The sequence below is a fragment of the Coffea arabica genome, chromosome 2c (assembly GCF_036785885.1).
Source record: "Coffea arabica cultivar ET-39 chromosome 2c, Coffea Arabica ET-39 HiFi, whole genome shotgun sequence".
Classification (NCBI taxonomy): domain Eukaryota; kingdom Viridiplantae; phylum Streptophyta; class Magnoliopsida; order Gentianales; family Rubiaceae; genus Coffea; species Coffea arabica.
This window is the reverse complement of record NC_092312.1, coordinates 17,380,231-17,616,084: the sequence shown is the minus strand read 5'-3', so window position 1 is coordinate 17,616,084 and position 235,854 is coordinate 17,380,231. Positions and strand designations below refer to the sequence as shown.

General features: G+C 37.0%; 30 protein-coding genes, 1 long non-coding RNA gene, 1 other non-coding gene and 1 pseudogene across 55 annotated transcripts in view; 12 read left to right on the top strand and 21 right to left on the bottom strand.

The window, feature by feature from the left end:
- Window positions 1-8,668: 8,668 nt before the first annotated feature.
- On the bottom strand, window positions 8,669-10,894 carry LOC113726460 (cyclin-D3-3-like). The gene is made up of 4 exons (XM_027250191.2): window positions 10,111-10,894; window positions 9,812-10,013; window positions 9,497-9,627; window positions 8,669-9,321 (listed from the first exon to the last, which is right to left on the bottom strand). The coding sequence occupies exons 1-4, from the start codon at window positions 10,696-10,698 to the stop codon at window positions 9,034-9,036; spliced, it is 1,209 nt and encodes a 402-aa protein (XP_027105992.1). The 5' UTR covers window positions 10,699-10,894; the 3' UTR covers window positions 8,669-9,033.
- A 6,906-nt stretch (window positions 10,895-17,800) lies between these two features.
- LOC113726458 (elicitor-responsive protein 1) lies at window positions 17,801-20,555 on the bottom strand. Of its 2 annotated transcripts, none has more exons than XM_027250188.2 (7): window positions 20,282-20,555; window positions 20,074-20,178; window positions 19,808-19,934; window positions 19,596-19,667; window positions 18,661-18,706; window positions 18,255-18,546; window positions 17,801-18,169 (listed from the first exon to the last, which is right to left on the bottom strand). In XM_027250188.2, the coding sequence occupies exons 1-7, from the start codon at window positions 20,322-20,324 to the stop codon at window positions 18,132-18,134; spliced, it is 723 nt and encodes a 240-aa protein (XP_027105989.1). In that variant the 5' UTR covers window positions 20,325-20,555; the 3' UTR covers window positions 17,801-18,131. The 2 variants fall into 2 exon arrangements, with proteins under 2 accessions (XP_027105989.1, XP_027105990.1); XM_027250189.2 differs by having other exon boundaries at window positions 17,854-18,169; window positions 18,255-18,543; window positions 20,282-20,470.
- Window positions 20,556-21,512: 957 nt separating this feature from the next.
- LOC113726457 (phosphatidylinositol 3,4,5-trisphosphate 3-phosphatase and protein-tyrosine-phosphatase PTEN2A) lies at window positions 21,513-29,278 on the bottom strand. 2 transcript variants are annotated; one of them, XM_027250187.2, is made up of 13 exons: window positions 29,140-29,278; window positions 27,261-27,707; window positions 26,264-26,365; window positions 26,129-26,185; window positions 25,857-25,922; window positions 24,980-25,156; window positions 24,739-24,825; window positions 24,580-24,644; window positions 24,334-24,410; window positions 23,716-23,762; window positions 22,627-22,757; window positions 22,372-22,441; window positions 21,513-22,205 (listed from the first exon to the last, which is right to left on the bottom strand). In XM_027250187.2, the coding sequence occupies exons 2-13, from the start codon at window positions 27,687-27,689 to the stop codon at window positions 21,657-21,659; spliced, it is 1,857 nt and encodes a 618-aa protein (XP_027105988.2). In that variant the 5' UTR covers window positions 27,690-27,707; window positions 29,140-29,278; the 3' UTR covers window positions 21,513-21,656. The 2 variants fall into 2 exon arrangements, with proteins under 2 accessions (XP_027105988.2, XP_027105987.2); XM_027250186.2 differs by having other exon boundaries at window positions 27,261-27,745; window positions 29,140-29,276.
- A 1,833-nt stretch (window positions 29,279-31,111) lies between these two features.
- Window positions 31,112-34,374, bottom strand: LOC113726456 (cysteine proteinase mucunain-like). The gene is made up of 5 exons (XM_027250185.2): window positions 33,775-34,374; window positions 32,560-32,795; window positions 32,311-32,451; window positions 31,546-31,998; window positions 31,112-31,458 (listed from the first exon to the last, which is right to left on the bottom strand). Exons 1-5 carry the CDS (start codon window positions 34,232-34,234, stop codon window positions 31,360-31,362), a joined length of 1,389 nt encoding a protein of 462 aa, XP_027105986.1. The 5' UTR covers window positions 34,235-34,374; the 3' UTR covers window positions 31,112-31,359.
- Window positions 34,375-40,357: 5,983 nt separating this feature from the next.
- Window positions 40,358-42,155, top strand: LOC113724011 (uncharacterized protein At4g06744-like). The gene has a single exon (XM_027246965.2). It carries the CDS (start codon window positions 40,546-40,548, stop codon window positions 41,884-41,886), a length of 1,341 nt encoding a protein of 446 aa, XP_027102766.1. The 5' UTR covers window positions 40,358-40,545; the 3' UTR covers window positions 41,887-42,155.
- Window positions 42,156-46,094: 3,939 nt separating this feature from the next.
- On the bottom strand, window positions 46,095-47,664 carry LOC113726455 (protein IRX15-LIKE-like). The gene has a single exon (XM_027250184.2). The coding sequence runs from the start codon at window positions 47,377-47,379 to the stop codon at window positions 46,402-46,404; it is 978 nt and encodes a 325-aa protein (XP_027105985.1). The 5' UTR covers window positions 47,380-47,664; the 3' UTR covers window positions 46,095-46,401.
- Window positions 47,665-52,260: 4,596 nt separating this feature from the next.
- On the bottom strand, window positions 52,261-54,195 carry LOC113726454 (scopoletin glucosyltransferase-like). The gene has a single exon (XM_027250183.2). The coding sequence runs from the start codon at window positions 53,834-53,836 to the stop codon at window positions 52,358-52,360; it is 1,479 nt and encodes a 492-aa protein (XP_027105984.1). The 5' UTR covers window positions 53,837-54,195; the 3' UTR covers window positions 52,261-52,357.
- Window positions 54,196-59,868: 5,673 nt separating this feature from the next.
- Window positions 59,869-61,106, bottom strand: LOC113724010 (abscisate beta-glucosyltransferase-like). The gene is made up of 3 exons (XM_027246964.1): window positions 60,886-61,106; window positions 60,512-60,821; window positions 59,869-60,030 (listed from the first exon to the last, which is right to left on the bottom strand). The coding sequence occupies exons 1-3, from the start codon at window positions 61,104-61,106 to the stop codon at window positions 59,869-59,871; spliced, it is 693 nt and encodes a 230-aa protein (XP_027102765.1).
- Window positions 61,107-61,817: 711 nt separating this feature from the next.
- Window positions 61,818-64,841, bottom strand: LOC113726453 (CBS domain-containing protein CBSX2, chloroplastic). 2 transcript variants are annotated; one of them, XM_027250180.2, is made up of 8 exons: window positions 64,310-64,841; window positions 63,917-64,025; window positions 63,762-63,826; window positions 63,631-63,679; window positions 63,308-63,360; window positions 62,761-62,876; window positions 62,309-62,366; window positions 61,818-62,205 (listed from the first exon to the last, which is right to left on the bottom strand). In XM_027250180.2, exons 1-8 carry the CDS (start codon window positions 64,529-64,531, stop codon window positions 62,131-62,133), a joined length of 747 nt encoding a protein of 248 aa, XP_027105981.1. In that variant the 5' UTR covers window positions 64,532-64,841; the 3' UTR covers window positions 61,818-62,130. The 2 variants fall into 2 exon arrangements, with proteins under 2 accessions (XP_027105981.1, XP_027105983.1); XM_027250182.2 differs by having other exon boundaries at window positions 63,917-64,004; window positions 64,310-64,714.
- Window positions 64,842-69,944: 5,103 nt separating this feature from the next.
- On the top strand, window positions 69,945-75,510 carry LOC113726451 (polyadenylate-binding protein 2). The gene is made up of 9 exons (XM_027250178.2): window positions 69,945-70,653; window positions 71,277-71,395; window positions 71,531-72,187; window positions 72,284-72,361; window positions 72,457-72,546; window positions 72,829-72,966; window positions 73,924-74,103; window positions 74,197-74,397; window positions 75,121-75,510. Exons 1-9 carry the CDS (start codon window positions 70,395-70,397, stop codon window positions 75,364-75,366), a joined length of 1,968 nt encoding a protein of 655 aa, XP_027105979.2. The 5' UTR covers window positions 69,945-70,394; the 3' UTR covers window positions 75,367-75,510.
- A 4,213-nt stretch (window positions 75,511-79,723) lies between these two features.
- On the bottom strand, window positions 79,724-80,724 carry LOC140035853 (uncharacterized). Its single transcript, XR_011839764.1, has 2 exons — window positions 80,413-80,724; window positions 79,724-79,878 (listed from the first exon to the last, which is right to left on the bottom strand). It is a non-coding gene; the product is annotated as an uncharacterized lncRNA (long non-coding RNA).
- A 2,249-nt stretch (window positions 80,725-82,973) lies between these two features.
- LOC113726452 (polyadenylate-binding protein 2-like) lies at window positions 82,974-88,239 on the top strand. The gene is made up of 9 exons (XM_027250179.2): window positions 82,974-83,845; window positions 84,431-84,549; window positions 84,731-85,387; window positions 85,481-85,558; window positions 85,650-85,739; window positions 85,984-86,121; window positions 86,844-87,023; window positions 87,119-87,319; window positions 87,763-88,239. The coding sequence occupies exons 1-9, from the start codon at window positions 83,593-83,595 to the stop codon at window positions 88,006-88,008; spliced, it is 1,962 nt and encodes a 653-aa protein (XP_027105980.2). The 5' UTR covers window positions 82,974-83,592; the 3' UTR covers window positions 88,009-88,239.
- Window positions 88,240-88,982: 743 nt separating this feature from the next.
- Window positions 88,983-95,219, bottom strand: LOC113726449 (probable E3 ubiquitin ligase SUD1). Of its 2 annotated transcripts, none has more exons than XM_072074810.1 (9): window positions 94,703-95,219; window positions 93,597-94,289; window positions 92,608-93,138; window positions 92,306-92,517; window positions 91,839-92,198; window positions 90,761-90,921; window positions 90,500-90,663; window positions 90,231-90,377; window positions 88,983-89,837 (listed from the first exon to the last, which is right to left on the bottom strand). In XM_072074810.1, exons 1-9 carry the CDS (start codon window positions 95,021-95,023, stop codon window positions 89,337-89,339), a joined length of 3,090 nt encoding a protein of 1,029 aa, XP_071930911.1. In that variant the 5' UTR covers window positions 95,024-95,219; the 3' UTR covers window positions 88,983-89,336. The 2 variants fall into 2 exon arrangements, with proteins under 2 accessions (XP_071930911.1, XP_071930910.1); XM_072074809.1 differs by having other exon boundaries at window positions 92,608-93,375; window positions 94,703-95,218.
- A 2,573-nt stretch (window positions 95,220-97,792) lies between these two features.
- On the top strand, window positions 97,793-103,338 carry LOC113724009 (filament-like plant protein 7). Of its 4 annotated transcripts, none has more exons than XM_072074806.1 (6): window positions 97,793-98,033; window positions 99,059-99,160; window positions 99,406-99,547; window positions 99,711-102,123; window positions 102,229-102,289; window positions 102,668-103,338. In XM_072074806.1, exons 2-6 carry the CDS (start codon window positions 99,065-99,067, stop codon window positions 103,160-103,162), a joined length of 3,207 nt encoding a protein of 1,068 aa, XP_071930907.1. In that variant the 5' UTR covers window positions 97,793-98,033; window positions 99,059-99,064; the 3' UTR covers window positions 103,163-103,338. The 4 variants fall into 4 exon arrangements, with proteins under 4 accessions (XP_071930907.1, XP_071930909.1, XP_071930906.1 ...); XM_072074808.1 differs by having other exon boundaries at window positions 97,793-98,036; window positions 99,061-99,160; XM_072074805.1 differs by having other exon boundaries at window positions 97,793-98,047.
- A 2,045-nt stretch (window positions 103,339-105,383) lies between these two features.
- Window positions 105,384-111,525, bottom strand: LOC113726448 (wax ester synthase/diacylglycerol acyltransferase 11). Its single transcript, XM_027250174.2, has 6 exons — window positions 110,617-111,525; window positions 107,381-107,453; window positions 106,574-106,641; window positions 106,284-106,496; window positions 105,977-106,114; window positions 105,384-105,880 (listed from the first exon to the last, which is right to left on the bottom strand). Exons 1-6 carry the CDS (start codon window positions 111,367-111,369, stop codon window positions 105,713-105,715), a joined length of 1,413 nt encoding a protein of 470 aa, XP_027105975.1. The 5' UTR covers window positions 111,370-111,525; the 3' UTR covers window positions 105,384-105,712.
- A 3,730-nt stretch (window positions 111,526-115,255) lies between these two features.
- Window positions 115,256-116,050, bottom strand: LOC113726447 (small ribosomal subunit protein uS9). The gene has a single exon (XM_027250173.2). It carries the CDS (start codon window positions 115,942-115,944, stop codon window positions 115,510-115,512), a length of 435 nt encoding a protein of 144 aa, XP_027105974.1. The 5' UTR covers window positions 115,945-116,050; the 3' UTR covers window positions 115,256-115,509.
- Window positions 116,051-120,517: 4,467 nt separating this feature from the next.
- LOC113726446 (caffeoyl-CoA O-methyltransferase 5-like) lies at window positions 120,518-122,349 on the bottom strand. Its single transcript, XM_027250172.2, has 5 exons — window positions 122,146-122,349; window positions 121,937-122,016; window positions 121,689-121,833; window positions 121,248-121,379; window positions 120,518-121,062 (listed from the first exon to the last, which is right to left on the bottom strand). The coding sequence occupies exons 1-5, from the start codon at window positions 122,236-122,238 to the stop codon at window positions 120,769-120,771; spliced, it is 744 nt and encodes a 247-aa protein (XP_027105973.1). The 5' UTR covers window positions 122,239-122,349; the 3' UTR covers window positions 120,518-120,768.
- A 3,310-nt stretch (window positions 122,350-125,659) lies between these two features.
- LOC113726445 (protein ALP1-like) lies at window positions 125,660-129,307 on the bottom strand. The gene is made up of 2 exons (XM_027250171.2): window positions 126,436-129,307; window positions 125,660-126,178 (listed from the first exon to the last, which is right to left on the bottom strand). The coding sequence occupies exon 1, from the start codon at window positions 129,195-129,197 to the stop codon at window positions 127,890-127,892; it is 1,308 nt and encodes a 435-aa protein (XP_027105972.1). The 5' UTR covers window positions 129,198-129,307; the 3' UTR covers window positions 125,660-126,178; window positions 126,436-127,889.
- A 6,507-nt stretch (window positions 129,308-135,814) lies between these two features.
- On the top strand, window positions 135,815-142,950 carry LOC113726441 (E3 ubiquitin-protein ligase MBR2). 7 transcript variants are annotated; one of them, XM_072074803.1, is made up of 8 exons: window positions 135,886-136,216; window positions 136,447-136,540; window positions 137,463-138,678; window positions 138,793-139,304; window positions 141,401-141,451; window positions 142,220-142,315; window positions 142,398-142,538; window positions 142,634-142,950. In XM_072074803.1, exons 3-8 carry the CDS (start codon window positions 137,550-137,552, stop codon window positions 142,763-142,765), a joined length of 2,061 nt encoding a protein of 686 aa, XP_071930904.1. In that variant the 5' UTR covers window positions 135,886-136,216; window positions 136,447-136,540; window positions 137,463-137,549; the 3' UTR covers window positions 142,766-142,950. The 7 variants fall into 7 exon arrangements, with proteins under 7 accessions (XP_027105967.1, XP_071930901.1, XP_071930904.1 ...); XM_072074800.1 differs by having other exon boundaries at window positions 135,837-135,971; window positions 137,463-139,304; XM_072074801.1 differs by having other exon boundaries at window positions 136,519-136,540; window positions 137,463-139,304.
- Window positions 142,951-148,339: 5,389 nt separating this feature from the next.
- Window positions 148,340-151,037, top strand: LOC113726444 (transcription factor bHLH95). Its single transcript, XM_027250169.2, has 3 exons — window positions 148,340-148,993; window positions 149,630-150,070; window positions 150,739-151,037. Exons 1-3 carry the CDS (start codon window positions 148,634-148,636, stop codon window positions 150,838-150,840), a joined length of 903 nt encoding a protein of 300 aa, XP_027105970.1. The 5' UTR covers window positions 148,340-148,633; the 3' UTR covers window positions 150,841-151,037.
- A 1,782-nt stretch (window positions 151,038-152,819) lies between these two features.
- Window positions 152,820-155,002, bottom strand: LOC113726443 (U-box domain-containing protein 26). The gene has a single exon (XM_027250168.2). It carries the CDS (start codon window positions 154,470-154,472, stop codon window positions 153,171-153,173), a length of 1,302 nt encoding a protein of 433 aa, XP_027105969.2. The 5' UTR covers window positions 154,473-155,002; the 3' UTR covers window positions 152,820-153,170.
- An 8,525-nt stretch (window positions 155,003-163,527) lies between these two features.
- On the bottom strand, window positions 163,528-167,785 carry LOC113726440 (PI-PLC X domain-containing protein At5g67130). 2 transcript variants are annotated; one of them, XM_027250162.2, is made up of 9 exons: window positions 167,625-167,785; window positions 167,152-167,247; window positions 166,883-167,008; window positions 166,631-166,768; window positions 165,338-165,436; window positions 164,710-165,013; window positions 164,369-164,592; window positions 164,176-164,262; window positions 163,528-164,066 (listed from the first exon to the last, which is right to left on the bottom strand). In XM_027250162.2, the coding sequence occupies exons 2-9, from the start codon at window positions 167,230-167,232 to the stop codon at window positions 163,905-163,907; spliced, it is 1,221 nt and encodes a 406-aa protein (XP_027105963.1). In that variant the 5' UTR covers window positions 167,233-167,247; window positions 167,625-167,785; the 3' UTR covers window positions 163,528-163,904. The 2 variants fall into 2 exon arrangements, with proteins under 2 accessions (XP_027105963.1, XP_027105961.1); XM_027250160.2 differs by lacking the exon at window positions 167,625-167,785 and adding an exon at window positions 167,453-167,598.
- Window positions 167,786-174,589: 6,804 nt separating this feature from the next.
- Window positions 174,590-180,604, top strand: LOC113726439 (probable receptor-like protein kinase At1g49730). Its single transcript, XM_027250157.2, has 9 exons — window positions 174,590-174,945; window positions 176,154-176,708; window positions 177,698-177,979; window positions 178,092-178,353; window positions 178,510-178,562; window positions 178,719-178,786; window positions 178,905-178,994; window positions 179,470-179,554; window positions 179,681-180,604. The coding sequence occupies exons 1-9, from the start codon at window positions 174,864-174,866 to the stop codon at window positions 180,208-180,210; spliced, it is 2,007 nt and encodes a 668-aa protein (XP_027105958.1). The 5' UTR covers window positions 174,590-174,863; the 3' UTR covers window positions 180,211-180,604.
- On the top strand, window positions 180,369-184,951 carry LOC113724008 (subtilisin-like protease SBT3; annotated as a pseudogene).
- Window positions 183,986-189,293, bottom strand: LOC113726438 (uncharacterized). Of its 3 annotated transcripts, XM_072074798.1 has the most exons (4): window positions 188,868-189,292; window positions 187,830-187,909; window positions 185,735-187,417; window positions 183,986-185,079 (listed from the first exon to the last, which is right to left on the bottom strand). In XM_072074798.1, the coding sequence occupies exon 3, from the start codon at window positions 187,381-187,383 to the stop codon at window positions 185,800-185,802; it is 1,584 nt and encodes a 527-aa protein (XP_071930899.1). In that variant the 5' UTR covers window positions 187,384-187,417; window positions 187,830-187,909; window positions 188,868-189,292; the 3' UTR covers window positions 183,986-185,079; window positions 185,735-185,799. The 3 variants fall into 3 exon arrangements, with proteins under 3 accessions (XP_071930899.1, XP_027105956.1, XP_027105955.1); XM_027250155.2 differs by lacking the exon at window positions 187,830-187,909 and having other exon boundaries at window positions 185,732-187,417; window positions 188,868-189,293; XM_027250154.2 differs by lacking the exon at window positions 187,830-187,909.
- Window positions 189,294-190,879: 1,586 nt separating this feature from the next.
- Window positions 190,880-195,358, bottom strand: LOC113726437 (thioredoxin M3, chloroplastic-like). Of its 2 annotated transcripts, none has more exons than XM_027250153.2 (2): window positions 194,331-195,358; window positions 190,880-191,496 (listed from the first exon to the last, which is right to left on the bottom strand). In XM_027250153.2, the coding sequence occupies exons 1-2, from the start codon at window positions 194,539-194,541 to the stop codon at window positions 191,177-191,179; spliced, it is 531 nt and encodes a 176-aa protein (XP_027105954.1). In that variant the 5' UTR covers window positions 194,542-195,358; the 3' UTR covers window positions 190,880-191,176. The 2 variants fall into 2 exon arrangements, with proteins under 2 accessions (XP_027105954.1, XP_071930897.1); XM_072074796.1 differs by lacking the exon at window positions 194,331-195,358 and adding an exon at window positions 191,749-192,510.
- Window positions 194,983-195,055, bottom strand: TRNAR-UCU (transfer RNA arginine (anticodon UCU)). The gene has a single exon. It is a non-coding gene; the product is annotated as a tRNA-Arg (tRNA).
- A 151-nt stretch (window positions 195,359-195,509) lies between the features above and the next one.
- LOC113726432 (methylcrotonoyl-CoA carboxylase beta chain, mitochondrial) lies at window positions 195,510-200,578 on the bottom strand. 2 transcript variants are annotated; one of them, XM_072074793.1, is made up of 10 exons: window positions 200,100-200,578; window positions 199,836-199,955; window positions 198,939-199,373; window positions 198,634-198,724; window positions 198,238-198,470; window positions 197,969-198,133; window positions 197,114-197,188; window positions 196,687-196,818; window positions 195,964-196,020; window positions 195,510-195,891 (listed from the first exon to the last, which is right to left on the bottom strand). In XM_072074793.1, the coding sequence occupies exons 1-10, from the start codon at window positions 200,286-200,288 to the stop codon at window positions 195,688-195,690; spliced, it is 1,701 nt and encodes a 566-aa protein (XP_071930894.1). In that variant the 5' UTR covers window positions 200,289-200,578; the 3' UTR covers window positions 195,510-195,687. The 2 variants fall into 2 exon arrangements, with proteins under 2 accessions (XP_071930894.1, XP_027105947.1); XM_027250146.2 differs by having other exon boundaries at window positions 200,055-200,575.
- A 3,482-nt stretch (window positions 200,579-204,060) lies between these two features.
- Window positions 204,061-208,346, top strand: LOC113726433 (protein DJ-1 homolog C-like). 2 transcript variants are annotated; one of them, XM_027250147.2, is made up of 9 exons: window positions 204,061-204,544; window positions 204,707-204,907; window positions 205,098-205,247; window positions 205,345-205,524; window positions 206,044-206,118; window positions 206,559-206,759; window positions 207,140-207,277; window positions 207,362-207,793; window positions 207,919-208,346. In XM_027250147.2, exons 1-8 carry the CDS (start codon window positions 204,296-204,298, stop codon window positions 207,572-207,574), a joined length of 1,407 nt encoding a protein of 468 aa, XP_027105948.1. In that variant the 5' UTR covers window positions 204,061-204,295; the 3' UTR covers window positions 207,575-207,793; window positions 207,919-208,346. The 2 variants fall into 2 exon arrangements, with proteins under 2 accessions (XP_027105948.1, XP_027105949.1); XM_027250148.2 differs by lacking the exon at window positions 204,061-204,544 and having other exon boundaries at window positions 204,769-204,907; window positions 205,036-205,247.
- Window positions 208,347-208,903: 557 nt separating this feature from the next.
- LOC113726435 (ABSCISIC ACID-INSENSITIVE 5-like protein 5) lies at window positions 208,904-212,629 on the bottom strand. Of its 4 annotated transcripts, XM_072074795.1 has the most exons (6): window positions 212,384-212,468; window positions 211,396-211,482; window positions 210,329-211,315; window positions 209,673-209,744; window positions 209,546-209,575; window positions 208,904-209,243 (listed from the first exon to the last, which is right to left on the bottom strand). In XM_072074795.1, the coding sequence occupies exons 3-6, from the start codon at window positions 211,280-211,282 to the stop codon at window positions 209,169-209,171; spliced, it is 1,131 nt and encodes a 376-aa protein (XP_071930896.1). In that variant the 5' UTR covers window positions 211,283-211,315; window positions 211,396-211,482; window positions 212,384-212,468; the 3' UTR covers window positions 208,904-209,168. The 4 variants fall into 4 exon arrangements, with proteins under 4 accessions (XP_071930896.1, XP_027105950.1, XP_027105951.1 ...); XM_027250149.2 differs by lacking the exon at window positions 212,384-212,468 and adding an exon at window positions 212,471-212,629 and having other exon boundaries at window positions 210,329-211,482; XM_027250150.2 differs by having other exon boundaries at window positions 210,329-211,482; window positions 212,465-212,618.
- A 4,365-nt stretch (window positions 212,630-216,994) lies between these two features.
- Window positions 216,995-218,258, top strand: LOC113723392 (uncharacterized). The gene is made up of 2 exons (XM_027246488.2): window positions 216,995-217,835; window positions 217,989-218,258. Exons 1-2 carry the CDS (start codon window positions 217,268-217,270, stop codon window positions 218,072-218,074), a joined length of 654 nt encoding a protein of 217 aa, XP_027102289.2. The 5' UTR covers window positions 216,995-217,267; the 3' UTR covers window positions 218,075-218,258.
- A 2,675-nt stretch (window positions 218,259-220,933) lies between these two features.
- On the top strand, window positions 220,934-225,909 carry LOC113726431 (cold-regulated protein 27). 2 transcript variants are annotated; one of them, XM_027250144.2, is made up of 5 exons: window positions 220,934-221,280; window positions 223,030-223,209; window positions 223,358-223,628; window positions 225,283-225,401; window positions 225,493-225,909. In XM_027250144.2, the coding sequence occupies exons 1-5, from the start codon at window positions 221,119-221,121 to the stop codon at window positions 225,619-225,621; spliced, it is 861 nt and encodes a 286-aa protein (XP_027105945.2). In that variant the 5' UTR covers window positions 220,934-221,118; the 3' UTR covers window positions 225,622-225,909. The 2 variants fall into 2 exon arrangements, with proteins under 2 accessions (XP_027105945.2, XP_027105946.2); XM_027250145.2 differs by having other exon boundaries at window positions 220,959-221,280; window positions 225,292-225,401.
- Window positions 225,910-233,924: 8,015 nt separating this feature from the next.
- The window catches only part of LOC113726430 (glycoprotein 3-alpha-L-fucosyltransferase A), a 5,068-nt gene continuing 3,138 nt past the window's right edge, over window positions 233,925-235,854 (top strand). Inside the window, exons 1-2 of the mRNA XM_027250143.2 lie at window positions 233,925-234,580; window positions 235,253-235,413. Of these exons, the coding sequence (XP_027105944.1) occupies window positions 234,119-234,580; window positions 235,253-235,413 (623 nt within the window). The 5' untranslated portion in view covers window positions 233,925-234,118. The remainder of the gene's footprint in view (window positions 234,581-235,252; window positions 235,414-235,854) is intronic.

Sequence of the window (235,854 nt, the reverse complement as noted above, 5' to 3'; positions counted from 1 at the left end):
GATCTAAAATTTCTTTCCTCCTACTAATTTTTGTAGTTCAGATGACACTGGACGATTGAGATGCAAGGGTGAGATATTAATTAATGCTTCTTCATCTTTCACATAAACAAGAAGGTGTCCTCTTTCTACATCTGAAATTCGTTTTGGTGGATGGTTAAAACGCATGCTTGACTACTAAAATAAATGGTGAACAGTATATGATATTTGTGTGTTTCCCCACTGGTTTAAATTCTTTCACATGTACTACTTGAAGAAGATGCCACTGCTGATAATTTATTGGTTGAAGCTGGATTGTTGACAGGACTCGTTTTAGATTACAACCATCAGATTGGAACACTTTTGATCGCTTGAAGCCATCATGACTTCGGGCATCTAATGTCACGTTCATGCATGGCTCCAGGTTTTGTTGAAATTCAAGCTGGATTTATGCAAAGTTTACTTGCTCGAACTCAAAGCCTAAAAGAAATTCATGGGTCGTATAAATAATCCCAAACCCAAAAAAAAAAAAAAAAGGAATGGTAGCATTTAAAACTACATAGGATTCTCCGTATTTTACATCAGAACCATAATAATAATAATAGCAGAGGAGTATTTGGACGCATTGGAATTTAGGTAAGATCTTGTTTGTACCTTTAAACCTATTAGAGTCTCGAGTTTGAAATACGTCTAGGCATGTGAAAGCGATGTCAAATACTGGTCTGTATCAATCACTACTACTACGGAAGTGCAAATTTGACTACTATTTGAGTGCAGGAGAAGAAGAGATGGAGATGGAGATGGCTATTTTGTTTTGGGTTTTGGGGGGGGGGGGGGGGGGAGAGAGAGAGGAGGAGAGCTTTGGGACAATAATTTTGATCACGAGCAGAGCGCGGAATTGTCTGGTGAGCTTAGAAATAATTTATTTATGGGGTCAGTTACGGTTTCTGAGAATAGGAGGGGGGCCCACGGTCTCAGATGACAGGAGCCCATGAGGATCCACACTGGGCCCATGCCAATTTTGGGATCCTTCTGTAATCAACAACAATACTGTAATATTTATTTGGATCAGACATTCTCAATTTTATTTACTGCTGCAACTGGGCATTTGGCAATAGTCAATGCCATTGCCACCACAAAAGCACAAATCACAATGAATGCCCTTTTTTTTTTTTTTGCCCCTTTAAGCCAAAAAGTAGTACCACTGCAACTACTAGCAAAAGAAAACAGAAGAAGAGCACTGGAGGGTAGGGAGGGACCTCTTTGAATGGGTTCTCCGCTCTGCATTCGTCATTTTGGTTGAATGAAGGGCAAAAGGAAGGGAAAAAAAATTAATGAGAAGATGAAAATTAATTGAAAAAGAAATACTGCTACTTCGATTGTAGCGGTACGGTAATTGCCTCCCAACCAAGTCAAAAGGATGATCAGTAGTAGAAGTGGCTCTCAAGTCAAGTGCAAGGGTGGCGCCAGACAGAATGTAAAAAGTTCAAAAAAGAACAAAGGTTTTTATGTTTTCAGCCAAAAATTGTGGGGACCCCGTCTTTGGCTGTCATTTCAGCTTTACAGCTGTGAGCAAGAGAAGAGAATATTATGTTAGCAGAGAAAAAAAAAACCCCTGGAGTGGTGGGTGATAAAAATTAAAATGACTGAAACCAAGCATGCAATTTCTGAGACTTGAGAGATGAGAGCAGACCGAGTCAACGAAAAAAGAGATGGTGGTAGCAGCAGAATAGTACCACTAGCAATATGAAGTACTCCTATAATTAGAGATGCATGAGGATCTATTATGTCTAAAAGTTCCCCCAAGCCGGAGCCATCATCACATCATTCTACAATTATTATTGACGTGGGGTGTCTCGACTCCCAATTGTTGCATTCACCGTTTTCATTTTTGAGAGTAGAGTTATTGTTGGTCGCCAGTCTCTTTTTCTTTTCGAAGCGAAAGTTGCATCGACTTGATAATGGACTTGTTAATTAGTAGTAGTATCAGTCAAGAGTTTCAAGTTTTTGTTATCAGCACATAACTAAACCCTATATAGTGCACATCGCTCCTCTTCTCCAACTTTGATCCACTCCTCTTCCTCTTTTCAAATGTCTTCTCTCATAAACATGAATTTTGTTTTGTTTCGTTTTGCTAATAAAGTCTCTCTAAATTTTCTTAGTAAGAGTTTTCCGTTTCTCTTCGAATTTCATAGTTTGAATTTTCGATTCTTCTAGGGGTTATTATGGAGATCTTTTTTTTTTTTTTTTGTTAGATCTAAATTTATTTTACATTTAGTTGTTAGACATGAATTTTTTTTTAAATGTTAGATTTATTTTGACAAATCTCATCATCATTATTGGAGTTTAAAAACCGTTGATTTGTGGATCCGGAAACTATAACATGCATATAAGGAAGTTGCAACGATTTATCTGTTAGAAGACAACTTCAAATTTTCTTGTATTTTTCAAATCTATTCATTATTTTTTGGATCTATTGTATCAATTAAATTGTTAAATTACAAATAACATATCTTGTGCTAAACTATTTCCAACAATTTATTAATGAAATTTGATTTTTATTTTAAAAAAAAAAACCCAACATATAATCCTCGATCAGTGAATTAAAAACCACTATCCTTGCAAGCACTCTTAACACAACTATTGTAATAATAATAATATTATTATTATTATAAGAATGATCGCTACTAGTAGCTAATTATATGAAATGCTGGCCTTGTTTGGAATGAGATTTTCTACATTTTCGTGAACACATTTTCTAATTACTTTTTTAAATCCCATATATATCAATACATTCTCTACAAACACTTCACAAAAAAATTGCAATGCGTCCACATGTTCACGCTCACCAACTCCACAAAACGTCTCAAAGCCGAGCAACAGAAGTCGAAGCGGATGAGAGACATCATCCATACAATCCAAAGATTTTGTCCCCCGGACTCCAAATCCTAGCACCTTCCTTTTCAACTTTTTTAAGGGAATGTTGAGTGCCCCATTAACAGATATCCACCTTGCCAAATCCTCTTTTAGTTGCTCTCTCTCCATTTCCATTCCAAATTTGAGCGGCAGCAGCAACCCAACATTTTCTGTCAAGACTTTCTCTTCTTTCTCCTTCCCCCCAACGATAATGACAATTAAATCCTTTTCAATCTCTTTTTGGTACCTACATTTCCGCTTTCTTGTGCAAACACATGGGTGATCATAAGATTTGGATGACGATAGATCCCGTTAAATAATTAATGCCTTCATTTATGTCAAATCAAATATTCCCTTCAATCCCATTTTATGCGCTATGATCAACGCAACCCATGTTAAGAAAGTGAAACTTTAACCATCACAACTCATTGCTAACAACCATTTGTTTTCTTGATCACCACCAAGATTTTAAATCTTGGTTGTAGGTGGGAGGCAAGGTTTCAGCAAGGTTTGAAACGTTGCCTTCTGCATCACTATTTGTGGCTTGTCATTTCAATGAATTTCTCTGATGATGTGCCCTTCAATTTGAAGTTCAATGGCTATTTAGTTTTGCTAACCTCCTCCTATAATAGGGTAGACATAGAGTAAGGTATATAAATATTATTGAAAAGAAAAAAAAACCCATCACAACTCATCTATAGGAGAAGAATTCTTAGAACATGACCTTTGATTCAAAGCTCAATGGCTATCTAGTTTTGCTTTGCCACCTTCTTCTTATCAATTTGGTCTCTTGGTCACTGGGGCTGTCAACGGGTCGGGTCCGGGCTGGAATTCATTATTCTGGACCCGGACTCGGATTCAGCCCGTTTACCCGGCGAGTCTTTTATTCTATGTTCCGGATCCGGACCCGGCGGGTCTCGGATCCGGGTCGGATCTACCCGAACAAATTTAGCAAAGTTTATATTCTAATAAAAATGAGAAAAAAATATATTTGTAAACTAATTTCTAACTAATGCAAAGAAAAAACCAAATAAGAAAAGAAATCAAATTGACTTTATTCAAATACATCACCCTAATAAAATTATATTGATAAATATATATTTTTAAAATTATTAATTCATTTATATCCGGATCCGAGTCTAATACGGGTCAGAATACTATATTCCGTATCCGACCCGTTTTTTTGTTTGACAAAACGGATTCGGATTCGAATCCGGGTAACGAAATTAAATCTCTACCCATACCCGCAATAATTTCACGGATCCTGTCCGAATCCGGGTTTAGACCCGACCCGTTGACAGGCCTATTGGTCACCACCAAAACTTAAAGCTCTACCCTTCAATTTAAAGTTCAATGGTGGGTGTTTGGACAACCATTTTCCTCCAAAAAATTGCTACGTTTCCGTAAACACATTTTCCTATCATCTTTTTTACTTCACATACATTAAATCGCTATAGTAATTTTTCTACAAAAAATCCAAAAAAAATTCAATCCAAACACAGATCACAACTCATCTGTAGGAGAAGAATTCTTCGAACATGCCCTTCAATTCAAAGTGCAGTGGCTATTTCGTTTTGCTTTGCCACCTTCTTCTTATCAATTTGTAAGTGAGTACAGGAGAAATAGGATGAAGAAAAATGAATTTAAAATTTTGACTTTTCCGATCATGACATAGAAAATGAGGACGATAGAATGTGTACGAAGCGGGTCTCGTAAGTTTAGTTCTGTCCAATTTAAATTAATCAATGTAATTTTTACACTTTTTAATACAAATTCGTATGATATGAATGTGAATTTGAATTTGTCAACTCACAAAACTAAGTTTAGTTGATGATTATTCAAAAATTATACTCCGAGTTAGCTTACACCAAATGTTATAGGAATTTCACGGATCAATTTGAAATAGACAAAACTCAATAATCAATTTGTGAGGGGGTCAGAGACAAGTGTACCAAGGAAGGAGCATTAATGTGATGCAACACAACATAGTTTTGTCCGTCTGTTGGCATTAATAATACAAGGTTAGGACAGAGCGGGGAACGTAAGAGAGTGAAAAATGGGGAATGACACGTGGCTCGAGGTTCATTCGGTAAAGTGAAATCCCACTTATGAGGTGTAGCCGTAGGGAAATTCTACTACCCGACCTGAGACAGTTGGCACGCATGCAGTTGCTAAATAAAATTTTGCTTTAGCCATCCCAGAGAAGAAAACTGTAGTATCATATATATAACACGTAAAATTTAAAGCTCCCTTCTAACCAAAAAAACCAAGAAACGGGTTTAACGATTATCTGACGTTTAAGGTTTTGGACACCAATTAAAAAAAATTTTTTATTGCTTAAATCTGTACACTATTTTCCTTTTGTACCCTCATTAATTGTCCAATTCACCCATGTTTTCTCTCACTAAAATACGGAGGGACAGATAATTACTAGGGTTGTTACAAAGAGAGAAGCAATAATTACTAGGAGTGAAAATTAAGAACCCTGTATTGGAAAAGAGAGATAAAAGGGTAAAATTGTAAAAAAATAATTAATACTATATGGTAATAATAAAACGACAGATAAAAGTACATTAAAACAAATTTCTTAAACGTCAGTTATAAAAAAAGGGAGGGAGTATATATATAACACGTAAAATTTAAAGCTCCCTTCTAACCAAAAAAGCCAAGAAACGGGTGGTTCCATATTTATTGGTAGTATATATATCGCATCCTCTAATTAGTTGTTTTCTTTAAATTTTTCTCGAATTGCATAACCCATAACGGTGGCGTTCGACGAGGCCCCCAGTGTTCCATTGGGCATACAGAAAGTGCAAATTTTTGCGTCCTTTGATAATTCCCTTTTTTTTTTTTTTTCTCATGTAATATGATGATGGCCTTTGACAATGCGAAGAAAGTAGAAAGACACAACAGCTAGCAGGGAGTAAAAGTCCACTCATGAATGTTTCATGTCTCCTGGCAAATGTTTTTGTCATCTGACAAAATAATACAACAATAATCTGCTTATTCGGGCCCCTCTCCGTCGTTTATGTTTGTTTCTTCTTCTTCTTGTGATCTTGTTGCTATTTTTTTTTTCCCTTGTTTCTCTTTATGTTTTTTTATGTGGCCAAGTTAAAAAGAGTACTATCTAAGAAAACATGGCGTGAAGCGAAGTGATAATTCTATTAAAGAAAAGAGCACGGCATTTGCCTTCCAGAATGAGATCTTTGTAGAGTGTCTTGACCATATTCATCAAAGTTTTCGGGCAATGTTCAATTGTCTGATAAAAATGTACTACTACTAACATTTGAACAATAATTAATATTTGTTAGCATGAACTATATGTCTATTTTTGCTGTCCCAATCTGACTGAGGCGACTTTTCCTCGAACTTTGAAAAATTAAAGTTATCTGGCTCTCTCTTTTTTTTTTTTTTTTTAAATCACTGAGATCTAATTAAGTACTATGGATTAAGCTGCAATTTCAACTGGAGATTGTTACAAATATTTCCTGCAGGATGTGCACTAGTTTTCCAGCTGTAAGCGGAAGTCTGAACGATCCGTATTGAAAATTTGACCAACAAGATAACCCTAACAACTGTTTATGACGGATCTGATCATTTTCCATGTTCCCTGAAAAGTGAAAACCATTTCCTATGCCCTACGCTGTTTCTTAAAAGAAAGAACCAAGGACAACTAGCGTTGAAATCCCAGGCTCCTTGCTGAACGACAATTCTTAAATCAACCAAACAACAGGATATCCAAAAATATTTGTTTGGAAAGGGCACTAATCACCACCACGGTCGATATTTCCTATTAAGTTCAATGTAAGCAGATAGTAAATTGTGTGGATTTACAAACTTTACGTATGAGAAGCATTTGAAGGGCACTAATCTTTTACTAAAATCTGAAATTATTGTCAATGGACAAATAGTTTGCAGCAAAAGAGGGCATCCCCCGGGGGGGGGGGGTGGGGGGCAGTGGGTTTTGGGGTTAGAAGTTTTAAACTTTTAACGAAAGAACGATTGGCATTGCCATAGCTGAAGCTGTACATGCATGCATGCACAAGGCAGGGAAGAATACGTGTATATATATATATATATATATATATCGGTAAACGCCAAGCGCGTAGAGAGTAAATCGGGGGGTGGGGCTATGGGTGGACGTTGCAGCTAGTTCACTGTTCAATGCTGCTCTCGCGGAGTCAAAAAGTTTAGACAATCTAAGAGCAATTGATGGGGCTGTTTACTTGTTAATCCTCCCTACTGATTATTCTGGGTTAACTAAACATCATCAACAGTGAATATAAGGATGTATGAGACACTTGTTCCAAAAACACTTGTTCTAAGGTAAGCGTTTCAAATCTTTTAACTCCTTTTCAAATCATACAGCAGTCCAACTCCTAATCACTATGAAAGTTAATCACTTGTATCATTGTGGTCTCATTGTTTTGACTATAAAGTATGTACTTACACTTTTTTTTTTCTTTCTTTCTTTCTTCTTCTCCTTCTTTTTTTTTTAAAAAAAAATCAAAAAAGAAAAAAGGGGTCAACGGTGATTCTTAACTTATTGATTATCCCCTAATAATTCGAACTCGTGGCCTAGTAGTTAAGGAAGAAAACTCATATGAATTTCATTATTAATTTGTAAGGAAGAAAACCAATGGATGCATCAACTGTTTTTTGACACAATTTCAATCTTATAGTACTCGGATGAAGAAATCAATACAACTGGCAAGCCTATCAAGTCATTTGGGGTATGTATACGCTTCTACACTGTAGTGATATTGCGTGCTGTCTTTTTTTTTTTTTTTTTTTTTGGCTGATATGATAGACCTATATTTATCCTATGTTACGGGAAGGAGAAGATCTGAAGAGATCAAGAGAAAAGTGGAGGAGACTGAACCACCTTCTATCCCAGACGAGTGCACTATGCACTCGAACTGAAAGCCACTTAAAATGACTTGCCACATTTTTGTGATCAATTGTGGGAGGCAAGGTTTGATCCTGAACTCTCACGCCATATTTTTGTGGCGTGCTGTCGTATGATAGTATAGTTATTTTCTTTCCCTTTTACTTGTTCCAGTTTGCAAAGTGTCTGTCACACAGTAATTACTAAGTCCAAATGACTTGTAAAATAAAGAATTCCTATGCTTTTTACATTTTAAAAACTAAGTTACATATTTTGGAAGTCTAAGTTGTGATGGTACGATTTGGGATTAAGTTATTATATATCCCAGTGTGCTGTAGAAGATAAACTTGAAAATGAATTCAATTGGACATAAAACTTAAAATGTCATATAATTTGAAGGATATAACCAATAAAAGTCAAAAGACAAAAACATCTTATTTGGAAAGCAATTTTTCAAAGAAAAATTATTACGTTTTTTATGAACAAATTTTCCAATCACTTTTTGCCTTACAAATATCAAATAGCTACAGTATTTTTTTAAAAAAAATTCAGAAAAATGCAATCCAAACATGTAAGAGATCCCTAGCCAAATGCTACAGCCCTTAAGTTTCCCCGCCGGCCAACAACTTGCCCTGCAACATCCTATTCCCGAATTACTGAAACAAATTTATGGTAAGCTGTCCGCGTTACACCAACCTACCTCGCAATTAGCATGTTACTTGATTACATCCGTTATCTACATAGAAATAGATTTCCTAATTCATAGAAATTACTCTTAATTCATAGACCAATAGATTTCCTAAGTAAAGCTAGGCCAGCAACGTACTTGCAATAAATTAGTCAAGGAGTTCAAACAGCTGAAATTGAAAGGGATCATCTTCAAAAAGATTAAACAAATAAGTTGGGAATTTATATTGGTTTTATGAACATGTCCATATAAAGTAGTATAATTGAGAATGACTTGAGAGAAAGAGGAAGAGAGAGACAATGATGTCATGAGAGAGAAACTGAAACGGAGAGAGGAAGAATGTATCCATCTCTCTCTCTCTCTCTCTCTCTTTCACTCTGGTTTTTTTTTTTAGCAATTCGCCGGCCATCTGCTCCCAACAGTGATAACATGTAATTCCAAGCTGAGAGAGGAAGAACTTGAACCAAAGATTTACTTGGATATATTAAGGACGTAGGCAAGCAGGGACTTAGTTGTGTATTGGAAGTTGCATCCTGCATGCACACAGATTATAGTAATACTGCTATTAACGAGGGCTGCCAACAATGTCCACAAATACCCTGGTCAATGAGGGCAGTCTCATCTGCTGTTCTTGAGCTCTGCTTTTCTTGATCAGGGGCTGAGGCTCCTCAGGAGAAGAAGAACCAGACAAACCCCCGGTTGTACCCACCCAGGAATCATTTGAGCTATCAGAGTTGAAAAATGCATCCATTACACCAAGAGGGCTGCTTGGAACTGGATCATATTTCCGCTTAAGAGAATTGCTAGTGCTTGATAGCACTGCAATGGCTTCATAGCAATCGGTCACTTTTGTCTGTAAAACAGATTTGGTTTTTAATCAGCAAGAATTCAACAATGTGATTATCTCTAATAACCTTAATACTACCAAGATATTATATACTCGTAATAAATGATTAATTGTGAAGAGAAGAATAGGGAGGCTGGTAGTAGCAGGAAATGACGGACAAAAAACCAGACATACAACGAACCTTGCTGATTCCGAGAACTTCAAGAAGTTGGTTCTCGTAGTCAATGGCATTATATGGATCCACTTGATGAATAACGTGAAGCATAATTGCGGTAGCCAGCACAGATGGAAGATAACTTGAGAATCCTGAATCTATACAGTCCAAAGCAACAAAGGTACAAAATTATGAAAATACTCAAAAGGGTCGTTACTGGTTAGTACAGAATATATTGTTTTATTTTTCTTTTTGTACTGATACTTATCAAAATGTCTTAACTTTTCTCAAAAAATGAGATCCAAGAACCTTTAATTAAGCAGCTCTCTGTCCCAGTCTTACCAGGCATGACCGTGAGGAGGAGACTCTCGCATCTCCTGAGAAACTCCCAGTGGACATGGCTCTTCAATCCCAGCCTCCTTATTATGTGATCAAGAAATGAAATTGGGGTCACTGGATTCATCCTCCATTTGAGTGTGGATAGAATCAATAGCTCCATTTTCTGAATGGTTTTAGCCTCAAACACATATTTTGAGTCCAACACCTAATTGCATAGCCAAGAATAAGAGAACCATAATTATGTGGTATATCAAAACCACAATCTCATAAGGAAAAGAATGAAAACTTGGCATTGTACATACTTGAAAGTCTAAAAGAAGGGGAACTTGGATCTCTTCAACTTTTGCAGCGAGCGAGAGGCAAGTGAGGGATGCAAGTTGGATCATCCATGGCTTATCCTTCTGATAATGTAGGCTAGAAAGGAATCTGTCGAGATAATTGATGGCAAGAATAGCAGTCAAAGTAGAGAATCCATAATAGGCATTGACTTTTAGAATCCATTCCACAGCCTCTCGACGAGCAGCTGAGAATACGGGATCTTTTGCATTAGCGTTGCCAGAAGAAGCAAGATGTTGAGTTTCTTTCTCTTTAGAGAAAAGGGACAGAAGCTCTTCATCTTCCCAGAACAAGTCTTGCTCCAACAAGGGAAGGTGCAGAGGAGGAGGAAAAAGAGAAGAAGGGCAGTTTGTTGCTGTTCCATTGTTGTTGTTATTCTTTAAGATAGCATTGGTATTACTTTCACAGACATCTAGAACTCCTTCGTCTTCTTCTCCTTCTTGTTCCACATCCCCCCATTTTTCTTCTTCACAATAAAGAGCATCTAAGGAGAATGATTGGAGGCTTTGGTGTTGTGTTTGCGGATGGTAATGCACATTTTTCTCTATAGCCATCTTCTTCTCCTCCTCCTTTTTTCAAAGAAGAAGAGGTCCCTGCTGTACTCTGCTGTTGCTCATCATACAAAAGAGAAAAGAAGAAAAGAAAAGCTCATAGTAGTTCCCAAAGTCCAACGTCCCCTCTATCTTTGGCTCTCCCTCTCTCTGCGCCTCAGGAGTGCTTCTCAAAAACAGAGAGAAAGAAAAGGAAGGAGGGATTTTATCAGAGTGGCTGTCACGCTTGTCTTTTCGTTATTATATACTCAAAGGTGAGATTTCAGATATGGGGTAATATTTTGGTTTGGTTGGTTTTTTCTTTTCTTCTTTTTATTTTCTCAAAATACGGCACCAGCTGCTATGTACTACTACTAATATTGTGCTTTCCTTTTTTTCTTTTTTTTTTTACACAATATAATATATTCTAGATCCACTGCTACTTTGGGCTAAAGGGAAGGGGGTCTAAAAAGGTCTAAAATTTTTTTTTAATATGATAGAATCTATTTTAAACCTACTCCTACTCTATACTAAGGGAGAAGGAGTTAAAGATGTCCAAGGAAAATCTAGAGGGCACTAAACTACCACTGACCTAGTAGGGGGAGGGAACTTAAAGAGACCCAATGGTTTTTTTTTTTTTTGTGGACATGATAAAATCTATTCTAAACCTACTTCTACTCTATATTAAGGGAGGAGGATCTAGAGAGATCTAAGAAAAATCTAGAGAGTACTAAATTATCATTGACTCAGACGAATGCTTACATATCCACTAGCAAATTTTTTTAGAAAAATCTGAATTGTTTAAAATGCAAACTAAGGAATTTAATCCTTTAACTTACATCCAAGTAAAATTTTAAAACTCAATGGCTAACTGTTCTAGAATTAGTTGATTAGTATTGTGCCTTTGGTAAGTGAGGAATCACAGGCACGCACACCAAGCCGCAGACCAGTCACCAGCCCCACCCCCACCCCCTCCCTATCAAAATGAAAAACCATCCTACTGTAATTTTCTTTTAAACTGCTAGTACTTTTTTATTACTGACATTTTAATTTAACTGAAGAGCTTTTTGCACTTTTGTAGCCTAATAATAACTGCGTACTTTGTGGATGTATAGTTTTTCCCGTCGTCAATCACCTGGTGTCCGGTTAATGCTGCATCGGTCTCGATTGATTGATTAATCGAAGTTGAACATTATTGGACCATTTCAAGATGACTTTTTAAACGTTATTTTCTATCTACAAGACTCAAGTATAAGACCCTTTTTGAAATAATATTTGAAATATAATACTCAAGTATAAGACCCTTTTCTATCTGAAACAGATATCTATATTTCTGTCTATATATATTGCGGGAGAGGTTTTAGTGGAGAGCTCCTCGATGGCTTCCAAATCTCCCATACTTTTTTCTATATTTCTTATTATTTTAATGCATAAATTCAATTAAAAAGTTTGAAATACTGTGATTTACAACTAATCCCATGACAATTCTAATTTAAAATTTAAAACTTTCTTTCCCACTTAAAATGAGTGTTTAATAAATTGTTTATAGTTTGTTTTCAGACTTTAACCCCTTTTTCCCTCCATAAGTAAAGAAAATAAATTTGGATAATTTGATTAGTCCCATGTTAAAATCATTCACCCTATTACAACTTTATCGCTTTAGCCCATTTTATTTCTTGATTAATAAGATTGATTTGTCAATCTGAGGAATAATGTGACTAGTCCCTTTTTTAATTATCTATATAGTAATATTTTTAGCACTGTCCTTCCATATATATATGTAGATTTGTCAAATATTCAGATAACATATCTAATTATAGCCATTCTTTAACCATTTTACCTTTTGCAACTAAATAAATTTTTTTTAACATTAAACTTATCTTATTTGACGAAGATTCCAACCAATGAAATAAATATTTTGACATACAACGTCATGTAGATAATTTTTTACATGCACAAAACTGTATCTGGATAATTTTATACATAACACGTACATCAAAAAGTGCACATAAAACAAAATTTTGATATGAATTTTAGATTAATAAAAAGGGCATTTAGATAGTTGTTTTCGGAATGTTTATCAAAAAATTTAAAACAAATATTTGTTAAAATGATTATCTTGAGTGATTGTCATAAAAATAGTAGTATTTCATCAAAATTATACCCAATTATTTTACCTTCATGACTATAATTTTAATCTTTATTTGAAAGAAGAAAAAATTGAAAAGCGAGGTAATAAATCCTAAATGATAAAGGGAATAGAAAGATTGGAGTACAGGGCCAAGAAGGATAAAAATAAGGTCATGAATCCTAAATAGTTAAAGGAATATAGGGTTAGAGAAAATAAAGTCAAATGAGCTGTAGTTGTGGGTTGTGATGAAACTATCAAAATTGATGATTTATGTGGGTTAAATGGATATAGTTTTACATGATTTTGGTTATCTTACTCATTTATAATCCACTACAAAATTTTATTTATTTTTTCTCCCATATTCTTTGAGCAACAAAATAAGATACCATTGTAATCAACAAAAATAAGAACACATTGCATTAATAAATATTTTTTTACCAAAAAAAATTACACAAAATAATCAATAGTGGTGATCATAAGAAGTTTTAATTTTGTCACTCTACAAGAATCTCAAAATGATTTAGATGTGAATGCAAGAGATCAATTTACACTTAATGAATTAATTAAAACTTTGATGGAAGGGAGGGGCGGAAGTACGATAAAATTTAACAAAAATTAGAAAAGTAAAAATTAAAGAGTAGGAAAAGAACGTTAAATATGCTTTTGCAAAAAGTAGAATATAATTATTGAATTTGTAGTGATTTAAATTTGTTTACTAATGAATTTGAATCTACGTCTAATTTAATTAGATCTAAATAGATAATTCCAATCTATCCATTTAATAGCCATTAATTAATGATTTTTATTGGGTTACCCATTTAAAGTTAATAAAATTGCATACCCATACTCATTTGTTGAAGAGCAAGTTGAAAAAATGGCTATTATTTACAACTATATATGAAGAGTAACATAATATGAGGTAAATAGGTTGCGAAATTGGATAAAAAATCGCATGATTTAATAAAAACAGGGTAGAGTGAAAGAAATGTAGAGTTTGTAGGAAAGAAACGGATTGGAGGAAGAATGTAGAAAGTTTGGGCTAGAAAGGTGAGAACAAGGTTAATGAAAAGTAAGGAAATGTTAACGGGAAGTGATGCAAAAAAAGAGAACATGGAAGAAAGGGGTAACAATTTTATATTTGATGTGTTTTTAGTATTTTTTAATATATTTTTGTGACCTTTGCCCATATTTTTTAATATACGTTGAGGTTTTAGATAAGGTACATAAATACAATATAAATTATATACTAAAATAAAACTCTTTTGATTTTTTTCACCTTTTTTCATGTAACTAATATAAATAATTCACTTATTATTAATATTATATTAAACATAAATTCATGCATAACACGGGTTGCAATACTAGTTTAAGAGTATTAAAAGTTTCTTGTCATTTAACCAGCAATTATCGATGTATGGTAGTAGTATCATGGGGTAGAATGTACGGGGGGGAAATTAAAAGGAAAAAGGTAGTAGGCCATAGGCTGGACCGTGAACTGGCTTGGCCTGGACTTGGGTGGGTTCGAGGAATCAGGGATCAAGTACAAAACATATAGGGGTGGCCAAAAATACACTCAAAAACTCATTATATACTATCCAATCCAATCAGATTCAAGAAATAGAATACTCTATTCGTATTATTTAATCTGATCAAAAGATGATAGGGCACTCGCTTGCACGTGGGACGAGTTAAAATCACATAATTAAAATTTGCTGTTATTCAACGCATCCTGCATATATATATTTATTTTTATATACATACTATAAAATAATATTTTTAGAACTAAATAACTAATTTTATTGGATAAAATTATATTACAAATACGAGAGACTATACTTTGTTTAAAAGATTCATTTATAGAGATCACGATCTTATGTTTTTTAGAAAAGAATTTAATTAATATGGAATATATATTTTAAAAAAAGTTGCTACTTATTTTAAACTTTTATTAATTTCGAATTCTTTTAATTTTGGTTCCTTTTTATTGAATTCTCTTTGCATGATTTTTTTTTTGGTGGAAGACTTTTTTGTGAAAAATTCTTTATTAAATCTTAGATGAATATGTAAAATATAAAATTAAATTATTATAAATTATTTTTTTAAAAATAAATGATAAACAGAACGGATATTCGTTGATTCGACCCTATCTTAACAAATATTCTATAATCGAATACCTATTGATACGTAGGATGAATAATGATTAAAAAAAAAACTGACCGTGAGATGCGAGTGACACACACAACACGTTAGCCGAATTGTGCACAGGGTGAGTACCCGACCGTACCCACCCCAACGGCAGCGTAGAAAGACGGGGGAGGAATAGGAGTATAGGACGCAAGGGTTAGACTTAGCCGGGATATTAAAGTAGCTTTCTCCATTGCATGCCGCTGTATCTTTTGTCATTTCGCAAAGATTTTGCAGAACTGTTTGTGAAAGCTGGGTCCTTCTTTATTGGTATTGCCACCAGTAGATTCATTTTGGTAAATAGTTCTGATAATCGGATTTCCAACATAAATCCTGTAAAATAGGACGATGTCTCACCTACAAACCTAAAATTAATCCGTGTTCTGGAGCACCAATCATACACTCCGCTCATTGTTCTAAGCTTAGGCTTTGGCTCTTTGCTAGAGTCCAGCGTCGCCATTTCATTTCATGATCAAGTTTGTTTTGCTCCTGTGCAATACAAGCTTACTACTCGTTTCATAACATCATTTTTTTTACTCGTAAATCAACCAGCATGATGAAGTAGAATTGGGAGAAAGAAAAAAAAAATGCCGCCTAGCGAACATCTCTCTGATTCAATTGTTTCCTCGTAGCTTTTTTTTGTTTTTTCTGGGCAGGACTTCTTTGGTTGCAGAAGTAGGTACAAGTCTAATGTATCGGGTGGTGGAGTTGGTTTTATTTCAAGAACCAATCTTCGGCCGTCATCCTGCAACAGAACATGCTACTAGTATCCAAATCAAATTTCTGGAGACATAGTATTATTGATTGGGTTTTCCTCTCCGCGTATTAGATTGCTCGTTTCTGCTTTTATTTTTATTTTTTTTTTGGTGAGAAACATCAAATAATGCATCAGATTGCTCATTGTTCTAATTTGTTCACAAAGACGACAAATGAGAAGTGGGGTAAAAAATGGGGGGTGGAGGTGACGGCCAGCCACAAACCAACTAATTATCAAACAAGATTAGATAGTTAGTACAGTTATTAAGGCGCTAATTCATCAGCTTCAATGCATCATAATACTCCTATCGGCATTCAGCACTACCAAACAGCACCACCAAGTTCACCCACAAAACACCAGCCCAGCTTTTGCATCATGCCTCTCTGCCGACTGCCAAAGTCAAATTGGCCCACCACCCTTTTTCGTTTTTTGAATTTAACTCACTCAAAAATGCCAGACAATAAATCGACTTTTCGAAATGAATCATCAATCATTTCTCCTCCACTTCCAAAGATTTGTCAAACCGAACAGAAGCATACGCCACCCTTTATAGGATTGTCCCCCATCATTGACCCAATAAAATCATGCCTCCGCCCACAGGCCACAGGGGAAGAAGAAAAAAAAAAAAAGGGGGACAGAAGAAACACAAAAAATAAAAATAACGCAAGAAATGTTTTGTTCAACGGCCACGTACGTGCACCTTAAGAGCGCAAATGATTCTATAATGGGTTGTCCGCACCACATTACTGATTGATTCTACAGTAGCAGATGGTATTCTTCGCTGTGTAGGATTCAGAGAGTATTCAGTTTGAGCAAGAGGAAAAAGGTACATGTGCAGCACGAACACCAATTCTTGGGTAGCTGTCAAGCGACGATCATTGACAGATGGTAGCATTTGTGTCCTCACTGTATAGTTCACGGGGAGTTTGAATTTTTTTCTGTTTTTTTTTTTCTTTTCTCATGATTTTTGTGTTCTGTGACTGCCATGGAGCCATATTACATGTATGTAATGTAGCACACGACCCTCCTCTACCTGCCTGAATTCGACGAGGACCATGGCCTTGACACATAAGAGGGGAAGGGGGCGCACTTGCTCCAAAAAGAAACCAAAGCACGGGGAGCGAAAGTGGAACACCGAAAGCAATCTCAAATGCTAGCTAGCTTCATGTGTCAAAATCTCTCGCAGACGGTCAAAAGGCATAAGTGGTATACTGTTGAAAGGTCTATTCATCGGATGATTTCGCATTAGTCAATTTGAAATGACTTGTACATGCTTCATTTCTTGATTCCTGATTCATCTTCACATGCACTAATTGCAGCCACTTTTCTCTAGTGTATCCTTCAGCGCATTGATCCACTAATAATAATGACTGCATTAGGATGTCCAACTTTCATTTTCGTTACTATTGATACATTGATAAGTCTTCTGCAGCAACAGAATCTCGGACACGACACACGCAAGGAAAAAAAAACACACACACACACACACACACAAAGAGGAGGAGGTCATCTCGGACAAAAATTAGCATAAAACGAGAAGTTACAGGTACAACATATATTATTATTACAATTTTGATCCCCTACGGTTTGACTTTTTCCGCAAATGTGGTGCAAGTGGCAATTGGCTCTTTTGGCCAAAAATGGATCGCTAACATCCAGCTGTATTCTAAGATCATGACATCGTGTTACAAAGACCAGGAATGATTGAAGTTGCCCCTCCGGCGAGGTTCCCGTGAACAACTAATGGACATTTTCCATGGGATTTTATAACTCAACTGTGCATCAAGGAAACGTCTTGTTTGGAAGCCATTTCATCAATTGAAAAATAAAATCTCAACAGGGGATCATGTTTAAAGCTTCCCCACCCCCGCAACACCCCCACCCCCAAAAAAATTTGAAATTTGAGGAATAACAGCAATAGTTAGTTCAGCTCGAGAGTCTATAATGGCTAAGCTTTCAAAAGAATGACAAGCAATTTTGATGAGAAGGCAATGATTGTCAAATTCGGTGATTACGAATTAAGAAGAAAAGAAAAAACAGAGAGAAACGAGAAATTAAGCAACTGGCTGCTTCAAATTTCATTTGTCCTGGGTGCAGATGATCCATATGATGCTTCAATCACCTCCCCCAAAGCAAAGGGAAACAAAAGATTACATACAATTTCACATCTTTATGTAGGCAGACAAACAATAGGAAAAAAAAAAGCATGCCTTCTTCTGTTCTAAGCACCATATAAACAGTTTCCAACCACATAAGAATTGCTGTTAGTAAAAGGGTTAATTGTTCCTGATGTCAGATAATAAAACTACCAAGCCCAGTTACAAAGATAACTGTCACTAAAATGTAGACGTGCTCTCTCCACTAATACCGATAGCGAGCTTTATCTCAGTATGGTGGTGGAGGATAGATTCCAGGGAATGGACCTGACAGAAATTAAACATTCAAATTAGTTCAAGTGAAAACATATTATATTTTAGGAAAATAAACACTTGCAGTAATAAAAATTACCTGTATGGTAATGAGATGGATCATAAGGTGGAGGTGGATATGGCGGTGGAGGATAAGCTGAAGGTGCTCCATAAGCTGCAGGATAAGCAGCTTGAGCAGGAGGATAATATGGTGCTGGCACGTATGCTGCAGGATTAGGAGGATACGGTGAATAGGGAGGAGGTGGAGCAGGATAGGTTGTTGGAGGTAGATAAGACCCAACAGATGGGGGGGGAGCAGCATACAAAGAACTTTGGGGTATTGGTGGTGCCACATAAGGTGGAGCGGATGGAGCATAACTTGTTGCAGGCTTCTTTTGAAAAGACAACAGTAGAAAAAAAGAACCATTAGCCTCTTTAATGCAGAGTTTGATATGTATTATTCTACCATTAACAATATGTGGAAATTTACGAGATAAGACACTTACATTAGCATTTGCATAGTGCATAATCAGCCGAACTTCTCCAGCATGCCTGCGACAGTAACAGCATTTAGAAGTCTAAAGATCCCCTTCTTTGATATAAGCAGCATTATACAACATCTAGCAATCCGTGGCACATGTATGACTGACTTAAAATGACGATAGACATAAAAATGCTAGCTTGTTTTATTGTTTTCACCAGTATCCTAAAACCATCAATCTCTTTACTGATTTTTTGATCCAACGGTGTACTTAAAGATTTTAATTAAAAGAAAATGTGGAAGTTCTCCAAATGTCCAAATAACATGCTTCAACACCCACCCATACCCCTCCCCTCAAAGATCTAAAATCTATTGGCAAGACACACAATGCAATGTCAAACTGCAAAGTCCAATCCCCATTTCAAACAGATAAGTAAAACTTGAAAGAGGGGCCTATCAAATAGTAAATTTAACTTTTAACTTCTCTTGTTTCTTTCAACATACACCTTAAAATTATGGAGATCTGTAACTTGGATATGATTGCCCATAAGCCTTCAGATTCTATTGCAGCTCTGTTTCTGTGTGTATAGCTACTAAAATCCCATATATCTTTCATAAGCGTAGTGACAATTGTTTTCCAATTAGCTTTATCAAGTTAAAACTACAATGTAACCTTCTAGTCTTCTAAAGTGTTGACTCCAAAAGCAGTTTCAGTTTCCAAAATATCTTTCTTCTACATATTAATACCCAAATGGCAAGATGGAGCAGAAAATATACTATTAGGTGTTTTCCCTACACACACACATATACATGGTGTGTGCGTGTGTGTGAAGATACATAAGGCATACATAAAAGTACATAAACAAGTATTCCATATGTTTAAATGTTCAAGTATGTATTAACCTACAAAAGAATGAATACATCAGGTAATTTTCCCTTTTTATCTTTTGCAGAGTATACCTGCCGGTTTTAGTTTGGAGTGGCCAAGAACTATCATCAAATCCCTGAGAAAGCACTTTCTGCAGCTGAACCCTAATAGATTAACAACAATAGGAAAAAAAAAATAATAAATCATCTAAAAGTATAGAATAAAAAGAAAATACTCAAACTAATACAACGAATAGAATACAGGGAAAACAAAGGGCAGAAAGTTAAAGAAATGACATTATTACTTTCCATTGCCGATAAAATCATCATAGGTAATGGTATTGCTGTTCCAAACAGCAACAGTGATCTCCCTTAGCCCTTCAATCAAGGAGAAGACGAATTTCTCTTGAAAAGTAGGGTTTTTTCCACCGTCTACATGAGTAATTAAGCAGCAGTAGAATAGAATAGTTAGGCAACAAAATGGACAGTTTTCTTACAAGCTCGAATACTAGTAGTAATTGAAAAAACAATCAACCAGAGATGAAAAGAGGAAATAATAAGAATTACATACCTGTGTGGGTACGGGTACGGAATTTAGTGCTGGCGTATTCCAGGCAAACGTAAGGATCTTGTCTTGAAATCCACTCCGTATCCTTCAATTTGCTGCAGCCTACAACTGCAAACGTGCATTACCGATTCCCGAAAGAATTCGTCAGAAAAACCAACAATGTCCAAAAGAGAAAAGGAACTGGTAAACGAAGAAGGAGAAGAATGATTACCGGTGATCTCCAGGGGTTGACCTTGAATTCCAGAAATCGACATGGACGCTATTATAGAAGAGTACCAACTTCAAAAGAAGATAATTATGGAGAAGGGGAAGAAAATTTTATGTGAATTTCAACATCGTTCCCTTACATATATAATGCATATCTAGAATTATTTGAGCAGGAGCGCAGGAGGCAATAATAATAATATCCGAGAAGGTGGAAGCAAATTAAGATAAAAGAAGACCAGTGGAAGACTTTCTTTGTTATTTCGTAAATTCTAATTTCCGAGAAGGGGCAGTAGCACGTTGGCAGCAGTATTTTGGATTCATTGTGTACTTTAGGGGGCAGAGGCAAAGGCTGCATGACGCGTTTTAACAAAAGCAGAAAAACACGCGTTCGCGCCTGCTTTTAATCGGATTATATCCACTTCGACTTCTGTTGAATGAATTCTTTTCATTTTCCTTAGTGTGCATCTGAAAAATTAAAAATCAAAATAATACTTGATGGAAAAGGAGGAGGGGATTTTCTATAGAAGACATGACGGATAAAAATTAGTTACTGTTTCAGAATTGAGTTGGCTTGTAGAAGATCAATTGAACTTGGACACTAGAGATATCCGATTATATATAAGAGGTTGACTTTTTCTTTTTGGAAGACGAAATCAAAACTATCATATCTAAGGTTGACTTGACTGCAAACTCCTCCTTCAAAATTATATAGATGACATGTACTGTTCTAGCGCAGGTGGAAATGAAATCTTCCCTTACAAAAAGACTTCATGTAAAAAAAAAAAAGGCACTCCAAATCTTTCCCTAGTAGGTCCGGTTTGAGCTCGAGTCAATAATGGTAGAAAAGGCCTCTAGCCAACGTGGAGCCAACGCAGAAAATGGCTGGATGCCAAGCTACAGAGGAAATGCGTGGCTTTCATGTAACTAACAGTACTGTATTTTAATTTCTGAGCCAGCCACGAAACATCGACTCATCCATAGGTAGACCCTCTTGGTTGAATTCAAAATTTCCGCTTCTCACGGGTAGAAGGTAGTGCAGCTGATGTTCTTTTGCTCAAGCAGTAGTGCAACCGCCATCAGGTAAAAGTGCATAAAGACAAGAGAGTGCAAGATAGAGAACCTCGTGTCAGAAGGAACTTGTTTGATCACATCCCAAGGAATACGGACATAATTCAAGAACTTACAGTAACTAAGAGCAATCATTGCATCAAGCCAGACCCAAAGAACGCGATAAATCGTTTCAGAACCATAACCACATCTTAAATGAAATAAATAGAATTGAACAGAGGCCTTCCTGTTGCCATGGACTTGGGTACCCCACCATTCACTAGGATAATTATGTACAGGATATCTTCTTCTGTGATACACACATATCTTAATTATTCACTTTCATAATCCTCTTCATCTCCAAATGTGAAAACAGAGGCATCAGCAGCCATTGCTTTGAATTGACTTACATTTGCCGTTGAGCTGGTAACTTCAGGATTGGGTATAGATCCTTTAACGGCATCCTTTCTTGGCTCATTCTGTACAGAACCTGTGCTTCCTAAAGACAAACGCTCAGTTTCACGTGTCAAATGTTTACTTTGATCCAAACTTGTTTTTTGGTCAGAGCCATCAATATTTTTATCCACACTTTTTCTGGATTCAGGGGCACCACTCACTTCCCCCCTCCTTGAAGAGCCTGTTTCCTCAGCCTCACTGTCGGAAAACACATCATCCTTTTCATTACTTCCAGAATTTTTATCTGAACTTTCGACAACTGCAGCCTCATGAACTGCAACAGGACTGGGTTCTGAAGCCGTATCTGCACCAGAACTTTCAACAGTTTTGTCATTAGCAGTTTCTGAATGGCGTGTTGGAGGAACGGCAGCATCATAGTCCACAAGCACAACTTCAACTTGAAATCCAGGGGATGGCAATTTTCTCTGTGCAGATTCCAAATATCAAAACTCATTGTGTAGAAAAGTATAGGAATGAACATTAAAAAAAGAGAAGAAGGAGGAGGAGGAGATCTCTGCATTCAAATAGCAACTCTCAATTGCATAAATGAACATCAATCATCTAAGTGGCATTTCAAATTACTATAATTACCTTGTCAAAACCATCAAGATCACTTGTATTCAGTATTTTTCTGTTCTCTATCATTGTTGTATTCAGCCAACTGAAGAATTGAGGCACAAAAACATCAAGAAATTCATAGCTTAAATAATAATCATGCAAAGGATGGAAGCGTTTCACCCACCACCCTCCCCCCTCCCCCGACACCTTTTGTATTCATGTTTACAAGCAAGCAGGTAGAGAAGGTTGGCTGTTATTCCAAAAGATCACAGGGATAATAGTCGATACCAATAAAAGTCTCCTTGTCGGTCATGGAAATGAATTTTGAAGTCCCCAGCCAATTCCGTCAGACCAGGCTCCCCAGGAAGGGCAAACACCATTATGCCTTTCTTTGGTGCACTAAACCAATAATCTTCAGGCTGCAGATAAACCCAGAACAAAAAATGCTTATACTTGGAATGAGAAATTTTCCAGTAAAAAGCACAAGCAGCACCAATATACTGTATTATAGGTTCACAGATGCAGCTATAAAAGAATTATCCGTATGCATACAGGTACACTGACAGCCTCCACATTCAAAATGTCAGTTGGCTCTGACTTAAATGCTTGCAAGATACTATAACCATCAACTAACAGTTTAGTCTTCCATTACTTCTATAGGTTTAACAAAATTGTGGATCCCCTAAATATTCTTCTGTTTATCTACATCCAAGGATACATTCTCAATTCAGTCACATTTTCCACAAAGTGACCCCATTTTATGTCATGTTTGCTCTCTGCATTTTTATTCTCGCTGTCAATCTTTTATATTTCTTTTAAGTGTATTTTAACATAATCAATTCTTTGACAACTACTCACTTTTCATTTTCTTATTTGAGGATGTTGGACAGCAGTTTTGACAACTGGCAAGACGATAACTACTAATCTTCCTACTACATAACAGTATTCTGGTCAAAACTACTAAACTTCCTACCATATATATAACACTATGCTGGTAAAATTTTCAGTATGTACCTGATAGTTTATCATATCTAGGCATATTTATGAATTACTCATAGAAAAACATCTAAACACGATAATTATAATTGTAGCATCTCGCATGACTAGGTATCAATTTCTTAAAGAGAAAAACAGAGTCCTCGTCTATATTCTGTAGTCACATAAAATTCACTGCCTCTAGGCCTCTCAAACTATATACAACCCAAAACTAAAACCCCATCTAAGTAGCAGATTGGTTAAGCAATATGCAACACTTCTCTAACCAGTTACACTTCAACTTTCACTTGAAAATTAGTGAACTTTAGTGTAACTAAAATATGGTTCATCTATAAACTTTTTCGGTGGAAATTGTGGCCATTAAGTTTCATAAAGACCTACCGCAAGATCTTTCGTTCTTGGATGTTTCCTTGTCGAGAACAGCACTCCTGAAGATAATGCATAAATCAATTTAAACACCAGAAGTAGCATACATCTTCTGACAAACTACTGAAAGTGTGTTATCAAATATAAGGCAGGAAACAAGAACGGTAGTCCATCAATGTGGAATGGAAAACCAAATAGCATATGGTACAATAATCCAAGAAATAACAACAAAAGGACTGATGAAATTGTGGCTAATTGGAGTTATCAGGCAACTAAATAAATGCAACAAAGTCAAATGAAAAATGGCAGTAGAAGTGTAGAACCTTAAACCTGGTAACCGGTCAAAAATTATAAAAAAAAAAAAAAAAAAAACTTTTTAAAGCACATTATAATAGGAGAGGCAACTCCCAGGCACCACAGTGATGCAGAGGCATGTAAAAACATGGGAAAGAGAATTTGCACAGCGGTGCTACAATTTTACTTGAGGAAATTAATAAGCTGACCCTGATTAAAATCAAATAGGATAATCAGGGGGAAACATTCTAAAACGAAAAATAATTAAATGTACAAAATACAAACAGGTGACAGATAAGCATAAATAGGACTGCATAGGACAGAAAGGATGATGATTACCACTGTGATCAGATACAGTGATAGCTGGCCTGACCCAATAAGGACATCTGTGAAGCCGGAATCCTCTAAGCATGCACCTGTGTAATGCATTCCAAAAAATATTATACCCACTAAACCTGATTTGTAGCTAAGCAAGCGTGTCAACATTCAGTCACTACATAGCCAGATTTATTAATTATGAATAACTGTGCAACATAAAAATTGTTGCCCTAAACATCTTTTAGAGCACAATATAGAGCCAATTACCTGCGCCCAGGCTGGTTTTCTCCATTGAAGTAGGTTAAGATACGTTCAAAGTATTTGACATACCTCTGTCATGAAAAAGTTCATAGTAAGAAGGATGCACCCTCCACATCGCAAGAAAGAATTGGAAGAAGGATTGAAGCAGACTCAAATTAGACTCACAATCTGACTAGGAAGAACAAGAGCCTTTCCATCAAAACACCTTTTTTGATTGTAGTAATCAATAGACTCCTCAGCCGTGGGAAAGAACTGTAAGAAAATGAAACCAGATAACTTAATATAGCAAAGTTCTGCTGTAAAATTCAAGGCAAAACAACTTTCAACAGATAAATTTTACTGACAAACAATGTACTAGGAATATATGTATGCCACAGAAAACTTATGTAGGATCTGGAAATTTTACCTTCAAGTAGAGAAGAAGGCTAGATATCATCAACCCAGTCCTAGCCATTCCGGCCTTGCAGTGCACAACCACAACATTCTCAATATCCTCCTTCAACCATGAATATGCACTATGACAAAATGAGATGATGAGTTGAACAGGCGGGCAATTATGGTCGTCAAAGGGGAAACTGGCCACCTGCAAAATTACATCAAATTTAAGAGCAGTCAAGACTTTGAAACTTTGCTTCTAATATGAGGAATGCACAGATGCAAAGGCATGGTGCAGAAAATACTCTTAATTACTACTACAGAACATAATGACTCGAATATCATATAAGTAAAACACAAAGTCACTAGGGTGATATTGGTCTAAATGATTCTAAGGACTGCACAACCTTTCTACAAGTAATAATTTGAACAAACTGATATTTACTGGGCAGATTTGGAGATGACAAACTGAATACTACACTTCTAAGATTCTAATACTTCTCCAGAAAGTAACATGCAGCACAGAAGCATAAACCAGTCTTATGTCATATCAAAAGGAAAATTAGGGATTTTTCAGTGAGACAGAACCAACTTGAAAATGTCAGTGCATGTATCCCTTTCTGCAATCAGAAAGAACCATTTTTCACCACCATATCCCCATGCAGGTGCACGATATTGACAACAATCAGTACTTAAAAGTTGATGCTGTGCACAGAGGACAGATTTAAATAGCAAATCACGTCCTGTTATTAAATCCCATAATAGTCCAGACATGCTACAGGATCTAAAAGAATAACAAGAGAAGTACGACTAACAAAGTAAATTAAATAAGAAAAATGAAACCACCACAAGTTGATTACTGAATGTTAAACACCAAAGAGCAGACAACAGCAAGAATGATAACACACCTTTCCCTCGAACAATGACACATCATATAATCTCTCAGAACAAAGGTTGTAGACCTTGTATTTGTCCTGCATTTAAGAACAGATCAAAGAGAGAAAAATAGTGGCCAACCAGCATGAACAGGCTATGGTCAAGGAATTATTTGTGCTGTAGTAGAATACCAAATACTTGGTGTGAAAATGTTAAATAAAAAAAATGCATTATTTTTACTTGCATATGGATTAGTATTTGATAGCAGTAGATAGATACATGTGTTAAGGAAGGAAGTAAATACCTTGTGATGGGTTTCAAAAAATTTAATAACTTCTTCCATGTGGTTTCGATAAAATCCCTAGATATGATTATCCATCAGTATAAGTTTATTGCCAGTCATATAAAGATTCAGATGCATACTATCACAGCTTGTTACCTCAACATAGCCAAAAAACCCAGAGCTCATGTCACCAGCAGGGAAACCCATAGCAATTATATTCTCAGTGATGTACGTCATATCCAAGTCAAATCCACCTTCCTGAGACAGCAGGAAAGGTCATAATTGCATACCCACTCACTAAAGTAATATGCAAAGCAGCCAAAAGATACAATTCAGTAGATAACCCTACAATATTGACAAAAAAGATCCACATACTATTTTACAAGGTTCAAGCCCAGTGTCATCACAGTTAAGTGGACAAGCAGGAAGAATACTAATCTTTACAGCCAAAAGGGAAGATAAACGCCGCATGGGGTTCAAGGTAGCCCTAGACAAAAATTACCTCTGGGTATCAAGAATGATACATCCTGAGCCATTTATTTCTTATTTGAAGCATTATGAATCAATTCTGATCACAACATGAAATCCCAATTCATTCAACGCAACTTCATGTTTTAGATCAACCATTAATGAGAAAGGACATGAAATGAATCAAAAGCCACAACCTCTTCCACCATAAAAACACCATCGACCACGTTGCATATGGCGCAGTTCAACAGGCAGAATGATGCACAAAACAAAGTATTCCAGCTTTGGAAAATTTTTTATTACAACAAACAGAGGCCTCATGTAAAATTCTGCAGTACTTGGGTCAGCCATCATGTAGCATCCAACAAAGCCAACCAATTTAAACAAAGTACTCTTACTTTAGCAGACAGCGCAATAATTAATGTTAGGAAACACATTAGTTCATTGGTGAGGTTTGAAGAACAGAAGTTCTATTGTTTGAAAAACACTTCCACCCACTATGTCGAGACAGAAAGCCAGACAGAAAATAATAGGTTCTCAATAGTTTGCAAACTTAAATAACACCAAAGTGGGGTTTTTTGTGTGTGTGTGTGGGGGGAGGGTTTGAAACAAATACAGATACACATACAAAGGAAGCCTAGAAAATTCAGAAAGAATTAGACCACTAAAAGCATAAGCAAGCAACCTGATATCTTCGTTTATTTTGAGATACAACATGCCGAGCCTTAACCTGAACAGCTTTTACAGCACTTTTAGAAGAATCCACAATTCCTTTTGTAATTGTTCCGATAAAACCAGACTGTGCCGCTGGTTGAGTTCCATCAGAGTTTTCTCCTTGCTGAGAAGCCTTTGGAGACAGGCGCAATCCAAATCCACTGGTGAAACGTGAAAAGGATGATTTTCCTGAACTTTCAGTAGGTGATTCATTCTGGGATCCTACCAATGACTGGGGGATTTTCAAATTCTTTGCCCAATTGGAGATTCCAGATACTGATGCTCTAGAAGGTGCATCTTGTCCTGAATTCTGTTGAGCAGAATCCGTTGCAGATGCCACCGGTACATCTGATGTTTGACCATGTGATGTATTTGATAGTTCAGAAGATTCTGATTCCATTCTTACAGCACAATTCTCCTAAATTGTTTATTCAAAAACACCAACCTCCTAAAACACTGGACCCGGAGAGAAGGAAAAAGGGAAAAAATGATAAGAACAAAGACACCATAAAATGCCCTAACATGGGGTTAAACAAATAAGGCATAAGAAAATGATGCAGGCTTCTTGTCATCAAATGCATCATCTCTATCAATACTCTCAGCATGAGTTTCTACGAACCCCTAGGCCCTTATCCGAAAAAGAAATCTTGGAGAAGGTCCTTTTGTAGGGAGAGAGGAAAGGAAATACAACAAAAGAGACACAATTTATCACCATCTACACAACATATGGTACCGTCCTGGTAAAACATTCTCTTTCTTAATGAACAAAAAAAACTTGCAGATAGAATGCTATCTAAAAATCCAAACTCAAGCATTTCAACCTTCTTAGAAAGTGAACATAGCCAACAGGATGCAATTTAAAGCATTCACTATGTATAACAATGTTTCCATGAGAGAAGTTTTTCATATCAAACAAATCAAAAGCAGAAGTAGGTGATTCAAATTCACCACAACCACTCTGCCTGGGCCAACAGATTAGAGTAACACGACTCTAAACTGCAGATATAAGACTAGATTGAAGAACGAAATCAATATTCTGAATGTTCTAAGCATATCCAATACAGCACAACAGAACACTATCAGTATAATATTTGTCAGAAAACAACTACTACATCTCATGAATTAGTTAATAGATAAACAGCAAAACCAGTAGAGGAATTCATAAAATTGGAGCTATGACCTCCTTGTGAAACAAATCCTCCATAAATACAGACCATTTTCCAGCATGGCCAAAAATATAATATGCATTTCCAGTAATCAATCTTACTCGAAAGTAATTTCATCTGAGAACTTTACTGACATATCCTAATTTGACATTCCTAACTCCATTATCAGCTTCTCGTGATTGGATTCACTATAACAAGAAGTATACTGGACACATTGATTAAAAAGTTAGGCCTTTATACTTTACTATTACATCCGCGATGTACGAGAAACTAGCAAGATGAGAACTTACATTCACATGGTTTTGCCGTCGAAACGAAAAAAAAATCCAGACACCAAACAACCAATAGCAAGCTTACAAACAATAAAGATTGTTTAATAACTCAAGGCAAGAGGTTTTACGGATAGAAATTGAAGTGCTAGTCAAAGAATTGCCAAATTCTAGGAAAACTTAAACAGTAAAATGCTTCAATTAAGTTATAGACCCAACTGAATAGCGATCCACAATTATCAACAAAATTTTCGAGCTTCCGTTAACAACTCAAAGTAATAAAAGACATCAGCAAGTAAATATCCAGTCGTCTAAAACAAAACCACAAAATTATCCTATCAATCAGTATACCTGCATGGATACACGATTTCATCATTTGCAGAAATTATTAAAGTAAATTAGAGCTCCCAAATACCTGATGGAGAAAAGGAGTCAACGGGAGCCAAAGAAGAGCGGGCGGTTCACGGTTGTAGAGCGGTTTTCCGTAACGACGTCGTCCTTCTCTCGTAGCTTTTCTCGTACTGATATTTTTTGTGTGTATCTACTTCTTTCTTTAATTCTTCTCTGCGAAAATGAAGTGACAGATTGAAGGATCCCGTCTAGGAATTACTCCCTATTTACCTACAAGTCCTCGTTCTTTCTACTTTTATCTGCATCCACCCACTCGGGTCGGTACTCTAGCTTCTTATTATTATCATCCCGGACTTGGGCGTTAACTGCATTTTGTTCAATTGCACGAGATGTAACGGATTCGGATCCTCCTCGATCCGAATCCGGATTAGTCTTACTACTGGTGGGGGGATACCAAATGCTCAAAGCAATAAAAAAAAAAAAAAAAAATTCCCCCAAGATGTATATATCCAATCCTTCAAGGTATAACTTGCTTTGAATAAAAAATAAATATAAAATAAATTTTTGTGAATCTCACTCATGAATATTGTGGTGTACATGCAGTTATCTAAACCTTATGTATTTTGTTAACCAATCATGGTCATGAATTGTTCAAGAACAACATTTAACATATGGTTTAGATAAAATATTGGGTTAAATGTCAAGAACCTCTACAGACTACTGGATCAATTGTACTTGACACCTTAAACTATTTTAACAGGCAATTTACTCCATTAGTTAACTAAAAAAATGATGGAAAAATTAACTCCATCCAAGTAATTGATTAAGTGACTGGTTTATCCTCCATTAAAAGTTTAAGTGGCTTAAATACCCTTTTAATGGGAAAATTTTTTCACTTTAAATAGACTAATTCCCACTTTATAATAAAATTCTAATTGAAAACACATACATAAAGGCAACAAAAAAAAAACTGAAGAATCACTATTGCAATTTCTAAAATCTCATTATCTTGTCTAGCACATCACAATGCCATATCTTTATGTAATAACAAAATTTATTTGAAATCTCATAAGAAAGGTTCGATACAGTACCTAAGATTTAGAAGTATAAAAAAAAAAGCCTTAATTATTCAATTAATCGTCTGTATATAATAAATCAAAAGTACAACTCAAAATTAGAGTCATTAGACTTTTCTTATGAACTGAAACTTTTAGTTTATTTAAGTGAAAGTTTTTTCTCACCAAAGGATATTCTTGCCACTTAAAACTTTTTTAGGGTGGATAAGTAGGTTAATTCATAAATTTAAAAAAGAAGTTAATTTTTTTAATCATTTTTTAGTTGATTGGGAATATAAAGTGCTTTTTAAAATAGTTTAGAGCATAAAGTGCAATACCTGTGATACTTTGTGGGGTTTTCTGCATTTAACCCTAAAACAATTAACTTGTAAGAACTAGTAGTAGTAGTTTCTTTTTTCCCTTTGGTGTATTTTTCATTCCTTGAATTTAAATTTTTAATACAAATAGTAACACTACACTAATGCCTAGTTTGGGTGTTCAAGTTAGAAAAGAAAATTTAAGCAAGAACAGAAGGGAGAACACAAGAAAGAGAAAATCAGGGTGACTTTTTTCTCTTCCTCGGTGATAACAGGAAGCTTGACTTGTATCGTCATCTTAATTGATTTATACACACTGTATATAAGGAAAATTTTACACCACTGATGCCTATTCAGTAACAGAATCTTCATTGTTGTTAATTTGAGGTTTTTGCAAATCTAATCCGTTATCCCCATCATTTCTCAGCCACGATGATCAAATAAATTCGGTTATTTAATAGAGTACCCAGTCAATATCGCAGGTGATGCATTAAGGATTTTGCTTCCTGAAGCAACAGGCATATATATATGGTACCAGACAACAACAGGTATAGTACCAGACCAAAAAGAATGCCTACTTCGTTTGGTGGTCTGAATGATGCCATCTGCATCTACTCAGAGAGCAGCAATCATATATATCCAAAACAAGGGAGGAAGCCAACAATGAATCGCTGAACGACAAACTGTACTTCTTTGAATGTAAATAAAAATAAGGTTTACAGTTCCATTCGTGAAGTAACTTGAAAGAAACTAGTAGTACTATTTACAATGGAACAATGCATAAAAACATCTGCAGCCACAAGGGGCTAGGCGTTCGCCCAAGCTGTACAAGCTTTAATTGGACCCGTCTTCTACAAGTCCAGCATATTCAGCTCCCGCCCACACACAGCACAGCAAACATATAAACATTCCTCAAGAACTGCTAACTTTACTGCTAGCACGAGCACCACGCCCAGTGAGTCTAGCAGGACCCCTCTTCAATGCTGCTACCTTGAGTGGATTGTCTTTGCTCTGTCACATCATCAAAATACACAATCAGTAAGCTAAAAGAAAGAGCTGGCAAACATAGCTCTAGCATTAATGGACATTCTATACTACCATCAGACAAGTGCCCTCGTCAAGATCGCAGATGGGGTAATCATGTGGGCAGCAGCTAGACCGATCGTCACAGCAAGTAGCAGACTCAAGCGGACAGCATCCCCAGCCAAAGCAGTAGTTGCCATATTCATAGACACAGCAGCATGTGCTTGCTTCAGGGCATGTGTAGTAGTCATCACAAACAGATGGAGGTTTTACCGGAGAGGGAGGAGATGGGCCGGGATTTGGAGGGTTGGCACCGGTCTTCACAGGATAAGACGGTTCAATGGCAATTCCACATTTCCCAGTGGTGACATTGGCCACGTTCCTCTCAAGCCTGATGTAGCCATTCTCTCCCCAACTTGGTCCCCATGAGTTCCTCACGGTCCAGTAATCTACTCCATTTTCAGTACCATATCCAACAGCAACAACACCATGGTCTAACTGTGTTCCACATTGTCCGGTGAAGACACCCTAAATGGTTCATGAAGAAATCTAATGGTCAAAAACCTGAAATAGGGCAGGAAACAATGCATTTTGCAAGTATTTAACCTATCAATGTCAATGTCCACAGAACAACAAGAAATAACACATATAACGGGTAACATGTTAGTTTAAAGTGCTATCAGAAAACATTTTCAACCCGTAACCGCACAGGGAGAGAAACTCTTTTGTTTACAAACCCCTACGCAAGACACTAGCGCCACCAGTCATGGCATGGCAAGTTTAATTCTCATCCGCAGTATAACTAAAACTGGGAAAAGGAAAGGCATGATGCTATTATACCGAGTGGTAAAGCTGAAATGCCCTGCCCCCTGCTTCAATGGCGACACTGACCGGCTGATGTGACACTGCTTTCTTCAAGGACTTCTCGTCATTTCCAGGAACATCCTCATAACCATCAATTGAGACCACCCGAGCATTTTTCTGAATCAAAGAAGTAGATTAACCAAAACCATTTAGCTCGCTCATAATTAAAAATTTGTTTGTAAAGCAATCAACATGGTTTCTCAAGATTAAAGGCTTAATATTTACCCGATACTGATCACATGTGCCACCACGAGCATGGTAAGGGTAATCTTCCTCAGAATCAATGCCTCCATTCTTAATTATGAATTCGAAGGCATAATCCATCACGCCGCCGTTGCAACCCTGGTTGTAAGATGTGTCACAGTCAACCAGCTCCTGCTCTGACAAGGTCACTAGTTCTCCTGTAACAATCTGATTGATTCCTTCAACTGCACCTATTGTTGAGAACGCCCAGCAACTCCCTTCATATCAAACATTTTGAGGTCAGATCATTTAGTATGATGGAATATCATACACAGTACCATGAAGGAAGAGAAATGCCCAAAAAACTTGGTTAATAATAATATGTGCATGTAAAGGAATACAAGAAATTCAATGAAATAGTCAGTAGACCGCTCCAGTGTTAGGAGCCATACGAGTTCACACTTGACACAATTAATTGTTTTTCGACAGGATGAAATAGTCAAGAAATTTGATTCCTTTATTATTATTTCTTTTAATCCCCCCTTCTGATAGCAAGTTTCTATTGTTTCAAGTAAGGGAAAACTAAGGTGGTTCCAATTTAAATCACGATCAAAATATGTTGCTAAGCAAGATTTACTGAAGCGAACAAAATATATACGGCAGATATTCGTCAATTGACTGTTCAACGCTAGATTTCCTGGAGCAGACAAAACATCATAATACACTAAAAAGTGGCAATTCATTAGACCGTCTCTTTTCTCCCCCAAAATTATGATTGGCGCCCCGATGATAGCTTACTAACCCAGCCAACCAGCAGGACATGGTAAAGCAAATCAATTTACTGCATTGACTTTGGTCAATATTGAAATACTAACAAAAATTCCAATTAAAAACAAGGATCACATCCGAACAAACAGACCCCATCTTGGAGACAAAAGCCCCCACCTCCACAGCTTAAACCAGAAACAAACACAGGACCGTAGAAGAAAATGAAAAGACTCCACAAGCGGAGAAAGACGGTGTCCAGAATAAATTCAACAACAGCGTTCCCCTGGTCCCACGAACAAAATCAACTATCACCATCCCATGCGAAATTAAATTGCTAAATATGGCCAGGAAGGCATCCGATAACGCAAAACACGGCAAACTCGTGATGAAATAAAACAAAAACCCAGAAAAAAATAGTAAACTATGAAATAGAAAACCCACAAAAGAATGGTAAAAAAAATAATTATACAATCATTCACCAAAACTCACCACACTGGCCTTGATCTTTGACTGGAGCAACGGCACCTTTGGCTCTCCAGTCGACAGATTCAGGCAAGCTATCGCCAGCCCGCAAAGCATAGCGATCGTTGCTACGACGGTTCATCAACCTGGTCGAACGATCCATCCGGCCACCAACAAACATGCTACGGTACTCGTCATTGGTCAGATCGGCAAAGCGGTTCAAGCCCAATTTATAGGGACGGTCCTGAGCATTATGTTCCTTAATAAATCTCAGATTATCCTTAAAAATCTCGAATCTTTTTTCTTTCTCGCCTAAAGCGTTATAGTTCTTCCCGTGCTTAACAAGCCAAGACTCGTAAAGAGCTTTGACCTCATCATCATCACTGCTCTTATGTTTTTTATCATAATCTATTATGGACATGTCTAAAGCAGACGAAACAACCAAGAACGCAAGGAAAAAGCCAAGAAAACATTTGAAGGAAGCCATGGTTGGGTTGGATGAAGGGCTTCTGGCCTCTGTGGGGGCTTCGAGATCAAAACTTTACAAGGGTCGCGGGTGTCTGAGATGGGATTGGTTGGGAAGAATGGAAAAGAAAAGGGTAGAAAAGCTGGGGAAGCGGGGAGGTATGGTGGGGAAGAAAATAGGAAGAACGTGAGTTGAGATAAATTAATACGAGGGGCTGTCGAGTGTAAACCCAAATAAAGAAGGAAAAGAAGTCGAGTCCCGTTGAAAATGGAATACGATTGGGGGACGAAAACGCCTGGTCCACATGCCCTGTACATAGGCATGATGTGGACGGGTTGGACTTTTGGATTTGTGGGTAAAACAGTAAATTGATATTATTAATTAATTTGCAAGACGATTACTTCCCAGTAACCTCGCGATTAGGAATTGATTATTTTCGGTTTTGGTACTGAAGCCGAATCCCATTGACATATAATGGCCTGTTTGGAAGTGAGTTTTTTGGCCAAGTTTTTTAGCTACTAGTTTTTTAATAACTTTAGCTACAGGATTCCAAAAAAACTTATTAAATTTTTTAACCTACACACTTCAAAATATCTAATACACAAAAAACTTCTATCTTTTCTTCTTCTTTCTCCCCCACCCCATCCACCATACCTTCATCGCCGGCCACCACCTCCGCCACCAGCCACCTATTCCGGCGCCGCCGTTCCCTTTTTTTTTTCCTTCCTTTCTCTCTCCCTCTCTCCTTCCCTGAAAACCTCCTCTTCTTTAAAAACCCTGTTCATTATGCGATCTTCATTAGCAGACTGCTAATCAAGAAGTCTTACCATAACCACTATTGCCCCTTCCATCAGTGGTGAAGGGGGTGGCGGGGGGAGGGGGTGGAGGGGAAGGGGTGCACGAGCTAGCCGATTCGGATTGAGAGAAAAACGTATCGCCCACTTCCTACAATCCGGCCGTCCCTGAAGGGCAACGAGGTTTGAACAATTTTGCCTCTTTCGACGAGCCACAGGCTGTTCCGCCTCTTCTCGTTTGGCCAGAGAATCCAGCTATCGTAGTCCTAGCTCTGCCCTGAAGGGAGGCTAGCAGCTATCGAAGCAATGAGTCCCGGCTAGCTTGCTTCCACTGGTGGTGAGCGGGGCTGATTCACTGAGCCTAGCCGCCCGCAATCCGTATGGGACATATTCCTCTGAGCTGGTGAGGGGAGGAAGAAGAGGCAGCGGGGGAAGGGGTGGCGGGCCAGAGGGGGAAGGGGCAGTGGAGGAGGGGGTGGCAGGGCAGAGGGGGTGGCGTGGAGAGGGGAGGGGGAAGGGGCAGAGGGGCGGGGGGAGGGGGTGGCGGGGGGAAGGGTTGGCGTGCAGAGAGGGTGGCAGGGGAAAGGTAGAAGAGAGGAGAAGGGTTGGCGGGAGGGGAAAGGAGGAAGAAGAAGAAGAAAGAGAGGAAAGAAAAGAAAAAGGAAAGAAAGAAAAAGAAAAAGAAAGAGAAAAAGAAAGAGAAAGAAAAAAAAGAAAAAAAAAGAAAAGGAAAAAAAAAAGGTTTTTCGCTCTACAAATTTTTCTACAAAATTTTTCACATTACAAAAATTTCTACAAAATTTTTTCAAAAACTTCTACAGTACACTACAGTAAAGTTTTAGACAAACTCTCAAAAAACTCAGATTCCAAACAGGCCCTAAATTTCCCGAGAAACAGACACATACCGAACACAAGTTGTTTCCAATATTCTGTCCTTCCAAAAATTAAAAAATAAATTAACTTTAGTGGTGACTTGTGATACTAATTTATACGTCTCTTTCTTCTTCCCCCCCTCCCCTTTTCCTTGAAATTTTAGGGTTAACAGCAACATTACTACACTTTAAAGTTCCACAGGACTAGCTAATAGCTAATTTGGGAAAGTACTTTGACAAAACATAAAGATATGTTTTGGTAAACCTGAACTGTTTCAATGGAATGCGGTGTTAGTCTCCTTTTAGATGTCAGATTCAATATTTGAATCATATGGTTGACAGTTGATATGAAAAGATAAAAGAAATACATGTGTTTTTGTGGTACGAAGACAAGGTGCGGTCTTAGTATCCTTTTAGATGTCAGATTCAAGATTTGAATCATATAATTATAAAAAAAAAAAATACATGTATTTTGGTAGTACGAAGACAAATGAGAATAGTTAAGGATTGCTTAACATGATATATTGACTTCCTTCATTGTTAAGTAAACTTTCCCCCTTTTAACATGATAATAGCAACCATAGGAGTGGATTGTCTGTCATTATCACTAATCCTGTAAGAGTCCAATGCATTAGAAACTTTTTTTTTTTCCAAGTTCTATACGAGGGACAGATGTTTCAAGAGATGTTCGGACTCGAATTGGTAAGAAAGCATGACACTAATTCTATTATCTAGCCAACTCAAGGGACTGCGTTAGTAACTTTAATTTCATATTCGTTTTGAAAAGCATAAAAGAGAAGATAAGGGAAGAAGGGGGAAAACAATGCTCCGAGCCCTTACCTTCCATAATATTGTCTCGATTCTGAAAGGAAAACAAAAAAATTGCATTCACCGCCCATGAAATCTGCAATGGAGAGGACTACAACGCAGGAAGATGAATGCTGTAATTAAAGCTCCGGACACTTTCAGTTTGCAGATGGGTGTCATTGAACATTATCCATTCAGTCTTTGAATTAATTATTTTGTGCTGATAGTGTTTTAGTCTACTGCTGGATACGGATAGATATTCATGGTTTCGTGGTTAGATATTATGAACAGACCCCAAAATGGCAAATAATTGCGCCTATTATATGTTTCATAAAATACAAGAAGTTTTTAGTTTTTGGAAGCCATCCATATGCGAACAGTTATATTATGAGTCGCGCTATGAATCTTCTGTCTCATTTTTTATTATATCACTATTTTTCATTCATAAACATCATAATTTATTTTTTTTTATTTTCTTAAAATTTAATAACTATTAATTGAATAATCGTAGGCGGAGCTGTTGGTCATCCAATTGACAAATTATAATTGGTCATTGGGCGGGATTTCTTATGAGTTGCTCAATCATCACCATCAAACTTGCCACTGAATTGATGGTGTAACACCTTATTTTTGTTTAGGAGACCACATGGCCAAAGTGACTGCGGCCTCGTAAGCTCGTGATTCTCGAACTCCTTCGCTATATTGCATTTAGATGCCGGATTTCTATTTTTATGAATTAATAAATGAATCGATGACTTAATTAGATTATAAAAATATTATTGTTAACTTTAAACTTCAAATATACTCTCCACCACTGGTGACTGGTTAAGAGACTTGTTTAGCAAGGGTTGTGTTTGAATAGTGGATTATATGCCCTTTTTTATTTGTTTATATAATTAATATATATTTTAATAATATTTTTATTTGATTTATATTACATCAGAAAAAATATTATAGTGTCTTTCTCAAAAAATTAGTCCAAATAAACTACTATTGAAACAAATCCAAGGTTTATATATATATATATATATATATATATATATATATATATATATATATATATATATATATATATATATATATATTGATGGAACGGTCAAATTATATTACTTTATTTTGTTCTTATTATTTCTAGGAAATAATTGAAGATAGGTGTAGTTAATAGCTGTGCAATAGGGGGGGAGGGTTAGGTTGGATGGTAAGGGGGGAGGGAGTATAAGTGAGAGGTTTCAGGTTCGAGTCCTCCGACTTATACTAAAAAAAAAAAAAAAAAAATTTGCTGTGCAATATTAATTTAGTGCGCTGAAGCCTTTCATTTTTCAGGTCTCAGGTCTATATGTTTGAACGTGACTAAAAAAAAGGTCTATATTGTGCCACACCTCAACCACCAAATATCTCTGTTTTCAAATTCGGACCGGACCGGCCGGTCGAACCGGTTGAACCGGGAACCGGCCAGGTAGCCGGTCCGAGTCACATTAGAAAACCGGAAATTTAAAACCCGGTCAAAGCCGGTCAAAACCGGGTTTGACCGGGTTTGACCGGGAAAAAACCGGTTTTTCCGGTTCAACAGTATTTTTTAAAAAAAAAATTCAAACTTTTTAATATTATGTTTTGACCCCCTAAATTGTTAAAACTTATTGATATACCTCAAATATTTGATACTTTATAAATATTGTCCTAAAATTTGATGTTATTTTTCAATTAAATTCATAATTTTAATTCTAAACTTGTTAATATTTATTAAATAATATAAATTGCTACTTGATTGTTCTAATTTCTTTGTATTTTCTTGTTAAATATATTTGAAACATCAAATATATATGAATATGCCTTTATTAATATCAATATATTATTAGATATTATATATATAACATTTTAATTTTAAAATAATTTTTATTTATGACGTCATCCGGTTCGACCCCTATCGACCCCCGGTCGAACCCATTGACCCCTGACCCCTGACCTCGGCCGAGTCGCTATCCGGTCCGGTTCTGAAAACATAGCCAAATATTCCTTTCGCAGATCTCCTTTTGGGCCTACTTCTCGCAAAACATGTACGTCGTTTTATGATTATTTGCTGTGAACTCTGAGCCCAAAAGGAATAAAAACAACATTGAAGTTCGTAAAATCAGCATTGGCCGTATCTTCAGAAATTGCTTAGACTGCCCCAAAGTTACTTCCTGTTGATAGCCTTTATTAACCCTGTTTGTCGAGTAAGTTTTTTTGAGGATTTATCTAAAATTCATTTGCCAAATAGGGCCTTAGGCTTCACGTTCGATCGATCGAAAGAAAGATGTATACTTGCCGAAGGCACGCCTCATTCTCCACAAAGCTTTGTTCAGATTTGTATACAAGACTCAGGCGGCTTGACGCCATCAAAATTCCATATCTGCAAAAGTGCAGGAAAAGCCGCCTGTTAGCATATGGAATTTCTACAAAGGCATGGTTATTTACATCTGGAAAGCTTATTCTTAACCATAACTTCTACTGGAGGTAGAGCATTGAGCGTAATCAGCAGCAGCATACTAGATAACAAGTGGATGTGTATTCTTCCAATTTCTGGGCAGTGGTAATCAATAATACCAGCTGCTTCCATCCTCTTCCGGTCCCGTTTCATTATACCTTCAATCAACCTCCTCCTGTGCTCCGCTAATGTTCTTTCCTGAGTAAACATGATAGGGCTGTGGGGCGGCTATCCTTAAGCTTTAGATAACATAACCCAGAATTAACGTATGGATTCAAATGTTCCCTCACATCTGGAAAGCAATTATAGTACTAGTAGGAGAACATGGTACCTGTAAATTTTGATATCCTATCCTTGATTCGAAAAGCGTGAATCGTCCTTCCGCTTTTGCAGATTTTCTTGTGATCTTTGGATTCAAGTAACGTGCCTAACACGGAACGTCCTGACCTTGAAAAAACTTGAGCGATCAAATGTGTTCTGGCTGAAAATTCTTATCCCCCCAATTAACTAAAGGCAGTCGCTTAAATGTCGATGTAGCGATCTTTTTATTTGTTCACTGAAACTGAAACTGAAACACGCACACTTCTATTGGTGGATATATTGACCCCTTTTCTCCTTTCCCCCGTCTGCGAATTGTTGGCAGATTAATTTGACTTATTTTTTTTGAAGGTTGGACAAAGTTGCAATTTATTCCCTATTGTTTATTTAATTTTTTTTTACTTTACCCCTTATTCCAATCCAACTCATCAAATTGATCATCAATACATTTGACTTGTTAAAAATGCCCTTATATATATATATATTTGGTATAATCCATAGATATTTGCGTCTGTTTTACAATTTGCGACTAATTCTGTCGAGTCAGGTCGAATCCTTTGCGTTGTCCTTTTCATTTTCACAAGTTTCAAATACGAGACCTCATGATTATGGATGCAAGCCCTTCCGCTTGCACCAACGGTCCAACACCAACACCCTTCAGGTCTTTTATTTATATGGTTTATAAGGAAAGATCACCACGAAAGTCCTTAGGTGTTTGAATAATTGATCTGAGAACTGAGAAGAGACCCCCAGTTCCCCACCACCATCAACCATCAACTAAAGTCCGAGGCTTCAAGCTGTAGAATAATGCAAAGAATCACAAGCCAAACATGTGCAGAGCGAAAAGTTCACCCATTTGAAAATGAAAGGATAACAACTCCCACCTCCGGACACAGCACGTCAAGAAAAAATATCATCCTTTAATCCTGAGTCGCTGCTGTCTGGAGCTTCTTGATAAAGCTGCGACTCCAATATTCCTCCAGCCACCGACATGGCTCAAATACAATTGTGCCAGTCTCTATATAATGATCGACATCCAACTTGGTCAGAATAAGAAACAGAGAGCACTAAGCAAATATGGGCAGCGTTTCCTCCAATGTTGCCATTCTACTCATTATTTTTGAACTCTACACAACATTACTATTATTGCACAATCATTTAGCTAACGCCGATCCAATTGCTAGCAAAGCCAGAGAAACTTTAGAAATAATTATAGGCGGGGGAATAGGGGGTGGTGGTGACAATCCATCGGATGCTCCACCTCCTGATGATGGCCCAAGCTGCCCACCACCGGTTTCTCCCTTCACATTTGAGAGCAAACGCATCGAAATCGTCTACCCGGTGATCCAAAGACTGAAGGCCAAAATCACATGCGACCCTCTTGGCATAACAAAATCTTGGGTTGGCCCTGATATTTGCAACAAGTATCAAGGCTTCCGCTGTGCCACTGTGCCTGACTACGGAGTGAAGGCACTGGCAGATGTACAATTCAACGGCTACAATTTCAGCGGCCCTGACCTCACCCTTGAAGGCTTCATTGACGAGTTACCGGACCTCAGCATCTTCCACGGCAATTCCAATAAATTCGCCGGAAACATCCCAAAGAAATTATCAACCATCAGATACTTGTTCGAACTAGACCTCAGCAACAACAATTTCAACGGTCAGTTCCCTTATGAAGTTCTTGGCGCTACCAAGCTGACTTTCCTGGACCTCAGGTTCAACTCATTTTCTGGAGCGGTTCCACCTCAAGTATTCACCCTAGACCTCGACGTTCTCTTCATCAACAACAACAACTTCGTGCAAAGGCTTCCGGATAACCTCGGCTCGCTACCGGTTCTCTTTTTAACTCTAGCCAATAACAAGCTCACCGGTCCAATTCCTTCCAGCATCGGCAAAGCATCCAAAACCTTAGATGAAGTTATCTTCTTGAACAACCAACTCACTGGCTGTCTCCCGTGCGAAATCGGGCTTCTAAACAAGGCCACGGTTTTCGACGTGAGCAGGAACCTGTTAACCGGTCCAATACCGTGGTCCTTTGCGTGCCTGGCAAAAATGGAGATTTTAAACCTGGCCAAGAATCAGTTCTTTGGGGTCGTTCCCGATCCAATATGTCAGCTGCCGAATTTGGAAAGTTTTGACTTGTCCTCCAATTATTTCACTGGGGTTGGCCCGGAGTGTTGGAAGCTGATTCAGAGGAAAGTGCTGGATGTTACCATGAATTGCATTCCAGGACTTCCCAACCAAAGATCCAAAGCTGAATGTGATGCATTCTTCTGCAAGCCCAGAAGCTGCAGCAACCAGGGGTCCTTGACTTGGGTTCCTTGCAGTAGTAAATACTCTCAACCGGCGACTAGTACTTCTCCGGGCGGACGAGCAGGCATTTCTTACAAAGCCCTGAAGCCGCATCGGCTGTAAGGGGCAGCCGTCTTTGTCCTTGTCGCGGTGGGTCTAAAATTATTGGTACTGTGCCCGCCGAACAACGTCGGGTATAGGGAAATGAATAAATTAGTACCAAAAAAAAGGAACAGAAAAAGATGGTCCACCAGCTTGTACGTACGTGCCTCTATCGTCTTATGTAGTTCCCCTATTATTAGTTTGCTTTAAATGTCTCCAAAATGAAGAACTGCTTGTATTGTCTTGTGTTTTATATATAAATATATATGTAGTCTAGTATGTTAAGGATAGGAGACATGTTGGCTCAAATCTCTCTTTCCCCTGCCTAATTCTTAAATCTTAAAAGTCCCCTCTCCGTTACTAAGGAAATACTCCACTAAGGATAGAGAGTACGTATTTCCAAAAGCTCACCATGCATTGAATTACGTTGACTTGGGAGCCATTAGTTGGCAATTGAGTGTTGGTGACGCAGATCAAAATTAGATCTCGCGAATTGACAAGCACACTTGAAGTTGAAGGATCTAACACCATAGCAGCGTTTGGTTTGATTTGATTTGATTTATAATCCACGTACTTCTGCTCCTATGCTACAAATCAAAGAGTACGAAATCAACTCTAATTTTTGAAATAAAGAAAACAAAAATTAAAGAACCACTTCTAAAGTTAGCTCAGAAGAGTGACTTTTGATTTTTTTTTTTTTTTTGTCAGCAACGATACACTTATACTCTATCTTAATTTAGGGGGAGGGGGAGCTTAAGGAGGTTGTGGTAGGGAACTAGTGGATGTACATATCCAACTAAATTAAGAAAATGCTATGACACAACCCTTTGATTTTTTTCACTGCAGATGAGGTTTAAACTCTCACCTACAGGCCAATGAAGGACTTAAGCCCCTCCCTGATGATCACTGGGCCAATGGCACAGTGGTTGTGTGGTGGCTTTTGATGGGAAATGGAATTTGATTTTTGAATGATCTAATCTCTGTACTGATGCCCAACCCCTCGGCATGTCTTCAATTGGTAACTGAGCCCGAAACCGTTAATAGATACTACGGGCCACGGAAGGACCGTGAACGTGGTATTTGCCATTCTGAATTGGACAACCTCAGCTACTTTGGTTGTGTTGAACCTGTGGTCTAGTCTCCCAATATATTTTGGACTAAAAATCAAATTGGGCCTATAAACAAGAGTACTACATCACTAGAGTGTTATCCCTACCCATTTCATTTATATCGGAAATAAAAAATGACTTATTTTTCTATTCTGAATAATTCTTTCTTTCTTTTTTAAGAGAACATTTCAAACTTTTACAATAAAAGAATGGAGAACGGGAAGAATTTCAGAGTCAAACTAGAAATTTCACCAATCATGAAAAGTTTGAAACTTCTACCCTCACACGAATCATGAAAATTTTGTAGCTAGAGATTATTATTTGATAATACTACCATTTTTTTATGTCCCTATAGTAAAATAGATCCACCGACGGGAGGAGTCGACAGCCTTCTATAGGAAGTTAGGAACTAGGTAGTAGTAGAATAAACCTTCGGGGTAAACAATAATTGTATTGCTTTGGAAGGGTACTCAATTCCTTAATAAAAGAGTCTTGTCGAGAATTACTGCATAATCATGCAAAGCGTAACTACGCAAGTAATGATGTGGAAGTTTCAAATTGGGTTAAATACTAAAAAGTCCATTTATAGTTTGTCAAATGTTCAACTTAATTCTCTATATTTTAAAAATCTACATTCTAGTATCTCCTAGTTTTTTACTAAACCGAAACTTGAATAGAAACAGTTTAAATTAATGGTTTATACGCGAAATGTCAAAATTATCCTTAATAAATAATAGGATTAAATACCATAAAATCCCATGTAATTTGTCAACACATCCAGCTTAACTTCTTATAAATCAAAAATCTATATTTTAGCCCCTTCAGGTAAACCATTTCAATATGTCATTTAACAATCACATTCTTAGCTCTCTAAACCTACATTTTAGCTCCTTGTGATAAACAATCTCAATAGAATCCTTTAACAACTTCAAAAACCTAGATCTTCTTAATAAGTCATTTAGCAACTATGTTCTTAACTTTTTATGGTTCAGAAACCTATACTCCAACCACTAGTTACAAACGATTTTAATAAATCCTTTAATAACTACGTTCTTCTAGTAAGGGAAGTGGATGTGGTAGGAATGTTTGAATATATTAAGAGAAGGCTAATACAATGAATTCAACTTGGTTAAATCCACGAGGGGCTAGAACGTAAATCATTGAACTATATGGAATTAAGTTGAACTTTCAACAAACTATATGGGGGTTTTGCTATGTAATCCTATTACTTATAAAGGACAATTTTGATATTTCACGTGCAACTATTAGTTTAGATGATTTCCATCCAAATTACAATCCAGTTAAAAACAACAATTTCTGTCCAAATTTCATTTCAATTAAAACCAGAAGAGGTTAGAATATAGGTTTTCAAATCATAATGTTAAACATTTGACAAATCACAATGGACTCTTTTTTTTTTTTTTTTTTGGCGTTTAACCCTTTAAAAATTATGGAATCCATGATGAGAGCAGTAGAGATTCGAATAATTTGATACATTGAAATTTGTTTTTTTTTTGTGACCATGGTACTCCTAAGACCATGGATTCCATTACAACTTTGACGTAAACTATGGAAAGTCCATTTTCCTTTAACCCACATCCCCCCAAACCCCCCCCCCCCCCCCCCCCCCCCAAAAAAAAAAAAAAAAACCGCGGTGGTTAGGGCAGGCCGACAGTTTTCCCAGGTGAAAATGCCGAACTGAAATTGAAGGAATTATTAGATGGAAGCCCGGCGAGTCTCCCAACTCAAAGGGCCCAAATCCCATTTATAGATTCTTGTTTCCAGTCAGTGTCGTGTCGGTGACATATTTTATGAGAGCAACCCAAGTACCCAACCCTATTAAATATTAATAATACTAACCAAACATCCTGCGACAGAGGGCGTCCGGTCGTCCTTTTATTTTAGCTCCTCCGACCCCTTCTGCTTCTGCTTCTGGTGGTTGCTGCAAATGGTTTTGTATTTCAATTATCTGTTTAGACTTTAGGCCATTCATTTCATTTTAGTAACAGGTCGCTTTGGGGTGGTGGATGCGTTCAATGCTTCTGATGAGCTTGACTAAAAATAAAATTTTATTTTTTTTTATTTTTAAGTAATAAATTTAATTTGAGAATATGATACTGAAAAACCCGTAAAATATCTTATTGTCTCAAAACTTTTAATTACATTGGACGTTGAATATTATATGGGCACATACATTAATACACGGGTCAACAAGCTTTGATAGAGGTGGGGTGAGGCAGTTGTGGTGTTCTCTTCCCAAATCCCACCGACACGTGCAGTAGCAGCAGTTCTTTTCTCTGCCAGTGGTGGAGTGGTGATGGTGGCCACTCCTCCCGCGTAATGCACGCTAAAGTCACGTGACTCGCGTGATGGGACAGGAGAATATAAAAAAGAAAAGAAAAGAAAAGAAAAGAAAAGAAAAGAGAAGAGAAGAGAAGAGAGTTCTTTCTTTTGTCCCACTAATTACAGCAAGGATTTAACCACCTCCTGCTGCTGCAGGATAGGGCCGAAAGATACGAAAATTTCTGCCGGACTTACTCACGTGAAACCCGCTGACACTCTAATCCAATCCCACGCGTTCTAGAAGTTTCCTCCCCTGCACGCGTGGGAATGCACGCTAGAACCGCCTCGCGTTTTGAATATGCACCCACGCCTGCGATTCTTGGTTTTACACAGGACTTCCATTCCGAATATTCCATTTACATTTCTTTGCTTTTCTTTTCTTTTCTTTCGAATTTTCCCCCTGTTTTCTATTATATTCCATTATTATTAGGATTTGAATCCCGGAGGCATTAAAGAGCTCTACCATTGAAGATGAGGCATTCCTTTTGTAACGTTTGAACATCTTTTAGGATTTTGTAATATCCTGTAGTTAAAAAGTATTACTACTATATATTATAAAACACAAATTTCACCGGCAGAAAAGATAAAGGTCATAAAATCTTCGCAATTCCACAAACAATTTAAGCTTAAATGAGTTCCTAATTTCTCTTAAAAGCTTGCAAAAGTTGGATCAATTTATCAGCATTGAGCTTTGGTCTCAGCTGCAAATGCCCCCAACACGATGGATAAATGCTTTTCGAACTCCACCTAAATCCATTACATATATGTACACGCATAAGCCCAAAAAAAAACATTATTATTATTGGGTTGTAAAGATTTGCCCAGCAAAGCAATGGCAAGACTCAAAAAAAAAAAAAAAATGGAGCCTAAATATCTCCGGTTATTAGCAAAGGAAAAAGTCTTTAGCTTTTCTAAATGCAATCAATATTCACAGTTGAGAGAGTAAAGCAGAACCTATGAGAGTATTAATACAATTTAGTAGAGGAGTAAAATATTTAAGCCCCCAAATTTAAAGAAGAAAAAACCAAAAAAAAAAAAAAAGGTAATTAATTACAACCTTATGTAGAGGAGGAGCAGCAATGACTCAGCTATCTGCCCTGTTCTTCTTGGACGAAGGCGAAGAAGAAGACGACGCTATTGAACCCGAATCCGAACAAAATTGAAACCTTTTATTGGCCTCCGTTTCCCCCACCTGAAAGTGGCCCAGCGCATCAATTGTTTCCACCAAATTTTCCCTGCACAGAAACTCTTCGCTGCAAACCCTTTCCACTTCTCTATTACATTCATGCACGAACACATCCGTCTTTCCAGCGCTGGCCTTCTTACTCCTGGCCAAAACTCCGGCTGTGAATATCGCCGACATCCTCCCCGGAGCCGTCGGCAGAAACCCGAACGGCCCATCTATCAAAATCACGTCCCACGCGACGTCGTATATTTGGTTTGGAAGATCGTTGATCGCCAGCTTACAGTCCGAGAAGAGAAGATTCTGTACGGGCCGGCACTCATTTTTCAGCTGCTCTTTCGAGTACTCCAGCAATTCGTACAGTTCGCTCACCTTCGTCGTGAACTGAACGTCGTACGCTTCGATCTCCGGGTGCCTCTGTTCCAGCCTGGTCACGAAGTAATCGTTATCGCCCACGATCACAGTTCTGCCTTTGTAGTTGAGAGAGTTCCAGAGGAGGGTCTCGTGGGTGAGCCCGAAAACGAGCAAGTTACAGGGGGCGGCGTTGGAGTTGCACCGGCGGAGGACGGCTGCGACGGCGGCGAGCTCCGAGGCGGAGAAGCGGGAACCGACGGCGGAGTAGTTTACGGAGGCGTAGTGGAGGAGGGCGTCGAATACCGGCCTGGGCAAGGGGGCTTTTACGGTGGCTGAGGCGGACGCGGCATTTGCTGCGGCGGCGGTCATGGCGTCTTTGGTGGTGATGAGGGTAAGGGTAAAGGCTAAAGCGACGAGAGAGAGGAAAAGGAGGAGCCAGAGGCGGTGGGAGGCAGCTATGGCTACTCCTTGTTTGTGCAGGGAAGATGGATGAACGAGAATGAGCTTAGCGCTGCTGCTCTTCATCTCTCTTTCAGATTGTTTATTTTTTTTCCCTGCACAGATCTTCGCAGACTTTTAAAAAGTACAATTTATACGTCTGAGCTTTTTCGATTTATTCGTCTGTAATTTTTTTTTTTTTTTTTAAATTCGGCCAGTCTCTTTCGTAGAACGAACAGTGGAGCACCCAAGGAGGGAGAGAGAGCCAGGGAGAGGACTCGTAGTAGTAGTATTAAAGAAGAAGGCACGAGTACCTATGTGAACCGAGAGAAGGAAATTTATTTGAATTTGTAGGAGCGAGGAGAGAAGGATATGTTTTTCAAATTTGGAAATCATTTTTGGATTATAAACGCAATGATTCGGTGGACATAATTATAATATTGGGTACTGGGGATTTTGGGGCCCGAACCGAGTAGTTGGTAAAAAAATACATTTTGACCGCCCAATTGCAACCGTAAAGTCTGTCAAATGCTAGTAAACAGCATGCGCAAATTCGTGTCCGATGGAAGGAAGTCCGTTTAGATTTGGGGGCATGCATCTTGAAATTCCATGATCCGGTCTACATTGATCCTACTTGAATTAGCAGATATTTGACTCTGTCGTCATCACCGGATCTAGATCCGATCTAAATTAGTAGATACGGCTATTTGATTCGTCACATCATATGTGAATCGGAAAAAAAATTATAATGCTCGAATCTATTTAAATTTTATTTTATCTTTCAATTTATAATTCCTTCTATAAAATTTTAAAAATCGGGCGCGGATCACATGTCCAATCGATCCGATCCACATACATGACGTTATCTGAAAATTCTATATAAGTGGATTTGAATACAGATCACACGAAATGATTGAATTGATTTTGCGAGTCGAATCAGTAATTTGATTCACGAATTAAATGTCCGGTCCGTAAACACCCTTAGACTCCAGATTGGGCGAGTACCTCTTTTTCTTTTTTTCCATAAAATGGCATATTCTTTTTTTTTTTGGGGGAGGGGGGGGGGGGTCCGTGAACAGCTAGAGTAACCAAGAATGGTGTCTAACGGAAAGAGAAAGAAGACGCCGTTAGTGGTGGATAAGCTGTTCTGGACATTAGGTAAAAAGTGGGGGGGAAAAGAAAAAAGACCTTGGAAGACAGAGAAGGAGACAGGAATCAGTAGCAAATCATTGGGGCCGTTGGGGACGGTAGTAAAGTGATTTACGGCCTTAATTTGAGGGAGCCCTCTGCTGCTGGGTCGAAGCGGGCTGATCATTAATTTTTACTCCCTTCCTTTTTTTTTTATAACTGACGTTTAAAATTTTGCACACCAATTAAAAAAAATTTTCATTGCTTAAATCTGTACGCTATTTTTCTTTTGTACCCTTATTAATTATCCAATTCACCCATATTTTCTCTCACTAGAGTACTAAATAGTGCTGTTTTACTAGACCAAAAGCAATGCAAACTAACTCCCACCAAATTAGAGTAGTAATTAAGAACCCTGTATTGGAAAAGAGAGATAAAAGAGTTAAATTGTGAAAAAATAATTAATACTGTATGGAGATAATAAAACGACAAATAAAAGTACATCAGAACAAATTTCTTAAACGGCAGTTATAAAAAAAGGGAGGGAGTATTTATTTAAAGCTACCGGTTGAAGTGGTGCAATAACTTCAAGCTGATTTCCCAAGTTCTCAATCCACTAATACCTATCATTTTCATAATTTGTCTGAATTTGGCAGAGTGTAATAGGGGATCGGGTTTTGATACTACTGCTATTATACTACTGATACTAGTAGTAGTAGTAGTAGTACTATTTTAGATCAGATTTTCGTACTTGGTAATTTTGGAAATACTTTTAGTGCTTACGACAAATTAATTAATATTACCTTGTACGTACCCATGTTCCATGTCAATGTCATGCTCGTACTACACCCAGGTTTCCTTTTGGGTCCCAGCACTCGGCCTTCTGCTCCTAACATATTAAATTGATGATGATCTAGATGCTAAATTGACTGTTAAGGTAAAAAGCAGGACGGACTTGTTAATATGCTCAGATTTTCCACGTGAAATCTGATGAGCTTTGCTGAATTAAGTCACGTTCAAATATTAGTTAGTTATCCTATGATGGATATTATCTGTAACTTACTAAAAAAGTTTTTGACTCCTAGGATTGCATTTTTTGTTTTCCTTTTTCTTGTATTACGAAAGATGCATTAGCTAGCTGGATCCGTCTCAAATCTCAACAGCTAGTTGTCGTTTTTTTTTTTTTCCTCCTTTTGTCTATTGGCAATTCATTTTTCAATATTAATGTTCTGCAGGTTGCAGTATAGTCATCGTTTACATTTTCTGTGAATATATATTTTTACATCAGATCAGTACAATATGTTTTTATACAAAATTCGTAGAAACAGCAATACGAACGGGTTGAATTTTCGGCCACTAGCTCTGAGGAACGTCGGGATTTCCCTGGTCACAAAAAAAAAAAATCAATCAATTAAAATAATGGCATGCAATGAAATGTGGCCAACTGTCATGGGTTGAGAAAAATGATTAATTAAGAAGCAAAAGTCTAATTGCGCTGTTACGAGTCAATTAAAGGCGCGATAGCAGCTGAGCGAAAGGGACCAACAAAGAGCAAAAGCGAAGGCTGTCAAAGGGGGGCATGCCAAAGTTCCGACCCGCACCGCACTTAACGGACGGCCATTCCCAGGTATCTGGATTTTTAGGCTTCAAACTTAGAAGACACGACACCACCCCCTCTGTTTGTTTTTAATCTTCATGCTAGCAATTATCCACTTTATTTACTTGTGTCTCCTCTGATTTTCCAGAGTCAGGTCTAAGTAACCAAATAATCATATTACCATTTGAACTAGTTTAGAACCTTATATATCTTGCATAACAAAATCCAGTAACAACTCTTTATCATATCATATGCTCACCCGACTAGTCTGCCTTTTCAACACAAAATAATTGAGGTATCCGGCATCCACTTTGTCATATCATATGCCCAGCCAAAAGATAAGCCTGAAATTTTGGATCAAGGCGAGTGGCAGTGGGGGGTAGGCAAGCGTCTCACTTTTTATTATATTTATTATATTGCTATTTCTCCTTTACAAACATCATGTTTTAATTCCTTTTTATTTTCTTATGATCCAATAACTATTAATTACGTAAAAAATAAATACAAAAATTTCAAAAAACTAATATATAATAGAAAATTAAAAAATACAGCAGAAAATTCATAAAAAACCTCATTTTTTATGCATTTTGATTTTTTGAGTTTGTTAAATTTTGTGTATTACTCAATTAATAGTTATTGGATCATAAGGAAATAAAAAAGAATTAAAACATGATATTTGTGAAGGAGAAATAACAATATAATAAAAAATGGGACGGAGAGTGGCACAGAGTATGAGATAGAAGGTCCGTTGCGGCAAGAAAAGGAAAAAGAAAGTGCAAACGCATTACCCAACCAGACATAACTTTTGGAAATAGTTAGTAGTAATCCCCAGTCTCACAGTCTATTTTTTTGATTAGGAGAAGTGCTTTTCCCAAACCCTATACTGACTAATTGCTCTTATCAAAAGTACTGATAAAGTTAGTCCCCACTCTAATGCTTTTTTTTTTTTTTTTTTGCCTTGGTGAGCTGGACGCTCAACAAGGCAGCTCCACCAGTTTATCCCTTTTTACTTCTTTCTTCTTACTGTACTACATTCTGCTTCACAAAGTAATGAAAATTTCATCTTCCAATTTGTTAGTAACTTCACATGACAACTTGTTATGCTATGCTCTTAATTCTTTTCTGTTTCTCTGAGCACTTTCACAAAAATGTCATGCTGCAGAAACTTATACTTGACTAACAAAATAATTGTTAGGTTTTGAGGGGTTGGGACAAAGAAATGAAAATAAGAAACACAACAATTATCAGCTTGATTGTGCATATTGTCGTCCCCTTTTAAAACAAAACGTTGAACCCTGTTTGTTTATCTCACTCCCCAGCCACCACCACCACCAAAAAAAAAAAAAGTTTTTTTTAAAAAAAGAAGAAAAAGTATGTGCTGTGTCTTGATGTTTGCTTTGATTGAAATCTTTTTGACCTATTGGAGGAGTTTCAATCAAGGAATTATGATGGTGAAAATGATAACGATTTTGCCTTAAGGACTGTATCTTTGTGCTTTTAAATCAAATGGGGTGAGGTGATGTGAAAAGCACATTTCATTTAGCTATGACTGATCAAGGAAGGGGGGGGGGGGGGGTTGGCCGGCTGGCTGCTTTATTACAGGCTAATGACGAAATTCAACAACAAAACTTTAAGAGTAGCATATTAATCATACTTTTGCTTCAATAAACAAAATTATTTTAAACGGAAGGGAAAACCCATTAATTTTACTAACCTATATAGCTTTAGCGTAGCAGTAGTATATCATGTGACAAGCCATTTCCATATGAATATCGTTGATTCAGGGACGGTTTAGGGATAAACCCGAGTTACAGGACTATCCTTCGATTGGACCACTACTACCCTAATCTTCTTCTTGTGACATCTTTTCTAAGTAGTAATTAACTAGGCCAAAAATGGAATCTGTCATGAATCCACGAAGCAACGACATCCCGCGGACTCTTGACAGTACCCAATGGTAGGTTCCAGTTTTCAAGATGCAATATATGTCCAACAGCCAAGCCCAGCAGACATTCTGTTTCACAAATCACGAAGAAGCCCAACACGCTCGGCAACTTGTTGGGCTTTAAAAGTCCATTGTGACACGCTGGCATTTAACATTCGCGCACGTTTTGGACTTCTGGAGCTCCACTTATTGAAGTATTACAAAAAAAAAAAAAGTAAAAAAAAAAAAAGTGATTGAAGAAAAAGTTGAAAGAATTAGGAAAGGGTACACAAACGGTTCAGTCTGTCGCCACAAAGCCTTGGCTCCAATAATTAATAAGTAATATATATCATGGACTGAAACATGATAGCACTTGAAAAAGAAAAAAAGAAGAAGAAATAAAACAATAATGCATATTAAGTCAAAATATTTGCCCCCTCGCTTAGACTTGGTTTCTTGCTTGCATGATGGTACGTGCTCAGTTCTTCCACGAGAGTATTGAAATCAGAATAAGAAGATCCACCTTCTTCCAGTGCCTTCCTAGCTTTTTCTTTTAGGGCTTTTGCTCGACCTCTGATGTTGAGGGCTTCTTCTCCATCCATAATACGATCCACTGCCTTGGTTAAAGCTTCTGCACTTATGATTTGAGTCGTGCGCCTGCTCCATTGCTGAGCCCCGACGCCAACACCAATTTTCAAGACATTCGTCAGCAATTTTTCATTGAAAAACTGCTCCGCAAACAAGGGCCATGTAACCATTGGCACACCGCAAGATACGCCCTCCAGAGTTGAATTCCATCCACAGTGAGTCACAAATGCTCCCACAGCTTCGTGCCCAAGAATCAAGAGCTGAGGTGCCCACCCTTTTATAATTAAGCCCGTTTCTTTCGTTCTCTCCTCGAATCCTTCAGGAAACCATCTCTTGCTATCTTCCTCGTCCACGCAATTTCTTACTACCCAAATGAATTGTTGGCCAGAGGCCTCAAGACCCTTGGCAATTTCATGTAATTGAGCAGCGTTGAAGTTGGACATGCTCCCAAAACAGACGTAGACAACTGAATTGGGTTTTTGCTTATCGAGCCACTCCAGACACTGAAGTTGATCAATAGCTGATTTCTTGCCCCTCTCAGCTTTGTCTTCAGCTTCCTTGTTTATGAGCACGAAAGGGCCAACATGCCAAGCCCTTCTTCCCAATTTCTTGGTGTAGTGCTCAGCATAATCAGGTTCAAGCTCATAGAAACTGTTGACAATAACACCGTAGCTCCTCAATTCTGATTCCTTGACTTGTTCCAGCATCTTTGTGAACTCGTTTTCAACCTCCTGCCGCTCGTAGGTCGATACTTGTCCTCTGGTTATATAAATGTCGTGAGGAAGATCAGGTATAACAAAGGGCTCATCGTCAGAGGAAACATTCCGGTAAGGCTTATTCCGCCAGACGCTCTCAGAAGCGGACATTGCAAAAGAACTCGATCCATGAAAAAGCAATCTTGGGATGCCATATTTGGCCGCAGAATCAGTTGCCCAGGGGAAGAAAAAGTCGGCAACGAGGCAATGCGGGCGGCATTCTTGCAAGAGTTGCTCCACGGGTTCTTGGAGCAGGCGGGTTGCCAAGAAGAAATTGGGGAGCATGTCATCGGATATCAATTGGTCAGCGCTCTCTGTTCCTTCCGGCAAGCCAGCTTCCACGGCTGGGAATTTGACAACACGAATGGATATGTCGAACCCCAGCTGTTTACATTTCTCTATCGCTTTGTTAAAAACTGGGGCATGCAGAGGAGTGGTGATGACGGTGGCTTTGGCCCCGCGAGAACTAAAGACTTTGGCCATGTCTAAGGTTGGTAGCATATGGCCATGAGCAAAGAAGGGGAAGAAGAATACATGCAGCTGGTGAACCATTTTTGCCTCTGATTTGAGGTATGGAATTAAGAAATAGACGCCGCAGGGGAGTTTTTTTTTTTTCAGACAGTAAGAAAGAATTCGGTTGAGCTAATTCCTGATGCGATTATTGACTGACGAAGTAATAATGTAAGTATATATAAATCCAGCGAGCTCCTCTTATTGAGAGTGGTTTAAGAAACTTTCTGGGAAGCAGAGGAAAGCCACACAATTTTGGCTTGTTCAAACGTAGATCGTGTTCGAACGACTTTTGAGTTTTGACTCCGCAACTGCGGGCTGGATACGCCTTCCTCTCTAGTCTCTGCCCTTTGAAATGCAGGGAGGATGAATTGGACTTGAAGCCTTTGGGGTTTTGGCAAAGTCTCATTTGTTACCCCTTCAGCATGAGAAAGGTTTTATCCAAATCCCTTTGGCATTATTATATTAGTAGTATTATTTTGTTACTCTTTTTTTTTTTATCGAGATTTTTGAAATTAATTAATTAAATTTATTTTCAAATTTTACTCGAAAAGCCAGAACTTGCCTACATAGCATTATTTTGTTACTCGCAGTTCATATTTTCCGTGCATTCTAGAAGTGTGAGGAATTGGTTGACCGGATCTTCACAGGTTATCCGACCTGACATGCAGTCCAACTCATGCATCTAATCACTTTTCTTGTCCAACACGAACGTACTGTCCACGATGTGTGCGTATTGAAGAGAGAAAGGACAGGACGCCGGACGGCAGCCTGGGCAACTCCTTAGTCATTATTAATTGATTGCTGAAATAATCCCTTTCGTCACTCAAATTGCTGTGGTAAACGGTCCACCATCCACGTTGCATCCCAACTAGTATTTTCCACCAAAATTAAGCCCACGTCACGTTTAAATGGAAAATGTTCAGGCGTCGACTCTGTCTCTCCCAAGAAGAAATCAACTTACCAAATGGCGTAGTACTCCATCGAAAGTAAATCGTGGTGTGGGGTATGCCGCCATCATTTTTTTAACTGAAACTGAGTGATCCAAATCATAAATGTGTCTTCTTTTTTTTTTTTTGTCTTTGAGTGTATAATTGGCGCACTTAAAACCTACGACACTACACATCTCTATAATACAGCTGAGCTGACTACTTGTCTAAGCCTTTTGTTTAAGGGCATGGATTTTAAAAGTAAATACGAGGTTGAAAATTGTAATACGGGTAAATTGATGAGCTGAACAGAGCTCCCCATTTGCGACCTCACCCCAACTCTCCTGCTCCTCCTTGGTTGGCCATTTTTAGACTGGCAACATTGCCAAGACTAAGGGATGTATTTGGATGAAAATTATTTATCTGCATCATAAATATATTTTTTAATATATATATATTTTTTTATTTTTTAATTAATTTTTTTAGCATATATACATCACATGATAAAAAAGAATTCTATAGTAATTGTTTCAAATAAACTCCGATCCAATTCCAAATGTTTTCCTGTCAGAAAAAATTTTTGTAAAAAAATCTAAAACTGCCACCAGAAAACTCAAACTATAATGCAAACATCAAATTTTTTCGCTATCCACATTATTTTTAGGATTAAGTTTTTATTCACTATCAATGTAATGAATTTTTATACTACTATGTGTAGATATGTGCCGTTTATATAAAATGTGAATTTCAAATTTAAAATTAGATCACATGGCACACATCTACGCCTACTTATGTATACACTGACTGTATATAAAAAAATATATATCTTTTTTTTATGCATATATATCTTTTTTAGACACGTAATTTCAAGCACGCATGAGCAACACAAACAAACTTTTTTTTGTTTTATTTTTTTTATTCACCCCTTCCTGCACCATTTTCCAGCTAATACACACAAAATTGAATTTTAAACCTGAAAAACACAAATACACACTTTCTACAGTCAATTCATAATAGTAAAATTTAAAAAAAAAATTTTGTTCCAAACTATTCGCATTATGATTAAGTCGCAAACGGGGGGCTGATAACATGCAATTCACTAATGTTTCTTTTTTGAGGGTACAATTAGACTAGATTGACATCAAACATGACGGCTCAAAATTTCACATCACAAGTTATGATTTGTACTCCCTTCCAAGCCATGCGCCAGCTATTCCTAAATCAACACTGGGAGTCCAAGTCGAGCCATAAAAAGTAATTACGTAATCCCTTACGTAACTTGGTTTGCTCATCCATTACCCAATCTATGTCTTCCCCAATTATAGCCCACCAATTTTGGTTTCTACTGCATAATTCCAAATTGACGCAACGAAGTGTCAAGTGTGTCATTTACTTTTTTTTCAAGACGTTTTACTTACAATTTCTCTTACCTTATCATTTAGTACAATCTTTCCATGTATCCTTTTCTTTTCTAATTTATTAGGAAAAATTAAGTTCATATTGTTTTTATGAGTCTTATCATCCAGATACGAGTCACAAAAGCATAAGCTAGGTTTCAATGTTGTTTGACACCAAATATTTACCCTAAGCAAGTACTATTTGGTCTTTTTCTCTGGAGTGCATTACAGAATAATTGGAATACCTTTTGAGTTTGATTACCTAGTAAAAACTTGGGTTAATAACACTTTGCCCCCTGAACTTAGGGAATAGTTACACTTTACCCTCCTCAACTTTACATATATACATTTTGCTCCCATAAAGACTAGTCAAAGTTAAAATTAAAAAAAGTGCGCGTAATGACTTATTATCCATTTATTGCTAAAAAATATACATATTATCTACTGTATCAGTTATACAACAATATTAACTAAAAAAAAAACTAAATAAAGTTTAAATTTATTTTGTATCCTTAAAATTTTTTTGTCAATTACTATTCACTTTTATATATGCTTTGTTCAATTTATTATAATTTAAGTAAAAAAAGAATAAATAACACAATACTAAAATAAACATGCATACCAACTTTCTTTTTGAAAAAAGAGGTAATACTAAACTTTTTTTTTTGTGTAAAAGGTAGTTTTTTTATTATTTAGTTTATGTGAACATTTAGGCTAAAACTATTCCCTAAGTTTAAAATTTGATTTAATCTCAATTTTTCATCTCTAAGTTTGAAAATGATATGTATCAATCAATTTTAGCAAATTTGATTAAGAATTTCATACTGGAATAATATAAACAAAAAACTAAAAAATGATATTAGTCTAAAATTAAAATAAATTAAAATGAGTTTAAAATTAGTTTGATACTAGTGTGAATATTCGTGCTACACACGGTGCTGACATTATTGAAAAAATGAAAATAAAATGGTGAATTAAAAAAGGTTAAAAAATTGTACCAACACAATTAAAATATAATATCTGTCTAACAATAGTTTGAAATATGATAGAATGTGTATATTATTCAAAAATTATCTTTTTCAGAAGATAGATCTTGAAAAAATAATAGAAATTTATATTAGAAAATGAATGATATATGAATAAAAATGAATGTAATTAAATGTTGTTAAAATAAAATACTTACAAATATGATGAATTCGATTTGATAATCTTGCATGAAGGTGTGAACACTCTTCACACCAATCAATTTTTAGTACGAAAATCAAAATTGGTGATTTAATTAATTCTATTGAATTTTGTGGAATGGGGTACTACAAATGAAAATGCACGATATGTGCATAAATTAATTCGTTGGTTGAACAACCTATCACCATTGTTCTAAGAATTAAGTAAGTGCGAAATTCAAAATTAGTATTTTTTTACATAGTTTATAAAAAGCATTATAAAAATAAACATATATAAAAAAATTCTACATTCCTTTGTAATTTTCTGAGATAAGAAGCATTACAATCAATATGAATTGTGCATATCTGTCATATATATTAAGATGCATGTTACCATTGGAATCTTTGATTTGTATGTTAACATTGTATCTGTTTGACAAATAAAATGTTATATACAATACAAAAAAATTTATTGAAATTAAAGGTTCATAAAATTAATTACCTAACAACAGTATCGACCATGTCATTACAATGCATACACACTGTTTTTGAAAAAACGACCTTCACATAGTTATCCACGATTTTTGCATAACTCATAGAGCGTGTTTTCTATGTTGATACTCTGAATGTAAGCAAGTATTCGAAAATATTTAACCTAGTAAAAATGAAAGTAGGTATAGGTTATGATTATAAATTTAAAAAATTTGTGCAGTAATTAAATTAAATAGAGTAAATTTACCGTACGCATGATTGTATATTTGGATATCCATATTCTCTTTAAATTTGCTATCAACAATGCCTGTGATGTTGTAAAATTATTTGATTTCAACCACGTAACTAATTTTTGAGCACATGTATCATTCTCAAACCTACAAGTTTTTGAAATATATGTTGATAAGAGTATGAAACAACATTAAAAGTTTGATGTAGTGTTACTGATGGAACTCGCCAACTACGCAGGTATCGAGCAAAATCTAAATTGTGATTGATATACAATTTGCTAACTTCGATTGTACAAAGTGATGGTCTTGCATAGTATGATTATATTCGTTAAAAAACTATTCAAATTATATAGAGTATAAGTAAAAGTATTTGATTTACCTCTGAAATTTCGTACCCAAATATCACATGCTAGTAAAATATTATTTTTTGTAACAGATTTATATTATAGGATTTGTAATATATTAAATAACTTGATACTCAAATCACCGATAAGACAAAGTTTGTCTAAATAAACTTTACAGTGTCTTAACTCCTTGCAAAAAAAAAAAAAAAACTAAATAGTCCTAATTGGCATTGCAAGTTACGGTAACGTGTCAGTGCCATCTAGGTCTAATTTTTTTTTGGATCAAAATATAGTCCTAATTGGTTCTGCTGTTTCTTGATCATGTTGTATGCTTGCGAATTAAAATTGTATTAAAACAGCATGTGAATGTGCATTTGTCTTTAATTAAGGAGTAAAAAGAATTTAAAATATAAATAACAAACTATAAACGGTTTATGAAATAGATTATGGAAAAGTTTTAAATTTTAAATTTGACTGGTGATAGGGTTGGTTATAACCCACTATTTTTTATGTATTAAAATAAATACAAAAATCTATAACCCATTACTTGTTACATTCTTGGGATTTTTTTTAGGGTTAAATATAGTAAATCCCTTAACTTTACATTTAACTGCACTTTATCCTCTCAACTTTACATTTAGTTACACATTTGTGATTTTTTTTTAAACATGATTGTAATTTACAAAGCTCATTTGTAGGGGTGATTATAGGGTTAGTGTGGTGACAAATATTTCTTAATTATAAAAATGTAACATTGTATTAAAATAACATACGAATGAGCATTTGTCTTCAATTAATGAGTAAAAAGGATTTAAAATATAAATAACAAACTATAAATGGTTTATGAAGTAGATAATGGGAATGTTTTAAATTTTAAATTTGATTGGTGATACGGTTGATTATAACCCATTATTTTTTATATATTAAAATAAATACAAAAATTTAGAAAAAAATGAAAAGTTTGGAAGCCATTGAAAGGGTCTATACTAAAAATCTCTTCTGCAATACATATAGATATAGATATAGACGGTTTATGAATAACAAACTATAAGAGGGATTTAAAGTATAAATAATAAACTATAAACGATTTATGAAATAGATAGTGAACATGTTTTACATTTTAAATTTAATTGGTGATAGGGTTGGTTATAACCCACTATTTTTTATGTATTAAAATAAATACAAAAATTTAGAAAAAAGAATGAGAAATTTGGAAGCAATTAAGACGGTCTCTGCTAAGAACCCTTTTGTAATACATGTAGATATAGATATGGATTAGCCCAATTTACCTCGTTGTTTTCGGACAAAACGCTGCACAAACAGTCAAACACACACAATTCTTTTTTTTTTTTCCTCCTACTAGGCGTCCAAACTAGTGGTGGAAGTAGACGCCACCACCGCCTCCCTCCCTGAGGGACTTCTATTTTGCTGCAAGTATTAGGCCCGCCGGAGGCACTTGAGTTCCTCAATCAACGATGGCGTGTCATTAAACGAAGACCCGCCTTCTACCACTGCCGTCTTACGCATCTTCACTAATTCTTTCACCCTCTTCCTCATCGTCACCATCACTCATCAGCCTTAACACAGATGCCTCCACTTTCTCCCTCCCCACCACCATCTTCCTCTCCAATTGCCACGACGCCCATTCCTCACTCCCAACTGCTATTCCAATCTTCAACACCTGTCACCAACTTCTCATTGGCAAAATGCTTCCCTGAGAGCGGCCAGGTGATCATAGGCACCCCAGCACACACTCCCTCCAGAGCAGAATTCCATCCACAATGCGTCAGGAAACCACCTATAGCCTCGTGTTCCAAGATAAGCAACCGTGGAGGCCACCCTTTGATTTTTTTTTTTTTTTTTTTTTGGTGTAAAAACCCTTTGATGATCAATCCCTTCTTATTTCCTATCATCCCCTCCTCAAGTCCATCCGGAAATTTATCCTTACCTGCTTCCTCTAGTGCTTTTCCCACCACCCATATGAACGGATGACCTGAATTTTCAAGACCACAAGCGATTTCATAAAGTTGAGTGGAGTTGAGTCTAGCTAAGCTGCCAAACCTTCTATATACAACTGAACTTGGTTTCTTGGAATTAAGCCAACACAAACAAATACGGAGTATTTTCATCAATAGTGGCCTTTTGACCTCTCTCTGTCTTGCCTTGTCTTCGAGATTGTTGTTGCATAAAGAAACGGGTCCAACAAGCCAAATTTTCTTTCGCATTGCATTTCTACAATGATCAACATAAGCTGGTTCTAGACCATAGAAACTATTAATAACTTGTCCAAAACTGTTCTGCTTTGCTATCATCATCTTAGCTGGAACTCCATTCCCCATTCGGAGAAAGGCGGGCGGAAGCCGAGACCTAGTCAGTTCTATCTTAGCAGGAAGACCCGGAATTCGAAAGGGCTCAGAATCAAAGCTGACTTCTGTATGAGCCGAATGCCATCTGAGACTATATTCACAACAGCTGGCAAAGCAACAATTGCCATTAAAGATGATTCGTGGAACTCCCTACTAGGTCAGTAACGTACGGCACCCAACGGTGGAAGGCATCGGCGACAATGCAGTCCGGGGCGTAGTCTTTGATGAGTTGTTTGAGGGGTTCTTGGAGAACGAAGGTGTCAGTGAGCGGCGGGGCAGACATGTCTGTTGTGCTGAGGCCGGCATCATCTGCAGGGTTTGAAAGTGAGGAGTTTGATGTCGTGCCCAGATTGCTGGTCTCTTCTGATTGATTTTTCAAAGACAGCTGCATCGTTCGGGAAGGTGATCATACTGGCTTTGACACCATGGCTTGAGACCAGCCTGGCCAGGTCGATCATTCGGAATTCCTCCACCCAAAAAGGGCAAAAAGGTACATATGTAAAATTTTGAGCATGGAACATCCTGGGTTCAACGCGGTAGACATAGAGTGTACTGGCTTGCCGTTATTTTGACACAGCTTCAAAACAAAGCAAATTAATATGCTTATCATATCCTTCTGCTACCCGCTAAAATTTCTGATCTGGTCTGATTCCTCAGATTTGCACAATTGTACAGTCAGTTTGGATTGTTATTTTTTGAAGTTTTTATAAAAAAAATATCCTATAACAATGTGATGTATATAAAGTAAAAAAGTGAAAGAGAAATATGCCCACTGAAAACCTAAAAAATTAGGCGTTTCATTGAGGTTATATCCATAACATGCACTCTCGGTGCTCATCAATTCTCTAGGCTCATAAGAAGTATATAATCAGGCACGGAGAAGGAACGAATCTGGGGATGCTCCCAAATGGTTCTGACGGCTAAGATACATAGAAATCACGTAGTCAACAAGCCAGGCATTAAAGCAGCTAGAATTCTTTCACGATTATACTTTGAAAATTCCGGAGTCACCATGCTTCACAACGTTGGGGCATATAGCGTACAGAAAGAACCACACCATACATGGCAAGCATTGCAATACCTTGACCTTCATGACAGCCGCTAGTTGAACTACAGTTTGTTCATAAAATATAATCTCACCATGGATCCTCAATCTCAATCTGAAGTTCCAGTATAAATAATTTCTATCTGAACAACAACTAAGCCTATGAAGCATGAATCTACAGAAATAAATTCCGACAGCTTTCAGAGTTTCTTTATAAAATGTACATACGAAATTTTGCCCAAATGCTATGGTATTGATCCCAAAAAATAATTCAGACAAACAATTGAGCTACTTTCTCGGAAACAATTCGGTACTGGCAGCAATATGCAGGTATATTCCATGTAAAGATACATCTTCAAAAGTCTCGCAGTTATCCAATCTGCTCACTGGCACGTCTTATCCGAAGAGCAGCTCTAACAATATCACCTCTTGTGATTATTCCAACCTATTATAGTTAAAGAAAGAGGACTGATCAAAATCCATTTACTTGATGAAAAAATGTAACCAAATCCCAATCGATACTAGATTGAAAATGCACTCTATCTTACCAGTTTGCCATCGGCATCAACAACTGGCAGTCTACGGTACTTGGTCTCAAGCAACAACCTAAAACACAAAGCCTCAAGTGGTTAGTACATGCAGGCATGCAGCCAAGAGTTGGGATTTCAATTGAATATAACCCCTCAATTAGGCTCTAACCCGTTCATAACATCAACACGAGCCATTTTGTTAACACAAAGTAAAAGTATATCATTTATACACTGTCGGTGAAGAATAAGATTTGCACAAATGCTTAAAAAAAAAGGACTTGCAGAGGACGTGCTAACTTCCAGCAAGGTGAGGAAGAATTGCAATATCAGATATTAACCTTTTCTTGGACTTAATTATTTATGAAAAAAAAGGAATGAGACTGAAAAGCTATACGAGATACAATGCTTGCAATTTATACTAACAAGCTGCAAGCATAACTTGGTGCAAGAAATTCAGGATTAGCATTAACCTTGCAGCTTCCTCAAGATTAGTACTTTCTTGAACAACAAGCGGAGAAGGTGTCATGAGGTCGCCAACAACTTTTCCGTTAGTTTTCCCCAGCAGTTTCTGTATCTCGCTGAATGTCTGTCACAATAGGCAATGTCATGCATTAGAAGTTCAATGTCCGGAATTCTTTCTCTAGTATGCCAAATCAAATGACTAAAACCATAATGGGATGCACCAGTTTTCTTTTTTTTTTTTTCTCCTGTCAAAAGACAAAAACACAAAACCTAGTAATTCCTTAAGCGCCAATATAGTTTCAACTTTCCCTGAATTAGGGGTAGCCATGAATGATTTGCTCCTTCCCACAAAACCCAAACCCCAAGCAGATATCCGTGCCCTTGTCTTAATTGATTTGCCTGCTCTGTTATGTGGATACGGAGAAATGTGCATACAGCTTACAACCAAGAAATATCAAATATGTAGCGCGTCTAGCATAAAGAGTTCCAACGAAAGAACAGAATGGACAAGAGGACCCAAATGCAAAATGCAGAGAACAGAGAATTTTTCAGTACCTTCCAAGTGCTATCAACAGCAGGAAACAAATTTGTGTCAGCTTGACTTCTACCTGTGAGAAAACATAGAAGTTCAATAATCATATGCTTGCTTGAGTAAAAAGTGGAAATCAGGAAGATGGGCAGCAACTACGCCAGATTCGTACTTAGGTTTCTTCTGATATATATGATTTGTTTATTTCTGCTTTCTTAGCCGGCACACATTTACTCGCTTTTCATTTATTGAACCAAACAAGGATCCAAAAACAATTTACCTCGCAGAGTAACTTGTAATGTACGAATTTTTTAAAAGTTGACTTTGGTTTTGAAACTAAAAGGAGTACCTGAGATAGAGTCAAGTGCCAACAAGTCATAATCGGAAACAACGCCTACCTGCAAGAAAGTTTCTGTCTCCATTGAATGCAAAAGACTTGCTAATATAAATGGGAAAAGGGAAAAGGGGCCTGAACTTTACCAACTTCCAATCATCATCTACCACAGGAAATCCAGTGATTCTTTTCTTGGCAAGAGTTTCCAGTGCTGCAAAATGCAACAAAGGAGGAGGGACAGGGTAAGTCACTGCATATCGTGCCTGTTAAAAAAGTGAACGAAGCAAGAGTAGGAAAATACCATCTTCAACAGTTGTACAAGCCTTCACCACATGTAAATCGTCTCTCCCAGTCATAAATTCACCAACCGTGTTAGTTCGACCTTTTGGCTGCAGATACAAATTCTCCAACTGTCAAGGATTAAAAAAAAAAAAAAAAGACACGTGTTTAATAACTCCATCTATCTCAAGGAGCAACCATAGCACGAGGATGGAGCAGAGCACTAAAAGATGATTATTTCAAATCTTTCCATGCCCAGCACTATGCCCGTTTTCTTTTCTACCCTTTTTTCTGGAGAAAGGCGTGGAGGATCGCTGCAATATACAATTAGCATCGTCTAAAGATGTGTGTGTGTGTGTCTGTAATGCATGTAAAAATGGAGAGGGAGAGGGGGTTGTGGATGAGGGTGACTCACAGGCATGGAGTTGGTTGTGTCGGAGTAGGAAGGAGCGACATCGGCAGGCCTCAGTGCCTTGGCGAAATGACGCCGGCGGTAGTGCTCAGTAGGAGGAGGAGGTAGTCGGGAACAGCCAAGTGTAGAGCGATACGAGGAAGGAGAGAGGCAAGGCGGAAACTGATGATCGACAACGTAAGTGGAGCTGATTGTAAAATAATTAGCACAACTAATCGAGCCCATTATTGTTTACTCAATTCCGGCAGAGAATGCAAACCCAAGGCCGATCAGAGCAGATGATGCGATTCTAGCGAAGGCAACCGCAAAACAAAAGGGAAAACACGCACAAATATATAGCTTGGGGAAGGCCGGAAAAGACGGAACTTAGCAGCAAAAATCCGAAATCACGAATTTTAATTAGAGTAGAGTAGCTTTGTTTGGTGAATCTTTGCTTGTTGAATGGTGATGTGCTTCGTCGTTTGTTTTTGTACAACCCAGCACCAGGAAAGTGTAACAGGCGAAATTTCTCACTCCCGCTAGCCAGCAGCTGAAGATGGGAATTTCGATACCACTAGCCTGCTTATTAATTTTTTTAAACTTAAGTAACTAAAATTTTAATCAACCCCTCAGAGAATTTTTTTTTTGAAAAAAACGGCTGCTGTATTTCCCTGTTTCTTCTCTACATTCTTAGTTTTATCCCGTAAAATCCCACACCCCTAACTCCTTATGAAAAAGTTTTAGCAATCTTCAATAAAATGTTTACCAATACGCGTAGTTGAATTCCTAAACACCATCGCTATCCTCCCCCTGTGATTATGATTTCTGAAAGCCAAGCGAACACCGCAGGTCGGTGGAAGTCTTTAACTTCCACAGTCCAAAAAAGCGGCGGCGGCGGCGGCAGCGGAAGCGGATCTCCACTGTAGTTGGTGAAAAATGGGGCCCGCACCTGAAGCTGTTCAACCCAATAGGCCAATATATATGGTCATTCTGCTTGCTTGTACCATCACCGCGACTTTGGCCACCTGAGTGACAGCTGCTACCATATATCTTCAACTTGTTTATTATATGGTGGGGCTGGTTCTGGCTGTGCACCCACCGGAAAGTGCAACTTTATGCAGTAACATCTATCTTCGATTGCGATGTTTAAAAGCGAAGTAATGATATGTTGTTGTAAAATCGAAAAAGTTATTATGGGTCAAGTCAGGTGATACTACAACATTAACCCTAGATAATCAGGGGTTAATGTAAGGAGTAAATTACTACGATCCAAGCCATTGACTATACATATCTTTCTTGAAATCGTGTGTGATTCAACTACACGCATTGATAACTTTTCGTATTGATTGTGATGTTTTAAAACTGCAAGTGCGTTCCAGAAGCCAACGCTGATTGTACTTGGAAATGAATGAACCTTGTCAAACTTGTTCGAGAGCAAACAAATTAAAGGCCCGTTTAGATTGTATTTTTTTTGAATTTTTTTTAAAAAAATTATTATTATAACGATTTAATATATGTGAAGTAAAAAGATGATAGAAAAATGTGTTCATGGAAAACGAAATAATTTTACACCCAAAAAATCGCAATACAAAAGGGGCCTCACTTACTTCTGGCCAAATCACCCAAAAGAAAAATATAAATGAGTTTTAATTGATTTCGGATCAAATATCACAAAATGATGAGTTCTTATTTTATTTTAAAAAAAAGAAATAAATAACATCTATATGGAGTGTTTTTGGTGCCTTCCTCGCCGTCAAAATTAGATTTCAAATCGTGAAGTGTTTTCAGAGTTTTCTTTCCTCTTAGATTCTTAATTCGAATCTTATGCATGAAAATTAGAGATAGAAAGTACGTGGTAGAGGTGGCAATATGGATAAATGGTTCATAATTGGTTTTGACTTAATGGATGGTGGATGAAATTTATCCAATCCATTTAAATCCATTTAATAAATGGATCTAAATGAATGGATCTAAATGGATTAAATAAAAACCAATTATCCATTTATAATCCATTTATATATTTTGGTTATTTTTTTTGTATTACCGTTTCTTGTAATATGAAGATACTTTTTTATGTACTTGTAAATTTTAGGTGTATATGAATGAGAAAAAGGACAAAATACTTAGATTTTATATGTGTGTGTATGTATTCTTCATTATTCGTCAGATATTATATTTTTCATTCCATAAAGTAAGTATACATCAATATAAATCAGAATTGTTCAGTCTTTACTCTTCTCCAGCCACAGATTATAATCTTTTTAACATTTCTATAGACGCTTTTATCTCCAAATGATCCAAAATAAAATGTCTATGATAGACATGAAGTTAATAACCTGAACAACCTTAATTTTCTTTCCTGAGTGCCTGATATATCAATTAAGCACTGCAATTTATTACTACTACTAAACTGGTCCAAGTCCAAGAAGAGGAGCAGGACAAGGTCTTTAATCTGTTAATTACAAGTGTAAAAGTAGAAAAAGAGAAAAATTAATAATAATAATGATCCACCGCACGAAAGGATAAACAATGAAGATAACCCAAAGAGAAACTAATAAAGGTGGCTAAGATTACTGGTAGTGCAAAATATTTACTGGGACTTTCTTTTTTTTTTAATCGTTATTATTAGGTAAATACACATACATGTGTGGGTGCAGACTGTGCAGTTAATATATGGTTAAATTAGTTGGTCCCGTTTTGTTTGTGTGCGGGTCTAAGTCTGGTGACTCTCTCACTCTATGACTCACTGCTCAATAACGTGAAGAAATGTATGGTTTTAGTTATTTCCTTTTCATTTCTTTTATTTGGTTTTTAAGTAAATGGATATATATGATTTTTATGGATAATCTATATAAATCCATTTAATTTAATGGTTTTACTTTGATCAACCATTTAAAACCAATACTATAAATGGATAATCTAAATCCATTTAATTATGGATTATATGGATGGATAAATGGATTTTAATCCAAATTGCCACCTCTAGTACGTGGGTATGGGTGGAAAAAAAATAACGACAAGGGCCCGCAGGTGATTGTGAAAAAAGACGTTTCCATATATCCTCCCAAAAAAAAAAAAAAAACTGGTGCATGCGCTCTCCTTAGTTGGTCTGTAATCCAAGGGTCAAGAAGAATTGCGCTTTAGTTAATTGAGAATCCAGGGGGCCAAAATTGTGACAACAAATGGATGATCAACTTTCGCTTTACTTTGCCCGATAATCGAAATAGACGGAGACCCAGCAGGGTTCTCGTGCTCCCTCAGTAGTAATGAACTGTTTAAGGATGTAGTTTTGCCATCAAGGGTGTAATAGTCATTTAATAAATTTCAATTAAATCTTTCCAATTTTTGCTGTCCCTAAAGTTCTTTGTCCAAGTAGGTTGCACGGATAACATCGAAGAGATGGACTCGGGGCAGGGACGGTTGCAGGTGCAACCGTTCCTGACAAATTTCCTCTTCATCAACAGCGCGTAACTTCTTTTGTTTATCGTGTAATTTTTTTTCCACAGGTTGTATTTTCACAACAGATAGTGGTGGGTCCCACACTTGGCGCGGAAATCGAGTTACATGGTGTTATCTCAGCCGCACATTTTTTTGAGGGCAAAACTCAGCCGCACAAAAATTTCAACCGTGCAGGGACGACCGTCCCTGCCCCAAATCCTCGAAGAGATTAGGGTTTGAAATTCACCATTTAACTGGAGGAATTTGTTGGACTAAACTAAGGAAAATTCCAACAACTGCAAGTGTGAGACGTCTGATGCTAAAAAGCACCTTACTTAATTCAGTACGAGATAGCGGTCTAATTAACAAATCATTTTACCAAGGTATAGTATAGATGCTATGCTACGTTGATAAAATATGCCACAAATGGGACCAAATCGTACGTATTTGTCCTGCGCCCGTTTACAGCTCTACAATGCACATCTGTTGCACGCTCTTGACTGCATACATCTGTCATACGCCGCCTTAAGGAACTAAAGTAGAGTTAGCACACAACTTAAAACTGAAGGCCTGCTTTTATAGTTCTTCCGATGCTCTGTTTCTCTCCCACTCTCTGTATTATTCTTTCTTTCTCTTAAGTGTCAACGCTCATGGTGATATATAGTTCTAATACATGCCAAACTTCACACTTTATTTAGATTTTTAAGCACAGACTTAGATGTTGCATATTTGTTTTACTCTCTCTCTCTCTCGATGACAAAACAACCAGCATTACCTTGTTGTAGCTTACCTGTGAACGATTTTTAGCAACTGGTGTCATTTTCTAAGGATGCATACAGGGTTAGAAGATAGTTGAGTTGAGTGGAGTCGAGTTTTGTTTTAATCGAATCAAATTTTAATTTAATTTTATCGAGTTTGAATTTGATGAGTTCTCAATGTAAAACTTGAATTCAATCTCAATTTCAAATTCGAGTTCAAACCTACTTAATCTTAAAAAAAAAATATTTTAAAAATGAATAAAATAGTAACTTTTTCTTAATAAAAAATAAAATATTAAAAATATATATGTAATTTCACTATTAAAATAAAATTTATATATATATAATTAAGCGATTTGCGAACTCACGAATTGAGTGTCTTTGTGCTCAAATTCAATTTGTCCACCTCGAACTCGAGCTGAATTTTGACTGATCCGACTCAAAAGTGCTCACGAGTGATTTAATTCGTTTGCAACCCTAAGGGCATTTGATATAATTAACGTTTGAAATCTGAATTTTTAAATTACCAAATTTTAATGTATATTGAATGAGTGATAAATGAACAGTTGTTTTGAGTAAGTTTTGTTTAAAAAACTTAGACCTACCCAATTAATTAATGCATTATATTTTTTGTTATGAAACACATGCAAATATATTAAGATTTGAATCTATTAAATTTAAGTTATAAATTAGGTTATCAAACAAGATATAATACTAAAATTATATGACTAGTTTAGTGGCGGGACACAAAATTAGTGAAATCCAAAGTAGAAGCGTGATGGATATACGTAAAAATTTTGAAACTTTTTAATTTGCATATGGAGTAGTTCATACTTCGCACCAAATGTGGATTATATTACGTACAGAACTTTTGAAACTTAAAATGCTTGTAAAGCAATACATTCTTCCTCTGACATACAAATATATATATATATATTTTTTGGTAGTACAAAGTATACAAGCCGAATACTTCAAATTTTGAATACTTACGAGTGATCTAGTAGTTATTGATTACTAGTGCATAAGTTCGAGTTTTTTTTTTTGTAAAGCATGAGTTCTCTATAGTTTCAATCCGGTCTCAAAGTATACTCATAGGTTTCAAGCAGGTGCAATTTTCTGAGCTTATGCTTTACCTTTAGCGGCAAGAATCAGCTAATTTTTTCAAATAACTCATAGAAGAATCCGTAGCAGCAAATTAAGAGATAATCCTTTCTATTAATCTTATATCGATCAAAGCAAACCCCTTGAGAATGCAGTATCACGAACCCCCTTACGTACACACTGCCAGCGGACGAAAACACGAGTCCGGACCACGTCGAGTGGGGTCCCCTCTGCTGATCCAACGGCGCAGATTTTGCGCACTAGATTACCCACTTCCGCTGGTCGAACCGCGCGGACACCGCTATCTAACCCGCCAGGTATAAAAGAGCCGCCGCTCCCGTCTCCCTCTCTCTTTCCCCTCTGTGCGCTTCGCACTTGTTCATTACACCCCTCTCTCATTCCTCAGCGGCGTCGCCGTCACCGTCGGCGGTATTTTTTTCCTACCCTCCGTCGGATATCCGACTTATCCTTTTTTTTTTTTTAAATTCATCCTTCCCTCTCCTCTCTCTCTCTCTCTCTCTATTTTAAAAAGCTAAAAGAAAAAAGGAAAAAGAAAGTCTTTGGGTTTAAAAATATCATTTTGTTCGATTTTCGTTTGATATATTGACGGGGAAAAATATAAAACAACGACGAAAATTTCGGAAGCTTTTTCCAAATTTAGGCTGGCTTAATTTTTGGGGCTACTGTCTAGGGTTTGTTTCTCGAATAACAAGAGGAGAGGGAAGTGAGAAAAAAATCACAAAAAAAACTTGAAAAATTTCCTAAAAATCCTAAATTTTTGTGCTCCATTTAGCTACGGTTTTCGAGTTGAGATGGCTCAGGTTCAGGTGCCGCAGACGGTGATGAATGTGAATGCTGCTGCTGCTGGCGGCGGCGGCGGCGGCGCCGCGAATCCTCAGTTCGTGCCGACGTCGCTTTACGTCGGTGACTTGGATTTTAACGTGACCGATTCGCAGCTTTACGATCTGTTCAACCAGGTCGGACAGGTGGTTTCGGTCAGAGTTTGCCGGGATTTGACGACTCGCCGGTCACTTGGATATGGTTATGTCAATTATGGCAATCCACAAGATGGTTAGTACATACTCCTTATCCTTCAATTAAAGCTTTCTTTATATTTCCATTCAATTCCTTTGCTGCTTTAGTTAATTAATGGTTGTTTGCATGGTTATGTGGAGTGTCATGGTCATGTGGAGTTCGGGTGTTATTTATTGGAAAAGTCTAGTTTCCTATGGCTGAATTCTCAAGTAAATGTCGCTGATTTAGGTGAGTTATGAGATTATTGTTACAGTATGTGTGGAGTTTATGTTGTGGACTGATTGATTAGTGTTATCGTGGTCTTGCATTTTTATTTGAGATGCCAATGTCCTTTGGTTTTTCAAAGTTGTAATGCAAGTAGTTCTAATAAGAAAGGATCATGCTTTTGGTTTGTTTGCATTCTTGTGATGTATAGTGGTTCATCTTTATTCTTTCTTTCTAAGGAATTACTGGTCTTATTATTTAGCATCTCCGAGGCAATGGTTAGCAGTTCATCCAGGCATGGCCCAAGTGTTTGCTTTCTCTGTAGTTTTGTTTGTAGAAGTAAATTTCTTCTTTTTCCCCCCGCTGGTCTTGTGGTTTCTTTGATCCTACCTGCGTTTGTTTGGGTCTTTTTCTCCAGTGCTGTTGCTAACCATATTTCTTTGTCTCCATCACAGCTGCACGGGCTCTAGAGATCCTAAATTTTACTCCTCTCAATGGGAAGCCCATTAGAGTAATGTATTCTCATAGAGACCCCAGCATACGTAAAAGTGGTGCTGGAAATATATTTATTAAGGTACCTAGTTGTTTGCTTCTGTTGTTCTTTTCCCCTTGACATTGTATCCTGTGGCCTGATGGTCTGTAAAATTTTTGGTTCCAATTGAAAATTTTTTTAGTTTTTTTCAAATAATTATATACTCTCTCTTGACAGAATTTGGACAAAGCAATTGACCATAAGGCTTTGCATGAAACATTTTCTACATTTGGGAACATTCTCTCTTGCAAGTTGGCAACTGATGGTTCTGGTCAGTCAAAGGGCTACGGGTTTGTGCAGTATGACAGTGATGAAGCTGCTCAAAAAGCTATTGAGAAACTTAATGGGATGCTGCTGAATGATAAGCAAGTCTATGTTGGACCTTTCCTTCGGAAACAAGAAAGAGAAATGGCTGTAGACAAGACAAAATTCACTAATGTTTTTGTCAAGAATCTCTCAGATTCTACCACTGATGAAGACCTAAAGAAAGTCTTTGGTGATTTTGGAACAATAACTAGCGTTGCGGTAATGAGGGACGAAGATGGAAAGTCAAAGTGCTTTGGATTTGTGAACTTTGAGAACCCTGAAGATGCTGCAAAATCTGTTGAAGCTCTTAATGGATATAAGTTTGACAACAAAGAGTGGTTTGTTGGGAAAGCCCAAAAGAAACCTGAGAGAGAACAAGAATTAAAACAACGCTTCGAGCAGAGTGTTAAAGAGGCTGCGGACAAATCACAAGGGTTGAACCTCTATATAAAGAACTTAGATGATAGCATTAATGATGACAAGCTCAGGGAACTGTTCTCTCCCTTTGGGACAATAACTTCATGCAAGGTCTCTGGTTCTTGTCTATTTGTTTGTATAGCATCTTTCCATTCAATTGTTTTGTCACAAAAGTCGAATTGTTGTGTTCTATCTTATATTTTCCAGGTTATGCGAGACCCAAATGGCATCAGCAGAGGATCTGGTTTTGTTGCATTCTCAACTCCTGAAGAAGCTTCAAGAGCTGTAAGTTTGTGGTTTTTCTTGTTGTGGAACTTAAGTATGTTATGTTCCTCCATTCAATTGCCCTTGAATGTCTATGGTACTCTGTACTGCCACAGCTTTCTGAAATGAATGGAAAGATGGTTGTCAGCAAACCGCTTTATGTTGCTCTTGCACAGAGAAAGGAAGAGAGAAGAGCGAGGTTACAGGTATATTTTGGATGCAATCTATTACTTTGACTTTGTGGGCTAAAGCCTCATGAAAGCGGGAGATATTTTAGATTAAGTGTCAGAATACAGTGTTTTTTTATTTAATAAAAATTATTTTCAATGGATGATCTGTAATTTGAAGGACACACTCGATTTCTCTCTCTCCCTCTCTCTCTCTCTCACACACACACACACATGCCAGTTTTGAAATTTTGATGCTTTAGCTTTTGTATCTAGTATGGTTATTTTGATGAGCATGGTCAATTTCTTGCCTTTATACAGGCTCAATTTTCTCAGTTGCGTCCGATTGCGATGGGACCTTCTGTTGCTCCTAGAATGCCAATGTACTCCCCTGGCGGTCCTGGTCTGGGGCAACAAATATTTTATGGACAGCCACCGCCTGCTATCATGCCTCCCCAAGTAAATTCATTCTTCATATGAATCTGTTTCTTATTCTGGTTGTGCTGATTACTCATTTTCTAACACGAGCTGATTTGGACGAGCTGTTTGGTTGAAGCACAGTATGCTTGCTTTTACTTTTCTTTTCCTTTTAGATCTTAAGGGGAGAGTTGTAAGTTTTGAATCATTTGTCTGAGCCTTTTGAGATGACCGTGGCTGATTTTAATTTGAGCAAGGAGATCACTGCATCCTTAACAAGATATTATGGGCTGATAACATTTCATTGGGTCAGATGTTCTTTCTTTTGTGAAGTGTACCGTTGCCATTAATATGTAAATAGGTGGGTTTATATATACTACGGTGGTAGGCTGATGATAGTTATCCAAGCATTCACAAAAACATGCTCTCGATGTAAATTAAAGATGCTGATGGGCAAAGGCTGGTGATTTTATGTTTGATTAAAGTCCTTGCTCCTTACATCGTTGCTTAATTTATAACAGCGGCTTCAAAGCATTCACAAAACATGTTCTCAATGTAAATCAAAGATGCTTATGGCCAAAGGCTAGTGATTTATGATTCAATCAAGTCCTTCACTCCTTACATCAGCTGCTTAATTTATAACAGCGGGTTCCCTCCATGTACCTAAGTGCATCTATTGATATGATGTGCTTGCTAAAGTTTCAGACAAATACGTTGTCCCTGATTGTTAGGTCTGTTCTGCTTTATGGGGAGATTATTCTTGTTGATTTGCCATACTTATGTTACACAAACAACCTGTTTCTCTCTGTTCTAATTTGAGTACAGTGCCTTTTTTTTTGGTTTTTTTTGGGGGGGGGGGAGGTTAGATTACTGGGATGGTTAGATTTATTAGTTGGTGTAGGGACATTGGGATATTTTTGTTTCATCGTGTTTATGCATATGTAATGGATTTGCACAATTGTTGGAAAGCTGAGGGTGGTTTTTTGTTTTACTTGTCAGCCTGGTTTTGGTTATCAACAGCAGCTTGTTCCTGGAATGAGGCCTGGTGCGGGTCCGATGCCAAACTTTTTTGTGCCATTAGTTCAGCAAGGGCAGCAAGGACAGCGTCCTGGTGGCAGGCGGGGTGCAGCTGTTCCAGTCCAGCAGGGTCAACAACCAGTTCCACTGATGCAACAGCAGGTTTGCAGATGAATTCCGTGCCTATCCTTGCTTGTGGCACTAGAATCCTTTTTTATTTCTTTTATGATCTTCTCAATTTTCATTTTGTGACAGATGGTTCCAAGGGGGCGTGCATATCGTTACCCTCCAGGCCGTGCCCTGCCTGATGTCTCCATGCCAGGTGTTGGTGGAGGCATGCTTTCTGTCCCATATGATATGGGTGGCATGCCATTGCGTGATGTTGTATCTCAGCCAGTTCCAATTGGGGCTTTGGCATCTGCCCTTGCAAATGCTTCTCCTGCTGATCAGAGGACGGTAGGCTAATATTCGACATTTTTGTCTGTTTAGCTTAGTCCATTCAAGAAAATAGAAAAGTATAGTATGCATGTGCCTTTATATTCTTAATTTAGGATGCTGTACATGTGTGTATTTATCCATAATTGCTGTGTTCTAATAATGGTGATTTTGGAGTTCTCAACTGATGCCTGTTGTGTTTGAATTGTGCTTTTTATGCTTGGCAGCTTCTAGTCTTTGAAGAGCAGTACTTAGTAATTTGGTCCATCAGTTTTTCTGTATCTCATGTTGAGCTAGATACTTTGAAATTGTGGAAACTGTCAAGAGCATCTTTCTGTTCTTATTGTTTTTATAATATGTTTGTTTAAACACTTCGACTGGAAAAAGTGAAGGGTTTGTTTCAAGGAGTTGTGCTGTTTTTGGGTTTTAGTACTTGTGGGATGTCTTGGGCATAATGGTTTTCACTGTGTGGCAACTTTGTAAATAATTCTTAAAGCACATATTTCTGACATAATTGAGGAGGACATTTGACTAGTGATGTTCATGCTTGAATGTGTGCTTCTCTTGGGTCATAAGTTTGTTGGAGCATGTTCTTACTGGACAATCTCCTTACTTTGACAATTTCTTTGCTTCCCTTTATCCCATCCCGAGCATAATGTGGGGTGAGTTATGATGCTTAGTTTGAGAGTTCTATTATTATCGGAATTGTTAATTTGTCATCACTTAGTATGATTTTAACTGCAGATGTTGGGCGAGAATCTATACCCACTTGTCGAACAGTTGGAGCCTGAAACAGCAGCTAAGGTTACTGGTATGCTTTTGGAGATGGACCAGACGGAGGTTCTACACCTGCTTGAGTCACCAGAAGCTCTGAAGTCCAAGGTTGCGGAGGCCATGGAAGTCTTGAGGAATGTTTCTCAGCAGCAGCAGGCAGCCAATCCGGCTGATCAATTGGCATCATTGTCCTTGAATGACGGTCTTGTTTCCTGAGTGAACTGATTGGGTAGTTAAAACCTGTTGTGCTTTGGTTTTTGAAACATGAAATTTGGAGCTTGAGTCATTTCTTTTTAGTTTGGAATCTACCACTCTGTTATGTTGACCTAAACCCTATTGGTTTTCGAGATTGTTTTCTTACCGCGCGTTTACATCAGTAGATGAGAGAGCTGCATTGTTTTAGGTTACTGGGAACTGGACTTTACCACAGATCTTAGCTATCTCAGGTACCATGAAGTAACCAAAGCTGAAGCTAATGTGCTAGTGTGGTATTAATCTTTTAACAAGTTAGATGTCGGCTGCGTTGTCAGCATCCATTTTCATTTTAAGTTGGTCATTCTTCAAATCAAAGCAAATAAATACCAGTGGTTGACATCGTCAGTCAGGTTCAAGCTTTTTCTGATTCACGCTGATAAGGGAGCATGTGCTTAAATGCACGGTGGAAACTTAATAATGAGTGGTCAAAATGCTCTCTACACCGGAGCTGGATATTAAACTTAAAATTCCTTATTCCATTTTTACCTTTTTGTATTTGTTTTTAGACCTTCTGTGTTGTTTGTAGGGCTAAGCTTGAGATTCTAATTACGAGCATTGTTTCTTTGTTATAGGAAGGAAGCTATCAATGTGGTTAAATCTATGTCCAGGGAAGATGGGACCGCAAAATTTTAATTATTATGGATTGGGCCAATTATTTGACAAGCTTATTTAGAAATTGGTGACCAAATGAAATTGCGACAACTAGACAGTAGTATTAAGGACTACGCAACGATTGGAATTCCAAATGCCCTCGCTCGTAGTATGCCACCTCGCATGCTAAAAGGTTTCTATTAGCATGAAAACCTCAGCTTCGCGCCCTCGGAGTATGATGGAATGCTGAAGTCATTTAAAATCGAAGTGTCCATGGCGAATAAAATTGTCATTGGACTCCGAAATAAAAGAAAAAATAGTCCAAGGGTCCGCGACCTAAAAAGGGAACTTGAAGCTCAAAGAACATATAATTATCAGCTTGGTAAAGTCTATAGTTCTATACCCAAACAGTTTCATATAGTCATGAGACAAATATGGATAGGACCAAAATGGGTCAAGTCTATTTTGATACCATCCAAATTTCAATAAATTCTATTTTAGTGTTTTCTAGTACAAAACAAACTTCTTTTCGCGTTCACCTATATTGTAAATTGCTCCAATTTACAACCAAAATTCTTTTTATTTTTCCTTTTTTGGATCTACAATATAGATTTTCTAGGTACATCATTAGTTAGTATGCAATGTAGATTTATGGCATACACTTCTTTTTTTTTTTTAAAAGAAAATCATATCAAAACAAATTAATCATGCAGATCAATACATGGGCTGACGAACAAAAGGAAAAAAAAATTAAAGAGGTGACATTGTCCAATAAATTCATGGAACATCATAAGTGTTGCAAGTAAAATTGTCTAAATATCATATTATATTATGATAAATTAAATTATTTACGACGAAACCAAGCTATAGATCCAAATTCACAAAAAAAAAAAATGCATGAATTTTTATAGTTAACAATCAAGTGATATCCAAAATCTGAGCAATTGTAAGAGAATAGACTAGCAAGAATATAAACAAATTTTTTTTTAAAAAAAGAATCAAATATAAACAAATCAAGTATGAAGAAAAAGAAGTTTTGTTTTTTAAAAGAAATAGAAAGAAGGAAAAAGCAACAATAATGGCATTACCCTAGCATTCCATCTTTCCATATTTTTTTTTTTGGGACATTGACCCAATTTAAAACCCAAGTTCCTTTGAGTCCATCCCGTCCAAGTTTTAATTGGACATGGATAGCCCCTCTAAATTTGGATTAATTGCCACTAATAGCCCATTGTCCAAGTTCAAATTAATGTTGTTGTTCTGTTTCCCTTCCATATCTCTATATCTGTTCCACTCTCTTGACCCCGTTTGCATAAAATAACTTCCGTTAACTGACAATTGAAAGATAGGATCAATAAGGCCTAGTTTTTGTTCTTTTGTACCCTTGTCTCTCTCTCTCACTCCGAGTGTGTGTGTGTGTGTTTTTTTCTTCTTCTTTAAATAGAAGTTTCTGTCCCCGGGGCTAGATCACGCGGTCTGTGGCTGCTTCCGGCACTCGCAGGTCGTGGGGTCGAACCTCACTTAACGCTTGGGTGCGGTTGGGGTGGCGCTGTACTCCAGGCGCAGGGGATTAGTCGGGCCGCCTTCGGGTCTTGACCCGGACACTCTTGTATTGATAAAAAAAAAAAAAATAGAAGTTTCTCCTTTCTCATGATATGTATTTCTATCTCTTCGACTTGCTCACGAATCAACCAAACCACTCTATCACACTATTACACGCCAAGCTTCACAATATTTAGTTTTGGATTTTGAAAACAGAAAGACACGTTGCATAGTTGTTTTACGAGTGTTTTAACACGCGCTCGTTGCACATTCATTAGTATATCTATAATTCACTTACCTTATCACGTGTATATATATGCATACTAACAATTATTATTATTTCTTACATTTATATACATTTTATTTAATTTTACCTATTTATTTGCCTTGCCTAATTATTTTAAATCACATATAAAAAAATATATATGCCACTTCAAATATATTTCAATGAGTGCCAATTAAACATTTGTCGTCAGACAGGCCCCTAACGATGTCAAAACAACCAACCAATCGACGCTTGCTTATTATATAGCTTTTCTGTGGACGATTTTAGCATTTGGTGTCATTTTGTGGTAAGGCTCGAGTTGGGCAACCGGTGCAGTGACGAGACACAAAACTTGGTGAGAGCCAGAGTTCAAGGCACGATGGATGCGGACTAGTTCATACTTGATGTCAATATATGATGGCTGTATTCCTTTTTTTTTTTTTTTTAAACGATAACTATTGTATAATTTATTTTATTTTAAATTAGAGGCGAGAGGAAGTCTAAAGAGACTCGTATCCGAGGCTAGTAGGTACATAGACCTTACTAAATCATAAGAATGTTTTGACATCACTTTTAAATTTTTTTTCGCTGTAGATAGGATTTGAACCCCCACCTAAACACCTACAACTCAAGGATGGAGGTATTCTGTACATAACTTTTTGAAACTTGATGCGATTACAGAGTAAGTGTTACATATTTCCTCTCACGTACGGATATATCCAATAAAATTCACATAGGCTTTGTTTAGATTAACTGTCTTTTGGAAAATTTTTGAAATATTTTACTGTAACGGTGTAGGTGAGAAACTTTTAATGTATATGAGGTTGTTTTTTGAGGCTGTTTTTGATATTTTTTAAATTATTATTTTTGAGATTATTTTTTTTTGTGTGTATTATTATAATATTGTACATAAAAAACTTTTTTTTTCAAAAAATGATCCATCCAAACTGACAAAAGAGCGGAATAAAGGTGAATAGTTGTGATGTGAGTGATAGAGTGGTAGTAGTTATTTGTCGTGGTGGCGTATAATTAAGTTCTAGTTGGATGTTATAGGTCTCAAAAGCATACTCGCATGTTTTTATTTTTTTTAATGTGCCCGTACAGAGACATAATAATTATTACAGTACTTTGTAAATGTTTCTGAACCCGTTTTGCTCGAAGAACGCATGTCAATTAACATCCAGAGCGTTAGGAAAAATAAGGCAAGGGCCAGCTGCTAATGTGAGGTCTCTATTTAGGCGGAGGAAGCGCATAAGCCAGGACAATGCCATCTTAACGAAAATAATCACGTACCGTTGTGTTCCATTCAATTTGGAATAAATCCAGCGTCATTATGACCATGCGCTTGTGCCCCAAACAGACGTAGAAGATAGGTCCATTTAAATAAAAAAACTCTCACTATCTATGCATACCATCCTTCTTGCCCAGGCCATGCTAGTATATATCGTTCCAATTTTAGACTACAGTGGAATTGAAGGGCCTAGACATTTGCAAAAATTATATGGATTTCTCCGAAGGGACTATAGTGAAATAAAACTCAGCTATGGAATCTTGCAAACAAACCAATAATATATTTATACTCAATGGTTTAATTTGGTTATGGTATTGGGAGGAAAATTTTATGTCCATCAAAGCAGCTGCTAAATACGCTTACTAGTTTTTTTTTTTTTTTTTTCCGAACCAATGAAAGGTTTCGCGTGAATATACGAAAGTATCATTTTATTTCATTTGACATGTTAAGTGAACTTCATTTAATACATAAATTAGTAAGTGGGGTTCTTATATATTCACATAAAATGATTTTTATATTGATTCCGAATCAACTAAAACATGTTTAGTACTTATTTTAGATTGATATAAATTTCTCGTACGGAATGAAGGGCATCCCTCCATTCCTCCTAAATTTGATAGAACCCAAAAAACAAAAGAAAGCTTGTGTGATTTTTTTCTGATTTATGCCCAATCCCAATTGTTATTTTGCAGAGTTCATAGGGATTGTTTTACATACAACCAACGAACAATTTTGCTCCTTTCCAGTTAAAATTCAGATGCAATCTTCTGATCTTCTACTTTACCTTCAAAATCATATAAAAAGAGTAATTATTTTATATGATAATAACTAGGAAGTCTCATGATTTATTAATTTACTAGGCATTCGACCCCGCGGCTGTCCGCGGGGTGCCCATATTATGGTGTTATTGAGTGATGAAGAATGTAAAATAAAGTAGAAGAAATTATAAATAGAGGGTTATTGTTTTGTTGAATAGTATAGTAGTGATTGTAGAATAAGCAAAATACACCAAAATGGAAAAAGTAAGGAGATTTTTTAAATTTGCTAATAGTTTATGGAGTCACCTAAGGTAAGTAAATTCAGAGTTAATGCAGACTAAAAAGCTGCAACAAAGAAAAATGATTCTGTGCGAAGTAGTCAGTTTTTTGGCAAAAATCATGGGAACAAAACAGATATTCTTAGGTAATTAATAGGGAGGAGAAAATGATAGAAACATAACTTCAATCACAAGGAAAGAAAATAAGTAACTGTAGATTGATTAAGAGTAAACGAGGAAAAGGACAACCAAGAAATGCAGTAAAGAAAAACAAGGACATACCTGACTGAAGCCGGCGCGAAGCTGAGAATTTGATAACAGGCCGGTGCGAAGCTGAGAATTTGAAACAGGGATCAGGAAAAGCCAATAGAAAATAAAGAGCTAACAGGAAGGCGCAAGAGAAAAGAGAAACATCTCTAAAGCATTATAATAGTTGGTAGTCCGTAGATAAAGAAAACCAAACCAAAGAAACTGACGGTGAAAAGGTTAATATAGATAGAACGCATATAGTCTTCAACTATACAAAGAGTTTGAGGTTTGGCAGAAGGAAACACATGCATGCATTAAATCTGACTAATGATTGCAAGTCCACTATGACAGTATGTAATCTGTGAAAGAACCGAACGAAACAAGCATATCTCTATCTGTAAGTACATGACATGAACTGTAACTACAGGTGTAACTTCTAATATGTAACCACGTAAGATAAATTTTGCGCCACGTAACCTTTAATCACCAGGGAACAACCACGTAAATTTTGATAGCATGCGGTGGCATTGTAGAAGAATTGCTATATATTTTGCTAAAAATATCTTAAAACGCAAAAGCTTTAAATTAATAATATTAGATACACAAAAAATTTGTCTCGAAATATTTTTTTTTTCAGAAAATCAATATTTTTGTTCAGATATATATTTTGCCGAACATGCACATATATAAAAAGGCACACAACTAATTATCACTTTGTCCTAAACACATTTATGTTATGCTATTCAATCTTAAAACGCAAAAGCTTTAATTTAATAATTGAGTAGTTAACAAATATTATCGAAGTAACATTTTTGAAATAGAGGAAAATTATCCGATATTTTTAAAAATAATTGATCGTATTAATGGAACCTAATACAAAGCGGGACAATTGATTTATATTTATTAGATATGCACATATTGGAATAAGATGAGAAAATAGAATATGAGCACAACAGCAAAAGGAGACAATTAACTTGTAACTGGAGCTTGACGGCAAGCTTTAAATTAATAATTGAGTAGTTAATATTAAAACACAAAAGCTTTAAATTAATAATATTAGATACACACAGAATTTGTGTCCATATATATATTTTGCCGAACATGCATATACAAATATTATCAATCTTAAACGCAAAAGCTTTAATTAGCTGTAATTTAATAATTGAGCAGTTAACAAATATTATCGAAGTAACTACTCAATCTTAAAACGCAAAAGCTTTAATTTAATAATTGAGTAGTTAACAAATATTATCGATCTTAAAACGCAAAAGCTTTAATTTAATAATTGAGTATATTAGTGTAACATTTTTTGAATTTTACTTACAAACATTTACGTTTTTAACATAAATTAAATGATTCAAAGTAAAATGTTCATAAATAGCTAGTACTTTGTTCATGTAATAGAGAAAACCAGTAAAGAGCCGGTATGCTTTGGGCAATTTCTTTTTTTACTTTCACATATTTAATTTATGTTAAATACAAAACCTATGAGTTTCCCTTTCATAAAAATATTAGTGTAACACTTTTCCAGTTTTAGCTACAAACATTTATGTATTTTACACAAATTAAATAATTCAAAGTAAAATGCCCATAAATAACTAATATTTTGTTCATGTAATGCAAAAAACCCATAAAGAGCTGGTATGTTATAGGCAATATCTTCCATTTGTTTATTAATTATATGTACATGTATTTTATATTGGAACATGTGTAAAGATTTGTAATATAAGTTTTGCAATGTAGTATGGATTTGTCATATTTTGTATTATTTTGAATGATTATGGTTTTGATATGTTTTTCTATTGGTAAAGTAAGTAATTGTTTTGCACTTTTTTATTTTTTTGGTATTTTATTGTTTACAGTATATTTATGTTTTGTCTAATTGTGATTTGATTATTGGTTCTAATTAATTTTATGCTAGTGAAAGTTGTGAGAGTGGATTAATTGAAGGATTTCTTAGTGTGTATGATGGTATAGTTTGAGGTGTATTATTCTAGGTTGTGTTGATTTTTGTAATATTTAGTATTGATTAGTAATGTGTAAATTGTATAAAATTTTTAATTGTTTGTTGCTGGTACTATTTAACCTGTGAAGAGTAATTTGGCAGCCAAGGTTGCTGATTTTGTTTACGTATCATATATATATATATTTTTTTGCTATATATGGATGGATATAGTGGTATTTTTCTTATGTCCGAAACCCAAACACAGTGGACCAACATAAGGCGGCAGACCAGAAAAGATTTCGCAAAAACCGTGAGAGGTCCAATAAATCTGGGCAGACATATGCAGCAGGCAACGGGCCAACCACTAAAAATATTATTTACAATAAAAAGACGAAAAAGGCCAAAATCTGTAGAGAAACAACAACGAAACCAGTGTAAAAGGGTAAAATTGGAATAAGGCGACCAAAATTTAGAACCTGTGGCCGACAAGCATGAAACAAAGATGACCCCACAATGAGTTCCATCACACCTACAAAGACAAATGAGGACAAAATCAATGCTCAAATTACAAAATAACCAGTGGAAATCACTGTTGCCAACCCTTCGGCGCTTTATGTAGTTAGAGATACCCTTTTTTCCCCCCCACATCGATCCCAACCCTTTGAGAATGGCACAAATATACAATCCTCCTCCCGTATCTACCAACCGCCAGTGTACCCCTCTCCTAATCCAACGGCGCAGATTTTGTGCACAAGCTTGCCCACCCCCTAGGGTAACCGCGCGCACCGCTATTGAGCCCGCCAGATATAAAAAAACCGCCGCTTCTGCCCTTGCCCAGTGCACTTGCTCTTTGCTCCCCCACCCCTCCTCTCTCATCCCACAGCGCCGTCGCCGTCGCTGTCGGCGGCGATACTCCCATACCCTCCGTCGGATCTCCGACTTATCCTTCTCTATTTTCATCCTTCCCTCTCCTCTCTCTTTTTAGTGTAAAAGGCTAAAAAAAAGGAAAAAGAAAATCTTTGAGTTTAAAAGTATCTTTTTGTTGGATTTTCTTTTAATATATTGAAGGCAAGAAAAAAAAAACGAAAATTTCGGGAACATTTTCCAAATTTAGACTGTCATAATTTTTGGTGCTACTGTCTAGGGTTTGTTTCTCGAATAACAAGAGGAGAGGGAAGCGAGAAAAAAATCACAAAAAAAATTGAAAAATTTCCAAAAAAAAATCCTAAAATTTTTGTCCTCCATTTAGCTACGGTTTTCGAGTTGAGATGGCTCAGGTTCAGGTGCCGCAGTCGGTGATGAATGTGAATGCTACTACTACAGCTGCTGCTGGCGGTGCGAATCCTCAGTTCGTGCCGACGTCGCTTTATGTAGGTGACTTGGATTTGCACGTCACTGATTCGCAGCTTTACGATCTGTTCAACCAGGTTGGACAGGTGGTTTCGGTCAGGGTTTGCCGGGATTTGACGACTCGACGGTCACTTGGATATGGTTATGTCAATTATGGCAATCCGCAAGATGGTTAGTTCATACTCCTTATCCTTCAATTAATGCTGCCTTCATATTTCCATTCAATTCCTTGGCTGCTTTGGTGACCTAATGGCTACTGTCATAGTTATGTGGACTTCGGGTGTTATTTTATTGAAAAAGTCATCTATTCCTGGGCTCTCAAGTAAATATCGCTGATTTGGGTGAGTTATGAGATTATCATTACTGTATGTGTCTGGTTTATGTTGAGGACTCTATTGATTAGTGTTATCGTAATCTTTGATTTTTATTTGAGATGCACATCCTTTGGTTTCGTATTTCAAGTCCTTCTAATAGGAAAGGACCATGCTTTTGTTTATTTGAATTCTTGTGATATATAGTAGTTCATCTTTATCATTTCTAAGGAATTACTGGTCTTATTATTGAGCATCTCTGAAGCATTATTCAGCAGTTCATCCAGGCATGGCTAGTCTTTTTGAAGTTCTATTTGCAACAGTAAACTTTTTTTTTACTACTGTATATTAGTTGGTCTTCTTGTTTCATTCCATCCTGTCTGCTTGTGTTTGGGTCTTATTCCCCAGTGCTGTTGCTAACCATATTTCTTTGTCTCCAACACAGCTGCACGGGCTCTAGAGATTCTAAATTTTACTCCTCTCAATGGGAAGCCCATTAGAGTTATGTATTCTCATCGAGATCCCAGCATACGTAAAAGTGGTTCTGGAAATATATTTATTAAGGTATATGGTTCTCTGCTTCAGTTTTTTTCCTTTCCTTCTCTTTTTCTTTTTTTTTTTTTTGAAAGGAGGGGGGGGGGGGGCTTGGGCGTTGTACCCTATGGTCCAGTGGTTGGTAACATCTTTGCTCCCAATTGAATTTTTTTTAGTTCTTTTCAAATGATTATTTTCTCTCTCTTGACAGAATTTGGACAAAGCGATTGACCATAAGGCTTTGCACGACACATTTTCTGTATTTGGAAACATTCTCTCTTGCAAGGTGGCAACCGATGTTTCTGGTCAGTCAAAGGGCTATGGGTTTGTGCAATATGATACTGATGAAGCTGCTCAAAAAGCTATTGAGAAACTCAACGGGATGCTGCTGAATGATAAGCAAGTATATGTTGGACCTTTCCTTCGGAAACAAGAAAGAGAAATGGCTGTAGACAAGACAAAATTTACTAATGTTTTTGTGAAGAATCTCTCAGAATCAACCACTGATGAAGACCTAAAGAAAGTATTTGGTGATTATGGGACAATAACTAGTGTTGTGGTAATGAGGGATGAAGATGGAAAGTCAAAGTGTTTTGGATTCGTGAACTTTGAGAACCCTGAAGATGCTGCAAAATCTGTTGAAGCTGTTAATGGATATAAATTTGATAACAAAGAATGGTTTGTTGGGAAAGCCCAAAAGAAATCTGAGAGAGAACAAGAATTAAAACAACGATTCGAGCAGAGTATTAAGGAGGCTGCTGACAAATCACAAGGGTTGAACCTCTATATAAAGAATTTAGATGACAGCATTAATGATGATAAGCTTAGGGAATTGTTCTCCCCCTTTGGTGTTATAACTTCATGCAAGGTCTCTGGTGCCTGTGTCTGTTTGAATAGCATCTCTCTATTCAATTGTTGTGTCACAATAATTAAGTTTTTGTGTTCTACTTATATCTGCCAGGTTATGCGAGATCCCAATGGAATCAGCAGAGGATCTGGGTTTGTTGCATTCTCAATTCCTGAAGAAGCATCAAGAGCTGTAAGTTTGTGGTTTTGTTTTTGTGATATTTCAGTGTGTTATATTCCTCCATTTGAGCTTCAAGGTGCAATGTTACTCTGTACTGCCACAGCTTTCCGAAATGAATGGGAAGATGATTGTTAGCAAACCACTTTATGTTGCTCTTGCACAGAGAAAGGAAGAGAGAAGAGCAAGGTTGCAGGTATATTTTGGATGCTATCTCTTATTTTGACTTTGTAGTCTAAAACCTCATGACAGTTAGTGATAATTTAGAATAAGAGTATGAGTACACTTTTTTATTGAATGAGAATTATATTCCATGGAATCTTTGTAATGTGAAGAACGCACCTGATCTCTCTCTCTCTCTCCAGTTTTGAAATTTTGATACTTTTGCTTTTGTATCGTTATTTTGATGAACGTGGGTAACTTTCCTTGCATTCATGCAGGCTCAATTTTCTCAATTGCGTCCAATTGCAATGGGACCCTCTGTTGCTCCTAGAATGCCAATGTACCCCCCTGGCGGTCCTGGTCTAGGGCAACAAATATTTTATGGACAGCCGCCACCTGCTATCATTCCTCCCCAAGTAAATACATTCTTCATGAGTCTGTTTCTTAATCTGGTTGTGCTGATTACTCATTTTTTAAGACAAGCTGATTGGAAAGAGCTGTTTACTTGAGGCACAGTGTGCTCACTTTCACCATTTTGTCTTAGATTTTGAAGGGGAGAGTTTTAGAGTTTAGCATCTATTTGTGCTTTATTTCTCAGAGCCTTTTGAGATGACTGTGGCTGACTTGAACAGTTAAACTGGTCTTGATGTTCTTTCTTTTGTGAAGTGTAACGTTGTCATTAGTTTGTGTATAGGAAGGTTTATATTTGGTGGTAAGCTGATAATAGCTATCAAAGCATTCACAAAAACATGTTTATGTAAATTAAGATTTTTGGTGGCAAAAGGCTGGTGACTATATAATTTTATTAGGTCATTCTTCATACATTTATTGCTGAATTTATAGCTCTCTGTGTTCCTAAGTAACATCTCGTTAGGTCTATTCTGTTTTAAGCAGAGATTATTCTTATTGATTTGCCAAATTTATGTTACAGAAGCAACTTGTTTCTTTCTGAACTAAATTGAATGCAGCGTTCTCTCTCTCTCTCCCTCTTTGTGGCATTCTAGGATGGGTAAATGTATTAGTTAGTATAGGGATATTATATCATGTATTTTGTCATGTTTGTGCCTGTCTGGTGGATTAATTTGCACAATTATTGGAAAGTTGAGGACACGTTTCTCTTCTTTGTTTTGCATTTCAGCCTGGTTTTGGCTATCAACAGCAGCTTGTTCCTGGAATGAGGCCTGGTGGAGCTCCAATGCCGAACTTTTTTGTGCCAATGGTTCAGCAAGGGCAGCAAGGACAGCGTCCTGGTGGCAGGCGAGGTGGTACTGTTCCGGTCCAGCAGGGTCAACAACCAGTTCCAATGATGCAGCAGCAGGTTTGCGGATGGATTTTTTGTTTATCCTCTCGAGGCAGCGGATTTATTCCTGTCTTCTTTTATGCATCTTCCCAATTTGTTTCGTTTTGTGACAGATGATTCCAAGGGGACGTGGATACCGTTACCCTCCAGGACGTGCCCTGCCTGATGTCTCTATGCCAGGTGTTGTGGGAGGCATGCTTTCCGTCCCATATGATATGGGTGGCATGCCATTACGTGATGTCGTATCTCAGCCAGTCCCAATTGGGGCTCTGGCATCTGCGCTTGCCAATGCTTCTCCTGCTGATCAGAGGACGGTAGGTTAATTTGCGATTCTTCTATTTGTTCAGCTGTTGAGTCCATTGAAGAAAACAGGAGTGTGTGTGTGTTTTTATAGTTGTTTTATGGGCTGGGAATTTCTTACATACTGGGAATGGTGTATATTTGTGTATTTTCAGCTTGCCATAATTTGAAATCCATTATTGCATTCTGTTCTAATGAGGTGATTTTTTTATTTGTCTGACATTGATTGTGTTTGAATTTTACTTGTTTTGCTTGGGTTCTAGTTTTTAAATAGTAGCAAGTAATTTTTTCCATCAGTTTTACTGGAGTATGTTCTTACTGTACAATCTGCTCTTCACTTCCCTTCACCCCACCTTCCATTACCAATATAATGTTGAGTGACTAATGACTGATGAATGCCTAGTTTGAGAGTTGGATTAAAATTTGTCATCACTGAGTAGTATGATTTTATCTGCAGATGTTGGGCGAGAATCTATACCCACTTGTCGAACAGTTGGAGCCTGAAACAGCAGCTAAGGTTACTGGTATGCTTTTGGAGATGGACCAGACAGAGGTTCTACACCTGCTTGAGTCACCAGAAGCTCTGAAGTCGAAGGTTGCAGAGGCCATGGAGGTCTTAAGGAATGTTTCTCAGCAGCAGCAGGCAACCAATCCTGCTGATCAATTGGCATCATTGTCCTTGAATGATGGTCTTGTTTCCTGAGTGAACTGATTGCGGAGTTAAATCTAGACTTTTGTGCTTTGGTTTTTGAAACACGAGGGTTGGAGCATTGATTCAGTTCTTTTTGAGGTTGGAATGCACTATTTTGTTATGTTGATCTATTTGCCTGTTTGGATTTCAGGATTGTTTTCTTAGCTCGCTTTCCCATCTGTAGATGAGAAGGCTGTATCATCTATGTTAGTGGGAACTGGACGTGTTGCCAATTGCCATAAATATTGTCTTCCTCAGGTTCTATAAAGTAACTCAAAACCAAAGTAATGGGCCGGTCTAGTCTAAATCTTTTAACTATTTAGTGATCAGGTGTGTTGTCAGTAGGCGTCTTCGTTTCAGTTTGTCATGCTTCAGAGCGAATACCATCACATAGAATATCAATTGTCGACGTCAGGACTTTTTCCTTATTCACATTGGCGACGGAGCATATGCCTAAATGCGCGGCGGAAGAACAGCAAAACGAAAATATGGTGGGCGTAACGCTCTACACATTGATACGAGATATCAAAGCTTAAAAGATTTGTTTTTCACTCTCTCTCAGGGGCCAAGCTTAAGATGGTTATTTCTTTTCTTTTTTTTTCATGTTTTATTTTCCTCTCGTGTTAGATGGAAATAGTGTTGCTTTTTCATTCTTTTTTCTGGGGTTAAGCATAAGATAGTTCAGTAGCATAGCTTTGTTTCTATTTTATGTTTTATTTTTCAATCGCAGTGCTAGCTAACGATCGTAGGTCTTCAATGGTTTTTGCTGCTAGTATTGCAGGCTAGCTCAATTGGTGCTACAGTAAGCAACACACTGACTAATATTAACAAGCCATTTCAAGATCCAAAACGAAACGCAACAAATGTTACGAGCTAACAAATATGCAAAATACAGGTATTATGTCCGCTTGTGTGGAAAAGCAGGAAAGAACCCTGTCAAAAAGTTCTTTTCCATAATTTGAGGAAAAAAAAAAAGAACCAAGACGGATCAAAGCAGTCCGCTGCCATCTAACATGCTTAAACGTTCATCATCTGCAACTACTTGGCAATCCACCACCACGAGGTGTTCGAAATCCTACAAAGAAAAATTTTGACATAAATGGTGTCCTATGCATACTCCTAACTGACCAGACAGAATACATTTAAGTACTAGTTCCACAATGATTTATACACATTCTCATTGATTTGTATCATTCGAAGATTTTGGCCCGTCATATTCACAAAAGCCCGGAAAAAAAATTGATGCTTCAACACATGCTTCAACGATCGCCCAATCCTCACATGAGGAAAACCTTGGCAAGCTGATATATTGACACCCTACTTTACACATCTCCTAAAGATTAAGCATCTTGTCGAACATGCCTTTGCCTAATCCCTACATCGGCAGCATCTGGTTCACTCTGAAGTAAGCTAGTGCCATGTTCATTAGAATTTTGTCCTTCCTGGGAAACACTACCATTTTGCCTCTCAACACCTTCACCGTAGTTATGAAGCCTCCTACCAATGAGGTAGCGATCATCACGTATAGAATTGTGCAGGTTTGTGAACCAGACATGGAATCTCTTTGCACAGTACCACAACAAACCGAGGCCAAGACAACCCAACCAGGCAAAACGATATACAGCTGAGTTGACCACTAATGGGTACCCAAATATCGGAAACACTCCTCTGGCTAAAACATAAGGAACACACAAGGCAGTGAGCAACTTCATAATGATAGGAAAGACTATTTCCCTCAGCACCCAGAAGCCCTGCAACCTAGAGAAGCCATCCTCCCTGACTCTCTCAAATTTTATTCGCCAACTCTCATCTACCAAAGGCAACACTTGATCCAGCATGACCTGTTTGAACAATTCATTAAGAATAAGAATCTTACCTAATCTTCAAATATCAACTCAACAATAGAAATGCTCTTCCATGGTCAGAAAGATGTAAAACTCACTGATATCAATGCAAAAAAAAAAAAAAAAAAAAAAAAAAAAAAAATCCAAGTGATATTGGAAAAAATAAAAAAGCATTCAGAAGAATTTGTTCATGCTTTCCCCCATCAGCTAGTTCTCTCAAAAGCAGTATAATATTAGAAGCTATCTTTTTTTTCCCATTTTGTGATAGAATCATTTAGTTTCATATTCAAGAAGAGACAACCACGAATTTCAGAAACTGAATTTACAAGCAGTATAGTTCCACAAGAGGAGTAGAAAAACTCAGGATCAATATACAAATGCAATACTCACCAGCCTAGTCCAAATCTTAAGAAAGATCAATCCAAGGGCCCAATCCTGATACAAAAGGAAAACTGGACTTTCATTCACGGGCACTCGCATTGGTACAATCACCAAGAGCTCGAAAAGCAGTCCAATTAAAACAGGAATGACAAAAATCTGGAAGATGAGTGAAAAAGAGTTAGGAGTAAGGAAATCAGATAAAACAAACAAACAACCCTTAAAAAAATTAGAAAACTTCAAATACAACAGTGACTTGTTCGGAACTAAAATGTCCATACCCATATTGATAACAATGCAGTACTCTTAATCACGATCCCACACCATTTCCAAATTTGCTTAAACAAAATTGTAGCCCTATTTGTTCTTATCTGCTCAATTGAGTACCTTGCTCCAGCCACAGCAGTCCAAATGACATAACTTCCAATTACAAAAGCATACAAGTCTGAAGAAGAACAAAACAAATATCAGGCATTATTTCTCATCCCATAAACAGGAAATAATTTTAATACAGTTGCAAAAGCTGCAGTCTGTTGTATTACCATTGCACTTTATTCCATGTGTTATTGGGAGAAGTGGAAGGGCATTGAAAAGTGTTCGACCAAGTGAAACAGGCACAACAATCAGGGAAGAGTTGAAGATAAGAAGAGTCATCCAAGCCACTACCAACAGCAGCACAATTCGAAGCACAAAGCTGCACCTACTGGAAGATGAAAGAGATCATGTAAGGAACATGCCCCCCGGGGGCAGGGGGGGTCAGTCTCAGGAAGCCAGTAGTTACATAAAGCTGATTTATAATCCAATGAGATATTTGCTGAAACCAATTGACAGATAATGGTAGCTGTATATTTTAACAGAATATACAAGACAAGCAGTGATGAAGAGAATTGAAATAGAAATCAGAGAGGAAGATAAAAGAGAACTCAGTGATTTTGAAGTTGGACTGAGACTTCATATTTTTTAGTTACAGCTAATTGCCAAAATTACACTTCAAAACAAATATTCTAGTATAACATAGTACTAGTTCAATCAAATCAAGTAAATTGCATCAAGCTAATCACAGAAATAGCTAGAAGAGTCCAGAAAAGAAGAATTCCAAGAAAACCTCGAATGCAGCAAAGAAAAGTATATTGAAATTGAGGTTCGATTTGCTGAAAAGATAGAAGTGTGGTTGGAAAACCAAAAATTACGGCATGCTAAAGTCATTTAACATCATAGTGTCCACAGGTAAATTAAAAGTCATTGGATTCCCAAGTTAAAGAAAAAACTAACATAGTCCAAGGGGCCCAGACTAGAAAAGGGAAAGCGCAAAGTAATATCTTCATCAGCTTGGTCGTAAGGATTCTATAAGTTTAGTTAGCTAGGGAAGTAAATTTTGGAGTATAGGTAATGTTACTGTCAAGACTAAAGAAAGCTCATAATAGTAGACAATTATATGAATCATCCAAGCTATAACATTCTCCAACAACCATAGGCTGGACTAGGTCTCCAAAGAGCTCACACCAAAGCAAAAATTTTATTCCACCAACAATTGTAAGTTATTAAGGATGAATACTGCATATGAGAGGTATGATTGTCCAAATAAGAATATGGTTCATCATTAGCATTCCTGCTACTTACTCTGTATCAGAGTGCTCATCATTGTCAAGCTCCTCAGACATACTGGCATTTCCTACTGCATTCCTGGCTCTGTTCACATCATCAGGGACAACTCCCACTAAGGCTCTATCCTGTCCACCCAGGTGTCCGTTAGCTCTATCTTGCCTACCTAGATCCCCGTTTCCGTTGTCATGAGCTCCATTATCCTCAGGTTTAGGAAGTAAATAATCAGTTAAACCAAGTGCCCAACCAACTGCAGTAAACCAGTATCGGAGAAGGGACTTGATTGTTGTCCTCAACTTAAAATGCTCAATAGCAAATGGAATACAAATTTGGAAGAGTAGCATGTCAGCAGGGATCTCAGTAAATGGATCGGATACACTGCAACAGAGAGAGAGAGGGGGGGAAAGAGAGAGAGAGAGAGTGAGAACTCAAAATGTTGAATGCAACAATCTTAGGGGAGAAGAAACTGAGAGGAGATGACTTACGAAATATCTAGAGGGAAAATTGAGGGAGCCACCCTCATGGCCAGTTTAACAGGTAAAAAGACCAACATAACTATCAAACTCCCATAAACAGCAACAGACAAGAGAACCCTACGAGCATGCTTGTGAACTGGATCATCGATCAGATCACGGAATGGATTATAGTTTGGATCAGCTGGATCTCGAAGAAAGTAAAGCACTCCATTACGTAAAACCTACAAACAAACACTTGATTATTTGATAAATTCAGAATGACATAAAAAATTGATAAAAAGTGATTGATTGTTTGACGGGCAGATTTATACCCCTCTAAGAAGACTGACAAAAATACTTATTTGTAACATGTACACAATTCCTACAACCCAATGAACCAAAGAGCTTGCCAATGGAGAAACCGAGAAAAATTCCACTCTTTGTGCAATAGATTTCCCAAACATTCTTATGGTACAGACATCCAACCACCAGCCGCACATCAAAGGAAAAACTCCAAGTTCAATCACCAAAAGGAAAGCAACCTTTATCATGGTCATAAGATGCCTCATTGCAGCCACAAACTGCCTTAGCAGTGATGGAATAGTCTCTGCAATAGAAGCAATACCATAGAACCTCCCCATGGTCAACGGCTCCCCTCTAGTGTATCGAATTAATGCGACCACTCCAAGGTAAAAGAAGATGAGCGAGAAGATAAACATGTAACCCACAGCAAGCGTGGTAACATCCGACAGACGTGATGGCCCAACAGCTTGTCCCTTCAGCAGTTCAGATGAAAAGGAGGTGGTAAGGTTGCTTGATCCTTCATTCAGCCCTGTTCCATTCACTTTCAACATTCCAGCAACCTGGCCAAGTAAATTCGAATCCTGGTTATCAGAAGTCAAATTCGCTACAGCAGTTAATGCATTCTTCAATGTAATATTGGCCAACGAGAGGGCTGATTCTGTAAGTGGCATGACCGTTGACAATACTGGGCTAGTAGCTGAGGACAAAAGCCACGATAAATAATAAAGTATAACTCTTCCCAATGAGAATGGCACAAATATTACTACTCCGAGGAATATCATGTTGCTTGCAAGAACCTAGTCAGAAGCAAAAAGAAGTGTATCAACAGACTTGCTCTTAAAAATAAAAGGTAATGGTGAGTGGGTGGCAGATCATAATTTATTTAAATGCAAACAAACCTCAGCCTGAAGTTATTCAGAGCAGACTAAGTAAAAAAAAATATTTTAATGCACTGAGCTAAGGAACAAGTAATGGTTATGGAAATGAACAAAAATGGCTATGGCACAGAGAAACTTACAGTGAATGCATTCTCAACCAGGTGGAAAACAGGTCCTTGCATTCCAACCAGCTCATCAAATGGCACATCCTCTGCTCCATCCGCATCATCTAATCCATCAAACATCTGTTCCACATGAGCCTCGAGACGAGCAGCCTGCATCTCCCACCTAGCAGCAACATTTTCTGCATTCCTTCTGATTATCTGACCAGCACCACCAGCGCCCTGCTGTCCCACAGCCTCTTCACCATTTCCTTCACCTGCTAGATTTCTGTTAGCTTGACCAGGAGGTCTTCTTGCAGCACGAGCTCCATTTCTTTCTCCTTCATCATCCCTGTCAGCATCTTGGCCTCCAAGCTCTCGCAAATGTCTAAAGTAATCCCTCAAAGAAGTTGCCCCAAGAAATATGAACACAATGCTCGCAGAAAGTAGAAATCCATGCAGACAATCAGTAAGAACTACTGTAGTAGAAATGTGACTCAAAAACAGTCTCTGGGCTTCACCAAAACTTCTAACAAAAGCCAATCGCCAAATCCAAAATGTTATGAAAGGGATGATGAGAAGCCAGACAGAGAGCACAAAACTAAGGCGCAAGAAGAACTGTAGGACATGACACGCTTTCATTGCCATCCCAACCAAAAATTCTCGAAATGGAAGCCTTGTTGGAGCATTCTCGGCATAAACAGGAGAGAATGAAAATGAATGCTTACAAACCTGCAATTCATGTGACATAGAGGGATAATGAATGTCAGTCAAGAAAGACACCTACCATCTTAAAAACGAGAATAACGATAAGCCACCTACCAATCGGCTTGTTCTAAACTTTCTCAACTACAGCTTATTCAATTAAACACAAAGACACACACAACAAACTGTTTCGGTGCCGTTGAATTTCATGCTCTTGTGATCTCTATTAACTTCTCCTCTCCTCTCAAATTCAGGATTCTAAAAATTATTCAGATAAAAAATCTCCTTACATGCTTAAATACTAGACTAGTAAACACTTAATGAAAAGGAAAAGTAAAAAGCCCTAACCAAAATCCAGATCACCTGCAGATACCACCACATGTAAAAGAAAAAAAGAAAGGAAATCATAACTAAACAGAGAATATCAGAAACCACCGAACCTCGCATTGGCGAGCATTACTGTGATTGAGCCACTGAAGCAGGCAATCTTGATGAACAAATTTGATACTACCACTGCAAGCGCATGGATATCGGAGAGGATTGTCGGTATCACCGGGGTTCCGGCAGATCCGGCAGACATCCTCTTCCTCATCGTCATCATCGAACCTGCTCACGGCCGCACTGTTACTAGTCACCTCTTTCACCACCGAAGATGACGACGCCGAAGCAGAAGACGTAGGTTCCGCCTTGGGTGATGAAACGGACAGGGATCCTCTGTCGCGGCCATCGCTAGACGCCGGCACCATCGGTGCGATCTCCATAGAAAAATTATTTGCTATGGGCAAGAGAAAATTAGGTTTATTGAACAATTACGACAGATAAATAGATTAGGTTTGGTGATTACGAGCAGAATGGATTGGTGATGAAGAGGAGACTGACGATATGGATCGAGGAAGGACGGCGGTGATGCGAGCAGCGCCAAATGACAAGTTTGTCCTCCAGCCTTGGTTGAACAATTCTGAGGGTTGCTTTGACTTTTAAAGTGATTGGGATTTTTTTTTTCTTTTTGCTTTCTTAATTCTTTTTTTCGATTACGGAGTCGGCTAGATTCCGGGAACACGTGGCGACCTTTTATTGGTTAGTGATGTTTAAAACGAGCGCCGGTCTTGCTCAGGGACGCCGGGATTTTTTTTTTTTTTTTTTTTGGGTTTGGGTTTTTAAGGGGACCATCACCATCAGTACACGGATGGAAGCTCGGGTTTGCTAATTCTGCTAGGATTTTGCCGTGTAGTCTGTGCTAACACAGGCCATCTTAAAAGCCCAAGCCCTCTTTTAACACAAGCCTATTAATGATTGTACACAAAGAATTGTCCAGCCCAGAGGATAACTATCCTCACCAAACCCAACCGCAACTTTGAGGAGAAAGCTGCTTGTTTTGGAGTTGGTTTTTAGATGCACGCACAAAATAGCCATTTTCGTAACAACATCCAGTGTTTTTTTTTTTTAAATTAATTAATTAATGCAAATATGAAAATTCACCATTAGTTAGATTTTGATAATTTCGGATAAGAAAGGCGAATCATGGAGCGGTTTGATTTAAAATGTACTACAAGTTGAAAGTAATGAAGGAGGATTACTGTATTTACAAGAACAATATGAAGGGCACGAGGTGGGGGAAAGAGACATGAATTAATGAAAATTTATGACTTCGTTTATGTGGCTTGTCAATTGCCTAAACCACTCATTAATTAAAACGCATTATGTGGAAACACATAAAGTTTTTTTCAGCTAGAGGGAGGAGAATAAAAAATAAACAACTAATGAATGTGACCGTTTCCAAAACACTTTACATACTCGTAGCGTTCCTTCATAAAATGTTGAATTTTTCTATGATTCTATCAAGTTTAAAATTCAACGCAGTGCATTGATTTAACACAATGTATATTGATTTTAGTTTGAAAAAAATCTAATTCACTTTTTTTTTGAACTATTCAAATTAGCGGTATCAAGAGATAATTGAATTTGGTTAGACAATGTACTATTGGTAAACAAGGATCGATTCTTTGGGTAGAGATGACTCAATGGATAAATCGAATCCAAAATAAAATGGTTGGTTATGAGAGTTAAAATCCATAGGATTGCGAATTACCTTATGGGATTTAATAAAAGATTTAGACACGTAGAGATTAGAGTTTGATAAGAAGAATGGCACTTCTTTCCAAGGACACGCGAAAAGAAAGGGATATACCAGCAACTTCTAATTGTTCATAGCTTCATATTGCCCAACTTGCTGGCTTCTCGAACTAGATAATTAATTTGTAGACGAAGTTATCATAAATGAAAAAAAAAAAAAACATTTACATGTTCTTGTTGAATGGCAGACTTGATTAAGGTAAATAGTTTTGTGATCCAAAAGTTGCACGAAGCCGGTAAAAGCATGGATGATCTTTCTTTTTGACCTTTGAAACAAAAAGCTGGTCCAGGATATGGTGACCCGAATTCTTTTGGACGCTAAGAGACATAATGAAAAGTTGAAAACACCCACTTGGAGTTGCTCTGACTGGCGACAGTTGGTGTTCCACCCAATAAAACAATTATCTCAATCCACATTCGATACGAACAAAAAAGCAGACTAATCGAGGAATTGAAAAAAAAGGATTAAATTCTTCTTTAAATTGTAGATGGAAGTTTGAATCTCATTTGTAGTGAAAAAAAATTTAAAAATGAATTAAAATATTTTTTTAATTTTGTCAGATCTGTGTATCTGTTAATTCGATTTACAGTCTAATAAAGTAGATTATGTTGTATAAATAGTATCGTTCAAAAAAAAAAAAAAAGAATTAAAGATGGGGGTACGTATTAAATAAGTAGTGCCCCCTAGTCCATCCTAGTAAGAAATTAAACTTGGCATGTAGGGGTATTACATTAATTAGCATTTGATACCTTCCTAGGAAAAAGAGGCAAGCATATGGATCAGGTTATGAAAATAAAAATATAGGACAAGATGTCGCTTTATTCCGAGGGAAAGTAAGGACAAAATCATTGGCCGATGGGTCAATTTTGTTGATGGTCATGCATGCTCTGTAATTGCTCATACGTCAAAGAAGTATTATTGCATCTCATTCATTAGTGGAGGGACCTCTCAGTCTCCGGGGTGGCGTCGCACAGTTGATAATTGAATTGTTTTTTCGATTGTTAAGTTTGAATCACTTTCTCAACAAAGATTATACTACGTGATAGAAGTTCTTGGAAATTGCATTAGGGGAATGTATAAAAATGGTTCTTAATAATTCTACAATTTGTGATTCCAAAATATGTTCTGATTGGAGTCAGTGAATAGAGTCAATCAATCCGAATCAAACTGGATTCTACCCCAAAAAAAAAAAAAAGCAGTGATTGATAATTGGAAGATTGTTGTAGCGCATCTTCGGATTAAATAAATGAAATCGCCGTCTGTACAGTGGGCGCCATTCCCACATCCCTGACTACTTTACGATTTTTCTCGTCAATTCCATACCCACCGTCGATGCATACTGTTCCTTTCCACCTCATCATCATTATTATCAAATATTAACCGTGATCTGGCCATTGATACATGGGTCTCTGTCGGTGGAGCATCACCTCATATTTTTCCCAGCTCGCTCGCCCCCAGTGTCGGACTCTGATGATCCTAACTCATTATAAAAAGTTTGTGTTCTTCTTGATTATGTCATTTTAGTGGAGCTCATGGTGCTGCCCAGCTGCTGCATTCGACCTTTCAGCCTGCATTAATATCATCTTCTTCTTCATTTCATCGACGTCATAACACACTGCTTCCAGAGTGGCAGCTGAGTTGAGTAACCTGCGTATGTGTCGTTTTTACTTGTTCCATGCAGTAATAATTACGTTTTGGGACATCTATTCTCAGCCTGTACTCGCCTATTTTAATACTACTGTCTCTCTCTTTCTCTGTAATTCTTTTTCCATCATCTTGAATCTTGACATGCACGAGGAGTCTTGTCTCATTCTTTTTTTTTTTTTTTTTTTCGCTTTTGTTTGGATTATTTTAAGTTTCCAATCTGCCAGCAGTTTCTGGGCGGTTGGTGGATTCTTTATTCTGACAGTGAAGAGTGTGGGAGGAGAAGAAACCTAACTCTAAGATCTTCCCCGAATAATAATTGTGCACTTGTACTATTTAGAAGATCAGTTACTAAGCCGCGGCCTAGTCTTACCGGGTTGGGATCCCATACCAACTCTTCCCGTGGCTGCAATTGATTATCTTTACATAGTGTCATATATTAGTCACATATTTACAAGAAACAGCTGGCGTGGATAACATCTGAGAGAATCAATTTTGCTCAGACCAGCAAGTCTCTAGTTTTGCTTGTGCAAGATCTATGATCTGAAGTTCTTTTTGCTCATCATCTTTGCAAATCATCATGTTTCGCCTGTGGCACTTGCTGCAAGGCAGCATCAACATTGTGACCGGGTCATCAAGTCTTGGCTGTAACTATTTGTTAGTCGTCTCAGAAATGATGATTTTGTTAGACTCTTCTGTTAACTCACTTGTATTCCTCAAGGATTTTCAATAGCTTTAGAATGTTTTTGGTGGATGATATTGAAAATTGACCGCTTCCTTTAAATTCAGGCCATGACTTGCTTTATGAAGCTACAAGCCAAAAAATCAAATGCCATAAACATATTTTGATGAATATTTGCTTACTGAATTATTAGCCCTTGTTGCAGATGAAAAATGATTTTACGTCAGATGGCATTTCTTGTTGTCCAATCTAAACTATTGAGTCGGAATACTGCATTCTTATCTTTGTATGTGAATTTAAATGACATGGATTACTGTTTAATTTGTCATTCATCAGTTAATCATGGATCAGAAGACATGGCTTTGGAGGAAAAGATCTTCAGAGAAGACAATCATTGCAAATGGAAAGGCTGATTGTGATGTGAAAGGAAAAGAAGAGGTAAATAAACCTCTCTCTTCTCTGTCAAGCCTGTGTGACGTGGTTCAAATTCTTCACTACGTGCAATAAGTTGGTTCAAATTCTTCACTACGTGTAATAAGCTCATACACTCAAGCTTTGAATTAGTTGGTTCTGGTGCCATCAAAAGACTATTACTGGTCTCGCACAAGAAACTTTGCTTTGAAATTGCAAGCTCTTTCTTTTGATTTTTGCCACGTGATTTCATTTCATTTGTGTGGGTGCAGATTCTTCCAAATGAAAAAGAAATAGCTCTGGAGGAATCCGTTAAGATCCTTAACGAGAAGTTAGCTTTTCTGACAACTGAAAGCAATGCTAAAGAAGAGCTTCTGCAAAATCATGCAAAAATGACAGAAGAAGCTATGGCAGGTGATAAGCGCAAACTTTGCATTCTTTAATGTTGTATGCTAAGCAGTTTCCAAAATGTATTTTCATTCTTTCGGTTTGAATGATCGGTGGCATTTGCGCTGATCTCTGAAATGTATAAATGGCTAATCAGAAAAGTAAAATGGTTCCGTCTTTTATACTCCAGCTCAGAAGAAGGTAGAGGCAGAAGTACTGCACTTGAGAAATGAATTGGATGAAGCTTTGAAACAAAAATTGGCCGCAAATGACAGACTAGGGAACTTAAATGCGGCATTAAAGGACTGCATGCAGCAACTAAATGTGGTTAGAGAAGAACAGGAGCAAAGAGTAAATGATGCTATAATGAGAACTTCAAAGGAATTCGGGAATGCACACAAAAAACTAGAGGAAAAGTTTTCAGAAGCAAACAAAAAGCTTGCAAATTTTACAGCAGAGAATTCCCATCTTAGTGAGGCAATCCAAGTGAAAGAAAGCCTGATTGAAGATCTAAGAATTCGCAGGTCCCAGGTAGAAGCAGAATTTGATGCATTAATGGCAAGACTGGATTCTGTTGAAAAAGAAAATGCTTTCTTGAGATATGAGTTCCGTGTGCTCGAGAAAGATCTTGATATTAGAAATGAAGAGATAGAGTTCACTCGCCGCTTTGCAGATGCCTCACAGAAGCACTACTTAGAGAGCATGAACAAAGTAAAGAAGTTAGAAACTGAATGCCAGAGGTTGCGTGTCATGGTGCGTAAGAGGCTGCCTGCTCCAGCTCTTCTCGCAAACTTGAAGGCTGAAGTTGAACTCCAAGGAAGACGACAGATAGAGACAAGGAGGAGAAAAACCAATCCAGTTTCTGGAGGTTTAGTTGTGAGAGAATCTACCAGAGAAAACCTTGATATCTCCAGTAAGAGAATCAGTTTCTTGGTTGATCGTTTACAGAATGCCGAACAAGAAAACAAGATTCTCAGGGATCTTTTGGCAAAGAAAGATAATGATCTCTCTCATTCTGTTACATCATGCACGCATATAGTGCCCATATCAGCACAAGGTGAAGCCCAGCTAAAGGAGCCTCATAAAGCTGAGCGATCTTTGGAGTTGGCTGTGTTGAATACTGTGTCCAGTAAAGTCTCTTCAGTATCAGATACAAACATCCATGAGGAACATGAAACAAGTAGTTCTCGATCATGGACTTCTGGTTTGATCTCAGAATTTGAGAATTTCAAAGATGCAGACCACAAGAATATGCCCGATCACAGAACGTTGGGGATATCAGACATGAGCCTGATGGATGATTTTGTTGAAATGGAGAAGCAAGCAATAGTTGCTATCAATGTCCCCCACGATAATTATCATGCTTTTTCAGACATGCACCATGTACAACCTGGTTACTCAAAGAGGGAGATTTGCCAGAATCACGTGGATTCAACAGGTTTGGAACTTGTTCCAGTCGGAGAGGAAATTTGTGAAAGGCACCAGGCGCTACAAACGAGTGATTCTTCTTCCACAAAACCATGTGACTGGCTTCAGGCTGTCCTGAACATGATATTGGAGCAATTTCATGTTTCAGAAAGAAGTATTGATGAACTTCTTGAAGACATTAGAACTGCAGTGCACCGTGAAACTTATGAGGTAAGGAGCTCAGCTCATTCTAGACAAAATGAGCTACTACCTATTAGTGGCTACATTACATGGAAATCTCAGACAGCATCTCCAGTATTGGGCTCATCCAAAGGTGTTCCTGATGTATGCTCCTGTTTGGAAGAAACAAGCCATGGTGTTATCCAACCTCTAAGCATTTCAATTGGCAAAATTGTTGAATTTGTCAGAAGATTGACTTCTGGACATTCACATGATTGTACTGAGCGAGCTAACTGGTTAGAGATGGAATCAGGTGCTTCACCATCTAATCAGCTCACAACGGCTGAAGACTTTGCAATTCATGTTTTTGGATGGAAAGCTTGTGAACTTGCTGCTGTTTTGCACCAATTTGGAGCTACATGTAAATATCTGGTGGATGGGAAAGTTAGTTTTGAGAAGTTTGCTGCAGAATTATCGTCAGCTCTGGAATGGATCATGAACAACTGTATTACCAATCAGCCTATTTCTGGTACTGGATATGATCTGAGGCATCATTTTTCTCACAATGCTGTGGGAACTGCTATTGAACTTGGATTTGTGCAAAACCTTTTGTTGGAAATGGAGAGGGCTCGTTCTATTCTTCAAGTAGAGAATAAAGCATTAAAGACCGAGCTTAATTTTTTGAAATCCTTGCAGAAAGATTTGGAGCTGAATTTGCAGTCTGCAAGGGATAAGAGCGAGGCTCTTACAAGTGACGTGGAGCAATCACAGCAAAGCATCAAAGGTTTAGAAACTGAATTGGAAACATTGAGTGAATCAAAAAGAATGATGGAAGAGCAGTTTGAAAATCAGAAATTGATAAATGAAGAACTTGACACCCACCTTACCGTTGCAAAAGCAAGACTCAATGATGTTTCCCAAAAGTTGTCTTCTCTTGAAGTAGAACTGGAGGATAAGAGTCACTGTTGTGAAGAATTGGAAGCGACGTGTCTTGAACTTCAACTCCAACTTGAAAGGTATTTTCCTTTTCTCAAGTTCTGCTGTTTCAAAGGAGTTAAAACTAATTGTCTTGGCTTAATAACTGAAGTGTCATGTCTATACTTTTGGAATTCTATTACCAGTTTTACCAGCAAGGAAATTCTGAGAGATGGCATAAATCAAGAGGGAAAGCTGCTTCAGACAGTAAGTTCCCCTTTAACGAATAGAAGGTTTTCCGTTCTCAAAATTTGAGCTCTCCAAGAGTAACATATGAGTCAAGTTGGAGGATCTTAGTTCTGGTATATGCATTTCCACTAATATGCAGCAGTCTTGCAAACTTGTGATGCTGCATCTTTTTTTTCCCCATGTCGGTGGTTGATCTAAAATGGCACCATCCAGTTGCAAAGGAGTAATGATCTCTTGTTACAACCCAAGAGATTTTCCTAGAGTCCAATTTGCACACACGCACATATCAAATATTTTTTCCAATATGGGCATATGTAGTCTGATAAACGTAACTCCTTCAACCCCTAAATCCAAAGACTGCTCGACTGCCATGCTGATAATTGTTCAAATTGGCAGGGCTGGGAGATAAAAGCTGCTTCTGCGAAATTGGCAGAGTGTGAGGCAACCATTTTAAACCTTGGGAACCAGTTAAATGCCCTGACTCCACCAAAGGAAGCATCCTCTGCAAATAAAACGTTGTCTATTCCCAGCAAGAATAATAAGAAGTTGAACCAGCGATTATCCTTACTTGATCGGATGTTAAGTGAAGAAAGTACTAAAATGAATGATCTGAAACCTTCCCAGTCGAAGGAACTTATTATAAGCACTGCTGAGACACAGATGCAACCTCCCTGTCGAACCATAAGTGATAGAGCGCTCTATCCTTCTGGCTCCCAACTAGCAGCTGCAGACCTCGTTCCAAAGCGTGAAGCAAGTAAAAATTCCAAAGCCGGGGCCTTGGTGGTTGTACCGACCAAGAAACGGGGAAGAGCAATTGGTTTCGTGAGGAGGCTGCTCCTTGGGAGAATCAGGGGAAGCAGCAAGAAGACACCCTTCTCCTTCGCCACGTAAGACATGTTAAGTTAACGCAATAAAAGCTGACTTTTGCTTGTGAATTTGGTGAAGTGGTATGTAACTTATCCTGTTGCTTTGTCTATAAGTTGGTATGGAAATACACGAGACTTGAGTCTTTAGCCTCATGGTTTGATTTCAGAGATTGCAAATTTCAGTGGATGCCAATTGAGTGAGAGTGGGGTGCTTATTTCAGTAATTAGGATAATATAGCAAGTAGCTTCAAAAAGAATTGACGAACAATTGCGATTAGCTTCAAAAAGCAAGAAGGTTTGCTGCAATAACGAGTAGATTATGCCTAAACTTCTTGCCCATTACTCGGGTCTTTCGTGGTGCTGCGGAACAAATTCCAGGCAAACGGCCTGAGACTAGAAGCTCTTGTAGTCATCAGGGGGGGGCCTATTGGCCTAATTTCCAGATCAATACTACATGTACACAGGTATATATGTAAAGTACAAGGCACAGCCAGTGGCCCACTGAAGGATGATGTATTTGTCATTAAAATTTCAGTGGAACATCTATTTAGAAAAGCATACTCAAGTCAATCTATGTATATTCAAACACAATTAACAAAAATAAAGTTTGAAGTGATTGATAACAAAAGAATAGTCTAGACGAATGGCATAATAAAAGAGGTTGACAATTTAGCAATGCTAGTTAATATGCAAGGTAGTCTTGCATTTCTTTGCAGGGCTGGCATTTACTTTTTCTTTTGCTGGAGTTTTAGTTTCAAATGTTTTTTCAATAGAGTCTTGCACCTCTGTTGCAGAAGTAATCTCGGTTCCATCAGAATCTTTTTGTGTGATTTGATCGTTGAAGGGCAAGTTTCTCTTCACAATAGCTGCTGGACTTGATGTTTGTGCGGTCAAAAAGGTGGTTGCTACTATTTCTTTAAGAACTAATTTGGTGATAAGTGATAACAACGAAGAACAAACCTTCATAAATTGCTAGTAACATACTTTGCCAAAGATTGAATTTTTACCCCCTTGACCCCTACTAATATAAAGAAACATTTTATACAAATTTAATATTTCTAGATGGGAAGTAACAAATATAGCACTATACACCTATATATTATAGTAATTAGCGCTTACAAAAATTAAAGAAACTTTAAACAAGTTGGGTTAATTCTATATTATCCCAATGAAGATCTCTGTACATAGAGCTGTTAATCGAGCCAAGTTTTTGGCTGCCGAGCTCGACTCGAGTTTAATTCAAGCCGAGCTCAACTCGAGTTCGTTAGGAAAACGAGCTTTAAAATGTGTTCGAACTCGGCTCGTTAAATGTACATGTGACTTGAGCTCGACACATTTATCACAAACGAGTCGAGCTTCTCGAGCTCGAGCTCGTGCAAATTAACCTTAATAAAAACCTATAATTTTTAATTTTTATAATTTTGATTTTTAAAATGACAAATATGCCCTTCATTAACGAGCTCTAACGAGCTACTCGAGTATCAAACAAGCCGAGCTTACTCGACTCGTTAACTAAACGAGCATGTTTCGAGCTCGAGCTCAACTCGTTAACCAAAATTAACGAGCCGAGCTCTAACGAGCTTTCGAGATACTCGATTGACTTAACAACTCTATCTGTACAAAACGTCCAACAGCTCACTAAAACAACCTAAACAATTGGCTTAACCATTCTTTATAAATCGAATAGAAACTGCCTCTCAGACAATTTTATCTAATAGGTAGTAAACAATAAGGAGTAGTTCAAGACAAACTTGCAAACCAAAACTTTTGTGAATATGCTGCTATTTGTTGATCTTCAAACTCTATCACAAGAGATAAATTATCTAATGAAAACAAATTTATGAAAACAATGATATAGTAAATAATTTTTACTAGATTGTTATACCCTTCTATCCAAAGGCAATTTAAAAGGGAAAAAATTAATCAAAGTACTGGTGATTCACCATCCATGAAATATTTATTTTGTGTTTTGGATGCAAATAAAACAACAAAAACAAATAGAAAATTCCCTTACCAAAGAACACCCGTGAGCACCAGTTGATTAATACTATTTGTGAGCACTTTTTCTAAAAAAAAAGAAACTTGTGCCTGAAAGCTTGCAAAGCCTTATGGAGGTTATGCTCTTCATCTGAAACCAAAAGTTATGAAATACCAAAAGACTCTGAAACCGTAAGAATCAAAAGGCCCAAACGGAAGAATGCAGACAATTAAAAGTTTCAACTCATATTGTAAGAGTGAGATAGCCGTTATGAATGCATAATTCAATCTTCATTTCAATGCCCACAAGCTCAACTCATTTAATTGAGTGGAAAATTAAATGAGTTAAACATATACAAAAGACACATGTTCAAGTGGTCAATTGCAGATGAAAATTGTTGGTAAAAATAGTTTTAAAACAACAAATCAATCAAAGAATGCCAAATCGGTTTAAATTATCGACATGGCACTTCTTGGTGAAGATACTCTTAGGTTTTTATATAGTAGTTAGATAAACTAGAACACTGGTTCCATGCTTTCTGTTAAGATGAAAGATGATTTCTTATCCGCACAATTGTGATCCTCAGCACACGAGCAATTACTTTTCTTTTCGAGTCGTGTTGGCTGCCTCTGCATATTCTTTCATTTCGAGCAGAGCAGCTTCGAAACACCTGGCCAGAAGTTGGGGATCGGGGATGATATCTTTAGCCACCAATATTTGCAAATCAGCTCTTCCTGCATAGCTAACCATATGCACGGTAACGGCCTGTGTTCAAATTTCAGACAGCAGCACCGCCATCAAAACAATTAATTAATGTGTTGATACAGCAAGAAAAGGTGAACCAAAGGGCAGGAACTTTACATGGGGCAGGCTTGAGGTATTGGCTCTCAGGTAAGTCACCGGATTGCCTATAATTGTGATCTCCTCCCGAGGGCCGACCACATTCGAGATTGTGAACGTGGTGTTACAGACAATCCTATAATTAAGCAAGGCGGCCAACTAAACACCCAGTGCAAGAAAAGCAAGGAAGAAGAGTTAAATAGAGTTGCAGAAGACACAGTGCTAGACTTTAGTCGCTATGAAACACGCTGTAAAATACGTATATTCTGGCAACACAGTCAAAAGAATTGATATCTATAACTTTTCATGCAGTTCGGTAAAACTTAACCTTTGCTCCGAAGCAAGACATGACGAAATACCCAAGTTTGTACGAGAAAAGTCCCTCTAATGATAGCTTTTTCTTGTCAATCATAGCTTTCGCTCTCCTTACAAATTGGAGGGGATCAGAACCTCCTTTATGATAGTAGACGGGTAGCAGCAGCATACCAAATTGATTCCCAAAGCGGGTGCCGGATTTGCTATCCAGCAGCTTTGAGAAATCCTGTGCAAAACCACCATGCCTTCAGGTTCAGCGACAAGGTCTAAATCTCAATGGTAGTTACTAATAAATGCACATACCTGCAGGCCCGGTTGAGGTCTTAAATTAACCATGGAAAGTCCAGTCATCTGAATCCCATCTTGCAAGGCTAGGAGCAACAACCAATATTGGAAACTTTCAATAACGAAGGATTTCTTCGCAAAGGTACCACTACCACTTGAGCAAAAGAAAGAATGGGGGGTAAAATCAAAGAAAATGGTTACACCATCATTTGAATCACGTTTTGAGGTTCATGTTATTTCTCTGGAAATCAAATGTCCGCCTATTGACTATTTCTGCATCAGCATTTGTTTAAAGGAGATCCTACAGTCCTGTTCAGGTTAAATTCACGTGGGATTGTGAAATGGTTTCCTGGAAGGGCCATATAATTTTCCTTCGTTTAGTTCCACATTCAAGGGCAGTGGGGGCAATTAGCAGAGGGCATTACGGACACAAATTAAATAAACAATTTAAAGTTTTGTAGGATTTGAGTTGTCCGAGTCCTTAGTTTCGTGATGCATGGTTTTTTTTTTTTTTTTTTTTTTTTTATCAAACTCAACCAAGAAGAAAGAAAAGGGATTTCAAAATTCTAATCTTTAATTTATGGGAAGCTCAATTTCTTGTAAGCGCTGGATTTCATGTCAGCAATTGGAGAAGTATTCAGAAATGATTTACTGGACTAAAATAGCTCATGCAAATTTAGAACAACACACATCAAACTTGAATGAAATTTTGCTTGCTTGCTTGCTTGAGTACCTAACATGAATGTTATGTGACGCAAAAATAAATAAACAAATAAAAGTTGGTAATTAATATAGAAAAAAAATGTCAGATAGATTATACGATACCATTAGGCGATCGGATGTCGAGGTATCTCGAAAGCCCACAAGAGACTACGCCGAAAAGAACGTCATTGATGGTCTGCAAATAAAAAGCAACGAAATGTGACTTCTCAACTGGATTACTATTTTTGATTGTTTTTTTTTTTGATAAAAAATGTAATGTAACGATTTAATATATTGAAGTAAAAATAATTATAAAATGTATCCAGGAAAAGGCAATTCATAATTTTGACAAATCGCGATTTCTAGAAGTAGTATCAAACCTTTACATTATTTTGAAAAAATTGAGGAACACTTGCACTCACCTCCCATATGGTTTGAGAAATTGCACTGACCTCCTTTGAACTTACTGAATCTTTGCATATTCAGTTCAAGGGATTAAAATATTATTTTAGGGAGTGAAATGAGAAATTTCTGTCAGATTTGTCCTTTGTGCTATATGTCAAGTAGTATTAGTAAAGGAATGACAAAATACTACAAATCAATTAACAATTAATAAACTTTAAAAGGTGTAGTTTATGGGCAAATAAACATTGCCTATTCAAAATACTAGCTCTTTATGGGCATTTTATTCTCAAACATTTAATTTATGATAAATACATAAATGTTTGTAATTAAAATTCAAAAAGTGTTACAGTAATATTCTTACAAAAAGAAAACTGGTAGGTTATATATTTAATATAAATTAAATATTTTTTTAAAAAAAGAAATGGCCCATAAAGTATTAATTCTTTATGATTTTCCTCCATTACATGAACAAAGTGTCTGCTCTTTATGGGCATTTTATTCTAAATCATTTAATTTATGTTAAATACCTAAATGTTTGTAACTAAAATTGAAAAAGTGCTACACTAATATTTTTACAAAAGAGAAACTGGTATGTTTTGTGTTTAACAAAAATTAAATATGTGAAAGTAAATACAAATTTAAATAGAAGTTTCGAATCTTTTTTTAAATTTAAATTACCTGGTAGAGGTATCAAATTTAAATCTGTATTTACTTTCACATATTTAATTTTTGTTAAATACAAAACCTATCAGTTTCTCTTTTATAAAGATATTAGTGTAAAACTTTTTCAATTTTAGTTACAAATATTTATGTATTTAACATAAATTAAATGATTCAAAATAAAATGCTTATAAAGAACCGATACTTTGTTCATGTAATGGAAGAAAACCATAAAGAATTAATATTTTATGGGTCATTTCTTTTTTTAAAAAATATTTAATTTATATTAAATAAATAACCTACCGGTTTTTTTTTTTGTAAGAATATTACTGTAACACATTTTGAGTTTTACTTATAAACATTGATGTATTTATCATAAATTAAATGTTTGAGAGTAAAATACCCATAAAGAGCTGGTACTTTGAATAGATCATACCTATTTGCCCCATAAACTACACCCCTTAAAGTTTATTAATTGTTAATTGATTTGTAGTATTTTGACATTCTTTTTTCTAATACTACTTGACATGTAGTTCAAAGGACAAATCTGACACAAATTTCTCATTTCACTCTCTAAAATAATATTTTAATGGCCTGGACTGAATTTGCAAAGAATCAGTAAATTCAAGAGAGGTCAGTGCAATTTCTCAAACCATGAGGGAGGTGAGTGCAAGTATCAGTAACCTCAGGGGAGGTTTCTGCAATTTTCCCCATTATTAAAAAAAAAACAAAAATTTGGAATTGTGAAAGGTTTATCTTATAGACAGGGCTTGTCAATTATTGTCCAAAACTATGAAAAGTCCGTATCATATATACCATTTTATGAGGTCAGTCCTCCCAATTTGCGTAAGTATTTATGTTTTTTGGCATAAAAAAAAAAGAAAGAAAGTTGAGAAGAAGGGGAAGAATACCCTACCAACGAGTGAGGACAACTCCTTGGTCCCATTGGAGGTTTCAAGTGATACTTGGATACACAAGAGTTAGGCATGCCAACAAAATTTAAAGGTTTTACCTCTCTCTCATAGAACGAGTACTTAGATTCCATTTGGTTTATGGGATGACAAAAGATTGAATTAATTATCCTATGTCATCTCATGTTGGTTGCATTTTATTTATTGGATTACACATCCCAATTAACCGAATTAATACACTAACCATGGGATAAAATAATCCCATGACGAAAGTGGTATTAGTCATCCCGAAATGACCAAGAGATAGAATAATAAATTTGAAACTAATTTATCCTTACAAATTATATACATTTATACTCTCATAATTGTATAACTTTACTCTCACACAATAATGTAACATGAATGGACTAATTTGTCTCCCAATTAATTTAAATTTTTTTGACTAATTTGCCCCTATTACCAACATAACAATATTTGGACTAATTTACCCTTGTGAATGATACAAATTCATACTAAATGTTATATAACCATTATCTCACATAATAATATAATAATAAATGGACTAATTTGCCTCTACTAATTATATTAATTTTTTTGGCTATTTTGCCCCTATGCATTATTTTAAATTTTTTTGACAAATTTACCCCTATTAATTAATTTAAAATTTTTAGCTAATTTACCCCAACTTATATCATAATAAAAGGATTAAATTGCCCTTACAAACCATATTTTCTCAATAAAATTTTATATAAATACATAATCTTATGAATTGGGCTTTGCAAATGAGGGTTTCAATAAGCCCAAACTTAACTCAAAGAAAAATCTTCTATATTAACTTGAAATTGGCATTCTTAAAACTCTTAAATGGGTTGAATTTTATTCAATTTAACCCAAACTTAGCCAAAATTCAACTATTATTTAATTAAATTTCAAATTTAGATTCAAAAACTATGTTAAAACTTATTTTTAAGGGCCCGAATGGGTTGAGTTTGAGTGAATGCAAATTTTTATATATCAAATATTAAAATTTCAAATTACTTTATTTTAATAAACATTATAAATTATTTTATTATTTTATTAAAACCATCCTACAAATTAAGATATATTTTGATCATTAAAATAGTAATTCTATCTCATTCAATATCTAACCAAACAAGGATTATTTTCTAATATATCCCATCCAATCTAAATCAATCAAAATAACTTAGATTATTAATCCCAGAATCACTTAACCCAACATTAATAACTCGAAGATGAGTCATCCACGTCATTGAGTCCGTGAACCAAAAGATGAGTCATGCATGTCGTGAACCAAAAATTAGAAAACCTTACAGCTTCCAAGGTAACAGTAGAATGGTAAAACCAAAAATTAGAAAACCTTACCGCTTCCGCCACTGCTCTCTTGACAACCTTCATATCATCAAGCCTGAACTTGGCCGTGGCCAACTTCCTGGGCCAGAGCTCTACCCCAGCTCCGCCGCTCAAGGCAGTCCTGCTATCCTTCAACCACAAGCTCCTCAACAGAAACTCCACCACAAACACCAACGTATACCAGACCACCAAAAGCGCCCTCCACAAGGCTGTCCTCCACTTCCTTCTCTGCCCACCAGAAGAAGCCAAAGAAGTCCCCACGCCGCCAATAGCTGGCATCTGGCTCGGGTCATCAGCTTTCCGGCAAATCGTTAAGAACATGGACATTAAAGAGATCCCATCTCCAAGCGCGTGGTGCAGCCGCAAAACAAGGCAGTTATGCGCCATTAATAGATGGACTTCCCACAAGGGCTTGTCTGTGCTGAGCGGCGAGGAAACAGCAAGGTCGGCGATGTAGTCGTTGACGGCGTCTTCTTGGGAGATGGAGGGGTCACCGTTGGTTACGGGCTCGTCGCGAACTATGACATGGCGGTCGACGTTGACTTGGGTTCTGCGCCAGTGCTCTCGGCCGTGGGAGTCTATAATTAGGAGGCTGCTGAACCTGGGTTGCTTGAGCATTATGGAAGTGGTGATTTCTGATTTTACAGCGTCGATGTCTAGGGTATTCTTTACTCCGATCGCACAGTTGATTATCTGGTTCATTTCCGCCTGGAGAAATAGCCGGCCAGCCGGCGTCACTGGCTCGTCGGTGTTTATGGTCTCCATATTATCTGAAGCACTTTTTTTTTTTTGGGAGCTTCCGTTCTTTATCTGGAAGATAGGCAAAAACAGCGATGTTGCTGCTCGTTTCTCTTTGGCTAATGGCCAATAGATCTAGCTTACGTACTAAATTTGATGAAAGTCAGAATTCGAAAACGGGGCACGTTCTCTATCTTGATGCGAGGGATTATTTGGTGTGTGGTTGCTATTGTAGTCCAATTAAAGAAATTAAGTAAACGAATTAGAAAAGTCGACGTTTTGACTAAAATTTTAAAAAATAATTAGAAAAGTCTGCGAGTGGTTGAGCATATTGATAAACATTAATTTCATATTTGTAACACATACAATGTCGCATTTTATTACTTATGATTTCTATTTTGATATATTCTCTAAGTATCTGTCCTACCTTGAAAAGGGCAATAACAAGGTAATAATACATAATGCAATGAACCATTTTCACATATACAAACTAAAAGGCAATAGCAAGCTTCGATTTTTAATTCAAGCCGGTGATGAAATTAAATGTTATCTTCTTAATTGGGAAAAATACCAATTTTTTTTATAAATAACGTGCAATGTGAATTGTGACAAATAACATCAGAGGGGAGAGATTAATCTTCTTTATATATATATATATATATATATATATATATATATATACCCTAGCATTTTGCTTTCTTAGCACAAGGATTCCTTTATGGTCATTCAACCAGGCATTCAAAAATCATCCAAACTTCTTTGGTCTGTAATGGCGATGGTACAAACCGCCAGCAGCAGCATCGTCGTCAGGATTGACCCCGCTGCCATCGTTTAATCAAATGTCTCAGCAGCATTATAAAGAGGCTACGAGAGGAAAACACCTGGGCTTCTGGGATGCCCTGCCGCTGAGTCGTCTGATTTCCAAAAAGATAAATCGATGAAACTCGATGTGAGTAGAAATTTCATCGAAAATAGTCAAGAAAAATCATCCCATATTATGACAATTTTGGTGGGATCGAAGGTTCGACATCACCAAGCCTTGAAAGGCTGGGCAGTGACCACCGGAGCACAGGCCCAGTGGCAGATGTACTGACGAATCGCTAGCCTAACTTTGCATGCGAAGCGGTCCATGTGTGAGATTCACAAAAATTGTTCTAAAATTACGTCGTGTGCAATCAAAATTACGTACAGTAAAAAATACACACAATCAGTAACATACAACCGTTTCTGCCCCTTGTCCGCCAATGTCTTAGTCGTGACAAAGTACTTTCTCAATCGATTTTAAAGACATCTAAGACCTTTCTGACAATTTAGAGAATTTGGTCGATTGAAAATCGTGATGTCCTATGAAAACTAGTTAAAATGATAAAATAAAGGGTTATTCACGCTTTGCCCCACACTTTACTTCTCCGGTCGTGTGATAAATTGTCTAAACAAATCACACTACTCTGTTTCTAGCCAAAAAGTGCAATATTATTTTAAGCATTTACAAATTTAAAGCCCAATTAGCATTAAGATGGAAGTGAAATTTAAAGTCCAATTATTGAACTTACGGACTATAATTTTCTCTGTATTTACTTTGACTAACGTTCATATTTTTGTTTTTTTCAAGTGACTTTCATCGTGAACGATGGCCTGAATTCTATTGATTATCCTTTTCTGGTCAAAATCAAATTTGTACGGAACCAGATTAAATCTTCGTTGAAACTTTAGAAACCACTTTATTATTGTGGACAGATTTTGAATACTAATCATATTTAATAAGGTGCCAAATTTGAGAATTTTTAGATTTGCTATAAAACCATAGAAACTATTGGGTGTTAGGAAGACCCAATATCCGAGAAAAAGTAAGAACCCCGGTTTTCAAAGCTACATTGGATATAATTGGCAAGGATATAGCACATCCGACATACTGCTGGAAAAATCCCTCCAACCATATTAGGGAATTAAAGAAGCCATTCTTTTCAAAACGCAGCATTCCCAGACCCACTACTTCGTCTCTTAATGTCTGCTATAAATCTGTACCCAAAAAAATAAAAAAAAGTCTGCTATACATCCATGTTTCAACCCTGATTCTCCACAGTGGAAATAGCTCTGTACTGCGTTGGATTAATTAATGGCTCTGCTTTGGATTAAGAAAAAACCCACCTTGCTAATTTATATAGTCTTGTTTTTCTTTTTTATCTGTCTCAAATTATAGTCCACTTTTCAATTGAAGGTCCACTTTTCAATTGAAGGGAGTATAATCTTTCCTAAAACTCCCATTCTAGGCCTAAAAGAAGGTCACGGTCCTGGGCAGTGGGCTCCTGCCAGGTTGCCCCGTCCGGCTACCCCTCTTGTGGTTGGAATCAACCAGTTGTTTTTTTCCAAGGGACGGTAAGGCAAATAAAGGTCAAACAAAAAACCTCCATAATGCGAAATTGGCAAGACATTTTATGTTGGTTTATCATTTATGTAGGTCAGAAGCACTATTAGACATGTTGATTTATGTTGGTTTATTGATTCAAGACCAATAAAAGGCTTGATGTTGGACACATAAAGACCCTATTTGCTAATTCACATGCTAAGTAAGATACACCTGACATGTGACATTAAATCAAACGAAGCCCTTGTATATCCACACGAAACTCTTTAATTGGTTGCAAAAAAACTACTAGTCATTCATGACTAACATGAACTTTCCCCAAAATTGGCTAGCCAGACTTCAATTCAATGCGAAGCTCGAACGACAAACCAAGATATTTCATGTCTCGTCGCAATGCAGACCGGTACCAAGCGTAAGTCCGGCTTCAACTTTCTCCTGACGACTTGACATCTATCCATTTCTCTGAAATAATGCGAAGAAAAAAATCCCTAGCCACTCAATCCCCTCAACAAAAAAAAAAAAAAAGTCAGTCTCATTTTTTGCAGCATCAGCTAACTCGTTCAGTTTCAAGTAAACAAACTCCACCTAGCGGTTAGCAAGCTATGGTGGGAAGCCAATTTTCTCCCTCAACAGTTTACCTTCGCTGCAAAGTACAATTTCCTTCAACCGACGACCATTCAACACTTGATTCAGTTTGGTTTCAAACTTTCAATCACATCTTTATTCAGTTTGGTCTCAATCACACGACCAATGACCAATGGACCATACCACTCTCTCAACAGATAAACATCTTAATTCAGTTTGGTTCCAATCATACAACTTGAAAATGCACTTCTGATCGCCACCAGAAACATGTTGGATGTGTTAGAGTAAAGCTTAGCACAATAACCATCACTACGGCATCCACTGCCATCCAATGCACACAGCTTTAACCAATTGCATTGTAAGCAATCCTATGTCCTCAAAAATTTCACATGTTTAATGCATGTTGCAGATTCGGTTCGAAACTCAGGTTCAGCTCATCGGTTAACAGATAATGAATCGCAAATGTAGCATTAACAGAAAATATTAAATTTCCTCTTAGCAACAATTTAATTTACCAAACTTATGATTCAGGTTGCATGGAAGATCTATCTACCTTATACTCCACAACTGCAACATGAAAAAAACATTCTACACTACAGAAGAATATCTATTAGCGTTATCTTGATCTCACCAACACAAAAATTCCTTGAGAAAATAAGTTTATTGAATTTCACTGTGTTTTCAAAATCAAGGTCCGCACAGAGGCTGAATAGCTTACAGCACTATGCGATATTCAACGATAAAAGATAACACATGAAAGCAACAGGTTGGCGATTCAACAGCTCAACCGGGAAGATTTATTTTCAAAATAGTGATAGCAAGAAAAAGATTCGTAAATTCTAAACTTAGCATCAAAACAGTTAAGAAATTTAATTCACGAAAACAATTTATACCTGAACAACTGAGCAAGAGAGATGAAAATAACTAATCACAAATGCTAAGGAAAAGCAATTCAAGGCATCATACCAAAGTAAACCAACCACAGCATTGATATCGAATGTAGAAGATTTAAATTCAAAATTATCACATCCTAATACTTATCTCAAAAAAAAAAAAGACAGCTTAATTAAACGACTATTTAGAAACAAAATCTGTCCTCTCAACTGATCCTTAATACGAAACAACAAGAGCTCAATTATCCAAAACATTAATGATAACTGAAACCTTAAACCAAAACCATAGTTTTTTCCATATAATGAAAACTGTAATAAACGCACTTAACGGTAAGATTTCTGGAACCTAGCACGGGCACCACGACCACCGAACTTCTTTGGCTCACAGCGCCTGGGATCAGCCACAAGCAAAGTCCTATCATAGCGAACGAGGATGTCCTTGATCTCCTTCTTAGACTGCTCGTCAACGTATTTCTGATAGTACGCAACTAAAGCCTTCGCGATGGACTGGCGGATGGCGTAGATCTGAGAAGTGTGACCTCCTCCTTTGACGCGGATGCGCATGTCAACTGCGGCAAAGCGGTGACGCCCGAGGAGGAGGATTGGTTCGAAAGCCTTGTAGCGGAGGATTTCTGGCTGAACGAGCTCGATGGGAACGCCGTTAATCTTGATCAGGCCGCGTCCACGCTTGCAGTGTGTAACTGCCACCGCCGTCTTCTTACGGCCGAAACATTGAACAGACTCCACCGGCGCCGCCATGATGCTTTGATTCTTCTCTGCGGCTGCGAGAAACCCTAACCCTAAGCCTTTTTGAGGGGAGCGACAGTTTAACTGTGGAGGACGAGATGAAATGAGATACTAACAGAGGCGAAGTGGAGAATTTAAGGGGTTAGGGTTTTGTGAGATTCCTTAGAATACCCTATACACAATTGTTTATTACGATGTTGCCATTTTCGGCCTGTATTCTGCAATTTTAGCATACGAAATGAGGCCCAATAAGTGTTTCATTTATTCTTCGGCATTTCTGTTTTGGCCCAACTCGAGATTTCCGGAGTTTGATTTTGTGTTAGAGATTCTGTTCTTCCACTTGAGCGTTAATCTTGGCCCAGCAACTACGGACCTGAGGTTGCCAAGTGAAAGTAATTAACATAGCTTTCTTCTTCTTCTTCTTCTTTTTGATAATGACGTCCACTGGCGCAGCCCAAAAAGATTCTCAGCATGGGCAAAAGCAATACCAAAATTTTTTACCTATTCTTTTCTGATTTTTTAAACAAAAAAATATTCACCAACAAATTGAAATGAAAAACTCTTTTTTAGCTTTTACTTCAAATGAAACTTTGTGATCCACGTATTTTTTTAGAATATTGGTTCATTAATCAACTTAGAGAACCGCGTAATACTTTTACTTTCTTCACAAGAAAACTCCAGGGGTACACTTGAGATTATATCTAAATTATATGGGTACTATAGGAATTTAAAGGGGCAGCGGGGGCCCCACCTTAAATCCACCACTGACGACGTCTTACTTATAGTTCCTCCCACCTTATCATCCAATCCAATTCTTTCCCAATGTAGTATTTTTCTAATAGGTGCTCAATAGCTATTTGTTCATGCACTCAAATCACGCTCAATCTGCCATGTGAATGCACACACATATGATTATTAACTTTCCTTACATTTATATACATTTTCTGTTTTTTTTTTTTTAATTTAACACTTTAATCACATCTTAACCAGTCAATCGTTAGACATATCCATTAATATATAAGAAATTGTAGAACCCAAATTTTAGGGTTCTAATAATAATCAGTGCGTGCAGGGGTTACAGAATTGAAGGAATAAAAAAGACATTGAAAATAAATATGGGAGAGAAGAAAATAATAAACTCAACTCACAATATTATTAAAATCTCAAATAATAAAGAAAGTCTCGCCACAATAGAAAATTTGACAAATTCTTATAGACTCTCTCTCTCTCTCAAGAAAATAGTCTAAACTAATGTCCAATTTATAAACTATCAGACTTGTTGGAAAAGAAACCATTTGCATAAGAAATTGCCAAATAAAATACAAATTCCTAAATCATACAATTACTGAAAAACCGATTCCAATAAGAAACATCAGTTGGCAAATGTCACAGCATGCTGATGCCAATTAACCAACTCTCTTTTGTGCGAGCCGTCCATAAATACCAACTCTGGTTTTGCCTTTTTCCAGGAGATTAGTTCATGGACCGTTCATATGATGAAAGCATCAGCATTGTGCCCAACCTAATCAGGAAGCTAGTTGATAAACGTATACATCAGCGTTCATTGTGAGGACGTCGGTGGTGGTGAAGAAATTAATTAGACAGTTAACATGAAAGCTCAACAATGGTGCTGACAGAGCACCACACTAACTGTGTGGTTGACAGGTTATTGCACGGGACGAAATTTACTCAGTGTGCACTCTCGATGGCGGCTGCGAATTCCTTTGTTACAAAAAATAATGTTGAAAGAAAGTTGATTGACATTGACACCTTGCTTTATCCAGTATGCGATAAAAAAAAAAACAAAAAAGAAAAAGAAAAAGAGATAATACGATCACCTAATATAACATACAGGATATTTATTAAATGACTTGGGATTGACTTTGATATATATTTTTTTTCTTTTCGTGTTACGACGATACGAATAGCTCAATACTGGGTTGAAAAATAAAATCGCAACGTTAGTTTTCTTGTTACCTCAATGGATTAGTCTAGAGTCCCGGGCCGGCTTCAAGCCTACAATCAAAAAAAGATTAGAATTAATAATTAGCAAAGCCCACCAGCCATCATTCCAGCTCAACCACTGGATAAACCCCATTTGGCAAATTTCACAGAAACAGAATGATGTTGCCAATTGACCAACTCCCTTTCTGAAAGCGAATCCATGCCAACTCTTCTTGATCAAATCGATAGATGAGATTACCACCACATTTTACATCTCTGAAAGCGAATCCATGCCAACTCCCTTCTTTTTTTTTTTGGTTTCCCTTTCTTTTTCTGCTCAACTTAGACAGCTAGTAAACGTGTATATCAGTGCTGATTCTGAGTGACTGAGAGTCTGAGAGGGATGCTCAACAATGGAGAGGGAAAATTTTTTTTTATTTAATCGATGATATGATTAAAAAAGGAAAAGAGATGGTATTGTATCCTAGTAGTAAACATACGTACTAAATAAGTTGTCATTATTGACTCTGCTACGAGTTCTATTTTTTTTTTTTTCCTTTTATGACAATACTATTAGTTAAATTCTTGGTTGGAGAATAAGATTGCATGATTTTTTACGCTTTATACGCGAGTGTGTTTGGATCATAGATTATTTGGAATAGTTTTTTTTAAAAAAATATCGTAATATTTTTTTAATATGATAAATGTAAAATAAAATGGTAATTGAAATATGTGTTGAGAATGTAAGTAAATAAAATTTGCAAAATAAACTACAGTCGAGTGGTCGACATCGCGAGAGTTAAGAAAACTGAGCCCATATTGCAAGATATTCGTGGAGGAAAGTTATACACTCCAATACTTTCGTACTTGTTCTCTTCAATGCAGATCTCAACGTCAGATTATGTATCTCTAGTAAAACGGGAAAAAGTTTAAGCAATTCTCCTTAATGCCCGCTGGGCTATAAAACTAGCTGAAGGACTTTAGCACGTTAGGAGCGTTCCAAATTAATTGTCTAGTTGGAACATCCGGTTCAAATCATCCTCTCCCTGCCATAGCATGAAAAAGTTTAACACGCAAAGAGTCGTACGGTATCACGTTTGATTGAATGCGATTTCGTTGCCTTGTTGCTCAGCGTTTTCGGCTCTCCTCAATGTTTACAAACTCGGACGGTTAAATGAATCGAATGAGCTTTCATTTTCCAGTATAAATCAATTATATATGGCTCAAAGGTTTTTTTATTATTTTTTTTTAATAGTGTAGCTCGAAAGATTTGAATTCAAAATCTCTCAAACCACCCAATTCACATTCCCCTTTTAAATTATTTTAATTATTAAGTAACTTGAATGACTTCGATTTTAAAAAAGAAAAAGAAAAAAAGAAAATTTAGTATGAACCAATTTAAACTCCATTATTTTGATTGGTTCTTGATCGAATTTAACTAGTTCAATTGACATTTTAGACTTACTAGTAAATCAAATTGACACCATGATAGCTTGCGGTTCGACCGGTTGAACTAAAACTGCAAACAAATTGAATCAAGTCGAGTTTTGACCTACTCAAACCAACACTCGACTAAATTTTATCGAGTTCGAAAGCTTTCAATATAAAATTCGAACTCGATCCTGACTTCAAATTCAAACTATGTTGGCATCGAACTCGAGCCTACTCAACTCTAAAAAATAATTATTTTATTTTTTAAAAAATAAATAAAATATTCATTTTTCCTTAATAAATAATAAAAATTAGTGATATATATTCACTATTAAAATAAAAAATAAATATTTGAGCCCGCTCACGAGTTAATGCGTCGAGCTTTTCAATGCTCGACTCAAGTTCAATAGCTCGATTGAGTCGGTTCGAATTCGAGTCGACTTTGATGGTGACCAAACCAGCTCGCGAGCAAGCATCTTGATTCGTTTGCAACGTTACGTGGAATTGATTTTCAAACACTAACTCTTGTAGTCGAATTTTTCAACTTTTTCCATCCTCAATATGGATTTGCCAATATGAGAAACAAATGGCCTGATTCCGCGATCCCCTTTTCACGAATTGCATTGGTCGACCTACTTCTGCGATCGAAGCCTTCTGATTCCTTCTTGGTAAAGCCGGGAATCTTTTTTTTTTTTATTGAATAATTCTCGTTGATATTTCATTTAACAATTGAGAGCTATGTTTGTATGGCTTGCTTTTGGTCTGTTGGTAATTTTCATCTGCACATGTAAAGGCTTTGCTTGGATTGAAGGTTTTCGTCGGAAAATATTATCGTTTTCCGTGATCACATTTCCCTATTACCTTTTTCCCTCACATACATCAAATCGCTACAGTAATTTTTCCATGAAAAATGACGGAAAATGCAATCCAAACACAACCAAAATTTTTGGAGATTTGCAATTGTAGTAGACGTATGTACTTATTGGCTTCCGGCGGCCGATGCAGTACTGGTACAAAGTTTTATTAGTAGTCCACGGCTAGCCTCTCTCTTGTACGAGTTCCAAAAATATTCCGGTGAACAACCAACCAACAAGCAACAATCCAACAACCCAAATTAAATTGTACCTACAATTGACTGTGTGTGGTAGGTTTTCAAGTTGTTACCCGGTTGGGTTGGTTGAGAGAAGGTAGAAGGTCATTACAGATTCCATACCACCAAAAAGCAACTAGTCCTTGCTAGTTGCCGTAAACAGGGAGATTCATATAGTAATAATTATTCTCAGTACAAAGAAAATTACAAATATAACAGCGTGTCCCACAGAATAAACAAATAGCAGTAGTAAAATACAAAGGGTCCCAAAAACAAAAAAGAGGAGGAGGAAGCAAAAGAAGTAGGTGTTGGGCTATTTTTCATTTGCATTTGATTCCCAACTTTCCGCAGGGGTTTAGTAGGGAAATTAATTAGCTGACGCGGCGGCACAGGGTGATACCGTCGCCAACGGGGAGCATGCAGATCTCGATCCTGGGATCAGCGGCCAGGGCTTTGTTGAGCTCCAAGACGAAGTCCCTGTAGTACCTCACGTACTTCCTCATTGGAGCATCTGGTGGGGCCACCACGGAGCCGTTCCATAGGGTGTTGTCGTACCCAATCATTCCCCCAACCTTGACCAACTCGATTATCCTCTTGTGGTAGTTGAGATAGTTGTCCTTGTCAGCATCCACGAAGATGAAATCAAAACTTCCATGGTTCTTGTCCTGCCCCCATGCATTACAGGTTAAAATAAAAAAGGCAAATGTCAGGTCAGGTTGCTTGTTAAAATGCATCAATTAAAAAACGAAAAGTTGATTGATCCGCACTCTGAACATTAAACCCCACTCCCCGGGGCACACAAAAAAAAAAAAAAAAGTGGTTGGTGGTGGTGTTATAGAATAGGCCTTACATCTTCAATCAACTCATCAAGCACTGGCAAAGCAGGGCCTTCCCTGAAGTCAATTTTATGGGACACACCAGCCCTTTCGATCACGGGCAGACCCAATTCGTAGTTTTCTCTGTTAATATCCATGGCCAATATCTGCAATAATCAGCAGTAAAAGTCAAAACGAATCATTCATTAGATTTCTCGGATCACATCAAGTAAATCAGGTGAATACCAAATCGTACTTCAAAGTCGATGGAAGCGTTAAAAGTATTAGATGTTTTAAAATTCCTTTCAAATTAGGGTGCTCGAGATAAGATCATCTGCCCTATCAAAATTTGGCACAAAATTGGATGACTAAAAGAGAATGTTTAAATTCTTTGCCTCGGGCTGAACAGGTCTGCCCATCAGATTGAATTAATAGATTCAACTTGCAACTGAGACAAGACTAGCAAGCAAGACTACCTTCCCATCTTCTGGAAGAGCGAGAGCTGTAGCCAGAAGTGAGTAACCAGTGTAAACTCCAATCTCCATGGTTTTCTTGGCATTGATCAACTTGATAATCATGTTCAAGAACTGCCCTTCATCAGCAGATGTAGTCATAATATTCCTGTTTCCGTGATACCAATATGAATGCATTAGCATGACATCAAGAAAATGCACGAGGACTGGTATATGCATTGAGGTTGTAGGAATCAACGGTCAAGACTCACCATGGATGCTTTGCTGTCAGTTCTCTCAGCTCTTTCATGGGCTCTGGCTCTCTTGGATACACGCTGGTTTCCAGGATGTACTGCAAGAGGGGATAAAAAAACCAACGAGTCAAATCAGGGCATGTCATCTTTTGACTCAAAGAAATGAATGGTCTTCAACTTCCGGCGAGCAAATGTAACAATAGAGCAGTAATGATAGGCATAATTACCTGGTAGAGTGCATCACTTTGCAGAAGGCTTTTATGGCCTACTTCTTGATGCCTGAGATTTTGGCTATCCTTTCCTTCTCCATTCTGGGCCATAATTGTTGTTTGGAGATTAGATTTCTGGGGCTTTTGTTCTTTCTTTCTCTTTTAGTTTGAGGGAGCTTTGGACAGACAATGGTGATAACCGCGAAGCTGAGAATGGAAAGGGAGGAGGTGCAGAATATATACAACTCCAGAAGTCCGGTTCAGACGGGTGATGTTTCGGTTCAGGAGTGGTAGCGCACGCCAAACCGAGTCGGGGCCTCGCGGGGGTTGGTGAGGTTGGCCAATGAGTGTGACTGGACCCCCACACCCACTATTGGACTTTTCTCTGTACGGGGTGGGCAGGAGATCAGGTTTTCTTAGTATTTCTTATTTTTCGTAAAAAAAGAGGATAATTAATCACTGCGAAAGTTGTTGGGCGGGCCCTGCATTTGACGAAGTGGCGACAATCCATATTCGCTTCCTACCCTAAGATGAATTGGACGGACAGCTTCAAATTTATCTTTCCCGTCCCAAGGACAAGGAATTCTACCAGGTTTTGTTTCAATTCTTGTTTCTTTTTTTTTTTCCTTTGGCGCTTTTTTAACTGTTCTAATTCCTCACTGGATGATGTTGCGGTGCCAATCATAAAACTATCGAGTCATCGTAAACACATTTTTCAATTTATCATTTTATATTTTTAATTATTTTTTATCTTACATACATCACATTTTTTAAATAATACTCTATCCAAACGAGCCCGCCCTTGGAAAAGGCTGGGGGTAGGTGGGTGGACCGGCTAAGAAATTCCACGCTCAGGGTTGGGGCCTTTGGGCATGGGAGGTGGTAGGAGAATGCGACAGCTGGAGGACAACAACGGTTGGTGAGGAGTTGGTGAAAACTGAAAATAATCTCCCTTTCTGGTTTTTTTTTTTTTTTTTTTTTTTTGCTTCTTTTTCTCTTAAAAGTTGGTGAAACTAAACTGCTTCCACGAAAGGGGTGGGAGTTGGTGGCCACCGGCTCGCCACCACATACTATGATGATGCATAAGGTAAAAATCATCCTTTAAGTATTAATAATCATTTTCACATCCTTCGTGACAGATAATAATTGGCTTTAAACTTGATCCAACAAACTTTAATCTGTCTCTCCAGCTCAACCACTCTTCCACTGTTATGTGGTGTTGAAGCAATGTAGTACGATATTAACAGAGCCTTGTTTAGATCAACACAGCATTCTCTATCTTACGACAATAATAGAACATATATTTTTATTAGCGAGAATCCAAAAAGTCTTTTTTTTTTTTTTTGTAAACTAAAAGAAAAATATTCGTTAAGAAAATAAGAGAAAAGTTATTTGAAAGAAAAAAGGAAAATGAATACCACCATTCTGAACCTGGTAATGTCCATTAATCATTTGCATTCAAAAATTTTATAAATTGGTCTTGAGATGCTAAGACTGATGATGACTTGATTGATTAGAACCTGCTTATTTTCCCACAACTTTAGCATGTATAACTCTAAATCAAGCATTAGCGCAGACTAATTGCTTCATCGGGTACCGTTGAATGGGTCAATGACGGTAACTATACCAAAAAAATCATCTGGAAGTCCGAATTATTCAACGCAAGAACGTCCAGTGCTCTGACAAAATTAATAATAAAAAAATTAAAATACATATATAGGCACCTTTTTTTTTTTTTTTTTGTAATAATATGTAAGCACCAGTGAGTGTCACACGACTTATGATACAAATGAATCTTTTGATAAGTACTGCAAACGAATCAAACTACTCACAAGTCGATTCAATCAAAACTTAATTTAATAGCAATCAGCATCGAGGTCGAACCAATCAATTCGATCTATCGAACTCGAGTTGAACATAGAAAAACTCAACTCATTAGTTTGCAAACCAACTCGATTATATACATGTATTTTTATTTTTATTTTAATAGTGAAATTACATATGTATTCATAATATTTTATTAGTTATTAAGGAAAAATGAACATTTTATTCGCGTTTTAAAAACTAAAATATTTTTTAAAATTTTCTTAAGTTCGAGTAGGCTCGAATTTTAGGTTGAATTCGAATTCGAGTTTTACATTGAAAACTCGTCGAAGTCAAACTCAAGTTTGAGTTTGATAAAATTGAGTTGAAACTCAATTTGATTAGGATAAAATTCAATTCAATTAGATTTATTTGCAGCCTTGTCCATGATTAATCATTCAACCACAATTTTTTCTCTTTTTCTTTTTCTTTTTGAAAATCAGCTATTCTAATTAAAATTGAAGTGGCGTGGTTATAATTCTCCTCTTTTATGCTACTTCACAGTGGAACGGAGTCGTAAAATTTTGCCATCTCTTGTATTGAAAGAAATATGAATTATCCCATCCGCAATTCTTAGTAAGTTTAGAAACACCCATTCCCCCCTCCCCCCCCCCCCCCCAAAAAAAAAAAAACCCCTACAAGTAAGCACAAAACAAAATTAAAACTCAAGAAAGATCGAAAAGATGTGATACGGTTTTTTGTTGAGTGAATAACCAAAAAGGTCACTAAATTATTATGGTATTGGTAGTCATTAAACTTTTTTAATGGCCACAAAAATCACTAAATTAACAAAAACGGGTCATCAAAGTCATTTTATCAAATTCTATCAACAAAATAATCGATAAATCATTGAAACTCGATGACTTGTTTGGCAAGAAGACCTTTGATAACCGATTGTTTTATTAGTAAAAATTTGGTAAAATGACCTCATTGGTCCGTATTTGCCCGTTTAATGACCATTGTGATCATAAAAATGGTTTGATAATTGATCAATGTCATGGTCAATAGTTTAGTAATTTATTGGGCCATTCATTCATTTTTTTTTTTCTTTGAAGAAAGACGTGGCGACGTTGGTTTGGATGGCCGGGGTGACTTTTTGTCGTCAACTGCTTTATGAGTTTACAGGCTAAATTCGAGAACGACTTCAACCTCAAAAATCATCAGTTCGAATAGGGTGGTATTAGTGGACATCACCTGCCAGTGAATTGACTTGTTTATGCTCTTTGATGACAAATGGTTATCTTGCAAACGTTTTGAGTCCTGAAATCTGTTTACTCTTGGTCTCGCTGTAATTCTGTTCTTTCCATTTTACCATCAATTACAGGAGAAAATGATATTCTATCGGAAAACCAGGGGGGTAAAAAAAGAGGTCTGTTCTTTTTGAGTTTGCCCAACATGGTTAAATGATAAAAGGTGCTTTTAACTTCTTAGGTCTATTGTAACAGGCAGAACCCTCTGTCAGCAACTTAACTCATTTGGATTGATATTTTTTGGCGCTTTTTTTGAGGAAAATGTACTGTAGTGAGCTACTGTACCCGAGATAAAAAATAATTCAAAAATGTGTTCACAGAAAATTTAAAAATTTTTTGAAGGAAAATGCTTCTATAAACGCTTTTCTTAAATTTAATTTTTGGAACTGCACGCATTTCATTTGCGAAGCACAGGGATATTTCCGAAAACTTCACTCTCTACTCAAGATGTTTACATTTCATCATTCCCTTATGAATGAATTTACTATCTCATCATATATTAGCCAATTTTCATGGCAATCGATGTTATACCAGCTTATTCACAGACCCAAATGCAAGCTTCTCTAACTTGTCTAATCTCATTTTCTCAAATTTCCTTTGAAAGATAGTTCATTGCTTGCCCTTTTCCTCCTGCCACCAAATGGTCAGGATCAACTGATGTAACCCAAGCAGCGGATAAACTCTTGCAGCAATCTGGGTCAAGAAGGTTGTACTAAGAACATTGATCTGAGGATTTATTTAAGTTCCTTGCACAAAACAGGAGTGGATACACACCAAGAAACCTAGCTTTCCTTTTAGCTGCCGTAGTAAACATCTCTCTTCATATGTGGGAGCACAAGAAGAAAGAGTGCTGAAGGAGCTGGTCCATCATTTAAAGATTCTCTCCCTTTCAAGAGAATAATGAGTAAAGAGAATCTGCAGTTGAAGCAGCTGATTTGCTGTCATTTGAAATTGGAAGTAAAATCAAATACTACAGTGGTAAATTACATACCGACGCTAGGCAACAATAATAGCAGGCGCAAAAACAGGTTCCCCTAAGTCTTATTCTAACAATTGCACAATAAATGCTTGGAAAAGTTGGAATCCAAAATCTGTTGTACGTTAGATGCTTTGAGTGATTCTGGCGCTTTACTCTGGAAGACAGAATTTCCAACGTGTAAGAAATGGTTGAATGAAAAATCTCCAGCAAGCTTACCAAGAATGGTACGAGTAACCATAACTCCTCTCAGACAGTAGGATCACCCCATCAACAGGCCATAATTCTGCTCAGCACCAAGGCTCTATAGACGACTTCTGTTGTGGGTGATGCTGCAGTAGTTGCAGTAAGTAAGTCGCTCGGTACCTAAAAGATAACAAGCACAGTAGACACAATGCATATTTGGTAGATGCAACAATCTGAGAATTTGCCCCTTTTTTTTTTTCATTTACCACTCAGATTTCCACATAATGAAGTAATAGGCTTAAATATCAACGCAAGTTAACTCTGAGATCTGAGAATTCTATGCTGTCCAATCTGTAAACTATGCAAGTAACATTGCAACATGTCTCATGCTCAACCATTTTGCGCCAGTTCAAATGCAAGTAATCCAGATATAGCAAAAAGGTTTCATTCCTCCCCAGGGCTACGTCACTTCAGCTTGAAATTGCAGGAAATTATACAACCAGTTCTCAAATGCAATCAGTCGGATGGCACTCAAGTGAATCTGCCTTCAATTGCAGTTAATTTCAGCTAAAAGTTGGAACTTTCACTTTGAAAAGTTGCAAAACTACACTTCCTCAAGTTTTAGCACAGCACGTTAACTTCATTAAAAAAAAAAATTCAATTAGATGTCAGTGCTCGATGATAAAAATTTGTATGGAGATTGGCCACACGAAGACTTGCAGCTCAACTATAACAAAAAGGAATAGCCAAACAAATGCATCACTTGAATCTTGAGCTTCACAACATCTCGCTCATTCATTTAATTTCAATCCAAACATCACGGTTAAAGCAACTGCTTGGAAGGATAAAGACGCATATAGTTTCCTGACTGGAAGGAGTAGTGAACAGCAGTGTTCTAATACACCTCAATTAGCAATGAATATGAACTGTAGTAAAGTCAGCCACATATTCACCCAGATTACTCCTACTAAGGTAACATTGTTCATGCATACCAAGGGTAAGAAAGGGGATTTTATTAGCACCAAAAGCAACTAAGAATACGCAATGCTTCTCATAATAGTCAAGGTCATGGAGGTAAACTAATTGAACTTGGTAATTAATAAAACCTAATAGGTGATACTCACATTCAGAGATGATAAGAAAAAAAAAAAAAAAATCATTACAGCCTTAACAGCTAGAGACCTAGGTATGAAAACAATATTTAGAAAAATAACATTCAGAAAAAATTAGATTTTATTTACATTAAAAAAAAAAAGTATCTGTTGAATTAAACCGAGTTGAGCGACAAAAAATGTGATCATTTTATACAGACTATGCGTACCCCCTACTTTCTAATAAGAAAGGAAGAAGGAACAAAAAACTGTGCTTAGCTACGTCCCACAAAATTGTTGACCGCAGTCCAATTAACAGCCCTTTTCTATATGATCTCCCTTCGTTGCTGCCTTAATGTGATCAATCTTTCAGTCTTCCTACATAGTCCAATAAGATTAAACTCTCTTCGATATAGTGGAGAGTGCAGTTCTTATAGCAGACCCCTTCTCATTCAAATTTTCATCCAAAGTATAATCAAAGCTCTGATCATCCACCCTAAATTCACTAACTTCATCACAAAAAGCTGAATAATCCTCCCTAGCAAGCAACATATTGTGAAGAATAGAGCAAGCACCAATGTTAGCTACTGCTGTCTTAAACTCTGCATCAATTGGCCCGCTTAAAACACCCCATCCCCTCAAACTCGCTATAGTTTTAAGCATCGGAACACACATGATCTTTACCACATTGTTAAAATTTTCTTCACTAGACCCTCCTAAAGGGTCAGCAAAGGGGACTAACAACCAAGGAAGTAAAGGGTAACCACCACCCCCGATCAAATACTGGGGTACAGCTACATTATTTATGTACAGCGTCCGCGTGTGCAGTAGAGCTCCTGTTTCGGCATCTTTATACAAGCTTGATGAATTTAGGACGGCTAAATTACTCTTGTTACCGCGAAAACCGGCTGTAATGCTCAGAATTCTGGATGATGCATCAACCACTAATTGAGCAGCTACTGTGTCTTCCAGATGGGAATACTTTAAAACTGAATCAGAGCCTTTGACCTTGAACCTCGCGCAATTAATAATTCCGCAGCAGTTGCGCAATCCACCGAGCTTTTCAAACTGAGTTGACACGGAATAAAGCTCGTTCTCAGCTGGAAACCCGACCCAGAATCGGTAATTGGTGCAGAGAACGCGGCACAAGTGTTTGACGCAGAATTTGGCTATCAATTCCGAGACGCGGAACCGCCGGGAAATTTCCTGGTAACTCGATCCGGTGGCGAGTCGGAAAAGTCCGATTCCCAGTCGGGTCTCAACGGGAAGATTAAGTGGGGACTGAACCGGGTCCCGGCATTCGAGAAGGGGTTCGAGGAGGCCACACAGCCACTCGAAAGTTGAGCAATTCATCTTGAAAGTTTGCTTGTAGGAATCTGGGTTCTTCGGGATGACAGAGTCGGGTGCGGATCCTGACACCGCGTTGGCATGGGTCGGGTCATCGGAGTTTGGAGAATGGGTCCGCTTGCGTTTTCTGGAAAAAGAGGACAAAAGGGAAAAAGTGGCGGAAGTTTCCGAGGTGGAGAGAAAATGGTGGAGGAGAGGGAAAAAGAATTGGTGGGTGGAGGAAAAGGAATTGAGAAGAGAGAAAGGGGTTGAGGAAGGGCAAAAGAGGAGAAGAAGCAAGAGGAGCTGGGAAACCAGAGAAGAAAGTAAAGCAGCCAAAGCACGAGAACGGTTGAGGTTGTTGGGCGGGGGCGGCATGGATCTTTTTCGGGTTTCTTTCTTTTTTTTGGCTTTTTGTCGGGAAATGGGTTTTTTCGATTTCTGTGCTCCTCTGAGCTCTCTCCGCCTCTGTGTCAGCGAGACGGTTGAAAACTAATAGTGGTCAACACCTTTCAAGTACCCCATCGCCAGGTCATGTTTCTACTCATTTGGAAGTTTCTATTTCGACACGTGAATAAATCCAATCTTTACAACAAAAATATTAAAAAAAATTTTCCTTTTTTTGATCCGTATGGATTAAATATTTAAACGTTACTATAAGTTTGTGTATTAAAATCTTTCATTGTATATGTATTAATACTATAATTTTTTTCAAAAAAAAATCTTTCATTGTAGATGTATATTGGGGGTGTTTTAAAATTTTATTAAAATATTTTAATTTTTTATTTCCTACCACCTTCTCTTCACGTGAATAAATCCAATCGTTACAGCAAAAATACTTTAAAAAATTTTTTGATTCATATGGATTAAATATTTGGGAAGCATTACTATAAGTTTGTTTATCAAAATCTTTCATTGTATATGTATTAATACTATAATTTATTTTCAAAAAAAAAATTCATTGTAGATGTATATTGTTTAATTTTTTCTTATTCTTTTCACTCCCTTCCCTAGTCACAACCAGCAAGCACTAGCACCAATCCTCACGTCCGCTTCCCTCAACCTCTTTCCTCCCTCTTTTTCTTGGACCGGTCATAACAAAATCTTTGTCATTGCGATCAAATCCAGTTGCAAGTAGCAAAGGAATGAGTGCTACAGAGGGAAAGGTAAAGAGGATGAGAGAGAAAATTATAGGCGGTAGCATAGGCAATGGAGGTGGGGCTAGTGGATGCATTGGCAGTAGTTCATAATAGGAAAGGAGGCGAAGAGTGGTGGTGCGAACTTAGGCAAGAGGAGGGTCGAGACGATGATGGATAAAAAAATAAGTGGCAAGTTTTCTTTTAGTATTTTTGTTAGATGTTATTTGAAATTGTATTTGGAGTGTTTTTGAATTGTTTTGGGATCCCAATCCAAATGGTTTTGGAGTATCAAAATCACGTAGACAATTACATTTGTGCTTTATTTGTCAATTATTAATAGTTTAGCAGTTATATAGAATGCATTGATATGTTTCAACAATTTTAGAAGAAGTATAAATTTTTTAAGGTTTATCTAATTGGGCAACCGTTGAGATGTATTTTATGTAATACATTTTAAGGGAAAAAAAACTAATTAGGGGAAACACTTACACTCCATCCCCCTCTCGACGGGGAATACTACCTAACCTATTCCTCCCATTTGATTGGATGTGATTTGAGTGTCAATTGTGGAGGAGCTAATCCGCTAAGGCCACGTGTCAATTCGAACAAATGAGATGTCAGATTGAACAAATCAGTTCGAACTGGTGAAATACCAGTTCGAACAAGACCGCGCGCCCCTCCCTTGGTGGGCCGAGTGGGGAAAGGCTCCATAGTCTTTCGGGGCTAGGTTGGAGGCAAAATTCAAGGAGTCCATCTCTAGTAGGGCTCGTGATCCTACAAGGAAACAATTACCAAGGATCCTATAAATACAACACAACGAAACAAAACAAGGTACGTCATCTACAGTAGTCAAAACTATTGCTTTATTTGTAACCATAACTAACTTGACCGTCGGAGTCACAACGGAGAGCTAGTCCCGTTGTCCATCTCCTTACAAGTTAGTTCAGACCGCTTCGCTGGTTCCAATTAGTTTCTCCTCAGTTCGAGCACATCCTGGTGCTCAGTTCGGATTGTCCACTCGGCCGTCACATCAACAACCATTGCTTATTAAGTATCATTATACTATACAAGATTGAGTTTTGGTCAAAAAATATGTTGAATTTCAACTACATAGGTGGGGGCTTTCTAGGAATGTGAAATATTGTGTATTAATTTAAAAACTTTAAATACAAGTTAAGGAAGCATGTATTTGGGTATGTTTACTGAAATGACCCTATTTTAATACATTTAAAGTTGTTATTGACGAGTCATCTGGGTGTTGATGAAATGTGTAATTAGTGTGCAACTATTTTTACATTTTGTACAACCTATATATACTTATATGTTGGTGTAATTACCGAAATATTTTTTAACTACCAATAATTCCCCATTTTCAACAACAGATAACCGTTTGAGATGTTGCTTTGTCTGAAACGTTTGAATGATAATCGGATTTAGGAAATGAACCAACGATTTCTCTATCAATTGTAGGAACCTATTTATCTATCATTTATAATATGCATTTATGAGTCACAAACATTGGTCAGTTTATACCCTTTCAGTTTCAGGAATTAAATTTTTCCCTTTTGTCTTTGTTTACAACAGATTTGCCTCATTGTTTTCTCTTTCATCCGAACTCAAATTTGAAATTAACTATTATTTTGTCATTAATTACACCCAATTCAATTGCCGAACCGTTGGTATGTTAATGCCTAAACGGTTAATTATCAGTTTCCCCTTGTTCGCATTTCAGGATTGGGATAATTCTACCCGGTTTCATACTAATTAGCTCAAAATATTCTTCAATCCCAACTACTCCTGGTGGTTCAGCGTGAGATTAGATTTCACATTCCCAATTTTTTAGTTCCTCCTTTAATTTTGTCGGTGTATTATTAGTACCTACAATTAACGACTCTTATTGCGTTGCCTAGCTGCAAGATAGCATATTTCGCGTTGCCTAACCCCAATTGGTCTGGATTAGTTATAATCTTATAGGTTTGGAGCAATAATAAGAAAGAGCTCTCGGTGGGGATTCTGGAATAAGGTTAGCTTTCTGTGTTGCTCTGTTTTCTACATTATCAACGACTTTCAATTTGACACAGTTTTATTGTAATGCTGCGTGAATTAATTGATTATATTGTTTATCTTTTCATACTAAATTTTATTTCTTCTCACAATGTACTATTATTTGTTCAACAAAAAAAACTCCTTCTCCACAAGTATTAAATACCCGCGCGATGTGCGGGCACTCTCCCTAATCTATTAGAAAAAATCAAGTTTTTACTTTTTAGAGCAATTTATAGAATAAAATGTTTAAAACAACTCTTGCTAAGTTTTATGTTAATGTAGTTTATTTTCCTTAAATTGATTGGAAAATATAGAACACTATATCAGTCATAAATCATGCTTTTGAATTTTCTAATATCTCAATCATGAAAATCGTATATGGCGGTATGCCAAATCGAGCATCTAAATAAAGACGGCACTTTTATTGCAATATTCTCCGCTGCAAAAAATATAAGGACGATGTTGGTATGTGAATATCATTAACAAGAAACAAAACAACAGGGAGCTTATATGTGGGTTTGGTAGAGAAATGCATCTAATAATTTGAATTGGTTGATAGATTTGTGTAATGGAAATCGAGAAGGAAGTTGACAGTAATATCGAAATCCACTGGAAAATGAACAAGACATCAAATGATTTTCATTTTATCTGGGAATGGTCAAACGCAATTATTAGGTTAACTACCTTCTGGGTGAAATGTCAAGAGTTTAAATTTTATCTTTTATTAATATTGTCACTTAGTGTAACTTTTTTTAGATTTATATGGGTGCGTAATGCATCCATATCATTCGACGGATTCTTTTGGATTATTCCCTAAAATAAGTTAGAGTAGGAATAAAAATATGTGTAAATAACGATAATTGATAAAAAAAGAAAATAGAACATAAAAAAGGTCAATAATTCAAAACTTATCTCCTATTGAAATTGTTACTTAGTATGGCTTCTTTTAAATTCATATGGATGTATAATGCATTCATATAATTCAACGGATTCTGTTGGATCATTCCCTAAAATAAGTTAGAATATGAATAAAAATAAGTGTAAATGACGATAATTGATAAAAAAAAAAATAGAACAGTTACTTGAGCATAAAAAGGCGGCTTCCCAACTTCCCAACTTCGCAAGTTAGCATAGTTTGGTAATTGCTCAAACGATTGGCCAAAATCCCACGATTGACTGACTGACCGATTGCCTTTGAATTCCAGCCAGCAACCGTTTCGTAGAACTGAAACTGGTTTAATTAATTGAATAAAATTCAGTGGTAATTGAAAAAGAAGAAACAAGTTTAACAAAAGTTGGGCTTGAATGGTCTCAGGTAGGAATTTGGGTGATTATCTGGACTTGACCCATATTATTTAAAGATCCACTTAAGCCGAGCACATGGTGGAAAGGGTCTACCTTCGTCGTTTTGGAGGAGCCGCTCTATCATCAACCATGCACGCGTACAAACCGTCCTATTTAATCCCATGGTGGACTGCGTGTACTTGGGCATCAGCCCATATATTCCCAGGCCCACATGGCTTCTTTTCAAAATTATTCAAATCCCCACTGATTTCCCATCCCAAACTATATATGACGTACTACTATAAGTTATGAACGGAAAAAAAAAAAAACCTGGTGTGAACTTGGGGTTAAATTTGGGATTAGATTTAATTAATTAATTTCAAAAGTCTGATAAAAAAAGACAAAGACGTAGGGGAGGTATCTGGGGTAAGTGGGTTCTTAGTTAAGGCCTAGTAGAGACTTTCCTACTAATTTTCCCGTAGTCCCACATCGATTCTAAGGGGTTTGAGGGTTGGGTAGTTAAGTCCCCGAGTTTGCCTCAAAAGTTGGGGTTAAATTTGGGATTATGTTTAATTAACTAACTTCAAAAGTCTGATAAAAAAAAAAACTTGAGGTATAGACAAAACAAAGAAAGAAGCAAATGGACTTGTATAGAAAAGTTTAAGGCCATAATGTCATAATATGGACAAAATTAAGGGCCATCCCTTAATTATTTTATAAAGAGGAGGTGAATGCAAATATGATAAACCTCAAGGAGGTCAGGCCACTTTTCTTTTTCCTTTAAAATTTTTTTTTTAAAACTACTTTAAATACAAGCTCAATAGATAACGAGTGATGAGTTAGAATGTACCAAATCCAGGAAAAGTTAAAAAGAGTTGCTAAAAACGCATTAGATTAGATTTGGTCATCCTGCACAATGGTTGACCTGTCCGTAGCCTGTATCACTTGGAATCGGCAACGTCTATGGTTCTGAGGACTACACAAAATCAACAGTAGTAGGAGTGCAGTACAGATACATTTCTTCTGCTCCATTAATTAAAGTCGTCCCCGTCGAACAGATCGAGTTAACTCTACGGATAACTTATTAGGGTGTTGGGTAGGGATGTGCTTATTGGCTATTGCTTAGTCCATTCACTTTCTCACCAGCGTCCAGCAGGACAATGTGCCTTAATCTGGGACAAGTCTCTCTATTTTGCCCACTAACACCAAGGCTTGGTGGTTCAGTCCCTACGAGTCTCTTCAGATTCCCTCTCGCATATAATATAGAATAAAATAGGATAAATGTAGGATCTATCGTTGCAGGGGGGAAGAAAAAAAAAAACCCAGACTAGAACAATGTCCTTTACGTTGTTGGCCACGACTAAAGATTTTAAAAATTAATGGGATGAAAGAAGGTCAAGAATTCAAATCTTATCTCCAATTAATGTATCACTATATGTGATTTTTAAAAAATCCATACGAGTCAGTTATGTCCTCTCACCTCCTCCCTAGTGTAGGCTGATATAAGAGTAGAAGTGAACTAGGTTAACTGTTACCCTCTAATAGAAAAAATTTTAAAAAAACCCAAACCGGGTTTGGGGGGCTCAATTCTTTCTTGCCACTTTATTATATGTTTCGATCGGTTTGTTTTAGATTTAATCCTGTTAAAGAATTACCGAGCAATTGTTCCAAATTCAGTCGATGCTAGCCCTCTAGTGTAGTGTAGTGTAGTGTAGTGTCACATTTTATTTTAACTCTCATCTTGATGAGAGAATGTATTGTGCGTGGACATAGAAGCGCACATGTTAATATCACTAATATATTAGGAGACAATATACTCACGCTATCCTATGAATGTGCACACTAAACTGGTACGAAATACATCATTACTTGCAATATTCTTTCTATGAATTTTAAAACAACAAACATTATAGATAAAACTTTCTAGTGGTTTTATTTCTATTTTAGGTTTGGATTAATTTCTACTATCGTAATTTAATTTGTTTTCAAGAATTAAACATTGAACAATACTACATAATTATTATTTTTTATCAAAAAAAATAAAATGTAAGCAATTCCTAAGGGGTATATGTGTGATATATTTTATTATTATTATTATTATTTTTTTATCGACACAGGGGTGTTCGGGTCAATCCTTACGGGGCTCGACTAAGACATTATAGTCTTCCATAGAAAAAAAAGACATTATTGTAAGCTAAAATTTCTAAAAATTGAATGGTTAGACATATAAGTTTTATCAATAGGGCACAAATTTAGATATTTATCATTCCACAAGTCATTTTATAATTTTTTTTTTGCAAGATGTATTTGTCATACACTTTGAGCAAAAATTTAGACACTAAAAAAATAAAGAATGGATCTAATTGTTAATATTGTTTCCAATTTATCAAAATTTTTCGTTTTAAAACATAAACTAATTATAATGGGCCAAATTTCACTAATTACGTTGACGAAGTTTCCTTAAAATCCTATTTCCAAATTAGAGACGGAAAAGAAAAAAGAAAAAGAAAAGGAAAGAGAAACCAGAAGCTGATAAGCCAAACATGTCCTTAGCAGAAACGAGTTTATCACCGCTTAATCTGTCATCACACAGACAAAAAGGCCCCCTTCTCCTCTTGCGGACACATAATAATCGTAGTCTCTCTCCTACATCCACATCTCTCTCACGAGTTCTCACCCCAAGGTTCGGCTGATTGTCTCCTCTGTCCTCTTCTCTCTTTCTTGGTTCTCTCGTATTTGAAACCGTCATCTGCATATATGCAAATATCATAGATAAAGATGTGGAGGAAAAATAAAATAAAATAATATAAAATGGAGCTTTGAGTAGAACCCATGATAAAGCGCCTCTTCAGTCTCTCTACCCACTGAATTTTTTTTTCTTTCCGATTCCCACACCAAATTTAAGATCGCGGATCCTTTTTCTCGCAGGTTTTTTCTCGTAACGCATATGTTCTTTTTGTTTTTGTTGCACTTTTCTATTTTAGTATCGTTTTAATTGTTATTTCCTTTAGATCTTTTTCCAGGTTCAGTTGTGAATAATTGCTGGATTCATAGTGGGATTTTATTTGCCAGATATTGAAATTTCGAAATTCTGCTTATTTTTACAATCTCACTTCTCTTGGATTTTATTTTACTTTTTCCCGTTAATTGATGTATAGTTTGTGTATTTTCGTGGCTGTGCTTGCGGGATATCTATGGCTTGACTTTTCTGGGTCGTCTCGAAAATCAAGTGGTCAAAGAAAATGGCTGTTGGTGAGATATTACCAAAGATTATCTCTGTTGATGTATTTTTTGAGTAAATAGAGCTTGCTTATCTTTTTTTATGAGCTATATAGGGGGAAAAATGCTTGATGTGCATGCATTTATGTCTTCTTGCATTGGTCATTCAAGGTGAAAAAAACACTGAAGTTTTTAAATTGAAGTAAAAAAAAAATGTAAGTGAAAGATCGATGCACACTTTTCTAATTCCATTAACATTGCACTCGAACGAAAAACCAATAAAAAGAAGGTAGAAACAGCTGACAACGGTGAGTTAGTTTTCTGGTTTTCTATCTACGATTTGGTCTGAATTTCTTGCCAAAATCCCGTTGTCTATGTGAATTTGATGGTCTTAGTATGTCTGGGAAAAAAGCTGCTGTCTTGGTTCCCTTTTCTTGCTTTATTTGTCAGTTCATTTAGGTCTTGTTGTAGCTATTTTGTGTTGGACTTTCTAAATTGAGCACTACGCACAGAAAGCATGAAATTGTTTTGGAATGTACTCTGAAATTAAAAAAAAAAAGTGGTTTGAAGCTATGTGTCATTAAGCATGGCCTGGTTCCAAAATCTCATATGATATTCATTTGTTTCCATATGCTCCATATCACGATGAGTCAAGATCTGTTGAGATGTATGTTCATGTCACGTTTCTGGTGAAGTTGTTAATGTTTGTGTCGTAAAGCTGCAAAGTTCGTTAGCACCTGGTGCTAGAACACTTCTGAATTCTTAACTTGAAAATGCCTTTTGTCTTAATATCTTTGCCTGCTTCCTGCCTTTTGTACCTTAAACTCATATAAAACTAGCAGTGCTATTTTGGCTTTCTCTTTTTTAGAAGAAAACCGTTTCTTTCTTAATTTGAAAGTTACCTCTCTGGTTTTCTGCAATCAGATTATCCTTATTTGATTTTTTCCATGTATAGGTGTGTGAAACTTAGAGCTGCCTGAATTCTGTTGCAGCTTGGCTTTGTTATATTCTGGAGCCATTGTTCTTTTGAGAAGTTTCTGATATGCAGGGGGAAAGGAGTATCTTGGAACCCTTTCCTGAAACCATTGATCTTAACCAGGTATCTGGTTCCAATAATGCTTCTACAGATAGGCCAGTTGCTTGGAATAATGTTCTAAATCCAGCGGAAAGCCGGTTGTCCAGTTATGTTCTTTCTTCAGGGCATGGGAGCCCTAATTTTTTAAATCCTGCAAGCCACAATGGTCGGACATTTGGTGGCTGGGATCCTGGTGAGTCGAGTTCCAGTGCTAATATGCAAAGCCAGTTGAATGGTCATGATTTAAAGGTAGGACAAGGTTGGTCTCCTTCAATAAATACTTGTGTGGGGCCTGATGGAAGATCAGCAGACTGGAAATTTGAACAACCTAATGTTCTTCATGAAAGTAGTATAAATAGCTATCGTGGCAATTATTTTCACAGACCTCTGAGTATAAACAACTCTGTTTCTACTCGTACTTCTCCGAATGCTACTGTAAGTGGGGGCTATCATGATAGCTGGCAAGGTAGAGGATCAGGCATATCTCCAAGTTTCTACAGGTCTGGCATGTCTGAGATAGACCAGTTTGCTACTTTTGATGCTGGTTCTAATGATGTTGGGACTTCTTCTGGTAATTCTGGTTATCTAGTTCGGCATGATGATGGCTCGGGTTCTTCTTCTAGTTCCTGGGGTTTGTCCTGCAAGCGAAAGGTCCTTGAAGGTAATCCTGGTCAATCTGGTTCAAGTGGAAGTTTGAGCATGGAGCCACAAGATGAAACTATTGGAAGGCACAACATTCCTGCTCATCATAATGCTTCTAGCAGCTTAGCTGTGTCTGCAACATCTACAAACTCACCTAGCTCTAACAATCAGGGACAGGTAAATGCAAGAATTGTGTCTGGCATGAGAGGAATGACTTACGATAGATTTCCTCCAAGGGTTACTGAGGTTGCAGAAAGCTCACAAAGAAATTTCAGTTTCGGAGCGGATCTTGGACATCAGGAACCAGCCCCATTTGACTTATCTGCTGCAGCGTCTGATGTTAGGCATTCTAATGCTCACTCTACAAACCACCAATCAAGACTTATCTCAGCAACTGAATCGCCTGAACTGAGAACTCCGTTTTCTCGTCCACTGAATTTAAACAGTAACCCAAGTCAGTCTCCTTTCATGCATGTGCATGGTTTGGCAAGAAATATGCTTCCGATTTCTTGGAGTGGATCTCTTAACTCAAGAGGTGGTGCTTCATCCAGTCCTATTTTGTTTTCAGGGGAAAGAGGTGCTGCAGTAAGGGATGAAGCCAATTTCAGAGGCTCGCTAAGCAACAACCCAGAGCATCCTAGTTTTGTTGCTGCTCGTGAGAGCAGGCACATGGTACAAGAACCAACAGCTTGGAGTTTTTCACCTGGAAATACTGGCTCTTCAAGAAATGTTCCTTCTAGTTCTCGATATACTCCTAATTCTGGTACAGGACCTCTCCCAACTGTCTGGATGCCTCATCAAAATGTAGCAGCACATAATCAGCAGAGGTTGTCCGAATTCCCTCCATGGACCCTCTTCCCATCTGTTGAACCTGATCCTGGAGGCCAGAGAGGCAATTTTTCATTCTTGCCTTCAGCCTCTTCTTCCTCAGAGGAGGCTGTGATGGCATCTGGATCTAGTAGTGGGGACCATAATCAGCCATATTCTAGGTCATTGTTGATGGAGGTTTCCAGCGAGGACATTAATGGTTGGCGTGCTTTAGCTGCTGGCATTGAGGGGAGGCACAGGATCGTGTCTGAGGTTTGCCTTCTTTTATTCTTCTATTCATGTTTGGCACATCCAAGATCTGTGCATTGCATTATCATTTCATTGTGAATTGAGTATGTGTGATTGAATATTGGAGGGTCTTATTTTATGTTGTAAAGTACATTTAGAGTATTTGTTCTTTTATAGTTTTACACCTAAGCGCTTCTTGTTTATGCTCCTGTGTATGGATTTATATGCAAACAGTTTGAATGTTTTTGATGTCATTCCTTTTTTTTTTTTTAATTGAGGACGGTAGAGGGAGCCTAATAGAAGGTGCTACACGTAGTTTGATAGAGTTATGAGTAAGCTTTGCCAAAGGATAAAGTGTATTGGCTGACATTGATCCTCCTAGCTGCAACCAAATCAAACACGATCACTCTGGCAAACCGGGGTTTGGGGAGAGGGGAAAGCCTTAAAAGAAATGGGTTATACAAGATAGCATTCTTCAGGCCCGGTTTAATCTGTGAAAGATACATCCCACAAGCAAGAAAAGAATGCCCCTACTTGTGCTTAGGAGCTCTTAGCATTCTTATTTTATCAATTCATGACCTACGTTGCAATTTTCCACTGTTCTTTATACTTGTCTTGCTTGAAAAATGTGGTAGCTGTTCATGTTGGTCCGATGAGGTACACAGTAGATAAAAGAGTTGGTAAAACTATTTTTTTTTTAAAAAAAGTTTTGAAGGAATATTAAGCAGTTCATTTAGGTTGGTCTCACATTTTTTTAAGTCATAGCCTTCTGCCAGTAGTCTGGTACTGTTTTTTAGGGGTAATCTATATTGATACTTTCGCTGGATTTTGTGATGGATATTTAGCTTGATATTTTTCAGACTTAAGGAAAATTATTATCAAGCGACTCATTCTGTAGCATGATGTAATGGTGTTCCATGGTTGGGAAAATTGTTTAAGTGACTCATTTGTTGCATGAGATCATAGTGTTCCATGATTGGGTTGGGTATAAATCGCTACATTCTTCTTTTTGATTTCTTATTCTTGTCTTTCTATTGGGTGATGGTTAGATTGGAGAACCCTACAAATTCTCCATTAACAGTGTATTATCTCTCTAGCACATAGAGATTGTGGCACATTGTGCATCTTGTGGATCACAAGGTTGATGATCGTGACTTCCCATTTTTAACTTCTGTAGATTTAATAATTTTTTTTCATATTTGTAGATCTTTTATTTGCATTTGATTTTGATGCATTATACCCCTTGAATGTGCTTAAATTGGTAAAAGGAGGACCTGGATTTATGTTTACCTTAGCATAGCAATTTTTTTTCTTCCGCTTGCTTCTATTTCTATATTGATTGAAATTAGTGGAGAATACATCTCTTAGGAGTTCGAGGGCATGGGAAAGCCGGAAAAAGGGAGAAATATTTATTAACTCACAACCAAGAAATGAAAAACATGATGATTTCAGTTGTTTTACAGTGTAACTCTTTTTAGTAAATTTTTTAACATTCCTCTTAACTTTGGACATGAGTGAGTGAAGAAAGTTCGGCATGAGATATTTGCATTCAATTGTAGTGCCGCATTCTTTCCAAATGAGCTTAAAATTGGGCAAAGTAGGTCCTTGATTCATGTTAATCTTTGCCTGGTAGAGTAAGTTTTTTGGCTCATCCTCATGCTTCTTCTACCATGTTTGTTAAAGCGAGTGGAAAATATATTCTTTTAGGAATTTGAGTCTACAAGGCAATTAGGAGAAATTTGAAGCTTTTGTGATAATGAGGCATACTTATTCAACATTTCAGTGAGCTGATAGCTATGTGCAGTTGGTGTCTATTCGAGTTGGTCATTGTGTAAAAACTTTTTCCCATGCATTTTGATGTCCCTGTTTTCTCATATGATCACAGACACATTGGGGTGGCTCCCCAAACTACCCACCCTAACTTCTTGTTTCTTTTATACAAGTCCAAAATTACTGGTCATAAGTTTGAATTGGTATGGTAGCTATGACTGAAAATTACATGTTTAAAATTTCATTCTGCACTTGTGATGCTTTTTGTATAATTGATTCAGCTGATTATTTTCCTTGTATCTGTTGCCTGAAATTTCTTTCATCTTTTTGTTTTGTAACATGTGCAACAGATTCGTCAAGTGCTGACTGCGATGCGACGGGCAGAGTACTTGCGAGCTGAGGTTTGAAATTAATCTTTTATACAATCATGAATAGTCTGTAGCGTTTTTGCAGCTTAACTTGCAGAGACTCGACCAATGGCGCTTTCTTCATGTGCTTTACATTATAACATATGCTGATTGATGTACTTCTTGCGCCTATCGGAATGTACAAGAATAACTGCAACTGATATGTGTAGCTTTCTGCTTAGTCAACTGGAACATAATGCAGAAAGAAGATTATACGTAAAGACCTCTTGAAACTTGTTTGGCCACTCCCCTTACCTTGTTGCATCAAGCTTCCTGCTGCAGGGAACCATCTTTGCAATTATCTAGCTAGCGTGAAAATTTTCATTTTTTTTAAAACAAGAATGGCTGTTGGTCCTAACAATTTACAATAGGAGTGAATAAGTAAAGCCCTCTTTGCCGGTAGCTCATGTTTTCTACCTGAATTTTAAGCACATAGACTGCAACATATGCAGTACTCATGTTTTGTGCCTTCATGGTAATCAAGCATAAGTTTTGTGTACATTGTAATTTGAATTTTAATTGGAAATCCACTAAAAGGATCTAAACATGTTCCATATAAAACTGAAACATCTGCGACCCCTTTCTTCGATGTTTGCTCGATTGAAATTGAGCTGTGAAGAGTCAGAAAAAATTTGAGGAAGTGCAACTTAAAAATTCATATGCTGCTTTCTAGGTGTGTCTTGATTTGCCATAGCTGGGCACTTTTTATTGCTGCACAGAACTGTAATCGTGCCTCACATTGTTCCCTGGTTTATATTTTAGGATTATATGATGTTAGATCCATTTGTCAATGGGGCTGCTGAGTTGCATGATAGGCACAGAGACATGAGGCTGGATGTTGATAATATGTCCTATGAGGTAATGTGGTTGAACTTTTGCTGTACTTGGGTTTACTCCCTCCTGGTTGGTTAGTTCACATCACACCTGAGCGATTTTCCAGGAGTTGCTTGCCTTGGAGGAACGCATCGGAAATGTGAGTACGGGATTGAGTGATAATGCCATATTTCATGCACTGAAACATCGGAGACATCAGTTCATCACAGATGAATCGCCAAACCTTGAGCCATGCTGCATATGTCAGGTAAGATCCATCTTTGAAATATTATGAGAGCAGGGAGCTGGAAGGTTACAGTTAGCAATATAAATAAATTGTATGTTTGGTTTAATCTTTATCAGGAGGACTACATCGCTGGAGACGATACTGGGACACTGAATTGCGGGCACGAGTTTCACACAAACTGCATTAAACAGTGGTTGACAATGAAGAATCTCTGTCCCATTTGTAAAACAACGGCCTTGGAAACTTGAAACACAAATTCGCCCCTGCTTCCCCCTTGGATATTTATTGGTTCTTCAACTTGAAGATACATTTTGTTGTCATACCATAAGAAATCCCTTTTTGTGTTACCTGTGTAATACTGTACCGGGTGGTTCAAAGGGGGAAAGGAGATTGTTATATTATAAAAGAAGTCTTGCTGCATTTATGTGATAAACTTCATCTATTCTTGATGAGTATCATTCTAACATAAAATTCTTGGGACAGTTTTTAAATTTTAGTGTGTATTATGCTAGCCTTGTAGTGCCACTTCCTCACGGTAATTAGTAATAAGGATCTCTCTCTCTCTCTCTCTCTCTCAGTTTTTATCCGAGGGTATGGGAACAGTAATATGGATTTCTCTCTATTTTTCGGCTTTTACCTTGGGGCAGGAAGATCGAATTTGTGTTGTGTTGATTGTTAAAATTGAACAACGGTTTAGTTGGAATTCTTTGCTGGGTCCTCTGATAAATGTCGGGCGATTAGTCGCGTCTGTAATTGTAGGCATTGAAACCTGTGCCAAGAATTTGCGTTTTCTATTGGTTTCTTTATTGTTGATTAGCGGAACCAGAACGGAAACGTAGGGCGGTGGGATTAGCTAATAGCATAACATAATCCAAGGAAGCGTTTTTTGAGACAACAACTATATGTTTATTATGAATTATTCAATTCATTGTCTTCTCAGATGGTTTCTGCACTTTCTGTTGGCTTGTTTCTTGTATATATCTTCTCTGGATTTTTTTTTTTTTTTTTTTGGTTGCCCCAGAAGCGTCGGTTTTGTATATATCCATAACAAAAGGTATACAAGAGGTGTACAATTATCGGGTTAGTACCAGGATCTCAGCCCTGGCTTGTGTGTCAAGCCAAGTGGGGGAAACTCTCTGTTTCCACCTTACGTCATCTTGAGGCAAATTTTGCCTTTTTATTTTTTTTTTTAGAAATAATAACTTTTGTATAATTTAATCTATTCTACCTTAGGAGAGAGGGACAGACTCAAGGAATCAAGTTTTGCCATTGAATGACTAAAAACTGTAGGCACGGTAACCATTCTTCAATTTAACTATGCCCTCTAAGAATACATTCAGATAACTGCCATCTATACATACCTTGAATTGATTCTGTCCGCCAGCTGCTTGCCATCCTTTTTTCTTTTTCTTTTTGTTTTTAAAAATTCATTTTTTATAAAAAAAAGTTTGGATGTATTGGCCACCACTGTAAGTGCCTGTTTGATAACATAAAAAAGTGCTGAAACTGAATTCATTCAGACATTCAGATGTTGTGGGTGTTTGATAAATAAAAATTCACCTGCTGAACTTATTAAGTGGTACTGAATTTGTATGTATTTTTTTCAGCACAAGAATCGTAGCTGAATGCTTAATTTGATAAGAATCAAGAAATTTATTTCAACTACTTTATCTTATCTATCAAATATATCCCTGTTTGTTAATTACATTCAAAATCCTTATCTAATTAAACAACCTAATATTTCCTATTTAAAATCCTTATCTAATTAAACAAAACAACCTGATATTCTCTATTCAAAATTTTTTTTTAACAATAGTATTTTTTTGCAGTAATTTTCATCCACAAACATTTATATTTTGATATATATATATATTTTTTGTACAGATAAATATTATTTATGTGATACAACTTATCCACACACACGTGGCTTTATGACACCATATCGAAATATTAGATATTGGTTATTTGATTTTCGAAATGCTTCTCGTCCAAGATCAAAAGTATAACGCTTTAACCAAGCACATGCAAGATTGAGAAATGTAATTGAACATGCTTTTGGAGTATTAAAAGCTCGTTTTCCTATTTTCAAAACGATGAAACCATACCCTTTTCCCACACAAAGAAATATTGTCATTGTATGCATTGCTCTTCACAATCATTGTCATTTTCATACCTAACAATTTTAAATTAATTAAATCATAGGTTCTATTTCCTTTTTGGATTAAAAGATAGAAGGGCAAAATTGTACAATTTAGCTTCTTAAGCATTAAGTTATGAATATTTATCAAACAGTATAAATAGATTCAGCATTAAGATTCAGACATTCATATATCTCTTTTCAGTGCTTAAAATTCAGCAAATTAATTATTTCAGTATTCAGAATTCAGAGTTCAGAATTCAGAATTCAGATTCAGTGTTATCAAACGGAGCCTAAGTCAGAACATGATCTCTAGAACTATTAAGCCCGTTTATATAAAGTTTTACAAATCGCTCGTCAACACAATTCTTAGATGGATGATAAGATTCGAACACTTGCAATATAGATAGAAAGATTACTTTGTTCCGTCCTTTCCCTCGAGCTTTTTTGTATTGCCAGTCTTAAAGCCAAGCCTCAGCATTCGCGTCTTCTGCGGATTGACAAGGTGCATAACATCGATGGATGGATCGGCCCTTCAATCTTCATCATTGTTAATATAGTGCGGAGGTTTGCCAGTTGTGTCTGAAACCAATTTGATGTGGCGGTGACAAATAAGCGAGTGGGTCCAGAACGGTGGTCACGTTGGTTGCATGTACGCCACGTAGGAAGCAGTAGTAAGAAATAAATATATATATTTCTGAAATTCCAAACTAGAACCTCTTGTCTACTAGAAAGTGGGCCAGAGGTTTTGTTGTGGGTGGTGACCTGGTGAGAGAAGAGATACCTAGCAATACCGCATATGGATGGAGGAATGAGGACGAGGACGAATTTTCATGATTACCAGAAACGCAAGCATTCTCAGACCTTTTTGTGTAGTTTCATAATTCATTCCCCAGGAAACACTCAAACTTGGAACCAAACCCCCCTCAGATTCTTCTAACAACCATCCCATACGTCACGTCACAGACAACCCTATCTCCAATCATTTTTTTCTACTTTCTTTAACTTTTTCAATCATTAACTCACTTTTGTAACGCCTCTACAGTTTACAGTAAAATGAAGATGAAAAAAAAAAAAAAAACATGGTTCCCCATGTGGCATTTTAACTGTTAAAGAAAGGGGAAAAGGTGCGATCTGGGCATCCTTGACAGAGCCAAGAGTATCAAACGCTATGGGGGGTTTCGTGGAGATCGACGGGAAACTCTGTATTAAGTTTTGTTTCCGGTTTTAGGACTGTGAGGGGCTGCGCGGGAGGCTCCCGACAACGAAAACGTTCGTCCAGGGCTGAAGTTCTTGTGGCTTTTTGGCATTTGATTGCCTCCTCGTACTTGAAACCTGAGATGTTTTTAGACTTTCAGTTGAAAGGAGATCTATGAACTTAAGGGCATAAACGATGTCGAACAATAAATTGGATTTAATGTCTTCATTACACTTCGAGTTGTTCGATGATTTTATTTTAGAACCAACGTTAGTTCTGCCTCAAAATAGCTCTTCATTCTTTTGGAATATTATCTTCATATGCTATATATATATATACATATGTGTGTGTGTGTGTCAGTGTAAATTTGCCAGGTTGAATGCCAGTAATACCATGCTCCACAATTAATCTTCAACTCCAGTTCTTAATAAATTGAGTTTGAGGGAGTTGGATCACTTTATAAAGCTTCCGCTTAAGATCGTGGTTAAACCATACACATAATCATCTCTGAAAGAGTGCCAAGAAAATCGTATTCCCAGGAAAAAATGAGGAAAGCACTCCTTATTTCTTTTGGCAGCGCAAGTAGATCAGCTTGAGATGTTCTTCATTCAGCACATCACATCAGGGACAAGAACATCCGCCATCCTTAAAAAAAAAATGAAGAACGAAAGAATCAACCAAAGCCCAAGTGGAACTTGGACCAAAAGGGCTGCAACTGCTTTTTCGGTTCGTTATCGTCAGGATGGCAGCTTGCGGCTCTTCGCTGCAGAAAACCAATAAAATTATGCCAAAAATTCATTGCCAAATTGACAATATTCTATGTATGCGTGTGTATTTGTTCCCACCACAAAATTAATCCTCCTAATGCACCTTCTAATACCTTCAATTCTTTTTCTTGGATTGCTGTATTCTGTGAGCGTGATCAGTGATACTGATGTCACCCAGCCAACAGTAGTATTTCTTTGCCTCTGAGAAGACCAAATATGAATAGTTTACACGAAAATTACAGTACCTTCGCTGCAAATTTTTTCCCCCCTTAACCAGTTCTACAAGAGAGGAGAAAAAAAAAAAGAAATGAAAAAGAAAAAAGAGCAAACCCTTATTCGGATGCAATGACTTCTTGCATACGTAAACTACGAGTGAATTAATGCAGTACAATTGCTACAAAATTCGTAATATGGACCCATAAACTAAACAGGAAAAGGAAGCTATTTATTCTATTTAGTCTGAACTGCAATAGGGATGCTAGAAAGGCATATACCATCGTTCTTATCCGTTGTTTAATATATAAGCGAAGCATTCGTTTGTTTGTTTGCGCCTTTTTTTTTTTTTCCCCTTTTCCCCTATGCAGCCATTTTGCCACTTCTGGTTCCATGCCACCATTTTTCTACGGTTCCAATTTTCTGCATATACAATGATTCGAGTCATAGTAAAAACGATACATAATTCAGTGCAAATGAGCGGGATTCACAGGCACAGCCTCACCAGTAATGATCCTGGTTGCATTTGTTTTGCCATGAATGTAGACATCGGCTCATAATCCTGGAAGGGGATGAGGTAGAACAGGATTAATACGCCCAACCGGTGAATGGCTGCAAGAATTGAAGGCTTTAATTAAAGCATGCAAGCCATATTCAGATGCACAATGCCACCTCCTGTTCGCCGATTATATTTCCCAATGCAGGCGAGCTTTTTCCAATATACAACACACTTAAAATCACCTAATGGGGGAAAAAGGTCGCAACTCTTGTAATCGTACGTTATAAGAAGTAAAACATGTAAAAGTAAATTCATCCAACCAATTATAAATGATTTAGGCCAAACATCAGGAGAAGAATGAGATATGGGAGTGGTAATTCATGCAGATTTGGAGGGTGAGAGGAGTGGTAACTCATGTTAAACAACACGCACTTTTTTTTTATGGAAAGTGAGGAGGTAAAGGCTGAAGACAGCTGCTGTAAGTGTGAAAACATGAGATTTACATGTAACTCTCGTGTGATTTTGGCCCTTAATAATGATTATATCTAGTCACAAGATTACAACAAACAAAGCACAAAACTTATCCTACTCTCTTCACAAAAGAGAAAGGGTTATAAAAAGGTCAGTAAAGGGAGCAAATTCAATTAGCATCTTTTTAGTTCACACTTGAACTGATCGGAGGTAACCTGGTTTCTGATGCAGAGATGAGTGGTGCATGAGATGGGTTAAATAGGTTTCTTACTGGCAATGGCATCCCAGCCCCCAGTGTAATTACAAGGCAAATAATGCGTAGGGTCCATCATGAGTATCCGAGTAGGAAAGTGGGGCCCCCTTGAGAGATAGAGAAGGAAGAACACTCTTTTCATTTTTAATTAATTTATTTTGGGTACTTGCTGCTTACTGCTTTCTTGAGCTAGCAGCCGTTTTTTTTTTATATATATATATTGAAGCCGGTAACGGCATTTTGGCTTATGATTGTTTTTTGGTCTGTTCCTAATTGAGGCACCGGCCAAGCGAATCAGCATTTTATTTTTCTACGACCTTGTGAATATATATATTTGCTTGGATTGCCACTGCCACCCCGGCCAACCCTTTAAAGGCCTGCGCCCTCTATCTTCACCATAACTCTTTCTTCCTCTTCCCTTGCACCCTTTTCCTTCTTATTTTGTCCCGCTTCTCCTTTCTTCCTTGTTCTCTTTTACAATCTGCACACGTATCAGAAGCAAGAATATATATATAGTCTCTATTGTCTATATTTCTGTAACTTCTGTTCTTTCTTTGTTAAAAACTTCCTTCTCATCCATGTCTGACGGGGGTAGCCAGGATAACTTCCTTTGGGATAATGAGGTATGGGCGTTATCAAACTCGGATAACTCGGGAAGAAGTGATGAAAACCAACCTGCTAAGAAGTTTAGCGAATCCAATAATTCAAACTGTCCCACTCCGAGGGAAGCTGAGCCCAGGGTTGGGCCATCCTTGGGGAAGAGGAAGAGAAAAAATGGAAAGCAGCCTAGTGTTGAAGGGAATGATCAGGCTGCTGAAGGGAAAGGCGGTGCTGGAGCAGATCATGAGTTGCATATATGGACAGAACGAGAAAGGAGGAAGAAGATGAGAAGCATGTTTTCTAATCTCCAGTCTTTGCTTCCTCAACTTCCTCCTAAGGTAGGTAACTCATGCATCGATGTATGTAAAAATGTTTAATTTGATTAAACCATCAATTTTCTCCCTTCGACACTAGAGTCCTCTATTTCCCTCCTTTTTGGATAACCCTCTCTCTTCGAGTTTTGATCGGACAAAGTTGTAATCAGTTATGTTCTCAAAAGAAAGAAGGATATATCAAAAGGCACCTTTCGTGACATACTACTATATGAGCAGTTTGTTCGGCTTTTCAAGTTCAGTTCTTTCTGCGAAGCCAACAAACCAAAAAAAAATAATAATAATAAATTGAAGAAGAAATTGATTATCTATTAACGAATTTTGGAAACATATAGGAAAATTCATGACTCGCTTCATCTCGATCAAGTCATTTTTGTCACGGTTGTACAAGGAACCGAAGCTCACAGGATGGCTTTGCATGGATAGACGGCTTGAGAAACTAGCAGCCTCTGTTGAAAGGCACTAATCTTTACCTAGGAGTGCCATAAATCTCCTTGGATGCCTTCTCTCTGAGTCCATGAAATCAATCTTGACGTTTATCCTCCTCTAGCGATTAAAAAATTACTAGAAATCAAAGAATTGTTCATCATGTATATGATGTTTTTCTTGGGGTGGTAATTGTCACTGATTTTTTTTTTTCAGGCTGACAAGTCAACTATTGTTGATGAGGCAGTAAACTACATCAGGTCACTGCAACAAACACTTCAGCGGCTTCAGAAGCAAAAGCTGGAAATGATTCGTGGCCTGACAACGATCAATTATGACCCTTCTATGATTACACCACACAGATTAGCCATGGATTCGAGGGAGGCATTTTTAGCTGATCAGGGATCTTCGAGCCAACTGAGTTCCAACCCGAACCCACTCGGGGTTGCTAGATTTCCTACTAGTTTTCGAACATGGGCTACTCCAAACATGGTCCTCAATGTATGCGGTGACAAAGCACACATCAATATTTGCTGTCCCAAGAAGCTCGGACTCTTCAGTGCCATTTGCTACTTCTTGGAAAAGCATAAGCTAGAGGTTGTATCTGCTCATGTTTCATCTGACAATTATAGGAGCTTGTACATGATTCAAGCCCAAGTAAGTAATCTTCCTTCTGTTTGTTTCCAAAAAAAAAAAAAAAAATTCGATTGCCAACAAATGTCAGTCTTTATTTTATTCAATAGAACTTAATTCAACACTACCTCAGGAGAAGAATAAATAGTTACGCGAGAAATTGTTCTTGTCGAAATTAGGAATTAAGCTTGTGAGTGACCTGGATGGTGCACCATATATATATATAGGAGTACATCTTACAGAGGTAAAAGGAAAATGCTAGACCGTGTGTGTGTGTGTGTGTGGGCGTTTTGTTTTTCCCTTTAACCACAAATTCATGAGTTCAAGAAACTTGTTCGATTACTCATTCAATTTTGCATTACTTACCATGATTGCCACTCCACAGGATAGTTAGCCGGCTGCGATTGTTGCATGCCACCCACTGTCGCTGTGACGTAGTAGATGCAATTGCCATTTGGATTAATAATAATATCAATCAAGATCAAGAAAAAAATTATTCCTTGTTTCTTTTCTGATACTTGGGTATGCCTTTCTAAAGAGAAGACACACGTAGGGTATGGATTCTCGTTTCATTCCATCTAGTATCTTTTAGTCGATCGTTGCTGCAAATGTTGGTAATTAATTAGTCTTAATTACCTTTCTTGATGATAACAACACATTTTTTTTGGGTACATGATGATTTTGCGTTTCAGGCAAGTGGAGCTGTGGATCATCAGTACCCGGAGGCGTTCTCATTTGATGATATTTTCCATTTAGCTACGGGGGAGATGATGATGTACATGTCTTCCTTGTAACAGCTCCAGCGCCAGCGCCAGCGCCAGCGCAAGTTCAAGCAATAAGATATGAGATTAATTGCTGCCAAGTCTCTTTATAATTTCTTAGACCGAAATGTTTATTTATTTATTTATTTTGGGTGCCGTCTATCTCTGATCTGGAGGAAAAACAGCAGCAAAAGTTGCATATGATATTATCGCTCTTTTGTTTATTTTTATTTTCAGCGTTTCGTCTTCCATGTCATCTTTAATCTCTTGCATATGAGTTTTGTTTCCATTTAGCCATAATTAATTATGCGCTTGAATTGGTAATCATGATGATAAAGAAGGAAACTTCTTCATGATCAGCCACCGGTTGTCCAGAAAAAGTTTGTTCCACATTGCAGCAAGCAAACATGGTACTGTAATGGCTATATATTTTTCTAGTGTGTTGAGCCCACCTGACCTGACCTTCAAGAAATGCATTTAAATCCGAGATAAGTATCTTTTCTGATTGTACCCGTGAGTCGAGAGAAGCCGCAGGGGCCCGGCCCAACGGCTACGCCGTGGCATCAGTGATTGTTGGGGCTCCAGTTTGGACTTTGCGTTCGTTAATGGACACGAGAGCCCATTAGATCAGTGCAAAGCCGGGGGTGGTTGACATGTAATTCTGGCGACAGATTTAAGTTCTAGTCTATTCATCAAACTTTCAGCAAGCGAAGTTTCTAATCCTCCAGTCGGGTCTCATAAGGATTGATTCGGACACCTCTGTATCGATAAAAAAAAAAAGTTTCTAATCCTCCCTTGGACTATTAGACTAAGGGGGGTGGTATGGTATATCATATGATGCCAGGTGCCAAATATTTCCATCGAAATGGCTTTGGTATGGGACGATTAAAAAACGATTTTTTTGGTCTTTAATCTAGATCCGTTGGTATGGGAAAAAGAACATACAAGTCATGATTGGCATGGAAGCGACGCGATGATGGGTACTTTGGTTGGAAAGCTTCTGTGGACCTTCCCATACGTACGTTGAGCACTTTTTCGGGGCCTTAAAATCATTTCTGATAAAATCCACTCTCTAATAATAAGTCTCCAGCGTTATTCTTCTTTTATTTATTTAGCAATCCATTGCCCCTTTTGCACCGCTATATATATCGGATCGGATGTCCCTTTTTTCGTCCGTATTCAATATCGTATGCATCACGGTTCGTCTTTTTTTTTTTTTTCTTTTGAAACTTTTCAGCTCAATCTTTTAATTTGATTAAAAACTGTAGGCGCAGTAGATGTCACTGCTCTTTTTTGGGTGTAGCCGCATAGGTGTGAGGTGTGGAGATAGCTAATGAGGTGATGCTCCCAGAAGAAGTTGCCGAAAATCACAGCTAATGAATGAATGAATCTGCAAGTGAAGCAGTTAAAAAAAGTTATTATGCTTTCGAAACAAGGCAACATTTTGATTGCGTGCCTTTCACATCACACTCCTAAACATGTCAAGGACTAATCCATGGGCCAGGCCATCATGTTCTTCTTCCAGTCCCCTTTTTGTTCTGTTTAAAGTTTGATAGCAAGCATCTTTTGACGATTTGAAAGAAATTTTCTGTGCAAGAAGTTGCTTGCGGGCAGAATAAGGTATTCCACACAGGTACTCTTTTTGACAATTTGCTACTAATGCTCCCTTTAACTCTAAATCATAGAGTCAAACAATTGTTTATCAACAACTGCTAGTAGTGACTGGGTTGCTAAATTAACAAGTTCTGACTTCAAATTAATGAGAATGGACAGCGATTTGATATATACGAGGTAAAAAAATGATTGAAAAATATGTTCACGTAATAATTTTTCTTTAAAAAATTGGCAATCCAAACACACACGTGAGCCCGATTTCAATTATAACATTGACACAACTTACAAGCAAAGAGTTCAAGTCAAGTGGTTAATAATAATAATAATGAGTGCACAATTCATCAACTGTTTGAGAAAACAAATTGAAATTGTGGCCCATTTTAGAATTAACGCCATGATTTGCTTGGACCAATTTTCCTTTTTTAACTTCTTTAAACATTTTCAGCCAAAAAAAAAATTACTTACAGAGGAAAGGAAAAAGTACACACAGAAGCAAAACACCTCCCCCACCGTGTGCCCAACATAGAACTCTCTCTCTCTCTCTCTCTCTCTCTCTCTCACTCAATTTTTACTCGCTCGTCTCTATGCTCTTCTTCCTTTCTTTTTGGGGCTTTTTTTTTTTGGCTTTCCCAAAAAATACACTACTACAAGCACTAGAAAATACCGCTACTACTGGAAATTACACTCTACTACAGCTCCCCAAAAAAACGGAAAGAATGAGAAGGTTGAAATCATCCATCATGCGAGAGTCAAAACGCAACGACGTCGCTGCAACCAAAATCGTCCGAATTTCCAATTGAGTCCTCCGGCCAAGAATCCCGTAGCAACTTCAACAGCATTTGCGCTTTTCTCTTCGCTCGATCCGTGCAATCGCTCTGGACCAGCAACAACAGCTGAGTCAACACCCCGGCGACCACCGCGTCCCGCTGTGCCTGATCGGAAGCCGAGCACAGCGACAGTAATGCCCCGGCCGCGTACTCCGTGGCGCGGTCCGATATTTTTAGAATAATTTTCACCAGCAGCGGCACCGTCAGCGCGTGCGCCGAGAACGCCTCGCACCCCGACGGAATTCGGCAGAGCAGCTCCACCGTAGCCAGCGCTCTCTCGGCATCGCACTTCTCGAAGTCCGCCAGCCTGTCAACCAGCGCGTCCACCGCTCCGGCGGTCACCGCCCTCTGCCGGTGTTGCTTCACCAAGCACAGGGCGAACAGAGCCTTGACTCCGATCTTCGACGCCCTCGGATATGCCAAGGGATAGTTGAGGATTCCGATAACCCCCTCGAATATTCCCTCGGCATTGCTGACTTGAGAGCGGAGCTCCGGCGATCTGGTCCCGGAGACGGCCATCTCGATTACTGCGGCCGAGTTGACTCGGACGTCAACTGAAGAATGACTGAGCAGGGAGACGAGATATGAGACTCGGTCGGGATCGGAGGCGACGAGGGCGCACTGAGGCTCGGAGAGCTGGAATAAAGCCAAAAGCGCGAGCGCCTCGTGACTGAGGTCGGCGGAGTCGGAATGGAAAACGACGGAGAGGAGGAGCTCAGAGACGTTGTTGGCGGAAATCAAGGCGCGGTTCTTATCGGAGTCGCGGGCGAGCGCTCGGAGCCTCCTCAAAGCAGAGAGGCGGGAGGCGGGAAGGGCGGAAGCAGAGGAAGCCTGGTGGAGCAAGGAGCGAACGAGGGCGGGGTCGGCGGGTTGTTTAGGAGTGGGGATTCGCTCGATGCCGAAGGAGCGGTTGGCGACGCACCAGTCCTGGATGAGGCGGCGGAGGGTGTGGTTGGGGATGAGGGTGAAGTCGGTGAGTGGGACACGGGTAACAGGGCAGGTAGTGTTGCCGGTGGCGACCCAAGACTCGATGCTGGCACGATCGTAGGTTTGGCCAGTACAAACAGTGACAGGGTCCCGCATCAGCTCCAGAGAAATGGGACATCGAAAGTAGTAAGGGATCTGAACTCCCACGTCCAATGGCTCTAAGCTTCCCCGCATTCCTTCTGTTCCTCCTGTTCCTACTTTGTCCTTGTCTTTGTCTTCGTGGAGTATCTCTCGCATAAATATTTTGTCAATTTTATGTATGTGGATTGTGGACAGCGATGCAGGAAAGAATGAGGAGGAAGGCAAGAAATAAAGCCCCGGGGGGGTCACTGCAAATTCTCTTTAGGGAATGTTAATGTTACCATGACTTAAAGATAATGCTGTGAGGACGGGCTAGGGCCGCAGGGGAGGGGGCGGGCGGGCGGGCAAGGAAATGAGGGCCAGCTTCTTTGCACTTCCTTCTTTCTTCTTGGAAGGAACACAACAGGAGGCTGCTCTGCTCTCTCGCTCTCTCTCTCTCTGGTCTCTGCTATGGGTTTGTTTGTGTCTCTTGTTGTGCCTGTGTTTTGGTGGGTTTTATTCTGACTAAGGTGGCAGGCAGCCTGCAGCCCCACACGTGTGGTTTATTTTTATTCTTTTTTTGATTTTACCGCTGCTGGCCTGGTAGTGGTAGTAGTATGATGCTAATAATGCTGGTACTGCTGCTTGGTTTTTTTTGTTTTTGTTTTGTTTGGGTTAATGCTCTACTACTACTACTTAATAATACTACTGACTTGACTGGATTGCTCCAAGTTAGCTAACCAACAAGGGCAGGGGAAGGACTAGGGAAGGGTGAGGGGTTTGATCAGGGTTGAGTTGATGGGGATGGTTGCGGTTTGGGCCTTTGGGGGGTTTTGGCTGGTCAAAGAGACATCGAAGACCGAGTGGGGCCATGAATTATGCTCATATCTAGCTCCTGTTTACATCCGTTGGCTTCTCAATGGTCCAATCGTGCTCCTTAACCGCCTTGTATTGATTTGATTCTGGGGTCCCCTATCCCCTTTGCTTCTAGGCTTCAACCTCTCTCCTTCTTTTACTTTAATTCCCTTTTTTTTTTTCTTTTTCAATTTGTATCATTCTTTTGCTATCTTAGACCTTATTTGATAATTCGATTTAGTAATTAAATTTAATAAATTTAGATTTTAGTATATTCAGACCATTTAATAATAAAAAATTAAATATCTGAATTAATTAAGTAGTACTGAATTTTTTAGATAAAACTTGCTTTCAAACTTAAGTGATAAGTTATTCACTTATCACTGAATGTGATATGCATTCAAATATATTAGATTTAATACTTAATAATTTAATAACTTAATGAATTCAGATTTTAGATTTCAAGCTTCAATTTTTAGATTTCAATTTTATCAAATGCACCCTTAGTTGAGTTGTAAATCCAATATATATAGGGGGCTTACATGAGTAATATAACTTGAAATATGCCATCAGATTCCGTATAGATTTTTGTATTATGAAGATACAGTGCACGTTTTTAGATTTTTTGCAAATTGGCCTTGCACATTGTGATATTCTTGTATCCTTTTATTCTTTGTTCTTTTCCTATCTCTCTTTCTCTTAGTGATAAGTCTTAAATAAAATGATTTCTTAGTTAATTTCATAATTGCTAAGATGTTGAGTTTGACTCTTAAATCCTCTCTTCTACTCCCTTCTTTTTCGTTAAGCTTGAAATCTCTTTTTAAATAAAAAAAAAAAGAAAATACGGTATATTAGTCAATATTCACCGCTAAGAATATTATATTATCTTTTTTTTTTTAGTGTTTTTTTTTTTTTTGGGCATGAGGAGAGCAATAAAATGTAGTTGACGAGAGGCATTAGTGGTCCTAATAACTCCTTAACCTTGGAAGTTTGGTGGTGAGACCAACAACTCATTCCCAGCAACTGCACCCTCCCCAACCAAACAAGTACTGCTACTGCTACTATTATAAGTTTACTGTAAAGAGAAAAATTGTCTGACGGAAGTAGGAATGGGTGGCCAAAATTGTTGTATGCGTACGTACGTCAAAGGAATAATATGGCAGCAGCAAGCAGCGGCAGCAGCTTTCTCTTCTCTTCTCTTCACTTCTCTCCTGTGTTCAGAAGGAAAAACAGAGTAAAAGCAAGTAATACAGTCTAGTACTACTGCTACTTAAAAATATGTTTCCCGACTCAGCAGTCAGCACTGAGCGGGACTGCCGCTGCTGCTGCTGCTGCTGCTTTGTTGCTATGCAATTTGTGGATTGGTGGCTGGAGCCTGGAGGTGTGTGTCTGGAGTCTGGACGCTGGAAGTGTGTGTGGGGGTGTGGTCAAAGGTCAAAGGTCAAAGATAAAGCAGAGGAATGTGCGGATGCTGGGTTGTCTCTCCAAACCTCTTTATTCCAATACTGAAAACTCCTTTCTCCTCCTCCTCCTCCTTTCCAAAAATATTTTGGAAAAATTATCCAAAACATCCCTCATATTTTATAAAATAATTTTTTTATCCCTTATTTTTAAAAATATAATTTTATATCCCTTACATATTCACATCGATCAAATTTAGTCCCTAACTAGATTTCCGATCATTTTTTACCGGATTGCACGTGATCATTTTTTAGAGGTAAATTTGTTAAATTATATTTTGCATAATCTAATTTATTGTCCCTCACATTTCATAAAATAAATTTTTTCGTCCCTTACATTTTATAAAATGATTTTTTTCATCCCTCATATTTCATAATATGAATTTCTCCATCTCTCACATTTTAAAAAATGAATAATTGTTAATATGGCTATAGCTTATTATAGGTAGGACATTAACAATTATTTATGTAATTGGGCTCGATTTGTTGGCTATCTTCTCTTTTTGTATGATTCTGACTAATATTTACCAATAGAACCTTAATTTGCATATTCTTATTGTATTTTGACAGAAAATAGCTTTATTGGCCAACTGGACAATGAATGCAAAATTTTTTACTAACTAATACCAAATGAAATCATATGATTGCATATAATACATGTTATTCGTATTGTTAAGTGAAATCAAATAGACACATATATGTGTTTATACTATTCGTATTATTAAGCAAAATCAAATAAATATATGCATGTGTTTAAAAAAATGTATTTACACACATAATTAGTGAAGAATGATAAATTTATTTTTTGAAATGTGAGGGATAGAGAAATTCATATTGTGAAATATGAGGGATGAAAAAAGTCATTTTATAAAATATGAGAGACAAAAAAATTATTTTATGAAATATAGGGGACTATAGATTAGATTATACAAAATATAATTTGACAATGTTACTCATAAAAAATGATCACGTGCCTTGCACGTGATGGAATCTAACAAAAAAAAGATCGAAAATCTAATTAGGGACTAAATTTGATCGATATGAATATATAAGGGATGTAAAATTATATTTTTAAAAGTGAAAAATAAAAAAATTTATTTTATAAAATATAACAGACGTTTTGGACGATTTTTTCAAATATTTTTCTACCTGTACTGTATCTGTATGTGCATCTTTGCTGGCTTTCATTAGTCGTCCTCTTTAATCTAGTGGATAACACCAAGACCAATCAGGGACCCCCCCCCCCCCACCCCCCGGGACACACCACAACGCCCACGGAGGCCGGGGAGGAGATGGGGGTGGGATTTTCTGGACTAAAATATTGGGGCCCATGCAAGAAACGATGTTGATTAAATGGGTCCTACTACAGGCACACGTTCCCCAAGCCCCACAGAGCCCTCCTTTGGATCTCATTTTTGCATCACTCAACAAAGAATCTATTTTATCCTTCACATGTTTTGCTGTAAAATATAAGGTAAGAGTAAGTGAGCAAGACATTTGTTTGGTCCACGGGGCCCAAGAGGAAGAGGACCCTGCCTGCTTTGTCTGTAGTCAACCGGGCAATTTTGCCGGTACAGCTTCAAACCCCACCCCCCCCCCGGGTCAGTCCCCACCCCGTGGCCTTTGCAATTTGCATCAGCATCAGCATCGCTTCCCCCACGCACGTGCTCCCGGTTAACTAAGCCCCCCTCTTTTCACCACACCTTTTGACTGCTTAAAAGGTTTTTCCGATTGACCTAACTCACAAGGGAAATAACCCCATGCCTCCACGCTACCCAGCTGGTTCTGCTTCTGCAGCTCTGCTCTGAAGTCAAGATTTGATCAAAAAAAAATTATACGATTCAAATCTCAATTGTTAACAATATATGTAAAATTCATAAAATTTTATTTTAAAATTACACGCTATTAAATTAAATTATATCATGTGCAAATAAAATTACGTGCCGTGCAAAATGCACGTAACTGTCGGGATCCTGCCCGTGGTCCCTGAGCTGCTTGCTTGACCGAGTACGGAATTCCTCTTCAGAATTTTTTTATTATGGTAAGTAGCGGTAGTTTTATTTATTTTTAGTGAAATGAGATTACATAGTGGAGTAGTGTATATTTTTAATCATTAACATTTTGAAATCTATTACTCATCCTATCTCATCCCTTTATTTATATATATATTTTTTAAAAATATTTTTCTATCCTTAAAATTTTAGAAACTTCCGATGGTTTTCAACATTACATGCAATACAAATAAATTCTTTGGAGGGGGTGTTGTATTGTACCCTATGTTTTTTATAGCTTAAATTTATATAGCATTTTGTTTTTTTTTTCTTTTACAGCATTATGTGGTGACGTGCTATGTCTAATGAATTCCCACCAAGGAATTAAATAATGCGAAGCACACGGGACTTGCTGCTCCTCAACTCTCTGAACGTACTTGCCAATGAAATGTTAGCCATGTGATTCTCGTATGATGGTGCTTATAAGATCAAAGTTTCGTTTGCCATTTTTTAATCATATTGTAATCTGGAAAACATGCTCAGTCTTTTACGCGCTAAGCATATATCTTTTGACGAGGAATGGTTAAATTCTGAGTGTCGCGGACACTTGTACAGTTCAATTTGAACCTTCGCTCATTAAGTGTATATTTCTTACACAAACTAATATAATCAATTATCGTTTTCAGAAAAAAAATAATAATTTGGAAAACATGCATTTGATAAAAGTAGTTAAACCCCTCCCCCACCTCCCCGCTTCTCGGTTGTGTTTTTACTCTTTACAGCTCTTAATTGTGAAACACGGAGAAAAGGAGGTGTTAGACAAATCGAGATGCTAACCATCATTATTGCCAGTATCTTTTGCTCCAATGTAAAATGTGTTTTTAAACAAATAGAGAATTAAGCATCAAGAAAGCCGTCATATTGGAGTATGTACACTAAGGCTGCAGCTTAATTATAAAATATCAAAAACTTGCTTCTATTTTCATGCAATTTTTCATTAAGAAGAAGGAGAAGAAGACGACGACGCTTAGAGTAATTTGTAGAACTGGTAATTATAAGGATGAAGCTTTTAAGCAATAATTTGGATGAAAAGGACTTTATCGTATTAATTGTCTTCTGCTAACCAAGAGAATTAAACAAGCCATGGGTTCCGCCCGCGACTGCTATATTAGCTCGTTTTTATTCACATCACTATGGCTTCATCAAATTGCTAATGGGGCGTGATCTTCCACAAAAACCTTCTGTTTCCCACAATTAATAAGGAATTTTCTTTTCTTTTCTTTTCTGACGGTTCCTCTCGAATATACAACAGGGAATAACCACTTTTGATAGGTCAAATATATATATATATAAAGTGGGTAAAAAGGCAGGAATGTTCCGTGGGAGCAGTAAATTATGAATCTAAATTTTTGACGTGGCTCCCAACAACATATATAGATGTCCCAGGCTTAGCAAGTTAGCATAGCATCTCTCTGCTCTATCTGCCTTTAAAAGTTAAAACAAGACAAGACGACCAGACACCATGCACTTCACTTCCACACTTTTTCACTGCAACTTTTCCCTCCATCTTTCTTAATCACGTACTACCATTTTTGTTGGGCCTGCAGGTAAATTCCATATACTACACTGATTCATGACTCAGATAGGAGTACTAGTGTTCATCTAATCATGGCGTGCGAGCTTCGATACCTAGGAGATTTTAACACTTGCTATATTAAATTTCAAATGAACAAATTCTGTCTGTGTCTGTCATTAACAGATCCCGCGTTTGCTACAATTTGTTCCCCACAGGCCACAGGAATGAATGTTGTTGAAATGATCATGAATGAATCGCTGCATGATCAAACAAATTCAGAAGGATTTACTATTCTGAAGGGTTTTGCATCTTAAAGCTTCCTTTTTTGGTAAAAAGATGTGCTGCTGCTGCTAATGTCACTTCTTAGTATCATCACTACCATGTCATGCTCGCTTGAGCGATCCCACTTTTCCTATCAAAAAAAGGTTCATCAGCCGCTTTTCGGAACATTTCGAGCATCATGCAAAGCCTCTTTTAAAACAAACCCCATCAAGCCAGCGAAATCAGAGAAGCTGATTGGAGATGGGAAAAGAAACAAAAAAAGATAGTACTTACTAGATACTTGTTGAGTTTGGGAAAAAAGAAACGGACGATTAGCTAGGAAACCATTTGATTAATTTTGCAGGCAGTCCAGTCCCTTTTCTATCACCGTCCGGTACTTTTGATATAGTATTAAATACAGGACGCAGTTGTGGTAATCCTACATATGTATGTCCGATCCGACTATGGATGCCTTGCGTTCTCTGCCTTTTCGTATACTAATAATAATTACTTTTGCAGGGTATAAAGAATTCTGAAGAGTTCCAGAAGTGATTTTTTGAACTGATATTGCGATGTCAGAGTGTAAAGAAAGGCAAATATGCTTGTTGGCTTTGTGATTCTTTCGGGGTGTGTGGTTTTTAAGCTTCTTCTTTTGTGGTCCAATAAGGTCATAATTGAGTCCACTTTCGACGTGGGAAGTCGTGACATGCAACTCTCTGATGTCCCTCCCTTAATTGTAAGGTGTGATATGATATATAAACTGGTGCTATATGTATAAAATAAAATAAAATTTGGTACCATATCTATATCCCCGCCTTAGGTGGTGGTCCATTGTATAAATTTGTGACGTCCCAAATTCGAAAAAACAAAGCAATCTCTCCAATGTTGTGCTCTAGCCTCGCGACGTTTCCTAAAGTACCAATAATGCTTTTGAATCAATTTCAAGAAATTAATTTGAAGAAGGATCTGGTGTGGGGGTGTTATTTGGTGGTGGTCCTTACGGGTTACGCGCAGCATTTCAAGCCTCACAAATTCATCTTAGTTTTCCTTGCTTGTATATGCGTACCATATACTACTTACTGTTTCTATAATATCCCATTTAAGCAATTTCTCGAGATATTCTTCTTTAAAGATATTCTTCTAAGTTCCCACTAAATCACGAGTGATTTTTTTTTTATTTTATAATTTTTTTAACAAATTTACTAAAATTTTTGAAGCACAAGCGAATGCTTTTAGCACGCTAATTAAGTAGGGCCTCAAGCGTGAATTATTAAAATATACTCCATTAAATTAGAAGACTGTCTCCAAGGCAAGGGAGAGAACAAAAAAAAAAAAAAAACCAATGTGAAGATTGCATGCACACACAAGTGAAGCAGGTCTCGTCCTGACCCACCAGATAATCAGAATCTAACGTATAAATAAACATCACTTGTTTCTCCGTGGAGCTCTAGATCACTGCAATTAAGGTGATTTTGTTACGTTATTGTGCGTAATGATTAAGGATATATGCGTCACGTGAACCATTCAAATCGGTTTAGCAATTGGCAATTAGCAATGAAGTTGTTGTTGACTCAGTAGCCACTTCCAGGCAAAAAATCAGCAAATGCGCCATAATCAAATAAGAATTGCAATATTATATTTTTAGTGGTATAAGAAGATTATAGAAGTTAACAATAGTGACAGTAATACAAATAGATGATTATAACTCATATTAAACTATAAAATGGTGAAAATTACGTCTTAATACCATTATAAATTGACTGATATAAAGCGTGGGAGACGAGATTTGAATCCAAAACTTACGGCTCTGATCAGAGAGGATGGATCATGGAGCGGACAGATTGGTTTGGGACTTGAACTGACGGGGCAAAAAGAGGAAGTAATTGTGAATTTGTGATTAGCTGTCTGGATCCGTGACAAAGTGATCAGCGATGCCAAAATGGATAAAATTAGGACAAGAAAGAAGAATATTCCATCTTTGAACCCTTTTTCTATTTTTAATTCCATTCTTTTTCTACTTAATAGCGTCCTTTACCTAGAGCATATTCTCCCCGCCGGTTTCTTCCTACCAACCTACAAAGTGAAGAGTCTGACTCTGACTTGCTTAATGTCTTAATCAATGAGCTCGGTTACTTAATTAAAAAGGTTAAGCCAATGGGCGAGCAGATTTACAAAGGTTATCTTCAGTCCACTTAAAATAATAATTTGCCTCGAGCTACCTAATCCAAGAAACTGACGGTGTCTTGAGCCTTGCGCATTCCAGTTAACTATATTGACTTTCGGTATTAGAGTTCAGATATGAAGACGATTGACATCAGTCTTAAGTTAATTTGAGCTAAATATCGATCGATAGTATATACTCTCTCTCTCTCCCCACTTTTATGTTTTGGGCGCAAGGTGTAAATTATTAGAAAATTAAAGTGTAAATAATAACAAGACACTTGGCGCAATATTATAGGTGACATTAGATTGGCACAGAAAACATGTCACCGATGATCCCAACTGGGGAACCAACAGCAAATTTAGCGGTTAAGACGCAAACTCAAAATGGGATTGGGCTGTTTTAACTGGAATGGTCTCAATCAAGAATATGGGGCCCAATGTTGGCCCAGACTGTTGAGTTTCACCAATATCCAGCCTAATTACGGTTTTCACGTTTCCTTCAGAGAGCAGATCTCCCATACTATCGGCCCAAATTTCAAATCCGGCTCGATTTAGGCAGCAGATCGTTCGTTCAGACATTTTTCATTCTCCCGAAACTGGACCTTTGACGCCAACAGGATCTAAAATGCATCTTCCAATTTCTGTTGCTCTCAGTGTGTTTTCAGTCGTATTTCAAAGTGAACATGGTAATTTTTCACCATACCTATGGTTTCTTATTTTGCATAATCATTTGCGTGGTGCCTTTGGTCGGAAATGAACTATGATCATCTCTAGCTTCCAGGCTTCTTGATAGATGATACACACGTAGAGGCTGTCCTAAGTGGGTATTGAAACACATAATACCCATCTTCACATTGAAACCTAGCAGAATACTTCTACCACAAACATTGAAATATTTCTGCAACAAAAGGTAGACAAGGGAAAGATTTTGCCAAAGTTAATTGGATTATTCCCAACAAGCTGGAACTACTTCTGAACAAATCAGTCAACCAAAAAAAAATTATACATTGGTTTTCTGAATCATTGTGGGAAGGCGAACTCGCAAAGCCACTAAAACACTACATCCAATTCCTGAATTCTGCAAACCTCTCAAGAAGCAGCCATCCAAATTAACAAGCATACGCCAACCTCTTTGCTAGCCAAGCGCAATGGACGAGCTTAAGAGAGATAACTCTGCTAATGCTAACTTCTTGTCAAGAATCACATGGTATCAACAACTCAACACGGGCTGTCAGTCAGTTAGATGTCTTTATTACCCATGGTTAGCCCGAAAAGGGACCAAGTGCAAGCTGGGATTTCACGGTTAAAATGACAAAAGGATGGCCACAAGAGATGCCCCAATCCACCAGTGGGCTTGAATTGGTCTTGTCCCTAGAATTGCAAAGTTGGTTCCGTTTCCAATTGTTGCACTGGGTGTAGTAGCACCAGCTTCAGGTACATCACATGAGCCAAAAGTCACGTTCTCCTGCACACAGTGAGAATAGGCATTCAAAGACCACAAAAGTTCCTGCCTTTTACAATGTCAAAATTGCAATGGAAGAAGGAAATTTCAATATCTTGGCACTTGGGTAAACCTTGCAAGATGAGATATCTGGACACCCACACATCAATTGACTGTTAGCAGTGTCAACAGCTTGAGGTGCACCCCCTCCATCACTTCTCTACAAAGTCCTCAGCATAGGAATGTTAGACAGAACTCAAGCATGTTTGTCAAGAGGTTTCTTTGTGAATTGATTTATAAAATGCTATTCATTAATAACCTGGTACCTTATAAAAATCAACAGCAATGAAATTGGGCCACCTTTTGCCAGCTGCTGCATAACAGGTATTCATCATGCTAATCAGTGGGGCAGAATTGTGCTTGCAGGCTTGGGTAAGATCTGGTGTATCTGGAAAATAGTTCATTAGCACCAATGATCTTGTTGTTGTGTTCATGGCAGGTGATTCTGCACGGTTGGGACATAATCCAGGCTTCATCCCACCATTACCATCTGCAAATATACAGCACTAAATTGGACATTCAAAATTTTCCTAGTACACCGTATTAAAACACTAGGCATGTTTAACAAATCACCCACAACCTGAGATGAACAGAGTTTAGTACATACATTGGTTTTCTACCAAGTATCTCCACTCATAAGCAATGCCTTCTGAAGATTCTTTAGAAGATTTGGACGTGAAAACTACCAAACGCTGATTATGCTGGATCATATCATCAACTGTTGGCCACTCCCCACCAGTTTTTGGCATTTGTGAAACTGGAAACCAGTATTTTCTCAGACCAGCCGCATCGAATACTTTAGTTAGACCATTAGGAGATGTAACATAGTCCTCAATTATGATGGTGACAATTTCAGATGGATTTGCTTCCAGAAACACTTGAATCTCCTTCAAGACATTAATGGCTGGTTGCTGGAAATAAGATTTTTATAGGCTAGAGTCAACTTATATAGTAATCCATGTAAACAGTGATGTGATAAACTATGGTTCCAGGAGAAAGTAACTTGGAAAAGATAATTCTTTCGGGTGTCTCTATACAAGTTTTATGTAGAACAGCCTTGAAGGAAGGATACATCAAAAGACAGATCAGATTTGGCTTCTCCAAAGGACATTTACGAGAAAGGATTGGAAGTAACACGCTAAGAAAGACAGTCAAAACCTCCAAATTTTTATAAAAGCAATTGGTTTAAGAGATGATTTTATCATGACAAGTCACGATGTAGCATATGCACTTACAAAGGCGGTGAAATTGTAGCATTTGCCTCCAAAGGAGTGGCACAACCAAATGTCATTCTCGAAGTCGTACATATCAAGCATCAGTCCCCGAACACCATTCTGCCAGCGAGAGAAGAACAAAAGAAAAAAAGGAAACAGGCTTAAACTACAGTTACTGGAATTTATCAATGGATAGGCAGAAAGTCTACAGAAAAACAATGGATAGCCAGAAATAAAAAGTGTAGGCTTGATGACTGTATATATACTTAATGTAGTATAGAAATTTATTGTATAAAAGATGTAAGCTGGTCGTCCCTCATAGGTTGCTAATCAGTTGTTGCTTAAGAAAACTTCTAAATGCACCAGAAACTTGGCATTCATGTTCAGTTACTTACAGAAACACCTGAGGGTCAACTAAAATCTTAGTAGTTAACTTGTGAGATTTGTTAGGTATACTATGGGAAACTCTCTTAAGCACCTAGTTGAAGATGCTTGGCTTTTCAAATTTGCAGCAGTCAAAAACATTTCATGTTTTCCTAACGAACAGAATTGATTCTTTTATGGTATGCAGGCCAAATATATAAAGAAAACATACCTAACATGCCAAAATACCCCGCAACAAGTCTATGAATATCCAAACACACGAACAACTCCAAAAGCATACAAGCAACAAGAATCAACGAGGGGACGTTATGGCTAACATATTATATTATGCTTATGCAGTGTACATGGAAGCCATGTTCAATCCGCAACTAACAACTACCTTGACAAAGCATAAGAGCACAAGGACAGTTAGATTGAGACTGTTAGGACTAGTTTGGTTCTGCTTGGAACAGGTGAGTTAGAAAATTATCTTTTGAATTAGATTCACATCCTGCAGAAGTTTTGATACTAGTTAGTACTATATAATTTTATCAACTGTTTGCATCGGCCTTGGGGCAAAACAATATATAAAGTGAGAAATAGCAGCCTCATAAAGTAGCTTTAACGATACTTTGTCAACTTAGTTATGCCAAAGCTTAATTAATTCTTTAATCAAGTAAATGTCACACAAGTTTTGTATACTAATATTTGTCACATTCAATGATTTTCCGCTAACCCAAATTGCCACACCACCAAACCAAACCTAGCATTAAGTAATAAGAAAGACATACTACTAATTGCATTTGAATCCTCATAATTCTCCATTAAACAACAGAGACACATGTATAATCGTTTCTGCACCTCTACATATAATATATGCCGTGTGCGTTCGGCAGTGCATGCGTTTCAGTGTTTGCGAGAGACAAGAGGAGAAGGAGGCAACAAAATTACGTTGAGCTGGCTAGTAATAGAGTCCTGCTGATTGGTGGGGGATAGAATAACAGCTCCGGTTGAGGATTTCTCCCCCAATCTAGCAAAGGCGTTGTGGGTGGTTAGCCACGAATACCGATTAAACGGCAGTCCTTTCACCTGTATTTAATTTTCGCAAAGGACACATTTGAATAGCAGTATATCAGCACATTTAAAAAAAAAAGAAAGCACGTACATAAATAGAGAATTGAGAGCCAATCCATAGTTCCATACCTTTGAAAAAGGATTAATAGGTTGGATCCGAGTGCAGCGAGGCCGACCTTGGCCTTCAGCGAGACAAGTCTCGCAATGGAGACCTGCATCGTCGCAGTTCTTGGAAAGAAGGCATGTTTCCCCTACCTAAACTTGCAACAGAGTAAACAACACTTACGCCTACTGTCTTCGCATTTTTCAAACACCGATAAGAACACAAATCAAGCAGCGGACGAATCCTGAAAATAGGGGGAAAAAAAAAGAGTAGTAAAAAGAAGCAGAGTACTGACCTTGAGCGCCGTGCAAGAGTTGCTGAATACTACTAGAAGAGTGGCGAAGAACAGCAACGGAGCCGCCGCACAGAAATTCATCGTCAGCTCGAGTTTCTGCAGTTATATTATATGTAGTTCATATTCAAGATTTCCAAAGGACAAAAATACCACCCCAAAAAAAAAAAAAACCGACGAAAGGATGCTCTGTACTTCTATTGCTGATTACTAAACGGAGTAACCAAAAGCGAAAGGAACTAGTGAATAGTGGCAGTATTTATGAAAAAATGAAAAACCATTTGAATATCAGAGTCTCTAATACCTCTAGATTGAATGCATAATAACAGTATGACAGATGGATGGGATTGAGAGATGATGATGATGATGATGAGATTGGGTTGGGGGGGAGTTGTGAGTTAGGAGAGAGGTAGGATATCATAGAAGGAGAAATCAATCATACTAAATGCTACTACAATAGATATAGATATTTATACATAGAAATGCCATCACACGTAAGTTGAGGAGTCCAAGTTACTATCAGTCATGCCGTTGTTGCTGCTGCTGCTGCTGCTGCAGAAGATTGTGGTGTGTGTGGAGGCGACGGCCGCTCTCTCTCTTTCTTTCCCCCTGTGTCACACGTTCTGTACCATTAATTAATAGCTCACTGGTGGCATGCTTCGCTTGTTTGTTACTAATGGAAATGGTTTTGTTTGCTAGTTTTCTCCGAGAAAAAAAAAAAAAAAGAAAATGAAAATGGAAAACGTCATCGGCATATATTACTACTATTACTTACCGAAAAAGTAATAATAATAATGATGATAAAGGAGAAATCTTCCACAATCGTTTTTCACGTGCTTCTCTTCGATGCTATTGATCGCATCACGTCTAAAATGGCGAAGTCGTTAGCCTCAAATCCTCGAGTCAACTGAAAAATCAAACCAAGGGGGGAAATTTTTTTGAAAAAAAATTTACTGAAGTATTGATGAGTTAGTTGAATGGACGGACCCAATAAAAAATGCATATTCTGTGGAATCTGTCTTTCTCCGCTTCAATAAATTTATTTCTTTATGAACTGAGATAGATCCAACAAATATGAATTATCCAATATTTGCACGACTCAATGCCGTCTGTCGTAGAATGGAACGTTGATCCTTGCTTGCAATCAAAGGTTGGTTGTGTATCAAGTGGTTGGTTGGTTGGTTGGGAAACCTTTTGGAGCAAGCAGCAGCTCTAGAGAGCTTTTTATGACTTGCTCGTCAAATCCCTCAACATAGGCTAATTCCTTCATTTATTGCTAAAAAAACAAAAACGTGCAAGTATTGATTTGACAAGGAGAAGGTATTGAACTATGCCCAGCTACAATTTTTTTTTTTTTTTTAAATGTAGTTGGTTGTCAGCCCGACGGCCGACAGTCCAGTAGTTAAAAAAAAAAAAAAAAAAAGTTTCTTAAGCCCTGCAGTCATAGTCCAATGCCTTCTCGCTATCGATCAATACTTGCACGATTTTTTTGTTAGCAATAAATGAAGGAATTTGCTCTCAATTTACCAATTTACAACAACTACTGCTACTATGTCCTCTTTAAGATCCAAGTAATGCATCTACCCTTTTTAAATTAGACGGAATCCTCTGTTTAGTTACAATTTCCAAAACCCTATTGCTACTGTTACAATTCCCAAAACCTGTTGCTGCCGTTTTCTGCCTAGAAGATGAAGGAAGTCTTTCAACAAAACAATTCTTTTTCTTCCTAGTGTAAGTGAAAGCAAACAAATGCTCAAATATTTTTCTTTGTATTGTTTATAATAAGCGCTTGAACAAATGCTCATATTAAATCTGACTTGTCAAATTAGTTGTTATATTATGGGCTATAAACCTCTGTTTTGAAACTCAGACTGGTCGAACCGGTCGAACCGGGAACCGGCCAGGTAGCCGGTCCGAGTCTTATTAAAAAACCGGAAATTTAAAATCCGGTCAAAATCGGTCAAAAACCGGATTTGACCGGAAAAAAATCGGTTTTTCCGGTTCAACAGTAATTTTTTAAAAAAAAAAATTCAAACTTTATAATATTATGTTTTAACCCCCTAAATTGTTAAAACTTATCGATATACCTCAAATATTTGATACTTTATAAATATTGTCCTAAAATTTGATGTTATTTTTCAATTAAACTCATAATTTTAATTCTAAACTTGTTAATATTTATTAAATAATATAAATTGCTACTTAATTGTTCTAATTTCTTTATATTTTCTTGTTACATATATTTGAAACATCAAATATATATGAATATACCTTTATTAATATCAATATATTATTAGATATTATAAATATAATATTTTAATTTTTAAATAATTTTTATTTATGACGTCATCCGGTTCGACCCCTATCGACCCCCGACCCCTGACCTTGGTCGAGTCGCTATCCGGTCCGGTTCTGAAAACATAGCTATAAACTGGGATTTGATAATATATCAATTGTCTTTATTTTGTCTTGAGATTGAATATTTTTTTTATGAGTATGTTCAGAAAACCAGCGTACAATTTTGTCAGAAGTTATAATGCATGGTTTTTGTTAACAGTGGTACTAGAATTTAGACAAAATGATTCGAGTACTTGTTCTAAATATCAAATGGTGTCATGCATGTCAGTGAATACGTAATTTACCTCTTTTGGTTCTGAATATGGATTTTCATGCATGAGATACTAGCCATTATAGCCTATCAAATATAGGATCGAAGAAAATTCATTAAACATTTTTTTGACATTAGATACATAGTTTGGAAATTTTAGCGCATCTAATAGTTCAATGGTTTAATATGGTTCTTAAAGAACATTTAATTACTTGAATTGGACCATGACCTTCTATTGTAAATAATATCTTGTTTAATATAAAATAAGATTAATTATTTATTAGCATTAGCCTATTAAATTTTAATGATATGTAAATTTTTCTTGCACTTTTAAATATTAACAAAATATATATATATATATATATATATTAGGCTCTAAACTCAAGTTATATGGGAAGCAAACATTCACCTTGACGTCAATTACACTTTGAAGAATTTAAAGAGCAAGAGGAGGACTTTGACATTGTTAATGAAGGCAACAAACATGACACTGAGGAGATGATTTGGCTCAACTTTGTTAAGGACTTGAATAAAATCCACTCATCTATCCCTAATGAAATGATTCCACGTATAGGCATGGATAAGGCTTAAAAAATAGGATAGATCGTTCAAAACGTTCCTCACATTTTGTAAAATAACTTTTTTCGTCCCTCACTTTTAAAAATATAATTTCACGTTCCTTACAAATTCACATTGGTCAAATTTGGTCCCTACTTAGATTTCAAACTAGTTTTTGATCGAAATTTATCACGTGCCTTGCGTGTAATCATATTTTAAGGATAAAATTATCAAATCAAATTTTATATAATTCAATTCATAATCCCTCACATCTTAGAAAATAAATTTTTTCGTCCCTTACATTTTACAAAATGAATTTTTTCATCATTCACATTTTTTTAAAATGAATTTTTTCATCTTTTATTGATTATGTGTGTGAATAATTTTTTTAAATCCATGTATATATCTATTTGATTTCATCTGAACAGTACGAATAGTATGTGAAACCAAATAGAGATATATTACATACTATTCATACTGCTCAAGTGAAATCAAATAAATATATACATGGGTTTAAAAAAATTGTTAGTTTTTCACTTATATTCATTTTCTTTTACTCAAAATTTGAAAATAAAGAAGACATTTAATCATAAATATTATCGAATGTGTTATATCGAATTAAATTTGGACAGAAAAATAAACAAAAGAAAAGTATGACAAAAAGAAATACGTGATTGGCACTTTCAAATTTCAAGACAATCACAAGGCAAGTAATTCAACTGTTGATCTTAAAAGTATCGAGTAGAAATTCCAGATTTAAACTGAAATTTGTTAGTACAATTATAGAATTCGAGTTAAGACCCATTAATTAGATGAAATTTTTTATAACTCAATAAATAAATTATTACCAAAAGAGAAAGGTCACAAATATTGAATAGGTTCAAATGATGAAATCATATAAATATATACATGGGTTTCAAACAAAATTATTAGTTTTAAACCCATATATATATATATATATATATCTATTGAATAGTATGTGTATAACTACAATTAGTATGTTTAGATTAAATCCAATAGAGAAAAACTACATGTTATTTGTACTGTTCAGGAAAAATCAAATAGACATATACGTGAATTTATAAAAAAAAGCTATTCGCACACATGATTAATGAGGGATGAAAAAATTATTTCGAAAAATGTGAGGGATGAAAAATTTCATTTTTTGAAATGTGAGAGATGAAACAATTTATTTTGTAAAATGTTAGGGACAAAAAAATTCATTTTGTGAAATGTGAGGGACTATGAATCAGATTATGTAAAAAATTTGATTTGACAATTTTACCCTTAAAAAATGATCACATGCAAGCCACGTGGTGGATTCCGGTAAAAAACTAGTCAGAAATCTAGATAGGGACCGAATTTAGTCAATATGAATTTATAAGGGACGTAAAATTATATTTTTAAAAGTGAGGGACGAAAAAAGTCATCTTGTAAAAGATGAGGGATGTTTTAAACGATTTCCCTAAAAAATAATTACCAAGTACTTGTTTTGCATTGGAGTCCACCAATACTTAGAATTCTTTTGCATGAACATTGAATTTTTTTTCATAAAATATTGAAATTGACCCACAGTATGAATCCAATCACACAACCATATAATTGTAGATGAATGGGATATATCCTACAGAAAAAAATATATAGACCAAAGCATGATTTTTCATGCAGATATGCTAGTCTCTCTTTGAGTTAATACAATTGATAATGGATTGATAGAGATGAAAGTAGAAAACTGTCGTCGTAGTAATCTAAGTTAAATGGCATTTGTGGACAAAAAAAAAAACAAAGAAGAAGAAGAAGTGTATGGCAGCTGAACCGTCTGAAGTTTTGTTATGTGCCACATCAGCAATATTAGTAAGTGAAATTACGTAGTTTTGTATTAGACAGGAAATAGATCGTTTTTAAATGGATGCACAATGCTGGACTCCAAACTAGTAGTTCAATCAGCCCGGTTGGCGCTTGTTATGGGAAGCGGATGAACAATGCGCGATAAGGCTTTTGATTCAGGAATCTGGGCTGATGCTGTCCATTTCTCACGGGCTATAATCCCCTTCTCATCTGTATTTCTGGGCTGGCCACTTTAGAACTGAATTCGTTGGATGACTACGTTACAGCCGCGCATTCGGAGTTCAGAAATAAGCTCATGGTAGTAGAATAGATTTTTACGTATTCATGGTAGAATTGTTCGGACCTTTTGTGCTTTTTCTGGTGATAGCGCATCCATCATGAAAATGATGTTTCTTATCTCTTGTAATTACAGCATATGCATCACAATCCAAAATCCCAATCTATTCGCAGTACAAATAAGCCATGCAATCTAATGCATTTGAATCGTGAAGTGTTTGTCATAATTGAGACATTATTAATTATCTCAAATACATCATATCAAAAAACTGTCGCAGTACCCATTTCAAAAGATTATCTCAAACAAGCTACTATCCAAAAACACATTTGGTACTACACTTCGGAGACAGAGCATCCACATTGGATAATTGCACTTAAGATTGAGAATGGAACATTGGTTACAGGATGATTATCCCTACTTATTAATAGTCAATGTGGGGACTGCGGTGGGCCTTTCAATCTTGTTTGTGTGTGTGTTTCCGTGCTGTTTGTGAACTGTCGCGGACAGAAGGTCCAAAAGACCGTGCCTAAAGAGACACGCTCCAACAACCTCATTTGGATCCTTGCGGCCCAAAGCATCTGCTGCTGCTTCCTTTGTGTGGACCCCGCGCCCTTTATCCCCTTCGAGGGTTCTCCTCATCATGTATTTACTATTTAGCCTTGCGTAATCGAACGAATTACCAGGAATTCTAATAGGCTCCAATTTAAAAATATGTTGCAAACTGTTCCTACAAACTGTTCGTTATTATTTATTATGATATACTCCATCCGTCCCACTTTGTTAGTCTTGTTTTTCTTTTTCGTCCGTCCCAAATTGTAGTCCACTTTCCCATTAAGAAATGTAGTAATCTTTCAAATTGTCTAAAATACCCTTATTAAATATCTTGTTATTAATACATTGTTATTAAATACTAACCCACTACTCCCTCCGTTCCTTATTAGATGGCCTGAATAACTAATTCTCTTAGATTAAGAAAGTTGGTTATTTTCTAAAAGTCAACAAAAGTTTAACTTTACTTCTCAAAATTACCCTTTATCTCTCTTCATCTCTTCAACTACTTTTATTGTTAATGCTACAAATACTGCATTTAATTATTTAGAGTTCCAATTCAAGAAAGTTGAAAGGGTAAGCAAGGGTAAATTTGGAAAAAAGTTCATAAATGCTTTCTTGATATCATAAAATGACAGATAAAAAGAAACAATGGATTAGGACATCTAATAAGGAACGGAGGGAGTACATTGAATACATTGAGCTTTTCCAATACATTGAATACATTGACTACATTGATTAGCATAAGGGTATTTTAGGAAATTATTAATCTAAATTTATGTTTTCAACCAAATTAATTATACTTTCTTAATCTGTGGAAAAAAAAAATTAAGACAAAACGGGACGGAGGGAGTATATAAAGCGGCTATTTGATAAAGGTGTCCAAGATTCCGTATTGTTAGCAGGGACATGAATTAATTGGCCACCACGATAGATTCACTTTTTTTTTTGTAAAGTTTGATGCCTTCTCTTAAATTAAACGCAGAAAAAAAAAATCGTAATGGTCATATAGCCCATTTTCCATACCCCAAGTTGGCCTCGTGTCGTATTCTTAAGAGATTCTGGCTGATTTTTCTTGAGCAATTGATAGTAATAATTTCAGTTTGATATCAAAGTTCATGCAATCGAAGAAATTCATGGATGGTATTAGGGCGTTCGCTTTCCAAGCATGTGAAAAAAAAAGATAGGGTGGTACCACCACAAAATTAGTTCTATAATAGTTTTTGGCCATGAGAAGGAATAATATAACCTAAACCTATCCACGTACATTTCATTATTATTAGTACTATATTACTCCTATTCTTCTTTATAATAATGGCGGGTGGGATTATCAAAAATTAAATCCTTTCATTTATTGCATTGGATTATTTTTTTCTTGAAATATTTATAGAAAAATCTATTGTATCGATCTGATATACGTAAGATGAAAAGAAGATTGAAAAATGTGTTTACGAAGAAAATTTTTACTTAGAAAACAGCAATCCAAACATGGATTCCAACCAAATGTCTTATAAATTGTTGGTGTGGTTTTTATGCTTAAACAACCAGAACTAGGGGAAAACATGCCAGTAACGCTCAGGGACTCGAGAGACGTTGGTGGGGTTGCTGCTCAGCTCAGTCTTAACCAAGTCTAAAACTAGTCAAAAGTTGCACACACTGGTATTGACACGTCTCAGGGTTCTGAAGACTTGAGTGCCTTTGCCAATTTGCATTGCAATATTTTTGGAGCAATCCAAGGAGTGGTGTTGTATTTGTCCAACTATGTGCTAAACCACGTCACTGCTCACATCGCATTCAATCACTCTTCCTCAGGAGCATCATTCTTCATCCTCCCAAGTCTTTTGGGTCCACTCCCAGTTTCCAGTTTTCTACACTATGGAATTACACGGGCTGGTCATCTTTCTCGGTCTGCTGCTTTTTCTTGAAATGCCGTGTTCTTTAACAATGGTCAATTCTGGTAAGTGTTAAGTGCTAATCCATTTCTCCAATCTTCACTCTTTCCCTTTGTGGGTATGTCACTGATCTCCTTTCCTTGGAGAACTTTCTTCGGTTTATTTTTACTCAAAAGAGCGTTTTCTGTACTAGTGTTTTGGTCTTGTGGGCAAAATTTTGTTAGTAGTTTGTTCCTCTGTTTCTCTCTGCTTTGCTCTTGTATGCTGCTTAGCTGGGCCTTCTTTGGTCTTATTTATGGGTTAGATTGACAGACTTTCTATTTGGGAGCTACTGTGAACTTTAAATTATAGCAAGCTGTCAATTTTATATCTTGCGAATTTGTGTTTTGGAATTTGTGGTAATTAGTGTTTTCTGTTGCTGTTCTCATTCGTTTATGGTAAGCCACAGTCCCTCAATACATTGAAGAGGGTGGCTTGAACTTGGCCGTGTTTCCAAAAAAAAAAAATCTGTTTGTCCTTGTCAAAGGTGAAACAGTAATGGTGTTCTGCATGTTTGGTCAGGTAGTTAGCTGGAGGGTTTTTGGGTGAATTTATAGCTCTAATACTAAGAGTAAGCTGAAACTGTGGCGGATTTTTATTTGGATTAGCACTGTGGTTGTATATTTGATCGACTTTGCAATGCTGTGAACTAAAAACATTATGCTGATGCTTAATTCCTGGAAAGCCTGGTATTTGAGATGAATTTTTCTTCTTAAAATGCCATTTTGGTAAGAAAGAAGCCTTCAAAATTTTCTTTAACATACTATGTTTCCAACTTGGAAAAAGATGGCCTTGGATAAAGGACATTGGATTTTCCATTACTGGATCCTGATAAATCTCTTTGGCTGGAGCCTACCAAACAAACATCTTCAAGAAAAATGAGCAGTTTAGGAACATCAAAAGGTAGCTCCCTAGTTGATTAGGAGAAGGTCAGGGCATTTTCAATCCTCTAGGACAGAGGAAGGTAGGAGTTTCTGATGGAAGCACTCTGCATCAATGACCTTTTTGACAGTTAAGAATTATGTTAAAGATATAATATTTTTGGGATTTTATTTTGACTTGCTATACTTCTTCTAGACCTCATCTGATTCTCAAAATTGGTTCTGGTTGTTGCTCTAATTATGTTCCCCAGTCAATACAATCAGGAACCTGAATCTTAAAAGTTGAGACAACTTCTGACAAAAATTTTGATTTGCAAGAATTCATATAGTCCTTTGTCCTGATATTTTTGCAGATTGCCCATTAGATCTAAGTCAGTCTAACTTTACACCGGCAGCCTCAATTTGCTCCACCAAGGAAGAAAGAGGGAACTGTTGCCGCTACATTAATGCCTTAATTGCTGTTTCTGTTGCTCGATATGCAAATCTGACAAGTAATCTAGGGGTTAGTCTGGACTCAGTTGAGATCTGCCTCCGTACAATATCAGCAACATTGGATTTGTATGGAGTAACAAGAAATGCAACTGTCTTTTGTGGCTTTGGGACTAAAATTCCTGTTAATTATGATTGCCAAGGTCGAACAACTGTTAATCAGATGCTACAATCTCCAAAGTTTACAGATGTTGAAGAAAATTGCAGAGTGCCATTGAGATTGGAAAGTGACTGCAGGAAGTGTTTAAATTCTGGCATTCTGTATCTTCGAAATCTTATTGGTCTGGCAGCAGATAATATGACCTTGAGCACTTGCAGGGATGCAACCTTTGTGGCTCTTGCAAGCCAAGTTGATAATGTGACAAGTATTAATATTGCAAGCTGTTTTTTTGGGGTCCAAGGAATTCTTATCCCTCCAGGTATGGGCCAATTATAAATTATGTAGTTTTCTATACTGTATCTAATGAAAACTTATTCCATCTTATTTTCTTATTATTGATTTTCAAAACTGTCTCTTTGTGTCAAGAATTCTGTAACAATGAGTTGAATGGAGAGTTTCCATATCTGATGGTTTTTGGGTTGCTGATGGTGCTATTGGCATAACCTATATTTCAATATCTGCATCTCGTTTCAATAATGGTTTCTAATGTTCAACCTGTAAGGCTTTTTGGTGTCTAATTTACTTATAGCAGTGGCAGATGGTGTGCAATGTTTAAACATCGTTTTTGTTTGGAGGTGTATCTGAGGTGATTTTACTCCAGACAGATTGCCCTTTCTTGGAATACGGAAGAGCAAATGGAGTTAAAGCCACATTTCTTGACAGTAGGATTTCTATGCAAAGGACAATATTTGTTTTTTCTCATTAAGAGCATGTTTGGTATTGCGAAAATCCAACTGTATGCTAATCCTCCTTTCAGCAGCTAAACCTTTCCTTCCCCACTTTTACCTTTGGAAATTTGTCATGAGATGATGCAATTCACCATGCTTCCATTTTCGCCACCATGTCCAGTCTATTTCTTCAAATTTGCTTTCATTTTTTAGAATATTCTTCAGATAGTTGAAAATAACCTCCACCTGGATCATTGTGGCATATAATTAATCTAGACTTGTTAATCTCAGATGTATAAGTTGCCAGTTGAATGTGAATTTTGTAGTCTGAATTATTTGTCTGAGATTTGTGTTGCTTCATCATCTGTGATTCCATTAATTCACTAAGTTGATTCTTAATCACTGAAATACTTTCTAAATGCTGGATTAAGTTATTCTTAATCACTGAAATACTTTCTAAATGCTGGATATCTATTCCTATCATTTACATCGCATATTCATTTGAAGATCACATATTGTACCTTCAATTTACATTCGATGCAAAATCAAATTTGGTTTCTATTGCATTTTGGATTTTCAGTGTTGTCTCCTTTGCTGTCTCCGCAAACCTCACCAAGTCCACCCGTTCCTGCTAGCAGCCCAAGTCAGCTTTCCTTGAGTGCACCCCTTAAGGACAAAGGCCACCCCTACCACCTGACATTGGTCCCAGGTATTGGCATTGCCATTACCGTAATGGCCTTGGTGATGCTAGCTGTCTTAATCTTTCTTATCCGTACAAAAAACGAAGAGCTAGACTCTTCTGATACATTTGATAGGACCTGTCCAAAAGTTTTTCACCATCCTACAAGGAAGCTTCAGGAAGGTACATTTATCATTTTTTCCTTTGCATACTCTCCAAAATGTGGCATAAGAAGGTGTAATTTCAGCTTCCCGGGTTTTTGCCTCTTTTGTTGGATGGGCTGAACTATATGCAGGTCCTCCGTGTACATTCAGAAAATTCAGCTACAAGGATACAAAGAAGGCAACAAATTATTTTAGCACCAAAATTGGGGAAGGAGGATTTGGCACAGTGTACAAAGCTGAGTTTGAGGGTGGTCTTGTGGCAGCAGTGAAAAGGATGAATAAAATCTCAGAACAAGCAGAGGACGAGTTCTGCAGAGAAATAGAGCTCCTTGCTCGGCTACATCATCGTCATCTTGTTGCTTTGAAAGGCTTCTGCATTGAGAAACAAGAGAGGTTTACTCATTCACGTAAATATGTATACGTGTTCCCTATCTTTCCCTTTTGTCTCTTGAATTTTATGGTCATAAGGACATGTTTATGGTTTTAGTTTTTAGGCTGTAGTTGAGTCAGATGTGCCAGCTTACCTGGAAGTCCATGAACTTTATGCAGGTTTCTTGTATATGAATATATGGCAAACGGAAGCTTGAAAGATCATCTTCACTGTATGGCCTTATTTCCTGAAAATGTATTTTGCTGAAGTTTAATCGTTAAGCGAGAAAGGAAACGCCATCTTGAGAGTTTGATCAATGTTAACTGAAAACTTAAACCTAATTGAGCTATTCCTCATTTGTTGTCCATTCTGAATTTGTTGTGTTCAGGTCCTGATAAAAGTCCCCTTAGCTGGCGTTCAAGAATTCAGATTGCCATTGATGTTGCAAATGCTTTGGTAATTTCTATCAAGTGCCGATATAGTGAACAAGTCAATTAAGTTACTAGAAGTTTTAAGAGCGTTTATTTTTGACATATTTTCTGTTCAAAGCTTATGGTTCCATCTCTGCTTGCAGGATTACCTTCACTTCTATTGTGATCCCCCTCTGTGCCACAGGGACATCAAGTCAAGCAATATATTACTTGACGAGAACTTTGTGGCAAAGGTAAATATGTGAGCTCAGTCTCTGGTTCTATGTTTAGTTTGTTACGTTTTAAAGGCTGCAGAAGTTCAATGCCGAATTTTTCATTTTCAGAAAAGAAATTATCCTTTCTGCTGTCTGTCTCTCTCAAGTCGTTGTTCTTTGGGCCCAAAATCTTTTCCTTCAGATTTACATCTTTTATTGTGCAACGCAATGCCAGACCTACAAACCAAAAGAAAAAAGAGTAGGAAGAAAAAACTGAAAGACGCAATGACTAATATTTTCTTTTTTTGGTATTTTGTCAACTACAAATACAAAATTGATCTCTTTATGTTGCTTAGATGTAATTTATAATTTTTTTCTTTATTCTCAGGTTTCTCTTCCATAGAGTTTTACTATATGAATATATTCAACTGAAGGAATATGCGTATACAATCCTTGCAATTATCTTTTCAGAAAAACATCTCTGACCTTAAGGCTAATTATCATTGTCTTTCAGGTTGCAGATTTTGGTCTTGCGCATGCTTCGAAAGATGGTTCCATTTGCTTTGAACCTGTAAATACAGATATTAGGGGGACTCCAGGTCAGAAAGCACTCTCTGTCTACAAAGTTTTTGAAAAAGACAAAAAAAATGGAAGGATGCTGTTTTCCCTCATTAAGCAATGAATTATGTGACTTCTAATGTGCATAAATAATGCACAATTTATAGGTTATATGGATCCTGAGTATGTAGTGTCCCAAGAGCTTACAGAAAAAAGTGATGTATATAGTTATGGGGTTGTATTACTAGAGTTGCTGACTGCAAGACGAGCAATACAGGACAACAAAAATTTGGTAGAATGGTCTCAAGCATATATGACATCAGAGTCACCGATAACTGAGCTTGTTGACCCCAGAATTGGGGATGCTTTCGACTTTGATCAACTTCAAACTGTCGTAGGAATTGTTAGATGGTGCACTCGGAGGGAAGGGCAAGCAAGGCCTTCAATCAAGCAGGTCCTGAGGGTTTTATATGAGTGTGCAGATCCATTGCACAGCAGCTTTGTTGAAGCAGTTGAAGATGGAGAGTATAATGGAAGCGGAAGGATGAGCAGCAGTAAACTGCATAGGGGTGAGGGAATCTTTCATAGTGGGGATGGAAGGTGCCTGGCTTCTTCTTCAAGCACATCTAGGTCTCATTGTAGCAGAAGCTTTCTACTCAACTCTCCACAGTCTCCTTCCAACTTACCATCTATTTGAGACTTTTTATTCAGCTCCTTGGCAAGAGACAGCACTGTGTATTCACAAAGTTGTGAGCTGGTGGTAAATGCAGTGATTCATTTAGCTGGAAGGACATCTTGGTTTCATACGAGTGCGAGCATTATCCTGTTCTAAACCAGCTAGCGACGTCGGGGACAATGGAGAAGCTTGCAATTGTTTTTTTTTTTTTATTCCCTATTGCTATATTGATTTCTAGGGCTACCTCTGATGCAAATGGTAATTCAGAATGCTACGCCCTTGCAATTTTGGGGAACAATGAGATTGTTGAGAAGCTTTGTTTGAGTTTTCCTTCTTGGTATGTCAAATGGCAATGGCATGGTACTTGTAGGTTAAAAAGAAGCATCATTATATGTGATTCTTTTGGGAGGTAGAATGCACCTTTCTCTCTTGTGATATGGAAGCATAATGCTTCCGCCGTCACTAGTAAAGTCGTAATGAACTCCTTTTTCCTACTTTGACGCTTGAGCAACAAACATCCTCGATCATATTTAAACAGTTTCTCTATCAATGAATTTGAATAACACATCATCCTGCAAAATGCAGCAATTCTGACCAGCAGCGAAATGTTGTATGAGCATGTCATCTTCCGAGTTCTAACATCATAGATCAAAGAGATAAACCCCTCTGAGCAGCACTAATCTGCCCGGAACCATGACAGAAAACGCACCCAGTTTCCAATCCCACTCCCCTCCCCACCCCACCCCAAAATTAATATATTTTTTGCACTATTTCTTTGGAATGGGCTTTAACTTTTGGCAAATCTATGTTGCCAATTCCGTCATTATCCATAACGCTCAAACTTGTATTACCATGAAAATGCCTGGGTTCGATCGTCTTGCAAGGCGTTTATCCTAATCAACATCATTAATTGTTGTCGTACTTTATACGTGTATCCAAGGCATCTCATCTGCTAGTGCCATGTCCAAATTACTAGTTCGTATCTAAAGATGGACGGTAAGCATGCAAAGGACAAGCAGTAATGTTAGTGCGACGATTGATCCAATCTGTTGGCGATTGAAATGAAGAATCTGTCTACGTCTGCATTATATGTGTTTACAATGATGCGCGAACTTCCAAGGTTCCAATGTAGCCATTGATCTTGCCGATTACACATTGATCCATCCTCTCATGTATCCAGGATTCAGTGAATTTGCCAGAGATATTTATAGAAGATACTTCAGATCCCTTTAGCCACCCAATCTCAAGGATCCAAGACGGGGCAGCACTTCCGTACTTCACTGCCCATCTGCATAACTTTCTCCCTCATTGCCATGTCGTTCTCCCTTCCTGATGATCGCAGAACTAGTCTTGCATCATCCACAAGGGCAAGTCAAAAATGCCAGCACCATTCTCAACTCGCCACAGCTGGTACACGTCAACCATCACCTCCCTGTCATCTCCAGATGGCATCCCCCACCATCCATCTTTGCACTTGTGAAAATGCGATGGATGGATTCAGTGCATTTCTATCCCGGTACCATTTAGAACAGCTGGAGAAAATGCCAGGTCATCTTGCCACCTATGAAGAAACATTCGGGCACCTTCACACAACCCACACCTAAGCTTCTAGGACTCAGCCTACAAACGGGACAGTGGCCTGTTTCTGACTTTGGCGATGATTTGATAATTGGCATTGTGGTCACCGGTATATGGCCAGAAAGTGCTAGTTTCCGTGATGATGGGATGCCCCCAGTGCCAGGCTGCTGGGGAGGTACTTGTGAAACTGGAACTTCATTTAAACTCCTCAAACTGCAACAAGAAACTCATTGGAGCTCGTTCACTTAGCAAGGGGATAAGACAAGCAGGGCTCACATATCTACAATTTATGACTACAATTCTCCCAGGGATTTCTTAGGCCATGGAACCCAGACGTCATCCCTGGCTGCTGGCAGTGCAGCGCCATTTGCCAATGGAACAGCAACAGGCATGGTCCCCAAGGCCAGACTGGCCATGTATAAAGTCCAGTTTCTGAACGACACCAGTGATGCAGCAGCCATAGACATCCTTGCTGGCATAAATCAAGCCATTGAAGATGGAGTTGATCTTTTGTCATTGTCTCTAGGATTCTTCAGTACTCCCTTTTATGAAGACCCAATTGCGATGGGAACTTTTGCATAAATGGAAGAAAACGGATTGATATTGGTGCAATCTGATCCATTATCAGAGAGCAATCCCAAACCCGATGGATCATTCCTTTTTATGATATATGAAATGGAAGATTTCACCAAGTCAATTCTTAAGAAATGTCGAATCTAACCATTTGTCCTTATTTCAACAAAAGAAGCATGGGCTTCTTCGCTAGAAGAACTTTGTTTGTCTTGGTCCCAATTCAATACTAAACAAGTCCGAACTAATTGAATACTTGTATCAGAAATTCCTCGAAATTGAGAGAGGCATATTTGTAGCATGTTCTGCAGGAAACAGAGGCCCGCATGCCTACACTATCCTCAATGGAGCTCCTTGGATCAACACGGTGAGAGCAAGCACCATAGACCGCAATTTGTCTGCTTGAGTCACTCTTGGTGATGGAAAAATTCTAGTAGTTGGAAAATCAGTCCATCCACAAAATCTGCTAGCAGACAGGGTTCCTATTTATTATTGTCACGGTAATATAAGCAAGGAAATTTGCGACTCTATACCCTCAATCCAGATGATGTTAAAGGAAAATACATCTTCTGTGACTTCAATGATGAAATATCAGTGTTCCAACAATTGTTCGAGATGTATAGGACTGGAGCTGCCGGAGGCGTCTTCAGTTCTGATTCTGGGCAGTTTCTACGAGTTACAAAGACTTTGACAAGCCATTTGTAACAGTAAACCCGAGGGATGGAGATTTGGTGAAAAATTACATCATAAAACCGTCAGCATTAAGTTCCAGGTAACCTTGCTTGGAACAAAAGCAGCTCCTCAGGTAGCAGATTTTTCTTCACGAGGGCCTGTTCTCCATGCACCATGGATCCTAAAACCTGATATCTTGTCTCCTGGTGTTGATGCATGGGGGGCATGGGCGCCCAACAGGGCTAGTGCATCAATTGGAGATGACTTTTTGCTTACAGATTATGCACTTGTTTCCGGCACATCCCCTCACATAGTAGGCATAGCTGAATCGCCGAAAGCTGCACACAAGGACTGGAGTCCTGCTGCAATCCGCTCCGCAATGATGGCAACTGCTGATATTCTTGACAATGCAAATAATCCAATCATGGACATCATCACTGGAGTTGCTGGCACCCCTCTGGACTTCGGTGGAGGACATGTTAATCCTAACAAGACCATGGATCCTGGCCTTGTATATGATATAGGGGTTCAAGACTACATCAACTGCGTGCGCGCACTGAATTACACGACAAAACAGCTCCGGACCATCACAAGAAGATCCAATGTCTCCTTTGAAGCAAGCCTTGATCTCAATACCCTTCTTTCATTGTCATATTAAACAATACAAATTCTACCAGTTACACCTTCAAGAGGGTGTCAACTAATGTGGTTGATGCAAAATGCGCATATCATGCAACAGTTGAAGCCCCGTCAGGTATAAAGGTCTTTGTGCAACCAACAACAATCTATTTCCCACGAAAATACAGCACGTCAACGTTCAACTTGACTGTAGAGATCGATTTGGGACTTTACCCAACTATCTATTACACTGGTAACTATGGCTTCTTAACCTGGTATGAGGACAAAGGAACACATGTTGTAAGGAGTCCTATAGTATCTGCTTTTGCACCTTGAGCTATTGTAACCAACAGAAGAATTAGATCAAAGAGCAAAGATTACAGTCTGCCATTTTGATAAAGCTCCAAAAATCCGATCGAATAAAACAGGATGTTCAGCAAAGAGTCCATGCTTCATCCAGAATTGAACAGGACAAGTGAGACGATCACATCTATCTACAGCAACTAATAAAAAAGTATAATTATGCATGTGACCAATCACATGGGAAACAAAGAAAAAACACACCAAACATGGGAAAAGGCAGACAGATGCAAAAAGGAACAAAGGCTGAAGGAGGGGGGTTAATGAAGAAGAACCAAAGCACTACAAACTGCTCCACTCAATGCTCACTGAAACTGCCTCGACTAACTTCTCAAAGGGCCAGCATGTACCGGTATATCAGTGGATACTCAAGAAACGACACATTCTTGGCAAAACCAGTACACATATATCTCCACATGATCAGCAAAAGCACATAATGCTACAAAATATGCAGCGACTGCATATCCTGATGACAGATGACTGGCTGTTCTCCAGTATACATGGCCTAGACATGAACCAGATTATAAGATTTCCAAGTGCATGTGGCAGTTCACCTGGAATACAGCTGGAAAGGAAAAAGTTGCTTGTAGCCGTTGTTTCAAAGCCAAAACTATCAGCCTCAGATCTCTATCCAGCACCTCCCTGTATACTGGCCCCACCGGGATGGACCTCGAAGTGGAAACTCAAAATTGGAGACTGATTCTGAGAGCTGCACCACTTAACCAGACTTTATAGCCGTAGACTTTATAGCCGTTCTAGCACTTCTCCAATATTTGGCTGAAGAGAAACAGATAGAGATCTAGACAAAAATCCTTGCATTTTTGACTTATCTGACGTGAATGCTGAAGGTTCACTTAAAAGAGTGTCCTTTTCAACGCAACCTGCTAGGATAAGTTACTGGCTTCTTCCTTTTCCTTCACTCAGATTGGATTATTAATATGAAAGAATGCAAATCTTCATTGGATTTTAACCATTGCAACAGAATCTTGATTGTGGAATTATCAACTACGTCAACGGGAAAGCAATTGCATCTCAAACATTTGCTTACTGCAGCTATCTCCAGGAACAGGACCTCTTCAAAAGCAACATTATCTGAAAGCAGAATGCCTTGATTAGGAATTCAAACACCCAATCCAATGATTTAAGCAAGCAAATGGAGGAAAATCAATGACACTCACAGGAACCAAAATATCATTGTGACCCAGTAATTCATTGATCACATTCAGAAGATGGAGGTAACTTTAGTTCAAAGTTTTGAAGGAATAAAACTGGTACATCAACAAATTTCTAAGAAATGAACATTTAAAAACTCAAAATCCAAAAGCTCAACTAACTAAATAGATTTAGAACAGATAGCATAGGGCACTAGCTTTTACAAGAAGAAGCAAAATTAATCAAAGACAACAATGGTCCAACTTAGAGTTCCAGGCTTTATGAACAAAGTGAATAAAATAATAATTTTCTATTTCTTAATTGTGCATGCTGTGAAGTGTACAAAATGTCTACACCTCCCCCCACCAAAAAAATAGGGAATGAAAATCAAAATTACGAGTTGCATAATTAGTTGATACAGGAAAATGTTAAGTTTTTAAACTAATCGATCTCAGGCCTGAGAATCACATCAAACAATTCGGAATATTCTATGAAGACCAAGTCCATTAGAAAATAACACCGCTTCCTCCCTCTTTCTATTTTATGCAGCGCAGTAAGAATGGAAAAAAAAAAGATTTGGAAAAATGCATACCACCTTAGACGTGAATTATAGTTAAATAAATGACAGCAAAACATCAACTGCAGGAAGGCAGAACCATTTTAGCCACCAATAGCAACCAGAAACTTTCTTTTGCTTACTGGTTCCTCTTGCAGCACAACTACATCTTGCACCTTCTCTAGAAGCTCCCCCAGCTCACTCACACCAAAGTTCTGATATTCCAGTTGTCTCTTGTATCTTTGCTCATATATTGCCTCAAAACAACCCAGGAAAACCCTACAAGAATAGCTCACAAGAATTTCTTGAAGCTCATATTTGAATTTTTCAAGGCTTTGATTATTCATTTGAGAATGAGCTGCCATTCCTGAACCGCACTTACCTCCTGTCCTTTCATCTTGTTCTATGACAACCCTTTCCTCTTCTGAACACTCATCTGAAGATCCAGCTACAGCTACTACATCAGCATTATCCTCCTGAGCACCTTTTCCGTTTCTTTCCTTCTTTGCCAAAACCACCGGAGGTGCACATTGTCCACCTCTTGAGTTACGGAGACAGACAAGTTTCTTTTGCCCTTTCCCCTCAACAACAAGTGTATCAGCCATTTTCTTGAGAAGATTCACAAGCTTGCACGACCCATACTGTGAAACATAAAGAGGCCTTCCATAAATCTTTTGGTATTCTGCAGGAACACGAGTAAGAGGTAAACAGCCTCCAGACAATTGAAGCAACTTCACCAACTGTCCCTTTAAACCATTTAAATCTCCGGGCTGTACCCAAACCAAGTCATTTTGGTTACAAGGAGCAAGATTTCCAGCCAAAACTTCATTGAAACCAGATGGCAGACTGTGTGACCTCAATGTTGCGGGAAAACCAGGAATGGAAATTGAATTACTGTTATATTCACCTAAAGACTGTGATACCATTGAGAAATCCCAAGTATTATAAAACCTTTGTGAAATTCCTCTATATACTATAGCTTCTTCTTCATTTTGACAATCTGCATTGTCATTTAAATGACATCCCACCAGAAATGCAGCAATATCTGCGGGATTCCCACGAGGAGGAGTAAAAATCTTAGCAGAAGGCAAAAACCCTTCCCCTCGAGCAACACTAGGCCAGTCCCAAACAAAGCTACCTGCATTAGATAGAGCAGACGAAACGCCTACCCCAGAAGGAATGACAAGAATCACTGTGTAGCCACGTTGCCCAAGAATGTGAAGTGCAGGAGCAAAGTCAACATCTCCTGAGATCAACATGATGTAAGACGGTGGAGGGTTATCAAGAGCAAAAAGAAACATGTCAACTAAGATGGCTTTGTCTGCTGCATCCTTCCTCCCGTTAGGGACATCTGTGAGTTTTACACCAGTTCTCTGGCACCCTTCCCTTAACCTCCTGGGAAAGGCATTAAAATCTCCATATGCAGAGAACAGTGTCACAGCTCCCCTAATTACAGGATGGACTCGCAGCGCCATTCTTATGTTGATAGCTACATCTTCTGGGCGTACATCACTAGGAACGGGACAGTTCTCAATATCCCAAAGTATAGCCACAGCACCCTGAGATGAGTTCCGGCTTTGCTGCAGAGGAAGCTGTGGCACGCTCGTGTATGCATTTGCAACTAATTTCCCAGTTTGCTCTAAGGATTCTGAAGATATTACCATGGTAGACGTACTTGGATTTTCCATCACTCAATCATGAAATTATGAGGTTCACAGAACCCTGCAACAGGTTAAGAAAATGATGAGGAGAAGCGTTTAGTGCTCAAAGTCAGAATTCAAACACTAAAGCAATAAGTAAACACAAAAAAAATACACATGTAAATAGTTTATACAAATCTCCTTGAGAATACCGAATACTTTGATCGAAAGAAGCAGTGGAATGATGCCAACTTCAATATAAACCCCTAAATTCCCTCTTAATCGGCTAAAAAAGGATAACAGGAATGTTGAGAAGTAGTGAAAAGTTGTCCATATAAAGAGATAGACAGCAAGCCCATCTATTCACTCAAAGCTCCAATCCCTCATAGGCATTTCAATAATTCTAGAAAATTAACAATTGCACTAAGAAATTGCTCCATCTCCCCCCTTCCCCCAGAAAATATATCCCAAACTTGGAAGACAGACCCAAGTACCTCAACGTCCAGAGGCTCTGGGTAGACTGGTGCAGACTAATCATAACGTTTTGTATGCCCCTGCTCTGTAAAGCCCTTAACTAGAAAAGAATGCAGTTTAAATTGGTAGGAAGAAGAAGAATATTTATAGCAATACAGCTTCCAGATTGACAAAATTATGCCAAGTACGCGTTCCTCAATCAGCATTACTTATCTCAAATACATCTTCAGAATCAATGCCATTGTAGTTCAAACATAAGATATTCACCATGTTATTATCCATAAAGATAAACTCTCTGTTTAAAAACTAAAATACTCCAACTCCCACCTATACCTGCCTCCTTATGTCGACCAATTGTGTAAATACCAATACATTTCTTCGATCTCTGACGCATGAAATTGCCAGACACCAATCTTTCAAGGAGACAAATTCAGCGTGCCCATCCATAAAGCACTTAATTGCAATGTAATTGCTTTACAGGATTTCTGCAGTTAACTACCCAACATCAAGCAAATTTCTCCAACGCGTTTCATTGGAAATAAAGTTCATATCCAGGAAAACCATTTTTTTTAGTAAAAAATCATCAAGAAACAACTTTGAGACAAGCGCTGAAACTAGAAACCAACAGCAGATCAAAAAATAATTGGATTCTAAACCAGAGCAATCTAATTCAGTAAAAGACGAAAGATTCCACACACACAATTTGCATCCCCCCTTTCTTTAAATAATTCCAATCAATTATCTTTTTCTTTAAGAAATTTCAAACAATTATCCAGTCTATAAATGCATTCAGGCCCAAAAATAAAAAATTATAGAGTAAAGAAACTGTTGGCCTGAGAAAACTGAAGAATGAAAGAAACGATCAAGAAACAAATAAGCACCAAGACAGTCACTTTTCTGCTCTTGAACAAAAAATTAAGCACCAAAAAAAAAAAGATAACTTCATTCCGCTTATCCATTAAACGAAAAAAAAAAAAACACAAACAAGGATTGCAACATATAAAGTCTCCCGAATTGAAACCCTAAATTCATCTAAAAGGAAGGAAAATAGAGATAACCTGGATGATGAAGAAAAGTCGTTGAATTTGATTAGTGACGACTGAGGATTTCCCGAAGTAGCAGGAAAGGTTGAAGAAAGGAAGATCCTGATTTTACTTCTTAAGTTACTACTTCAACTGAACAACTGTAGAGCCAACCGATCACACTCTGGAGAAGTATTACAATAACTTTAATGGGCTTCTTCCTCCTTTTGCCCCGAGCCCAAGCAAACTAGATCAATAAGATGGTGCAAAGGGCTTTTACGCGGAGAAGCTTTTTTTTTTTTTATATGTCAGTCTCGCCAGACGCCGGCCGATTAAAATAATCTACGAACGGAAGTTTGTCCACCGACCTTGACATTTTTGGGAAACAATTAATGTGGAGTAGTACTTACGAATGTTATAGGGTTATTTTAGTCAAAAACTAAAGTCTTAATTGCAGGTTGTCCCATGCAATGTGGGATGAGTGGCGAAGTGCTCTTGTGTAATATAAGAGCAACTCCAATGGCGTGTCATGAAGGTACAATCACACTGACTCACGGCCGTGTAATGAGCATTGCATGCATTATTGATACGTGTAAATACTGTTAAAAAAAAAAAAAAGGAGATAGTGGATCCTTTTTTTTGACAACAGATAAATTTGGTATCACATATGATATTTTCACATTTGAGATATTTTCACATTTGTTTGTTTATTAATTACATAATTATTTTTTAGAAAATAATAATATATTATATTTTGAGAGATAAAAAAAGATATATTGTTCAAATTCAAAAATTAATAATATTATTTTTTAAAAATAAAAAATTTAAAATGTAAAAAATTTAATGAAAGTTAATAATATCTTTTTTAAAAATAACGAAATTATTTTTAAAAAATCACTTTATTTATTTAGGGGATATGAGTCGTGCATTATTAAACTAAATGTTTGATTTGATTGTAGATCTATATTATTATACCGTGTAGAGTATAATTCGTTGTGAGTGAGAATATAATAGAATAGGAGACAGTGAAATCCTGACGTGGCACGAAAATTATAAGAGTGTAATCCACTGTGGATGTTCTAGTAACCCAGCAAATGACGCCCTGCACACAAACGTGTGGATTGCTTTTCCCTGCATGAAAGGTCATTCATGCCCTGAGATAGACATCCTTATCCCTTAAAATGGTGCCATAATAATTGTCTATTGAAAAACATTTTTTAGTTTGTAGAAAATGATGGCATAGCTATGGATAAACCATTTTTGATAGAAATTATGTAAATTATTTTTACTAAATAAATGTTTTAGTTTCCTCTGATAAATCATGATAGTTAAAAGTTTTCATAAGAAAATATCACCATATATTTGAACATTAATAGGAATTATTAAGAAGGACAACAAAGAAAAATATAAGAATATTTAATTTCCATTTATCATGATGAGAAGTTATTAATAAATATTGAATACTTGTTTTAAAAAAAATATTTTTTTTTCTGTGATGAACCATCATTCAAATTTTGTCCAAGTTGTGCAGTACAATAGTGGTTTCTAATTGACATACCTTGTAGATTTTTTAAATTGCATTGGAGTTTAATTCGCGTTAATGTGATATTTATAGAGGTGTTAGTGGTTTTAATTGTAGTTTTAGTCGGACGAGAGCTAGATGGAGGTTAGAATCCTGGCTGGTCATGTTCTTGTACCGTATTCGTAGTTAAGAATTAAGATGCTACATCAAGGTGCACACCGGGTAACTTCTTCGGTTTTATCCTGCCAAAAAAAAAAAAAGAAAAAGAAAAAAGCAGCATGTGTTGAGTTCTAATGATTTACTCAACAACTGGGAGTTTGTCCATTTCTCCTTCCTCTTTAATATCCAAAGACAGCATTTGCAAGGCATTGTCAAGAAACTTATACATGTGTGACACATGTATCAGATTGTTTTCCTTTATCATATTCAGAACTTTCAGCTAACCTTCCGTGCAAGCCATCCAGTTTGGCAGCCAAAAAGAATCTCAATCCATCTATATATTTATAGAAAGCAAAACAAAAAGAAATGATGTCCACAAAACTTTCTCACAAATGAATCGCATCAAGGGAACATACTAAAAAGCAAGTTCATAATCTTGATGACTAACATTACACGTATTCCTGTATTTCTTGAAAAGGCTGGACCAAAAAAAAAAAAGCAGTCCTCTGACTGCCAGCGTTCCCCAGGAAACTGAGAACCAAATCTACCAATAATTTACAGATCCTTTGGAGAGAGTAAATCAATAAAACAAAAGATGCTGAGCCAATGGTACATAAAATTTGACCAATAATCCTGGAAGCTTTGAACATGACTACATCTACAACTATGTAGCTAGCACCCTTTCAATTGCAGCCACATAGAACTCCTTGGGCATGGTACCGATGACAGATTCACGTTTCTCACCATTCTTAAACAACAAGACCACTGGCACAGCCTTAATCTCATAGTCCTCAGCAATTTCCAAGTCATCATCCGCATTGAGCACAAAGCATTTCAATCTGCCAGTATAGTCCATTGCAATCTCATCAATCACCCGGTGCACCATCCGACAAGGCCCGCACCAACTGGCATAGAACTCAACAAGAACTGGTACATCACTGTTTAAGATCAGTTTGTCCCACGACCTACCAGTGACCGCCATAGCTGCAAGTTACAAAAGAAAAGAGCAAGTTTAAGCATCCATTTCTATATTTACATGACAACCGTCCAACAATCGTAGAATGCGTATTGAAGGCCAACAATAAATCAACCTTGGAATTGCATTCTTATAGGTAAAGGTCATGAACAACCAACTATTTCCCACACAGGCGTGCCATACCCCTGAAGTGAGTACATGACAGGAAGCACGACCTATTCTAAAAAGCAAAAGAACCATAACTGTTAAACACAGCTTACAATTCATTTGTTAGTTGCCATTCCATTAACAACTGCATATCATTCCTAGTACTGAGACCTTTCGAAGGCCCAACAGTCATCTCAACGGCCTCCTGTAGGGAAGAAATGCATGTTTAGGTCTTTAACTTTGCTGGATGTTAAAAAATTGCATTCTTACCCAATATCTTCAATTCAGAACAGGAGAAGAGCTATTTCATAATACCCAGCCTTTTAAACATGTTCAGTTTTAAATCTGCATAATTAACTATCTATACTTCTTTGGAGTCCTAGAATACAATTTCATAAGTTGCCAAAACAACCACATACCAGAAATTGGAAGGCCTGGTTTTCTTTGCTTATCTACCTATTTTCAGATACCTGAACAAGGCATACATAGGAGATGGGGAAATCCCAGTCAGAACTAAAGGATTTGACATCCACAAAAACACACTGCTCTAGTGGAGCTAATGAATTGGTTAAGCCATACAAAATTCTCTTTTATCAAAGCAAAATTTGGGTTACATAAAATCATTTACAAAAAAAGGTAAAATGCATTTGCCCCCTCAAAATGTGTTTCCAACTAGCTTTACACCCATCAAGTAAGCTAGAGTCACAAGGAAGACACTGGCATACACGGCTGCAGAAATTATGCAAAAAACCTTATTGGTAGTATGATTGCTGAATGGTGGGAAAGAGGCTGTTTCACATACAACACCTATTGGTATGGACTAACTTTAAAATGAGAAAAGGAAGGTGCAAGGAAGAATTGATTGAACATAGAATTACAACCTTTCAATAAAGAGGTTGAGACAAAGGAGTTAGAGGTATTGGGTTCAAAACGCCCTTCCCCCTCTGTTTCTTAAATTCCACCCTTCCCCAAGTAAAATAAATAGAATAAAAACTTCCCAAGAAAAAATAGAACTACAATACTTTGTATAAAGTGGTTAAGATCCTCAACCCCCTTACCCAGCCCACTATTGAGCCTCACTGACGTATTTTTGCCATGTGTCCCAGTTTGTCACCTAAGCATTAAGTGATTTTGCATTTTTGCTCTTTCTATAAATTAGACATCCCAACGCTCTTTTCTATTCCAGAGTTTGAAACAAAGAACTTTTCTTCATGGGAACTGAATCTACTTTGTATTCTATGACACCAAAATCAGATTAAAAAAATAATAGATTTAAAACAACGAGAATGAAGAATGAAGTATACCCAACATATTGAGATCGTGAAATTAATGGGCGAGGACAAATACTTCCAACAAAAATTACTTGGATCTCAATCTTTTCAAATGGGTGAAGGCTTTAAGAACTTCATGAAATCTTGGGGGAGGTAGGGAACAGATCTGATTTCTAATTTCTCGGAATATGCTCCTTTTTACTGTGTTTTATCAAATTTTTGCTTTATTTTTTTTTTCTGAAAAGATGGAATCTTTTATGACATTGCGAAGAAAGGAGACTTACGTGAACAATGAGTGTGTTTGGATTGTAAGTTATTTGAAATATTTTTACTGTAGCACTTTTTGTGATGTGATGTATGTGAGATAAAAAGGTAATTGGGAAGATAAAAAGGTGTATTGGAAATTGTAATGGTGATGTCAGCAAATATATTTGGCCAAATAATTGGCTGTCCAAACACACTCAATGAAACTAAGCAAAAGCACGAGTCTTATTCATTTCAGCATCTTGCAAAAGTTGCTTCTGTGATGGAGTTGCAGGCGATAGGAGGTAAGATCTCACGTGAGGTTTAGATGATAAATTTGGATATGTGGCAAAAAAATGTCTGTGAGGCTCAATAGGGAGGCTGGGTAAGGGGGCTGAGGATCCTAACCGTGTATAAAGAAGATTCGAAATACATGGCCAGAGTTGTTTGCAAGGTTTTCCTGAGCCCAGCATGAAGTAACAACAAATTCGTAGAGATTTGGAACATTGCCACGTAAAGGCATTCTGGACGATATCAACCAGGCTTATATTGTATAATAAATGGATGCGATGTATTGATTTGCCCGTGATGGACATTGAAAAATGATGCTATAACTAATAACTACGCGTATTAGCAACAAGAAGGTCCAAAACTTGACAAGCAAAAGCAAATTTTGCTGTTACAGGTCCATTTTGCAGTCTAAATCGAAACTTTGAAACTACTGAAGATCCTACTGATTAGTGGATGGGTAGCACGGACATGAAAATGAATCTATCTGTCTCAGAATTAGGGATCAGGCATAGTAATTACAAATGGTCTATAGATTACTTTGAATTCAAACTGCCCATTTCCCTCTCTTCTCTTCGTTTTCATCAGTCTCCTGCTAATTAAATCCCAAAACCAAACCATAAAGTATACGAAAGGGTATTCAGATAGATCCACACCAGGGAAAAAATTTGATCAGCTATTCACTAACAACCCTTCATACCCATCTGCTAAAGGGAGTATAAAAACTATTCAAGAAGTCCTTCCATCCAATCAATTACTCCACTGAACTCCCCCAACCCCACCCAAAAAAGTGGGGGAGGAGCGGTCCCAGAAGCCAAAATGATACGATAACTAATACTAGTATCGTAGGCGTACTACGCAGAGCATCAAAATGAGGGACTTGGGAACCTTACCTTTGGGCTCACGGAGACAGAGAATCGTGAAAGGCGAAGGGGATTGTGGAAGCCTATAGCCCTTTTGGTGGGAAAATGAGAACCGAGTTGGGTGATTGAGCAGCCGTAGAGTCTGCGGTCTCAGTGAAGAAAAGCCGCAGTCTTGGAGAACCGGAGGGTAAAGGGACGAGAACGTCGCAGTTGAATGGTAGCCAGCACACGTCCAAGCCATACTTTTGTATGATTCCAATTATTCTGCTTTTGAGCAGATGCAAAAGCTTTGAAGGAAATTAGAACTAGAAGAGTGGAAATGAATGATGCAGCGGTAGCAGAGAAACAGGGTGATGCTGCCGAGGGAAACGAATCAGGCTCAGGCTCAGGCTCAGGCTTAGCATGTATAGGTAAATCACGTGGGTAAATGGGGTAGTATTTAGGGGATTTTCAGGTGTTGTAGTTAGGGACAGAAGGTTGTCCTCCAATGAGTTGAATGGCTGTGTGTCCGTGGCGGAGGAGAATAAACACACAGACGAGATCACCGACCAAAACGAGATGGGTCGTAGAGAGCTTTATGCAGCAGGTGAGAATTTCCCATTTTGTTTACATTAATCATTTCTCCAATCCTTTACGGGGAAAGGATGAGACAATTTACTCCATATATCGTTTGGCACAAACACACGCCCAATGGGACTCGAACCCACAGTCGCCTGAGTAGAAGTCAGACGCCTTATCCATTAGGCCACGGGCGCGTTTCCAGGAGCTGTTCACATTTTTTTTTGGGGCGCGGGGAACTACCACGTGGATGCTCTGTTCAGTGACACTCCAGCGTCCTTTGAACTAACCCGGATTGGAATACAGGGATTTCAGACGCCACCTTGTGATTGTACCAGAAATTTACTTGTATACAAAAAAAGACAACACCTTCCGACGCGGATCAAAATACAAGTAAAGGTCCTTAAGATGACACATGAGGTTTCAACTACAAAAGGCCAGCTTTAAACCAGAGATGAAGCAAGCATTCCCATGTGCACACTGTTTGGCTCAATTTTTTTTTTTTTTTTTTTTTTTTATAGCTGACACTGTCATCACCGTCCCAGATCATCTGGACTTGTTCTGATCAAGAAGATGAATGGATCATTAGTCGCATATTGACAGTCAGGATTCCGCCAAACGGACACTCAGAAAGGCTCATTTTTTGGCAAATTGTCAAAAGAATCATCCATCTCATCAAGTAATCTTGCATCCTGTCCGGTATGGTTTATCCAGGTTCAAAGCTCTAAACCAGCATCCTTGGAGGTAAAAACGTCCTCTCCTGGGATAGCATGTTCTTTTTATTTTCTTTTTCTTTTTTTTTTTGTTGGGAAAAACAAGAGCCTTAATTTTACATTCTAAATACACCATATTTGGTATTTTCTCGGCCACGGTTCATGGAGGCAGAGAGACAAAGGCCTACGACTTTTCTTGTGTCAGCTGGATCAATAATCCCATCATCCCAAAGTCTAGCAGTTGAATAGTAAGCACTGCCTTCTCTTTCATACGCCTCCACAACATCAGCCTTGAACTTTTCCTCTTCCTCCTTTGTCCACTGTAAAACATAAAACATGCCAGTAGGTGCTCTGGGAAAAATCATTGCAAGATTTCGAAACCACATTCCTACCTGAACCCCAGCTTTTTTCTTGTTGGCCTTTTCTATCTGCGTCAGAACCCCAGCAGCCTAAAAAACAACACCAAAAAAAAAAAAAGTAGAAATGGAGCAATGTTATCTTGGTTTTAAGAAGGAAATTCACCATTGTGATGCCAAGGAAGAAGATCATTATGCAATAAAATTGAGAAACAAAAACCAAGGAGCACTGAATTTACACTGTCTCCCAATTTTCAACTGAAATCAACTACTTATAGCAAGCATGAGAAAAATGAGTTTGTGTTTTTCCTAGGAGTGGTCAAATTGGGGATCCAATTCATCATATCTGAGTTTATGGCAACGATTTGCGTACCTTTAGGTTATAATTCGGACTGAACTATACTACACCCACCCACCCACCCCCCCCCCCCCCCCCCGCACAAAAAAACACACACACACAGAGCACAGGTGGGCACACACAAAAACATACTAGACCTACAAAATATTCCGCAGGTTGAAAACAACTTGAGAAGGTTGAGTTTAGAAGGCTACTGGAGAGATGAAACGAGTCACATCAACAGTTGAAATACAAAAAACACAACTCTCTTTATAAATAAAGTTCTTAAAGAACCTGTAATATTGCAGCATTTTAGGCAACTGAGTGAAAAACATTTTTGACAATCCCAGATATTTCCACAATGTTAACAGTAGAGCAGGATTATGACAAAGTCATATCCAATAATGATGGAAGGAAACTACCTGAGCACCTCCCATCACAGATATTCTAGCATTTGGCCAGAAGAACATGAAGTTAGGGTTATATGCTCGTCCACACATAGCATAGTTTCCAGCTCCAAAGCTTCCACCCACAACAACAGTGATTTTGGGAACCTACATGACATACAATTCCAAGATGAGAGAGTAGAAAATATCATTTCTTTTCACACATTCCTTCTTTTTAGTAATGTAATTACCAAGGGGAAAAACTTCAAACACAACAATAACTGATCCTATTGAAGCAATTTAAAAAGGATTTTATGATCAAAATCTATTACAGGAAATTGTTGTTTCAGAAACTCTTAATGCTGCAACACATTGAAAAGCATGTTAGGTCCTGGACTTTGAAATCAGAAGGCCAAGACACAATACGAAACTAAAAACTGTCACATAAGAATAAATGGCTAACCTTTGCACAAGAAACTGCCATCACCATTTTGGCTCCAGATTTAGCTATACCATTTGCCTCAGATTTAGACCCAACCTGCAATATGAAATAGAAACAATTCTTATGTGCAAAAAGATCCATTACAGAAACTCCAGTAAGATATGTCCACACTTTAGATAGACAATGAAAGTCAACAAGGAATGCCATCCAAGATGTCAATGCCCAACAACCACCTAAATTTCCTAGAGTTAACTCCAGCCAAATACCAGACTTACAAATATCAGCTACAATTAGACATTAAGATTACTTGAAGCAAAATTGAGACTTTAAGGCTACACACTAGAGACAATGATTGAACTTTACGTCAGCCAGCATATTGTCAACTGCTTTCTCTTGCCACAAATATACTCTCCAAAATTATGCTGGGATACAAGGAAAGGTCCCCGAAAACAGGATGACAGGTTTCACAGGCAAAACAGAGAGAGTTGAAAATAAAGGAACTGTGGGGAATTTCACAGAAGGGAGTTACAAGACTACCATAATAACTGCAAGCATTCAGTGGATAACTGAAGAAATAAACAAGCAATAGTTTCAATATTACAACTCAAGGACTTGGAACATCACCTCCCTTATCTAAAACTTAAGTGTAAACATTGAATTTGTGCAGTTGGACTTGTGAATTTTAACTTCTTGGTTCAAACTTGTGGTACCATCAAGAAACAGGCTTTTAATCCTACCAACTCTTTTTGTGGAACTGATTTGCTATACAACACAAGAATGCCTCGGTAGATATGATTCCTTTCCAAACTTCACTATTAGATTGAAAACACAATTTATGAGTACTTAAAACAGTATAACACATCAGTCCAGACATACCATGAATCCTGTAATATTCTGAAGGAAGACCAATGGAATGTTACGCTGAGTACACAATTCAATGAAATGGGCCCCCTTTAAGGCAGATTCATTGAATAATATACCATTGTTCCCAATTATTCCCACAGGCTGCCCATATATTCTTGCAAAACCTGTTACAAGTGTCTTTATAAACAATAGAGAATTATCAAACCACAAGATTTAAAAGAAAAACAAAATCAACATTTCAAAATAAAGAATAATGAGTTTCAGGAAGAGAAAAGCCTCACAGGGCCATACAGTTTCTTGAATTCATCAAATTCGCTTCCATCACATATACGGGCAATAATAGATCGAATGTCTAAGGACTGCTTAAAGTCTGCTGGTGCAACAGACCGAAGTTCCTTTATATCATACAGTGGCTCTTTGTAATCAAATGTCCTGTGTTGAGATACATTATGGTTTCCAGCCATGTGCAAGTTCCTTACGATATTCCTTCCTATAGCAAGAGCATGCAGTTCGTCTGCAAAATAGATGCAGAATTCATATGACATCATGTATAATAGGAAACAACAAGACTGGACACATTTTTTTGGAGCATAGAGGAATCCTGTAATTATTTAATGGCCAAATTACTTTTCTAAAAAACAAAAACAAGAAAGAGACCAGAAGCAGTGATTATTCACCTTGGGCAAAGTAGTCTGAAACGCCAGATGTCTTACAGTGTACAGTAGCACCTCCCAGGTCCTCCGCCGACACTTCCTCTCCAGTGGCAGCCTATAAAAATTTCTATTTTAGAAATAATACTAATCAATCTGTCTTTGTGCTAATAGAGACATACATAGTGCATGGATAAGATGCTAACTCATATAAATCTACATAAAACGGCATAAAAATTTTCAGTCAAGCTCCTCAATCTTCATTACCACTGCTTAGCCAAATTAATCATCAAAGACCAAGAGGCATTACCCAACAAAGTAGTCTTACTAACCTTTACAAGAGGTGGTCCAGCCAGAAATATGGTACCATTTCCTTTAACCATTACACTTTCATCTGCCATTGCAGGAATATAGGCCCCACCGGCAGTGCAAGAACCCAACACCAAAGCGATCTGGGGAATACCTTCTGCAGACATCAAAGCTTGATTGTAGAATATCCTACCAAAGTTTTCCTTGTCAGGAAAAACCTCAGCCTGCTTCGGAAGGAAAGCACCTCCACTATCAACAAGATATATGCATGGTAGTTTACATTGTGAGGCAATTTCTTGTGCCCTGAGATGTTTCTTGACTGTGATGGGATAATAAGTTCCACCCTTCACAGTGGGGTCATTTGCCACAAACAAGCATAGTTTACCATGTACTGCACCAATTCCGGTAATTATCCCACCAGAAGGTAATGGCTCATCATACAATTCATGGCCAGCAAGCTGAAATTATTGAACATGACATCCAGGATGAAAGGTAAGAAAATATGTGAGAGAAACTATAACTTGCAATTTATTTTTCAAATGAACCTCCCAAGAGCGAGAAATGGAAACAAATCTCTAGATTGCAACTTTCAGCATTTCGAATATTTTGCAGGGCATAGGAAACAAAGCATTACATGCTAAGGAAACAATTTAAGGCCAGCAAGAAAAATAAGGACATCTCAGACTTTGCAACTATCCAATGAAAATATAGAACTTATTCTCAGCTCCTACATTCTTGTTTTTAATAGTAACATAAGATCAACGCTAATTCAACTTGTGTGACAGAGCATCATCAAATACAACCTCCAATTGGTAAACTCTGAACTACTCGAGCTAATTTAGCAGTATAATTACCGGTATTTCTCACAAGATCGAGAACACAGCATTCGCTCTAGTTTGTAACAAATTGGCTTTTTGTACCTGAGAAAGCTCAAGAAACGAAGAACCAGGATCGATGAGGCGATCAATTCTGTCTCTAGGAAGAAGCTTATTTCTACTCTGGTTCCTCTTCACGGCTTCCGCTCCTCCTCCCTCCATAACCTGTAATCAATCATGACAAGCAAGTATTGAGTGAAACCCAAGGACAATATTGTTCAATCGACAAATCAACCCAACAGAAACAAAGTTGTTAGCTCGGACCCTCTGAATATTGGAGTGAAGTTGGGATATAATGCCTTCCATGACCTGGGAGTTCTTGAGGAATGATTCGGAGCTCCGATTAATGGTGTCGGGTAAGACCCCTAAGCAGCAGAAGCTCCGGGGGAAAATGTAGGTGCCCGGGTTGTTTAACTGCCGCTGAACTGGACTGCATCGCACCCCCAATAACGAACTAAATCTACCAGTACTAATTCGTCTGGCTAAGATTCCAGCCATTTTTTACTCTCGTGCTTTTACTGACGCGGTGGCGGTGGCGGTGGCGGTGGGGCTTTGTCCCGGGTTGGAGTTTCCACTTGTTATATTGCGGTTGGGGTTGTTCTATTATTGCTTGCAAGGATTGTCCACAATGTCATCAATACATATCCACTCTTCCAAGGATTTCTCTCCGCCGTGGTAGCATCACTCTTGAGATATAGTGCATTATTCAAAGATTTGCCCCCTTTTTTTTTAAATAAAATAAAATTTGCAGCTCTACCTTTCAATTCCCCTCCTTGTCTTTTTGTTTTTATGTTTTTGTTTGCTTTTGAATTGCTTCCAATTTCAAAAGGGTTTAAATAGGTAAAGTTTTCTTTTTTCTTCGCCTACAAATGTTAATGTTTGCGTTTCAATTGAAGATTATATGTAAAAGAATTGTTTTATTATTTACCTAACTTCTGTTTATGTAAAAATATGATCAAACAATAATACAAAACAATTTTTTTAAAAAAAAACTATCAAATTAAATACACAATTTTCAGAAATTAAAAAAATCCTAAATAATTTACTAAAATCTTCTTCAAAATGAACCTTGAAATCGAGCAATTGTTACCTACTTGCTAGGATTTCAACAACTTTAAATTATATGGAATAGGTGTCAATCATTGCACTCGCTTCCTTATTTTATTATTTTCTTTTATAAAAGGGTAATTATGTTCCTCCCCTCATCCTATTGTCACATTCAATTTTATAGTGACTATATTAACTTAATTTTACAATTACTTTGTCCAATAACATTATCTTTTTTTAATATGTACATGCATATATACATATATGTGCACGTGCGTTCACGTGTGCGTGTTTGTATTTACTATTTGTTAGTGCATAATGTGCTTATGAAAGATAATAGTACTAATGTTGTTGCACAATGTATGTCAAGTAGTGATCTTTCATTATTTAGAGCTGTAAGATATAAGTTAGATGGCTTTAGGTCTGAGCCTTTGTTTTATATATTGATTATTCAAATGGTCATGATCTGCTGATATTGCAATATGTGGACATAATAAGAATAAATTAGCAGAAATGCCCGTGCATCGCGCGGGTGTTTGGTGCTTGTGGGAAAGGAGGTTTTTTTTTTTAACAAACAATAGTACATTATGAAAAGAAATAGCCATCAAATAATGAGAAGCAATTACTATTACAAAAAAAATTAGTCCATAAAGTAATCGAACGAAAACAATAGTAATAGTCCATAAAGCAAAAATTGTTGAAAACAAAGAAAGTAATAGCTATAATCTTGGCACCATGCAGTCCCTTATTTAGTGATAGTAATAGTAGTAGACTAATCTAGATACTTTAATAGGCAGCCTTAAGTACTCAGCTGTGTTGCTTTTTGGTGGTTCCGTCATTTTGTTGTGTAGGTATTGCACCACTGGTTCCTTCACTGTACTTTGTAGAAGATGAGGTGTCCAAATTGGTTGGGCCGACTCTTTTCCTTGTCTCCATTTCTGTCATTGCGACATCTATTGCCGTTCCTTGAGAGATAAAATCGGATTTTTTTGCTACTTCAGTTACGTTTATTGCACTGCCAGAACTCTAGGATGTTGATGTGGTTGCATAGTTGGTTGTGTACTTTTGATATGACAACAAGCTCTTCGAGAGTTGAGTTCCTAGAGATCTCTCAAGTGCTCCGCTATTGTGTACACTTGTAGCACTACTAATCCATTTTGATGTGATCCTATGTTTAACCGGTACCTTTGACGAACTTGCATTTGACAGATTAGTGAATGCAAGTCTCATATTGCTTCTTCTCATTATAGATTAAGTTGTTATTAACTTTATAGCAATTTCGGGCATGGAATACAGCATAAAAATTTGTTCTCATACAATATAAAATAAAGAACACATTTAGCAGTAAGTAAAGTGAACACATCACACTCAAATCAATGATAAACGATATAACCAATCAATTCACATAGCGTTACAATAAAACGGTATCAAATTGAAGGTCGGTGATAATACAGAAAGGTAGAGCAACACAGAAAGTTAACCTTATTCCAGAATCTCCACTGAAAGCTCTTTTTTGCTGTTGTTCCAAATCTATAAGATTATAACCAACCAAGTCAAATCATAGAGGGCAACCGAATCTATAAAAAAAAAATGATATCTTGCAGTTAGCAATGCAATAAAATTGCTAATTGCAGGTACTAAAAATATACCGACAAAATTAAGGGAGAAATTGAAAAATTGGGGAGGGGGTGGACCTCAAGTTGAACCATCAGGAGTAGCTGCGACTGAAGAGCATTATGAGTTGATTAGTATGAAAACAGGAAGAATTATCCCAATTCCAAAATGCTAACAGGGAGAAACTGATAATCAACCGTCTGGGCATAAACATACAAACGGTTCAGCAATTAAATTGGGGTGTAATTAATTATGAAATAATAGATAATTTCAGAGTTAAACTCGGATGGAAGAGAAAATGATGAGCCAGATTGTCGTAGACAAAGGCAAAAAGGGAAAACTTAATTCCCGAAGTTGAAAAGGGATAAACTAATCAACGTTTGTGACTCATAAATACAGATTATAAATGATAGAGAAATAGGTGCCGACCAAACCATTAACATTCATAACAGTTCGGCAACCATTGAAACGTTTTAGACAAAACAACATCTCAAATGGTTACCCGCGGCTGAAAAGAGGAATAATTGATAATTAACAGATATTCCAGTAATTACATAAATATATAAACATATATGGGTTATATAACATGCAAAAACAGGTGCACACTAATTACACATTTTATCAATACCCACATGACTCATCAATGACAACCTTAAATGTATTAAAATGGGGAATTATTGGTAGTTAAGAGATATTCTGGTAATTACACTAACACACAAGCATATATGGGTTGTACAAAATGCAAAAACGGTTGCACACTCATTACACGTTCCATCAATATTCAGATGACTCAGCAATGACAACTTTAAATATATTAAAATGAGGTCATTTCAGTAAACATATCCAAATACATGCCTCGTTAAATTGTACTTAAAAATTTTAAATTAATACACAATATTTCACATTTTCAAAAAAATCTCCATCTATGCGGTTGAAATTCAACTTATTTTTTGACAAAAACTCAATCTTATATAGTATAATGAATTCTTGATTGCCAAAATACATTATTATCAAAACATTATGATCTTGTACTATTTTAACTTTCAAGCAGTGTATTTTTTTTGTGAGAAAAAAGAAAATATTGGAAAAAATCAAATAGTAAAATAGAATGGAACGTGTCTCGTTATGGAAACAAAGACCTTTTATTTGACTACATTTTTAAATGAGAATGTGAAAAGTGTTTGGATTGAATATTATTTAAAATATTATGTAGAATAATTAATTTAAAACTTTTTGTGATGTGATATATATGAATTAAAAGGTTAATTAAAAATATAAAGATGTGAATTGAAAAATATATTTATAATACAAGTAAAATATTATTTAAAATAATTTAGCAATCCAAACACACTCATAAATGACCAAGCTATGGTTTGAAGGATGCTTTAAATAACAAATTTCACTCCCAATCACTCATAGAAATAGAACTTTTTTGCATTGTAGAAAAATCGGTCACTTGTGCTAGTAAATCAAATTGGGAAACTGACTCGGAAACTTGTAATAGTTAGAAGTTTGATTTGATGATGCTGTATTGCAATTGAAGGGACAACAGGGGCCAAAATTACGATAAGGAAGAAAAGAAGTCACAAAATAAGTATGAGAAATGAACAGTTTACTCACTACTGCCTAGTCAACTCGTTGGCCAAATAAACTTGCAGAGGATAAGAAAGGACCCTGAAACTCTTTAGCTTGCCTAGCGATTGAGGCATCCCGGATTCAAGTGTCCGGATTATTACACAGATTCCATCGGGGAAGACGAACTCCAGCATTCCCCCCAGCAACAGCAAATAATTCCTTTGATTCTCAGCTAACTTAAAATTTGGAGAATTAAAAAGGGGAAAAAAATGAGGACTTCAATAACTCCTCTGTATTTCATCCCTACAACTCTTCCCAAGTCCGACCACCATTGTTTGGCGTCCCTCTCCACAAGATCATTCCGGGCCTTAGGCTTTCGTGTGTTTGCTGCTGCAGTCTCCGAACAGCGTAAAACCCCAAGCATTTCAAAACCTCCTAAAACCCCTTTTCCAAGCCCAACGGCTTCCATACCCACCCCTTCTCCTGCAGCAAATGAAAACCCTCCTAAGACCAAGAAGGTTTATTCTCTTTTTTTTTTCTCTTAATTTTGGAATTTATTGATTATTTATTTACTCTTTTGGGGCTGGGTTCTTCGTGCCGTGTTTAGTTAACGTTGGAATTGGTGCGATTATTGGGGAACTCATTTTAAGCTTTTGCTCCTCTTCTTGTACGGCTGATAGGTTTTGGTGCCAATTGGGTTTGGCTCAGAAGAAATGGAGGCTGTGATATTAGTTGATGTTCTGCGGCGGGCGGGCGCGGAGGTGACTCTGGCTTCTGTGGAGCAACGACTAGAGGTGGAATTTTCTGGAGGCACTAGGCTGGTTGCTGATGCATTTGTCTCTGCTTGTTCCGATCAAATCTTTGATCTAATTGCCCTTCCGGTTGGTTTTTCTTTCTGCTCCATAATTCAGTATTCAGCTGCTTTTTGTGTGGTTAGCTACGCCAATATTTCATCACGTTTTGACCAAGTACCGCTTTGACCACTGAACTTTTTTCCCGTTTCTTTTAGCGTTGAAGCTAGCAATTATAGATTCGTGAATTGTGAGAGACTGGTTGTGGATTACTGTTTAGGGTGGAATGCCAGGGTCTGCACGTTTAAGAGACTGTGAAATTCTCCAGAAGATGACTAGCAAACAAGCTGAGGAGAAACGGTTGTATGGTGCAATATGTGCTGCTCCAGCTGTCACACTTTTGCCTTGGGGCCTTCTTAGGAAGAAGAAGGTAACTTTCAACAAGTTTATTAATGCTTGATAAATGTATGTACTCTTTGTACTTGCACTTTTGTTTATCTAGTTAACATGTTGCTTTGTCCTGCAAGACGACTTGCCACCCTGCATTTATAGACAAGCTCCCTACCTTCTGGGCTGTTAAGTCTAATAACCAGGTCTCTGGAGAGCTGACAACAAGTCGTGGCCCTGGCACTTCTTTTGAATTTGCTATATCATTAGTGAGCCAGCTGTATGGTGAGACTGCTGCCAAGGAAATCAAGGATTCATTGGTTAGTATGACAATTTTTCCTAGGCTAAATTTTCACTTACGAAAATAGAATTAAGTTAAAGGAATATTGTTGAACTATATCGTTTCTTACCTTATTCTAACACCAAGATTTAGCTGGAAAATCAATTTGCATGTTGTTCTTTGTTAGAAATGTAAAAGGTCCTTTCCTTCTACGTCATGACTGGCAGTATTTTTCCTCAATTTCCATTTTTGGCTAACTACTTGAGTTGCAACTCTTACTCAATTGAATGTTCTGTGTATCAAAATTTTTGATTAGATAGAGAAACATATTTCTAAGTAAACTCCTTTCTTTTTCATAATGAACACCTTAGCCAAGAAATATCTGAACCAAGCAGATGTGCCTCCTTTTGAAGTTAAGAGTTTCTAAATTTATAACAAACCTTGTTTTTCTATTCCATTTAGCCTGTCTCAAGGCATAAATTTAATTGCAATTAGCTCTGGGCAACTTATTTTCTGTTTTATTGGCTTTAAGTAACGTTTCCTACTTCTTTCTGTATAGCTAGTGAATGACAGTGGCAGTCATAAGAAAGAAGAATTCAATGAAGCCCATTGGTCTCTTGATCATACCCCTCAAGTAAGTCAGCACTGTTTATCTTTCCCAAGGTGTCATTCTACATTTTTTAAGTTGGCCTAAGGTTCTTAGAATTGTTTCTTTTTGAACTTTATTTTGATTGGTTCTGCATTATTTTGTAAAATGGATAGCATCTTAAATTTACTTGGTCATGAAATATTTTTGCTTTCTTCATTTCTTTACAAATAGAAATGTCCAGTTTTCTTTATTTTCATTCTTACCATCAGCATGCTAGTGATAAAATTATCATCCTCTGTACGGTTGTCTTGAATGAGCGCAATTTTCCAGTAGCATCTATATCTGGAGGAGTGATACTGAGACGTGTGTAGAACTAGTGTTTATCTTGAGGAGTTATCTTGGAATTTAATCTATTCATAAGAAATTTTTGAACTATTTAGATGGGTTACAGATGTAACAACTTTTTTTCACTTGTAACATTGTAGGTCCTCCTTCCAGTTGCAAATGGTTGTGAAGGAATTGACATAGTTACCACTATAGATATCCTAAGGAGAGCAAAGGCCAGTGTTGTGGTTGCTTCAGTGGAAAAATCTACCCAGATTTTGGCATCACAAGGGATAATACTTGTTGCAGACAAACTGATTAATGCAGCTGCCGAGATCACTTATGATCTGATAATTTTGCCAGTGAGATTCTGTTTCTTCTCATCTTTCAATTGCATCTGTCTTTCCCCTAGAGTTGGGCTAGTTTGCTTCAGAATTTGGTCTTGGTTTAGTCAAATTATAATCAGGAGCTAGTGTGGCAGGAATACCTGCAGCAATCCACATTAAACATGGTTGTTCTTGCATGTATATTCATGCACAGAATTGGTGGTTTTAACCTCTTATCCTGCTGAATGAACTTGCTGGATTTTGTGCTTGTACATCAAGCCCTACTTCAGATATTAGAAACTCCTGTTTCTCGTTGTCAACTAGAGTGAATGATAGAAGTACTTCAATACAAAGTTAATTTGTAATAGCATGATACTTTTTCATTTTTTGAGTAGTTGGCTGGTACTGAACTTTAGGGAGGAGTTGGTGGAGCCGAAAGGTTGCACAAATCCAGGGTTCTCAGGAAGTTACTGAAAGAACAGCAAATTGGTGGAAGAATTTTTGGTGCAATGTGCTCTTCAAGTGCAATACTTGAAAGACAGGGGTTACTCAAGGTAGAAATCAGCATTCTAATATTGCCATAGTCTGGGCTTTTTGACATTATGATATCGAACTCATATGCTTCCCCTGTCTAACAGGATAAGAAAGCCACTGCAGTACCTGAATCAGTTCTAAGCAAGGAAAGTAATGTGGTTGATGGTGCACAAGTAGTCATTGATGGTAAGGTGATCGCAAACAAGGGCCTTGCTAGTGCAACAGATTTTGGACTGGCTATTGTGGGTAAGCTGTTTGGGCATTCAAGGGCAAGGAGTGTTGCAGAAGGTCTTGTCTTTGAGTACCCAAGGGCCTAAAAAAGGGACTACTGCCTCTCTAGGTTCATCCTGAAATGGGTGGCCTACCCACCCCAATTGGAAACAAGCGACGCTTGGGACTTAGCTTTAAGAAGTATTAACAAGTTTGTTCATGTGGAAAAAGTGGTTGGGATGAGCTGATATCTTTTGCTCGGCAACGAGGTGTTTCTGGCAAATTTGTAGTGGTTCCATGAAATATTAAGTGGCGAAAACCATGAGGTACACATTTTCATTCCGAATTTAAATATTGTCAGTTTTTTATTGAGAAGTTATTTTTTTATGCCTTTGCAAGTAATCAAATGCCGTAAACCACTTTGCTGCTGTCCTCATATGGGCTTCTGCAGGATGCACTTTTGCAGCTGCAGTGGTGGATAAATTTTGGGAATTTCCTGAATCCGGCCTACTGCCTAGAGATCATAATGTCTGACATGTGATAAGAGCTGCAAAGACATAATCTGCATTCCTCTGCCTCAACAGACCGTTAAAACATTGACACAAAACAGAGAGTTCCTTTCATCCTTTACCAACGCCACCAGAATGAGTCTCTGCTGACACGGACAATTTTGTGTGAGAGAAGTGCTGTGATGTAACAGAAAGTCCATCAGATAACTGGGGAGTTTCTTTTGGCTCATGAATCTGGATATATACTCTGTTTGATGCACACAGTCCTTTCTTTTTTCTTTTGTTTTTGGGAACAATATGTGGAGTCAGTCCAACTCGTTATGATCACAGATACCTATCAATATCATGATGCGAGATGTCGACACCCAAATGTGACGCGCTATTGCTGTGAATTGTGATCCATGACGACCAAGGACGGTTCGACATTAAACTGGCCTGGTCAAAATGCTAGAAGTGTCTGCGCCTTTTCACGTGTCTGTGCATCACATGCTAGCATGCAAAATACTGCATGCTTGACTTCCTCTCCGGACGGTAGGTCGGAATTCCAACCTTACTTGCAGTTAAAAAAGTACCCTTATCAGTTAGATTTTTGATATATATCAAGTCTAAGTACGAATAATTTGAATTTTGTTACTAATAAATTTCAATCTTATATTAATCAAACCAAAATCCAATTGGGCCCAATTTAATAAAGTTTTCCGACACAAACCAGAACTCAAATTTGACTTGATTTATCTGTCCCAACAGAAGTTATGTGAAAAAATGACGGCCGAAGGACTGCTAGTCAAATATGTAGCGTCAAACTAAGCTTTATCCTTTTCCTACTAAGAGGAAGAGGATTATTCAGATACAGGTGACGTATCCCCTACATTTTTTTCTTGTTTAGATGACAGATTAAGCTACAAAATGTCAGCAAGAACAACAAGATTTAAGATCCTGCTAGCTATTACTATTGTGTCAAGGGAGAAGCAAACAGAACCCCAAACAGGAAAATCTTATGCTACAAATAGGTTCCCTTATTCACTGCACCACACTCCCTGCTTCTGTTCACAAAGCTACCTAACATGTTTACAGGCGGAGACAGAAAAAAGATCATAACAAGCTAGCTACTCCAATCCACTTATCTAAACAATGCTCGAGTTCGTACTGCCCTAGAATTAGTACTTCTTGTCAAGGATTTTATCTTCCCGTTCTACCAAGGCCCTGTCAGCGTTCTTCTCAAGCATCTTCTTTTACCTCCCCACGGCATCTTCATTGTCTCCAACATCTGGGAAAAAATAATTAAGATTGTCAACAACTAAGCTTGGCTACTCAAATCACTACTAAGAAACTGCAAATTACTTTCAATAGTAAAACAGAAGCACGGTATTCAAAAATTGTATGCTGTGAAATTTCAGCGCCAGATATTATTCAGCGACAATACTACTGCCTTGCAACTCCAACAATTGTCCTTCAATTAAACAGTCATTGTCTTATTCCTTATCACTTCCTCCTCTTTTAAGCGTTTCATTCAGTGCGGGAGTTACCACTGCCGGACCTAAAAGATACCAGAAATAGAAGAGGCTGTACCTGATTTTTCTGCATCTCCATGAGTTCAACCTGCAACGAAATTCGAAACATTAAAAAGCTCCATCACTCTCCACATATTTTTAGAGTATTTTAAAAAGATTATCATTTTAACTTCCAACTACATTACCTGTTTTTTCTGCAACTCTTCATTCAGTTCCTTGAGCTTTGCCACTTCTGCTTCCAATTCTAAAGTATACGCCTGCATAACCCAATGTCAGAAATTGAGAAAGGTATTACTATACCAAGTGTCAACTACCGATCTAAAAAGGAAAGTCATTAAATTACAAGAAGTTACTGTAAGATAAATCAATCAAATGTAAAGTAAGATGTAAGAACGTCTAAAACTTCAAGATGACACCTGAGTTTGTTGTATGTCAGCAAGCAAATTATCTAGACACATGCCACCAATTTTTCATTCTTCTCATAACAGTCTCGTTACAGTCAGCATATTGTTTATCTTAGATATAACGAGTAATTCGCTTATCAATAGAATCTCTTAGTCACAACCACTAACACACTATAACAATCTACGTTCCAGTAGAAACTGGAAAAGGACAAAGATGCAAAACTGGTAGAGCTCGGTATTCCAGTATCATGGTAATCCAAATGTGACATGTTTATCATATCCTCACACCCAAAAGTGCTGCATTAGACATGGAAACGAATGAACATGTTTCAGATCCACAAATAAAAACATAAAAATTAAAGGAGATTCAATCAAATCGCTCAAAAAAACAGCAACGTTGACCTAAAAAGGCACAATGGTTTTTCTAATAAATTCACCTGCTTCCGGGCTCGTGACCGTGCAGCAGACTCTCTGTTTTTAATCATTCTCCTACGCCTGCGCTCAACTTGTTTCTCTAGAGTACTAGATGATCTCCTTCCTCGACCCGCTTCATTGAAAGCATAAGGAGATGGTGATAATGATGGAGAATCCAAACTACTTTTAGAAATCACATCAGAATGCAAATGATTTCCTGGAGACCCTCCTGCAGCTGCTGTTGTCACACCACGTAACCCTGCAATACCCATCACTCCAGTTGGTGCGACACCACCTTGAGCTACAGTAGAAGCTGCAGTTGTCATTCCAACGACAGAAGCATTCGGCCCCGGGCTAGCCAGCTGAGCGTTGTTCCCTATCTGCTGAACACTGTTTCCTAATGGCAAAGAAGAGGCAAAAGCCACAGTTGCTTGCTTGGGAAATAGAGGCTGCAGCGGCGGCTGCTGATTCTGTTGTTGCTGGGAAGATCTAACCCCATCTCCATTCAGAATCAGATTAGACGGGTTAGAAAGTGCATTCTTACTCTTTGCCATTTGGTTACCCAAAACTCCTTGATCTCGAGCAAGTTGCTGAAACCCAATATTCAAACCATTGTCAATACCACCAGATTGAACCAAACCAGCATAAAAACCACCATTGCTTGCCTTTCCAGTAGGTTGAGCATCTTCTCTAACAACACCTGCCCTGACTAAAAACTCCTCCAGCGTCATCTCACCCAAAGTGGGTTCTCTTGGCACCAAGTTTGAAGACCCACCGCCACTTCCATCTTTTGCACCTCCACTAAACAAATCTTTCCAGACCTCATCAACGGTCCTCTGGCTTAGGGTGCGTGGCAATGTTAAAGAGCCTTGCCTCTGCAAGTTTCCGGCCGGGGTGGTCCCATTTCTCTCAACAGTAGCATTAACTTGAGTCTCTTCGGCTGTCCAGATATTCTTTAACAGGTCCTCCATATTCATAGAACCAAAGTCCTTTCCCAAGCTGCCAAAAGTCTGAAGCTCACCAAAGGTCATTGAATAAATAGAAGATTGCCGTGCTAACGGAAAGTTTCCACCAGGCCTCCCAACATTACCTTCCGGCTGTGTTATGTTCCCCGTGTTGTCGAAGTTCAAACAAGACCCCATGTCATAAGAACACTAAGAAGTGCCACTGCCAAGAGCTGGTCAAAGAAGAATGGTTGTAACTAGTTAGCAGCGAAAGCAAATTAAGTAGATCTAAGAACCCAGTACCTCTAATCTATCGATACTTCCATGCAAGTTAACTTGCTAAAATGCTTCACGTCTTTTCTTTTCTTTTCTTGTCAACCTACTCTATCAAACCAAAATAGCAAATGCATAAAGCCATACAAATCATACTTCAGAGCTCAAGTATACGTAAGTACTGCTATACATCCTCTCAATTTCGACGAACATAAATCAGTATATACTCTCTAGAAATCACCAATAAATGCTACCAAACCCCATCTGAATCACTGTAATGAAGATTTCGAAACCGTGTGTCAGATTGTATAAACTTATCTAGCCTTCAAACAATACTAAAATATAACAGGATTATCTACTGCCAACATACAATATTAAGAGTCTGTTGATGTACTAAATTAGCATCAACTCAGTACAACGTATGCAAATGAACACTATAACCATCACCTAAAGGGAAAATAACACGATCAAAGGAGGAAAGAGATCAGATTAGAAAGAACGAAATCTTGTCCCGCTGAATTGGATTATGCAGATCAAAAACTGACCCCACTTACTACAAATCTAGTTCCACTAAATTCAGATCCTTATTCAATCCAATTCCCATAAAAGAATAACAGATTTACTACCAAAAAGATTTTTTTAAAAAAAAAATAGTATGCACCATAACAATACTCTCGAGCAGGAGGAAATTCTACTAACAAATGCCAAAATTAAAAATAAAAAATAAAAACCAAAAACACACATTTCATCACTGAAGAAAAAAATTAAGCAAACACCATCAATCAACGGATATGAGAAGAAGAATCAGACTGGAAATCATTAATCATTTTCATAATTTTCATTGCTGTTGAGATTATTTACTGGGAGCATTGCAGCAGTGGAAATCAGGAGACAAATTAGCGTGCTATTACAGGGAAAGCTGACATATTAAGACGATTTTACCCTTACTGGGAAAGAAAGAGAGAAGAAAGGGCGTTGGGAAGAGGAGGCGTGAGGAGGCGTGTCGATTCCTTCTTCTTCGCCGGATGGGTTAAGCCTTGCTGCAGTCGACAAGTGTCTTCTTACTACTCCTTCCGCACCAGTCCTTCATTTAAAGCCCAACCCTGTCCCCCATTTTCTTAATTGCTTTTTGTTTGCTTATTTAATTACGTGGATCTCTCCAGATATCGCAACGTGGCCCAATAGCTCCCGGCGGGACCTTCGATGTGATTCTTCACCAATGGCAGAAGGGAAAGTGGGAAGGCCTGAGCCGTCGATTGATGCTTTCCCGACACAGTTAATAGATGGCGGATGGCGATTGATTGTTTTGTCGGCTTCTGTTTCCAAACGCATATGCCGGAGAGCGGAGATACATTGCCACCTTCGGGTTTTCCCTTTTTTTAATTTCCCGAGCAGTGTTATCAATTATGAGTAGTCTACCCTTTTTGTGTTTTTTCGTTTTTAATTGATTATTGTAGTAGTACTATTTTTGAACACTGCGTCTTTCCCTGTCTGACGATTAAACTAGACTATTTTGAGCAGTACATTTTTTCTTGTCTTGATCCGTTTGAATTGCTACTTTCTAAAATTTTTGTATATATATATATATACACTGTTACGATTTAATGTATGTGATTTAAAAATGTGTTCATCAAAAAAATAAAAAAAAATTTTGAAAAAAAATGAGAATCCAAACAAATAGTAAGTATATTTGAAATAATTACTGTAGTACTTTTTGTGATGTCTATGAAATAAAAAGGTAATTGAAAAGATAAATTGTGTGTTGGAAATTATATTTGTAATGTAAGCAAATATTTTTTGGCCATTATTTGGCTATCCAAACACACTCATTATTTTTAGAAAATTGTAATGTAAATTTGTTTCCAAAAATAAAAAAGATATATAAAATAAAAAATTAGTTTGAGAGATTTTTGGGATTCATTAGTTAATTAGTTAATTGGGGAGCATAGAAATAGTTATGTAATGGTAATTATGTAGGAGTGGGAGGATTTTTAAATAATATGTGAATAGATTATGGTAAATATTGAAAGTGTATTTTTCATGAGCAAATTTTGAATTTTAAATTTAAATTTAGATGAGTTATCATGTATCTAATGTTGATACTATATATACTGTCAGATTAATCCATTTTTAAAAAGATAGATGTTAACATTCCTTTTAATACCAAACCCCTGATCGCATAGGATATCGATGACCCTTATTTCCTTTACTAGTGCTCAATATTCACTCAATATGTATGCAATCAAAAAATAACTGGTAGTTATAATGTTTAGAAGTAATTATGTTGAAAACTTATACTTAAATAGTTAAAAGTAAAAATAGTCATGAATAGTTACAGGTGGTTAAAGTAAAATTAATTTTTAAAGAAATTTCATGTGATCATAAATATTAGGGTTATTATCATTTTACCTTCTTTAACTATATCACTACTATCAGTTTATCCCCTAACGTTATCTTTTAATCACTTTACTCTCATAAGTAATTCAATTCAACATGTTAAGAAATTTTGGACAAAAATACTCTTTTATTGTATAGTATTACTACATTGTTATTATCACTTTATTCATTTAGATTATAGTGATACAAACACTTTAGTTTCTAACATTATTTTCTAGGCATTTTACCTCATCGTTAATCTAACTAGTATAGTCAAAAAATTTATATTACCCTTTTTTTTTATATATAATCAAAAATAAAAATGTTGGAATGGTTATTCTTTTTTTATTTTTTACTTTAAGAGATCGAAAAATATAAAAATAAAGGATTTTCTCAAAATTCTTTTTTCACATTTATTAATACTGGGAAAAGAAAAAGAGATAGGAAAGAAGGAGACAAAAAATTAGATTTTGCAAAAAAAGAAAATAAAGAAAAGTCTAACACTATCATATTACTTTAAGGTTGTCGAGATTAGGATTGAAATTTGATGGTAAACAAAAAAGTGAAATAATTTTAAAATAATAAAAGTATTTAATTCTTTTTTATTTATAATTTTTTAAAAAGATAATTGAGCTCTCTCTCTCCCTCACCCTCTCCATCTTTTTATTTATTTTTCAATATTAATAAAATTGCCAAGAAAAAGAAATTAATATTTTGACTTTTTTCTTAATACTAAAAAGGAGAAGAGTCACTTTAAATTTTTTATTATTTTTATTATGTAAAGAAGAGGGCATTTTCTTCTAAAGTTTTTTAACTTGTTAAATTGGTTTAATAATAGGATAAATTGTCTAAAAAATAATTATATGGGGTAAATTGATAATGAGACTATTTGTTATGGGGATAAAGTGATAATAATTTTAAGGGTTAAATATGTCTTTTCAGTTTAATTAACAAACTCTGTTAAGTTTGATCATTTGTTTTGGAGGGTAAAGTGACTAAAAGATAATGTTAAAGGGGAAATTGAGAGCAGACTAGCAGTGCCAAACGTTAACCCCGTAATCCTTAGACACATGACGGTCCTTTCATGTAAGCAGATAATGGTGAACAAGGCCCATCACGATTACATTTTCACGTGTTCGAGAGCAGAGTTGTTGGGCTAATTGTCTGGGAGATTGGCGCAATGGCTGAAACAAGTCCGTTGGCCCATAACTCGTGAGGAAGACAGACTACAATGCTGTGAATGAGAATGACTCAATGGGCTTAATGAACCTCCATTGAACGCTGCAGATGTTGAAGGAAAACTTGCAGTTCAAAAATCCATAATTCAAGCTATGACCATTGGGCCTTGGTCCAATGGCCAGGAAAAGCCTCTTTAAAGCTCTCCTATGCATTAAGTCAGTGGGATTCAAATCTCGCCTAACACATCATACAAGAATTTTAGTATTTTTTATTCTTAAAAAACTCTAGATAGAAAGAGTAGAAGTAAGCTAGATAGTTGGCATTGCAAGGAATAGGACTAAATTAGATAGTTGTCAATGTAAACAAAAAAAAAAGGAATTATTTTAATGGAAGTGTTATGGAAGCAAACATTAAGACATTTAAATTACACTTAATATACAAAATCGTTCATTATACCCCTTCATTTATACATTTTTTTAATTTAGTTTGACTCTTATTAGCAAAATTAATACGTGAAATCATCTTAATTAATGATTGGTGACACCCATTGACCAAACTAATAAACAAGGGGCTATCTGACGGGTTCTCATTAGGCACTTGCTAAAATATACTTTAAATGTCATTTTTTTTAAAAATGTAAGATTAATTAGGAAAAGTAAATAAATAAGGGAGGGTAGGTTAGATCATGGAAAGTATATTAATGCAAAATTGGGTAATAATCATTAATATGTGTGTATATATATGGTATTTAGATATATTAACAAGTGCCCATCGAAAATTTGTTAGAAAAACCATTAAACAAATAGTAGCACAAATCTAATGTCTCACAACACCACTCAAAAGGCCAAATTGTTCTATTTCAGATTAAACGAGCATCAAGCACATAGAAAGTTAATTAATAAAAACGTAAACCATGGTAGTTAATCCGAATGACTTGGCAATAAATGAGTAAATGCATTATTTTTAACTCTTTTTCTTTTTTAGTGTAAGTGAGAGATCATTAATCTGGAACCTATCACTTATATTTTCTCTTCCTACCACCCAACCTATCCCTCCTCCCAAAACATTATTTTAACCAATTGATATATGAATCAACAGTAAACATAAATAAGTCCTGTCCACCTACTCGACAAAGGGGCTACTTTTTTACTTTCCTGACGTTGCAGTGATTATAGAACGTGAGTTTTAACAGCCTGACTTTTCCATGATTATACTTGACAAAACTGATAGAATCAGAGGCATGATGGTGTCTCTTAAGTCTTAACAAATGATAGATGTGCTTTCAATAAGCGAATCCTTCTGTAACATGCAGAGAAAATAAGAACGCGATATTTCATTTCTGAGTAGTGGCCTCCTGCGGTTATAGGCTCCAACAAAATGCAACGCAGAGATTAAAACCCCTTGCATGCAACTTAGGCTATGTTCATGTACTTCGACACGGAAAAGCAAACGGCGAAAGAACTCGATGTTTTGGAAGCTGGATTCAATAGGGTTAACCCTGTCGTGAAATTCATCTCGTGATATGCACGTAGCAATGAGGTCGTGCACAACCATGTCTCGAGACTACCTCGCGCATCCATCTTTCGTAATAAATGAAAGAATTGAAACTATTATACGGTTGTATAATAGAATTTGTCGGTGTCTAAGCTTTTTGAGCCTATTGCCGAAACCTGCCTGGATCAAGGCCTTGTCGAGCCTTGCCTGCTGATGCTGATACTGATACTGTAACTTATGCGCGCATCTGACATTTGACAGACGCTACATGTCTGGGATTCTAACGCACTAAGGTAGCTCCTTAAACTCAGTCTGATTTAGGTATCGGAGTCATTTTTTTGGGGTACTAAGCCTCGACTCCGTGCCATTTTTTGTCTGTTGAATTTGCAAGTAAGAAGCTCGCCTCCGTTTTCTTCTTGCCCCGCACAGTCCGCATTACCAAAGTGAAACCATACAAGTTTAAATCAGCATTTAGGCCTCAGCCTAACAAACCAGTAGCACTTGGAAGGGGGACTTGATTTCGATTTGTGGTAAAGTAGGAACCGTCTGAGGACTTGGCATGAATTTCTTCCACTTTGTAGTAATTCAATGATTTCCCAGTGGGAACAGCAGTCACCGTTTCCTTCTCAGCAGTTCACATGATCCGCCGCGAGAACAAGAGCTAGTCTGGAATGAATCATTTGAATTCGGTCCCACATGACATCATATGGCAAACACATCTTTGAAAACCCCCACTTTTTCGTAGTCTCTTCTATAAAAGACCTCCCTCCTGAGTCCCTGCCCGTCCCAAACACATCCTTAATCTCTCCGCCAGAAAAAAAAAAAAAGGGGGAAAAGCACGCCGACAAGCCAACAAACGGCGGCTGCTGCTGCATGGACCATGTCAGCGCACTTTCAGCAAAACCGCTCTCCGAAACCAAGTCGGGGCCCCCGGACATGCAACGCGAAGCGGCGTGGCTGAAGCGCAAAAAGGAATTTCGTCGTTGGCAACGCCGCCGCTGCAAGAGTTTTACGGACTCCGACTTGGATGAACTCCGAGCTTGCATTGAACTCGGATTCGGGTTCGAATTTGATTCCGCCGATTTGGACCCCAAGTTGTCGAGTGCTTTTCCAGCTTTGGACTTTTACTGTGCCGTGAATAAACAGTTCCACTCCAGGAGTGATAGCTTGTCCAGGTCTTCTTCGTCGGTGACTGTTGCTAGCTCTGACTCTGACACGTCGCGGTCGTCTGCTGGAAGTTCCTCCAGTTCTCTTTTCGAGCCTGGTAAAAACTGAGATTTAAAATCTACACAGCAACAAAAAGTTTTTGACTCCCCTCTTCCTTTTGTTCAAATTAATTTTTAAGGGTTGTTCTTGAAATTAATTATTGATTGATATATATATAAAACTTTTTTTTCCTTGTTCATGGTTTCCCTAGGTGATGATCCGGAGGTGAAGAAAACGAGATTGAGGCAGTGGGTGCAGGTGGTGGCATGCACAGTTCGACAATGTTCGCCCAGATGAATGTTGTTTTATCCATGGTTAACTGGAGACTAAGAAAGAATGAAATAATTGGCAACGTCAAGTAATCTTGCTGTCATAGATTTAGAAGAAAGAAATGGTTTAGGTTGGTTGATTCCAATAGACAATGATCCAACTGTTAAATGTTTGCGACAGCAGTCATTGATTCCAATTTCTTCTACTCCAATATTTGATTTTCCTTAATTTGCTTCTTGAGATTAGAACCTTGCTAATAAACAACTACAGCTATATTTTCCAAATCAAAAATTTTTTTTGTTAAAAAAAAAAAAAAGAGGCCTCAATTGATGAGCACTGCTGCCGTGTTAATTCTCAACAAGGGACGTGAATCAATGCCACCACAAAACGTGACCAAGGTTAATGGATAAATTATTGACAAATAGAACTATATAAGTCGGCATTATTAGCTAATCCTCGCTAATTTCAAATTAGCAATGTCCAATTTTTTTAAACTAATGAAAAGCTTTTTTTTTTTCTAATTTTTACATAAATGACATACTTCATTGCTTCTAAATTGGTCGTTTTTTTTAATGATGGCAACATTAATTGCTAAGGGCCTAGTTAATTATCGATATAATGATAGTATATTTATTTTGGCGGCATTAGTTATTTAGTGTTATAGAGGTAATAATTTTGGGTTTGTTTGGATAGAGTATTATTTGATACTGTAGCACTTTTTGTGATGTGATGTATGTGAGATAAAAAGGTAATTAGAAATATAAAAAGGTGAGTTGGGAAATGTGTTTATGATACAAGTGAAATATTATTTACATAATTATATTTTTAATGATGGCGATAGTTAATAACGAATTGGTCATTTACGATTATAGCGGTAGTATATTATTTAATGATCATGTTAGTTAATAACGAAGATAATAGTAGCGTATCTTTTAATGGTAGAATGTTTTTAATGAGAGCGATAGTTATTAATGAATTAGTTATTTACCGTTATACCCGTATTATATTATTAATGATGCTATTAGTTATTAACAAATTAGTTATTTACCGTTATAATGATAGTATGTTTTTTAATGATAGCGTTATTAAACACGATAAACTAGTGATATGCTCGTCGTGATAGTACATTAAAAAATGTAGGTAGTCCTTAAAAATTTGATAATTATTCTAACATAAACGAGAACATTCTTAAATGTTCGTTACTGTCTAACTAGTTATTCATCTTAATAGTAATGCCACCCGTGTAATGATGCTATCAGTTGTTGTCTTAATGGTAGAATGAAAAACAGAAATTCCACTTCGAGACTTGAGTCATTAATTGTTATACTTTTAGACCCTCAATGCCGGCCCAAGATAATTGAGAATTGTATGTGTTGCATACATTTTTGAAGTACAATACGAACCTACGGGAGAAGACAAGAACATTACCAGTATTATCATAATACTATGATGGGGTGTAAAGGAAATTCTTCCTTTTTTTGACGTCAAAAAAAAAAAGAAAAAGAGAAGAAAAGTGTCTACTCGATCGGCCTTTTTTTTTTGGTCAGATTCATCGTTTTGTTTACATAGAAAGTTCAAAATCGAAGCACTTTTTCTACAGTACAAAAGTTAATCACGATTAGAAGTCTTCCATTGCTGTTCCTAACATTTTTCATTTACTCTTGAATGAATAAAAAAAAAAGAATAAACATAAAATGGACCGTTCGACTTTCTTGGGCACAATGGGCTGAAGCACAGTGACAATAGAGATGGATGGGTGACGACGAGCTTTAGTGACAAGTCAGAATAAATACAGAGGTGAATGCTTGAGAAATGAAGGATGCTTATATTAAAGGAAATGAAGGATTTTCTTTGTTGTAGACAGTATACTTAGAGCCAATTGTTAAGAGGAATTTATGAACTTTCAATTCTGTTGGTGTAAGGATAATATTTTATACATTTATTGTCAGCGTAAGAATATTTTTATACTAACAGATTTAAATGAATGTCGCATAATCTTTATTTAAATATAAAATTTACTTCTTGAATTTAAACTTATTCTCATCGTTGCATAAAAAATATACGAGGATGATCCAGATTACCCCTTGAATACATCCAGTTTTGCCATGTTAGCAAAATCCCACTTAATACCTGTCTCAACAATTCATTTCCTATTTCCTTACACCACTCTAAGTGTTATTCGTTCCTCTATTTTCCCTCAAGGTCCTTGCTTCCTTGAGGGAAAGAAAACCAGATCAGCCATAAACCAGGGTTGGTTATACATCACAAGACTCCAACAAAAATATCTAGCCACGCAGTTTCTCGAAGAGGGAAGAAAAAATCTTAGATATAAAATTGTAAATTAATAAAAAGGTTTGACAAGGCGGACCAAGCTCATGCCTATCAAAAAAAAAAAGGATGACGAAATAAGCTACCATTATAGTACCCAGTTTTTTAAGACAACGGGCCATCTTTCTTCTTGACAGTGAAACATCTGCATGCCTGGTATTTGGGATATTCCATCCCTGCCCTTGTGGATTCTGTTTCAATGCTTGATTAAAAATGATATAGCATCCGGCTGGTTTTTGTGTGTAACACAAAAATATCCTCGGGGTAATACTGGTAATAAACAGAGAAAGAGTAAAGTGCAAAATATCGTCTCACACCAATCCTCCGGCACAGCTAGAAGGTGACGACTTTAACTAACAAGGTGCGTGAGAACAACCTCTGTGCCAAAGTCATCATCTGATCTGCTACGAAAACGATCCGTCTGATGCTGCACCCCCGAAGAAAATATCTGGCTGACATTGGCCGAAGATATTATCAGCCCTTTGCCTACGTGGCAGCAGTCTGATGTTATTGACACGTGTAAAAAGCGTCGCCATGTGGAGCCTTTATTGGCACCCAGCATTGCATTTCTTCCTTCACCTCCACCGCTTCACCCTCCCCCCCCCCCCCCATCCCCCAACCCCCGCACTTTTCTCCTCAATCTCTCTCGAGAGGGTTTCGTCTGTCCTTTTCCTTTCGCATTCGTTTTATCCGATAAATCAGGGAGGTATTTTGGTGCAAATCTGCATTGTTAGGGTCGGAGAATGGTAGAGAGTAACCGGTCGGAGACTGCGCCGGCGTCGGCGAATCTGGTGATGGAAGAGTTTTGCAGCTGTGAGTTGACTCGATCGAACTCCGAGGCTGCTTCTTCTTTGACTGTTGAAAGTTCCGGAGATATCTTGTTTCCTTCTGCTAATGCAAGACCGGTAATTCTGGCATTTTTTCAACTGCTTTTTCCCGAAATGTATACGTGTCTTCTTTCTTTCTACCTTCCTCCTTTGTATTATGTGGAAATTTGGTTGTCTGACGAAATCTGGTCCGGATCCTAAAAGTTACAATGGCACGGTTTGCTTTTGGAATTTGATGTTTATTATTGCTGTGTGAATTCCATAAGCAAATTATTTTTTTTTTTGAATATCGTAATTATTGTTGTAGTTTAAGAGAATGAATAGATTTAGTATGATCAGTGCCGGATGAAAGAGTGAGAAAGGAAGACAAGCAAAGTTCTTGAAGGCAACAAGATAGTTAAAACTGTTGGTTTCACTAGTTTCATAGGTGATTATACCATTCCTTTTCTTTTTCTTTTTCTTTTGGATTGAGAAAAAAGGGGGGGGGGGGGGCGGTGTTAGTTAGATATCTGCTTAGTTGTACTAAAAGTTAATTTTTTTTTTTTGTAATACCATAGCAGGACTTGAAAATGGGCATGGCGGGGTAACTTGTCCACCAGGACACAACAACAGAGCTATTGCTTTTTTAGAAATTTCAGCACTGCATTTTTGGGACCGGAGCATATACAATTTAGTTGATTCTTGACTCATTTTGATTTGATATCAGGGTGGTTTGAGTTTTAAAAACTTGACAATCAAGTAGTAAGTTGTTGCTATAAGACAGAGAGTCGTTAACCGTGACGCTGTGTTGGAAAAGGCATTTTTGGAAAACTTTTAAGTATAATGCATCTTAAATGGATGACGACTGTGAGGTCTTAAAGAAGACAGACTTAATGGGATCTTGCTTTCTCGTTCAAGTGACAGAAATGAGTGGTTGAACAAGCTTGTCTTGGGTCTGATGATTGGAGAAATAGTAGTTCGTTCGTTAAATGTACTTGCTCCTCTTCAAAGTTGAATCCACTTATCACCTCTAACAACTCATTATTAAGTTTTTCATGACATTTAAGGAATCCAAAACTTTTGCATCCATTAAGTATGTTGACCATTTATTGTAACTCAAGTGAGATTTTTTTCTTTTCCTCATCTCTATGGACCTGACTTGAGGAAAACCAAAAGAGACAGGCATATGAATTTTTTGATTAGCATGTGGGACTCATTTTGGGAGAACAGCTTAATATGAACTTTGCATTCATGGAAAAGTGCTGTCTCCATTATTTGGAGGATGTTGAATGCATAATGGTTAAAGTTCTTATGGAAGCACTTGTTGCTCTTGTGCTACCATCTTCTGATACATGCTATTGTGACATTACAATTTGCTCTGATGAGATAAAATATGTCAAAGTGTTAGCATGACATTTATGTGGATATGAATCTGACAAAATGATGAGTTCATGTCCTAGTTAACAATGAGAGATGCAGTCACCATGTTTTAGATGGGGAAAGGTGGAAATGCAGTTGTTTTACAGTTCTTTTGTTTATTGAATTCTACAGAATTTTCTTTTGGTTTATTGTCTTTTATGCTTCATCCATACTTTTAGGGATGTTTTTGTTTGAGGTACAATGAGATGCAATGTTTTGGCAGACTGTCTAGTTGCATTAGACAGTATAATACTACTGGTGGCCAAAATGATTTCACTTTATCCTACTGTATGGCACAACCTTGGGATGAGGGACACTTAAAATTGGAGTTTTGAGGATGTTAAATTTGTTTCTAGGGATCAATGCAAAACTGTATTATGCTGATTGCATTAAATGCTTTTCTCATTAACCATTCACATGTTACCCCAGGATAAGTGTGAGGCATGGACAAATGAGCAGCACAACAAATATCTTGATTATTTGGAAGCATCATTCGCTCAACAACTACAACGATCAAGAGGATTCACAGCATGGTGCACTGAACAAAACAGAAGTGGTAAAGATTCATCTAAAAGGCTGCCTGTCTGTGTCAGCAAAACTTCTGAGCAGGTAACTCTCAATATTCTTTGGTGTCTGTACATAGTATTTTTCTCATTACATGGGCTTCCTTTTGTTTGGTTTCCCATCTGGCCAAAAAGATGGTTGTAGTTTTGAATTCTTCTTCTTCTTCCTTTTTTTTTTTGGGGTATCCCTCCAGTTCTCAGTTTTACAAGATGGCCAATGGCAGAAGATAATCTTTGATATGGACCAGCCTCTTTCTTATATTTCTACTGTTAAGATTCCAAGAATACATTGTGAAAGATGTGCAGGTAAGGACTCTTCCCATGTATCGTCCGATCCTAAAGACTACATTAAGTTACGCTATGAGGAGGAGCATTTGGAAGGCAAGAGACCTTTTTCTAGTGGATCAGCATCAAATTCAGAACAAAACCATATAAAGACATGCTACAGTAATTCATTTATTAAAGGTAATCTTCGATCTGACCTATGCACTTATTCCTGTGTAACATATGACTTCATTCCCTTCCTTTTTACCTGAATGCTGACATACATGTATAGTAAATGTATATATGTACATTTAGACCTATATTTCTATTCTGTGAGTATTCCTATTTGATTTGGGGTAACTGTTAGAGATATCTAGGGATACATATGGACAACCTTGGTTTGCTTTTTCCTGCATAGTTTGGCTAAGGAATGCAAGACAATCTGTCAATTCTTAAAATTTAATAATAGATGCGTTGTGTATATGCATCAATATCATTTCTTGCCTTACAACTTGGACTTTGAAATTCCCTGTTATGGGGTTGAGAATGTGCAACATGGGGCATGAAAGTGTGGTTCATGATTAACTCAGGCAACATGTTCTTTGAAAATAAGATTTAGTTATTTCATTAAGAATATGTAAAACTGTGCATAAAGTAGTCTTTGCAAGATATGATCATAAACGCTATAAGCAAATCTTGAACACACACTGCCTTCATTCAAGGAAGCTTGTAGGGAATATTTTGAAAGCTCGCTAATTGAATATTTTCTGGCAGCTAGGGCAGTGCTTTCCATTTCCTTTGTAGCCTTTAGGCCATTTTTCACCTCATCGTATACTGTGGGATTCTTGATTACTTTAATTACCTTTACTAGCTGGTCAGTTTGCTTGAATATGTGCTTTTATTTGCCATTGTGATAGTTGATTTTCCATATACTTGTCAAAATTTGTATACTTTAGCCACGACAATGCTCAAGTTTCAAAATTTTTCTTTGACTTTGCTGATCGAAGCATCTATGCATCTTCTTCTGCTTTACGTTCTTTGCAGTTTTGGCACTTGTGGTTCCTTGACAGATATGATGGTTATTATTTAGGGATGTTTATAGGTTATTTATTGCATTTTACTTGATTGACATTCCTCTTTTTTGTTGTTGTTCATGTCATTCCAGAACCACCTGGTACTGGGTGGTCCAAATCAAGGTAGGAAAAGATGTACATAACAAGGAGTTTTCAATTTTTGATACCTCTAGTACCACTTCAATGTGGTTGTTCCGCGACTTATGAACATGGAGGATAGTGAGACGGGCCTTTCCAAAGTTTTCCATTACCATAGGTTTAGGTGTACATGTTGACCCAGTTTCTTGTTTAGGTCATTGTTAAAAGTCCATTTAGGAGTTAATACTAGTAATTTGTTCTTTTCCTCTGTCATGAATACACTCTTGGTTTAATGGTTCTTCAAGTTAGCAACTTATTTGGTCAAGTATCATGGTTACATCTTAAGCTTAACATTGCGCTGAAATATATACCTCCCTCCTCCCATTGTACATCCAACCCATCTCTGTTGAACAAAAGAACTTGAGGCAAGTACCATGTATTCTCTGAAATGATGGATTAACAGGCTGGTTGCATTTGTTCAGCATGCATTTTCTTGTGTTGTTAATGTAGCAGCTGAGACCAATAATTTGAGCTCAGGGAATAATTAGCATTTTTGTAGTTACAATATGTTGTTTGTTTAGCTCTGAAGTACACTAGATATTAGTGAAACTTTAGATGCCATGGTTCTATAGATAATGTTGAGCATCACTTTGATGGTCTTATCCTAGTTTTTTTTGTTTTTAATGTCAATTATTCAACGTTAGATTCTGCAGAAGGTTCGGGCCAGAATTTTGCTGATGAAGACTGTGAACATGATCCGCACACTGTTTCTCTGGCAAAAAGGTTGAAAACAGTTGCAGATGATACTTCGAGTGAAGATCAAGTAATACCTGAATTTAGTTCCTTGGCTGCTTTCATTTAATATATGACCGGTATCATAGATATCTTAACGTTATTTCTGCCACATGTTTCAGATTGTGCCATCTGGGAAATTATTTGCATTAGGAAAGTCAATCATCAATAATAAGACGTTGGGAGGACAAGCGATTAATGAAGATTCATCAAAAGATTTTGAGAACTGGTCCCTTCTCAATTTGACGTGAAATCTGAGGCATGGCTTGATGTTTGAATTATGACCACCAACAAGAAAGATGACAAGCATTTAGTTTCCACCCCATTTGCTGGAGTAAAGGATGCTATTTCATTGAATACTTTATATGACGGTAATGTTTTACGGACTAGGAAGAAGGTTTTGAAATTTTTCAACAGGTTTGTTGATCGTCAAAAGTAGATTTTAGATCCATGTAACCTCCTTGCACGTCGGTGTAGCTATGAGGTTGTAGATAAAATGTTGATGCATCTCTCTATCTCAGGGTGGAAGTTTTGTGAAAGTTTGTGGATCACCAACTTGAGCAAATGTGTGTGTGTGTGTGTATTAGGTGAGAAGTTCTTGAATCGTTTCTGGAGATATAACCACGGGTCTTATGCTTAAGATGCTTCGACGGGAAATCAGAGTTTATTGTCACAATAATCTTCCTCTTAAAAATTACTTCCAAGCTCATGCAGTTTCAAAATTTATATATATATATATATAATATTTAATTTAATTAGTTACGAACTTGTAATAATGATGTTTTTAGTTATATATGTTATATAATGGATATTAATATATGTAATAGAATTAATATTATTAATTATATTAATAATTATATATGTCTACTAATAGGAATTATTGATTAGTTATACTAAATTTCTAATTATATCGAGCACAACAACACTTTTTAAAAAAAAATACAATAATGACTTAGTAATTGTATTTGTGTCAAAAGTGAAAATTTGTGTGTTTGGAATGGAGATTATTTGTCCAAATTTATTTGTTTACATCATCATTACAATTTGTAATACACATTTTTATCTTCTCAATTATCTTTTTATCTCACATATATCACATCATAAAAAGTACTACAGTAAAAGTATTTCAAACAATTTACAATCCAAACACAAGCAATTAATAATTGATTACTTTAATTGTTCTTGGATCATGTTGGATTGTATCTAAATAACTTTTGTTTGATTATTTTTATAAATTTCAATTGTGAAATCACAATAGATAATAATTTGATGATATATTGATATTTTACTACTTGATTATTTGTTAAAATTTAACTATAATAAAATTATATGACAAATTTTTATTAACCCCACAAGAGATGCGGGGGGTGGGTCGGGGCGAGGAGGGGTGTCCCGCCCCAACTTGACCCCATTGTCATCCATAAAACTAATTACCCTTAAGCTTTCGCTCTAATCTTCTTTCATCTTGAAAGGCAAATTCCATTATAATGTCAATAATTATTCTTAAGAGTTTAATTAAAATTCACATTAAACGAATACTTCATTATTTTTCAATAGCTCAAAATTTGCTACTTCTTCTCTATATATTGTTCGTTGTCTACCTTGAGGAAATTCTTAATACATTTGGAAATTTCTTATATTGTCATAGCAACTAATTTTTTTTTTGCCATATATATGATGAATTGCCACATAGATAAATTGAAAAAATTTAGAGATCTATTGTGTTAATTTATAATTTTTTATTGTTAGAATGCGTAATAATAACCCTTTGAGATATCGACTGTTAACTAACCTTGGTGTTAAATCTAATACCTTATGACTTAACTTTTTGTGATGGGTCAAAAAAGTGATGCCTCGTACAACCTTCTTTCCTGCAATCTCTTTTCTTTTTATCTTCCTTCTCCGTCCATTCTTGTAACTCATATTCTTCAATCTTTCCTACCACTTTTCAACTCCTCATCATTTTTTTCCCTCCCTCCTCCTCCTATAGCTAACCTCTAAATTCATATCTCTGCGACCCAATATATTTAACTTTACTTATCATAATAAAAATATAAAATTGAAAATTGATTACAATGGTTGCAATTATTAGTATTTAAAAATGAAAATGAAAAACTAATAATATCTATAATATAATATTCTCAAGTACTACCATCAATATATATATATATATATATATATATATATTTAACATAGCAAATACATATTTACATATGAAGACAGCAATAAGAATATATAAAATAATTAATGATACTAAAAGTTATCCTTAGTGTTTGGGTTTTGCACTCTTATTCAAATCTAATGTCAAATTTGGGCCAAATATATACAAATTAAGTAGTATTTTAGAGTTGAAGGTTCTATATCTTTCTCTTAAACTATAATGTTATTTTTTTAAATTTTTTTTTTGTAGAATTGATGTTGTTATTATGATTATTTTTTTTTATCAAAAATGAATATTTCAAAAAAAAAGTCCACGTTAAAAGGCTAGTAGTACTTTGTTTTTTATTTAGTGATTTCATAATTTGGATTTCATGAATGATACCATTCTTGATTTTTTAAATCCACGACATTATTTTCTTTTTGTTTTCTATTTAATTTTGCCTTTTTACTTAGTATTACAAAGATAAAAAATAAAATATTGTCATTTACTTTTTTACTTTTACTAAGTTTGGCAATGTTTTTTTTTTAATTTATCTTCCACTAATAAACTTCAAACCAAAATCCTATATAAGTGGAGTCACTACTTTTTTAAATTAAAAAGGCATGGAAGCCACTTCTTACTTAAGAAAATGTTATTTGCACCTTTTTTTTTTATTATTTGCAATTCCACCATTTGTTTTATTATATAGTCTAATTAATTAAAATTATATGACCAAAATGATTATTGAAGTGTGAATAACAAAAATGGAGTACAAATAATCCTATTTATTTAAATTAATAAGAAAGCATGAAAGGATATTATATTTGTTATCTTTTCGTATGGTCTTATAAAAGTTTTAATTGTTATAAAATCATAAATAACGCAACGCAATCGAAAACATGATGGGTTGAAGTTCCAATAGGATAACACTAGGGGTGGCACCCGCGCTTGGCGCGGGAGTTGTAACTTGTGCGGGGGATGTAGCTTGTAAACGGAAATTGCAATCAATAGTAATGTAATTGTAAGAATTGCTATTGTATAGTTTGCCTACTCAATTAAGTCAACCATGTAGGTGATTATGCAATTGAAATTGTGGACTTATTATTGCATAGCAAATTAATCGTCATATAGATGAAAAGAAAGAAAAAAAGAAAGGTTATTGTAATAAAAAAAGAAAGGTTAATCATTATAGCAACTATTGCAGATTGGATGGATATCTATAACATAAATAAGTTGTGGTTATTGCTATAAGTCTACTTATAACACTGCTATCTTGAACAGCAAATGTACTAATGAGAAAACCTATTTGCTTTGTTCCTGTTGCTTCTTCTGAGGTTCTTTGGTAGCAAAGTTTAGATGTAGAGCCTATATGTAAAAGTAACATTTTGCTGTAACATAATCCTATACATGAATTTATATTTTCTGCTAATTGTATTTGAATTTTGACAGATATGTTAACCTCTTTCATAGGTGGAAAATGTAGTAGCATGTTCCTTATGTTTCTACATATCATCCTTTCCTTCAGATATTTTTACTTGTTCACTGTGTATTGTGTTTGCATTAATCACCACAGTTTGTAGTATTCAGTATATAATCTCCTTTTCGACATCCAACAATAATTGGATTACACAGTTTTTGTTAGTGGATTTTAGTAAGGTAACAAAGATGTCTATCAACTGTAATACTTTTTAATATCTGCAACTTATCATTCCTCATTGATGCAGATTTAATGGAAGAGGTAAGTCTATTTTGTTTTGATGCTTTGCGTTTATTGTAAGCATCTCGTTGCTTCTGTCGAACTTTTTCTTTATCTTCCACTGATAAGGCAGCGTACTTTTCTCTAGCCTTTTGATTGTGAGCTTGTCTTTTACAATTAAGTTTATCAGTAGTTTTTGATATCCATCCTAAGTGCTAACACAAATAGAATAAGCCTTTAAACTGTGACCATAGCTACTGCAATTCAATAAACACATAGCCATGCACATAATTTGGAAGAGAGGAAATAAGGCTAATTCCAAAGTCCAAATTGCAGTGGTCAGATGCAATTTGCCATGGTCATTAACACACAAAAGAGAAGAACACACAAATTAAAAGGCAGTTAAAATAATAGCAAGTCATGCACACCAAAATAATGAGTTAATTGTAACTATTATTTGATATAATATGTCAAGGACAGAAATGCTGTTGGAAAGTACCTTGATGACCAAGTTTCTGTAGTACAGTTCTCTTGCTTCTTAATCTGCAAAACAGGGAAATTACATAATAAAGTTACAAATATAGTTGGCCTTTCTAAATGGAACGATGAATTCACTAGTTCATTTAGATATTTGATATGCACACATCTGGTATGTACATGGAAAAACACAGAGCAAAAACCTTGCCCATTTAGTTAAGCACCTCATACAACCACACTTTTTGTTAACAACCCCTATTATTGTTGTAGGTTCCAAAAAAAAAAAAAAACTGCTCAGCAAATGCTTCAAAAAATCAAGAGGATTTCCGTTTTAGTTCAGACATGCTTTCCAATAGGTCTCTCATCTTCCGTCCATTACTATTTCATTAAATAACCTATAATTGCTTACTATAATCATCCAACTCTTTACCGCTCAATCAATCGGTTTTGTGAAACTTTAGAAGAGACAAAGTCTGCAGTTAAACTTCCACTATCAAATAGATAATTAATCGTGTTGTAAATGCATTCATGTTAGACTAATCATGACTTGCTCAATTGGTTTTGTGTAACTGCATTCAACTATTTTTGCAAGCTCAATTGGTTTTGTGTAAATGCATGCAACGTAATCCCTCCAACTCTTTTTGCAAGCTCCATTAAAAGACCTCTTTGTCTTAACTGCAACACTAACGGCCACTTTCAAGAGTAAAAGCTGGAACATCAGCCCACTAAGGGTAAGATAGGCAAAGTGCGCATCAATCTGCATATCATGCTGGTACTGAACCCTTACTTAGTTGTAAACTCCTGATGTATTGACTAACTTGCCCCTCAAAATGTCAGATGAAAATCACCCAACAGTCAAATACCAACTCCTTTTTATATATATATATAGGATGTACATTAACCAATAATTTGAAATGAAATGATTTTAAAAAATAATCAATAATTTCAAATGTGAAGAATAGATGTGGAAGTTGAAAGAAAAATATTTTATAAATTAAATTAAATGTGAAATGCTAGAAAAATGAAATTAGTAATGAAAAAATGCGTGGAGACTTGTTACTAAAAATTCCTTCTCAAAATGTATATAGATATAGATTGTTATAATAAAATTTTAAATTTTAAAAATTTTCAAAATACAGTTACAGTCAATTATTTAACCACAAACACCGAACACAGAATATTAAATAATACTCGTACTTAATTGAAAGAAGATTAATGAGTTGTGCAAGTCATCTATTATCATGTCGAGTGTAAGTTAATTTTGGCGCACTCAATAGTTATCTAGTACTTTTACTCTGAAAACTAGAGTGAATACCTGTGCTACGCACGGTGCTAACATTATTAAAAAAAAATAAAATGGTGAATAAAAAAATGTTAAAAAAATTGCACTAACACAATTAAAATGTAACATCTGTCTAATAATAATTTGAAATATGATAGAACGTGTATATCATTCAAGAACTGCCTTTTCTTCGAAAGATAGATTCTGAAAAAATAATATAAATTTATATTAGAAAATGAATGATATATGAATAAAAATGAATGTAATTGCATATTGTTAAAATGGAATACTTACAAATATTATATATTTGATTTGATAATCTTACATGAAAGTGCGAACACTCTTCATACCATTCAACTTTTAGTACGAAAGCCAAAATTGGTGATTTAATTAATTCTGTTGAATTTTGTGGAGTGCATATTATAAATAAAAATACACGATTTTTGCATGAATTGATTCGTTGGTTGAATAACCTATCACCATTTTTCTGAGAATTAAGTACATACGAAATTCAAAATTAGTGTATTTTTTTACATAGTCTATAAATAGTATTAAAAAAATAAATATATATCAAGAAATTATACCTTCCTTTGTAATTCTCTAAGATAAAAACATCACAACTAAATACGAATCGTGCATGTCCGTCTTGTAGATTAAGATGCATGTTACCCCTGAAATCTCTAATTTGTATATTTACATTGTACCTGTTTGACAAATAAAATGTTATATACAATACAGAAAAATATGTTAAAATTAAAAGTACATGAAATTTATTACCTAACAACAGTGTCGACCACGTTATTACAATTTAGACCAGAGTGACAAAGAATTAGATAATGACAATTTTTTTGTGATAAGAAACATTAATTCTTTTGACCTAAAGGTACGAAACTGTCATTATGACAATATCAAACACTATACATAGTTATCGAATTCCAAGAATTTAAACTAAGTCGCAAACAATTTGAAGATGTAAATTTTCTATCGTAAGAAATTTCTCATATCAAATTCTATCATTTTTGTATCTGGAGGGAACTTGGTTACATAAAAAATCAAATACCAACACTTGTGCCATAGGGAAAAAGATGATATAAAAATAGTAATGGACATCTATTATTTTGATCATAAAATAAAATTTTATACTTACTGTTGCGTAATAAGTTGTTATTGAATCATGAAAAAAAACGTCTAAAACGATGACCTATTACCTAACATTTCACTTCTATTTAAAGACGAAAGACAATAACAGCAATAATCAATCGAAAATATTACATTATTGAAAATAATATTTAAAAAAACAATGAAAATGCAAATGTTTAAAGAATAAACAGTATCGAAATTTCTAATTTGATGCAAACGACGTTTTAATTGGTGTAGTTGGGATTTTGTCCTTCGAATTTGATGTGAGATTTATCTTTCGTCAAAGCAAAGTTGTTGAAACTTTTCGAACTGCTGTGTATAATCATTGCGGTGTACGTTTCATTTTCTAAACAAATATTTCCTCCTTTTGCAATCTTGCGAGTTTGAAATTTAGCTGTCGTTGAAATGCTTGTAAGCGAGCATGTTTCATAGTGCAATTAGGTTAAGAGTTAAGATGGATACCTTAAAAAAGTTGAAGGAAATAATAAGTTATTGGGAAAAATGCAAGAAAGTTCTCTTAATTTGAGTGAACATGCAAGCAAGTTGAATGAGGATGCTATGTTTTGGAGAACTTTTAATTGGAGTAAAATTCTTAAATTGGAAAACTCTTAATTGGAGTGGAAAAGTGGAAGAAATGTAGGAAAAACGTAAGCATGATTATAGGATTTTTAGAAACAGTTATAGGATTAGTTAAGAGATAAACATTTCTTAAATTGGAGAACTCTTAATTAGAGTAGGAAACGTAAAGAAAATGTGGAAAAAATGCGAGCATGATCATATGATTTGTAGTATACTTAAATCATCACTGAGGTAAAGTTTGCCTAAATAAGTTTTACAGTGTCTGAATTTCTTGCAAAAAAAAAAAAGCTCTAAATAGTCCTAATTAGCATTCTGTTGTTTCTTGATCATGTTGTATGTTTTCGAATTCTATTTAGCGTGTAATAATTGATAATGATTTATTCTATTCTTTCATGGTATTGACAGGCGAAAATCACACCAGAAGTGTGATAATTTTACTATAGACTCCTAATATTATCTCCCATAATTTTTGAATACTTTTTTAAAAATTTAAACTTTTGTCAACAATAGGCTGGTCACGCAAATAAAAACAAAGGGATTGGTCACATATCTCATTCTTTGCTCTAAGGAACTCAATTTAGCAAATTTCTTAGAATAATGGTGAAAAAATATAACAATGGAGGAACTTGGGTTTGTTTCTTTTTTTTTTTTGGGATATGAAACAACTCTATTCATTTTTTAAAAATAAATAAATTGGCCATCTTACGTTCATTAAAAAAGGGAAAATTTTTTTGTCACTGCACATGGATGTCCGCCCATTCTAAAGGGGAAGAAAAACAATTGTTCCATTCTTGCGATTTTTTTTTAGGGTTAAATATAGTAAGCCCCTTCACTTTACATTTAGTTGCACATTTGTGATTTTTTTGAAATGTAATTGTAATTTGCAAAGTTTATTTGTAGGAGTGGTTATGGGATTAGTTTAGTGATAAATATTTCTTATTTATAAAAATGTAAAATTGTATTCAAATAGTATACGAATGAGCATTTGTCTTTAATTAAGAAGTAAAAAAGATTTAAAATATAAATAATAAACTATAAACGGTTTATGAAGTAGATAGTGAGAAAATTTTAAATTTTAAATTTAACTGGTAATATAATTGGTTATAATCCACTACATTTTATGTATCAAAATAAATACAAAAAATCTTAAAACAAAAAATGAAAAGTTTGGAAGTCATTGAGGGCTATCTCCTGAAAACCACTCTGCAATTCATATCATATAGATATATAGATCATTAGTCCTAGACTCCTAGTAGTAGCATTTTTTAGACTCTACACCAAAGGTTCCATTTGGTCAACCCATTCCCTCGTACTCGAATGTGTTGAAATCCCCTGAGGATGAAGGCGGCGGATTCTTATTCGTCACAAAGGACCCTTTCATCCTAAGACGGTGCATGCTTTTCCAAAATTCAGAAAAATTCTACCATTATCCGAATGGGTTCAACAATTCCGAATCAGAGGCATCCCAGATTCGAAGAGTCAAGCGGGCCATCCTACTCCTCCACCAGTAACAGTAATACCTCCAAGAAGAAATGGTGGAATCTGATGCCTCTGATTGTGAGTTTAGTGGTGATTGCAGAGATCGCCTTTCTGGGCCGACTGGACGTGGACAAGAACGTTGACTTAGTCAACTCCTGGGCTGACTCCTTTTACCAGTATACGACGTCGTCGTCTTGGTTGTCTACCTCATCCACCACCACCACAACGCATATTCATATGGGCGACGGTGAAGATGAGGCAGACGCCGGGTTGACCAGTGTGACCGGCCACGATTTTGATCGGAAGAGCGGCTCCGAAGTGGAAAATACCTGTGAGGAGTGGTTGGAGAAAGAGGACTCGGTGGCTTACTCTAGGGATTTTCAGAAAGATCCCATCTTTGTAACTGGTGCTGAACAGGTTTTCCATTTTTTCCCTTTCTTTCATTAAAATTTTGTTATTTGATACTAGTAGTTAATCTGGAAATTTCTATTTTATGTTCAGAATTGCAAGGCTGCTGCTTAATAGTATTGATGAACTGGTGGATAATCTTTGTATAAAGTCCAAATTTTTGTTTGTTTATAGGGTAGGGTAGGGTCGGATAGGGTAGTGACACAACCTATTCTATGATGAGAAATTTAAAGAAGAGTAATTGTGAAGTAGGTTTAACAGATGTGCTATACCATAATTTTTGCTAAATTAAAGTTACAGTAGATTAATTTCAATAATTCGTTAGTTGTTGATTTTATTTAGAGCACTGAGTAGTTTTCCTGGTAGGTGTCCTATTATGATAATGTCCAAATTGATTTTAGAAAAATGTAAACAAACCGTATTAATGTAAAGGTGGGTGATGTTGTGTTTTGCACCATCACACGTGCCTTTAATCGCTATCCTGTTTTTAAAGCTTATTAATAATTTGAAGAAATGACAATTTTCTTTACTTGATGGAACATAAATTCTGAAATTTGTATTGGGTTATGTGGATTCTAGCATCCTAATACAGTAAAAATATCTTTCCTTTTGGTTTTGCTTGTTGGGTAATAATTTATTATGTGGGTCATGTATTTATTAATGTTACTTGCTTCAATTTAGGAGTGGAAGTCCTGTTCTGTGGGATGTAAATTTGGATTTGATAGCAATAGAAAGCCTGATGCTGCATTTGGTTTACCTCAACAAGATGGTGCTGCGAGCGTGCTTCGATCAATGGAGTCAGCTCAATATTATGCAGAGAACAATGTTGCTATGGCACGACGGTGGGTAAGAACTGACTATAGCATGTTCACATTTCATTGACCTTGTCTCTTTCATGTTGTTGAAAACCTAATTCTTGTTAAACGTTGCCTCGAGTTGAAACAGTTTTCGCACTAAAGTATCTTTGCTGTAAGTTGTATCCATTGTTTAATTTGAACAAGTTGCTTTGCATATTTAGATTCGCACATAAAACTACTAGGTGTCTCTCACTTGATGTTGTTGCTCTCTTTCTCTCTCTCGGTTTCGTATTTATGGTCCTGATGAACTCAATGCATTAGCAGGCTTTTGCTATGGGAAAATGCAAGAACAAATTGACTTTCTTGATTATCATGCTTGTAGAATAAGATGCTGAAGGCTGGAGCGAATTGTTAATTAAATATACCTTTTTAGTTGTAATTTGTCAAAGGACTTGTCACCCAACATCATAGAGCAACTAAGAATGT

Excerpts from the sequence above, each read along its gene's own strand:
- LOC113726443 (XM_027250168.2), bottom strand. The coding sequence starts at position 154,472 with ATGCGAGAGATACTCCACGAAGACAAAGACAAGGACAAAGTAGGAACA.
- LOC113724010 (XM_027246964.1), bottom strand. The coding sequence starts at position 61,106 with ATGCAGCTGTCTTTGAAAAATCAATCAGAAGAGACCAGCAATCTGGGC. Across the intron at positions 60,822-60,885 it reads GCCTTCCACCGTTGGGTGCC|CTGTTGTGAATATAGTCTCA; the intron begins GTACGTTACTGA and ends TTGCTTTGCCAG. Across the intron at positions 60,031-60,511 it reads ACAACAATCTCGAAGACAAG|GTGTTGAAGATTGGAATAGC; the intron begins GCAAGACAGAGA and ends AGTTGGTGACAG.
- LOC113726457 (XM_027250187.2), bottom strand. The coding sequence starts at position 27,689 with ATGGAATCAGAATCTTCTGAACTATCAAATACATCACATGGTCAAACA. Across the intron at positions 26,186-26,263 it reads GGTTTTTTGGCTATGTTGAG|GGATTTTATCGAAACCACAT; the intron begins GTAACAAGCTGT and ends AATCATATCTAG. Across the intron at positions 25,157-25,856 it reads TGTCATTGTTCGAGGGAAAG|GTGGCCAGTTTCCCCTTTGA; the intron begins GTGTGTTATCAT and ends GTAATTTTGCAG.
- LOC113726460 (XM_027250191.2), bottom strand. The coding sequence starts at position 10,698 with ATGGCTATAGAGAAAAATGTGCATTACCATCCGCAAACACAACACCAA. Across the intron at positions 10,014-10,110 it reads CCCTTCTTTTAGACTTTCAA|GTGTTGGACTCAAAATATGT; the intron begins GTATGTACAATG and ends CTATGCAATTAG. Across the intron at positions 9,322-9,496 it reads AAGTTCTCGGAATCAGCAAG|ACAAAAGTGACCGATTGCTA; the intron begins GTTCGTTGTATG and ends TCTGTTTTACAG.
- LOC113726447 (XM_027250173.2), bottom strand. The coding sequence starts at position 115,944 with ATGGCGGCGCCGGTGGAGTCTGTTCAATGTTTCGGCCGTAAGAAGACG.
- LOC113726441 (XM_027250166.2), top strand. The coding sequence starts at position 137,550 with ATGCAGGGGGAAAGGAGTATCTTGGAACCCTTTCCTGAAACCATTGAT. Across the intron at positions 141,452-142,219 it reads CAGAGTACTTGCGAGCTGAG|GATTATATGATGTTAGATCC; the intron begins GTTTGAAATTAA and ends TTTATATTTTAG. Across the intron at positions 142,316-142,397 it reads TTGATAATATGTCCTATGAG|GAGTTGCTTGCCTTGGAGGA; the intron begins GTAATGTGGTTG and ends GCGATTTTCCAG.
- LOC113726445 (XM_027250171.2), bottom strand. The coding sequence starts at position 129,197 with ATGCCGCCCCCGCCCAACAACCTCAACCGTTCTCGTGCTTTGGCTGCT.
- LOC113723392 (XM_027246488.2), top strand. The coding sequence starts at position 217,268 with ATGACATCATATGGCAAACACATCTTTGAAAACCCCCACTTTTTCGTA. Across the intron at positions 217,836-217,988 it reads CAGTTCTCTTTTCGAGCCTG|GTGATGATCCGGAGGTGAAG; the intron begins GTAAAAACTGAG and ends TGGTTTCCCTAG.
- LOC113726439 (XM_027250157.2), top strand. The coding sequence starts at position 174,864 with ATGGAATTACACGGGCTGGTCATCTTTCTCGGTCTGCTGCTTTTTCTT. Across the intron at positions 178,787-178,904 it reads TTGATGTTGCAAATGCTTTG|GATTACCTTCACTTCTATTG; the intron begins GTAATTTCTATC and ends CTCTGCTTGCAG. Across the intron at positions 178,995-179,469 it reads ACGAGAACTTTGTGGCAAAG|GTTGCAGATTTTGGTCTTGC; the intron begins GTAAATATGTGA and ends ATTGTCTTTCAG.
- LOC113724011 (XM_027246965.2), top strand. The coding sequence starts at position 40,546 with ATGGGCAGCGTTTCCTCCAATGTTGCCATTCTACTCATTATTTTTGAA.
- LOC113724009 (XM_072074806.1), top strand. The coding sequence starts at position 99,065 with ATGGATCAGAAGACATGGCTTTGGAGGAAAAGATCTTCAGAGAAGACA. Across the intron at positions 99,548-99,710 it reads GACAGAAGAAGCTATGGCAG|CTCAGAAGAAGGTAGAGGCA; the intron begins GTGATAAGCGCA and ends TTTATACTCCAG. Across the intron at positions 102,290-102,667 it reads AGGGAAAGCTGCTTCAGACA|GGCTGGGAGATAAAAGCTGC; the intron begins GTAAGTTCCCCT and ends TCAAATTGGCAG.
- LOC113726448 (XM_027250174.2), bottom strand. The coding sequence starts at position 111,369 with ATGGAGACCATAAACACCGACGAGCCAGTGACGCCGGCTGGCCGGCTA. Across the intron at positions 107,454-110,616 it reads AGAGAGCAGTGGCGGAAGCG|ACCATCAATGACGTTCTTTT; the intron begins GTAAGGTTTTCT and ends TTTTATTTGCAG. Across the intron at positions 106,497-106,573 it reads GACCTCAACCGGGCCTGCAG|GATTTCTCAAAGCTGCTGGA; the intron begins GTATGTGCATTT and ends GGTTTTGCACAG.
- LOC113726446 (XM_027250172.2), bottom strand. The coding sequence starts at position 122,238 with ATGGCCCAGAATGGAGAAGGAAAGGATAGCCAAAATCTCAGGCATCAA. Across the intron at positions 121,834-121,936 it reads CTGACAGCAAAGCATCCATG|GAATATTATGACTACATCTG; the intron begins GTGAGTCTTGAC and ends TCACGGAAACAG. Across the intron at positions 121,380-121,688 it reads CTCTTCCAGAAGATGGGAAG|ATATTGGCCATGGATATTAA; the intron begins GTAGTCTTGCTT and ends TGATTATTGCAG.
- LOC113726435 (XM_027250149.2), bottom strand. The coding sequence starts at position 211,447 with ATGGGGTCTTGTTTGAACTTCGACAACACGGGGAACATAACACAGCCG. Across the intron at positions 209,576-209,672 it reads AAGAGTTGCAGAAAAAACAG|GTTGAACTCATGGAGATGCA; the intron begins GTAATGTAGTTG and ends ATTTCGTTGCAG. Across the intron at positions 209,244-209,545 it reads TGGAGATGCAGAAAAATCAG|ATGTTGGAGACAATGAAGAT; the intron begins GTACAGCCTCTT and ends ATTTTTTCCCAG.
- LOC113726452 (XM_027250179.2), top strand. The coding sequence starts at position 83,593 with ATGGCTCAGGTTCAGGTGCCGCAGTCGGTGATGAATGTGAATGCTACT. Across the intron at positions 85,388-85,480 it reads GTGTTATAACTTCATGCAAG|GTTATGCGAGATCCCAATGG; the intron begins GTCTCTGGTGCC and ends TATATCTGCCAG. Across the intron at positions 85,740-85,983 it reads AGAGAAGAGCAAGGTTGCAG|GCTCAATTTTCTCAATTGCG; the intron begins GTATATTTTGGA and ends GCATTCATGCAG.
- LOC113726456 (XM_027250185.2), bottom strand. The coding sequence starts at position 34,234 with ATGGCTTCCTTCAAATGTTTTCTTGGCTTTTTCCTTGCGTTCTTGGTT. Across the intron at positions 32,796-33,774 it reads CAAAGATCAAGGCCAGTGTG|GGAGTTGCTGGGCGTTCTCA; the intron begins GTGAGTTTTGGT and ends TTTGATATGAAG. Across the intron at positions 31,459-31,545 it reads ACGAGGGCACTTGTCTGATG|AGCAAAGACAATCCACTCAA; the intron begins GTAGTATAGAAT and ends ATGATGTGACAG.
- LOC113726454 (XM_027250183.2), bottom strand. The coding sequence starts at position 53,836 with ATGGTTCACCAGCTGCATGTATTCTTCTTCCCCTTCTTTGCTCATGGC.
- LOC113726433 (XM_027250147.2), top strand. The coding sequence starts at position 204,296 with ATGAGGACTTCAATAACTCCTCTGTATTTCATCCCTACAACTCTTCCC. Across the intron at positions 205,525-206,043 it reads AGGAAATCAAGGATTCATTG|CTAGTGAATGACAGTGGCAG; the intron begins GTTAGTATGACA and ends CTTTCTGTATAG. Across the intron at positions 206,760-207,139 it reads ATGATCTGATAATTTTGCCA|GGAGGAGTTGGTGGAGCCGA; the intron begins GTGAGATTCTGT and ends ACTGAACTTTAG.
- LOC113726458 (XM_027250188.2), bottom strand. The coding sequence starts at position 20,324 with ATGTCGATTTCTGGAATTCAAGGTCAACCCCTGGAGATCACCG. Across the intron at positions 19,935-20,073 it reads CCGTACCCGTACCCACACAG|ACGGTGGAAAAAACCCTACT; the intron begins GTATGTAATTCT and ends TTACTCATGTAG. Across the intron at positions 18,707-19,595 it reads CTCCAAACTAAAACCGGCAG|GCATGCTGGAGAAGTTCGGC; the intron begins GTATACTCTGCA and ends TTACTGTCGCAG.
- LOC113726431 (XM_027250144.2), top strand. The coding sequence starts at position 221,119 with ATGGTAGAGAGTAACCGGTCGGAGACTGCGCCGGCGTCGGCGAATCTG. Across the intron at positions 223,210-223,357 it reads TCAGCAAAACTTCTGAGCAG|TTCTCAGTTTTACAAGATGG; the intron begins GTAACTCTCAAT and ends GTATCCCTCCAG. Across the intron at positions 225,402-225,492 it reads ATACTTCGAGTGAAGATCAA|ATTGTGCCATCTGGGAAATT; the intron begins GTAATACCTGAA and ends CACATGTTTCAG.
- LOC113726451 (XM_027250178.2), top strand. The coding sequence starts at position 70,395 with ATGGCTCAGGTTCAGGTGCCGCAGACGGTGATGAATGTGAATGCTGCT. Across the intron at positions 72,967-73,923 it reads CTGCTATCATGCCTCCCCAA|CCTGGTTTTGGTTATCAACA; the intron begins GTAAATTCATTC and ends TTTACTTGTCAG. Across the intron at positions 74,398-75,120 it reads CTCCTGCTGATCAGAGGACG|ATGTTGGGCGAGAATCTATA; the intron begins GTAGGCTAATAT and ends TTTTAACTGCAG.
- LOC113726455 (XM_027250184.2), bottom strand. The coding sequence starts at position 47,379 with ATGAAGAGCAGCAGCGCTAAGCTCATTCTCGTTCATCCATCTTCCCTG.
- LOC113726440 (XM_027250160.2), bottom strand. The coding sequence starts at position 167,569 with ATGATATCCTACCTCTCTCCTAACTCACAACTCCCCCCCAACCCAATC. Across the intron at positions 165,437-166,630 it reads CTATTACTAGCCAGCTCAAC|AATGGTGTTCGGGGACTGAT; the intron begins GTAATTTTGTTG and ends TCTCGCTGGCAG. Across the intron at positions 164,067-164,175 it reads CAGATATCTCATCTTGCAAG|GAGAACGTGACTTTTGGCTC; the intron begins GTTTACCCAAGT and ends CACTGTGTGCAG.
- LOC113726453 (XM_027250180.2), bottom strand. The coding sequence starts at position 64,531 with ATGGGCTCGATTAGTTGTGCTAATTATTTTACAATCAGCTCCACTTAC. Across the intron at positions 64,026-64,309 it reads ACACAACCAACTCCATGCCT|TTGGAGAATTTGTATCTGCA; the intron begins GTGAGTCACCCT and ends AATCCTTGACAG. Across the intron at positions 63,680-63,761 it reads TAGATGATGATTGGAAGTTG|GTAGGCGTTGTTTCCGATTA; the intron begins GTAAAGTTCAGG and ends ACTTTCTTGCAG.
- LOC113726449 (XM_072074809.1), bottom strand. The coding sequence starts at position 95,023 with ATGGAGATCGCACCGATGGTGCCGGCGTCTAGCGATGGCCGCGACAGA. Across the intron at positions 92,518-92,607 it reads TTGTCAGTCTTCTTAGAGGG|GTTTTACGTAATGGAGTGCT; the intron begins GTATAAATCTGC and ends GTTTGTTTGTAG. Across the intron at positions 90,922-91,838 it reads GATGAGCACTCTGATACAGA|TAGGTGCAGCTTTGTGCTTC; the intron begins GTAAGTAGCAGG and ends TTCATCTTCCAG.
- LOC113726437 (XM_027250153.2), bottom strand. The coding sequence starts at position 194,541 with ATGGCTTGGACGTGTGCTGGCTACCATTCAACTGCGACGTTCTCGTCC. Across the intron at positions 191,497-194,330 it reads CTGTCTCCGTGAGCCCAAAG|CTATGGCGGTCACTGGTAGG; the intron begins GTAAGGTTCCCA and ends TGTAACTTGCAG.
- LOC113726438 (XM_027250155.2), bottom strand. The coding sequence starts at position 187,383 with ATGGAAAATCCAAGTACGTCTACCATGGTAATATCTTCAGAATCCTTA.
- LOC113726432 (XM_027250146.2), bottom strand. The coding sequence starts at position 200,288 with ATGGCTGGAATCTTAGCCAGACGAATTAGTACTGGTAGATTTAGTTCG. Across the intron at positions 196,021-196,686 it reads CTGTGATGGGAGGTGCTCAG|GCTGCTGGGGTTCTGACGCA; the intron begins GTAGTTTCCTTC and ends GTTGTTTTTTAG. Across the intron at positions 195,892-195,963 it reads AGAAAAAAGCTGGGGTTCAG|TGGACAAAGGAGGAAGAGGA; the intron begins GTAGGAATGTGG and ends TATGTTTTACAG.
- LOC113726444 (XM_027250169.2), top strand. The coding sequence starts at position 148,634 with ATGTCTGACGGGGGTAGCCAGGATAACTTCCTTTGGGATAATGAGGTA. Across the intron at positions 148,994-149,629 it reads TTCCTCAACTTCCTCCTAAG|GCTGACAAGTCAACTATTGT; the intron begins GTAGGTAACTCA and ends TTTTTTTTTCAG. Across the intron at positions 150,071-150,738 it reads TGTACATGATTCAAGCCCAA|GCAAGTGGAGCTGTGGATCA; the intron begins GTAAGTAATCTT and ends TTTGCGTTTCAG.